Source organism: Armigeres subalbatus, chromosome 2 (genome assembly GCF_024139115.2).
Source record: "Armigeres subalbatus isolate Guangzhou_Male chromosome 2, GZ_Asu_2, whole genome shotgun sequence".
Taxonomy (NCBI): domain Eukaryota; kingdom Metazoa; phylum Arthropoda; class Insecta; order Diptera; family Culicidae; genus Armigeres; species Armigeres subalbatus.
The window spans coordinates 194,210,529-194,498,886 of NC_085140.1; the positions used below are offsets into that span (position 1 = coordinate 194,210,529).

The window sequence follows — 288,358 nt, forward strand, 5'->3', positions numbered from 1 at the left end:
CTGCATACGCGCAGCATCTCGAGGCAGCGTTGCCGGAAGAGGGTGAGCTCGATGGGGCCCCTCTTGAGGACTGCTGGAGTACAGTTAAAGCAGCCATTAACGACGCAGCGGAGAACAACGTCGGGTATATGGGTCGAAGTCGACGGAACGATTGGTTCGACGAAGAGTGCAGACAGATTCTGGAGGAGAAGGACGCAGCGCGGGCGGTTGCGCTGCAGCAAGGTACCCGGCAGAACGTGGAACGTTATAGACGGAAGCGGAGACAGCAGACCCGCCTTTTTCAGGAGAAGAAACGCCGCCTGGAAGAAGCGGAGTGCGAGGAGATGGAACAGCTGTGCCGTTCTCAAGATACACGCAAGTTCTATCAGAAGCTCAACGCATCCCGCAAAGGCTTCGTGCCGCGAGCCGAAATGTGCCGGGATAAGGATGGGAGCATCTTGACGGACGAACGTGTGGTGATCGAAAGGTGGAAGCAGCACTACGAGGAACATCTGAATGGCGCTGAGAGTACAGGCAGTGAAAGTCAAGGCAGCGGAGGAGATGACCACGTCAGTTCCGCGGACGATGGAAGCCAACCAGCCCCACCTTGAGGGAAGTTAAGGATGCCATTCAACAGCTAAAGACCAATAAAGCAGCTGGTAAGGATGGTATCGGAGCTGAGCTCATCAAGATGGGCCCGGAAAAGCTGGCCACTTGCCTGCACAAACTGATAGTCAGAATCTGGGAAACCGAACAGCTACCGGAGGAGTGGAAGGAAGGGGTTATATGCCCCATCTACAAGAAAGGCGACAAACTGGAGTGTGAGAACTTTCGAGCGATCACCATCCTTAATGCCGCCTACAAAGTGATATCCCAGATCATCTTCCGTCGTCTGTCACCATTAGTGAACGAGTTCGTGGGAAGTTATCAAGCCGGCTTCGTTGACGGCCGCTCGACAACGGACCAGATCTTTACTGTACGGCAAATCCTTCAAAATGCCGTGAATACCAGGTCCCAACGCACCATCTGTTCGTTGATTTCAAGGCGGCATACGACCGTATAGACCGCGTAGAGCTATGGAAAATTATGGACGAGAACAGCTTCTTACCAGACTGATCAAAGCAACGGTGGATGGTGTGCAAAACTGTGTGAAGATTTCGGGCGAACACTCCAGTTCGTTCGAATCGCGCCGGGGACTAAGACAAGGTGATGGACTTTCGTGCCTGTTGTTCAACATTGCGCTAGAAGGTGTCATGCGAAGAGCCGGGTGTAACAGCCGGGGTACGATTTTCAACAGATCCAGTCAATTTATTTGCTTCGCGGATGACATGGACATTGTCGGCCGAACATTTGCAAAGGTGGCAGAACTGTACACCCGCCTGAAACGTGAAGCAACAAAAGTTGGACTGGTGGTGAATGCGTCAAAGACAAAGTACATGCTTGTGGGCGGAACCGAGCGCGACAGGGCCCGCCTGGGAAGCAGTGTTACGATAGACGGGGATACCTTCGAGGTGGTCGAGGAATTCGTCTACCTCGGATCCTTGCTAACGGCTGACAACAACGTTAGTCGTGAAATACGAAGGCGCATCATCTGTGGAAGTCGGGCCTACTACGGGCTCCAGAAGAAACTGCGGTCGAAAAAGATTCGCCACCGCACCAAATGTGTCATGTACAAGACGTTAATAAGACCGGTAGTCCTCTACGGACATGAAACATGGACAATGCTCGAGGAGGACTTGCAAGCACTCGGAGTATTCGAGAGACGGGTGCTTAGGACCATCTTTGGCGGTGTGCAAGAAGACGGTGTGTGGCGGCGAAGAATGAACCATGAGCTCGCCCAACTCTACGGCGAACCCAGTATCCAGAAGGTAGCTAAAGCCGGAAGGGTACGATGGGCAGGACATGTTGCAAGAATGCCGGACAGCAACCCTGCAAAGATGGTGTTCGCTTCCGATCCGGCAGGTACGAGACGGCGTGGAGCGCAGCGAGCGAGATGGGCAGACCAGGTGCAGAACGACTTGGCGAGCGTGGGGCGTATCCGAGGATGGAGAGATGCGGCCTCGAACCGTGCATTGTGGCGTCAAATTGTTGATTCAGTGTTATCTGTTTAGATGTTAACTAAATAAATGAATGAATGAACGTACCGTCCGCCATCTGCACCCCACCATAGATGGTACGCAACACTTTCCTTTCAAAAACTCCCAGTGCGCGTTGGTCCTCCACGAGCATCGTCCAGGTCTCGTGTCCGTAGAGAACTACCGGTCTTATAAGCGTTTTGTAGATAGTCAGTTTGGTACGGCGGCGAACTCTATTCGATCGGAGCGTCTTGAGGAGTCCAAAGTACGTGCGATTTCCAGCCACTATGCGCCTCCGAATTTTTCTGCTGGTATCGTTATCGGCGGTCACCAGTGAGCCCAAGTACACAAATTCTTCAACCACCTCGATTTCGTCACTACCGATAGAAACTCGTGGTGGGTGGCTTACATTGACCTCTCTTGAGCCTCTTCCTATCATGTACTTCGTCTTCGACGTGTTGATGACTAGTCCAATCCGTTTAGCTTCGCTTTTCAGTCGAATGTAGGCTTCCTCCATCTTCTCAAAGTTACGTGCCATGATATCAATGTCGTCGGCGAAACCAAATAACTGGACGGACTTCGTGAAAATCGTACCACTCGTATCAATCCCTGCCCTTCGTATTACTCCCTCCAAAGCGATGTTGAATAGCAGACACGAAAGACCATCACCTTGCCGTAACCCTCTACGCGTTTCGAAGGGACTCGAGAATGCCCCTGAAACTCGAACTACACACATCACCCGATCCATCGTCGCCTTGATCAACCGTATCAGTTTATCCGGAAATCCGTGCATTAGCTGCCATAGCTGGTCCCGATCGATTGTATCATATGCGGCTTTGAAGTCGATAAATAGATGATGTGTGGGCACGTTGTATTCGCGGCATTTCTGCAATACCTGACGTATGGCGAGCACCTGGTCTGTGGTAGAGCGTTCACCCATAAATCCCGCCTGGTACTGCCCCACGAACTCTCTTGCAATTGGTGTTAGTCGACGGCATACAATTTGGGAGAGTACCTTGTAGGCGGCGTTCAGCAATGTGATTGCGCGGTAGTTGCTACAATCCAGCTTATCGCCCTTTTTGTAGATGGGACACACGACACCTTCCATCCACTCCTGCGGTAGAACCTCATCCTCCCAAACCTTGGTAATCACCCAGTGCAGAGCTCTAGCCAGTGCCTCTCCACCGTGTTTAAACAGCTCTCATGGTAGTTGGTCAACTCCAGGGGCTTTTTTGTTTTTCAGCCGGCCGATCTCCTCCTGGATTTCCTGGAGATTCGGAGCCGGAAGTCGCATGTCCTGCGCGCGTGCTCCTAGGTTCATTACCATACCGCCACCGTTGTCTGACATATCGCCATTCAGGTGCTCTTCGTAGTGCTGCCGCCACCTTTGGATCACCTCACGCTCGTTTGTAAGAAGGTTCCCGTTTATGTCGCTACACATATCGGGCTGTGGCACGTGGCCCTTACGTGAACGGTTCAACTTCTCATAGAGCTTTCGTGCGTTATTAGCGCGGTACAGTTCCTCCGTCTCTTCACGGTTTCGATCTTCCTGCTGGCGCGTTTTCCTCCGGAAAATCGAGTTTTGTCTTTTCCGCGTCAGTTTGTATCGTGCCTCGTTCGCCGTCGTGCGGTGTTGCAGCAATCTCGCCCATGCTGCATTCTTCTCCTCAACTAACTGCTCACATTCGCCGTCATACCAGTCGTTTCTCTGATCCGGAGCCACCGTGCCTAGTGCAGCGGTTGCGGTGCTTCCAATGGCGGATCGAATATCTCTCCAGCCATCTTCAAGAGATGCTGCGCCTAGCTGCTCTTCCGTTGGGAGTTCCACTTCCAGCTGCTGCGCGTAGCCTTGGGCTAGTCTACTGTCTTGTAGCCGCCCAATGTTTAGCCGCGGCGGACGACTCCGACGCGTGTTGATCACCGTCGAGAGTTTTGAGCGCAGACATACTGCGACGAGGTAGTGGTCGGATTCAATATTCGCACAGCGGTAAGTGCGTACGTTCGTGATGTCGGAGAAGAATTTACCGTCGATTAGAACGTGGTCGATTTGGTTTTCCGTTACTTGATTAGGTGATTTCCATGTGGCCTTGTGGATATTCTTGCGGGGGAAGAAAGTGCTTCGGACTACCATTCCGCGGGAGGCTGCAACGTTTATGCATCGTTGGCCGTTGTCGTTCGATACGGTATGCAGACTATCCGGTCCGATGACCGGTCTATACATTTTCTCCCTTCCTACCTGAGCGTTCATGTCACCGATGACGATTTTGACGTCCTGCAGTGGGCATCCATCGTATGTCTGCTCCAGCTGCGCATAGAACGCTTCTTTCTCGTCGTCGGATCGTTCTCCCCGACATGTGATGGTTCTAAAATGTAAACAACAGTTTTAATTCTCTACCACCTTTTTGTTAAGGCGAGGGAATTTGGAACACTTTTGTTTTCGATATTTTATCAAAATTAAACACTCAATCATGTAGCAATATGACGATGTGATATGCATGAGATACCTGCTTGGTTAAAGGGACTCGAAAAAGAATTTATTTGCAGTAACTAACCGAATATAAAAATTATTATTAGCGATTGCGCCCTAACAGTGGTTCTAAGCTTCGATGCAGAGTACACGAGCTTTGTTCGCCAGTGACAGGCGTATGAGGCCCTTGATGTTGACCGCTTGATCACTATTTGTTTGAGTATTGTAGAAGCTAGTGGAATCTCCAAATTTTGTATAGATTTTCCTTTTCCCTTTCTATTTACCGTCAGCCTGTCAATAAATAATCAAACAAATATAAAATTGTGTTTAGAGTTTCTTGGAGCCGACATTCAATATCTGATAGCAGTATATGTTGACAACGGGTGAACGATGTTGAAATGAGAAGTGTTACGTCTGTTTGTCTGTGGCATTACTATTCCAAGCTCCAAGACACGATGTCTGTTCCGTTGGTTCACAAGCACATCCGTAAAATTAGTGCGTCGTAAATGCCAAATTGTGACGCGGCATTGAACAAAAATAGTCAACATGTGATACCACCACGACATGATATGTCTTTGGTTGCCATATCAGTGCTAATGGCGTAAGCCCACCCATCGCGGCAATATCACATATCCGAGGGGAGGAATCTTTCATTATATGTTAATACATAATAGTGTAATAAAAAATTGCAATAATTTGATGCCATTTATAGCGCTCGGAAATGTTGTCTGTGATTCTATTCGAGTGTACAGCCTAGGGATCCTATAATGAGAGATATGCGAAAGCGGCCATTGTAAGCCAATCGAGCATTGAGAACTGTCAAAACGTGAGCCAAATGAACATTGTTATTGTTGCAGATTGAGACAAGGTTGAGAGGTATTGAGATAGATTTTAAGAAAAGTTTCATCAAATGAACAATTTGTTTTACTTTCGCGAGTAGAAGTAATCTAGTTTATGTATCGTGTTTCGCCTATTTGTATTGCACTTTTATTTTAGTGATAATGCTTATTCAAACACTGTTAGTGGACAGACAAACACATTCCAAATTGTTATCTAATACAAAGTCATATACAAGCTTCAACATTTTGCGCTGCGGCAAGTGCTGCAAGCGTTTGCTAACAAAAGTAACCGCGTTGCTAAATCGTCCGGAAAAGTATTTGCATATCTCTCATTATAGGATCCCTAGTACAGCTCCAAACGCAATTCAGCGGAACGGCGACGAAAATGGAAAATTTGACAGAAAATATATGGGCTAACTGTCAAATCTGCACGGCGTGTGTATGGGGGACCTTTATGACAAAAAAATGAGCATCACCAAAACTTTCACTACGTGAAAATATAGCTCTTAAGGCTACCTTACACCTCGGGAAAATTTTCCGCCGGATTTTGGTCCCCGTGCATTTTAAATGGGGCCGGGATTTTGATTTTCCGTGCCCAAATCCCGAAAACATCGCATATGCAAAAATACATGGGGAAAAAATCCGCGGATCAAATTCCCGAGGTGCTTTAAGCTTTCATTTCGTGACTATTTGAAAAAAATCTACCGAGGGGTCTCGAACAACTTTTTTTTTCTCCCTGAAACGGATCTTTGTAGTTGGAAGATCAACGATTATTATTTATCGCGTTCCATTTAAAATAAGATTCCTGGATTTTTTTATTCCAATAATCGTATATAAACTCAGGGGTACCGAAATTACCAAGTTATAGTCTAAATTAATAGTTTGTTGGAGCTCAAGCGTCAAAGTGCATGACGAAGCCGAACTCGATATATTTATGTTATCCCCTGCAAACAGCTAAGAAAGGCTTGGATGGAGATTATGCTCTGCATCGTCATCTTATGCACATATACACCCAATTCTTTCCCAAATATATACCAAAATTGAAACTTTGGTGGTAAATTTGATGGTAAAAAAATGGTAACTTGGCTTAGAAACCTCGCAGATAATAACTGTGGAAGTGCTGATTGAACACTCAACTGTGAGGCGGCAATGTCTTAGTGGGGAATGTAATGCCAAAACGAAGAAGGAGAAGTAATGTAGATACCAGAGTGTAAAATAATCGAATTTTTTTGGTGAACACCATCTTTCTTCACTTGTCAGCTCACTTCCAGACACATTCATAGTCGGCTCTGGACTGTCAATAATCAGTTGAATATTAGTCATTGAATATTTATGCACATTTTACAAATTGATAAATTATCTGAAATCTGAACACGTTTCAAACGAGTAAAGTGATGTATCACATAGAACTGAATCCGATTTTCATCCGCGAGGCACTTTCAACGGTAAACATCAACATAAACAATGCTAATTATGTATTTTTCTGCACATAGTAAGCACACTCAGTGACAGTCGAATGAATGAGTTTGTAGAGTAGTCATCTGACTATGTCATTCTATGTTTTGAATATTCATGCGATGTTTGTCAAAATTCGGACCGAAGTTGCTTCATGAAGATGAATATTTCATGCTCTGGTAGATACACATAATTCACTTTTTACACTTTTTTTTTCTGTCGTATTTTTGATTGTGTAACTTCAATTTATCACTAAAAACTATCCAACATGCTCATAGAAATCCTTAATACCTCATTCAAATAGAAATCAAATTTCAATTGATATACGGTAAACAGATGAGCGCAAAAATGATTCATGCTAAGTGCACAATAAAGGCAAAAATGGAAGTAAATATCTAGCTTTTAGTTTAAAATAAAATCTCTTCTGATTTCAACAAAAAGTGACATGGGTATTAAAAAAACTTATATATATTGTTCTACTGAACACGCCGTGATCTGCCGTTTCCGTCGCCGTTCCGCTGTATAGCGTGGTGGCTTGAATACTGGTTCATAAATCCAGATGTTTCATATTTGTGGGGAAACTGTTCACACCGCACCACGTCAGTGGAATTTGGGCTTGGAAGATCTACAAACGTCAAACGTGGAACACGAAAGCTTTTCAATATTTGCAGACGATCGAAGGTAACAAACGATTATTTTAGGACTAATCAAATATTATTGAAATAAAAATATATATTGCAGATTTACGATACTGAACAGGTCACCCAACATGTCTCACCGCAATCGTCATCATAACAAAAACAATGCACAATTGGCAAATCCGTGGCATAAGAATAGCGCCGGTAGCGATGAATCCAGCAACAAACAATCTCGAGTGGGCCCAGCTGTCGCTAGTAAGAAAGCGTCTCAAGTGGATTCAACCTTCGTGAAGCAGTCTGCGGAAAAGTTCCAGCAGGCTCATCAGAAGCATGTTGAGTCAGCCAAAAAGTACACACAGCAGTATGAATCAAGTGATGAGGAAGATGAGGCTGGCCCATCGCAGGATATTCTTGGAAATGTGTTGAAGAACTATGCTGGTGCAGGGATGGACATTGGAAGAACGCAGGAATATCTTCAGAATTTACTTGAATCTCGTTCAGCTGTATGCCTGATTTGTATTGGGACAGTAAAGCGAGCGGATTCGATATGGTCCTGCCAGAGCTGCTTCACCTTTTTCCATTTATTGTGCATTCAGCGATGGGCGAACGACAGTATTTCGTTGAAACGTATAAGTCATGAACAGCAGGAAGGATATTACAACAATATGGGGGAATATGTTCCGAAGCCTGCACTTTCGATACACTGGGATTGTCCCAAGTGTCGTAAAGAGTATGAACCAGTCGATATACCGAGACACTATGATTGCTTCTGTGGGAAAGAACAGAATCCGCAAAACCATCTGTGGTTGATTCCCCATTCCTGTGGTGAAACATGTAAAAAGCGGCTTGTTCCCAATTGTGGCCACAGCTGCGTATTATTGTGCCATCCTGGTCCGTGTCCGCCGTGCCCACAAACCATATCCGTAGCGTGCAAATGTGGTCAGTCGGCTATGAAAACAATTCGCTGCTCGCAAAGATCCTGGACCTGCCTCAAAACGGTAATTCCCATTTGAAATACTTATTACTAAATACTAATTAATGTTATTTTCTTCATTAAAACAGTGCAAACAAAAACGTAATTGTGGCATTCACGAGTGTGGTGAAATTTGTCACTCGTCAAATGAATGCCCACCTTGTAAAAGTCGTAGCAAGCAAAAGTGTCTCTGTGGAGCTAAAACCAAGGAAGTCAACTGCTTCGAATCTCGTTGGCAATGCGGCAAGGTGTGCGACAAAATGTATCCTTGTGGTTTGCATCAATGTGAGCAGGGATGCCACGAAGGTGAATGTGGCGAATGTCCAATGGGATTGCCGAGGACTTGCCCATGCGGCAAAACTAACTCCGTTGCGGCTTGTTCGGAGGACATTGGCACTTGTGGAGACACATGTCAAAAGTTTCTGGACTGTGGGAATCATAGATGTAGCGAGCGGTGTCACCTCGGGAACTGTGGGCAATGCATGGAACTGGTCAGAAAGCCCTGTCGATGTGGAAACATGACAAAAGAGGTGGCTTGTTACAAACAGCTAGGTTGTGAAACAAAATGTAAGAACATTAGAAGCTGTAATAAACATCCTTGCAATAAGAAATGTTGTGACGGACAATGTCCTCCTTGCGACAAATTGTGCGGAAAAACACTGCCATGTGGAAAGCATAAGTGCACTTCATTGTGTCACCAAGGCCCTTGTTATCCGTGTAATCAGAAAGCTACGATTAAATGCAGGTAATGCGTTGAGAAATAGAAAACCACCAGTTATTTATCGAAACAATATCATTTTTTAGATGTACCGGAACTACGTTAGAAGTTCCATGCGGACGCGAGAAGAAAGCCGGATCAATCAAATGTCGTTTACCATGTCGAATTGCATCAAAATGTCATCATGTTAATCCTCATAACTGCCATCAAGGAGATTGTCCATCTTGCCAGAAAGTATGTGGACTGAAAAACGAAACAACCAATTGTGAGCATCCTTGTGAAGCCAAGTGTCACGATGCCGTCAAAGTTGTAACCAAGGATAAAAACTTCAAACCAGTCGGGCCGTGGGATACTCCAATGGAGATTGTAAGTTGATTTAATTTTCTTATTTGAATACGTTTTCTTCTAATTATTTGTGCAATTCAGGTTGAAATAAAAAAATTGCCACACCCACAATGTGAAGTCAAAGTCCTTGTAACGTGTATTGGAGGTCACGAAACGTCACTTTGGCCATGCTACAATTCTAAACCAACATCTTGTGGTAGAGAATGTGGAAGAGCACTTAAATGTGGAGTTCACACATGTCCTAAACAATGCCACGTAGTCAAAGATCTCACCTCTACCGAGGAGGAACCGAAGTGTCAGTCATGTAGAGCGGGATGTGTCATCGCAAGACCAAACGGATGCATCCATCCGTGTAAAAGACCCTGTCATCCACCGCCCTGCAATCCTTGTCAGGCGCCTACGAAAGCCACATGTCATTGCGGTTTGATGCAAATTTTCTACAAATGCCACGAATTCTATTGTGACGACAAGACCGAAGATGAATTGAAACAGTGCAGAGAACAAATGCTCAGCTGTGACCAGAAGTGTATTAAGAACGTAAGTACTATGAATTATTACCTATTAGTTAAACATAAATAAATTATCATTTCCATGTTACATATTACGTTAAAATTAAACCAATACAGTATTATCTATTTTTTGGAATCAATTGAAAATTTAAAAAATCATTTTTTTGTTAAATATCTTGGCTGTGCATATGCACAGCATATGTTTCGAAATGGACAAATTGATATGAAATTTGCGAAAAAGGATCCACGTGTCTTGGAGGGACTCGAACCCTCAACCTCCTACTCTCTAGATAGGCGTGATAACCCCTACACAACAAGACCACTTAAAGGTCACGTTTGCGGAAAAGCCATCAGAATCCGAGTACCAACCTCCACCGCGGTTAGCTCTCTTTTTTGCAAATTGAATATCTTTCGGATGCTTGATTTGTCCAATCTCCACATTTGCTTTACTATTGTATATCCACAGCCAAGCGAGTGCACATTGTTTATTAAACGAGACGATCGCACTCCATGCCCCCAGTAACTGTCTGGGCGGGACGGTATAGAATGCGAATTCAATCGCACTCTGCTGTGCCAAAGGCTTGCTTGGCTAAAGCATTTGATGAGTTTGATTGCCTTTTACGTAAGCGGTCGCGTGTACTCAGACGACTAATGACGGTGAAAGACCGACACTTGATTACAATTAATTGCATATTATTCGACAACTCGACCGTACGGTACTCGGATTCTGATGGATTTTCCGCAAACGTGACCTTTAAGTGGTCTTGTTGTGTAGGGGTTATCACGCCTATCTAGAGATTAGGAGGTTGAGGGTTCGAGTCCCTCCAAGACACGTGGATTCTTTTTCGCAAATTTCATATCAATTTGTCCATTTCGAAACATATGCTGTGCATATGCACAGCCAAGATATTTAACAAAAAATGGTTTTCGTACGGTAGAGTTGCCGAATAATATGCAATTAATTAAAAAATCAGTCAAATTAAAAAAAAGGTTACTCATTCAAATCGAGAAACTTTTCAATTTACCAACCTGGATACCTGACAACAGCGTCGATACAACTATGGTAGGTCTCGGCAGTGTTGGTAAAATCACTCACAAATATCAATCATCGACACAAACTCGTTTGCGAATTTGAAGGACTTACTGCATCTCTGCTATTTTTCCCCCCAATAGTATTAAGTATCATCCTTAGGGTGCTCATCTTGCCCCGTCTTATCTTATTTATTTATTTATTTGTCGATTATTATCCAACATTTTCATTTCAAGAGGTACATTTGCGTACAGCCTTTGGCCTGTGCGCACAGTTCAACTAAATTCAATGTTTTAAGCTCAATTCCTTAACATGTCCGTTTTACCCACACATTATGTCCATTTTACACTCACACTTTTAAATCGGGATTTCTCCAGCCTGATTTCAATGTTTATAAAAATTACAGAACATGGGCGTAGCCAGGATTTTGATTAGGAGGGGGGGGGCAATTTTTTTAAGTCTTCTGAATCGTAGTTTTATAGTAGTTTAAAAAAAACACATGAATATTAGTGCTTGGTACTTTTTCCTTCTAAGCTCCAAACACTTTGAAACCAAATCCACAACCAACAGTAAAGGCTGAATCACAAGAGCGCGTTGCGCGTCAGCGTTTTGTACTAAAACGTAATGCCAATAAACGTGACGCATTCACGCCCAGATTCTTCAGGAATGCCTCCAGCAATTTTCTTCGGCAATGTCTTCAGGAATTCCACCATCAGTTTCGCCAGGAATTGACCAAAAATTCCACCATTATTTACTCCAAGAAATCCTCCACGAATTCCTTTATAAGTTCTGCAGGGAATCCTTCAGATAATTCTTTCGTGCTGTTTCTCATAAAAAGAATGTGAAAAATTGTACCTTGAAATTCCTAAGAATATTCCGTGGAAATTCCGCAGAATTGCCAATAAACATTCCTGAGAATTTCGCGAAAAATCTTCGAACTTCCTGTGTACATTCCATATTTTTTTCCGTGAAAGTTTCGAATAATTTCTTGGGAAAATTTCAAAGAATTTCACCAGGAATTCCACTGAAAATTTATACAGAAATATACCGAAAATAAAATCAACAATTGGATTTTTGGAGGAATTGCTAGATTAATTCCTAAAGAAATCCTGAAAGAATTCCGGTGGAAACTTCAAGATTTCCACTGGACATCCTCCAGAAGTTTCTTCGAAAATTCCTCCGGGAGTTCCTCCGGGAATTCTTCCAGGAGTTCAACCGGCAGATCCTCCAAGAATTCCTCCAGGATTACCTCCGAGAATTATTCCGGTAGTTCTATCGGCAGTTCCTACGGGGGCTCTCTGAAAATTCTGCCGGGAATTTCTCCAGAATTTCCTCCGGGAATTATACAGAAATTCCTCCAGAAGCTCCTCAAGGAATTCTCCGGGAGGTCCTCTGATGATGATGATGGTCCTGCTACATACCCCTACAAAGGCTTCAGCTAGACGAGAGTTGTCTATAAGATGAATTCTCCAAGATTTTTTCCGAGAAGTCTTCTGGTAGAACTTCTAGGTGAATTTATTGAAGAACTACAGAAAAATTTTCCGGAGGAAATCCTGGAGGAATTCTCGTAAGAACTTGTGGATGAACTTCTGTAAGAATGCTAAGAGAAACTTCTGGAAGAATTCTTAACCCTTAAAGGCGCAAGGCAATTTTTTTTAGAAATCGTCGAAAGTATTTTTAGCGTGAACTACCATTAAAATTATGGACATTAAACGTATTTTCGGTTTGTTGTTTTAAAACAACATTGCGCATTAAAGGGTTAAATGACCTCCCGGAGAAGCTCCCAGAGAAATTTTTCAAGGAACTTCTGAAGGAATTTGTAGATAAATTCCCAAAGAAAGCCTAAATGAATTCCTGAAAGAAAGTCTGAATGAATTTCCGGAGGAACTACTAGTGGAACTCCCGGAGAAATTTGAGGAACAGCCGATGGAATACCCGGAGTTGAATTTCTAGAGGAACTTACGAAATCCCATTTTCCTTGAAATTCATGCCAAATATCCTCAAAGAATATCTTGTGAAGTTCCTGGAGGGATTACTAGAGGAACTTTTGGAAAAACTCCTCTGGAAGCTCCCGAAGGAACTCCCACAAGCACTTCCAGATGAATTCTCACAAGGTAGTACTGAAATAATTATTGGAGAAGTTCATGAAAGAATTTCTGGAGAAATATTTGAAGGAATTTCCGGAAAAATACCAGAAGGAATTAATGCAGAAGTTCCCAGACGAAATCATGAAAGTATTCCCAGATGAATTGCTGTTCTTTGTTTGTTCTGAATAAATTCCTGGAAAAATTCTTGGAATTTCCGAATGAAATTCTGGAGTAAATTCCGAGTAAAGTCCGCAAAGAATTCTAGGACAATTTCGCGGAAAAAATCCGGGGAAATAGTTGGACGAATTCCTGGAGAAATTCCTAAAGATATTTCTAGAGGAATTCTTGAAGGATATTCTGAAATAATTGCGGAAAGAATTCCAGAATGTAATTCTAGAGGATTTCGCTATTGAATTTATAGAGGTATTCCCGGAAAAATTCCTGGAAGTTATCCCGGAGGAATTTAAGGAAGAGTTCCTGGAGGAATGCCCGAATCAGTTTCTAGAAGAATTTCCGAAGACATTTTTTTATAGATTATCAGATGAAATTATGGAGCGAAATCGCAGGATTACCATCATAATTTACTGAAGAAACTTCTAGTGGAATTTTGGGAGGAAATTCCGTATGTATTCTTGGAGGAACTCTAGAATGCATTCCTGAAGAAAATGCCGGAGATTTTCCTGGAAGAATAGCCGAAGAAATGTCTAGAAATAAAACTTGAAGGGAAGAAAAGAAATCTTCAAGAAACTTCCTCATGAATTTCCTAAAAAAAATTAGTTGGGGGTTTCTAGATAAGGAGAAATTACAATTACAGGAGAAGGATTTTCAAACGATTTTCAGAGGAATTTGTGGATAACTTTCCGGAGGAATTAAGAAGTTCCCAGGGGAGCTTCTAGAAGGATTTCTAGGAGAATTCTTGTTTTAAACTTTCATATCCAGCTTTTTATTATGGCAATAGATCAACTATGGTATCATTTTTGACGTTTGCTGTGTACAGATTTTATGGCGCTGATCTAGTAGCCTTCAGGTAGCCATAGATGCGTTAAAAACAATTTGCTCTTGTCAAAAATTTGCAGGTGCCAAACAAGGTTTGTTGCATATCCTATCAATTCGCTAAATTTTCTTCTATTTCAGGATAACAAAGTTTTTCTTCTTAATGACGAGCTCTTTTAAGTGTATGATGGATTGGGAAAACCTCAATAAAACATAATGGATGAAAACTAATTAAGTAAACTTAATCAAACGAACAATGCAGAATTCACCTATCTAGAAGCACTTAATAATAATGCCCTAGTATTCTTGCTTTCGTCCTAGATTTCTGGTTTCCTGAATGTTAGTATATAAACCCAAATCTCAGAACCAAAAGAATTTTCTAGGATCGGTTCGCATATAGTAGTTTGTGCAACTAGTTGCAAAAAGATGATTTTTTCAGCACGAGTTGTACGTTTATCCAACGAGGCTCGCCGAGTTGGATAAATACTACGAGTGCTGAAAAAATCGAGTTTTGCAACGAGTTGCACACGCTATTTTTTGCAATGACGAAAAATGAGCTTTGTTATGATAAATCTGTACCAAAATAGTAAAGACCGATTTACTTCACATGATAATTCTTGCCAATAAATAATGTTGCTGCAGATAACAATCAGATTCTATGTTATCATGCCGCATCGCATAGCTCTACAAGCCTTGAAGCGATAGATGAACTCGTCTTTGGAAAATTCTGATGTTATGTCCATCAAACTATTTCATTTATTACGCGACGCAGAGAATACACTATTTGAACACTAACCCAAGCTAATTCAGCAAAATGTAGTCATGTAACTACTGTTCCGATGTTGGATTTTCATTATAGCACCCAAATGAGTGCTATAATGGATATTATGCAACCCATTTGAGTTGCATAATGTTCATTAAAGCACCCATTTTGTTGGTATGGAAAAGTAGGCCGTTTTATCACTCAAAGACGAACTGTAAACCAGGTATTATGATCAGGAATTGCAAAAAATATATTTCCTACGTTCGGTTATGGCGGCTAGGAACCAATCGTTGCCTATACCAAGGTCAAACTACATTATCAGGCTATCTAGCGTTCCACGTTTCTCAACTAGGTCCAATCTTTATGCACAAGATTGACCTTGTTAGTCAAATATTGACACTACACCCGGAAAATGACAAGATAAAATAATCGAAGAATCGTATATCTCATTAGTTTAACGGCTCCCAGGCCCTATTTTGAATCGTTTTTAAATTCCAAACGAAGTTCTAATTTCAATCAGCCACACAGTACCATCTCTGTTCATATCAATAACACAAGAGGAAAATGTTTTCTACTGATTAGAAAAAAGGCAAACAACGGGTGAAAAAACTAGTTTAGAGAAACATCATATAAATAAAAGCTTCGGACGTCCTACGAAACAACAATTACAATCAAAAGCACAACCCGTTTTTCGATTTATTTAAACATGAAAAAACAACAAATTAGTATTCAATGATTATGAATATTAGGATGCAACGTTTTTGTTGGCTCACTTAATAAGAGTATGGACATGTACAATATCTGTATTATATGTATTCAGTCATCAAAGAATAGCTGTTCGGAGATAAGCTTGATCCCCACTGGATACTTTAAACATTTGATCTTGTTGTGTGCTATTATCGCCAATCATCGTAGCCGTCAACGGATATCGATGGTCATCACTGAAGACATGTGAGGGAGATCTAATTCCCTCGATTCGATGTTCTGCTAGACGATCGCTGGGTTCTCTATCGCACGACCAGATTGCATGCTTCGACTGACCACGACTCAGTTTCAATCTGCCGCCAATGACAGTAACTGTTGTAACTCTTGTTAACTAAGATACGAATGACTTTATGAAAGTGCTCCTATTTCTCGAGGTTTATAGACGTCAGCAAAAGGAAATTCCGTCGCTCAGCAGATAACATCACAACCGTGAAATTTTGGTCCTCCAGTTATGTGCAGTCTAAGGATGTTGAAGACCCCACACCGTCAATGGCGATGCGATGGTAGTACTTGACTGATGGGCTAAGAAATTAAAGGTCTAACAGAGGATTCTTTTAATTTTGGTAATTTGAAACCAAAGACTAGCACAGAAAAAATTGATACGGAATAGGATTGCTTGAAAATTCAAAACATGTATAAAGTGAAGAAATGACATATGCAATGTTTTTAACAGATCCATGGCTACCTCAATCACTCCATAAAATCTGTACACAGCATATGTCAAAAATTAGAGAACACAGTTGATTTATAGCTAACGTAAAAAGCTGGATAGTATGGATCCTGGATACCCTTGAAAGTTTTTTGGGAATCTTTTGAATTTCAAAAACCTATTTCTGAATATGATTGGATTGTAAAGTGCACATGTCTAAGCGAATTCTTTTTCTTACCCGTTTAATCATTCCACCATTTAGGGGGGGCGACGGCACCCCCTGCCCTCCCTCTGGCTACTCCCTTGTCACAGAACATGATTATTTTCCACTGAATTGTCTTCAAGCTATCGTCCATGATTGCATAATTGTCCCATGTTTGCTGGGATTCCCTATACACCCAATATTTTTTTACACGGTTGGTATTCTTTAATTTCCCGGTTAACCTGACCTTTCGCAGCTTTTAAAATACCACCTGAATTTTCTTTATTTTTTTTGTATTTTTTTTCATAGGTTAACTCATAGTTTCATTAACGCTAAAGGTCCTAATCGACTAAAACTACACTGGGTGTATACATGGGACAATTATACGTTCACCGGTAGTAAACTCTTACCATTGGAGTGATTTAAATTTTGACTTTTTTGACCCCCGATGCTTAAACGATTGCATTTGCCATTTTAATAATCATCCTAAATTTTGATGAAAATTACTATGAAAACAGTAACTTTTATGCAAAACTGTTCCCCAATGCTTTCCATCAAACCATCAAAGCATATAAGTACATCGGCAACATAGAAAATTTTACCAGGAACCAGGTCGCCTTTATTGCGAAACGATATGATGCTTGCAAGAGAAGTTATTAAGGGAACATTGAATCGTGAGAAATTTAATTTAACACGTAGGGGAATGTGGGGCAAGATGTCCATATGGACATTAATTTAGACATTAATTTGCATTATATCAGCAAATTTAGTACCTCACGGAACAGTATTTCGCCTAACGGTCGATTTTCACAGTAATTTTCATACAAACTTCTAATGACGTGTGCACAATCAAATTACATCCAAATTTGTTAAAAACTTAGGAGGATTATTAAAATGGCAAATGCAATCGTTTAAGCATCGGGGGAGCAAAAAAGTCAAAATTTGAATCACTCTAGTATCCATATTACCCCCAGCCCCCCTAACATTTTTACCTTATGGATTTACCCATGGTTCACCTTATGAATTTTAAGCCTTACGTGATTCAGCCTTATGCCGGAGTCCCCACTACGGATACCTCTATCGCTACCCGCAAGGCCGCAACCATGTACTTTGTCTTGGTAAAACTAATGGTTAAGCATATTGTCGCCGACTCACTCTTCATTGGGACAAAACCCTCCACTACTGTGATCGATTCCAACGAGGACGATGTCGTCCGCAAACCCCAGTAGCATATGCAACCGTGTGATGATAGTGCCGTACTTCTGCACGCCAGATATTCTAGTCGACCCCTCAAGTGCAATACTGAACAACAAAATCGAAAGTGCATTACCCTGCTTTAATTCATCCAATGCCACAAACGAGCTTGACACTTCGTCTGCCATATTAACTGTTTTTCAGCTCATTTAGAGCCGTCTTAATTTCATCCAACGTGGGTGGTTCCACAGCTTGACCGTTATCGATTATGTCCATCTTGCTCCGTAATATACTCTCGTTAAGTCTATAGTGGCAGCCACGTGGAAGGAGCACTTCGAGAATGTAGTCAATTTTAATAACTTACATGTTATCTATTCTCTCCTTCTTATTGGCATTACATCCCCCACTGGGACATAGCTGCCTCGCAGCTGCCCAGACATGTCGAGAAAATTTCGAACTCGACATGTTTGCTTATGTTGTTGGTGTCAATTTTGATTTTCTATGTGTTCTAAAAAAGGAAAACATGAAAATAAGTGGACGTCTTTTACCATTATGTGATCAATTAATAATCTTTCTCGTTTGCAGTTTCCCTGTGGTCATCGCTGCAATTCTACGTGTCACTCCGGCGAATGTCCCAATCCAGAATCGTGCAACAAAAAGGTGAAAATTACTTGCGAATGTCGTACCCGAAAAATGGAAGTAAACTGCAATGCTGCGCGAATGAAAACTAAATCGTTGGAGTGTGACGAGCACTGCGAAATGGTCAAACAGACTAGATTGCGCGAGCGCACCGACAAAGAGAAACTTCAGCGCGAACAGGAAGAAGCGGAAAATCAGCGTGCGCTGGAGGAGTACGAGAAGAAGTTCGGACCAAAAAAGTACAGGGAACGGAGACGAACCCAGGTGGAGGAATCCAAAGATACGAATTACTTAGTGTATGGTGTTGTAGCCGGTGCAATTGTTGTGCTGGGTGTAATTGTTTATTTTATTTTCGCCTAAGAGGAAATTATTGTCATTTAATTCAAAAACTGGTCTAAGCTACATGTAAGTTAAGCGTGATCATTTGGTTTTTTTGTTTTCCTTTGCCGAATGTCCTTTTTTGTCTTTACGAACCAGATCATACACATCGAAACGAATATCATAGTCGAAGTGTATGGTACGGAAAACCATTGCCGCGACGAAACTGATCAGCGATATCACCAAAAAATATTCCGCTCGATTTCTGTGAAATTGAAAGAAATTATAATTTGGTCAAATTCAGATTGCTTAGCAATCAAAACTTACTCGAATGGTGTCCCACAGATCGTATACCAATAAGCACCTTGTTTGGGCTGCCGTTCTAAGCAATGGAAGTCAAAGTATTTTTCATCGTAATCATTCGCGCAAAGATATGTTCGTTTCTCCAACATCTTCAGAACGGTGTGAACGGGAGTTTTAGCATCGCAATCACCAATTGGTTCATGCAGGCCAGCTGCAACCACGTTCTCTGGATTCAAGAAGACAATCATTGCGAAAAACACAGAGTAGTGAATTACCAAATGAAGCATCAAGGCACGGCCCATTGCGTCCAAGCTGAAAGAATGTCAGATAATCTTTTAGTGATCAAGTTAGACGAATATGGATTATAATAAAAATGTTTTCTTATTATGCATTAGGTATTAAAATTAAATTTCAATCACAACAACCAGGGATTGAATTCAAAAGAGAATGAAAAAATCTCTCACACAACACCTCTGTATAGATTTACGATATGTAGCATACCGTAGGCTATGAGACCCATAGTATTATATACCAATCGACTCAGCTCGACGAAATCTGAGCTTATTCTACGAGTGGAGAAAGAAAATTCTACAGAAACTGCTGCGATGCACTCAATTGACCGCAAATAGACATCAATTGAAGGAAAAAGTAAAATCTAAAATCAGTGTAAGTGCAAATTTGACCTCTCTTATATGTTATCTCATTTATATAATGCGCGAGAAAAGCCCCACCAAGATGAATACAGCACTAGGTGTTCCAATCTGCCACATTCACGATTCAGCCATCTTGGATTTTAGTATGGGAGAGCCAGCGGGTGCGTTGTCGTTTTGCACAGAAAATGAATTTTTCATCCCCACTTTCTTCTCTTCCATAAACTTGGCAGACTGGAGCACCTAGTAGTGTATTCATCTTGGGCACCACCAACGCTAGGTGGATTAATTTGGTTTTTTTTTGGTGAAAGTTGCGATAAAAAATGTTAAAAGACAAAAAAAAATACAGCCAAAAAGACTTTTTTTTTCATTTTCAAAAGAGGGGTTGGTAACGGAAGGGTTATTAATTATTTCTTGGTCAATGGCAAATAGATGGTAAAAGGATTTGCTCATATACCGCCGCGTGCGGGAAATGTCTACTTATTCTAAGCTGTAATGACTGCGATCTATCTTTCGTAAAAATCTTCTGAATTTCCATGTTTTTTTAACGTTAATCAAAGAAGTATTCGGTTTCATTTTTTTTCATTTTCATTTTGCAGCGTTTGGTGAGGCAATGAGAGCGCAAGTCAATCCAAAGCCGATAATAGAGAGGGTAATGGCAGAAGAGTCCGTGCAGACCACTTAAACGCCATGGGGTAGGATAAGGATGGGGTGAAGTGAGGTTCGGATTTGGAATCGACTCGACACTAATGCAAAATGTAATTGAATGCAAACTAGTCAATGTTCAAAGGCTAAAATGATAATTTCAAGATTTCCAGTACAACGTTTTTATAGTTATTAAAAGCAATGTTTAAAATGCAATGTCTTCTTTTTTGCCTTAGAAGCATCTGATGTGGTTTGAAGGCCACTTAGTCATATAGTACAATTATAAGTTATTTAATGTGTTAGTTTTTTGTGGCCACATTGAAAATATAAAAAAAATATTGCGAATTAGTGTTCTATTTTTAACTTTTATTTATGCAGAATGAAAATTAATTGACTTTGTTTGCTCTGAGTGTAGGTTATGCGTTCGTCAAATCACTTTGTTTACCTAAGTCATTGTTTCGTCAATGTTTTTAAGCTGTGTCGACACTACAAACTCAATGTAAGTTGTATAATGTAAAAGTGGAAACTGGTAAAGAACTTAGTTTGTTTCATTATATTTTTTTTGTCAAGGTTGCCTATAGCTTTAAACTGTTCTAACAAGTAGCTTTATCGTTGATTAATTACGGTGATTATCTATCAAGTTCTAATTAAGGTCAGGTATAGGATTCACTTTTCGGTGGCAAGCTAAAGCTTCATCACGCCTATTGCCTATCTGTTTGTAAAAATTGTCGAGAATGAAGCCGTTATAAGATTGATTATATACCATCATTATAATGTGTGGTATTTTTTATTATTGCTCTTCGAAGTGAATCCAGCAGTCGATTCCCTACGAATATCTTGAATACTTTGTTTTTCAATAAATACCTAGCTAGCTAAATGTAAGCGTGGCTACGACTCAGCGTCACAGGGAACGCATCAGAAAAGTATTGCCGAAAAGAAGAGAACTCACATCATTATCACTGATGAAAAGGCCTCTGCCTGACTGCACTACCATTCAAGGCTCCAAGACACGATGTCCGTTGGATCACATGCAAATGCCGTAAATTAGTGCGTCAATGCCAGATACGTAACGCGGTACCAAACAAAAATAGTCAACATGTGATACCACCACGACAGGATATGTCTTTGGTTGCCATCTCAGTGCTAATGGCGTAAGCCGACCCACCGCGGCAAGGTAACATATCCGAGGGGAAGGTAATCAAAGAAGTATTCGGTTTGCACATTAATTGAGCAATCTCACGTCACCTGCGCAGAATGTTTATGAATAACTTCAATTTCAGCCATGCTCCCGTGACCCTATAACAGAATGTGGATTGAAGGAGGAACTGGGACTGAAAATCCCATCGCAAATCTGTGGTTAGGTTTGTAAAAACCGAATGCGTCTGCAACAATTAATGCTTACCTCTCCGGTAGTCTTCGATTACTTTTCCGATCAAACTTCCAAAGTATTGTCAGAAATACGAAGAGCAGTGTAACGGCTGTCACCTCTCCTGGTACGTTGTAAAAATCGTGGAACGGATGATACAGCGGAATGAACAATAATGCCCCGCCAGGAAATGATAGCAGCGCAGCCACTGCTACAGCGGCCAACTCGGCTTTCACCGATCCGGCCTGCCAGCGGTCCAACTTTCTACGGTCGATCCATTTGCGCACATTGTGAAAGAAGTAGGAGAACGCAAAAGCGAAGGTGGCATGGAAATAGTACGAGTTCCATGGGACCCAATAGTGCCGATCGGCGATGTTCGGATCAGTGTCGTGCCACGTCCAGTGTACAAATTTTACGCTAACGATGTCGTACGGTAAATCGATAAGCACTACCAGTAGGCCTGCTGCTATATGCTCCGACCAACGACATTTCAAGTGCAGTTTCGATACGGCCCAGTGCGCCTGGTAGTAAAATACGGGATCTGTTTGAAGGGTGACAATCATTAGCATTCACTCAGATAAGATAAACTTCTTGTGATCGCATAACAGTGCCACCTTTGTTGAATTTCTTACTTTATATGAAACCCAATAGGACTGATATGCGATCTGAAGTAAAACCCCAATCCATAATCTGCACAGCTGACTGTACTTACATAGAAAGATAATATACAGCGGTAATCTATGACCGAAGAAATCAATCGGCGTTTTAGAGTGCCAAAAATTATCAATACTAGGCACATTGTATGTAATTAACTCGACAAACATTCCATGGCAAAGCGCACCGAGAAACAGATACGGCCATCGTCCTCCTCGTTTGAATGCGTGAACTATGCAAAGTAAAGCGCCCAACAAGAATGAAGCCTGACACCAGATGTAGCTCGGTTGAGCTCGGTATAGCTCGAATGGGTCCTGTACGTTTATGAACCACGATGGGAAGTCCTGGAAGATGCACACCCTACAATCATTGTCATTACTGGTATTGTAATTTAGAAAACAATATTTCCTTACAGTATCCACCTGTTCGCGGGTTCTCTCGATGCCGTACGTACTCAGGTTATGCCGATTCATTTCACTCAAGAACCTTCACTTGTTGACTTGAAAACATCAACTGAATTGTGTGATTTTTGGCTAGGCTTCGAGAAGCACAAAATGAATTTAGGAGAGCGTTTAGTGAACGGATGTACCTACATAAATACACATAAATTAAATGAACAGGTGATGCGTGTGGTGTGTGTTTGCAATTTTAATACTTGATAATATGAATATAGGCAGTGTTGTTTGATTAAATGGTATTAATATAGAGACTTATACAAAGGTATTTGTTTTGAAAAAAAATCAGGATATCAACCTGATAGCTAGGAGATTGCAATTTTTAGATTTCTAATACCTACTTATTGTTTATTTCCATTACATGAGACCATCGAGTCATATCAATATCGAGATGAGAAATATAAAATCTTTGGGAAGTAATCTGAATGGATCATCACTGTAACTCAGAAAATATGTTTACATGGAAAAATATTAACATATATTAACATGGCAATATTTGTTTCGTAGAGTGTTAACCAGAGGTGTCGTTTAAACATTGTGTTTCACATATGGTCGGGTTTCTGCAAAATTACACCAAACGCCTTTTGACTGATTTTTACCCCTTAACCTTCTGTCTGTGCTCAAAAAAACTTACGTTGTCTGTGCTCTGGGGTCAAATTGACCCCAAATTGAAATTGTTACTTTTTTAATGTTAGGCCAATTTTGGATTTCTTGGTCTGTTTCGAAAGATAATTTAATCATCTTTCAGGTCGTTACCGAAGATTGACTATAGGTGGGCGGGTACATCGCGGGGAGGGGTTTTAGTGAACAAGGGTACAAAAACAGTGATTTTTCATGATTATTTTACTTATATCCGAAAATCCTACCCATTTTGAACTGCAACTTTTTTAAAAAAGCTATGCAGGAAGGCATGTGCTTTGGCATGAGGCGTTGATAAGTTTAGAACTCGGCCGCCAGGTGGTGGTATAATTGATTTCATTATTTTATACTACTCAAGATATTCCGATATATAGAATTCTCCTCGGTGTAAATATTTTTCATGCATATTTTCAAGATTTTTCAACCGAATTTGCACCTAGGAGACAGATCTCGGCGAGTTTTACCAAACTACCAAAAAATAGGAGAATCGGTTGAAAACTAAAAAAATGGCAGCCACTCAAAGTGGCCTGGGGTCATATTGACCCCAGAGCACAGACAAAAGGTTAATCGAACCCCCACTGGCTCGCAAATATGCTTAGACGGCTAAGGGCCGATGCCCTCGTCGCGTGTTTTCAACGCCACGTGCACGCAGCGTTAAATAACGCAGGTTTGCATCGGCGCGGCGACGCAGCGTTAACGTTTTTTTCCCGATGCACACCTGCGTGTTCACTCCGCGTCGAAAAGACTTTACGTGGGCATCGAGCCTAACACCGTCAACCGCATGGTACGAAGCACATTTTGTTTTGATACTTTACGAAAAAACTCAGATTAATCCACCTAGCGTTGGTGGTGCCTTTCTCGCATTTAGCTAAGACACCAACCTTATATGGGGCTTATATGGTCCGATGTACCATTTTCTTCAATGACCGATCGTTATGAAATTCAATAGTGATCAACAAGGCTTTGTCCCCTGTCGAATGAAACTTGTTGCCAGAAAATCGGTTAAGGATTACTATACGAAAAGTTGTCTAATGTTTTTAAAACCTTTTGTGCACACACATACACACATACATACACACGGACAGACAGACATGTGCTCAGTTCGTCGAGCTGAGTCGATTGGTACAGCAACAGTTCGCTAACTGGGTGCTTTTTAACTGGACTGCTTTTTAACTGGGCGTTCGCTAACTGGGCCAAAGCCCAGTTAAAAAGCGGTTATCCGTCAAAAAACAAAAACAAAGACTAGGCTGCGAGGGGGGTCGAAATGGTAAATTATTCTGTTTCCAAGTAAAACACCGATCATAAAAATGCATCGTAAATCCCCTCGACAGCCCAGTTAAAAAGCGGCGCTCGTTAACTGGACCGATGTTCTAGCCCAGTTAGCGAATGGTTACTGTATATAATACTATGGGTCTCAGAAGCTTCTATAAAAAGTTCATTTTCGGAGTGAAATGATAGCCTTTCGGTACAACTTAGTTGTACGAGAAAGGCAAAACAAAAAAACGGAAATTATGAATATCAATTCATGCGTATGGTGTTGGTGCAGAGGTAGTGCTTGATGGGGATGTGTTTGAAGTTGTTGAAAAATTTGTTTATCTTGGAACGTTTGTGACATGTGACAATGACGTTTCCCGTGAAGTGAAAAGACGTAATGCTGCTTCGAATAGGACCTTTTACGGATTACGTAACCAGCTTAGGTCCTGCAACATGCAGACGGAAACGAAATTTGCTCTATACAAAACTCTGATTCTACCAGTGGCCCTTTATAGACATGAAGCATGGACATTAAAAGAGGCGCACCGGAGAGCTTTCGGGGTTTTCGAGCGAAAGTGCTGCGTACAATATTCGGAGGGAAACTCGAAAATGGTGTGTGGCGCAGACGCATGAATCATGAGCTGATATACAAAGTATACAAAGAAGAAAATATTGTGAATCGAATAAAATATGGCAGACTTCAGTGGGCTGGTAACTTAGTGCGAATGTCGGAAGAATGAATAGCAACAACAATATTCAACAGAGAACCAGATAGGGGCCGGCGACTTCGTGGAAGGCCACGAACACGCTGGCTGCACGCGGTGGAATCGGACCTGAGGACCCTTAACGTTTGGGGAAACTGGAGGAACATCGCCCAAGACCGACAATTATGGAGCTCTACAATACGCCAGGCAGGGTTTGCAGAAATCGCTTTCAATAGATAGCGAACAACGATAAAAGAGAGGCAAAACCGTTCCGAATCATAACAAGCCATGATAACAAATTCATCAAACTTGTATACAAGTGCGAAAAAACAGAATCGGATAGGCAGCACCTACAGAAAAATGGTGATTCTCGCTTTGTTTTTGCTCGTTTCGTGTTGGTTACTGCACAGCTGTGTAGAACAAGCTGAAATGCATCATCAGAGCCAGTGCTCCTCACATTTGGAGCTTTCTAAAAGAAATTTATCATGGGGATCAGTTCTCTATCATGACAGCTTGCGAAAAAAGCCTCTCGCGGTATGCTACATTATCGTATATGTATACAGAGATGATAAGTGAGACTTGTTCATCCTCTTTAGGATTCAATCCCTGACGCCAGGCATAGGTGTATCGACGCTGTAGCCAACCAAGTATCCAGGTAGGTATTCATGCGTTGTATTTGTATTTGTTGTAGGATATCTTCAGTTATGGGGTTGAGGAACATTCGATTTATGATCAATTGACTTTACACGTAAACTAGAGCAAACATATATTATTCACGCTTGATGTGATGTAGCAGGCAGAACCTTAACCATGTCTTCTCCATCTACATTTAATATATTCCCTGTAAGAACGCCACATGGTAAAAGCCAGTCAACGTTGGTTATGACTTAAGTGATCACATAATTATTACGAGGAATGGTTAAAAATAAATGTAAAAGAGTTATACAACTGAAAATGCACTTTGACAAACACACTCTTGTTCTTGAAACATTGATTTTAAGATGGTTTAGTTTATCTGTGATGCAATATAACGCAGAGTTTAAACCCTCTCTTGCGTTATGCAATATGCACTAAAACAAAGCTCCTAAGAAATTGATGCGTGAAAAAAAAAAAAGTTTTCAGATTGCATGAGCATAAATTTATATTTTAAGTTGATCCGTTTAGTGTCAACCGGTGGATACCTGTTCTGAACACTTATTTGTTTCAAGTTCTATTTCACGCAAGTCCCCTACATTATATAATAATGAGTGCTGACAATTCAAGATACTTAAGATCATGAGCAGAACGGAGGTAGGCATAACTTCTAGGAATCAACCACCATTGATCCTTCTGAAGGGATGTGCGACGATACGTAAGCCTCTAAGTGCTCGTAGTTAAAACCTAGTTTACTATCGGTAAAGCAATTCCGTTGAAGCTAAAAAGTGCGCCAATTCTACAACATAAGTCGTTTGGTACCGTGACTTATAAAAAACCGCTGTGTAGTGTGGTGTTTCGACGGTTTTTTTTATGAAAAATAACTTGCTTCGACAATACAAGCTCTCGAAGAAATACCCCTTCAGACTTCTTTCTGTCGTGTGCCATTGTTCGACACTCAACCTAAATGTCGCTCAATAGTGGAATCGTAACTCGATCTGGATCAACATCTTCTCTTACCGGATCTTTAGCCAAGCGTTCTCGTGACGATCTAACAAAACACGATGATGGTGAGATTGCGAGCCTTGATGATCTCTGGATTAAAATGCAAGCGATGCTAACTAGTACCACTGTTCGTATTGAGACCAAAATTGAGAGCGGTAATGCGGCTTTGGAGAAACGTATCTCAAATATTGAGGACAAACTAAATGCTGTTCGGGATGAATGTGCCGAGAAGGTAAACAAGCTGGAGGAAAGTGTTGCTACCATCCGTGCCGATATGGAACTGGCTGTTGATGCTGCTAATCGGTTCAACAAAAATAAAGATCTAATCTTGTCTGGAATTCCATTCCACCTTCGTGAGGACCTGGCTGATATTTTCCGTAAAATTTCGCTCACAATTGGCTACAACGATAACAACCTTCCACTGGTGCATTTGTGTCGAATGGCTAGAAATCCTATTGCATCGGGTACCTCACCACTCATACTCTGTGAGTTCGCCCTTCAAAACGTGAGAAACGAGTTCTATCGTCAGTACCTTTCTAAACGTTCGCTGTGTCTTCGAGATATCGGCTTTGAGAGTGGCAATCGCATCTATGTAAACGAAAACCTCTCAAGCAATGCTAGACAAATTCGCTCCGAGGCTATTAAATTGAAGAAACAAGGGCTTCTCGAGAATGTGACTACTCGAAATGGTGTTGTTTACGTTAAACGCATAGGATCAGAGGATGCTTCGGCGGTCTATTCACTTCAACAGATGGCCTCAGGAAAACCCTATCCTTCTAAATAACTCGTTTCCTACCATCATCCCTTGTATCCTGTCCTTCTTCTTCCTTTGATACCCATCGTTCCTGAAAGTTACAAAAAAAAGAAAGAAAACCTTATCCTTGCAATAACCATTTTCCTATTCTAGTATGTCCATGAATCCTTTCCTGAACGTTCCATGATTCCAGTCCTTCCTAAAAGTTTGTTGCTGCTGCTGACGGAAACGATTCATCGATACACTGCTGCTAATGTGAATTCTTGCTGTTATTGTTGTTATGCTGATTTGCTGGACGAATGACGAACGATACTGATGCGGACTATGTTGATGGCTTCGGGATATTGATGTGATGGGTTCCTGCTGTTTCGAATGCTACTGCTGCTGCTGTTGTTGTTGATGGGGACATGCGAAGACGGGAATGATGCTCTGCTGCTTTGCTCGCGGTGCTCAAAGGCGATTTGATGTTGACACGAAGAGTTGCTGCTATTTCGATTGCTACTATTGCTGTTGCTGATGTTGATGGTGTCATGTGAAGATGTGCTGCATGCTGGATGAAGGCTGAATATTTCTAGCAGTAGATTTGATAATGTACAATCGATTATTGTGAAGTTTAATATGCTGAATGTTCAATTGTTTCCTTTGCTAGTAGTATACTGCTAAAAAGTGTGCTTGGAATTGTTTATACCTATTTTCTCTCTTTCAACTTGGTTTGGCTGCGACCAACTACATCAAATCAAAATCATAAGTCGTAATAGTATGTGCGTTATCATTAGAATTAGTAAAAAGTTCTCTTTAGATGTAAGTTATCTTTCTGTTGTTTGTTCCGTGGGTTGTGTCTCCTTGAAGTGTTTTGTTATGCTAATTGAAAATGGATAGTGCTACGCTTTCCAGTAGCAATGCTTTTGATGAAAATGTAATTTCGAGGGCCGTTGTAAACGCTGTACTAATGCAAGACAAACTTAACATTGCACACATGAATGTGCAAAGTTTATGTGCGCGCAGATTCACTAAATTTGAAGAGCTGAAAAAGCTGGTAATCGCAAGTAAGATTGATGTAGCCTGTTTTACCGAAACTTGGACGAGTAGCTCCATCAGTGATTCTATGCTAAACATTCAAGGTTTCAATTTAATCAGAAATGACCGTAACAGACATGGTGGAGGTATTTGCATTTACATAAGGAAAGGCTTGGCTTATCGCTTGGTTAGAAAATCAATCATTAGTGTAACTGATAGAACAGAATACTTGATTTTGGAAATTCTTATTGGTGCTGCTCGTATTCTCCTTGCTGTTTACTATAATCCACCTGATGTTGATTGCTCTGAATTGCTCAAATTCCATTTCGAAGAATTTTCAGTAAGATATACGTCAACGTTCTTCATTGGTGATTTCAACACTAATCCACTCAAGCAAACTAGGAAGTCATTAATTTTCAATGACGTTGTTGCTGCTTTTGCATATAAAGTTGTCAACTCGGAACCTACATTTTTCTATCAGTCAGGTTGTTCACTCCTAGACCTGTTATTGACGGATACTCCTGATTATGTGCTAAAATTCAGTCAAATATCAATGCCTGGTATTTCAAAGCATGATCTCATATTTGCTTCTCTAGCATTTTCTCTTCAAAAAGTTGAATCAGGTTATTGGTCTCGAGATTACTTCAACTATAATGATTCTTTGCTCTACGAAAGTTTCTTTAGGATCAATTGGAGTGACTATTTTTCTGTTGATGATCCGGATATTTTAACGAGTATTTTGAATAACAGTTTTAATAATCTTCATGATAATTTTTTCCCTTTGCGATTCCGCAAGTTTCGTAAAAATCCTTGGTTTAATCATCACATAGAAGGCAATTATTGAAAGGGATCTGGCGTATCGCAACTGGAAGAACAGTAAAACACTCGAAAACGATAGACTATTCAAAAGATTGAGGAATAAGGTTAATTCAATGGTTTCTAAAGCTAAAGTTGCTTATGATAAGCTAAAGTTGAATGTGGATCTCCCTTGTAAGCAGTTATGGAGGAATGTAAAAAACCTGGGGTATCAACCAATGATAGTTCCCCAGAAGAGAACACTGCGAATGATATCAATGACTACTTCTGTTCAAATTTCACGGTGAGTGATAACGAGAGAGTATTGTTTTAAAAGATATTAGTGGTTTCCGTTTTCGTTCAGTAATGGATTTCGAAATCATAAATGCCGTATTCGGAATCAAGTCAAATGCTGTTGGATTTGGTAGCATTTCAATCAAATTTTAAGGGTTATTATTCCATATACTCTGCCTCTATTAGAGCACCTTTTTATTCAATAATAAAAACAAATAAGTTCCCTACAGAATGGAAACGTGCTAAGGTCATCGCAATCAATAAAAAGCAAATGTGAATACAATTTCGAACCTAAGGCCAATAAGTTTATTGTCTACCTTATCTAAAATTTTAGAGAAAATACTGAAAAATCAAATTACTGATTATATTAGTCGAATGAATTACCTTAATCCTCTACAGTCAGGCTTTAGAAATCAACATAGTACTGAGACGGCATTGTTGAAAGTACATGACGACATAGCAAAATCTATTGATAAAAATGGAGTCACCATTCTTTTGCTGATCGATTTTGCTAAGGCTTTTGATCGTGTGGTACATAGCAAGCTGATCAATAAACTAATTTCTTTATACAACTTTTCCACCCCAGCTGCTAGATTAATTGAAAGTTATTTAAGTAACCGATATCAGGCTGTTATTTCTAATTGTGTTCTGTCTGATTTCAAGCCAGTTATCTCGGGCGTTCCACAGGGTTCAGTTCTAGGACCTCTTCTCTTCTCGCTCTTTATTAACGATCTGCCAAGTGTTCTGGACTTCTGTTGTTTTCATTTCTTTGCTGATGATGTTCAAATTTATATTTGCGCAGATTCTGCTACAAGATTATCTGCCATTGGTAATTTAGTAAACCATGATCTAAGGAAGCTCATAAAATGGTCTAGAGAGAACCTACTACCAATAAATCCAGTAAAAACCAAAGCAATGTTGATATCCAAACTAAGACATCCCCTGCAACCCCCACAAATTATGATAGATGGTGTAGAGGTTCAATTTGTAGATCGTGCTAATAATCTAGGAGTTGTATTTAAAAACAATTTAGAATGGGACGCACATGTTAATAACCAGTGCTCTAAAATATATGCATGTTTAAAAAGACTTAACATAACAACAAGACACCTAGATTCTATGACGAAACTAAAACTCTTCAAAACATTAATTTTTCCTCACTTCATCTACGGAGACTTCATTTACACTAATGCGTTGGTTGGTTCAATGGATAAGCTTAGACTTGCCTTACATGCTTGCGTACGCTATGTTTATAGTTTATCTCGTTATTCACATGTCTCACACTTACAAAATAATCTGATTGGATGTTCTTTCATAAATTTCTACAAATATAGATCATGCGTGCATCTATTCAGAATAATAAAAAATTCATCTCCAGTATATCTTTTTGACAAGCTCATACCCTTGAGAGGAACCCGTACAAAAAGTTTTAGAGTACCACAGCATAACTCTGCGTACTATAGTCAACCTTTTTTCGTCAGAGGCGTTGTTTACTGGAACAGTTTACCCAACTTTATTAAATTGAATAATTCTAATGGAAACTTCAAGAGAGAACTCCTACGTAGCTTGCAGTAGACGGGTATTTTCACCTAAAGAGAACAGGTAGTTTTAGGAATACGGCAATGAATTCAGCGTTTAATACCACATTGTAACGTTAAAAAAGATAAATGTCTTAAGTTACATGATTTCAATAAACAATAATAATAATAATAATAAAAAGACAAATTTTGACTGAACCCTTTTTTCTTTGACAAAACCATTCCTTTCACAACTAGGGTAATTTGCCAAATGTTGAACGGATAATTTCTTCGCCTATTGTTGAACGCACGTGCATTTCTTATTAGGGTTCTACAATAGACGACAAAATTAGCCGTTCAACATTTGGCGGTTTCCCCTATGTCTTTGAATTCGATTTGAATGGGGACAACTACATTTGTTGTTTTGCTCACGTACAGTCTTGTGGCCGACACTATTAAATCTTGTTGCAATTGAATTCCGACATGAGCAATAGTTTTCCTGACAATACTCAAAACGCTCTCGTTGTCTACACGGTAAAAAATATGCACGTCCATGAGAATTGTTTTACATTTGAATTTGCACTACTTTAGAATCCAATCAATATTGATAGCTGACCTTTTCAAATTCAAAGACCAGCACTTCCATTTGACGTGTACACTATTTTGATTGTAAAACTAGGAAAATAAAAAAATAATCACCGAAGCCTAGATTTGATTAGCGTACCATCGCTTGAAAGTCTTACATCTTACTCATACTAATTATAGTTCATTTCTAACAAAACTCAATTTTCAATTGGTATTACAAATCTATCGAGGAATTTAATTGTGCTCATACTGCGTCTCGCATGAGGTGTTTCGAATGAAGTGACAATGAATTATTGGCAGTGGCTGATTTTCTACCCGCCGCTGTCACATCCAGGCGCTATAGTATATGCGCAAAATAGCCAGCATGAGTTAACCGCCAGAAATTGATATGGTGAAAGACATCTAACGCGGGTTTTCTCGAAAATAGAAACTTTTCATGAAAAATTATTTGGTACCGGTTATGTAGGAAGGTGTCTGCTACTACGCCTACCAAATATATGTTCGATGAAGGTGCTTATTTTTGAGAAATCGAACTTTAGATGCCTTTCGCCATACTGATTTCAAAAAGATAACTGCAAGTGTGCCGCTGTAAGCACGCTCAAAGTGCATGATTCATTATTGATACCTCCCATTTGAATTACACGATAGTCTCACACTGACAAAATTCCAATCATAGGATAAATCCGGGTGAGATGCCACACCTTTTTAAAAATCGCTTATTGTGTTTGATAGTTTACTACTACATTGTGTGGAAATCATTTGCAAAACAAATAAAGTCGGACTGTACTAGGGTAATTCGCCAAATGTTGAACGGCTAATTTCTTCGCCTATTGTTGAACGCACGTGCATTTCTTATGGGAGTTCAACAATAAGCGACAAAATTAGCCGTTCCACATTTGGCGGTTTCCCCTATTTAAATTTGAATAAAAAAGTGAAATCCGGGTAAGACGCCACACCTCAGAAATGCGATTATAGGGTTAGGCGAGGCAAGATGGGTCACGGGGTAAGATGGGTCAGGGCCGTTTTTGAGCATCGTGTACATTTTAATGTGGAGATTATGACTTTGTAGGAGCAATAATTTGGTTCTACTTTATTGTAACTCGATTTGATTATAAAATTTTATTTTGGTAGAGTATGGCAAGGTAAAATATTTTTCACCATTGTTTCTTATGCGAAACACACTTTCTATAAAACGTGTAATCTCGTCGAGCAATGTAAAAATTAAACATTTTTAGTAACATAGTGAACGTATTATAAGTAATGTAGGTGATGTTATACTAACTGCATTGAAATAAATAAATTTGATCGAAAATTAGACATTCTAACACGAACTTACAAATGGGGCAAGATGGGTCAGCACATACTGAAGGGCATAGTTCGTATTCAAAACATATTTTCCATTGCGGGTTTAATCATTTTAGGGTTATTTTTGACATAATGATGTTAATTTAAGAAAGCAATACTCAGACGGCTTGTTTTTATAAGAATTTGCAGACATTTTTGAATGTAGAGCCATTTCTTCATCCAAGGCTCAAAAATTATTTTTTATTCAATACTAGCAGACCCGACGAACTTCGTTTCGCCTAAAATTGTTTTTTTCTTTGATTAAGTCTCGAGTTATGAAGAAATTGATGTTTCATTTGTATGGGAGCCCCCCTTTCCAAATGAGGGAGGGGTCTCGAACCATCTTAAGAACCTTCCCCGGCCCCGAAAACCTCTGCATACAAATTTCCACGTCGATTGGTTCAGTAGTTTCGGAGTCTATAAGGTTCAGACAGACAGAAATTCATTTTTATGTATATAGATAATCATTGGCAATAAAGCTATCTATCTGTGTGTAATTCAATATTGGGAATAAAAACATTATTAATTGCAGTATTTAAAGGTGACCCGTCTTGCCCCGCTGATTGATCCATCTTACCCCGTCATTTTTTGATTGACAGAAAAAAAGACTTCTACTTTAATGACTCGAAATGGAATAAAAAGTGGAGTTTTTGTTATTTCATACCTCTGGCTTACATATTATGAGCTATTTTTATAGATCCATGTTGGAAAGTTGAATTAAAATGTTTCTGTTTTGAGATATGCAGGGTTCGCCTTAAGCGACCCATCTTGCCCCATCATACCCTAATTTGTTTTTGGCGTTGAACGTACTTTTTCAGAAAAGCATTATCATTTATAATTGTATTTCAACCCAAAAACAAACAAATTTCTTCGCGTAAACAATTTTTATATGTCCACTGAATTTTCAATACACAGTCGAGGATATTAGTCATTAATAGGCTTTTGCTTTGTTGTTCTTCTTCCACCATCCATTACATAAATCGTCGAAAAAATGCACATATTGCGTTCTTCTATATTCACGATGCCTTTTTTAAATTGTCTGACATTCTAAGATGGCCTAATATTAATATTCTTCATTGCGATGCTCCTATATGCCTGCTTTTCCTTCGTGGGATATCTGCTCTTGCAATGAATCGCCTGCTTTGAGCGTACTTACAGCGGCACAGAAGGAGTTAACTTTCTGAAATCAGTATGGCGAAAGGCATCTACGGTTCGATTACTCGAAATTAAGCACCTTAATCGAAAAAATATTTGGTAGGCGTAGTAGCGGACACCATCCTTCATAACCGGTACCAAATAGTTTTTCATGAATAGTTCCTAGTCTTGAGAAAACCCGCGTTAGATGTATTTCGCCGTACAAATTTCTGGCGGTTAACTCATGCTGGCTAATTTGCGCATATACTATAGCGCCAGGATGTGATAGCGGCGAGTAGAAAATCAGCCCCTGCCAATAATTCATTCATAACATGAATCCATATTAATAACAACCGAAAAAGAAGAAATGGGGCGGAAATTAATTCATTTCTCATTATTGTGATGTTTTTAGTCGTGAGCACGCATGATAACAAAAAAAAACGACACTGAGTGAGTTGAAATCGTTCCTTGTGCAAATATCATTAATTTCGGAGTATTTATTGTTTTGAGAACTTCATGAAATTTTCTTGTTGCTTTCTGCTTCCCCAAATTAATATCGTTGAAAAAATGTGAAAAGGTGACACATTTATCGCCATAATCCATGATTTTATCACCCCATGGTAAATTTTGGGGTAAAACGGGGTATGTGAAAAAATCGAAAAAAAATTATTATCAATTTTTTAATTCATTCCCAGGGAATCAATATTCGAGCAACGCCTAACAATATACCATTTGTCGTCAACAGAGTTTGTTACTGACAAACGCACCTTTTAACAAGTACTCATTCATAAAAAACTACAGGCGGTGAAAGTTATTTCATGAAAATCGGTAGACAAAATCGGGTCAATACTGTATCGCTCTTTTTTTGTCTGCTGCTTCTTGATGGCTTAGACCTTAGGTGGATCTATCTCACCTTTGCGATGTTCTCGGCTTGTCGGTCTTTTACAACTGTATTCTTTTTTTTGTCGGCTGCAAAAGGCTACAAATGTTGATTTTTATTGAGTCAATTGAATTCAATTGAGATGATAAATTCATGCGCCTAATCGTAACCAGACATAGTTCCTCCCTTTCCGTCTATAATCAATCAATGAATTTTTTTTTGATGTTCCTTTTAACATATTACATATGCCATATTAAAAAAAAATCATTGACATGATTGACACACACTACCCAAGTTGCCAAATGCACTATCCATGGTAAAGTCAGCTGATATAGATAAAATACCTAAAATCGACATTGTTGTTTCATAAGGGCGAAAGTCGCAAACGTAAACATTGACTTCTTTTGCTGATTTCAGGAAGATTAGAGACTTCTGGCGGTATTTTCCACTTCCGTTCGAAAGAAGGCGCGGAGCGCTACCAGTTCCAAGTGGTTGAAACCTGGGAGCGATTCTAGTTGTTGAGGAATTTGCAGGAAAAGGCATTGTTTACGTTTGCGACATTCGCCCTTATGAAACAACAGTGTCGAAATATGTGCTACGATGTAAGGGCATCTTTAGTAGAGTTATAAATCGTATGGGAGTTAGGAAATGAAATTGGAACTGTAAAAATGCCGTCTTCAACAGACGTTATAGTTTTAAAAATTCGAACAGTTTCGTCTGGAAATTTATAACTGGAATACTGCTCAGTTGTATTTTTGCACGAATTTGCAACAGAATTTACTCGAGTTTTATTTCGTTCAAAACAATAGAAGATGACGTCATCAGCTACAAAAAATACTGTTTCATCGAAAGCATAACAATTTGACATTTGAATTGGCCTCGGAACATTATTTTTTCTTTTTCCAGTATAAAACATGTGCAGTTTATAACTGCTACTGAAGATGCATTACTTGTTTTATATCTTTGACAGTTATAAAATGTAAAACTCGGGAAATAAATATAACTATAACTGTAACATTACTAAAGATGCAAGAAAGCAAGCGAAATATGAATGAATATGTGTTATTATGAACGATCCCGCACGATTATACATTTGTGTTCATTCCTTCACTCTTTGCCTGTATTTCAGAGCAATACCTCAACAGTATTGGTTTAATAACATTCTGAGTTTGTTATCAATGAGTAAGCGGTGTCAACTACCGCAACAAATGCCCAAATGTTGTTTGGCATCTGCGTTGCACCGTTTGCGTTAGCAGAGTGACGCCCTTGAAAAAGAACAGAAAAAAGTTGAAAGTTGCACCAATTTGGTACGAAATTTGATATAGATGCAAGTATGATAATACTAGAAATCGTTTGAATCGACACGACACTGTACTTGAAGTCATTTATTATTGTTCAATAGAATTTTAAAAACCGATTATCCATCTTTACAAACATAGAGATTGTTTAGTTGAATTTATCCCAGAACTATGATTCTGTTTGTTACGTTTCGGATAAGCATTCATTCGCACCTATTGTCGGTTTTAAAATAATGATAAAAAAGAAACTGTTCAACCTGTAATACAAATTGCATTTTGTTCTATTTCTGTTCCGCAGCCAAGCATCTATGAGGATGAGCCCATGATATTCAGTTGCTAGTGGATTTCGACAAACGAAGAAGGAGAAAAGTGCTTCAAAAATAGTGCTGTGTTAATTATTCTAGTCACGTTATATAACAAAAATTTACGAAAATGAGTTTTCTGGACGACCGGGGCATCCTCTATATAATAGCGGATCTCTTGTCACTAATAACTATAGCATCCTGCTTGATATCGAAAGTACCACAGATTCAAACTGTGCGACAATTAAAATCCGCAACAGGATTGTCCCTGAATGGACTGCTCATGGAACTATGCAGCTACAGTGTGACGATGCTGTACAATTTCACCAATCGGTATGCCTTCCTTTCATATATGGAATATCCTATCCTACTCGTTCAGGAGTACGTGCTGGTGTACGTAGTGTTGAAGTATAGTAACATGTTGAACAAACCGGCATACATCTGGAGTGGCATTTACGTGGCGGTATTCTCTGGGTTCGCTACTGGGATCATTCCAAGCAGTGTACTAATGATGCTTGTTGTAAGTAGTTGATCTGAATAGATAAATAAACAAATAAAAAACTGGAATTAAATTCATGCATCTTTTCAGCCGTTAACGACACCGGTAGGTGCCACTAGCAAAGTGATGCAACTGGTCGCTATACTCAAATCCAAAGATGCACAGTCGGTTAGTCTGATAACATGGGCCATTTCTGCATTTACAAATTCAAGTGAGTGTAAACAATTCATTGTCCATAAACTAACAACAACTCGATTCACAACAGCAGGGATGAGGGAAAAGATATGTGAATCTTCCCGGTAATACTCGCATTTGCTCTAAATAAGGCAAATAAGTAGATGATTTCTCCTTTTGAAGTATGCGCATTTGATTTAATCTAGAGGGATGACGTCGAGCCTCACCAACTAGGACGTGTCTTGAGTCACCCTCAGTCATCATACATCGGAATAGAATGTTATAATGAGGATTGAGGATTTATACTTGTGATAGCGAGCAAAATTTGTTTTAAAGAAATAGTAGTTTGTGCAACTAGTTGAAGAAAGATGATTTTTTCAGCACGAGTTGAACGTTTATTCAACGATGCTTGCCAAGTTGGATAAATAATACGAGTACTGAAAAAACCGAATTATGCATCGAGTTGCACTCGCTTTTTGATCAAAATCTGTACTAAAATTGTACAGTCTAATTTACTCCACATGATCATTCTTGCCAACAATCTGTGTTGCGGCAGAGAACAACCAGATTCCATTTTATCATGCCATATTGCATAGCTCGACAAGGCATGAAGCGATAAATGAACTTGCCTTTAGAAAATTTTTATGTTATGTCCATCAAACTATTTAATTTATTACGGGGCGCAGAGAATACACTATTTGAGCACTTACCCAAGCTAATTCAGCAAAATGTAGTCATGTAACTACTGTTCTGATGTTGGTTTTTCATTATAGCACCCAAATGAGTGCTATAATGGATTTTGTTGGTATGGAAAAATAGGCCGTTTTATCACTTAAAGACGAACTGTAAACCAGGTATTATGATCAGGAATTGCAAAAAAGTATTTTGGGACATTGTCCCATTTCATTTTAGTATACATAAGCATTTCGTCAGCTATTCATTTGTTTACTTTTTTCAGCTCGCATCTACACCATCCTGCTGGATTCGGGAGACAAAATGCTGCTAACCAATTTTGGAATCTCGACCGTTCTGAGCACTTCCGTATTTCTAGCAGCGTGGTATTACAAGAAACCAAAGAAGGAATAATAACATTAACGATGGTGTTTCGCAATACTATTCGCTACGTGGCTTACAATATCGACGGCACAACTTGCTTCCGTTGTTCCACCGCAAGCAGCTTATACGACGAAAGCGTCAGAGCGATCTACTACGCTGACTTTTAACGGCCAATAGTAGCTGTTAAACTTTTAATGCTTTTTTCCCAAAAAAAAAACTGGTTTCAAACAGTATCACATTTAATCTAGTCCAGTCTTGATTAGTAAGTAGCTAAGAGTAAACAAATTAGGACATATTTCGCACAAGCTGTATTATTTCTACTTAACTTTCTATCACGCTTGATTGTTATTATTATAAACGATGAAAGACAATTAATAAAGACGATTTTTAATTACATCGCAAGAAATATTAATGTTTTTTTTCTCGTACCGAAAGGCTTTGCGATCATTTCCAAATCAAACTATAGATAGAAGGCTTGGAGACTAATAGTGTTATATGCCGATTAACCTTCTGTCTGTGCTCAAAAAAACTTACGTTGTCTGTGCTCTGGGGTCAAATTGACCCCAAATTGAAATTGCTATAACTTTTTTAATGTTTGGCTAATTTTGGATTTTTTGGGCTGTTTCGAAAGATAATTTAATCGTCTTTCAGGTCGTTGCCAAAGATTGACTATAGGTGGGCGGGTACATCGCGGGGAGGGGTTTTAGTGAACCAGGGTACAAAAAAAGTGATTTTTCATGATTATTTTACTTATATCCGAAAATCCTACCTATTTTGAACTGCAACTTTTTAAAAAAGGCTATGCAGGAAGGCATGTGCTTTGGCATGAGGCGTTGATAAGATTAGAACTCGGCCGCCAGGTTTTGGTATATTTGGATTCATTATTTTAGACTACTCAAGATATTCCGATATATAGAATTCTCCTCAGTGTAAATATTCTTATCGCACAAATTAAAAAATGGGAAGAAGTGCTCATTATATTGAGCACCGCTTTGTAGTGCTAGACATCCTGAATAATGTTGCCGAATACAACTTGGGTGTAGGTATGAGGGATCTCAAGCTAAAGCAATATTTCATATATGCAAAAAATACACTAGCGCCGCCTATTTGTAAATTTCCTTATTATTTATTCCATCACATGACAGTCTATTCCCACCAGACGAACTTTGTTACAGACGTCATCTTTACAAATTTCAAAATTGTGCGATAAGAATATTTACAATCAAGAAAATTCCATATATCGGAGTTACTTGAGTAGTCTAAAATAATGAATTCAAATATACCGCCACCTAGCGACCAAGCGCTAAACTAATCAATGCCTCATGTCAAAGCAGACGCCTTCCTGCATAACCTTTTTGAAAAGGTGCAGTTCAAAATGGGTAGGATTTTCAAATATAAGTGAAATAAGCATGAAAATTCACTGTTTTGTACCCTTTTTTTTACGAAAACGCCTCCCCGCGATGTACCCGCCCACCTATAGTCAATCTTTGGTAACGACCTGAAAGACGATTAAATTATCTTTCGAAACAGTCCCAAAAATCCAAAATTGGCCAAACATTAAAATAGTTATAGCAATTTCAATTTGGGTTCAATTTGACCCCAGAGCACAGACAACGTAAGTTTTTTGAAAAAAGGACACTGTAGCGCATATTTTTAAGATTTTTCAAGCAAATTTGCACCTAGGAGACAGATCTCGGCGAGTTTTACCAAACTACCAAAAATTAGGAGAATCGGTTGAAAACTAAAAAAATGCCAGCCACTCAAAGTGGCCTGGGGTCATATTGACCCCACAGCACAGACAAAAGGTTAACGGAGCGAATTCTATGAACTGAGGTGATATCTGTATGTATACAAATTGTGTAGACACTTTTCCCGGGTAGAGGTGAATAACTAACAAATGACATAATAATGACAAATTTTGCTGTGATATCAGGTTTTGTTATTCCTTTGTTATTCATGAATAACATAAAAAAACATCCCAATAACAAATTTTGAATTGAATTGAATTTTAATGAGGTTTTCACGTTGAGGCATATGTGGCATTTAACTTTTATGATAAAACTTGTTAATAAGCTCAAATTGAAGGTGGCTCATATTGCCCCTACTGCCCTTAAAAGTAAAATTTGTTATTTCAATTTGCATTTTCAACATATCTATAATAACTGATTTTGATATTTCCTTTCCTTTGCTGGTTTGCTGTTATAAAGTCAAAATGAGTTATTTTTTAGCTATTCGCTCGAACAATGTCTGCTGTTATTTTAGCAATATATCAAACAAACTAACATCAGATTGTGCTATTCTGTTACTCATATACATATTAATGGTAAAATTTGTTATTCTTCTGAACATTCAAGCATTTTGTGTTAGTCGGAGCATACAATTTGGGAGAGTACCTTGTAAGTGGCGCTCAGCAATGTGCTTGCTCGGTAATTGCTACACTCCAGCTTATCGCCCTTTTTGTAGATGGGACACACGACACCTTCCATTCACTCCTAGCCAGCGCCACTGTGTTCTAAGAACAATTCTCCTGGTAGTTAGTCAACACCAGGGGCTTTGTTGTTTTTCAGCCGTAGATAGAATTTCAGTAAAAATTTCAAGCATAATTAGCATTTCAAAAAAGATTGCAGTCCACTGTAAAATTTTAACTTCAACCACACAAGATTAACACTGATTAATCCGCGTAACGGTGTTAGTGCCTTGACATCGTCTCAGTACGTCGAGCTGAGTTAAAAATTGCGTAAAATGATTTGCATGGCACGAGGAAATTCCGTAATTACTCCCATATGCCTAATTTCGCGCACAAAGCGAAGTCTAAATAAATACAAAATACACAAAATTTCACACTTTTCAATAATGATAACGAATAGACATAAGCCAAGACTATTGTATGACAGTAGCATTACTTTCATTCGTTACCACAGATATTGATTTGGGGCCCGGGGGCCCCTTCCGGCTAAATCCGGTCCTGTGGCATGATTAAACCCGAGCTTGTGCGTCGCAAAACAAGAGCGAGTCTAGGGTAAAACGTCCTATCGTTGTGGTATGTCCTGATGTTGCGGTAGTGTTAAAGTAGTCCATTCTGGATATAAAAGCATTAAAAACAATTGTAGGTACGCTAAAACTCTTCGAATTAAAGACTAGAACAGCTTTTGTTTGACAAAATTCTGTTCAAAATGATGAAAAGTCAACATTTTTCGTTAAAAATTTGAATCCTTTGAGCCTATTATTGCGGTAGTGCTAAGGTCCTATTGTTGCGGTATCGCTTTCCATAAGAATTACATGCAATACCGCAACAATAGGACTGACCTTCAAAAAATAACGCAACGATAGGCAACTGTGTCCTATTATTGCGGTAGTTTGTTTTTATTGTGATAAAAACAAAACAACATAAGTTCAGCACAATTGACGTAATATTTACGAAACTATAGTTAACGAGCATCCTATTCACCAATGTGGAAATCGACCAACAGGTAACATTTGGAGAATTTTTGAAATCTTTTTTTTTTTTTGACACTGTGCTCCCTCCCTCCATAATAGGTCGTTTTACCCTATCTGTTCATCTTTTTCTGGTGGTGCGTCACTCACTTACACTCACACTCAAAACAGCCTCCAAGATTTTTTTCACATACAAAGCGTCGCTCCGGAGGCTCAAGAGTGCTCTTTCGCCCTCACTCACATGTGTTTTTATTTTGCTTTTCCTCAATCTGTTTTTTTATACCTCTGTGGAAGCGTACACTCAATTGTGAGTATGCGAAGGCAGCATTTTGTTGATGATGATTTTATTTGACTCTAGCGAGTGAGAGGAGTTTTGTCAAGCCTGCGTGAAACACAGAAAGAACTAAGATAGAAATACAAAGTAGGAAAGGGACGAGCCTGGAATTGAACCCACGATCTCTTGCTTTTAAGGCAGAAGGGGTAGCCACTAGACTACCGAGCTCTAGATTTTCAAATTTTGACCTGTACCTAAAAATTGAAAAAAAAAAAAAAAAATATGATGCGCGAAGTTAGGGCGGACGCGAAATTAGGGCACATCACGGTATTTAAATTTGATTAGGCCGAAACAATTATTAATTTGTTTTTTTGTCTTTAGTCTTATGATAATACTATGATACTTTTTTGGTCCAATCAAGTAAGTTGATTTTCGTTTTTTTTGCGCTTGGCATTCACCTTTATCGTTAATGCACTTTTGACTAGATCCTTGATACTACTCAGGCCTCTACCTTTTCTTGATCATAGATCATGTTCTTACGAGCGGAAGTCTTGACCTCCATTCTTCCAAAACTCATAAAATGAAATAAAGAACGAGTAGAATAAAATATGAATATTATGAAAGACGTTTTTAGCAAGTAAGTTAACAGTCAAACGATTGTATGACAAACGGCGGAATATCATTCCGCGGAATTCCATTTCACGGAATCCCAATCCAAAGAATGCGACATTTTAATTGACAATTCAATTGAGGCTTTGGCATAATTGGGGCCCTCCTTAGCCGTGCGGTAAGATGCGCGGCTACAAAGCAAGACCATGCTGAGGGTGGCTGGGTTCGATTCCCGGTGCCCGGTCTAGGCAATTTTCGGATTGGAAATTGTCTCGACTACCCTGGGCATACAAGTATCATCGTGTTAGCCTCATGATATACGAATGCAGAAATGGTATCCTGGCTTAGAAACCTCGCAGTTAATAACTGCGGAAGTGCTTAATGAACACTAAGCTACGAGGCGGCAATGTCCCAGTGTGGGGATGTAATGCCAATTAAGAAGAAGAAGTAAGCAGAAGAATTGAGGCTTTAACTGCCGTAATCTGGGGAAGTGACGTAACCGCCATTTTACAACATGCATGTTTTCCATTTTTCTGTTGAAGAGGTCGATGAGTAGTACTCGTTAACACCATTTTTGAAAAATGGCGTATACGCCAGGTAAAAACTGGGATCTGTTCAGTAATAACGAGTCGCCTCCAAGGATGTTATTGATCATTTAGTAATCTGGCTTAGATCATTTAGTAGTTTGTCAATAACTCATTCCAGAACCTGAATTTTTAAATTTGTTGTAAGGAGGACTTCTAGTGCGAAGGTTTTTCTACGACTCTGCATAATAATTCGTTCTTCTGGAATGAGTTTTTGACAAACTATTAAATGATCGAAGCCAGATTACTAAATGAACGATAGGGGCCGTACACATATTACGTAAGCACTTATGGGAGAAGGGGTCAATATCTTACGCTCCATATAAATAAAAATTCATTTGTATGAAAAAAAAATCTCACATGGGGGGAGAAGGGGTAAAAAAACCCTGAAAAATTGCTTACGTAATAAGTGTACGACCCCATAACATCCTTGATCGCCTCATACACAAGACTTTTAAGGGCTATATGTTGGCTAATACATTTTTGAACATTGTACAAGAAAGATGATTTCAGTAGATAGTATTCCCTCAATGATTTTTTTTTCATATGGCCGGAACAAATTTTTCTTTTGTCACCTTTAGTCATGACCAGTCAAGGGGCGGTAGAGAATAAAAAATAATTCCTGTTACTTAATCAAAAAATATTTTAAAAGTAGTAACAAAACAGTATCTTCATTCAAGATACTTATTATTTCTTAACAGATCGTCCATTTGGCGTTTTGACAACTACATCGGACCTCAGTGAGTGGAATTTGGCACACAGATTGACTTTGATATGTTTAACACTCGGGTTACTGGAAAGACATTTTGCAAGTTTTTGTAACCTTTCAAGGAAGAACATTGAAATTAATGAAGTTGAATTTTGTCAAAGCTGTTAATTTTGGGGTTTTGAAGAACGTCAGTATATTCTTCAAGCCGACTACCACAAACGTAGTACAGGCTGGACTCGATTATCCGGGGCTCGATTATCCGGAGTAATAAATTTACCCATCTTACAAAAACAGAAATATGTATTATCAGTGTGTATTCGTAACGTATCCAATATGAGCAAGACACCTAGTAATGATAGTGCCTTTCTCGCTTTCCTAAGGGACTGTTCACAAATTACGTAACGCTTTAGGGGGAGGGAGGAATTCAGACCAAGCGTTACGGTCCGTACAAAAAAATTAAACCTTAAAAAAGGGTTGCGAGAGGGAGAATGGGATATCAAAACTATCAAATTCAGCGTTACGAATTTTGTGAAAGAACCCTAAGGGAACGGAAATCAAGAACATTCATAAAAATGGCCAATTTATAAATTTCAATTCAATGCAACGATATTTTTTTAAGCATTAGTATGTACATTCTGAGTACAGCATTGACATTGTGACTCATGCAACCAAATGGTCCTCCGGAATATCCGGAATGGGTTCGTCCACAAATTATGTAACGCTAAATTTGAAGATTTTGAACCTCCATAGTAACAACCAAAAATCTTTGTGTTTAGGGAACATCCATTAATTACATAACGCTTAGAGGGGGAAGGGGTTCCCTGAAATGTGACAATCCATACATATTTTTTAGATACCTCTTAAAAAAGTGTGACATAGGGGAGAGTTGGATTGAAAATGGCTGTTTTCTGCGTTACGTAATTAATGGATCTTCCCTTAATTATGAAATGAATATTTTCATTTTCTAAAGAATCACACGGTGACCAAGGTGATCTATACACAATGTTATGCTCAGAATGCCGGACAATAACCCGGTGAAAATGGTTCCTGATAGGGATCCGCAGGGGACAAGAAGGCGAGGTGCGCAGAGAGCATGGTGGTTAGATTTGAGGTCCCTCCGTGGACTACAAAGTTGGCGACGTGCAAATACTGACCGAGCTGAATGTAGACGAATTTTATTTACTGCAGAGGCCTTAGTTTGAATAAATCAAATGAAATAAATTCCATTATTAGAATGTCAAATGGTGCTATGCAATAAAATTCATTATTTTTTGTTTAATTTCACGGATGTTCCGGAATTTTCGGAAGGCAACAGCATGTATAAGCCACAACATTAAGTGCATACTCATAATACAAAAACAAATGCATCAGAATAATCTTGGTGCTTAACGAAAAAATTTAGAAGTTTTCATTTTTTGGGATCCTCCAGATTTCCGGGAGGACCACACGGTGATTAGAGGTGCGCGCCGTCACCGCCGACAGTTTATGGAAATCCCGTTGAAACTCCAGAGGATCTCTCGTGAAAAGTCTATTTTTCTTAAAAATTCTTTACATTTTTTCATTCAAAAATCGAAAAAGCTTTTCGTAAAAACTAAGAACTTTTAATGAAAATTTTGAAGAATATCCTTCGAAATCTCGAAAACATTACCGTTGAAATTATGAGTAAATTTCCTCAAAAATTAGGAAGATTTTTTTGTAGAATTTAAAAGAAAGAAAGAAAGACAGAATACCATCTTTGACCAAAGCTCGCACATACTGAATACTTAACACTTAGCATTAGATAACGGACACACAGCACTTAGTGAACAAGTGGAGCGCTTTCCACTTCACGAAATGTTTTCTCCTTACTAGGACGGGAATCAAACTCACACTTCATGGTTTGCAAATACGCTTAGACGACTGACGCCACTAACCACACGGCCACGAAGCCCACCAGGTGCTAATTCCAGAAATTTCTCGGGTAAATTATAAAGAATTTCCTTTGGGAATCTCAAAGAATTACCTGTGAAAATTTCCAAGGATTTCCTGTTGAAATCCACAAAATTTCACTTTGAAAACAATTGCTTTGACGGGGAAGGGCCGTTTGTTGTTTGGCCGAATATGTCATTATCCCAAATTTGACTGGCATAACATCATTTGGCCGAAATAGACAAATGGCCGATAATGTCGTCCGGCCGAACAGGTCATTTGATTGAAAAGTCGTCTAATCGAATAGGTCATTTAGCCAAAAAGGCCTAGATGGTCGTTTGGTAGAAAAGGGTTATTTGACCTAAATGAACATATGGTGTTGATTGCCCGAGCTACCGAAAAAAAAAATCGTTTGACCGAAAATTTGACATAAGGTCGAAAACTGTTGTTATACGCTAGCGAAACATGGTGTGTATCAGTGGAGAACACTCAACGGCTGCAGGTGTTCATTAACAGATGCCTGCGGTATATAATTCGGGCCTGGTGGCCTCACAACTGGATCTCAAACAACGAGCTCCATCGTCGTTGTCACCAGAGGCCGATAGCAACAGAAATTCGGGATCGGAAGTGGGGCTGGGTCGGCCACACTCTACGTAGGGGCGGAAACGAAATCTGTAAGCAAGCATTAGACTGGAACCCAGCGGGACATCGCAGCAGAGGCAGACCCAGAGGCTCATGGCGGCGAAGCCTCAATAAAGAAATAAAAGAAGTCGACCGAAATCTAACCTGGCAACAGGTTAAAGCGATAGCCGGGCATCGCTCAGGATGGAGATCTTTCAAGTCGGCCCTTTGCACCACCGGAGGTGTACAGGATCCATAAGTAAGTAAGTCGAAAACTGTTTGCGACGTACGAGTGGAGATCATAGGGCCGAACTGATAATTTGGATTTAGAATTCGGCTAGATAGCTTTCGGCTTAACGTATTTTTCGGCTATGTGGTATTCGGTCAAATAATTTTCAACCAAACGACACTTCGTCTTTACAAAATTTTCTTGTAGAATTTCCGAAGGAATTTCACACAGAAATCCAAAAAAATTCCGTAACAAATCCAGTTCAAATTGCATTGGAAACAGTGAATTTAAAAAAAAATCACTAGGAAGTTCTGTTAAATTCGAAGCATACATGCCCATGCACGCCTAGCCATCGCCGACCAAAATTATGACAAACGTTGCCGCCGACGATTTCGGATCGGCGCTGACCTCTAACGGTATTCAGAATCCATGAACGGACCAACGGGATATTTTATTAGATGTTATACAACCAAAATAAAGATTATTTGAGAAAAAGTTAAATTTTCAGCAACAACAAAAAAATGGCTCGATTATCCGGAGTGAAATTTTTTTCAACACTGCGGATAATCGAGTCCGGCCTGTATATAATTTTCTTCAAAGAAACCTTTGATATCCCTCAATTCCTGTTCCTTCAGGCTGAATCGTGAGTACAAAAGACGTGAAAACTTGCACTCAAGTAACAATCAGCCGCGCTCGAGTTAAAGCCAATGGAAATGGAGGATGAGACAAACCACCTATTTTCATATTATTGCCACAAAGAAACAAACGTTAGACTTAGAACAAAATGCAATCAAAATCATCGTCACAGAAACGTTGTCGCTCAGTGCTAAAGTCTGTGTGATCAAGTGGCAACCATAAATCAACCGTTAAAAAGGTGAACGATGGAACATGTGTTGAGTGAGATGTTTGTTTCTCTGTGTTCTTGCTTTTACTCGGCTAATGTTCATCATTTGGTTCTGAACCGTAAACTTCTTCGAACGACTTGTATACTTATCGCCTTGTAGCTTTGGCGTTGGCAGCCAATCAATTTTTATGCTTCGATTTGCATTCATCTTTGCATTTCTTTACCTGCAAATACAAATTTAAGCAAGATATGCAGAAAACAGTCCTTGAAGTGCATCGTTGAGCTTGAGCTTTCGACGTTTTACCCAAATTTATTACAGACCAAATGTCAGTAATGTCTGGTTTTGAAGAAATAGAATTGTATAACTCGCCGAAACATGTAAAACGCGAAAAAACAACACTGACATTTTTTTTTAAATTTTTTTCACCTTTCCATTGTTGAGTCATTTGTTCCGGTCTAAGTTATTCTTTCAATGATTATTGAATGAGAATAAGAATAAGTATTACATAACTTTGTACAAATAAACCATACATGTATGCATGTATGCTAATCTACTATTTCAAATGAAACAATGATCTTTGACAAGATTTTCTCGAGATTTTCTTTTGCAATATATCAAAACGTTAAACATTCAAGGAAGGATGTATTTCCTGCATGATGATGATTCTATGCTTATCAGTATGCTAAAAATAACCTTTTTTGATTATATATTCAAAATAATATTAAAATAATAGTGTATTTAATTTTTCTGCGAAATGGGTTATTCCTGGAAATGTCATTCCGCGAAATACACCATTCGATTCCGCGGAATGTTACTGCTGATCACTGGCGGAGCCAGAGGTGGTGCACCACTTGTCGCAAGCACGCTATTGTTATCTGAGGCGTTATTCTTGCACAACATACATACAACCTGCCCACACATATGCGCTTATTCTACGAGTGGAGTGACGTGAGATTGCTCGAATGACGTGAGAAGAGTCGCCCCATTTGAATAGCATGGTCACCTCACGTGAGAGTTGCTAAACTCTACTCACCTCACGTCACACGACTCGTAGAATAAGCCCAATAATCTACTTATTGACTTCAAAGCCGCATATGATACAATCGACCGATATCAGCTATGGCACCTAATACACGAACACGGATTTCCGGATAAACTAATACAGTTGGTCAAGGCAAATACATCGATATGCGTAGTTTGAGTTACAGAGTATTCTAAAGTCCCTATAAACGCGCAGAGGGACACGGACTAGTCATAAAAATGTCAACGACGAAGACAGGAAGAGGCACTTGAGAGGACAATGTAAGTCACCCATCTAATTTTGTATCAGAGACGAAATCAAGTTGGTTGAAGAATTCGTGTACTTGGGTTCACTGGTGACCACCGAAAACGATATCAGTGAAAAAAATCGGAAACGGATCGTGGCAGGAAATCGTATATATTTTTGACTCTGCAAGACGCTCTGAATTGGTGGATCGACCAGGTGGAATATGGCTCTCGAACAATTGACATTTTTAGTAAACATTTGCTCCCAACAAGATCCATATTGGGGTTTTCTGTTGGCAGTATAATACGTCGTACTAGACGACTACACGATAAACGAATTTATAAAAGCTATAAAGAATAAGAAATCATGTTTCCAACTTACCTTTGGTTAAGTTCCTTCTGTTTATTTTCAACTGTTTTACCGGAAGAAAATTATTACGACGACAATTACGACGATGACCATTACATGGTTTCGCAGGATCATGTTTCAAGGTGGTTTCTCAAATTTTCTACAATAGAAGAATAGCATAGAAAGAACAAATCGTTATTTTTTCCGATAGTTGGTAATGCATTACTAAATGTATTCACTTTTTATTGGATTTTTCGACAATTTTTTTTGTTGAGTAGCATTGCAGTAACTCACTACTACACAATTCGTATAATTTTCTTTACAGTTTAGAGGTTAATTTGTTCTTTGTTTATCTTCTTTTGTATTGGCGTGTGGTTTTGTGTTTCAGCGTTATAACTGAAGGATGATTTATTTTTTAATCCTACCTCAGATTTTGCAACAGGGAAAAAATTTATAAGAAAGATCGAAATCGTCCAAAACAAATCTCGTTTTCCAGATGAGATAATGAAAATAAATTCTAGGAGTAATAATTTTGCTAAAGAGGAATAATTTTTTTTAACTGATGCAAAAACTTAAATAATAAAAACAAAAGATCTCTCAAATGGAATCTATACATTTGTGACATCGAATTTTTCAACAGGCAACTAACTAAATTGTACACTGTTTTCGTTTTTTTTTCTAATTGCGATTTTGTTGTTTTTGTTAAGGTTATTATTTTGCGATTTTGTGTTTTTCTGTTTTTCAGCTAACTTTTATTCAGCAGATGCTGTGTGATTTTTTAGCATATTTGTGTGTTTGTTGGTTATTAAGGGTTGGTTTAATTCTGTCTGTTTGATTTTATTCATTTAAACACTGCTAATAGTAACTCTAGTCAATTGTTTATGTTAAGTTGGTGCCTGTTCCTTCGATACACTCGACGAAGACATCATAGAAAAATTGAGGATTGAATACTAAAAACTAAAGCGAAAGCTGTGTATCATTATTCGGTTAAAGCATGTTTGTCCTGGCCATTGATGGAATCAAAAACTACCAAGGTCGGAGAAAATCAAATCGATTCAGTTGTCCTGTTCAATGGCGCCCGCAATGAGATTGTGAATGAATCGCTTTGTTTTACAACAAATGGGTAGATAGATTTCTAAAAGAACAATATTTAAATTGAAATAAAGTTCGCTCTTCCGATCTGTTTTAAAAGAAAACATAAAGATACGGAAAGGCGTAATACGTACGAGCAACGCACGGCGTTGTCAGAAAATTATATACGCTAGAAAGAACAGTACCGATCTTCGTTTAACTCAACAAGGAAACAAAGTTCAACAAATTCAAAGCGAACACAAAATGCTCATTGCGAGAACGCTAACAGTACGGCAGGACGTGATCACGAATCGATAAGTCTCTCCGGTTTCGATTGATCAATTGGCTTATTATTTTAATAATCAAGCACTTTCATTTTGTTTTTCACTATTGGTATAAGATCTTTTTTTTGTTGTAATCCTCTTGATAGGGATCATTTTAGATTTTTTTTATGCTTCCTTCCATTACTATAACTACACCTTTCTGTGATACAATTATTCAGGTTGTTGTTGCCAATTCAATGAATCACTTTCTAAATTTTTCAAGGTGAATCTTTATGAGCTGAGTTCAATGTTTTTCCTCGACTCGTTTTGTGGAAAACTTGCCTGTGGTCAACTTGATAAAAAGTAAGTATAGTGAATGGCCAATTGCCTACTTCTTGTTGATTTACTGTGGAGGACAAGCTGATTAGTAGCAAAAGATTCCTCTTCATTTGAAAATACGAAATAATTATACAGTGGTTTGAGTGTTTGCCGACACTTTTTTCATTTCTCTCTTATTTTAACCTTTGTCGGCTTAATTTTTTATTCTCAACTCGAGAGGTAATAAATTAACCGGTCGCATCACAAAATTTCGAGTAGCTAAGGTTTTGATAAGAAAGAATAATGCTTTCATTGAAAATGACGTAGCCCTACGGGAAGTATCTGGCGTTACACTCTACCTTTGTTTAAAATGACACATTCCCCCTCTAGGAGTGAGTATCTGACAAAATCGAAAAAAGTGTAATAATACACTGCATTGTTTACGTTACTGATTGTTTGTTTCACGTAGGACTCCAGAGTTTGCACTCATGAGCTCAATCGAAGGGTAGACATAACAGCTCACATTTCTGTCGCATAGAATATTTTGACATCAAATTACTGAATTTCAACATATTGCCTTCAGGTGATCCATTGTGCTTGGTATCGACTAATGAAAATGGTAAGAAATCAACATGGATCAGTCGACTCGCATTACTTCACATAACTCACATATCAAGAGGTTTGTTGCAACTCAATGCTCATCCCGTGATACATAACAGACACCTTTTTTGTGAAGGATTCGAGGAGATGAACAGCAGTATACACAGAAAGGGTTTTCTATCGATTAGGGTGCTATCACAGGCAAACAGACATAATCCACCGAACATTTACCAATCAAATTCATCTACGCAAACTAACGACACGACTTGCGGAAGCCATGAAGCAGGTGGCGGTAGTGAGAAAATGTTAAACTCGAACAAAATTAATTTGCACGCTACGGAAGGTCACTTTAATTGACCGGAAAATCGTGAACCGATGAAATATTCTCGAATGTTATGCCTGTATGCCTGTGGTGTTATTGAAGAGTATACTTATCCAGAACTTATGAGCATTTCAAACAGGCACCTTCTACGTCGAAGTCGAGTACCAACAGTTTGGTCTCCTCGGTTCCGTTGCGTGACCCGACAGCGCATATCAATTTCGTATCGTTAGCCCTGTAGGAAATAATAATTATAGGATTTTCGAGCAAGATCTAGATCATAGCTGTTTACCTAATGCGCCATACAACACCTCCGGAGCCGCCGGATTCCAGGGCCACTAAGTTGCGTATGAATTCTCCAGTCTTGACGTCCCAAAGCTTGACGGTACCGTCATCGGAACTAGTTATCACGAAGCGAGAGTTGAACTGTAAGCACGTGACAGCAGACTGGTGTTTATTGGGTCCTACGGAAAATAATAACGGTATGTTGATTATCACAAAGAATTTTTAAAATTGCGAGAGTTCAAATAACTACCAGATAAAGTCTGCAAGCACTGCCCAGTGAGGATGTCCCATACTTTGACTGTGGAGTCAGCATTGCCTGACACTAGAATATTCGATCTGAGTTCCATACCGGAAGTTAAACTTTGATGGCCCATTAGAGCATGCTTGCAACTGCCCGTTTCCGCATCCCAAACTCGAATCGACGTATCCAACGAACCAGACACAACGTGGATGCCATCAAACTGCAACGAATAAATAAGAGATTATTGTACAGACATTTACACATCAAAGATATGAACTGAACAAACCTGTAACGAGTAAACACGATTCGTATGGCCTTGCAGTGTATGGAGACATTCCTGTCTCTCTGGATTCCACACTTTCACCATGTAATCGTATGCCCCGGAAACTACCAGTCTCCCATCATATTGAACACAACGAACGGCCGCCAAATGGCCAACCAAAACATGCAAACATGAACCCTCGTCGACATCCCATACGCGTAACGTTGCGTCCCGGGATCCACTGACAACTCTGCAAATCCATTGTTAACATAGATTAAACCCATTTTTTGGTCAAATGCAAAAAACTTACTTGTTTCCATGCAAATGCATACAACGGACGGTCGAAGTGTGTCCGTTCAACGTATGCAGCAACTGTCCGGTTTCAGCGTTCCACACTTTCAAAGTGCGATCGGTGCTGCCGGAGATGATGATGTTGCCGGACATCTGAGATGACCAGACGCCACCCGTGTGACCGACCAGTGTTCGAAGGCACTGCAAAATGGAAAGTTAACTTTATTCTATAAAACACCAAGATTTAGATCTGAATCCTACCTTTCCGGTGATGGCGGACCACACTTTGAGCGTATTGTCGTCAGAACCGGACACGATGCGATTGCCGCAAAACTGAAGGCACGTGATGACGTGGTCGTCATGGCCTCTAAGCACCTTGGCAGTGCGAATCGGTCGCGAGCGCCAGTTCATCTCGATGATGTGTTGCCGCATATAGGCCGCCTTCCAAGGCGACGAAATCGGTGGCATATTGCCGGCGCGACCACGCTTCGGTCGATCTCCACCGGTCACATCCATAACGATGCTGGCTTCCTTGCACTTATCCTTCCACAGGAGGTTATCGTCCGCTAGGAAACGCCAGCTGCGGCAGGTTTGGGCCGCCCGGAGGAGATCTTTCGGATCCAGGTACGACAGGACCTGCAGTGCCAGCTCCTTTGGCAGTAGTGAGATGAAATCCCGCTGGAACTGTGGCTCGATAACCTTCATCATGTGCCGAACCTGGGCTGGTTCGCAGTGCTCGATTAGCATGTCCAACGCAACCAATCGCTCGATCGATGTCCATCGCTGTAAAATGTAAAATGTGAAGTTAGTAAAGGAGTGTTTGCCTTTCTCATACTACAGACATGTGCTGAAAAGCTATCTTGTTCTTCTTCAATAATGCTGTCTAATGAGAGCTTGAAGTAGCTCGAAGTTTCTCCCTGTCCTGCTCATGCCCATTTGTTGACAAGAAAGAACGAGCAGGACGGGAACAACTTCGAGCTACTTCGAGCTGCTCATTGGACAGCACTAATGGCTCTACATTCAAATTGAAACTTGACCTTCTTTACAGCTTAGTATTCTATTAGCATTTCCACAATTTTATTGATTGAAAGATTCGCTATGCCCTCCATTACATGACCACCTACCTTGTGTGACGAGCACAATGGATACACCGTTCAGTGAGTCGAGAATGTTTCCCACCCGAAAACATATCGATAATCGAACTCAACCTCCGGATTGGAAATCATACGACTTTTCTCACAATGTTAACTAGAGCCGACCAAAAGGCTATCATTTCACTCCATTGACAAACGTTTTTATAAGAGGCCGGAGAAAACCGGAGGCGCGACAGTGCGCCTCCTAGCGGTACCTGCTGGAAACGATGGTCGGTCAACAGGAGTTGACGTGGCCAGGCGGCTAAATAAGCTACAACAATTAGGGTTTCTGGCAGGTGCGGGCCTGTGCCTACCATCGAAACGGCGGGTAGTCTAATGGCCAGTTTGCCTTCCGTCTTCCGTCTGTATCCTACGCTCAGGTAATAATACAGCATCAGTTACCTAACTGGGATATTGCCAACTGGACCAGAGCCAAATTAAAAAGTAGTTATCCCAAATAGAACCAATTTGAAATTTTACATTCTCGTTGAGCGGTAAGGGAACTTTGAGCGCAGCGGGAGATCCATTTGCTAGAAGAAGTCTACCGAGGTCTTCTCGCACTATGGGGAATGGTGGTGTCGAGGTTGTCATTAGTTACCACGGCGCTAGCACTTTCTCAGCAGGAAGGGTCGATAGTCCGCTCACTAAGAGGGCGATTGAAAGTGAAGAGGCAGACTGCAGACCGAAGCCTTCTCCTTCCTTGGAGGTACAGCGATAGCGTAATAGGCGATTTATTTCGGCTTAAGCGTCAACAAGTGCCAACAAGTGAACTCGTCCAGCAGCAGTTCCACAGAGCAGGCGAACTGGTACTGGAGCGTGGAGCACAAGCGAGCGGTACAGCTTATAAAAGGCTGACCCAGGAGGTTCAGGTTGAGGGTGTGTAAGTAAGGTCTCTGGGCACCGCAGAAATTCTAGGATGTAAGCAGCTGAATAATGTTACGGAGACAGAGCATCTCATCTCCGCGGTACGGGCGCAGTGTGGAACACAAGATGAACGGGCCTTTGTACGGCTTGGAAGTGGGTCTTTTGGCACGCAGGTTATCAGTTGCTAACATCAAACGGATCCTAGGGGTCGGACAACTGAAGGTGGACTGATCAATATGCCAAATACCACATATATTTAAATAGTAGTTTGTGCAACTAGTTATTACTTTATACTCCGCGAAAAGCTCCGATCGAGTAGAGTTCGACGCCGTACCAAACTGGCTATTTGAAAAACGCTCATTAGACCGGCAGTCCTCTACGGACACGAGACAATGCTCGTGGAGGATTAACGCGCACTTGGAGTTTTAGGGCGAAGACATACTGACGCGTCGAGCGATGCGGATCGCGTCCAAGCACTCGTAAAACAGAATATCAGCAAGATAAATTCTTTTGTCTTAGACGTGTGAGTATGTCATCGGCCTTAGGGAGGAAAGTGTTGCGTACTATCTATGACTGGGTGCAGATGGACTACAGTTCATTAGGGAGGGTTCATGCGGAGGTCGGGCACGTAGACAGAATGTCGGACAATAACCGGATGAAAATGGTTCGCTACGACGATCCGACGGTAATAGTTGAATGGAGAAGACTTTTATTTACTGCACAGGCCTGAGAAATAATAATAATTGTGGACTAGTTGCAAAAAAATATTTTTTTCATCACGAGTTGTACGAGACTTGCTTAGTTGAATAAATACTACTTTTGCTGACAAAATCGAGTTTTGTTACTAGTTGCACACACTATTTTTGCAATGACGAAAAATGGGCTTAAACAAGATAAATATGTACCAGAAAGGTTCAGTCTGATTTTAAGGGATCAGTACAAAAGGCCGAATCACAAAAGGCCGAACCACAGAAGGCCGAATCACAAAAGGCCGAAAATGTTCTAGCATACCACCAAAGGCCGAAAACCCAGAAGGCCGAACCACGAAAGGCCGAATGATACAAAAGGCCGAATCTCAAAAGGCCGAATAACACAAAAGGCCGAATCATTACAAAAAGTTTCAATCTTTCAATTAAGAGAACTTGGAATATTGACAAATTTACGTTTACTTATCCCTTAAATGCGCAATGTTGTTTTAAAACAACAAACCGAAAATACGTTCAATGTTAATTATTTCAATGGTTATTTACGTTAAAAATATTTCCGACGATTTCTAAAAAAATCGCCTTGCGCCTTTAAGGGTTATATTATGCTGCCCTATTTAGAAAAACTTGTCCACGTGTTTTGCAACTACTAGCAGCGATCTTAATCAATCTTATTCAGTTGAGGTATTTAACGTCAGTTCAACGTCGAAGCTCAATCTTTCAATAGAAAGAAGTTGTATGACGGTGTTTACAGAGTCAATTTGATTCCTTATATATTGCATAATAGATCAATCTTCATTGCAGTAATGAAAGCATGAACATACGGATAAATATTATCACTTTAAAGTAACGGAGTAATCCAAGAGCTCTCTTTTTTCTTCCTTTGCTGACGTAGTAATCATTATCAGTAGTATTGGGAAAAGTTAAATTCCCAAATCTAATGCAAGAGCCCGAGTTAAATTCCACCGGATTCATGGCTCACAGAATCGAATTGCCGATTTGCATCAATGTAGGAGTTGTGCGCTTAATGATGCATGGTTGAGCATTGTGCTAATGATGCGCACTACTCATGATCTAATTGCGACATCAGAAGCTAAACAAAATAGACTTTTTTCAATTATTATGCTTTTGACCAAAAGCTGTATAACTTGCAGTAACGTGGTGTTCCTCAATGCATATCATTTTCTCCCAATTTAAAAGAAACTGACTTCACAAGACTTCACTGAGAAATCACAAAATAATCCGAATATTCTAAATTATATTAGGTATTTGAATAAAAGAAAGTCTGAATGAAATCGGCAGACCAACAAAGTGGACCGGAGCGAGCGCGCGTTCAATTCGGGCTTATGTGATTTCGGCCTTTTGCGATTTCGGCCTTTTGTGGTTTCGGCCTTTTGTGCATTCGGCCTTTTTTGCTTTCGGCCTTTTGTAATTCGGCCATTCGTGATTCGGCCTTTCGTAGTAGACCCGATTTTAATCACATGATCATTCTTGCCAAAGCATTCTATTGTTCCAGAAAACAATCAGATTTCATGTTATCGTGCCACATTGCATAACATGACAAACAATGAAGCGATAGATGAAACTGCATTTAGAGAAGTTTGATGACATGTCCATCAAACTATTTTATTCATTACACAAGGCAGAGAATACACTATTTCAACACTCACTAAGCTAATTTAGCAATATATAGTCTTGTAACTCGGGCCCTCCTTAGCCGTGCGGTAAGACGCGCGGCTACAAAGCAAGACCATGCTGAGGATGGCTGGGTTCGATTCTCGGTGCCGGTCTAGGCAATTTTCGGATTGGAAATTGTCTCGACTTCCCTGGGCATAAAAATATTATCGTGCTAGCCTCATGATATACGGATGCAAAAATGGTAACCTGGCTTAGAAACCTCGCAGTTTATAACTGTGGAAGTGCTTAATGAACACTAAGCTGCGAGGCGGCTCTGTCCCAGTGTGGGGATGTAATGCCAATAAGAAGAAGAAGAAGTCTTGTAACTATTGTTCTAATGGTTTCCTTATAACACCCAAATGAGAGTTATAATGGATTTTAAGTAACTCATTTGAGACAGCTGAGTCAAGCATTGTGTAACTGCCGCATCAGCTGGCTATCTCCGAATCAGAGGCAGACTTAACGCTGTACCAATCAGAGAGGTCAAGGCTATGCTAGAGGCCTTAGGAAAGCTTGAGGTGGTGCTATGTAGTCAATGACGTCTCGATAAGCACATTCCGTCGGAATTGGGTAAAGTAGTTCGTTGACGTAACATTCTGCTACACCCTTAGCGATCATTTAGCAATCCACTACGTGGTCAGTCGTGGTGTGCAGGAACCGAGGCCGAGGGATGTTCCCCGGAAGGCCTCTAGCTTCGACAGCGAACCGAAGTATAAGCGGAGATGTAATGATAGCTGTTCTGTCACGCGCATACGATTTCATTATGCAAAGAAGGGCCCTAGAAATGGTAGACCTTGAGCGTACTGGTGGAGCGCAGCAATTGCAGACTTTCGGTCAAATTGCTTTAGAGCTAGGCGAAAGATGCTAATAAAATACATAAAATTCCACCACTTAATTGTACCTTGACAGATACGTATTTCGACCTCAATAGTAAGGTCGTCTTCAGTGTCGACTACGACGACGACCTTACTGTTGAGGTCGAAATATGTATCTGTCAAGGTACAATTAAGTGATGGAATTAAATGGGATTGTACAAACTCGTCTTATGACAAGTGAAGACATTCCACTAAAAAGTTCAAAATAATTTTCTTTACATAAAATTCATAACGGCTTCTTTCTTACCTGGAATTGAAGCAGCCAATCGTTCAGTTCCGGAGGAGGGTTATCTTTGGTAGGGATTACGCTTCGGGGAGTCTTCCGTTCTCCCAGCGCTGAAGATGACGTAGGTGTCGATGTAAGCTGCAATAACGCAAAACACGTGTTACCTATCGAGGAATAACAACTCAAGTATTTTGTACTCACATTCGACGGACTGCGTAGCGTTCGCGGCGAACTAGTACTATCTAAAGCTAATCGTTTGCGGCTGTTGTAATTCAGGGACTCGGTGCTGGGACTATCACAATGACTACCCAACCCCCCGGTGGTCTCCGACACTCCTACTGTGGAATTTCGGCTGCCAGCGCTTCCAAACAGGATGCGATTCTCGGTCAGCTTACGTTTTCGATGCAGTCTTGGGGTTTGTGCGTTGCTCCCGCTGCTGTTGGCAGCGCCACCTGTACCACCGTTACTTGGATCATGAGCAAGAATGTCCTCGGCAGCATCCATATGAGTAAAACTGGACAGATCAACATCCCGGGAGGGAAGTTCGTCTTCACTGCTAGCATGACCGCCGGCACCGCTTGTTCCGTTTCCTTCATCATCCGTATAATCTCGACAAGTACAAACCTCCTCGTCGGAGCCTTCTTCACAGTCGGCCCAGTTGTCTTCGTCACATTCGTGATCGACGACCACGCCAGCAGCGTACGTCAGCTCCGGAGGCATGGATAGTTGAGAAGGTTCCAGTAAGGGATCCTCCATGTGATTATGTTCGTGATGAAGTTGTGGCTGCCGGCCTCGACCTCGGTGAGAACTGGAAGGCTGTACATCATCAGCAATGTTGTCGGCAAAATTCGATCCGTTAGAAGAAAATCTTCTGAGGGAAACACTACCGCTGCTACAACCTTCACCTGTTTCACGATCTGCGCTGTCGAAGGGACAACTGAAGGAAAATAGCGAGGAATTGCTAACGCTAGTTGATGGAAGCGAATTATGGTTGATGTTTTTACTGCACTCTCCGGTTTGTTTGATTACCGAGGTCGCACAAGATGCTAAACTGCAGTCAGATGGCGGTTTGGTTGCTCCAGACGATGAGGGTCCAGCGGAACAGCTTGCCGACGAAGGTGATGGCGATGAAGAAGAAGATGATGTACCAGGTTCATTCAAACCGCTACTGCTGGGAGCCGTGGGACAGTCCTTGGCAGATGCTTTAAGAGCTTGCAGGTTAGGGATGAAAATTGAACGATCGGACGAAAGACTATCGTTGGAGTTACTGTTGAAGATCGCGTCAAGCTGCTGCTGTTGGGGATGCTGTGCCTTACTGCTATGGGTGACCGAAGAAGAGGACGAAGCCATCGAGGAAGAACAGGAAGGCCCATCGGCTGCATTCGACTCACTAATTGATTCACTAGCTGCGCAGTAGTTATCAAGACTAGCTGACAGATTTATTTTTACGGCTGACTTTGTTGTACTATTACTGTTTTGTTCCCTATTACTAGAACTATTAGAACTAGATGGATTATTACAACAATTCTTGTACACATGCCTACTGCTAGTTGGCGTTGTTGCATGGTGAATCTTGCCGCTCTCTGGCTGAGATTTCTTTGCCAATGCATCATTGCGCTTCCTATTAAACCTACTTATTAACTCTAAATTCAGTCTATGGTTATCGGGTATCAAAGCGCTATTTTTAATTATTATTCCGCCAGTCAGTTTTTGTTCCTGCTCAAAATCCCGACGTTCGATTGCATCGATTGATTGCACATCATGAGGATCATGCTCCCCCACCTCATCATCTTCATCATCCTCGAGGTCATCTTCCAGTGCAGCAACACCTTCATCCTCTGGAATTTCCTCCTGTTCCATTCCCAAAGGCACCGGCTGATGTTGCCGGCTTAGCTGTTCAGTCTCTTGTGCCCTTATGGATGCTTCTTCAGCTACGATTGGCTGGTGACCGCTACTGCATGACGAAGTTTCCTCACTGATATAAATCGGGTCGGATATCGAATTTTCGTCCTGCTCGTCTCCGAGCTCCGGAGCACCATTCGTGATGCTGAGGTTTTTGATTTCATTTAAACTGGCATGCGCTTCACAATCTCCTTCTCCTCCCGCACTTTTACTGATTCCGGTTAAACTGATGTTGCCACTACTACTGCTACTACTACCGATACCAACATCCACCCCACCACCAATCATCTCGTCATCTTCATCCTCGTCATAGTCATCATCGGCCGAGTAAAACTCGTCACTCAGTCGCTTTGGTTTGGCTAGATTCATACCACCGTTGCTTTTTTCCTCAACTGCTGGCGTTTCCAGATGAATCTGGTTTCCGGTAGAGTGTCCAACAACGACACCATCGTTCGTCGGATAGAACCAAGCGTAGCAATCCTTTCCGCGCGGGTGACCACCCCTCCCCTCCTGGTCGTCATCATCGCAGCCTAACGTACTGCTTTGCGTGGGTGTCGAAGAGGCGGATACCGTCGTCGTCGATGACAAACTTATCGCTGCTGGGATACCGCTGGCAATGATCGTCGTCGTAGGTGTACCGGTTACTGAATCATTCTTGATCTCCGCCAGCGGGCTGGGACATTGCTGTTGGTGCTGCTGCTCTTCCTTAATCGTGACGATACATTTTTCTGCCATTATCTGATGCGAAGTTTCAACACAGACTGATGATTTTGGTTGCGGCGCTCATCAATTTTACCTTTGAATTATTCCTATTTGAAATGGCGGTTACGAACGTCTGAAAGAAGATCAGAAAAAAAGATAATCATTATTTCGCTTTTAAGGCGTGTCACTAATTAGCGATATTGTTTTCAGAAAATAGATATTGTTCATGTAATAAGTGTTTATGGGTGGCTCATCTGTTCAGTTCAGTTTACCTGAAATTGTAAATCGCACTCCAAAACTGCATGTCGCACAGGTAAAGAATGCGATCAGCTGACACTGATGGTAAATGACCTCAACATGCTAAACTGAACTATATAACAAGGGTTCAACAGACAACAGCATCCATGCACTTCCAACTGACTGAACCCGAATCATCTACAACGCACAAAGGGAAAATAACACAACCGTTTGCTCTGAGCCCAGCTGACATTAGCTCCGAATCTGATGTATGTCTGTGCGCTTTTTTTTCTGCGCTCGATCCCAAAATCAGTATATTCTCTATCGTTTCTCACCTTACAAAAAAAGAAAGAAAAGGAGAACGGACGAGAATGTCGGAACACAACGGATGTTGCTGATCTCAAAACGAAATAAGATCGTCGTCAATTACTGCTGAGTTTTCACCACACATAACCAGTGCCAGTGGTGAGTAAAGAGAATATATTCAGTATGTTACTAGATATGTTAGCCAGATATGTGACATATAATGACGGAACCAGAGCCTGAATATCCTTCACAGGAGCTAGTTCGAAATAGGAGATAAAAATAATTTAGTTGCTAATCTAGTCGCTAGTTAATTTCTTTGAATCAATTGATTTACAGACTATTTACAGACTATGTAACTCCTAATTCTTATTAATAAAAAAATGATCTAGAGAGAGCATCTCTTTTGCTAATACAGGGTGTCTACTCATCTGTGAAAACAAAATTCCCTGATTTTTCCAAGTGTTTTACATTAATTTCCTGGGAAAACCAAGCGTGCCATATATAGATTTTAGCAGCAAAATAATCAATTCAAAAAAGTAGTGGCTTCACATAAACAATGTTATAAATTACTTAAGAAATTCCTTCGAAGTTCACCCAGAAATTGCTTCAGCCATTCAATCAAAATTCCTTCAGAAATCACATAAGAAATTTCTCCAGGTATTCCTTTGAAAATTTCTCCATAGATTCCATCGAAAAATCCTCCGGATTTTAAGAATTGCTTCAGAACTTCCTCCAAGATTTAATTTGAAAATTTGCTAAAACTTTAGAAAACATCTCAAGGAATTGTTTCGGAAATTTCTTTAGAGATGCATTTGGCGATTTCTTTTATTAATATTTTTATTTTTTTTAATTTTAATTCCTTTAGGTGTCTGTTCGAAAATGTCTTTTAAAAATCTTCGGAAATACCTTTATAAAATACTTTGCAGATTTCTTCAGATATTCTTCTGATTTTTTTTAGGAATTTCTTTAAAAACTTGGTTAAGAATTCTATCTAAAATCTCTTCGAATTTTATTTCATTTTTTTAAAGGAAATTTAAGAAAACTAGAAAACTACAGAAATATGTTTGGGAATTTCTTCAGGAAATCCTTAAGAACTTCTTACGAAAACTCCTTCAAGAAATGTGTTGATGCAAAAATATGAGATCGCTGGGTCCATGACGTTAGGCATAATACCTTCTTTATGTCGTAGGCTGTTTTTTGGGGCATTTTATGCTTAACATCCTTTATGCCTAACGTACTCATGCCTAACAGTAGATGCGTAAGTATTATATTGCTAATGTCGTTCCTGTTCGCGTGACTAACATCTGATCTGGCAGCTAAAGTACCGGTACTACAAGTGTCAAACCAGTGTTGGTAATGAAACAAAACATGCACTACAACATTATACATAACAAACCGACAAGTTAAACTTGTGAAAGCATATTTTGGCAAAATACTTTTATTGACTACAGCGCCACTAGCGTTCTAGTACTTATGCTTCTACTTGCCTAAGTCGTTATACCTGTTCGCGTGACCAACATCTAGTTTGCTTGGACCTAGCCAAGGTACCGGTACGATAAGTGTCAAACGGCCAAGTTATAGCCTATTCATATTACGCCATTTATGATCATAAATATCATGATAAACAACTACCTGATGCCATCACCACACATTCAATTTTCTTTCTCCGCTTTAAAGCTATCAGTACACTGTTTGTCATAATGACAAATATTTGTCAAGTCAGTCTGATATACATGTCGATTTCTAATCGGTTTGATAGATGTCCGGATCAACTTGACAAATATTTGTCATTATGACAAACAGTGGACTGCGGGCTTAACACGATATTTATTACGATAAATAATCTAATCGTAATCTGAATAGGCTATTAAGCTTATTGAAGCATATTTTGGCAGAATAATTTCAATGGTTACAGCGCCACTAGCGTTCTATTACTGCTTTACTGTAAAAACCTTCTGAAAATGCTTCGGATAATTTTTTGAAATTCCTTGGAATTTTTCAAGAACTCATTCAGAAGTATCTTAAGGAAAACTTTAGAAAACACCTGGAGGAGTTTTTCCGGATATTTTGCTTTTAAGAATTCTTTGGAAATACTTCGAGAATACCTTTAGAAACTCCTTTGAAAAATCCATTCGGGAATCCTTCGGCTATTCTTTCAAGAATTAGCAAAAATCCTTCACAAATCACTCAACACTTTTTTTTAATCCCTTCAGGTTCCCTTTCGGGAATTTATTAAAGAAACCATACGAAAAATCGTCCGGAAATTCGTTTTGAAATTCCTCCAGAAATAATTTAGAAAATCACTAATCATTCTTATGAACACTTTTTTGGTGATTTCTTTGAATAACTCCTTGGAAAACTGATCCCGAAATTCTTTCGGAAGGTTCTAGGAATTGCTTTGAAAAATTCTAACTAATTCCTTAGAAGATGGCAAAACGTTTTTTGCGGAACAACGATCCCATAACGTTCACTACATTTTCAATAGATTTGATTGCTATATTTATTCAAATATTTTTTAAATCTTTTATCTCTCACTCATGATCACCGGGTATTCAAATTTCCCTGATTATGTCATGAGTTCCCTGATAATTCCAGGTATTTTCCAGGTGGGGAGTAAATTACCTGATAATTCCAGGTTTTCCAGGTAGTAGACACCCTGTAATAACTTGAGTATGGGGAGGACGGGGCAAGATCGCCTCCCGGGGCAAGATAAGACACCCCTTTATTTATTGCTATTATGCTTTTTTTTCCGAACTACTATTTACTGCTATTATGCTAACTCCGAACACTGTTAAACTATAGTCCAACAAAAGACTTGACACTGAAAAAATATTATAAAAATAAAGTGAATTTGAAATACAGATAAATAAACAAAAGTTGGTGAAATTTTGGTTCTTCTTATAAAAAATAAGCATTAGAAGCCCCCGTAACGCTGGGTAGACACAGTAGATGCATAAGTATTAGATCGCTAATGTCGCTCCTGTTCGCGTGACTAACATCTAGGTCACTTCGACCTGGCCGCCAAAGTACTGGTACTACAAGTGTCAAACCGATGTTGGTGATGAAACAAAACATGCACTACAACATGATGTATAAATTATGGCCAATTGAAGGTTGTTGAATCATAATCTAGCAAAATAATTTAATTGACTACAGCGCCACTAGCGTTCTAGTACTTATGCTTCTACTGTAGACACCTTTGCGAGGTGCGTTACGGTGTAAAATCACCCATGGCCACATTGTCAGCTAAAGGCAAATTCTAACCAACGCATTCCTTCCCCAAAATCCAACAATAGATACAATACAAAGATACAAAGATACAATCATTCGCCCACTGCAGGCCGAATATACCTCTGCACTTGGCACGAGCTCATGCGGAATTTGTTGGAATGTTTGGGTTCGAGTTTCGAAGGGCAGAGGTTCGTCTTGTTTAACGAGCTGCCAATGTGATAGATAGGCGAAAGCAACTGATGGAATTTCTAATGGGATATAGGAAATGAGCTTTTTTTAAGTTCATTTCCAATTCTAGCAGCTACTGCTAGAATCGTCAAGTCGAAGGAATAGGATAGAAATGGAAACCGTATGGAAGTCCATTTCCAGTTCTAGCAATTGCTAGACCATGAGAAATATAGAGAAAGCTACAAAAAGAAGAATGTAACGGGCCTGGGATTGTACCCTCCGCTTCCTGTGTATGAGGCAGAAGCAGTAGCCATACCACTACCAAGCCCGTTATCAGATGGAATCCCTCCAAGTATATTGAAAAAGTGTGTTCTTGAGATCATCACCCCATTAATAAACATTTTCAATCTATCCCTGAAGCAAGGGATTTTCCACGAAGAATGGAAATTTTCATATATGTTCCCTATTCATACAAAAGGCGACAAGCAAAATGAAGAAAACTACCATGGGATCACTTCTCTTTGCGCGTGTTAGTATTTGAGATGCTTGTCAACAATGCGCTATTAGCAGGTTTTGGTTTTTGGTTTTTGCATCTTCTAGAACTCGGTCAAAAGTGGCTGTTTCTAGTAGGCTTTTCCCTATCACACTTTACTACATGAAGACGACAAAAGTCAGATGAAAAAGATATAACAGATGGTTAAGTTTATGTCTGAACATTGATAACTATAAGTATCAATGGGAACATCCATACATTATCAAAAACATCAAAAACCGACTACATCTCTAAATGAGAGGCAGGCGATCATTGTCCTATGTCCTGTTGCAGTTTAGGACAAATGCTTATTGCGAGTTAAGTTTGTCCCAACATTTACAAGAGAGGACAATGTTGTTGTCATTGGCAATGTTGTTGTATGTATTACATTCCCTGAACTTATCTATCTCATGCTCATCTTGCCCCGTCCTATCCTATTGCATATTTTACTACATTTTTCCCTGAGCACGCTAAACGCCAAGAAATCCGGAGTAAACGTTTGGCTTGGTAATTATCGAAAGAGAAAATAATCATTAATTATCTTCTAATCTAGGCTCTAAGTTGTTTAAACTGTAACTAATTCTTACTCCCCTTCGAGTCCTTCGATCCATACTTATACCTATACCTTGGTGACGGTACTTTGCATTATTAGATTTGGTTGAATTCGACAGGAATACAGTTTCTAAATCATTTGAAATATATTAACATTTTGATAGAATCTACCTTCTTCTGCGAGGTTATTCTAAGCCATGGTACCATTTTTGCATTCGTATATCATGAGGCTACGGGCCCTTCTTAGCCGTGCAGTAAAACGCGCGGCTACAAAGCAAGACTATGCTGAGGGTGGCTGGGTTCGATTCCCGTTGCCTGTCTAGGTAATTTTCGGGTTGGAAATTATCTCGACTTCCCTGGGCATAGAAGTATCATCGTGTTAGCTTTTTACAAGCGAACTGTCTGAATTATGATGAAAAAATTAGACTAAAAACAATCGCATGAAATGATCTTCAAAGTTCTTCGAATAGAATAAGCAATCCTGATCCATTATATCGTCGGATTATTATATGAACAAATCTCGCTTAACTTTTCGAAAGGACCTAAGTAACATTTTTTCTTGTATTAATTTGAGTACTGCAATCAAAAGCTTTCATGTTGCTCTATTGATTGCGCTATTCAAATTCATGAAAAAAATGTTACTTAGGTCCTTTTGAAAAGTTAAGCGAGAAATGTCTGTTTATTGGATTTGTGCTGATTGCTGAATGCTGGGCATAAAGGAATAAATGATGTTTGTTTAATTCATACACTGATTATGAAAGGGATTTTTACGGAATTTGTAAACTGCCTCTGCCCACGGCCGTCGTTATGTCTTTTACGAGTACATGATCTCAGATGCTACGCTCGGCAGGGTAAGTGAATTGATTAACTCAGTTCAGTTCAACTGACATGCTAAAAGTGTTCAACATTCTGTTCATTCAAGTGAGTTGAATAATAGTGTTCAAGTCGAATTACTTGCTCATTTTCAAAATATAAACTTTAAAATTAGTAAACGCAGCATTACGTAGCTATACGTGAAGAATTTATATATGGGCTGCCAAGATTTATGTAGACCATAACATATCTTCATGATAATTCAGTTTTCAATAAATTTAAAAACATGTTTTTAAATTTTGGTATTCTACATTCTATTATGTGCTGCGAACTCGATCAAATTTTAATTTTAAAAGGCACCTCGGCACACCCCTCTTAAGTCGTAAATTTACCGTAAAATAAGATTAGACTATCATCAATTTTCAAGTGAGCACAACTGATTACGGTGAAGTTTTGACAAAATAATATCGCTATCACTGGGTTTTGCTCATTATTTGCATCCTACATATTTATATTTTGTTGACTTTCGTTGTTTCAAAGCATTCCACTACAAATAATTATTTCCATCGTTCAGATAGGTTTGGGTTTCATTATGAATGAAAAAACTTGATTTTTCTAGAAGTTTGTTTATAGTTAATCCAGGTTTCTCGTAGGTTTAATATAATCGAGTTATTTTTGTCGGGTTATCGTTAGGAATGTTTTGATTTTCGATTTTCTCCTGCTGCTATGAATCAAAATCGCAAGCCGCTGTTCGGCAACGGGTGCCCTCAATATAATCCAGTTTTGGTTAAGCGTGTCACTATACTAATGGAAATTGTGAAATAAATATGTTAGCTAGTGTGTTAGTTAGTGCGAAAATAGGTAAGTTTATTCAGAAAATTCCTTTTTTGCAATTCCTGATCATAATACCTGGTTTACAGTTCGTCTTTGAGTGATGAAACGGCCTACTTTTCCATACCAACGAAATGAGTGCTTTAATGAACATTATGCAATTCAAATGGGTTGCATTATATTCATTATAACACTTATTTGGGTGCTATAATGAAAAACCAACATCAGAACAGTAGTCATGACTACATTTTACTGCATTAGCTTGGGTAAGTGTTCAAATAGTGTGTTCTCTGCGTCGTCGTCATTGCAAAAAATAGCGTGTGCAACTCTTTGCAAAACTCGGTTTTTTAGCACTCGTAGTATTTATCCAACTCGGCAAGCCTCGTACAACTCGTGCTGAAAAAATCATCATCATCAATCATCTACTATTTTCGGCAGAAGAAAAAAAATCTTGAGCAGCCTGCCTGCTTAAGTCGATCAAACATGGCTGCTGAAAAACCATGTCAAAGTTTTCTTACGAAACGAGGTGTTATCGCTAAATGATTGATTTATTTGCGTGATGAGCCAATATTTTGTCCTATGCCAATATTACCTCCCGTAACCCTATTTATATAACACCAAAATTGCTCTTAAAAAACTGATTTTTCGTCAATTTTTATAATCTGGATTGATATACGATTAAGAAGAATAATTTTCAACTCTTTTTTCATGCGCTATATAATCGTCTACCTTCAAAACACACAGACATAAAATTTCAACCTTGTTTACTGTCCTGTCTGCCATAATCTTTAACGCCGTGCCGACCTGTACCCAGGTTACCCATTTTAGGAATTAAACAATTAACGCTAATGACACGGTGCTCTCTTCTGGCCGATCGTCGGTGACGACCGACGGTCGCAATAGTCAGACGGCGAAAATTTTATTATCCATTTTCTCGTCCGAAGCGTGCGTACGTACTTTGCATTCGATTTCGTTGTAGTCCCATCATACGCTTATATCCTTGTGCTAATCACCACACATCCCTTTCGCAAAATATGAAACAGGCAGGTGCAATTTGTCCAGTTTCGCCTCCAGCGTATGACGTACCACGCTGCATACCACGGCATGGCTGGGGCCAGGGGGCCTAGAGCAGAGCCACCCCACCCGACTCATATTATCATCGAGCCAAAAGCACCTGATAATAATAACAGATTCACAGTTTATCTTCGTGTGCGTGCCGGGACGGGATGATGAGCAGACGAAAAAAGTGCGTACGATGCAAAATCCAAACCTCCACGCTCTGCGGCAACGGCCTAACCTCCTAAAAGGTGAATTTCTGCGCCACGCAAAAGAGAGCAGCAAAAAGAATGAGAACAGGTGTGTCTGCAAGCTGCTACCGCGCTGATGGCTACTGCTGCTGAGGTGCCGTAGGCACTTCTGTGCTGCTGCTGCTGTTGGCCATAAGTCCGTTTTTACATAAGCCAATGACCTGCTTCTTACTGGTGGTCGTCGGTGGCGGTGGCTGTATGTATATTGGCCAGACTGGTTAACCGAACCTCTAGGGTACGATATATTGAATTTTGCACACTTTTTTTCCCTAATGTTGCAAATCTGTGAAATATGCGAAGCATATAAAAATTTATGAAATGCATACGTGGCTTCATTTCAGTATTCTATGGTGGACGAAATGATTGATTCTTCTCTCCAAACGGATACTCCTGTCGCGTACATGGGATACGTGTATAAATGCACGTTCTCAACGGCATTCGAAGGTCCTCGTGCATGAAGTGCAACAGCTTACGTTCAATAGTAAAAGGGATAAACACGCTGTTGAGCGTATTTGCGAACAGGCGAATCTGGCTCAGTTCTTTTCGTTTCTTTTTGTTAGCGTGTGCGGTCATGGCCAGTAGTGATTCAAAATTGAAATGTTTATGTTCAAAGATAACATTTTCTATTTTTAAAAGTTGTCAACAATTTTTAGCAATTTTAATTGCAATTTAAAATCTCGATTGAAATAACTTGGGAATCACATGCATTATTTATGCATTTCACTTCTTGTTCTTCTTGTTTTTAAATAAACAGAAAAAATAAATAAATAAATTTCACAACTCTGAATAGTGCGATTCCTACATTCCCACTTCTCCATAAATTGATACATTTCTGGTGCGCGTTTTTAATTCTACATTTCCATAAATTTTGATAACGAGGTCAGTTCTCACAAGTCAGGTGATAAGCCAGGTATCACAAGCAGATGTTATTGTAATTGCACGGCAAGACTAAAACACTAGATAATTATTAGTGAAAAAAAACTTAAGCTAACCAATTTGAAATGACATTTTTTTGGTTAATAAAAGCTGGAGATTTTTATAAAACAATGGACAATAGCTAGGGCTTGGGGTAACCGCTGTACATTTCTGATCCCTGACTAAGGCTATGAGGCCAAAACAAGAATTTTACTGCAATGGAAGTCTACTTCCTAGGATAATTCTCATAGCGTGCTGTTCTCTAACCGAATTGAGAAAAAATAAAAAATAAACCCTCCTAACCCTCCTACTTGTAGATTCAGAACGGATAGATTTCCGATTTCTGGCGTACATTGTATGCACTCTGTCCTTTGTATTTTTAAATAAACAGAAGAAATTCAGCCTGTAGAAACGCGTGCGGTGAAAGGTGTGGATTGGAGTGCAATGTGCAATTTGAGGAAGGATGGGGTGAATGCATAATCCCCCAGCTCCCCTTATCGTACAATGTCATCGGCCTTACTGAGTCGAAGATATCCTTCCACTGTTTTCACTTCGCAACTTGGATAACTGATCGATACTCTAAATGTTTCTCTTCGTAGGTTTCTAACGCACTTACCCGAACAGGAAAAAAACGTACTTAGCTTACCAGTGTGATCTTGGGGCGTCATTCTGCCTTTGAACGTCCGTATCATTTCGTCCGACCACCAATGAGAGGCTTATCGCCCCGAGGGATTGCTGGTTTGAAGAATGGTTGTCCTAGCAGCATCTTGGACGGTTTTGGTTACGTCGGAAAGTTAAGAAGGGGTTCTATGTTTTAAGATGCGATAGACGCCTAGATGGCGATAGTACTTTGAAGACCCACAATCAGCGGCACCGTAATCCCATCATGGCCGCCTAGTAGTCATTGCTTACATAGAGATCGGAAACAACCTCCTACTTCAGGATAGCAAGAAGGGACCGTTTTCTACCTTTACTAAGGAAACGGCCCATAGAGTCTGCGGAGTCCGCCAGTCTGTACCCCCGGCCCGCAATTAAGCAATACATCAAGGGGGGGACTATTGAGAACTCTCACGCCTATGCTAACGCACACAGCATCGACTTTAAGGCTGGTAACCTCACCATGTTTACCAGCCATGTTCGGACAACACCTGTGTTAGGTGGAAGTAGACCTGACCATGCTTTCTACCGAACCAGTTGAACACATCCGGAATCAGTCTGTGGGTCCAACAACCTTTGACTGCGATGTCCCATGTTCTTAATACTACATGAGTAAAAAACAACAGTTTAATGTATTCTTATTTCGCTTTTCCAAAATTCAAACTTTTTTTTTTATCCAAACCACTTCGACAAAACAGTCTCCCCGATAAAACCGACGTCTACAACAGTGTAAGAAGGGTTCAATCGATGTTCATTGCCTATTTTCCGGGTATTGAACACCCGGATTGGAAATTAATTACTATGTTTGAAAACTAGCTTATTAAAATGGCACAACATGTCAAAGATTTAGTTCGAAAAATGTATTGGAAGTGACCACTTCCTTCGGTGGGGTTTGATCCCGCAACCTCAGTATGCTAGACAGGTGCTTTCCCTACTAAGCTACGATGGACCTTCGCCGTCCTCCACAGCTTAGCGGCTACTAATGACGAGTCCAAATTATCAACAACAGACACAATGGACATTATAAAAAAAATGATGGATTTGCTACATATGTTTTTATGGATGTAGTCAGCGAGCCAGTTTATGTAGTTCTTAGTTGATTTAATTGGCATCATCATTGTTTAAATCGATTACAAAGATTTATCGATATCGGCGATATTTGAGTTCAATGATATCGGGTATCGTATCGATAAATTTCATCCGATAATATCGATATTATCGATTTTATCGATATTTGCACAGCCCTATATGATATGGTGCGATATGCGCTCGCGACTCGTAGGCACATCAGCCGGTGTACTCTGTTAAGTTTCTTCACATTGTACTCGGTATTTGGTGCTATGGCCCATGCTGGTACGCCATAGCGGATGATAGACAATGCTACACCCCCTATCAAAATACGCACCTGACTATTCACCGCCGATCTGTTGGACATCATTCGTGATAAAGATTTTATCGCCAATGAAGCCCGCTGACATGCATAATCGATGTGAAATTGAGCTTATCGTTGATCATCACGCCCAGATGCTTAAGAGATGCAACCCATGGCGGTTATGCACCACCACGACTTCCGTCTTGTGATGTGCAAGGGACAGCCGCCTCGAGTTGAGCCATTCCTCCACTCTGCCAATCGCGTATGAAGCCTTCAGTTCGACTTCGCCGAGAGTGTCTCCTGTTACCTCTAGCATTACGTCATCCGCGAAGCCTTCGATTTTCACACCGGCCGGGAGACTTAAGCGTAATACTCCGTCGTACATAATATTCCACAGAACCGGTCCGAGGATCGATCCCTGTGGAACACCCGCTGACACTTCGATCGACTTTTGACCAGCATCTCTGTCGTATTCTGAAAATAACTTTTCAGTATCCTGGACAGGTAATCCTCAGGAACAGGACAGGAACTCTCAATCGGTGCAGGGAGCCATCAATAGCTGCCCAGCTAGCGTTGTTAAACGCATTTTTTACATCAAGTCGTATTCGTTACCGGTCGAATTGCTTCGATGGTAGAACGGCCCTTATGGAAACCATACTGGTTGCTGGATAGGCCACCAGCACACTCTGTATAAGCCGACAATCTACTCAGGATGACCCTCTCTAGCAGCTTTCCAGCTGTGTCGAGTAGGCAAATTGGTCTATATGCCGAAGGGTCTTCCGGCAGCTTGCCGGTCTTCGGTAATAGCACCAATTTCTGCCGTTTTCAAGGATCTGGGAAGTTTCCTTTGTCCATGCATCTTTGGAGGCAGCATATACATATCTGGATCAGCAAGAATAGCGTGTCTAAGGACCAGGTTTGGAATATTATCCGGGCCTGGTGCCTTATTGAGCTTAAGTTTCCTTGCAGCTACGATAAGCTCCTCATTAGTCACTAGCGGTACCACGTCGACTGACTCGTACGGGGTAGCGTGCCAGTTCGATGATTCATGCCTCGGAAACAACCCTTCGACTATTTTAGCCAACATCTCCGGAGATTTCTCAGGTGGCGTGCTGATAGTCCTAGCCATCACTATCCTGTATGCATCTCCCCATGGATTGTCGTTCGCCATCCTGCACAGCTGCTCAAAGCAGACCCTCTTACTACATTCAGGGTGGCCACTCAAATTCCGTTTTCAAATTCCCGGTTTTCCCGGTTCAAATTTTGAAATTTTCCCGGCTGAGGTGTAGCGATATAGGAAATGATCCACGAATGGCGCATGTTAGGATTTATTCAAAAAGATTTATCTCAATATTTACATGATGGCGTTTATAAAACATGCTAATAATGCCCTGTAAATGAGATAACTCTTCGTTTTAGATTCAATTCCAGAGTTCCAAAAACTTGGAAGGATCAGGGCAAGACGAGAAATGTTCAACACAAAACTATTTCCAAAGCTCGTTTCATGTAATCCACGTAAAAACAAACCCCAGCGTGTATATATCCACATTCACTTGAGCTGATATTCTTGAATTTTGCAGCCTGTCGCCGCAGCTGCTAGTTTTAAGTAAAAAAAATTTTGGTAAAAATACTGCAAAAGCTGTGTTCTATAAAAATATGGTTTGGGACTTAACAGCTATTAGTGTAGTGCAAGTCTTGTCCAATAGCATATTTTCCAAAGTCCCTGATGTCCACTTTTTCAATTTGATTGAATTGGTTACGAAGGAGTCTATTCTTGAAAAATGACAAATCAAGAAACAGAAAAAGAAAGACTGGTTTACCCTTTAAAAGAGCAAATATAAAGGCCTAAATGTCGAAAAAACCATAACTACCGTCGTGCGTTCTTCTGACTACGGGGGCTACTTTGGATTTTTGATTTTCTAAAAAAAATCTAATTTGAAATAGAAAGTTGCTTCAACTATCAACAAGACAGCCGAATGGTGATCATGGCATTTACGTCATAGTTCATGTTCCAAAATGTCCAAAGCAGCCCTCGATTTGTGAAAAGAAACCTCGCATGACGGTAATCGTTTTGACAAATATTGAAAAAGAAAAGCCAAAAATTCTACAGCTCCAGTTGATTTTTTTTGAATATTTGTATATATTAGTGGAATGTTGATTGATGTTTCATGGCTTTTATCGGTGAGACAAACTAGCTGAGCTCAAAGTGGAAGAGAGCATTGTTTTTTACAAAGAACAATGATGTTCAGAATCAAAAGTTATCGCAAGCGAGCGACAAATATGAAACTGCAATATATTATTCAATCTATTATTAATTAACGACTGGAAATATTGTTGCTGCAAGGATATGGCTTTTTCAGCCTCTGGGTTGATCAAAACGGCTATATTTTGAATTACTCGACGTTTCGGCAGAATTTATTCTGCTTTTTCAGAGGAAAATTAACAGTCAACCGTTTTTCGTGTTGTAGACATATTGTACAAAACCGAAAACGGTAGACTTATAATTCTCTCTTGAAAAAGGCAGAATACATCAATTTAAAATATAGCCGTTTTGATCAACCCAGAGACAGAAAGCCATATCCTTGACGCAATATTATTCTAAACAAAATACAAAATTTTGTTTGGTTAAAAATAAACACTTCGTATAAGTTGCTACAAAGGGTTTTCGTTAAAGTAAAGCAATTTAGTTACTTCGGAGAAAAGTTAGCTAAGGTCTCTAACTTTCCATTGGTATTCATATCACTGCATAATACTGTCTAGAATATATAATCTGTAATTTGCAATCTCTGCTGCATATGCCAGAATTAAAATTCTTTTAAATTTTCACCGTACGTTACATTTTGGAAAACACTTTCATAAGTCCTTGCCAATATTTTTCATGAAGCCAAAAATTACAGATTTACAGCGGATTTCAATCATATCGTCAACAAATCACTTTCCATTTTTCGTGGAACCTCCAAACATTCGTAAGCCCGTCAAGAGATTTGTTGGGATTTAAAGGATTTTTTTATAACTTTATTTCATAATAATCGAACATACATAGATTTCTCATATTCTTACAGACGTACAAAATCAACAAAGAGTTTTCAGCGATCGATGCACTACCATATTTTTCCCAACATTTTCAAAAGAATTTTTACAAACAATCGAGAATCTTTAAAAACTGTCAGAAAATTCCAGGGATTTTCCTACCCTTTAAACATTCCTAATTTTGCTATTTTATGGAAACATTTAAATTAGCACGCTGAATATTTTGAATTTAATTAATAATTTTAATAACTGAATTCCCGGTTATTTCCCGGTTTTTCCCGGTTCTAACAAATTCCAGGTTAATTCCCGGTTCTCCCGGTTTTCCCGGTTTAGTGGCCACCCTGTACATTTAATCTCGTAGTTCAGGCGTCTCTCGACCTTTTCAGCGTCTGTTCTGGCACGTCGCAACCTTCTCTTAGCTCGAAGACAGGTTCTACGAAAGTCTACAGTTGTGTCTGTCCACCAGGTTGTCAATTTCCGGGAGGTTTGGTCCTCCTAGACTTCGTCACATCGCATGCACGAATTAGTACATCGATACTCATCGCCATTTAATCCCGTTGTTCGTCTCGCCCATCGTAGTGATTCCTCCAAGAGTTCTGGGTTTAACTGCGAGGTGCGCCATCCTCCGATGCATGAATCACCGCTCGGTCCCTTGAACGTTGGCACTTGGCCTGCGTTCAGCAGGACTACGTTCAGCGACACTAGAAGGGTATGACCTCTAGCGTTTGTGGACCGGGATCCCCAGTCCACTGCCCACGCATTGAAGTTGCCTGTTACAACTAATGGTTTTAAGTCAGTTAGTTTCGCTGCAAGAATGTGGACTACCCTAGTAAACTGCACTATACTCCACATGGGAGGACAGTAGCGGCTACAAAAGTAAACACCGTTTACTTTTGTTATGACAAAACCCTCATCATCAGGTGGTGATAATATCTCCTGGATGGGGTATCGCCCGCAAGTCCAGAGGGCCACCATCTGAGACTTATCCGCAATCCAACTGCCGTTTCCAGCAGGAATGCGGTTGGCTTGTACTTAGCGGGCATACTGACCAACCCACTTTCAGTTTAGCCCTATCCATTACCTTTTTGGCCTCAACCTGAGGCACTTGGAATGAGGCAACCTGCATTCCTGGGTAGCTTTAGCGTAACCGAACCGCAGATTCCTGGATCCCGTCATTGCACTGATCTCTCAGTGCGTCGACCAGGTCTCTGGCCTCGGTTACTTCATCCAGGCCCTTGCACTGGATGTTCGAAACTGGTCATAATAACTGGTTTAACGGAAACTGGGTTAATAACTGCGGAAGTGCTGAATGAACACTAAGCAGCGAGGCGGCAATGTCCCAATGGAATGGGGGATGTAATGGCAATAAGAAGAAGGTTCCAATAACCATTATCTCCAGGGGGAGGATGTAGGTTGAAAAGGTTACCTTCGTCCATTCCAGTCGAAGGTAGGGGCAATGTAAATGATGTATCAGTTAGACTGTTGTGGGACGAGAGATAGAAACCAGATTGGGAGTCGAGGCTATACGCCCCGGAGGTCTCCACGGGGTTCTGGTACTAGCAAAAGCATCTTGAGGCTCCTGGAAGCAGGTTGAGGTGTGGAACAGAAGTGTAGAGTATGAATCTTGAAAAGAGAGTTCCAGGAAAGTCGGTGGATTGGTAAAAAAAAGTGAGTTTCATTACCCGGGTTGGAGTGTAAGGGTTGCCCTGGACGCTGTGTCTGTTGAGACCTATAACCTGGGTAGGTATCCCCGGGGTGCTCCAATGGGGCTTGAAAGGGTGGGTTTGGGATAGCTGAGATAGTTTCAACACGATTACGCCCGTTTGAATCTGATCGCAACTTAGTATTTGCAATTCGGTTTTCGCCTCGCGATCCAATCGAGCTACTTCTCTGGGAAGAGATGCTTTTCCAGCAAAAGAACAATTATTACACCATAGGAAAAAGCTTTCAATTAATAACTGAGGAAATGCTAATAGAATAATAGTTGAAAGCAGGCCAAGTTCCAGGTGGAGTATGGAGCCATTGAAGAAGAAGAAGAGGAGACCATCTGCTAGCTGTGTTTGACAATCTATCTATATATCTATATCTTCTATATAATAAAAGTGAAATGGTCTGTGTTCGTATCCGCATAACTCGAAAACGGCTGGATGGATTTTCTTCATTCCTTTAGCAGGTATGTTGGTTATCATTTTCGACGGGTTTATATGATATTTTCTCATGCGAAATCACAAATCAGGTTAAGCAAATCGTGAAAAACTAAAACCAATATTTGAATAGAAATTTAGCATGGGCAGTTTACAACGCGTATTTTCGGCTATTATGCAGGACAAGGTCTGTCGGGTCGATTAGTATTTCAATATTTTTGTTTTTAATCTGTTGGCACAGTCATAAATACTGTTTTAACCGTAACCGTATTATTGCATAAAATCTTGTTTGGAACTACACTTCAGGGAGAGAGCGATAGAATCCAGTGGCGAAAGATATTTATTTGGCGATGGCCCATCAAGGAGGAGCTGGAGCAAATTCGTATGGGTTGGTAAGTCTTTGTTTTATCAGGTGGAGGAACTGGATCTTCTTTAGATTAATTATCTATTAAGTCATATTGATATCTGGACAGCGGGTCCGTTGAGAGAGACTTAACTAAGAATGTACACTCCTTGGGTCCTCGATGAAAAATAAGATATCTGCCAAAACTAATCTGGATCTGAAAACAGGATTTACGTTATATTACTTATAACCTGATAAATGACACAACAATTGAATTTGTTCGCCAAACATTATTCCATGCATTTTCGTTTAACACAATTATATATTAAGACGAGCAGATTGTGTGATTTAAAGGAAGCTTCAAGTTTAAGTTTAATAATCAGGACAAAGTCGTATGAACTCGTGTTGAATGCGGCTTCTGCAATTGTTGACCATTATCGACCGTTATTAATGACACTACAATGAATTTATTTGACCATAACTATTATTAATTCTCGCTTAACAATTGATTAGGGCCTACAATGAAAAGTAAACAAATTCAATTTTAACACCCTTCGATAGCATCCTCTAATAGCTACTAATAGTATAAAAATGTTCCGCATCTTCAATTAAATTACTTAGAAAAAACTAATTTTTGATTGGGCCTACAACGTGTTATTTTCAAAATATGTGTAGGTCCACCCTAAAAAACGGCCAAGCCACTCGTTTTTTTTCTGTCTGGGATAAGCCTTCTCCAACTTCGGGCCGATAACGAGAATTTTTTCCGAACCGTCATCGGCCCGACCTCGGAGAGAGAAAATTTCCCCTCCCGAAAAGCCTTATTCCGTGTTTACTTTCGAAACATGCCGTAAACAAATGGTCTATGAATGAATGACAAGCAAATGCAGAATGACTTATCAAGAAGGCCTATTCCGGAGGAAAAAAAATGAAAATAGACTTAAAATTTTAGTTTAACGATTTCGACACATTTTTGCAGAGGCGCCGTCACGTTCCGAGACGTGGGTAGGACAAAAACTGGATTATCAAATCTATTGAATACTATTCCGGAGATCCCCTCGAATTCCTAGAGATTTTTTCGGACATCCCCAGATAAGTTATAAATTCCCTGTTAAGACAGTCTTTAAATTTTATAAAATATTTGATGCAATATTAATAAGCAATTATCACTAACTTCTAGGAACTCGAACCCTTAGAAACATTCAGAAACAGCTACGATCAGTGATCGTCCAAAAATCTTTAAGGGAGTTCAGTACTATTTACAGTTTTCTTTCTAACTTCTAAGATTTTATGCAAACGTAGGTATATTTGTGATTCTTACAGATTCCAATAAACTCTTAGAAACTTTCAAAAATTTTCTTCTCATAGGCTTACTACCAGACATCCGCATGTGCTACAATCATCATAAACTGCTCATATTCGCATATTTCTGCGATTGTTCTCTCATATCTTTGTTTCTTTTCTCAACTTTTGGAGACGAGCTCGGCATTCTATTGACTACTGCTTCTGCCTTATAGACAGGAGGTTTGGCGAAGACTAAACAACTACATCACATAATGTGAAATAGGCTACATTATTTTTAAAGTGAATCCTCGATCTATACTTTTGGTCATCTACTTTACCAAGATAACTAAATTTCCTTTCCGTGCTAATGCTGGGATTCGGAGGTTTTCTTGGTCTCTAGTAGCAACAATAACTACACACTAACATTCCTCTCCTTTCCCAACTGACTGAAGTCGTATTTAGTGAATACCAACCTTTATTCACTTGGATCGTAGCGCAATTTACACCAGTTATGACCAGTCACGGCGAAGCAACCATTGACAAGTACAGTCAGTCTTAACTAAGTTAAGCTAAGCTATATTCTTGTTTAGATATTCATCTTTTGATTACTTCACCTGTCAGTCTGTCATTCTTATAAAACTTCAGAAATTCTCTGAGCCTCCCTGAGCTAGCAGAAATAATTACGTACTTCCAACAATTATATGCAACAGCAGAAACTATTAGAAACTTGAAGACTTCTTGGAAAATCTAAATACATCATTAAGAACTTTTTAAAATGGAAACAATTCTTCATAGACTCTAAGAGGTTTTTCGGAATAGATTTCTCCTTTACAATCCCGGAAACTTCCACGATTCTCAGTTTTACCTCTGATTAACTGTGAAATGTTTCAATGATATTTTTTAAATCTAGAAATTGAAACAGTATTAAAAGTATTAGATCTTTTAGTCATCCATATGGTATTTTCTTACCATAAACATGGGTAGGACAATGCTTCGACTGTCCTACCCAGGTATTTTCATGCGTAGGACATGTCCTACTTGTCCTACCCACTCCCGGCGCCACTGCATTTTTGCATGCTTTCGATGCAATTAAGGTTATGGGTGGATAGATAGTGTTGATTATGTGCTTTTAGGAGTTTTTGCTGCCTAAAATATCATAAACTTGGGAAATAGGAATAGAAATTGTGATGCATTTTTTTCGAACGGCATTTTCTCAATGTTTACGTTTTGGCTGTAGGCCCCTTTTCAAACGTTACGCGAGAATTAATCATTTAATATGCAGGTTAGGTTTTTTAATAATTTCCAATCGTGTTTAATCCCCGGGAATTTCAACTGTTTTCGACTGGATAAACTACCCTGGATGTAGCGTAAATCCCAATCTTGGGATTATAAACAATTTGAAACACAGACATCTTAACAATCGCAGGCACTATACTGCTGGCATTTCATCAGTCAAAGTTATTAATTATTGGAAATAGTATCGATGTGATATCCTACTTTCACCAGTCACAAAAATTGGTAGTTGATTATTCGCATTGGAATGATGTAGCAACACAAATAAAAACGACGATCCCTCCTAAATAACGATACACACCGCTCGTAGTTTCATACATGCGTTTTCTTCACCTTTTTCAGCCCTTCACGATCGAAAACATTTTACCCGTTTCAGTTTTGGGACACAAATAGGATTCGAAGGATCGAATCAACGTAAAAAACAGGGAAATGGGTGCGGTGGCTCGCTGCAGCTACATTTCTGATCTGTTGTGACATATGTGCTACTGTTAGCAGTTTCATCGTTTACTTGTAACACGACAGATGGACGAATCGTTGAATAACATTTGTAATTGCATAACATGTACCGGAGATGACTGAAGCCAATGAGTTTGTTTCTTTTTTGTGTGACATTTGGGAATAAAAAAAACCTAATTTTTATATTTTTAATACGTTTACAAAACGTTGCTGTTGATAATCGACGAATTGTATGTATTTTTATGCGTATTTTGGATTTGCCGCAGTGACAATTCCGATGTTTGCCAAAACAGATACATTCTGTTTGACGGGTTGAATATAGGTGCAACGCGATGGAGAATCCAACCAAATTCAATTAGAAACCGAAAGTCACGATTACAACGGCGATGGTCAGACAAAAACGTGCGAAAGAATATATTCTTAATTGCGAACAACTTATCCTCCTACGTTGGGAACCAAATCCCAAACAATAATCATGCGGACACGATGATGGGGACGTTTTAAATAAGAAACCGAAATTTCGGTTCTCACCGCTCATCATGCTGGAAATCGTGGACAAGTTCGGCTGCGTTTGTCTGGTTTGTTGAGCCTGGCCCTGCCCGTGCTGGCCGATCTGCGGAAAAATTCTCCAGATCTACAATACGTTGTGAGCCGCCGCCGCTGCCGACAACGACGTTTGTGTGGGCGAGATCCCACTCGGCAAAGTAACAAAAAGAGGCATAATTGATTCCTGATTTCTTCTCTGTGACTCACGATTCCATCGTGTGATGAGTTTCAACCTCTCCGGGTCTGTCTTGCAAACGAACCTGCCGACCGCATACGACCGCGTGTAATTTCGGACGTCTGCGAAACCTTCAAGGTTCAACGTCGGGGTCGTGCACTTGATGGAGGTTTATCTGACATGACGATGGGAAACTTTGTGTCTGGCTGCTGGTCGGGAATTTTGTTTTGTTGTTATGAGAGGCAGAACGTTTAGTGCGATTGATCCCACATGTTGGATTGCAACCAGAGACAAACAGATATGAAACAAGAACCACATAAACTACAAAACAGGAGTAGGCCTGTCCTGAACTCAAAGCAAAAAAGATGATTTTTTCTTTATGTTGTATGGCTTTTAAGCGCATTTTATCTCCCAAGCTGCAAAAAGCTTGTTGGTCCAATCTGATTCAACACCGCCCAAATATGGCTCACAACGGACGGTATCTGTGAGAACTTTACGTTGTCTGTCCCATATGATCTTCGTTTTATTGCCTCGACTCGGCTCTTCTGAGACGACACGAGACGGTTAAATACTTCTAAATTCTGAATACTGGATAGAATAGAAGAAGACACGAGTGAAGAGACACATCGCGCCTCTAGTCAATGTTCACACAAACGTCCAGCGCTATACCACATCGTCGTCTACGTCCTAAAACGACGCAGCAGCTTGCTGGATGTGATAAAGGAAAAGAAGTATGAAGATTCCCAGCCCATTATCTTGCAGCAACGATCTCGATCAACAACGATGATAGTTGTGGTTGGTGACTGTTGGCGGATGGCTTTTGACGCGTCTTCGTCGTGGGTAGGGTTTGTGCTTTTTTTCTCCTCTGCCGTATAGTTCCCATGGCTGTTTACAGGCGAATGATTGACGAGAGCGAAATGATCGTGTGGAGAATAAACGCACAGTTTTCGCCATATTAGGAAAGCAATTTACGAAGTTTGGAAGATGGGATCAAGGGTGTATGTACTATAACGCATTCTAGATTTTTTTTTCGGTTGCCCTCTGGATTGCTAATCTATTTAGGGACATATTTTTGGCGTATTGTTTGGCTCGGTGGATGAAATTGAATGTTGGCTAAATAAAAGTTTTCGCGGTACTTTTTCAACCGTAGCTATATTGTCCTTCTAAGCATAATTGTCCCATGTTTATTTTTGGAGATATTAACTTTTTATCACAGCTTTGCTACAGGTGCTACCACTCAAATCATTCGATTTAGTTCGCGCGGAAGCGCTCAATGATTGAGTTTTATGAATGATTTTACCAAGACTGAGCAGTGGATATCAACGTTTCTTCTACTATGCTGCAATGACATAATGGAAGAATGCAATGTCATTTTAAAACTAAAGAAGCAGCGCCATCACGCCAAACATTTATATTGAATAGTTTTTTAACAGAGTGGTCTTACCAATTCGTTTTGCACTGTATTACCTGAAAAGAACAAAAAAAATAGTAAATAAATAAAATTCAGTTGAATGCTGAAAATAAAATGTTTTAACGTGGAACTACGTCTGTGTTTTCTTTTCCGGGGTACACTTTGCGATTGTAAAAATTTAACAAACGTTACGAAAATATGATAGACTTTGAACGTTGATATCTCAGCCGTTTATCGATGGATTTTCAACTATCCGTTCGATCAAGGAAGAGTCAACACTTCATATCCAATGTATTGACATATAGATTTATAATTATTTATTGTTGCTCACAGTTTCGTTCGGTAAATTAATTCATCCCATAAGTACATCGCAAGCATAGACGTCAAATTAATGCAACTTTGACAGGATTAGTTCTAATCCTCAGCTTGATCAATATTTCGAAATGAGCAGAAACGGCAGCGCAGCACTTAATTATGTGGTTCAATCATAATGGTTTCTTGATAGTGGCCCTACCGGTTAACTCCTTATATCCATAGTGGTCATTGGCATTGGTTTCTGTGGCGATAAAAGTGATTTTTGCCGGCAATGGATCCTGCAGAGATAGTTGGTGGCAATTATCGAGCAACTGACTGCAAAAAGTAAAATTGTAACTCTCGCATCAATAGCAGTTCCAGCGAAAATCAATTTCTGTGGTTGACTTTACCAGCAGTTAGAAAAGTTGTTCGCTGCAGAAAATGTACTTGTATCGGATGCGTCTGCAGTGATAATTTAGTGAAAAGTGATCGATTTTCTCGCAGAGTTACTAAGGTTATTATTAAGTCGGAGGTAATGGGTTTGATTTGCCTGTCGAATGTCGGGTATCGTTTTTGTGCAAATTGTGTGGCAAATACGCACATTTTACGCTCGAGGCCTCGCGCATTTGTAAAAAGTAAACCCCAAAAAAACACAACATGAGTAAGACTTCATGCGAGTACTGGAAGTGTTATATTTATGCATTGGTAACAACCAAATACCCTTTCGCCCTCCCACGGTGTTTGTGGAGCATCACCACATTTTGCATCTTCTTACCTTCATCGAATTGTTTCAACAACAAAAAGCAACATTTGGCACATCTTTATGGTTCCATTAGACTGCAAATATAATCAATTTTGAGTACAAATAGTTAAACTATTGAAAACAATCAATTGAATTTACTATTGCAGGGTGTCGACTCAAATTTGAGAATAAAATTCCCTGACTTTCCCTGACTTTCCAGACAATTTCTCGAAAAATTCCAGGTATCAAAAACGTTTTTTTAATTCCTAGAAGCATTTGAAAATTTCTGTATGTATGAATCCTTGAAGTCCATATGAGTTTCTGAGTTATTGGAAGCCTAATCACTTCTTAAAGCAGAACGTTAACGATTTGAAGAATATCGTAGGTAATTCTGGTCGTTCACAAAGAATCAAGTAAAAGCGTAGTCATGCGCAAATATGATAACCTGAAAGTTTATCATAATTCACATCTTTCCAAAATTGGCTCCAATTAATGTTCCGATTAAACTTTCTTCATCCACTTCATCCACCATTCGAAATTCTCACGATCTTGCTGGAGTCGCAATAGACCTTCATTATCTACCTGGAAGTTTGTGTGAAATCTTGTATCTTTCGACACGACTTTTGAACTATTTCCAAAAAAATCGTGGGAGCTTCTGGAAGTCCTTCTAATTCCATGAAAAAAATCACGGATTAGGTATTTTCATGAATATCGAATAACCTCCATTGGATCTCAAGTATACTCACGGAGTAATGATTCTTATTCAATCTCTGTGGAGTTTATGGACATCTAAAAATAGTTACGGCAATCTTCCAGATAATCAAGAATTCAATCCATACCAGCTCACAAAAATCCACACTCACTTGCAGTAAGCCCAGGAAATAATTCTAAGCACTGCAATACTTATAATATTTTTTCCGTCTGTCGTTTAATTTTTGTCGAATGTGGCCTTCGGGTTAAATGAAACAATGGCCTCATGGAAAATATCCGAACAAAAAATTAGGTTCTGTTTGAGAAGAAGTGGCATAACTAGCCTCAAACGCTCTATTTATTTTATGAATTTTCAGTTGTTTGTCAAAAGTGAATCAATGTTCTTGGAATTCCAGCATTGATTTATGTACAGGGGTTAGACAAAAAGGTTGAGGTAGGCAAAATTTTGTCAAAGTTCAAGTCAACATAACTTTGCGTAGAATGATCCGATTTTGATGAAATTGAGTCCATCGGACGTAGTATACTAGAAGAGTTTCCGCGTCCGATGGTCGGATTATTCTACGCAAAGTTATGCTTATTTGAACTTCGAAAAAAAATTTGCCTGTCTCAACCTTTTTGTCTAACCCCTGTATAGAAAGTTTAACTACAAAAAGGAACATCTAATGGAGTTCTTTTTAGGAACTCCTGCAAACATGTTTGAAGATTTTTCAATTCTAATTTATTTCTATTATTCTCTCTACATAACTAATAAGCCACCTAAGACCACCTAAGGACGTGAGGATCGACCAATGACATTATAAGCTCATCATCAAATGGAAGTTCACGAAATGTTTTTTGCCACCATAGGTCAACAAAGATAGTGATCGGTGTTTTTTTAAACAAGCTTCCAAATATCTAGTTGTTGGTTGAAGGTTGAACATTTTTGATGATTGTTCTTGAACGGTTCTGAACTATGTCCCATTTCAACCATTTGATTCAGTTTCGACTGTTTCGAATAGAAAATTTTCAAAAAATTGGGCGTTAAATGTTCATCAAAAGGTAATGTGATATTTTAGGTTTTTCATTAGAGTTCTAGTAACCAACTTCAGCAATTTAAATTTATCAAGATAGATCGCATTTTCTATATCATAAGCAAGAAACTGCAAAAAATTCAAAACGACTCCGACACTAAACCATTCACACTAAATAATCTAAAATATTAAAAGGGACTTTTTTTATATAAATAACTATATGGATCAGGCCTCAACTGTGATCATTCAAGCAACGTGGCTTTGGAAACTCTGTTATTGATTAGAGATTAATAGAAACAAACTCGATTACCATGGTGAACATGGAATGGGCCCGAAGTAAACTTTTAGTCTAGAGACTGCCAACGGTCACACAAAAAAAAGCTATGGTGGTTTTCGACTGTAATTGACTCGGAATATTGTTTATCGGCTATGTAGTCTGATGACCAACTAAAACGCTATATTAATTCTGATCCGACGTTTCGTAACCTTTATTGGTCCTTTTCAAATGAACTAGAAAGATTCAGCGTTTCATTGTCATAAGTGTCCTTTATAACTTGAATTTAAAAAAAATCACTATAAATTTTCAACATTGGATTTTGTGATTTTTTCCCTGACCTTAATCAAAATTCACTGACTTTCCCTAACATTCCAGGCCTAAATTGAAATTCCCTGACTTTCCAGGTTTTTCCAGGTAGTCGACACCCTGTATTGGACACATTCCAGCGTAACGCGACACCATGAGGAGACGGCTTTCAGCGAGAAATTAGGTCTGCATTCGAAAATTAGCCTCGGGGACATATGATTAAACAGGTGTAAACTTATCCTCCCTAAAATTCCTTTCTGATAGAATATCCATTTTGAGATTTTTTGCTTTGAATATGATAAATATAGCGCGCTGCATTTCGTAACGCGACACCATCGCTAAATTGCACTTTTTCGCATTTTGAAATGCAATTGCGGTTTTCAGCTCTGTTATACGGTTTGGAGTCTCGATTTATTCTAAGCATTTGTCGTATACATCAACAGAAATGAGGCTGGGAATTAAAACCGCAGGAAAAAACGGAAATTATAATGAAAATAACTGAATTGATATGAACACCGCCGCGTTACGCTGATCGACAAACAGTCTCCTGCAAATGGTGTCGCGTTATGCAAACGTGTTTATCGTTGATAGAATACGTAATTTCAGCCGATTTCGATGCGACATTTTATATTCGACACAGAATATTATCACATTATCTGTCGTTGAATGTAGTTCGAGTTGGTGGTTACGATCTGGAGTTTCAGATGTTAAAGTTTGAGGGACTAACCGGCACAAATATAGAACTGAACCAATTCCATTCGTATCACATATTCAGTTTTAGAAACAAATTAAATGGTAATGGGTTTTCCTATTTTTATTAGTCACACCCAAGTATGACCCGGATCGGTTTTTAAGTACGTGGTCAGACGATCGATCCCCCTAGAAGTGAGTTTTTTTACACTGAAAAGTTATATATTGCCTTTTTTCTACGTTAACCATTTTGAAAGGTGATGATGGCCCAAGAAGCTCAGCAATGTTGAAGAGGAATATTTCTGTCGTTTTTTATTCTACGTTTCTACTGGCACGTTGTCTGTTTTCAACTTTTTATTTATTTCCGAAAAGATTGGAATAGTCTCATGTCTCAACCAATCACAAGAACGTATGCGTCGTGCCCTGAGTGCACTACTTTTAACCACATTTTCAATCTTTACGCTATCATCAACACTACTCAGAAAATAAATACTCAATTTTGAAAATAGTTTTTATATCCTGGTGTAAAATAATTGTCTTATTATTGTATATTCATTTAGGTCAAAGCGAAGTTCATTAGGATGCCTGATATAATATGTCTTTATTAACGAACCAGCCCAATGCTGGTTAATCTCGATTTACATAAAATGGAAATATTTTTTTTTTCAATTTATCACTCAGCAACTCTCTGTTAACCTTTTTCGATAGGCCCTTATTCTTGCATTGGTTTGGTGAAGTTTTTCGACTACCGGTGACCAACACTCTTAAATTATTTCACCGATATTGACTGTGAAAATCTCTGCTAAAGTTCTTAAGATGAAATATCGACTAAATTGACGTATGTTCACGGCATCTTCTTTAAGCGCTGACGTACTCGGCTGTGACGATCTTGGTCAAAGAATAAAAAATGCCGAGCTAGTGAGAGCGAACGAAAGGAAAATTAACTAAAATATTAAAAATCATCAAATTAAAGTCTTTCGGTTCCTCAAAGCTAAAAATATGTTTAAAAATCAATATAAAACTTGTATTAAAAAACGTAACTGCGGCTCCGTAACGCTTCACGTCAGATGAGCCTTTCAAATAAACGAACCATTGAAAAAATATAAGCATACTTGGCATCCACAAACAAGTTTGACGGTTCGTTACATGGTAGAAGGAAACCGTGTTCGTCAGCAAACTGTTAGTTACGTTTACTCATATGAGTGGCATGGTGATATTGCGTGGAAAAGAGAGAGGATTAAAAAAGCCTCACAATTTATTCGAAAAAAACTCAGTTTCACGTGACTTATTAACGGACGACCCCAAAGGGGTCACCAAACACCAAACATTTGTAATTTCCCACCACTGCGTAACATTTTTGTATGGTAACCTATTTTTTGTAGTATGGAGAGTTACCAAATGACACACCCCGTTACACACCCAATTTTGTTACGCTATTTATGTACAAGGCCCAAATTACTTGAAAGAAACCATTGTGATACTGTATCAATAAACCAAAAGCATTTTATCCCTAATCACGGAAGCACATTCAATTCGCGTAACGCGACACCATATTTTTGTACCTAGTGTAACTTCATGGAAAATGGTCCGATTTTGGATCTTAATACACGAAAAGAAAGCTCTTGACGAGTACTAAGAGAATCCGAAGTATTACTTTTCATATGTTTGTATCTTTTGTCTAGTATCAATTGTACGACTATTTTCGTAACGCGACACCATTTCAATGTTACTGTTTTTAAAGTACAAATATTTCATGTAAACTAAAATTTTCGAAGCAATACAATATGCACACAAAAAGATCATTAAAAACTGTATTTAATTAAGTATTAATCAATACATTTTCACTCAAATAGGTGCGATAGAGCACATTTGTAAAAAAAAATGATTAGGGAGAGTTTTTTTATACTAAAAGTCTGCTACTTTGATTGGCTATTAAGCAATGTTCCGAAAACATTTTTCAATGGAAGAAATGTTTTTCTTGTAATTCAATATGTATGTTTTCCTGTCCTACATATATTGGATCCTAATTTTTAGTTTGAAATTTTGGTCCCTTGGTGTAGAAGTGCGTGGATTGTGTCATTGACTTATATGCAAACATTTTTTTTTCGTTTTCCACTAATTTTAGCTATGCTTAATAACTTTTGTTCTAGCATTTTTTCTCAAAGATGATTCCTTCCTATAGAAATCTTTGAAAAAAGTCGTGGGCGGTAAACGGTTCATAGATGTGAAAGTGTATTTAAAAGACTAAGTTGAGAGTCGATTATAACCCTAGCACAGTGGTTCTCAACGTTTTTCTTGAGAGGTACCCCTTCGATCTTTCGCATTCATTGAGATACCACATAATTTTTCCTCCTGTAAGTGAAGATAAGCGTAAGTCATAAGGACGAACCTAAAATCTTACTGGATATAAGGCTCCTATAAAACTTTGAGGACTTGTGGAGGCTTCCAAGCCTCTTGAAAGGATACTTCTGATCTTCTTGAAAAGAGGCATCCGAGCTTCTCGAAAGGAGGCTTCCGAGCCTCTTGAAAGGAGCCTTCCGAGCCTCTTGGAAGGGAGGCTTCCGAGGCTCTTGAAAGGACGCTTTCAAGCTTCTTGAGAGAGAGCTTATAAGCTTCTTGAAAGGAAGCTTCCAAACATCCTGAAAAGAGGCTTCCTAGCATTTTGAAAGAAGGCATTCGAGCCTTTTTAGTAGAAACGCTTGAAAGGAGGCTTCGGACACAGCCGATAATATTTTGAAAATAAACGTTTATTTTGATGCTCATATTTAGATCATGGAAATAACCAAATGTGCTGTAATTTTGAATCGAAATCAATTTAAAATTTGGCGATCATGTAAAAATACAGCAGTCTTAATTTAGAATTTTTTAAATATAATTGTGAATTAACATATTGATTGCAATTACAACAAATAAAGTGTATTTTTATATTGAATATTATGTTACATGTCTGTTAAACGACATTTGAACTGCTTGGAAGGAGGCTTTTGAGACACTTAGAAGTAGGCTTCCATGCCTCTTGAAACGAAGCTACTGAGCTTTTGGGAAAAAAGCTCTCATGTCTCTCAAATGGAGGTTTCCGAACTTTTAGATTCTAAATTTTAGTTAGGAAGCATATTCTTAACATCTTATTCTACATTTTGCCTTGATCAGGTAGATTTCATTGAACATTTTATTAAATTTGTTGATTAATTTTTTGAAAGTCGTTTCTCCTTTTGACCTTTTTTCCCACACTCCTTCATACACAGTGTTAGTTGAGGTGGTCAGGATTCAAAAGTCCTTGTTTACTGATAGTCATGCACATTAATACAAATATAGGATACAAAGCTTTAGAATAGAAAATTATACAATTATCAGAACATTATCAAAAAAAAAAAAATAATGTGAATTGTAACATATCCGCCATTACGTATTCGATATACCCCCTGGGATTAGAGAAGGTACCGCCAGGGGTACATGTACCTCAGGTTGAGAACCGCTGAAGTCAATAAAAAAAAGATTGGAAATAGGTTAATAAGAAGTAAAACTCGTTATGATAGTAAAATAAGAGAAATTTGTCACTCTAGGAGGTAAGCAGATTTAGGGCCAAGACACTAATCAAATCAAATAAATTGTTCTAATGATGTACCTGTTGAAATTAGAACTCAGATGCTATAAAAAAGTGCTAAAATCAGTTGAGATCTACACTGGAGTCGGTTTTTTCTATGTATTTTGATTGTTGCCAAAGCGGATTTATTAAGGATGAAGTATTGAATCAATTTCGAATCATTCCGAAAAATATTGAACATGTTTATATTCATTTGTCGTAAACCACTAATCATGTCTATGTTCACAAAGCATCAAACAAATGACGCTAATCAACAACGGAGCGTAGAACTGGAACGTTTCCAGCTAAGGAATGTGCGTATGAGAAAAATCTAACAAATTCTCTCACACGGAACCTCTTTTTTTGATCTTCGCAGCAACGTGCCCGTCTCGTGAGCGTGGAATTCATCGATGCCTACGAAGTAAGCATACCACGCCACAAAAGTGTCCACCACAAAGTCACAAATCAACCGGTTCTGATGCTGCTGAGAAGCTGTGGGTGCCCACCTCGACCACACCGCCTATACTTCTGGTTCGTTCGAGTTCCTTGAAGTCTGTCGTCGTCGAAAAACGAATTGTTTACGTCGCCCGCCCGAGGGTCGTCGGCACGGCGGGATGCAAGGTAAATCATTGGCCACTCCGCTGGAATGGGAGAAAACCTCGTGACGCTGTCTGGATGTTTCTGAAGTTAAATGGAAAATAAAACAGAAAACAAACGGTGGGACCCTTGACTGAGCTTTATGGAAATCTCTTTGAAATAAAAGTCTAACCAGTGAAAAAAGGATTTACACGATATTCATCCGAGTGACAGTTGAAAAGCATGGTATTTTGTTTTATTGTTGAACTACGAATGTAGAATTTACAAAATCGCAGACATTGCATCTATTTTACAATAGTGAAAAAGTCAATAGTTTTAAACAATTTCAAGATCAACAGTCAACACATTCCATAAAAGTATGTACTGGAAATCTCAGCCTACAGCAGAACGTACAATCCCGCTCCTAACCAAAGACAACGCAAAAGGAAGACGTTACAAACGATCGGCCCCAACAGAATAGAAGACAGCAAAGGCATAGAAGGGAAAAAATTATCTCACGTTACCCATATTTTTCTCACGATCAAGACTTGCTGGAGCAAACAGGATGGGCGACCCCGACTGATAGCCGATACCAGCCGCTGAAGCGAGAAGGTCTTCTCGAGACGATGACGGTGAGTGTTTGTGTGAGAAGGTCTTACTTCTTGCCATCCTTGCCATACCAGCGCCTAACGCTGTGCATGGGAAGAAATGTGGCACGAAACAAACAGCGGAATAGGAGAAAAAAAAAGACTGTAATGAAAAAGAAAATAAGCCAGGAAAAGGCTAGCGGCAATGAAGGAGCAGAGCAGAAGAGGTGCACCGTAGCAGGGTCGAAAACGGGGACCAGGAGCGCCTCGCCATTTGAAACTTGTATTCACAACCAGAGGAGAATGTAAAGAACCCCGAAATTTAGTGGGTTCTGGCGGTTGATGATACGAACAGCAGCAACAAACCGGTAAAAAGCAACAAACTTATAAAATAATAAATTATCCTCTCGACATTCTATCCCAGACAGCGTGCACACATCGGATGTCCCGGATCGGGACAATCGTCGAATGTTGATGACTGCGTTTCTCGGCAAATAGCGCTGTCGGTTGCTCGATTAGTGCCGGAATGATGGATAAATTTTGTTCGTACATCAACAGCCGGATGAAATTGGCAATAGGGAGAATGGCCATTTTCTATATGTATAAATTTCATGACATTCACCGAAGGAGTTTTTGGGAATCGTAAATATTAGCAAGCAGCATTTTTTTAGTTCCAACAATGAGAATGTCTTTCCAATATGTTGCAGTTTACCTATAGCTTCTTCTTAAAGAAGAAGAACGGACATTCAAAATGTTGAAATTTAAAAAATAGGAAAAATAAGGTTACGTTAGTAAGGGTTATGGATGGTATTCCCACCACAGCCTCAACAACCAAGTGTAGTTACATTATTTCAACAAAACTGCTTCGTAACCGAAAGCTCACTTGAGAATGTACGATACAGCTAGTTGAAATTAAAAAGATGCAATTGTGGCTCTAGAGGGGTGTGCCCAAACGCATTAGCCTGCCGGGAAAACGTGACAATACCCTAATATGCAATGAAACTTTGATCGTCTCGAAGGTTTTTTTAGGAATGAAATCATATGCAATGTATTTTTGATAACAGTCGTCACCATTAAAACGTTTTGCATGACAGTGTGTAGGTCAGTCATAAAACCCTTAAATTAAGAAGATCGGGCGCACGGATGGAAAGTGACAGGCAAGCGAAACGTGACCCTGAAACACGTGATTGGTGAGTAAATATATAAAACTGTTTGTGAGACTTCACGTATAAATAAACGTAATTTTATAAGATGGAGTTGAAAAATGCAACGTCATCGAAACGTCGGACTCGGACGGTCACTCTAAACTTAATAAGTTTTATATTTGTTGGGTACAATCATTGCATAAATATGAAGGTAGAACTTTTTTTCATCTTTATTATAGAGATCTACAGCCTTGGAATGGGTTCATCTTTTAAGGTAGAATTTCTTTTTAAACGCTATCACTCACGCAATGAGTACTGTCTAAAAACTATATAAAAATATCTAGACAAAAAAACTTCACGAAGCAGTCATCAAAAACCCTATCACACAAGAGCAGGTAGAAGCGGTTTTTCTTAATTCTGGAGAAATCGTTCCTTTATTCAGACAACCGACCAAAGCGGCATTCAAAAAAAATGAGAAACATTTATCTGTCGCAGCATGACATAGTTTTAAACCCGAAGGTAAGGGATTTTTTCTCCGGATTTGCCTTCTGAATAGGTAAGAAAGAACTATTCACTCTGAAAGCAAACAATAATTTCGTTTGGCGGACGAGATTCATACAGTGCTTGCACATTCGCCATCACTCCCAGCCAGCGCAGATGAAAAGCCTTTACTCAGCTTCCTTTTGGTACGAGTACCGCAGTGCCCAACTGGATACGGGTTTTGTCGACACTTTTATGTGCCCAAGGTTTGCGAGGAGAAAAGGGCTTGATAAATGCAGATGATGCATTTCTGCCATCAATGCTTTCCCATTCTTGGATTTTTTCCACTTTTGTTTTATTAATTTCTTTTTGGTAGAAACTCTCGAGCAGAACAGCTCCACATCCGGGCCCTGAAGGGACGTAGAGTTTTATTCCAATTGAAGGTGAACCATTTGCACATTGCGTCACCTAGCACAGCTGATTCCATTCCAGTCGAGTATGAACCTGACGAACCGGAAATGAAGGTGGATCCCAAATAAAGAAAGGAAATGAAGAAAAAATCTTCAAAATTTACAGCTACTGACTGTTTACTTTTCCGCTTTCCCATGAAGTGGAAACGCCACCACCGCGTGTGCATTCGTAGTTCAGCGTGAGCCTTGGGAAGAGGGCACCCCACCGTCCGTTGTCTATCCGGTGGTGGATCAGGGGGCTGCTACGACGACAACGAATTGCTTGAGGCGCACATCCTGTGTCTCACTTTTTTTTCGACTCCATCGTCTTCACTTCCAACGAACCCGTAAAAAATGGGATAAACGCCGAACGATGCTGTGTTTATCCTTCAAACGTTTTCTCTATCTTCCCTCGTTCGATCTGTTCTGGGGAATTCTCTTCCCTTGGTTGGATTCAGTCAATGATCTTTCTTTCTCCCTTTGAGATTCTTCAGCCGAAGTCAAAATTCCAAATTACAGGTTTAATGTGACTTCCGGTTTAAGTTAAATTAGCGTTCGTGATAATATGCATCAGAGTTCGGAAATGCTGCATGACCGATACTCCGGGAAAACGAATAATAGAGGTTTTTTTTCAAAGGAATTACCATATAAGCTTATTCTTCATGGTACTGCATTTCGAACCTTTTTAGGCGGATGAAGATAGAAGAAATCGCTTAAACAATCTAACATGTAATATGGTTTTGTTCAGATCTCAACTTTTTTTAAATGAATTAACAAAAACCAAGAACAGGATTGACATTTGGAAGTGATATGTTCTTTGTCACCCTAATAACTTAGATTCAGCAGAATACGGAGTTTCATGTTCTTGGCTAAACTCAGGTGGAAATGATGCTAACCCACAAGGTTACTCATGTAACATTTCGCAGTGCAATCATTTTGCAGAAATCAATCTCTTCATAAGAACTATACAAGACACGTTATGTTTGCACCACCAGTTCACCGTAGAGATTTGCAGTTGGTTTCACGCTGGGGATACATCCCCCGTTAACCTTCCTAACGTGTTCGGGTCAATATGACCTGAATCGCACTTTCAAATTGTAATAACTTTTAACGCAACAATGTGAAGGTCTGAAACTTCTTGACTTTTCCTATTTCGCTTAAAACTATGTTCCTGAACGTTGACCTACTTTGCACGACAAGGGTTTAAGAAAAGACTCGCACTTACGGGTTTCGGGTCATATTGACCCGGATTTGACTTAGCAATATCTCAGCCATTTCTTAGACAAATTCACATGTTCATTTACCGAAAATAATCGTCAGCTTATAAATTTTCCGAAACTGAAACAGCTACACCTATCCTGTAAACGTCGGAGAAAGGATCGTCAGTTCCGGAGACGAGCCAGCCTCGGGCTGAAAGTCTCTCTAATAAAGACATATAAAGAAAGGATCGTCGGTTGGCCACTTTTATATGGACAAAAATTGCACACGAATATCGCGCATGAACGATTATATTGCTGTTTTTTTTAAGAAATGTACCCAATACTATTCCAGAAATGATGAATCATGAATCATAAAGGCCCTTAGAGGCCATGAGCATAATTTACAATGTAGATATGTACAAACAGAATGTTCTTAGTTCCCCAAATAATTTCGGAATTCGGAGTTCAGATGAATTGGTCTACCAAGACAACCGGGCTCGAAATCCAGACAATAGCAGCCCTTAGAGGCTATGTGCATCATATACGATCTAGATATGTCCAAACCGTATGTTCTAATTTCTCCAAATCAATATGGAGTTCAGACTAATTGGTCTACAAAGACAACTGGGCTAAATTCAAAGTCATTAGCAACCCATGGTGTCTAAACAAGCGATCTATAAGTGTCCAAACCGGATGTTAGAAGTTCTAAAAATCATTATGGAGTTCAGATGAATTGGTCTACCAAGTCAACTGAGGTCGGTACAAAATCGAAAGTAAGCCATATTCTCCACTCAGGCCAGGATTTACGATTTAGATATGCCCAAGCCGGATGTTCCAAGTCCTCGAAATCATTCTGGAGTTCAGACGAATTGGTCTACCAAGTCAACTGGGCTCAATACAAAGTCCATAGCAACCCATGGGGTCCATACAGGCGCATGATTAACGATTTAGATATGTCCAAACCGGATATCTTAAGTTCTCCAAATCATTTTGCAGCTCAGGCAAATTGATCTACAAAGTCAACTGAGTTCCAGACATCATGCACGCGTACAAAAAAGCATGATATTGAGCAACGACTGCTACGCGCACATAAAATTTAGCGCACGCGAGTCTCACGAAGCTTGTGTATATCACATTACCGTTGGTGAGTCGCATTGAGACATCTCAATGCGATCAGCTCATGCACTGTTTGCCATGGTAAACCTTTGCAAATAACAGCGGAGGTGCGTAAAACAGCTTGGGCGGGAAATTTTCATTCATAATATCGTCGCCTAAGTAACGCCAGCTATGCATTCATAGCGTATGAGATGAGTCTCATGAGACGTACATTGAGACACGCTCACTCAGTTATTTTATGCGCACGCTAGCTTCTCTCGTAGCACTGAATCGATGCTACGTGAGCTTTTGTAGCTCATGGCACACTGTCTCATCCATGTATACACGTGAATTAAGAGACTCTGCTGAGTTCTGTACCAAAATCAATAGTAAGCCACATTATCCACTCAGTAGCTCTAAGTTCTCCAAATCATTCTGGAGTTCAGACGAACCCATGATGTCCATACAAGCCCTCAGAGTCCATGTGCATGATTTACGATTTAGTTATGTCCAAACCGTTCTCCAAGTCGTTCTGGAGAGTTAAGGCAAATGGGGCTACCAATACAACTGGGCTCTATACAAAACCAATACCAACACATGGTGCCCATACAGTGCCTTGGATGTCATGCGCATGATTAACGATTTAGAGATTTCCAAACCGGGAATCTTAAGTTCTCCAAATCATTTTGCAGTTCAGGCAAATTGATCTACCAAGTCAACTGAGGGCGGTACCAAATCAATGGTAAACCATATCCTCCACTCAGGCCAGCATTTACAATTTAGATATGCCCAAGTCGGGTGATCTAAGTTCTCCAAATCACCCAGGAGGTCAGACCAAATGATCTACCAAGGTAACTGATCTCGATACAAAGTCAATAGCATCCCATGGTGTCCATACCGACCCTTAGAGACCATGTGCATGATTTACGATTTTATTATGTCTAAACCGGATGTTCTAAGTTCTCCAAATCATTCTGGAGTTTAGACGAATTGGAATATCAAGACCCTTAGAGGCCATGTACACGATTTACGATTTAGATGTGTCCAAACCGGATGTTCTAAGCTCTCCAAGTCGTTCTGGAGTTCAGGCAAAATGGTCTACCATGGCAACAGGCCTCGATCGAAGTCAATAGCAACCCATGGTGTCCATGCCCTTGGAGGTCATGCACATGATTAACGATTCAGATATGGCCAAGCCGGATGATCTAAGTTCTCCAAATCAACCAGGAGTTCAGACATATTGATCTACGAAGTCAACTGGGCTCGGTACAAAATAAGTAGCAACCCATGGTGTTCATATAGGGACATGGAAGCCATGCGCATGATTTGCAATTTTTCTATGTCCAAATTGAATGTTCGAAGTTCTCCGAATCATTGTGGAGTTTAAACCAATAGATCTTTCAAGTCAACTGGGCTCAGTTTAAAACCAGTAACAAACCATGATGTCCCCATAGACCCTTAGAGGCCATGCGCATAATTTACATTTTGGATATGTTCAAATCGGATATTCTAAGTTTTTCAAATCCGTTTGGAGCTTAGACCAGTTGGTCTACTAAGTCAATTGGGTTCAGTACAAAATCAAAAACAACCTATGGTGTACATATAGGCCTTTAGCAGCCATGCGATTTACGTTTCCCTTACTCGATGAAATTCAAAGTCCCTTGAATCTAGCATACTGAGTTCCCTCCGTAAGTCGATATCTCTCTTACTCGATATTGTCTAAGTCGAAGTAATTTCTCAATGCATTTTCCCCTCACTAGCTCGACGTTTTCAGAATCAGTTCACATACACGATATGGTTAGAAGTTAATATTTAAGAAGTGAAAAGTGATAAGCGAGAAACGAGAAATGAGAAGTGATAAATGAGGAATATAAGGTTAGAAGTGCGAAATGAGAAGTGAGAAGATAGAAATTCGTAGTAAGAAGTGAAAAGTGTGAAGTGAGAAATGAGTATTGAGGAGTGCGAAATAAGAAGTGAGTAGTGGAAAGTAAGAAATTTGAAACTCGAAGCACCAAGTTCTTTAGTCTTTATTAGAGCTCGTCTCTAACGAGAAGTCAGTTATGATAAAATTGAAAAAATGAAAGGTATGAAGTGATGATGTGCGAAGTGAGAAATGAAAAGAAAAATGTACCGTCAAGTAACCATTCACCGTGCAGTTTATAGAATTCTCGCTTAACTTTTCAAAAGGGCCTAATTAACATTTTTTTTATGAATTAATTTGAGTACTGCAATCAAAAGCTTTCATGTTGTTCTGTTGATTGCGCTATTCAAATTAATTCATGAAAAAAATGTTACTTAGGTCCTTTTGAAAAGTTAAGCGAGAATTCAGCATGACGAAGGGCTCTCCAGATGAGTCAAATTGAAAATTACACTTTGGAACACCGTCATGTATATTGTATATTGAACAATTGTTTTAATTCGAATAAACATGAGGAACTATTTGTTTTTGGCAAGATAGATTTAGATTAAATTTCGTGATATGTTATGGTTTCCTTTCACCGTGATAGTGCACCATTTGCCGTGCGGGTTGGTACCCATTTACCGTGCATAAGAACTTTTCATTCAAATTGATTAATACATGAACTCAAAATACACAATGCACGGAGACAAAGAGGTAAAGGTCACTAAAAACATTTTTTTCACTAGTTTTTAATGAGCGCAGTTTACTCTTCGTGCTTAAAAACAGAGTTGGACGAAAATAGCCGAAGGGTGTAAAAAAATCTAACGACAAAACAGCTGTTGAAACAGTTATATTCCACAGTAATTACTCGGTGAGGATCCTTTGGGCTTTTTTGTTGGAGCTGATGTTAAAATATAGTGTTTTCCATTTTGACGTAAACTACGTCTAAGGGTAAGACTCAGATACAGGGTGTAAAACCGAAATTTTCAAATTCGAGACCGTCACGAAATTAGGATAGATTTCAAACGCTAATAGCGTCTTTATCTTTCGATGGATTTTCGAGATTTGCTTATCAATAGATTCGGAAACTCTCCAGAAATTTGCCAATTCTATTGACACTATTGATTATCAACGTTAAACTATTGAATATGTTTTTTCTTTCCAAACCGGGTGAAAAATTCAATTTCGTTCATAAATCCCCAACACGAACATCAGATTGCAGTAAGGTACGGGCCTTTTGATCCACTGCTTCGTTTTCCCTGTGTATAAAAAGCCCCGTGTTTCACGTGCGCGATTCCAATACTCCCACCGCTACAGCCGCACAAGCGATTGGCAGCGGCAGCTGCATCGGTCCAAGCTCCAACATCGTCGGCACTATCCACCAGCGAATGGCCCCCGCTCCCTCCTCCTGGGTTCCGTCGGCAGTCGGAGAACGAAGCCGTCCCACCGGAGGAATCTGCCCCGCTGTACACTCCGGAGCAACTGATGCCGATCTTCGCGCAGCTCGCCACTCGACTGCGCGGCTGCAAAACCCGATTCGACCAGGTCTTCACACTTGGCATGTTCATCATTGAAAATGGCTGCTAGGGTGGGCCTGGTCAACTGGAACGCTTGCTCGCTAAAGAGCAAAACAATCGAGCTGAAGGATTTCCTTGAGGAGAAGGAAATTGACGTGGCGTTCATCACCGAAACGCACCTAAAACCGGAGGTGAACATCAACATCCCGGACTTCCGCATCGTGCGACTCGACCGGCCGACCAGGGGAGGTGGTGTGGCCATCGCTCTTCGCTACAACATCAACTGTCGTCTGCTTCCAAGCTTCCAGCTCAGTGTCATCGAGGCCATCGGTGTCGAAATCACCACTTCGGTCGGCACAATCGCGCTCATCGCGGCGTACTGTCCAACGCAAGCCAAAGCCGGCGATGGATCATCGGCTGCCCTTCGGAGGGACATCGTCAAGCTGACGCGGAGGCAAGGCCAGTATATCATTGCCGGCGACTTGAATGCCAAACATCAAGCCTGGGCAACAGTCGCGGCAATCGAAACGGCACCATCTGGAGCAACGACATGGAGGAAGGCCACTACACGATCCTGAGCCCGGATTCCCCTACTCGGCTGAGTCGGTCCGGTGCCCACGCAACGCTCGACCTCTACGTAACAAACCTGAGTGACCACGTCTCGCAGCCGGTTGTATACCAGGAGCTCAGTTCGGATCACTATCCGGTGGTGGCGGAACTGGGCTCCTCGGTCAATCGGCACCAGCAGTTACGGCGGAACTACCACCGAGTGAACTGGCAGCGTTTCCAGCAGTGCGTCGATAACACCGTCGACTTCGAGGTGCGTCCGTAGACGCCGGAAAGTATCGACCGCCAGCTGTGCGCTATCGAGGATGCGATCACGGCGGCCTGAGAACAACACGTACCGACGGCTCGGCAGGTAAGCAACTCCTTAAACATCGATACACTCACCAAAGATTTGATTCGATTGCGGAATGTCACTCGCAGGCAGTTTCAGCGTACTGGACTGCCTGAGCTTAAGGCACGCTGCAATCGAATCACAAAAATTATCAAGGCCAGAATGGTGGACCTCAAAAATAACGACTTCTCTAAGCCGTTCTGGAAAATGACCAAAATTCTAAAATCCAAGCCTCGGCCCATTCCACCTTTGATCCCACTAGACAATAATGGCTCTAAGGATCGCTTGATAACTCCTGCAGAGAAGGTCGCTGAAATAGGTCGTCACTTCGTCAGCTCACACAATCTTGGGCAGAACATCGTCAGTCCACACGAAGCAGCCGTCAACGATCATGCTAACAACATCCATTTGATTCCCAACGACTTCTCGGAGGAGTTGGAGATCTCAGCTGGCGAATTGACGGCCTATATCAAATCATCGAAGAATATGAAGGCCCCAGGCTTCGACAGCATCCTGAATCTCGAGCTCAAACACATGAGTGCGCCGTTCTTTGAGCACCTCTCGCTGATCTTCAATCAGTGTCTCCGGCTCAGCTACTTCCCATCGGCCTGGAAGTCAGCGAAAGTCATCCCCATCCGGAAGCCTGGGAAGGATCCTTCCTCACCCAAAAGCTATCGTCCCATCAGCCTTCTCTCAGGATTATCCAAGCTATTCGAAAAGCTATTCATCATCGGTTACTTGAGTCTGCCGAAAATCTCAACATCTTGCTCGAGGAACAGTTTGGTTTCCGACGCGGTCGGTCAACTGTACACCAACTTACCCGAGTTACCAACGTCCTCAGACGGAACAAGTTTGTCTCGAAAACATCCGCCATGGCCTTACTCGATGTCGAGAAGGCATTTGACAATGTATGGCATGATGGCCTGGTGTACAAACTACAACGCTACAATCTTCCCAGCTACCTGGTGAAAATCGTCAACAATTATCTGTCGGCAAGGACATTCCGGGTCTCAATCAGCGGAGCGAGTTCCAATGCGCACAACATCGTCGCAGGCGTCCCCAGGGCAGTATCCTCGGGCCCCTGCTTTTCAATCTGTTCACCTCCGACATGCCAGAACCTCCAGAAGGCGGCATTCTGTCTCTGTTCGCAGACGACACCTTTATCGTCTACAACGGTAGTGATCAGAGCGCTAGTGGCAAACTCCAACGAGGCCTGGATGCCCTGACAGAATACCTCACCAGCTGCAAGGTCTGTATCAACGTGGCGAAGACCCAGGTCATCATTTTCCCCACTCCAAATACCCTAAACTTGTTCCGCCTGGGGACTGTAAAATCATCCTCAACGACACGACTCTGGAATAGGCCAATGAGGCAGACTACCTTGGCTTGACCCTCGACAGCAAGCTTATTTTCAGGCAACAGGTTGACAAAACGGTGACAAAGTGTAACGTCTTGTTAAAACTACTGTACCCTTTGATCAACTGGCGATAGCCATTGTCCCTGAAAATAAGCTTGCTGTCTACAAGCAAATCATCCTCCGGCATGCCGGTCTGGGAGGGCTGCGCTAAAACCCACCATCTCAAATTGCAACGAGTCCAAAACAAATTCCTATGGATGATCATGAACACCCCTCCCAGGACAAGAACATCTGAGGTCCTCCGTCTGGCCGGGATAAAAACCTTACATGAACGCTTTGGTGAGTGTAAAGAAAAGTTAAGATCCGTTGCTTGCATTCAGATCAGGCTCAAATTAGGGCGCTAGTTCCAATCTAGTTTATCAAATTTCTTATTGTAAATATTAGTGTACATAGTAGTTAGGTTATCAAATTATAAAAACACACTAGCGCCTCCTAAAGGCCGTCATGATATATCATATCTTAAAACTTGAATAACAATATAAACAAAACAAAAAAAAATCAAATTGAAGTTGGAGGGCCAAGCCGGCCGAGCACTGTACATGTAAAAAAAAAATAATTGTAGAACAGAAAATGAAACAATAAAGAAGAATTTTACTACTACTACTACGTGCGCGCGTCATTTTCATTCTGGATGTCACGGAGAACGGACCAGCGCGGTTCCAGCGATAACGCCTGTGGTTTGGTCTGTTGTGGTAAAAACTCATGGACGATTCAAATTAAGCCCAACTCAGCAGCTAAACTTATGGAAGAGTTGAATCATCGTATGTTTTCTGTATGTATGTAGAATCACGAGCGCGCGTCAAACGGAGAAGCTGCAAAAATGTATTCGCCAGATAGTCATCCAGACTATCTACTAAAATTATAAAACTTTCTCTGAATTGTGCTCTCGTGATTCTACTACCGACAGAAAACAATCTTCCATCACCAAGCAATTAAGTTTTACTTTGATCAAAATTCATCTCGCCTCCAGTGTTGGTAAAATCACTCATAAATCTCAATCAACGAGCGTCCAGTGCGATCGAAATCATCTGCGATATTTAAGGAATGCATCACGCTGGAATTTTTCATGCTTAAACGCATCATTTCACTATTTTGCCAAAAAATCATTTTGGTTTAAAAACGCATTTGAAATCAATTTGGGGGCAATTTATTGCTTATACATAAAAGAGTGTCTAATATTTTATGCGACAAACGTCAATTCACAGTTTTTAACGAAGGAGAACAAAAGAAAACCTACGATGATGCAAATGGATGAATTAACTCATCCATGAGTTTTTAGGTGCTGAGTTGGGTGCGTTTCAACTCACGCTTGATTTGAACCATCCATGAGTTTTGAGATTTTGAGTTTTTACCAACACGGCCCGCCTCAAGTTGTGACTTAAGAGCTACTTTCATTGATGATAGCCAATCGTTATTCGTTAGTAGGGGAAATTACGGCTTTGGCAGGTTTTGTTCTAAACGATAATCTTTATCTTTTGATGGATTTTTGAGATTTATATATCAAACGCATCGGAAACTCTCCATTAATTTGCAAATGTTATTGGAACTTTTGATTATCAACGTTAAACTAGTGGTCATTTCAATTCTTTCCAAAGCCAGTAAAAATTCAGACCCAATCAATAATCCTGCAACCCCAACACGGACATCAGGTTGTTATAAGTTATGGCCCTTTTCGCCCATCGCTCCATTTCTCTATGCATAAAAGACTCGTGTCTCAAACGCGCGCGTCATTTTCGTCCGAGCATTCTCAGAGAGTGGACACGATGCTTCATTTGTAGGCTTGAGCCAGCATTGGAGGCGATTGTCGGACGGATACAAAGGTCAACGATGGTGGAGCGACGGTCGGGACGGCAGTCTCACTGGAGTGAAAATTTTGCCCGCTTGCGGTCCAAGCGACAACGGCTGCCGCGTTGATATTGGTCGCGTCGTCAATGGTGGAGCTGCGGTAATTGCTGATAGTGAATGGAGTCATTTAAAGTAAATCAATTCTTTGGATTACCATCATTACCTTGGAAAATGGTGTTAAACTGAGAGGATTTTCCAAAGTGCAACAACTAGTGACCAGCACACTCTTGGCGTTCAGTAAAATCTTCTAGCAAGATTCTGAATTTGGTTATGTGTTGTCAGTGATTTCCAATGCGTACCATTGAGAAAAATAACAATATAAAATTGGTCAATTGGAGACAAACTTCGGTTAGTTACGCAGAACTTCGGTTAGTTAGAAAATTCAAATGCAAGGATCAGTAGCAGTGAACTAAAATTTTCATTTTTGCTGTTAGGGATTGGAATTGCACATTATCGAAGGTTAATCGGTTCTTTTTAGAACCAAAATTTTATACAAGAGAATATTTATCCGAAACTAATTTTATTCAAAGTGCAAATTATTATTTGCAATAGAAATACCCAAATAAAGTTAAGCTTATTTAGAAGATTTTTCGAAAAATAAGAAAAAACAACAATGAAACTGATTTTTTTAAGTGAAAATCTCAACAAATTAAACAAACAAAACTAAACTTATCATATTATGTAAAACTCGAGAATTAAAAAATTTTGACTTAATTACATAAATATATCAGTTACACTGGATTTTGTTTTTACACGATTTACATTTTCTCAATTTTCCACTCATCTTAAATGTTTAACGTATAATAATTATCATGTGATTTTTCTTTGATTTATCCTGGATTTTTTGAAACATATTGCAAAGAGTTTGGTGGCAAATTGAAGTCACACGATCAAAAATACGAGCGAAAAAAAAATCGTGTAAAAACAAAATCCTGTGTACTTTCAAAATGTAAATTTTTAATTGTCGTATCCAACAAATTTTATGTTTTGAATATTGCTCGAAACCAGTATTCAAAAGAACAATTTTCTAATATTCATGAATGATGGGACTTGCTAGGTTCTTCATTTCACCAAACGGTTTTACGTAGTTTACGTCGGGCGGTCGTGTCTTGCACACAACCCATGTGATTTTTTCTTGAAATTAATGAGAATCGATAAGAAACTCCACGGTGAATGGTGACATTAAGGCAAGGAGGGAGAAACTCGAAGTGAGATGTGCGAAGTAGGAAGTGAGTAAATGAGAAGTTTAAATTGCGAAATTTGAAATGTGAAGTTAGAAGTGATAAGTGCGCAATAAGAACTCATAGGCGAGATATAAGAAGTTATATTAGAAGTGAGAAATTAATAGTGAGAAGCGAGATGTGCGAAGAGAGAAGTAAGAAGTTATGAGAAATGAGGAATGAGAAGTGAGTTTTGAGAAGGGAGTAGTCAGATAAGTGAAGACCGAGGAGCGATAGGTAAGAAACGAGATTCGTCCACTTTCCTCTTTCTTTTTTTTCTTCCCGCTTATTCTGTCTTCCTTCTTTTTTCTGTCTTATATCTCCCCACTCACTTCTCACTACTCATTATCTTGCTTTCCACTCCCCATTTATCATCTCTCACTCCTCACCTCTTGGTTCTGTTTACCTCACTACTCACATCGCAACTATAACATCTCAAATCTCACTACGCATTTCTCACTACTTACTTCTCATGTATAATTTCCCACTACTCACTACAACATGTACACATCTCATTACTCAATACTCAATACTTACGTTTCCTCATTTACTCATTTCAAACATCTGATTTCTCACTACAGGGCGGACTCGATTAACCGGAGCAAATGGCTCGATTATGCGGAGTCATATATTTAGCCATCATACAAACATAAAAATATTAGTCGTGTTTTGCACAAGATAACACAAAATCAAGGCAAACGCAGCCATAACGTACCCAATATGTGCCAGAATTATATCAAGAAGTCAGATTAATCCACCTAGTGGTGATATTGCCTTTCTCGCTTTTCTAAGGGATCCAAAATCAAACATTCAAAAAGATGGCAAATTCATAAACTTTATTTCAAAGCACCGATCTTTTTAAAAACATTTATAAAGTTCATTCTGAGTACGGCGTTGGTATTGGGACTCATGCCACCAAATGCTCCACCGGAATATTTATATGAAAAAATGGCTAACCACCACAGGTGGGCCATGTATGAATTACAACACCAGCTCCATACTCATAGTAAGAAAAATTGTGCTTGTCCTCACGATGAAATGGATGATCCGGATTTTCCAAAACATTACTTGACTTAATTTGAATGAATGATATGAAATAATTTCCATTCTAATAATGTCATCGCAAATGGTGTTTTGCAATGATATTTAATAATTTGGCATTTTCCGGATGTTCAGGATCTTCCGGCAGGTCATAGTAAACATGTTTAGGTCACAACATCAAATCCATACTCATATTATGAAAACAAATGCATTTATAAAATCCTGTTTCGATGAAATTCGCAGACTTGCCTTTTTGTGGGATCTTCCAGATCTTCCGGAGGAGCACACGATGGTTAGAGGTGTGCGCCACCGCCAACAGCCACCGTCGACATTTTCGCGATGGGTCGAATAATTTTCCATTTTCTTAAATGGATTAGATTTTTCCGGCGAAAAAATCTCCTGTTAATGTTTTAAAAATATTCTGAAAATCTTTAAATAACAAACGCAATAGAAAAAATCGCCACGGCGCTTCACACAGCCGATGGCTGAATGGTATTCGGCTTGATGCCGAAAATGCCGCAGACCAAAATTATGACAAACGCTGCCGCCGACGAATTGCGGATCGGCGCACATCTCTAACGGTGGTCAAAGCCGTCAGAACCCATACACGAAACAACGGGATATTTTCTAAGATTTTATTTTACTGGAATAAAGATTATTTGAACAAAAGTTATATTTTCAGCAACAAAAAATAGCTTAATTATCCGGAGGGCTTGGTTATCCGGAGTGAATTTTGTTTCAACACTCCGGATAATCGAGTCCGCCCTGTACTCGGTTCTCACTGTTCACTATTCATTTCGAACATCTCAATTCTCACTTCGCTTAATAAGATAAAAAAATTTGAACTATTTGATCAAACGGCATTCGTCCAAATATAAATGTGCTCCCTATCTCGATACCTCCCTAACTCAATGGTCCCTTAAATATCGAGTAAGGGAGAGCTCACTGAATGTGCAAAAACGATGATCTTAGTTCACAAAATCATTCAGACCAATTTGTTTAGCAGGTCAACTACGCTCGGTACAAAATCGATAGCGACTCCTTTTTATCAATCAGGTCCCTGATTATTATCTGCATGGTTCATGGTTTAGAAATTACCGAAAACGACGTTCTAAGTTCTCAAAATTCAAGAACAATTAGTCCACCGTGAAAATAACGCTGGGTACAGAACCGATAGTCAGTCGGTTCAGTCAAACCTTCATTAGTCGATGGAAAGTACCTTCGACTCATGGAAACATCGAGATGAGGAATAGCAAATCTTTGGAAAACTGTTTCAAGGGACCATGACAGTAACCCAGAAAATGTTTTTTATATGGCATAATTTGCTTCCATGAGTCGATATTGAGTCATAGAACATCGACTCAAAGAGGTTTGACTGTATGGCCATTTAGGTCCCTGAGAGCTCAAAACATCATATTTGGACGAACATAGATTGTAAATTGTAAGCATGGTCGATAACTTTGTAGACCAATTCATCTGAGCTCTTGAGTGATTTGAAATATTTAGAACGTTCGGTTTTGACATATCTACACCATGAGTTGCTATTGGTTTTGTACCGAGTACAATTGATATGATAGACCAATTGGTCTGACTTCCAGAATGATTTGGGGAACTTAGAATATCCGATTTGGACATATTATTTTGGATATATTAACATATCAAATCCAGGTCAATATGACCCAAACACCGTAAGTGTGAGTTTTTTGAGCACTGTAGAAAGGTTAAGAGAACTTTACGACCTCTAAGAAACACGAAAAGTTTTGGAATTGTTGGTGTCAAAAGAAACGAAAAGAACTAAGATTGAGGTACAACATAGCCAAGAGCAGTGTTGGTAGAGTCATTCTCAAATATCAATCCTCGTGGCTTCATGCACGAGCCAACTCGCTTGCGATTCTGTAGGGAGAGCATCGCGCTTGAGTTTTTCGGACAGAATCGCATCGCTTCGCTCACTCGCCGAAAAATGATTTCGCTCTAAAAAGCGTCGAAACGCAATCGAGGCGTATATTTTGTTTACATGTGGATTAATTAGCCATATTGAGCCCACGATCATCGAGCACGCCCATTATAGCAATTTTTGTTGATGAATTACATTCACAGTTTTACAAGTTTCTCCAGGCCTTTTGGAAGTATGTTAATGAACCGTTCTTTCACACGTTTCAATATTGATAATTCACGTTTTATGTACACAACTGGTACCTCTGCCACACAATTTTGATATCGCTTGTATGAAGTAACGAGTTGCATCCGATTGAATCATTTTAAAAATCTGCAACTTCGAAAAAATGATTAGCCTTTTTTTCGAAAGTCTCATAAATTGTACAACCTGCCGGCCGGAGAAAGTTATATTTTCCGCAAGTTTCACACCACATCAACTGGTTGTGATAAAACCAGATCCTCGAAAACGGGTCGATACCATTGTTACATTGTCTGTCCCACCCAGACTTTTATCATGATGAGCATTCATCGCCGATCCTTGCTTGAGTCCAGTTCAGGAAAAAAATATATTCGTAGCGATCCCATCCCATGCTCGGTGCATCAGGGTGGGAGCAAAGAACTGACAGACTGAACAAACTGAACCAGTCGCGTCCGTCGGTCCCTCAGCAACGTATAGTATGTGCTGCATATAATACATGTCATTATAGTTTTTATCTGGTTCGTTCATCGCGCACAGTCTCTTGGATGCCCGTCCCTGCTCTTCTACACACATACGGGTACGTACATTACTGCGAGGTCGGTCCGCACCATCCATCCATCTAGTATCTGACCATCATCCATCCGCATATGTGCTGATCGTTTCGCTCCTTGGACCAACCCATAATTACGTGCGGTAAGCTCCACAGCAAGACGAATCCAAGTCCCACCACTACTTCGGGCTCCTCCAGCCCAAGAGAGCCACTGATTCGCGAACGGAAAAAGGATTCCCAGAGCGGCTCATTTTATTGGTTGTTCTTTTCCTTGAAAGCATGTATAAACGCCAGATGGAAACTGCATTCCACGCAGGCACCAGCAAACTGGGCTGCTGCTGCTGCGAACTTTTGCGAACCACTCTTCCTTCTTATCGGTCTCCCATCGTTGTCCTCGGAGACGTAATGATGTGAATCGAGTTCGACATTATTGAATAAAACAGAGGGAAGAAAAACTTTGCGTAATGCTCAAAACTATAAAAGGTAGGGATGGTCCTAAATGTTCATATTGTTATCCAATTATTATGAATAAAGTTAATGCATATCTATTTAGCAATTACTCTTAATATTTAAATTAGTATTGAAGGATATAAGAAAAAGGCAATAGATTTCATAAACATATCAAAACTAAGGGCCTTTCAGTTAGCCTTGCGAATGAAAATGTTGGATTGCAAGTCGAATCAATACTCGGTCGGATAGTTTTGCGTGAGGAAAACAACCGCTACTCGGAGTATAGCGCAATATTGTGCTTGGCACTAAAGATACGAGTTCATGTTATCAATTGATTATTCCGGATATGCAAATAAATAGGAGTTGAAATGGCTAGCTAACAGTATGTTACAATGAAAATGTGGAGCCTCAAAAGAAGATTAAAGTCAAGCTTAGCGTTGACTGCCTGAATGCAGATCTTTGGAAAACAGCAACCATTGACGAGCTTGGTTCGTCTTACGAAGAAAAGTTAGTTATTTGTAATAACTAGAAATCTGGCGTTGCGAAAAATCGGCATTGTTGCTTTATAGAGGGGCCATTAAGTAAAGCATCTGTTTCGCCAACTATCAGAACATCCCCAATCGTAGATGACTGATACGACTCACGCACCAAGAAGTAGCCCCCGTCAATGGATCTCGACATGAGTTCCCATTGACGAAACGAATGTACGCACCCGTACTCTCGTAGACTCTCGTGGGATAATTTCATGATTACAGAGTCGCGCAACAGCACTGCACTGCAATGATAAAGCGAACAATGATAGCGCACACTGCATATGACAAGAATAAGAAGTGAGATCTGTGGGAAACTAGTGGCATACATAATTTTAAGGACTCGTTTATGGCTCGTTTTGGTGTGAACCGTGAATGACCCTTTAGGGGTGGATCGAACATAATTACCACTTTAGCAATCAAGCGTAATGCATGAATGTAGGAGGAAACGAGGAGAATGACAATTTTGAATAAAGGTAAGTAGGTCAGAGTCTTTGTAATTACATATCTTGTGATACTGAGTAGGAGATGTTGCTTCGGGAAATTCCCATGCAAAACATCGGTATGACTTTATTTTGACCATGCGACACGTCCATGCGAGATATGTACGAGAATGATACCAACAAATCGTCGCAAAACAGTAATCCTCCACAAAACGTTTTCAAACGGTAGGCAACTGCTACATGTGCCACAATTTACGTGCGAAAAACAATGACAACGTGGAGAAACACACGGCCCATCTTTTCCGGCCTGGACAATGACTTCCTGGGCCATTAGCGCAAAAACAATGATGATTGTTCTTCTTTTTTGTCGCCATCGGTCGGGCAAGATGGTTTGATTCATTTTGTTTTCTTCTTCATTTTCGACGACTCCAAGTCAAGAATGAAGCCGCGCCACATCGTTCCACAGTGAGAACAACTTTTTCGTGCGATAGAGATTGAACCAGTTCTGACGCAAGACAGGACGCCTAGTAGCAGCGCATTCATAACCTCGAGTGCAACCTTCACGAGCACCGACGACAACAACAAAAACAACACCAACCTCTGTTTTCGTCGTCTCTGCCGTCGTTGGGTACCTTCGTATTCTCTAAGCTCTCCGGGGCGCGATACGAACGGCATGCAGTATGCACGCTAACTTTCACCTACTCAGTGACTGAGTAAAATTGTATTGCCATCTCTTTTCTTCCCATGGTAATTTTACTCAATTTCTGTCAAAAGCAGGACAACTCAAAACTATGAGTAATCCTGGTTTTGACGGAAATTGAGTAAAATTACCATGGGAAGAAAAGAAATGGCAGTACAATTTTACTCAGTCACTGAGTAGGTGAAAGTTAGAGTGTGTGCTGCGGTCAACGAGACTGGCATCAGCATCAGCTCGATCGGGCATTATACTTACATGTACGATGCGTCAGTGCTTCTCAAACTATGCAGTGCAGCATTTTACAGTCACTTGCATCGATCCCCAGTAGAATGAAGATGGTGAACTACAGAGAAAGATTGTCACTGTGGTTTCTTCTGTCATTATTTCTAAACATATTGGGAACATAACTATTGAAACGAACGGATTTTGCTTTGACAATTGCAGGGCTGTTACAAATTGAGCAAATTACATTTCGCGAAAGCCGCGACTGCAAAACAAAACCTCGACAATCAAAAATAATGGCCTCAGTACTTAGAAACAAATTTCAATAAAAAAAACTACGCCCGAAGTAAAAAAAAAGTAACTAGAAATTCCGTTATCTACGTCTACTGTTGCAGTAATGTATTGAATTTACTATTCAGAACTAATTTCATGGTTTATAAATAAATGGGTCCTTGGAATTCTAATAGCCCAGTCAACTACAGGCTTCTTCACAGTTGATTGAATGGTTTGTACAGGGGCGTCTCGTGGACTTTTGGTAAACCTGTTCTTAACAACTTAACCACATAATGAGCATGAGCATGATTGACCGTCCACGGTTGGTACTCCGTTATTGCCAAGCCAGCTGTGATTACACAGAGAACCAACAGATGATATTTGGGACTAACATCATCCTCAATGTGTAAAAACTAATGACTAAAAATTAAGCAATACCGGCGCCGGCCGTGTCCGAATGCAGGTCAATTGAGGCATAGGGTAATGTTGACGTGATACTCGCTTTAATGGAAACCGACGAGTCATCTGCACTTTTACGAGATTACTGGGTTATTGGATGTAGGGGGTAGGGAGTGTAGCTAGGTTCGTTTTGGTAAACGGAATGCCGTGTGTAACGTGTCCTGTGCTTCCAAAAAACGTTCGATCGCGCAATGGTTATTTATTTTTCCGACCACACAAGGCACGACAAAATAACGCGGATCTCGAGATCGTTCTGTGGTCCCAAACGTGTCCGATCGCGCACTACTTAAATTTTCAAGAGTATTGAGACTATTGCACATCTTGTATCTTCTATTACTAAAAATGAGACTAAATCCAAAATTTCGTAAATCTCAAAGCACGAGAACTTTTCAAATTGAAATGAGTTTAAGCATCTCATAGGTAAATTCTTATTATGAACACCCCTTACTAATGTCGAATTCGTTTTTAAACCTGGGTCAGTGCCAACCCGAACCCTGAATAAAAAAACATTTTCAGTTCCATCTGTCATTGGATATGTTGGTGTGCGTAGCATCGTGTTTGTTTTGATTCGAAACATATGATCCAGCTGATCGCGGACATCCAGTGCACTGGCAGTGAGTTGGCCTTGACTAATCAGATCATGATAAATAAATAAATATGTTCAAGTGCGTGAACTGATTTTTGCGGATAGTGGAATTTACTTTTGGGCGGATATAAATAGGGGAACTGCTCCTGGAATTCATCTCATGGCTCCGATATTCATCCCATCAAAAGCAAAGCAATGGAAAGGAATTTGGATTGTTTATTATTTTTGTGATTTTTTTCAGCAGTGAGCACGCATGGTGACAAAAAGAGGCGACGAAATTGGTGCTTTATTTCTCTGTTTCCCGATGAGATGAATATATTTATGTACAGTGAGATGGAGATCGGAAAAGTTCACCTATTTAATTATATTCAATAATTCTGTGCACATTTTTATACCAAAAATTCCGTATAGAATTCATGTAAAAGAGATTTTCTATTTTACAAAAATTCGTCTATTTCTACAAAAGTTTTTTTTTTTTTTTAGAACACTCAGAAGCATGAAATAAAAATTCTCCAGGGTTCGCCAATTTTTTTTGCTCGCTACCTCTCCGGATAAAGGTAGCCTCACACCTCGGGAAAATTTTCCGCCGGATTTCGGGCCCCGTGCATTTTAAATTTCCAGAATCTCCAGGAGGAATTGCTCAAGGTACTTCCGGGGGAATTTATGTACGAAACTTGCGGAGCAATTCCTGAAGGAAACTTCGAGTAAGGGGTCGAACACTAATTACGTAAGTACTTGTTGGTGGAGGGGGGGTCTGCCATTTTCTTACGCTCCATATAAATAAATAAAATTGTATGAGAAAAATCTTACAAGGGGGGGGGGGGGTTGAAAAACCTAGAAAAATTGCTTACGTAATTAGTGTACGGCCCCTAAGTTCCTGTATTCCAGAAGGATTCCCTGAAGGAATTATTGTAGAAATTTCCAAATTAATTCTTGAAGCAATTTCCAGAGAAAATCCTGGAACAGTATAAAGATGTTCCTAGAAGAATTTCTAAAGGAATTCATCTCGAAAGGATCCCTTGGAAAACATATAGACTGAAAATTCAAGAAAGAATTACTGAAAGAATGTCTGAAGTAATTTCTGGCAGAATTCCCGAATAAAATTCTGAAACGCACGAAAGAGTTTTTGGAAGAGCATGAGCATGAGCATGAGCATGATTGACCGCCCACGGTTGCTACTCCGTTATTGCCAGGTCAGCTGTAATTACACAGAGAACCAACACATGAAGTTTGGGACTAACATCATCTTCAATGTGTAAGAACTGGTGACCCAAAAATAAGCAATACCAGCGCCGGCCGTGTCCGAATGCAGGTCAATTAAGGAATGGGTAGGAAAATGTTGACATGATTCTCGCTTTGATAGAAGCCGACGAGTCATCTGCACTTCCACGAGAAATCACTGGGATGTTGGATATATGGGGTAGGGAGTGTGGCAGGGTTCGTTTTGGTAAACGGTATGCCGTGTATAACGTGTAGTTTGGTCGATGGAAATAAAACTCATCAATTTATTTAAAGGCCGCACAAAGCAGAACAAAATTCCGGTAACCGGCCGATCGTTCTGCTTACCGCACTAAGCAGAACAAAATTTCGAGGACCGGCCGATTGTTCTGCTTACCGAAGAAAACATGTCTGGACGTGATCTAAAATTTTACTTAAACTTGGAAATAAAACTCATCAATTTATTCAAAGGCCGCACAAAGCAGAACAAAATTCCGGTAACCGGCCGATCGTTCTGCTTACCGCACAAAGCAAAACTAAATTTTGATGACCGGCCGATCGTTCTGCTTTCTGAAGAAAATATGTCTGAACGCGATCTCCGATCTTTCTACGTCCAATTCAATACACGAACAAACTAGCACTGATTGTTTCACTTTCTTATTAATTTAATCGCCCGCACAGCAGAACCGGACATTCCGATAACCGCGCGATCGTTCTGCGTCCAACACAAAACACGAAAAAACTTGCACTCACAAAATAATCCCTCTAGGGTCGTCGACTACACAAACCTTAACATGTATTATAAAGATAATGAATATTTTTCACATTTCACTTTTTTTTTATTTTTCATGTATTTTTTAATTTTAGCTCTACCTAATATTTATTTTTTATATTTATATTTTAATATTTTTATATCAACCCTCGTATTTTATATTTATTCTTCATACTTTCAATTTATATTCAAAGTGTAATTTTGATTTGACAAAAAATGGTTCGAAATTAAAGGATTTTGACAAAATAAAAGTGAACAACTCGACTTGCTGGTTTATATAATTTTCTTTGGTTAACCAATATCTACAAACTTTTTCCCTTAAGATTTATAAGACAGAATGGTAACTATTTCGGAAATTTTGGGCAAACAAGAAAAATTCGTGAAAACTCCCGAAAGTTCAATTAAATCAAATGGGAAATATCAAGCATGATTTCTTTATATTGTACTTTGCAGAAGCCAGATGAAGCGTAAACTAAGTAACGTTCTCTCTTTTAACGCTTAGATTTAGTTTGCGTTTTCCCGTTTTGGGCGCAAATGGAGATTTTACAATAATACAATTTTTTCTGCCCACCTGGCCACATCCTTGGGAATGCTTTTGAATTGTAATAGAACTATCATCTAATGAGTGCTCGGAACAGAGGAGTTGAAAAATAGCGGGTGTGTAAAATGTAAAACGAACATGAATCAAACAAATCGGAAAGAGCTCACCGAAGTTCCGTTAGACTCCTCGCTGCACAGCTTCCGTTTCGCTTCGCTTTCGTTAGAATGACTCTTGAGCACCGTGAATGCATCGTTTGGAAGAAGAACATTTCAATCATTGGGCAGGTTTGACTGTTTGAGTCATCTTCGCAAAACACTTGAGCATCGTCGGTAGTTTTCAGATTTTGCTTCACTGGAACAGCATCAGCAGAGGTCGGGTGGACGTTGGGTTTGGGTTGAAGAATATGTACACTGATCATCATCACAGGCATCGTAAATAAAACTGCTTTCTCTTCAATATTAAAATAGAAAACAGACTAGAAAAGTATTGAAAACTAGAAGTAGCAAATATGACGGATCAAAAAACAAAACACGTCCGTTTTTAGCAAATGCACACTTGATCTTCCGCACGAAAGAGTTTTTGGAAGAATTTCAAAAGAAATTCTGCATAAGAAATAATTCTATTCGGTATTCCTCAATTATATTTTTCTGACAATTCCTAGCGGATTTTGTGAACGGGTTTCAAGGGGAATTCCCAAACTACATAATTCCATCCACCGACCTACTTTAGGACACAAAATGTGAGGAAAACCTGAATGAACTTATGAATACATAACTTCCCTAACAATTATTTTTAAAACTGAATCTAGACAACAGTACTGGATTAATTTCATTTTAAACTACAATTACAAATATCACAAAATTCCCAAAAAAAGAGATTGCGCATTTTATTTTAATAAACAGACAGTTTCGTTTCTCCCTTCTGCTTGTTTATTCCGCCCAGTCCCACCCACCCACGTGGTTTTGACAGTTGAAGTACATTTGTATTGGTGAACCCGGTGCGAAACCGTGAAACAACACAGTGCGAACCCGACAGCTTTGGGGTTGGAACTAGTGCGAACCTAGTTCCAACCTGAGCGAATAAAAAAAAACACTTTGACAGCACTTAGGTTGGAACTGGTTCCAACCTAGGTTGGAACTTTTTAAAAACAAATTCGACATAAGTTTTACAATGGGACAAGCTTTCAAACAATGTGCTAACACTTTGAAAATTGTTTTTTATATCAAAATTAGGGCTTATGAGTTGGATTGCAGTTGAAACATCGCATATGATATGAGTACCAATATTTCGATAATGAAATTACTATCACGTGATAAACTGAGCTGAATACATTTTTTTATGAAACGCTCGTTAGCTGTAGAGTGAGTGTCAACTGTAATGAATTAAATGAATTGAGAATACTGCTTCTCAATTTTATAATATTTTTATAAATTTAACAAACATAATAACAATCATGAATCCAGTGTAGTGTAATAAAACATTATGCATTCAATTATATTTAGTGCAGAATGTCAAAAGTTGAGCGTAAATTGAGTGCAGATGAATCAAGTCTAGTGATTTACGTGACTTTATAGAACCGTCTAACCGATGCTTATTAATATTCATTGTAGTAATGAGAAGAACAGAAAAAAGAGACGAAAAAACGAACAGTGGGTAATGTCTGTGACATAGCCGCTAAGTGGACGTAAGACTTGACTTGACCATGCCTTTAAGATACATAATATGTCCAAATTTCTCACATCAACTATTTTGGATAAATAATCGGCGTTGCATACCATTCCTTGGCAAAATCTTCTCATCAAACCGACACAGAAATCAAATCTACCTAGAACAAGAATCATCAAAAAAAAATCAGGAAATATCTGTCCGGTCACGAAATATTAGCCTCGACAGTGGCAACCTTCCCACTGAAGGACTGCCTGAAATAAACCACAAGTTGGCTCAGCAGGGGATGTAGACTGTATCTCAGCCCTTCCACTGAAGAGCCTTCTAATCCGTGCGATACACGGTTAGATGACTTTACCCATTAATGGGTACTGTGCTATTGTTGATATTATTCCCACCGTGAAAAATTCACCCATTTTCTTCAAAAAGCGCCACTACTCATTAAAATGGGTAGTGGCACTTTTACAAGAAAATGGGTGAATTTTTCACGGTGGGAATAATATCAACAATAACACAGTACCCATTAATGGGTAAAGTCATCTAACAGTGTAGCGACTGAAGGAGAACATTATTTTTAACTCTTAGAGCCTTGAATGCTCTGCGAGCGAATGCACTTTTCTTTTATACTACTTAATTTTGAATCTTCTCTGCTTCCCAATTGGTGGGCCAATCAGCTAGTGTCTTGTATCCCGCTTCTTTGTCAGCCAAAGCGTCATCATCATCAACGCGTTCGAGAAGGGCTTCTTCTTTTTTACGCTTGTTGCTCGCTGCTGGTGTCTATTTCCTAACGGAACGCGCTTAGAATTGCAGTTCAGGTGGGAAGTACGTGTTCTTTTCTGAGACAACATTGTTAGTAATAGAAAGAAGGAAACACCCGGACATGGGATTTTGGGTGATAAGATTTAGAAATGGTAACATGGGACGATCATTCAGTCACGTTCGCTTTGTGTGCGGTCAGTATCAAACAATGTTAATCTACATATTTTTTTATCAATGCCAAAAATCCGACATTTGATGAAAAAATGATTGATAGTTTATTAATGTTTGAGCTGTTATCGGTGATTTTTTTATCCAAATAAGATTATGTGAGAGATTTGGACATCTTTTGAATCTTTAAAGGCATGGTCAAGCGAAGTCCTTCGTCCACTTCGCGATTAAATCAGAAAAAATTATCCACTGTTAGTTTTGACGCTATTTATGAAAATCACGCATAAAATTTTATCTCTAGAATATTGGATTTGGCACCCAAGTACAATTTCTATCCCGAAGGGTATTGAAAGCATTGGTATTGATCTCTATTATTGGCTCTCTGAAGAACCGTTTGTTTTTTGGACATACATGCTGCATCATGTCCTCTTCTGCCTTATAAGCAGGAGGTCGTGGGTTCAATTCCAGGCTCGTCCCTTTCCTACTTTGTATTTCTATCTTAGTTCTTTCTGTGTTTTACGTTCTACCAAAAAAACGATTCCTACTGTTATAACCTTCCACAGAATCCCAAAACCTCCCGTGGCACCTATGAGAGGTCGTAGAGTTCTCTGCATCTTTCTTAACTAGGTGTCCAACTAACCATCCTACCCCTTCCTCAGCATTCGCCAGGACAGACTTCGACTATTGGAGAGTGTGCATTGCTTCCATCTAAGAGATAGTGATTAGTCCCAAATCAATATCTGTGGTAACGGATGAAAGTGATGCTACTCTCATACAATAGTCTTGGCTTGTACCACCTACGAATTTGTGCGAATTGCTCAATGCTAATGCTAATACATGCTGCATCATGTGACTTTTCTTCAGCCTGTCTCGGCTCAGCACCGATGCCGGCCGGTCTCGGCTCGACTCTGCTGCTGCTGCCGGTATCTGCTCAGCATTGCTGCTTTGTCGGGTCTGTAGGGTGAACTGCTGATGTACTGGCTAGGTTTTGGCTGATGATGGTGGCTTCGATGGTGTCGAGCCGAAAAAGCGGTCGGTGCAGACTTCATTCCCTGCTAAAAGGTGTAAGTGCTGTTCAATCGATGATGCGGTTGCTTCGCTTGTCCCGGTCAGAATGAAAGGAAAAAATCGCGTTGCGCTATTTTATGGCTTCTCGGCAGACCCAACGGCTGCTCATTCGCTGGTGTCTGCACCAATCAGAACGTGGTAATGGAATGATGCAAGAATTATGCGGTACCCATATTTATAGGTTCCCTTGATCTCAATGTTTTTCATTGAAAACAGTTTCATGCCTATTGAAACAAGTTTTTCGGGTCTTATCAAGCATGGACATGGAAGACATACTTGAAGTCTGTCGATTGAGGGGCTTACCGCAGAAATTCGTCCACTGAGACGAACGCTATTAACGTTTAAAATCTTTCAACACAGCGTAACGCGGTCGATTTGAATATTTTGAAATGACACCCGGTATAGTAAAGAGAGACGTAAGTCCTACGTCAAAAAAAATATGCAGATAAGTCAAGGAAGGATTAAATGTGTTGATGTGAAAGGAATAACGATAGGGAACATTTGATACAACATGAAACATACACACTAAGTTTTAATTTCTGCAGCTCGACAAAAATCTGCACAGCCGTGCGTCAACAAAATGAAAAACTGATATTCCAGCAAAAATGTTGTTTGTTAGCTGATTTATAGCAAATTTGACAGAAATATCGGCAAAAAAACATGTTTGCTGGGGCACAGTAAAACAAATTAAGTGTGTAGCTTTAATCTCACAGAACTTTTACTTTTTTTTGTCTCGTACATGATGTTCACGACTGCGGCGACACTTGTTGTCATCTTGATCTGATCATTTGATTCCCGGTTCTGTTCTGTTCGTGGGGTCTGCCTAGGATGTGGTGGGGTTCGACAGTTGACGGCTCTGTTGAACTTCTATAAAAAGCTGCATGTGTCCCTAAGCAGGCCCTATCAAAGCGACCGTGTGCCGCTCAAAGCGCGCACTAACCTAGTCCTGGTGTTGGATGGGACTTTAAACAAATTTGACCCGACTGATCGAGCGTCTGTTTACCGAGGAGGTGCGGCTCCAACAGCGTCTGTTTTGGCATCCAGCGGCTGAGTATGAAATGCTATTCCCCGAAAGCTATACCTAAGATGGCAGCACCATCCCGGTGGATAGGGAACCTTGGGCCTACAACCTACTGTTCCCGAAACATCAATTTGTTCGGGAATCCGATAATGAAAGAATACGGACTGATTTTACGGCGACGACTCTTAGCGCGAAGCAACGGACACGAATAAGAACATGGACCGTTTTAACCCTAGCCCAGCAGGGTAAATTGGCACAACTTGCCAATGAGGCACGCCGCATGAAGCTTGAGATCCTGGGACTGAGTGAAGTCCGTTGGCCAAACTCTGGAGAACACAGAACGCCGTCGGGACAAGTTCTGCTATACTCTGGTTTACGAGGTGAACACGCTCCCCGGCATCGCGGAGTTGACTTCCTACTAAGCGCTCAGGCACACTCTGCGCTTATGAAGTGGGAACCTATAAGTGAAAGAATAATCGTTGCCAGATTTAGAACACGGGTCCGAAACCTTACTATAATCCAATGTTATGCGCCAACCGATGCTGCCGATCTGCAAGACAAAGTGAATTTCTACAGCCAACTCAATGCCGTCGTAGATAGAATTCCGAAGGGTGATATCAAGATCTGTTTGGGCGACTTCAATGCGCAGATCGGATCCGACAACTCGAACCATGAGCGCATTATAGAACGCCATGGTTTCGGAGAAATGAGCGAAAACGGAAAGCTGTTCGCAGAATTTTGTGGTAATAACGACATGGTGATCGGGGGATCGCTCTTCCCTCATCGACCGGGTCACAAGGTCACGTGGGTCTCCCATGACGGCTTTACAGAAAATCAAATCGACCATATCTGCATCAGCCGAAAATGGAAACGGAGCCTTCTTGATGTACGGAATAAACGTAGTGCCGATATCGCGTCTGATCATAACTTCCTCATCGGCGAAATACGCTTGCGCATTGCGCGGATTCGTCGGGAGGAGGATAGAGTTGGACGACTATTCAACACACGCCGACTGGAAGATGCCACGGTGAAACAGTCCTTCGTTGAAGAACTGGAGACGCGTGGTAAATATATTGCGGAAGGTGGCAGCGTGGAAGACCAATGGACCGCCATCAAGAATGCCTTCATCGCCACCAGTGAGAATAATCTGGACGAACTGCGCGCCCAGAAAAAAAAACAATGGATCACCAATGAGATCTGGGGGAAGATTGAGGAGCGAAAAGAGCCGCGATAGAGCGATCATAAATCAGAGGAGCCAAAGTCTTAGCCCGCCAACGATACTCGGCTCTGGAGAAGGAAGTGAAACGCCTGTGACGACGGGACAAGCGAGCGTGGGCGGGCTCTCTGGCCGATGAAGGAGAGAGAGCCGCAGCAACCGGAGATATGTTCCACCTCTACGATATCTAACGACGCTTAAGCGGGGCGAAGATTAATCCAACAATGCCTGTGAAAGACGCGAATGGTCAGTTATTGACCGACTCAACTGACCAGCTGAAACGCTGGTTCGAGCACTTCGACTTTTTCGAGTGCCAGCCAGGCCACCACCACCACGGCGTGATCTGCCTAGGATCCGACGTATAACACGCGTCAATACCGAAGCTCCATCACTGCTAGAGATTCAAACAGCCATCCAAAGCATGAAATCGAATAAAGCCCCAGGGGTCGATCGCATATCAGCCGAGATGCTCAAAGCTGACCCCATGACATCCGCTCAACTACTGCATCGTTTATTTCGTAATATCTGGGACACCGCAACTTTCCCGGTCAACTGTATGCAAGGTATCTTAGTGGAGGTGCCCAAAAAGGGTGACCTGACTGTACGCGATAACTAGCGAGGCATTATGTTGCTGTGTGCCGTTCTCAAAATTCAATGAAAAATTATCCTAGCCCGGATTCAGGAGAAGATCGATGCGACTCTCCGGCGGCAGCAGGCCGGATTCCATACCGGAAGATCATGTGTGGACCATATTGTCACGCTCCGCATCATTTTGGAGCAGGACAACGAATTCCAAGAGTCCCTTTATTTGGTATTCATTGACTACGAAAAAGCATTCGACCGTCTCAATTACGAGAATATGTGGGGCGCGCCATGAGACGCAAGGAGGTTCCTGAGAAAATCATCGGGCTCATCGAAGCACAGTACGAGGCCTTCTCGTGTAGAGTGCTGCACAACGGGGTCTTGTCCGACTCTATAGTCGTAGCTGGTGTGAGGCAAGGATGTATTCTATCACCGTTACTGTTCCTCATCGTAATCGACGAGATTCTGGTATATGCGATTGATCGTGGATCAAACCGCGGGCTGCTATGGCAGCCTATAACGACTTCGAATTGGCTGATGACGTTGCACTCCTCGCTCAACGGCGCTCGGATATGCAGAGTAAGTTCCTCTTCGGCAGGTTTAGTCATCAACGTCAACAAAACCAAATCATTGGATGTAAACACGGTAACCCCTTCCAGCTTCACAGCAGCCGGGCAATCAGTGGAGAATTTTGAAAGCTTTCAATATCTTGGTAGTCAAATGGCGTCAGACGGCGGTACCAAGATCGACATAGGTGCACGGATCAAGAAAGCTAGGGCTGCCTTTGGGTTTGGAGGGTTCACGAAGGATATACTGCCATCAGTGACCATCAGGAAATATGTTTTATGATCAGCTTTACCCCCAACATAATCACAAGCCGGGTCAGTAAAGCTGATCTAGGATGGCGTACCTCGCAGTTCCACCCAGTACTGCTGGAAGAATCATTACGGTGGGAAAACCGGACTCTAGGCCTTAGTGGTGGTGAGTTATCCGATGTCCTAATACGAGCATGTGTCGTAACAATGCCCAGGAGGACTATGTCAACCGGCAACCGCAAACCGGTGCACTGGTGGACAAGCACGATAGCTGATCTTCGCAGAACCTGTCTTAGAGCTAAAAGAAGGTTGCGACGTGCTAGAACCGAAGCGGACAAGCTAGAAAGACGCCGGGTGTTCCAATCAGCGAGCAGAGCTCTAAACTACGAAATCAAATGTAGTAAGAGAGTCTGCTTTGAAGAACTGTGTAGGATGGCCAGTAATACTCCATGGGGGGATGCATACAGGATATTGATGGCTAGGCCTAGGACCAAAGGACACCTTCTGAGAAATCCCCGGAGATGTTAGCCAGGATCGTTGAAGGTTTGTTCCCAAAGTATGAATCATCGGACTGGTCCGCCGAACCGTACGAGTCAGTGAACGTGGTACCACTAGTGACTAACGATGAGCTTATCGCCGTTGCAAGAAAACTTAAGCTAAACTAACAACAAAAAACTGTTTTCAGTGCAAAACGTAAACAAACGAGCATAAATTCCATACAAAAATCCAAGATGGCTGAGTTGGGGATATTGACAAGTCGGATAACCTGTATACATAAAAAAATCTTGGATGATACTACAGTCGCCTCTCCACATCTCGATATTGAAGGGACCATCGAGATAGGGAGATATCGAGGAATGGAAGTAAAATTGAAATGGGTACTAGATCCAAAAAAGCTTGTTGCTATGAAAAACGACAACAAAACAAATGTCGTTCATTGTTGTTGGTATGTTTGTTATTGTCCACAGATGGTCTAGTAACCTAAAAATTTGAACATATCGACATATAGAGAGTGAATCCACAACAAAACATGATCAGAACACATCGAGATAGGGAGGTTATCGAGATGTAGAATGTCCAAATGTATGCAGATTAAAGGGACCTAGGAAACCATCGACATAGGGAGAGATATTGAGATACAGAACATCGAGATGTGGAGAGTCGACTGTATCATCTATTGTAGCAATGCCCGTGCCGATAGCACTGGCCATATCTGACAAACGATTTGATCATGATTATGTTATTGTTTGTTTTTCATCAAACTCCTGTATGAAGGACCAAAATGGGTGGGGTGGTTCCATAAGCTTTAGGTTTTGTTTTAACCTGCGCCTACTGAAGAAGCGTCATTATCAGTAAAATAAAAAAAATCCCGCATGCAAAATAATGCGCCTTGAAACGCCTTGTGCTAAATAAGTTTTAACCCAAATGAGCTCAAATTTTCAGAGGGCACTCAGAACATGATGAACTCGCATCTTTCACTCAGCGAAAAACGCATCTTAAATAATGGTTCCAATGACATTTCAGGAGAAATTTCATTTCTGGATTATAGGAAGGGAAAAGGTCTTTTTGTCGATGAGTTTTCCTCCAGCTAATCATTACCTGCTAATATCGAAAAGTAAAGTACGTTACCCGATAAGTGTTTATACAACTGCCATTATCAAGCGTGGAAAGCTGGACATTTAATTTAACCGTTCGCATTGAGATTATTTTGATTAATTCACAGCATTGTTTTGCTTCTGAATATGCATTTTTAGGAGAAGTCAAGCATTTGGAACAAATCTCCAGGATTATACAAGAAGTGGACACTTCACCAGGAATATCTAACCATTTTTTATTGCACTGCTCATTGCAAAAAAAAAAAAATCCGGTGAAAATCTTCTTATTCACATTTTTATGTTCTTGTTTCAGGGCTGGTAGCGATAAATACCGTTCAAAATAGTGACTTAGTGACCAACGATGACAAAAAAGTGACCAAATAGTGACTTTCAGAAGCAGAAAAAGTGACCAAATAGCGACTTTCAGAAGCAGAAAAAGTGACCAAATAAATACTTTTGTATGAAGTATTAACCAGGTAGTGAGCTGAGTTCCATTGTCACTGTGTAACTCGTAGTAGATCGGAAACTAGGGATATCATGTTTTTTCAAATCCTTATTAGAATGCTATCAGAAATCAAGAGAAGACAAAAATTACAAAATCTTGAGGATTACTACTGCTGGCCGTGTGCATCTTCATCGTAACTATGGAGAACTATGGAAGATGTGCAGAGAGCACAACCGACTTGACGACACCATCATAAATACCACAGAGTGGGATATTGAGGAAGGTATTCGTTGGGACATCCAGAGGCTAGCAATATGACCATGGTAAACCTTATTCCGTAACACACCACGTAATGGTATTCACAGCAGTTAATGAATTACAAGTTGTTACACTAAACCATGCTTATAATTTCACAACGATTTTGAAGCAAGTTCTACAGCATTGTAGTAATAAAGTTTAACATGAGCTCGAAGTTTTTCGTGAAACTGCAGTTTGTGTATGAGAAAGGCAGAATGAAATATAACAAATTTTGCGCTATCTTTTACCGTTCAAAAAATAATGTCTCGTCAAAACATATTCCCAAAAGTTTTAACATATATAGATGACTCAGCAATAAAATGATCTAATCAGTTACTAGACAGAGAATTATTTGGAATCACAAAGCTTATGAATCTTTAATATGACAATTTTTTTACAAAAACCTTAAAGAATTCAAAATAATGATGACATTTTTAAAATAATTAAAAAAAACATTTTTAATCGAAATAAATTTAAATACATACAGAGTCCATTTGCCATTTGTTGTTTCGAGACCCTGATCTCGGTTTTATTAAAAACATTAATCAGAGCTCATATATAACATGAATTTTACCATACCTACCTTACTACTTTACCTAAGTAGTTTCGTAAAATGTGATCCAAAATCTTGAATTTCATGCAGAAATTGCTTTGGAAAACCCTGAAAAAAATTTCAGAAATTTTAGCGGAAGTTGACTTTCTGTGGAAAACCTTGTAAAAATTTGTAGATTTTTTTTTCAAAAATTGTGCGGAAAATACATCAATTCTAGTGAAATCTGTCTTCAGGAGTTCAAACGGAAATTCCAACAGAAATCCGATGGCGAATGTCAGCACAAAAACTTCCGGAAATTCTTTCATACCATAAATTCAAGGCAGAATATTTTGCAGACATTCCTGCTGTCTTTCATGAATTTCCGCGGGAACTGCACGTCTTCTTCTTCTTCTTAGTGGCATTACATCCCTACACTGGGACAGAGCCGCCTCGCAGCTTAGTGTACATTAAGCACTTCCACAGTTATTAACTGCGAGGTTTCTTAGCCAGGTTACCATTTTTGCATTCGTATATCATGAGGCTAACACGATGATCCGAATCCGAAAATTGTCTAGACCGTCACCGGGAATCGAACCCAGCCACCCTCAGCATGATGTTGCTTTGTAGCCGCGCGTCTTACCGCACGGCTAAGGAGGGAACTGCACGTCAATTATTGTAAAAACTTCTCTGCGATATATTGGATATTGGCAGATATTGTTTGGCGAATTCCTAAGAAAAACCTTCCGAAAATTATTTCCCAATCTCAAGGCGGACTTATTACGGAATTTAACACAAAGATTTATGCGGTCAACGCTACAGAAATTACAGTGAAAGTTCCTCCAAGAGAAACAAAGTTAGGAAGCTTGAACTGAACAACTCATCAATTAGTTTGACAGATAAAACTTCGGAAGAAAGTATAGTAGAAAGTAATATCATGCTGTGTTGTTCGCCGTAGAGGGGTTAATTAATCAGAAACTAAGAAGTATCTCGGAATTATGTCAAAATTGACGTGACAAAAAATGGATATTCAGAATCGATGAAAAATGACAAAAAGTGAAGTTCTTACCCTTATAATGTTAAACGAGTGCTCAAGAGTGTAATGCATTCAATAATGGCTTGGAAATATCCCAAAAATTGGGTAAGCATAGACATCAAATGTGGAGTCCCTTCTCAACGACATTTTGCTATCGAAAACAAAACCCTACGCTCCTTATTTATTAAATTTCCACCCAAAACTAAATCCGCGTGAAGCCTCAAAACCGCATCAAATCCGCGAGAACAGCAAAAACCGCGAAAATTGCGAAATCCGTGTAGTCGTAACAATCCTGCGCTTTGCTGTGTGGTCTGCATACAGGCCTCTCGATCCCGAAGTCCATGGTTCGAACCCACTCTGCCTTTCATAAAACGGTCTTGGAGCAATTTCTCAAACTTTAAATATTTTGATCTGTTAGCAAATTACAAAATTATTACATTTAATTTGGTTGATGATAATGGTAGCAAAATTACATTTAATTTGGTTGATGATAACGGTAGGTACAAATGATTTTTATTTTGAACTTTTTTTACAAACGGCGGTGCGAAAATAGTGACTTTAGTGACCATTTTCCGAAAAATAGTCAAGTCACTAAAAAGTGACTTGCTACCAGCCCTGTTGTTTACACTTCCATCATGTAACAAACCCACCATAGAATGTCGTATTTTTCTTAGCATTTCAAAACAGCTCATTTTGCACCGTTGTACATGATACAAAACAAAATAAATATAGATGTACACTCTGTAGTCGATACTGCATGAGTGATTCAAAAACATGCTGACCATATTTCCTATGCATTCCCCTTTATATATTATCCCACAAGTTTGTTTCAAATAATCTCATTGTTTAAATATTACGAAAATTTGTCCCGTGATTGATATTTTTTTTTTTTTTTTTTCGAGAGTTGACCAGTTGTAGTCTTAATAGACTGGTATCTCGGCTGGGCTCTCCATGTGATACACAATACTAGCAGACGACTCAAGCTATGTTGCTCACTAGGTCACTGCGGTCTGGGTTCGTATTGTGATCATACCGATACATTTCCCTTCCCGCAGTCTGTCAGTTTAAAAAACAAATAATAATAATAATGAAAGCTTATCACGCGCATGAATGTTTTCCGAATAATTAACATGTAAAGTTGATTTAATGTTTTCTTGGAGCCGACATTCAATACCGAATAGTAGTCTATGTTGACAACGGGTGGTACTGATGCCATCTCCAAGTAAAGGCCGTTCTACAGCGATTAACGCAACGGCGCATCTTGACAGTAATTCTGTATTCTCTGTCAAAACGCGTCACCGCGCCCACCACCGCAGCCGATCCATAACACTTTGATGTAATGTGATGGGATCATACTAGTGGACTTTGTTTCAACATGGAATAATTTGAATGGTATCGTAAATATACAATAAATTAATTTAAGTACTATTGCAATAAATCGACATATTAATCTGAGAGCTTCCATTATTTTGGCGGTTGATCAAGATTATGGCGTCATATCCTTTACAGTACTGTCTGATATCATAAATTTCAGTAGTCAAATGGTCATGTTCTATTCCGCTCTTCAAAATTCAAGTCTGGTCCAAGATTCAGTTATCAATGGTATGGTAATGCTTCATTGCGTCTATTTCCTAGCTAAATGAATGAATTTTACGATTATGAAGCATTGATTTATATGAATAACATCATTAAAAATATGTACTACTCGTTGGATAGTCATTTCTATTATTGTGAGTTGTATAATTAATGTAAAACACTACTTGTCTTCTATATTTTAGATCTGTTATTGTCATTGTGTTCTTGTCGGTTGTCTGTCTGTTATGTTTCAACATAAAGATCTTTTATAACTTTGTCTTATTAGTGTTTTAGTCATTGTTAGATACAGTATGTATAAAACTACAAAAGAATGGTTGAGTATTGCCTTACAAATCCTATGTCCTTCTTCTATCTATCAATATCTGATTTCTCCTTTTATCAATCTCTTTTTCTCTTTTATAATCTCAACCTCCACTTTTTTCTTCTGCACGCTTAAAGTAAATTACACATCGTATGAATAATTTTCACACATGACGACGATGACACGAGAGAATAGCAATCTGTGTGAAAATTATGTGTAAGACATGCACAGTCGCTGTGTAATGTCTTTTATTCTTTTAATATGTGTAAGAAACTTTGCTTCGAACTGTCAAGTTCATTTTGATCGCCATGATGGCGGTTGCGTCCGGCATGCATCGCAAGGAAAATTACTTTTTCTGTGGATTTTCGATATGTTTCGATACGATACAACTAAAATGTGCGACTATAAACATCGCACTTTAGTTTGGTCATATCGAAACAAATGGGGACTCCTCTGAAATAGTATAAAAATGTTGCGATAATTTTCAATTTACATGAAAAAATATAATTGAGGTTAGGTTCGTTTTCCGACCGCTCTCTCACTGTGTGAAATGAACTCATCGGAAATCGTGACCCGTCAATTACGCTAAAATGAGTAACATGGCAGTTACTCATAATATGTGTTGTTCCAGGTTAGGCCCGTTTTGTGTGAACGAAACACAAAATTGTGTGAATGACTTTAAGCGTGTGTCTCTCTTCTATCTCAGATTTTCAATTTAATATTTTTCTATCCAATAGTACAGTAAACTTCTACCTTGGCTGCTCTAAACCATTTCTGAAACAAAAATAAATAAAAAATAAAATTCTGTTTAATTACTGAATCTAAAATGTTCAATATTATTATTTCATTTTGTGATCAATCTATTTTTTAATCCTACGTTTTTCTTGGCTGATTTCTGGTTTGCTATGACATTACTATTTTGAATTTTTCAACCTGATGTAAATCCTGATAAGTCTAAATAGTTCTCCACTCCATTGAAAACATTCTGAAAATTGAATGTCTCTAAAATACAAAGTAGACTTCTCAATTTCAATCTATATTACAACCTATCCTATCCTACCTATGGCCACGCGTTGGCTTCGCTACTTCCAGTTGACGAGAAATTGATTAATTTCCCGACCCCTTGGAGAGTGCTAATGAGCCCTAGCGGATCCTCCATGTAAAGAGCTATACCTGATAAGTATGCCGGGACATACGATCAGGGGCTCAGTCTGCAAAGCAGCCGATCCACTGTGAATCGTTAGAGGCGCACTGAAGTGCTCCAAATGTGATATGATACACAGATGAATATTATCTTCAGTACCGTCAACCCCCGTGACCTTGGCTAGGAAAATTTGTCCCGTGATTGATATTTTTTTTTTTTTTTTTTTTTTTTTCGAGAGTTGACCAGTTGTAGTCTTAATAGACTGGTATCTCGGCTGGGCTCTCCATGTGATACACAATACTAGCAGACGACTCAAGCTATGTTGCTCACTAGGTCACTGCGGCCTGGGTTTGTATTGTGATCATACCGATACATTATTCTTTCTATCTACAGTCTGTCAATTATAAACCGAACAAATATTGGAAGCTCAACATGTACATAGATGTTTTCTGAATAAGTAGTTAACATGTAAATTTAATTATTAGTTACTTGGAGCCAACATTCAATACCTAATAGTAGTCTATGTTGACAACGGGTGGTACTGTTGCCATTTCCAAGTAACAATTTCGAATAAAGATGTAATGATATCATTCTGGTAGGGTAGTTTCAAAATAGATTAATTTAAGTACTACAGTGATGACCCGATTTTGTCACTCCCCGATTTTGTCTACCCCCGATTTTGTCTACCCCCGATTTTATCACGTTTTCGACCCGATTTTATCACGTCCCGATTTTGTCACGTTTTCGACCCGATTTTGTCACCCCAAAAAATTTTGTCATTCTTTTTATTTTCGTAAATAATACCAAAAATAACATTGATTTTCATGAAATAACTTTCACCGCCTGTAGTTTATCACGAACGACTTCTGAGTACCTGAGAAATATTCTGTAAGCAATTTCGACAAGATATAACGGGTACCGTTCACGCATTTGGCCTTTCCAAGGCATAAAATGATTCATATTTGTGGAATGAATTAAAAAAAATGAAAATATTTTTTTTCCAATTTTGTCACATACCCTGTTTTATCACCCCAAAATTCACCAGGGGGGTGATAAAATCGGGATATTACTGTATTGTAATAAATGGACACATTGAAGAGCTTCCCTTATTTTAACACGGTTGAGTATCGGATGTTTGTCAATACGTCGTCGAGTTAATTGTATCCTATCAGTCACAGTAATGTCATATGTTAAAGTTTCAGTAGTCTAATAGTGATCATTATACAAAATTTCTGTCCAGTTGTTCCGTAATTGCTTTTTTTTTTGGTCTAGTTCTATTCCCTTTTCTAATATTCAAACCTTTATTATTGATTAAAATAATGAGGTCTAAAATACAGTTATTCAGATTCAGGGTATACAATATTTAATATAATAGTGGATGAACGAATCATATGGTCTATCCACATTTCCGTAAGTGGTCAAGTTATTAGTCTTGTAGCAATAATAGTGGTACTAGTTATTCTCTATCTTGTGAGTGCAATGGTCTCAATTAACTATTCTAAACAGAACTCTGTCTCTTGTCTTTCTGTCCACCGATGGTCATGTATTTATTTTCGTTTTTTATTATTTATTTGATATCTTTTAATTTCAGTCATTTATTTTACTATCGGTCATTTATTTTATTATAAGGTAAAGGTCAGCGAATTTGTCTTAATACGAGAAACACTAAGTCATGTCCCCTATATATCCGCTAATTTTTCTAACTAACCTAATAGAAGGAAGAGAGAAACAGTTTTTTTGCGTTGATACATGCAGCTAGAGAGACTAAAATAAAGAGATTATCGAGAAGATATAATAGATACATTCACTATCTCCAATGCCAAATTAGTAAATCTACAAATTCTACTTTTCACTACTAAAATTCTACTTCAGCTATACGGGTACAAAATGAATTATTGTTAGCTACTACTACAAGTATAAATAGATGTATGCTATTTGGATAAGCGTTTGTTTCAGGGTCTTGTTAGTATTAGAGTTATGTTAGTTAGACCCCTACTGAGCCCTGCCGGCACCTCCAAATTTACCAATAACCATTAGTTAACTTGGAGGCATGGTACCTCAAGTGTTTGGTATAACTGTTGACTTTATTTAAGTAAGATGTGATAAAAATTTCTCTACGGAGCTTATTTTCAAACCATTACCATTAAAATAACGATATTCTTGTGAAAGAGATATAAAAAATGGAAAAATATCTTAATTTTTAATTTAGTGTTGAACTTAACCTTTGTTCGAAAAAGCACTCTATTAAACAACAAAATAAAAATAAAATAAAATCTTTTAAGACACTTGAAATATCAACGTCAAGCCCCTTATCCATGGACAGGGAAATTTGTCCCGTGATTGATATTATACTTTGATCGTTTCCAGTCTCCTGATGTCACAATCGCGAGTAGTGATTAGAATGGTGTTTTATCAGCCTTTCGAGTTCAGCATGTTTGATGACTTGGTATAAATTATACTCACACATCTATAGTGGATCGAAGGAAGCACCTGCTTCAGTAGAAATGTGCTGGATAGTTGAGGATTTTAAGGAATTATTAGGGCATGCCCCCCACGTAATGGTTTTGGTATGCTTTGGTAGTATAGTGTCAGTAATGGGATTGCCTGGGAGGGAGGGAGTGACAGTGCATATACTTGGTATCCAAAAACGTGACAGAGGGGGAGATGGGTGTAGAAATCTAAAAAAATTGTAGATGTCATATTTGAATCGCCCCTTACAAAACAATATGGGTTTAAGACTTAGTGTTCTGTTTGTGATGGCAAACTGTCAGTAGTGGAGTGCCTCCTTTAAAGTTTCCACGAGATATTTGGTCGCTGGTGACAGTCTAGTTGCTTGTAACTGGGCACAAGTAGTGCATAGAGACTTGCAGAGTGTCGATCTGCAGCAAGCACCGGATGATTCGTGGATTGGCCGTCCTCCATTTGGCCACAATGTCACTCGCAGTGCGAGGCGCAAGAGAGGTGCACGTTGTTTTCATGGATTAATATTGTCACCCCCTGAAATATTGCTTGGAAATACGTCGTCGACGTTTTCAGCATCATCCACCGGAAAGACCTAACAAGGATTTTGGAAGCGATAAACAACGTGCATAAGGACATCAAATTGATTAGCGAGGAGCAAAAGGAAGGTAAATTACCTTTCTTGGATCTATTCTGCCGTGAATCGCATATTTGTCCCATATGAATAGGAAACCCAGCAAAGATGGGACAGATATGCGATTCACGGCAGTATTGGTTATCAAAGGAACAAATGCAACATTAGACCTTGAGATCTACAGGAAGCCCACCAACACCATGAGCGTGATCCCATGTACATCGAATCATTCGTATATCAACATAAAATGGCAGCATTTCATCATATGATCCACAGGATGCAGACGATGCCCCTAAGCGAAGACGGAAAAACGAAGGAGCTACAACACATTTTGGAAACAGCGAAGATCGACGGATATAAGGAGAGGACAATACAAGCAATCATCAACAATAAAAAAAACAACCTATGGAGAAACGAACTGACAACACTAACAGCTTCAATACATTTTTCAAATCAAAATCTTCCACATAATGTTCATATTTACATCTGAGTTTTCAGAACATTGTAAATTTATGTTCAAGTCGGGTGCTTTAATACCCGGGACATAGGCAATTAACTTTGATTAAGGTCAAGCGGTTGTCAAACGACGTCAGATAATAAATAAAAGTGCATCTGATTGCGCAGTGCAATGCGCAGCTGTAACCGAATTTGATACAGTCAAACCTCCATGAGTCGATGTTCTATGACTCGATATCGACTCATGGAAGCAAATTATTGCGTATTAAAAAATATTTTCTGGGCTACTGTGATGGTCCCATCAAACAGCTTTCCAAGCAATGTTTATTCCACATCTCGATATTTCCACGAGTCGATGGTCCCTTCAACATCGACTCATGGAGGTTTGACTGTAGTTTTAGAATATTGCAGTTGAAAAGCATTGTAGTTTAACGACTTGCAGTTATCGAACGTCTACTGTATCGCATTTATGTCTCCACTTGATTGTAACTTTACAGATACTATTTTGACCTCAACAATAAAGACGCCCGCACATAGGATACGTTTGCGTTGCGTTTGACACATTTTCCATGCGGGGCTCTTAAGGCTGTCAGTGTCTCAGCAATTTTGGAAATATTAACCAAGATTACAGCCTAGCTTTCAGTAGGCACATTTTGCCGAGATTTCTGCCAAAGTAACGTTCAGTTGCTAAAACTCAGCAAATAATTTACTGAAAATCAGCTAACAAGTGTCGTTTTTTCGCTGGAATATTAGTTCTATATTTTACTTTACACAAGACAAGACTTGCAAGACTGACAAGTACATAATTCTCATTGAACATTAGAGCATTCAACACGCCGAGTCACAGCATTGAGGAACACTGCCGATCATCGTATATTCATGAGTAGGTATTCTGTGAGCAATCTTTTTGCTTCTTTTCTCAGTGTGTCACGCGCACATGTGGCCACTTTTTTGCATTAAAATGCACCATTGATGTATCTAATTATTGCTTATGCTGAACATATTTTTAGAAGTAGCATTAAACTGCGGAGATTGTAAGTTTTCGACATCGACAAATGCAACATACCTGTACTTTCGAGGGACAAAATCGATTCTGCTTCAGGGTCTGCTGGGTTCCGCTGTCAGAATAATCCACAACAAAGTCGCAATTTGGCCTTCGATGAGATGGTCGAAGGTTTTCTTCCTCACTGTATATTCCGTATTCTTACTTTAATGAGGCGGACCTTTCGCGTGACAACGACGATCTTTCAGCTACTGCAAGCTTCGATCGGCCTCATCGTGATAGTTTTCTTCTAGAGGTATTTCATCAAATCACACAAACGCACCTTGAACTGCCCTAAAACCCCATAAAAATGTTCAATTTCGATACATTTCGTTCGAGCAACGCATCCACAAGCAGCAGCACTTTTTAGTGAAATGAAGAAATAATATTTACAAACGTGAATCCATCTTTTCTCCGCTGAATCAAATTACGAGGCAGAGCCTACTCCACTTTGGGGCCCCAGAAGCAGATATTCGATTAAAAAAAAACAACACTCAGACAGCCACAGAACTACGTTCCCAAGACAACGCACTACACGGACAGCAGCGCCCAACACACAAACAATAGGGCCCTCGTTTTCTTTTTCGCTTGCTGTTTTCCTTCTGGGGCTACGCGTTTTTTCCTTCGCCGACTTTTCTCACTGCTCTGAACAAAAATATTTTCGATTCCAGTGAAAATTTGCACCACTTTTCACTACCGCCTGCTGCTGCTGGGTGCGTGCTGCGCAATCAGAAACGAGAAAAAAACGGTACTCTTATTTTTTGCCCTCAAGAAAACTTCTATTTTCCTTTGCCGCCGTCTTCGAATCGAACCGAGAAAACCCGACGCCACGCAGCAAACACAAAAACTTCTGATCGCGGATTCCGCAGTCCCAAATCCAAGTCACCGTTGTTCGATTTTTATTCGGTTCAACACAATTTTCACTCGTTATCACCTTTTGAGAGCAGAAAACACTTGAAAATAACTGTCCACTTGGTTTTCTGCTGGCACTATGCGCTATGGCTGCGAAACGAAACCGAATCGAAAATGTTTGTCGTCGTCGATGTCGAAACCAACCATCCAGCAGAAAAGGGTAGCAAAAGCAGAATGATGGCTGATGCGTGTGGAAAAAATGACGATGGTCTTCCTCCGGACGAATCAACGCGAGCGAGAAACTTTTCTCGGGTACTTATTCAAAAGGACGTATGTGATTTTGTAAACAAAGATTGAAACGTCGATTTGTCCAATCTGATAGCCCTCCCACGCAAACCATCACCACATACAGGCAGGGAAAGCCTTCGGCTACCTGTTGGTGGTGTTAGTTTGCGTGGGAGTGCCATCAGATTGGATAAATCGACGTTAAAATCTTTGTTTACAAAATCACATACGTCCTTTTGAATAAGTACCCGAGTTTTCTTGGCAAGGCAAGAGTCGTGCGGGTTTAGCTGCGGAAAGTGCGAACGAACGAATGACATCGCAAAAGAAAATGGATAAAAATGTGTAAATGCGAGCGAACATAAAAATCGCCCTTGCAGCAGAAACGTCAAATGCTTGTTGAAGTTTCTTTGCCGGAAAGTTGGTAGCGCTTACACGAATATGAAAATTTACCCAAATTTTAATTGGGCCCAAAAGTGGGTTGTTTGCACTCAAAACCGTGGTTTGGGCCAATAACCCAAATTTGAGTAAAATGACTTTTCTGGCACTAGGTAGTTTGCCTTTAATCCCATGTAAACAATTTACCCAAAGCTGAGTTTAATTTATCCAAAGCGGACCTTGATCAACCCAAAATAGAGAATATTGAATTTACTCAAATTTGGGTTATTGGGCTGAGCAACCTCGGTGAGGTGTTTGCATCTTGCTCTAGTTTTGATAGCAATCATGGGAAAGAAAGGGAAAACTACCCAAATTTGGGTAAATTTTTTCAGCGATATTCTCAATACAGTCGGGATTCGCTGGTTGGGATCTTAATACTTGGGTCGCTTTTTAGTTGGGCCTCCGCTGGTTGAGCCATGGCCCAACTAAAAAGCAACCGTACGTCAAAATTCAATGTAAACACGGAAAACGGGATTGGGCGTCACTGGACATCATTTGTGATGTTGAAGTCGAAATACACGTGTTCAAATGGCTGTCAGTTGGCCCAACTAAAAAACCGAATTCGTTAGTTATGGGCCGAGGTCGTGGCCCAACCAGCGAATCGCGACTGTAGTGCGTATATTGAACTCAAAGTTTAGGTTGATTTATCTGTTCGTGTAGGGGTATCGATGTTTTTACATATTCTGAGTCTACAGGAAAAACTTAGCCTAACCCCAATTGGGTTGTTTAGGGGTATATCTAGAGTGCTTTGAGAATAGGTCGTATGTGCAAAAGAGAGCCTCTCTTCGGTTACATTCTCTTTCGATTATTACAAAGCTATACACAAATTTATGTTGGATTTTTTGGCAGATATCTAAAGACAATAACTTTGTCTAGCGTGCTAAAGTGAAAATGTAGCAGAAAATGCTAAACTTGCCGATCTATTAGCGAAAGAGAGCGTAAACAAAGAGAATCTCTCTTTTGCACATACGACCTATTCTCAAAGCAATCTAGAATATATGTTTTTACATATTCTGAATCTGCATAAAAAACTGAGCCTAACCCCAATTTTTCAGAATTTTTGGAGCCCCGGAACTATTTTAAATTTGCATTTTAAATTTATATGGGACTAAAAATTTGTTCTTATGCTGCATGGGCCAATTGTCATTCTATGAATGTTAGTGTCATTCTATCGATTGAAATGGATTATTGTTTGCTGTATAAAAATGTAAATAAAAGGTTTTCAAACAAAATAAAAATATGTTGGAGATCAGCAAAGCATGCTCTTTACGTTAAACTATAAAAAACCTCATATTTTTCTTTGCTAAACAACCCAATTCGGAATTTTCCGGATTAAAAAGTATCAACACCCATTTAAACACATTATGCTGTCAGTTTTCAAATTTGTGCTGTGATTTTGTTTTGGTTCATTTGTATGGATCTGACAGTCGGATTAACGAGAGAAACCCCGATAGTCCGGCCATACATTTGTCGGATCAGCGGGGGTATACTGTACCCCTAAACAACCCAATTGGGTAAATAGTTGTCAAAAGTAACGACAGTTCACCTTGCTGAAATTTTCAGTAACTTGTTTTTGCTGAAATGTTTGCTGATCATTCAGCTCGGCAAAATTCAGCAAAATTTTGCTGATTTTCGGCGAAAAAAATGTTGTGTGCAGGTAATGGCCTAAACACTGCCAAAAATATCTATATAAGATATATGTGTCGCCGTTATAAATTTTTGCAATAGCTCCACCCTAATATAATCGATATAGAACCACACATAAATTAAATAATTGCTAATTCGAGACCACACATAAAGCTTATTTCGATATATTTTTTATTAATAGTTCGTATGGAGAATAGTTATGTGTGCGCTGATATACATCATAAGTTAAATCTATGGATTTTTGCCAATAAATATGTGTAGATTTTTAGTAGTGAACGTGTATTCTTAGGAGTCTAATCTAAAACCTTAATCAACAGATGCAGGAATCCGTGATAGACAGCGGGAAGCACACCTTGGAACGGAGAACAGAAGGCCCTCAACGGAGGTAACACATACCCGAGATAGAAGATGTTTGCAATCATGCTCACCAGGGCCTTTTATCTATTACAGTGAGCCCACCGTGTGCAACCCAGCCGACCACCTACACATCAACGACGACTGCACACTTCGCATCAACGCACCACACGCATTCAGAGTCACTTCGTTTCCAGCCAGAATTTCCAATTGGAACAGGCGAGGGCAAGCCGCCCGGCGGCTATGTGAATGCAAAGTGCATGATTACCCATGTGTGCGTGACGAAAGTGAGCAAAGTAGGAGACACATCGACACATTGGCACGGCAAATGCTGGGTAAAGCGTACCATTGGTACTTCGCGTACCTGAAGGAATAAAATAGACCCCATTTCGCGGTCCTTAGCCTCTTACCCAGCAACTCCTATCCCTACCTCCCCGCGGTGCTGGCCGGGATACGAGCAACCTTAGGGAAGATCGGGTAACCAACCCCGGTGGGAACTATGGTCGTATGCTGACAGGAAGGGGGTTTGCTCTTCCGGAGGTGCAAATCTTATTGAGCGTCTGTTCTCCATGTCAGGATCGGCTCACAACAGCGTCTGTTCTCCATGTTAGGGCGGCTGATCATCGTCCGAGTGCCAGCGAGGGACTCTAAGTGAAACTGTGCACCATGGTCCACCGGAAATAAGGAGGAATGGTCCTCCGGAAATTTAGGGGGTTTGGTGGCAGGCCCTGCAAGCCAGCCAAAAAAAATCTTAAGCAACGAACAATCAACAAGAGAGTACGGACCGGAACCATCGGCGAAGACCACTGCGACGAAAAGGGACTAGCGATTGGAAACTCGGTTCGTGGAACTGCAAATCTCTCAACTTCATCGGGAGCACACGCATACTCGCCGATGTGCTCAAGGACCGTGGATTCGGCATCGTAGCGCTGCAGGAGGTTTGTTGGAAGGGATCAATGGTGCGAACGTTTAGAGGTAATCATACCATCTACCAGAGCTGCGGCAACACACACGAGCTGGGAACAGCTTTCATAGTGATGGGCGACATGCAAAGGCGCGTGATCGGGTGATGGCCGATCAATGAAAGAATGTGCAAGTTGAGGATCAAAGGCCGGTTCTTCAACTTCAGCATAATCAACGTCCATAGCCCACACTCCGGAAGCACTGATGATGATAAGGACGCATTCTACGCGCAGCTGGAACGTGAGTACGACAGCTGCCCAAGCCACGACGTCAAAATCATCATAGGAGATTTGAACGCTCAGGTTGGCCAAGAGGAGGAGTTTAGACCGACTATTGGGAAGTTCAGCGCTCACCGGCTGACGAACGAAAACGGCTTACGACTAATTGATTTCGCCGCCTCCAAGAATATGGCCATTCGCAGCACCTACTTCCAACACAGCCTCCCGTATCGGTACACCTGGAGATCACCACTGCAGACAGAATCACAAATCGACCACGTTCTGATTGATGGACGGCACTTCTCCGACATTATCGACGTCAGGACATATCGTGGCGCTAACATCGACTCTGACCACTATCTGGTGATGGTTAAACTGCGCCCAAAACTATCCGTCATCAACAATGTTCGGTACCGACGACCGCCGCGGTACGACCTAGAGCGACTGAAGCAACCTGATGTCGCCACTGCATACGCGCAGCATCTCGAGGCAGCGTTGCCGGAAGAGGGTGAGATCGATGGGGCCCCTCTTGAGGACTGCTGGAGTACAGTCAAAGCAGCCATTAACGACGCAGCGGAGAACAACGTCGGGTATATGGGTCGAAGTCGACGGAACGATTGGTTCGACGAAGAGTGCAGACAGATTCTGGAGGAGAAGGACGCAGCGCGGGCGGTCGCGCTGCAGCAAGGTACCCGGCAGAACGTGGAACGTTATAGACGGAAGCGGAGACAGCAGACCCGCCTTTTTCAGGAGAAGAAACGCCGCCTGGAAGAAGCGGAGTGCGAGGAGATGGAACAGCTGTGCCGTTCTCAAGATACACGCAAGTTCTATCAGAAGCTCAACGCATCCCGCAAAGGCTTCGTGCCGCGAGCCGAAATGTGCCGGGATAAGGATGGGAGCATATTGACGGACGAACGTGTGGTGATCGAAAGGTGGAAGCAGCACTACGAGGAACATCTGAATGGCGCTGAGAGTACAGGCAGTGAAAGTCAAGGCAGCGGAGGAGATGACTACGTCAGTTCAGCGGACGATGGAAGCCAACCAGCCCCCACCTTGAGGGAAGTTAAGGATGCCATTCAACAGCTAAAGACCAATAAAGCAGCTGGTAAGGATGGTATCGGAGCTGAGCTCATCAAGATGGGCCCGGAAAAGCTGGCCACTTGCCTGCACAAACTGATAGTCAGAATCTGGGAAACCGAACAGCTACCGGAGGAGTGGAAGGAAGGGGTTATATGCCCCATCTACAAGAAAGGCGACAAACTGGAGTGTGAGAACTTTCGAGCGATCACCATCCTTAATGCCGCCTACAAACTGATATGTGTAAGGACATAAACGGGAACCTTCTTACGAACGAGCGTGAGGTGATCCAAAGGTGGCGGCAGCACTACGAAGAACACCTGAATGGCGATGTGGCAGACGAAGATGGCGGTATGGTGATGGACCTGGGAGAACGCGCGCAGGACATAATTCTACCGGCTCCGGATCTCCAGGAAATCCAGGAGGAGATTGGCCGGCTGAAGAACAACAAAGCCCCTGGGGTTGACCAGCTACCAGGAGAGCTATTTAAACACGGTGGTGAGGCACTGGCTAGAGCGCTGCACTGGGTCATTACCAAGATTTGGGAGGAGGAAGTTTTGCCGCAGGAGTGGATGGAAGGTGTCGTGTGTCCCATCTACAAAAAGGGCGATAAGCTGGATTGTGGCAACTACCGCGCAATCACATTGCTGAACGCCGCCTACAAGGTACTCTCCCAAATTTTATGCCGTCGACTAGCACCAACTGCAAGGGAGTTCGTGGGGCAGTACCAGGCGGGTTTTATGGGCGAACGCTCCACCACGGACCAGGTGTTCGCCATTCGCCAAGTACTGCAGAAATGCCGCGAATACAACGTGCCCACTCATCATCTATTCATCGACTTCAAAGCCGCATATGATACAATCGATCGGGACCAGCTATGGCAGCTAATGCACGAACACGGATTTCCGGATAAACTGACACGGTTGATCAAAGCGACGATGGATCGGGTGATGTGCGTAGTCCGAGTTTCAGGGACATTCTCGAGTCCCTTCGAAACGCGCAGAGGGTTACGGCAAGGTGATGGTCTTTCGTGTCTGCTATTCAACATCGCTTTGGAAGGGTAATACGAAGAGCAGGGATTAACACGAGTGGTACAATTTTCAATAAGTCCGTCCAGCTATTTGGTTTCGCCGACGACATAGATATTATGGCACGTAACTTTGAGAAGATGGAGGAAGCCTACATCAGACTGAAGAGGGAAGCTAAGCGGATCGGACTAGTCATCAACCCGTCGAAGACGAAGTACATGATAGGAAGAGGTTCAAGAGAAGACAATGTGAGCCACCCACCGCGAGTTTGCATCGGTGGTGACGAAATCGAGGTGGTAGAAGAATTTGTGTACTTGGGCTCACTGGTGACTGCCGAAATGACACCAGCAGAGAAATTCGGAGACGCATAGTGGCTGGAAATCGTACGTACTTTGACTCCGCAAGACGCTCCGATCGAATAGAGTTCGCCGCCGTACCAAACTGACAATCTACAAAACGCTAATTAGACCGGTAGTCCTCTACGGACACGAGACCTGGACGATGCTCGTGGAGGACCAACGCGCACTTGGAGTTTTCGAAAGGAAAGTGCTGCGTACCATCTATGGTGGGGTGCAGATGGCGGACGGTATGTGGAGGAGGCGAATGAACCACGAATTGCATCAGCTGTTGGGAGAACCATCCATCGTTCACACCGCGAAAATCGGAAGACTGCGGTGGGCCGGGCACGTAGCCAGAATGTCGGACAGTAATCCGGTGAAAATGGTTCTCGACAACGATCCGACGGGAACAAGAAGGCGAGGTGCACAGCGGGCAAGGTGGATCGATCAGGTGGAAGATGACTTGCGGACCCTCCGTAGACTGCGTGGTTGGCGACGTGTAGCCATGGACCGAGCCGAATGGAGAAGACTCTTATATACCGCACAGGCCACTTCGGCCTTAGTCTGAATAAATAATAATAATAAAGTGATATCCCAGATCATCTTCCGTCATCTGTCGCCATTAGTGAATAAGTTCGTGGGAAGTTATCAAGCCGGTTTCGTTGACGGCCGCTCGACAACGGACCAGATCTTTACTGTACGGCAAATCCTTCAAAAATGCCGTGAATACCAGGTCCCAACGCACCATCTGTTCGTTGATTTCAAGGCGGCATACGACAGTATAGACCGTGTAGAGCTATGGAAAATTATGGACGAGAACAGCTTTCCTGGGAAATACTGATCAAAGCAACGGTGGATGGTGTGCAAAACTGTGTGAAGATCTCGGGCGAACACTCCTGTTCGTTCGAATCGCGCCGGGGACTAAGACAAGGTGATGGACTTTCGTGCCTGTTGTTCAACATTGCGCTAGAAGGTGTCATGCGGAGAGCCGGGTGTAACAGCCGGGGTACGATTTTCAACAGATCCAGTCAATTTATTTGCTTTGCGGATGACATGGACATTGTCGGCCGAACATTTGCAAAGGTGGCAGAACTGTACACCCGCCTAAAACGTGAAGCAACAAAAGTTGGACTGGTGGTGAATGCGTCAAAGACAAAGTACATGCTTGTGGGCGGAACCGAGCGCGACAGGGCCCGCCTGGGAAGCAGTGTTACGATAGACGGGGATACCTTCGAGGTGGTCGAGGAATTCGTCTACCTCGGATCCTTGCTAACGGCTGACAACAACGTCAGTCGTGAAATAAGAAGGCGCATCATCTGTGGAAGTCGGGCCTACTACGGGCTCCAGAAGAAACTGCGGTCGAAAAAGATTCGCCACCGCACCAAATGTGTCATGTACAAGACGCTTATAAGACCGGTTGTCCTCTACGGACATGAAACATGGACAATGCTCGAGGAGGACTTGCAAGCACTCGGAGTATTCGAGAGACGGGTGCTTAGGACCATCTTTGGCGGTGTGCAAGAAGACGGTGTGTGGCGGCGAAGAATGAACCATGAGCTCGCCCAAATCTACGGCGAACCCAGTATCCAGAAGGTAGCTAAAGCCGGAAGGGTACGATGGGCAGGACATGTTGCAAGAATGCCGGACAGCAACCCTGCAAAGATGGTGTTCGCTTCCGATCCGGCAGGTACGAGACGGCGTAGAGCGCAGCGAGCGAGATGGGCAGACCAGGTGCAGAACGACTTGGCGAGCGTGGGGCGTATCCGAGGATGGAGAGATGCGGCCTCGAACCGTGTATTGTGGCGTCAAATTGTTGATTCAGTGTTATCTGTTTAGATGTTAACTAAATAAATGAATAAACATCGAGTGTGCAGATTTAGTGACGAAACAAGAGGTTTGGGCAGGCCTAATAAGCCGCATGGAAAATCAATAATTACGAACAGTGGCGTAGTGGACATAACCCCCCCCCCCTCAGAGAAAACATTTTCAGAAGGTATTTTTTTTTCTAAAAAAATAATGTTCAGAAAACCCGCCCCCAGACCAATTTTCTGGCTACGCCACTGATTACGAGCAATATAAGAGATAATGCGACTCGATATAATCGGCAAAGACCTAGGCGACGAATAAAGGATCACGATTGGGAGCTTGGAACGCTCTAACACTGCAAGTCGCTAGGTTTCGCAGGTTGCGACAGGATGATCTGCGATGAATTACATCCCCGCAACTTCGACGTCGTGGCGCTGCAGGAGTTTTGCTGGACAGGACAGAAAGTGTGAAAAGCGGGTATCGAGCAGCTACCTTCTACCAAAGCTGTGGAACCACCAACGAGCTGGGAACCGGCCTCATAGTGCTGGGTAAGGGGTTAGGGACAAAAGGTCGAAAGGACAAAAGGTCGAAAGACAAAACGCCGAAAGACAAAAGGTCGAAGGGACAAAACGTCGAAAAGGACAAAAGGTCGAAAGGGACAAAAGGTCGAAAGGACAAAACGTCGAACGGGACAAAGGTCGAAAAGGACAGAGCGTCGAACGGGACAAAAGGTCGAAAGAAACTAAAGATTAATAAGATTGAAAGATCGAAAGAGACAAAAGGTCGGAATGGGTAAGGAACTGAAACGGAGAGAGTCAATCTAGCTCTAGAGTTGCCCTACACAGTTAGCAAAAACTCTGCTCTTTTATTTTTAACAATTAAATAAAATTCATTCAGTGAGTACAGCTAATAGATGGATGTTGAGGGATTGAAGAGAAAGAATAAGTCTCTCACTTATCATCTCTCTATACATATACGATATGGAGCATACCGCGAGAGACTTTTTTCGCAAGCTATCATGATAGAGAACTGATTCAGAGGCTATACCCCATGATAAATTTCTTTTAGAAAGCTCCAAATTCAGGTAGCACTGGCTCTGATGATGCATTTCAACTTGATCTACACAGCTGTGCAGTAAGCAACACGAAAGGAGCGAAAACAAAGCGAGAATCACAATTTTTCTGTGGGGCTTCCTATCCGATTCTGTTTTTCGCACTTGTATACTAGTTTGATAAATTTGTTATCATGGCTTGTTTTAATTCGGAACAGTGTTTGCCTTTCTTTTATCGTTGTTCAGTTATCTAGCCAGTTTTCCGCGAGCGGTAATGGCCGCCAGCTTGCCTGCGGGTTAGTCTCTGATTTGACATTTCTGGAGGTCAACTGCACCCACCGCTCCGAGCATTCTGAGCAATGTGGCATATAAGAAGGTGCTGATTAAGTGAATTCAAGCCTTCTTATATATCACATTGATCAAAATGCTCGAACGGTGGGTGCAGTTGACCTCCAGAAATGTCAAATCAGAGACCAACCCGCAGGCAAGATAGCGGCCATTACCGCTCGCGGAAAACTGGATTGAGAGCGATTTCTACAAACCCTGATGTTGAGTTTTCTAAATGTTACTCCGTTCTATCAAAATGGTGTACGTCGCAGAACAAAGACACCGGCGTATATTACACGCCGGTGTATTATCTATGCGTGCGCCTTCGCGCGGCTGGAGTGCACTATTTTGACAAATCAAAATGACATTCAGAAAACCTAGATATGCATCTATTATTTGCACTCGTTGAATGAATTTTATTCAATTACTCAAAATAATTTTAACTTAAAACGGCTACACAGTCTTTAAGAATTGAAACAAGATTTATATTTGTCCAACGTTTTGACACGGGGTTGGTGTCTTCATCAGGGGAAAAATATTATGTTTGTTCCTTGTCTAATGTTTAGTCTTACAATAACTGTCAGGTTTGGAAATTTGTGGTACATTATTTTGGAAACACTTATTTTTAACATAGATGACACTGGCAAATAACACAGATTAAAAAAAAAGGAAAAATCTGTGTTATTTGTTTTAATCTTGTTTTAATACTTAAAGACTGCGTAGCCGTTTTAAATTAATATAACAATAAACAGTGGCTCATTCGAAAGTACTCAAAATAATTTAAAATAAAAGAGCAACTTTTTTGCCATAGGACAACTCTTTCTCGCAAGTTTACAAGTTTTATTCATTTCCTAAATCATCAATCTTTTTATCTCTAACAGAACTATCTAGATATTCATAATATTGTTTCATAGTAATTACTCCTTCTTTGAAAATTGCTCATTCTTCAACTTAGATTGATGAGATGAGTGTGTTATTTCAGCTTGAAGTTAAATGCATTCATAAATTCTTTTGGGATACACTCGACTTGTTCTTACTTGTTCTTGATCGGTCCTTTGGTCCTTTTCGCCCTTTAGTCCTTTTCGACCTTTTGTCCTTTTCGACCTTTTGTCCCGTTCGACCTTTTATCCCGTTCGACCTTCTGTGCTTTTCGACCTTTTGTCCGTTCGACCTTCTGTCCTTTTCGACGTTTTGTCCTTTCGACCTTTTGTCTTTCGACCTTTTGTCCTTTCGACCTTTTGTCTTTCGACCTTTTGTCATAGATTCCTGGGTAAGATGCGCCATCGTGTGATTGGGTGGCAGCCAATCAACGCAAGGTTGTGCAAGCTGAGGATTAAAGGCCGTTTTTTCAACTATAGCATCATCAACGTGCACTGCCCACACGAAGGGAGACCCGACGACGAGACAGAAGCGTTCTACGCACAGCTAGAGCAGACATACGATGGATGTCCACTGCGAAACGTCAAAATTGTCATCGGTGACATGAACGCACAGGTCGGAAGGGGGGAAATGTATAGATCGGTCATCTGACCGGATAGTCTGCACACCGTATCGAATGACAACGGCCAACGATGCATAAACTTCGCAGCCTCCCGCGGAATGGTAGTCCGAAGCACCTTCTTTCTCCGCAAGAATATCCATAAGGCCACATGGAGATCACCTAACCAAGAAACGTAAAACCAAATCGACCACGTTCTAATCGACGGTAAATTCTTCTCCGACATCACGAACGTCCGCACTTACCACAGTACGAATGTTGAATCCGACCACTACCTCGTTGCAGTATGCCTGCGCTCAAAACTCTCGACGGTGTACAACAGGCGTCAAAGTCGGACGCCGCGGTTTAACATTGGGCGGCTACAAGACGGTTTACTAGCCCAAGGATACGCGCAGCAGCTGGAAGTGGCACTTCCAATGGAAGAGCAGCTAGGCGCAGCGTCTCTTGAAGATGGCTGGCGATCCACCATTGGTAGCGCCGCAACCACTGAGCTTGGTACGGTGCCCCGGATCAGAGAAACGACTGGTATAACGGCGAATGTGAGCAGTTAGTGGAAGAGAAGAATGCAGCATGGGCGAGATTGCTGCAACACCGCACGAGGGCGAACGAGGAACGATATAAACGGGCGCGGAACAAACAAAAGTCGATTTTCCGGAGGAAAAACGCAAGCAGGAAGATCGAGACCGTGAAGAGACGGTGCAACTGTACCGCGCTAATAAAGCACGAAAGTTCTATGAGAAGTTGAACCGTTCACGTAAAGACCACGTGCCAAAGCCTGATATGTGTAAGGACATAAACGGGAACCTTCTTACGAACGAGCGTGAGGTGATCCAAAGGTGGCGGCAGCACTACGAAGAACACCTGAATAGCGATGTGGCAGACGAAGATGGCGGTGTGGTGATAGACCTGGGAGAACGGGAGGAAATCCAGGAGGAAATTGACCGGCTGAAAAACAACAAAGCCCCTGAGGTTGACCAACTGCCAGGAGAGCTATTTAAACACGGTGGTGAGGCACTGGCTAGAGCGCTGCACTGGGTCATTACCAAGATTTGGGAGGATGAGGCTCTGCCGCAGGAATGGATGGAAGGTGTCGTGTGTCCCATCTACAAAAAGGGCAATAAGCTGGATTGTAGCAACTACCGCGCAATCACCTTGCTGAACGCCGCCTACAAGGTACTCTCCTAAATTTTATGCCGTCGACTAGCACCAATTGCAAGGGAGTTCGTGGGGCAGTACCAGGCGGGCTTTATGGGCGAACGCTCCACCACGGACCAGGTGTTCGTCATTCGCCAAGTACTGCAGAAATGCCGCGAATACAACGTTCCCACGCATAATCGACTTCAAAGCCGCATATGCTACAATCGATCGGGACCAGCTATGGCAGCTAATGCACGAACACGGATTTCCGGATAAACTGACATGGTTGATCAAAGGGACGATGGATCTTGTGATGTGCGTAGTTCGAGTTTCAGGGGCATTCTCGATTCCCTTTGAAACGCGCAAAGGGTTACGGCAAAGTGATGGTCTTTCGTGTCTGCTATTCAACATCGCTTTGGAAGGAGTAATACGAAGAGCAGGAATTAACACGAGTGGTACAATTTTCAATAAGTCCGTCCAGCTTTTTGGCTTCGCCGACGACATAGATATTATGGCACGTAACTTTGAAAGATGGAGGAAGCCTACATTAGACTGAAGAGGGAAGCTAAGCGGATCGGACTAGTCATCAACACGTCGAAGACGAAGTACATGATAGGAAGGGGTTCAAGAGCAGGCAATGTGCACCTCGAGTTTGCATCGGTGGTGACGAAATCGAGGTGGTAGAAGAATTTGTGTAGAAGGGCCCACTGGTGACTGCCGAAAATGATACCAGCAACTTACTTTGGACTCCGCAAGACGCTTCGATCGAATAGAGTTCGCCGCCGTACCAAACTATGTTCAAAACGCTCATTAATCTAGTAGTTCTCTATGGACACGAGACCTGGACGATGCTCGTGGAGAATCAACGCGCACTTGGAGTTTTCGAAAGGAAAGTGCTGCGTACCATCTATGGTGGGGTGCAGATGGCGGACGGTACGTGGAGGAGGCGAATGAACCACGAGTTGCATGAGCTGCTGGGAGAACCATCCATCGTTCACACCGCGAAAATCGGACGACTGCGGTGGGCCGGGCACGTAGCCAGAATGTCGGACAGTAACCCGGTGAAAATGGTTCTCGATAACGATCCGACGGGCACAAGAAGGCGAGGTGCGCAGCGGGCAAGGTGGATCGATCAGGTGGAAGATGACTTGCGGACCCTCCGTAGACTGCGTGGTTGGCGACGTGTAGCCATGGACCGAGCCGAATGGAAAAGACTCTTATATACCGCACAGGACACTTCGGCCTTAGTCTGAATAAATAAAATAAAAATGTTTACGTGCGCAATAAGGTGGAGGATTGGAGGAGTTAAATTGAACTGTTAGGAAAGGATAGTGCAGAGGCAGTGGCTATGGAATGGTGAAAGGAGAGCTGGTTTGGAAAGGTTTGGATAGCAGAGGCAGCAGCAGTGTGTGACAGTATTGAAATTGGATGCAGAAAGAAGAGTGGATCGGGGGTCAAGTGAGATTGTGTATGTGCGAGCCGATCAACAGTGAGGATAACCGCGTCGGAGCACCACGCGCTTGAAGAACATCATAGACGGTGACGTAGGCAAAACGAGTCTCTTATGCTACGTTTAGACAAGGCAAGTGAATTGAGCAAGTCGCTTGAATCGAACGCGAACTGAACGTGTAAACACCTTAATTCAATTCACCTGAACGAAAAGAAAGTTGAACATGTTCAACTTTTGGCAAGTCAATTGAATTCAACTGAGTTGTTCAATTCACTTGCCCTGTCAAAACGTAGCATTAGGATAAGACAGCGAAGACGTTCGCTTAAGAGAAGGACAGAGCAAGGTAGGATTAGTATGTAAGAGGTAAAGGATGGAAAAATACAAAATGTAAATCAAACCAATTCCCATGGTGTTACTTTATGGTTCTTGGTGGTATTTTCAATCAAATATTTCGTACCATTATTCTATTTTTGGAATACTTCCGCCTCAACTTGAAGAATTGTATCCGATGTAAGGCTGGATCATTTCGAAAATAGTCATTTGATTATGAGCGAGTAACAAGGCAGGATGTAATATCAGGCACTGGGTCACTGACAACGCTTTCTCTTTGTTGGGCTTGGTATTAGGGAGTGATTGCTAGTAATGGACCCTCTGAATAAAATCTAAAATTTAACGCTGGAATCGGCTATTTTCTGCAAACTTTCTTCGGGTGAAGTTGGTTCATGTAACAGGACAGCAGTTCCATACATTTGGTATGGGCAGGGAAGCAGAAATTTAGTTATATTAACTAATTTGCAAATGTAAATATACTAAAGGGTCCATTACTAGCACACAGGGGGGCTCGATTATAGGCACAAGAAACATGTGGGAATGGAACATGTAAATCAAATGGGGGATCATAATACGTATATAAACAAACTCGACGTTGCGTATTATGGACCCGGGATTAGTCATAATAGGCATGCCAGCTACATAGTTTTAGAATGCTTTCTTTATCGATGAAATGAATGTTTTGGCTTTTGTACGAAACACGATGCTGGTACAATTTGTCAAACCGCTCGCTCTAGCGGAGCGACTGAAGTAAATTTTAGTCGTTAAGGAGTCCAGATAAGGTCTACAGATAGATTGCTCGCATAAAACTCTGATTCTACCAGTGGTCCTTCATGTACATAAAGCGTGGACGTTAAAAGAGGCGGACCGGAGAGCTTTCTGGGTTTTCGAGCGAGGGAAACTAGAAAATGGCGTTCTATAACTCAGATGTGAATATGTACCTATATTATGTGGAATTTTTTTATTTCAAAATGTATTGGAGGTAATCAGTTTCCTTCGATGAGACTCGAACCCATGAACCCACGCCTGCACATGTGCCTGGGAATGTCATCAGAACTTATCATACTTTTTTTTTACAAAGAATTATTTCAGACAGTTTTTATTACATTGTTTATTTTTTCTTAGTTTGCAGCCCTTGACATACAACATTCGCGTACGCCTAAATTGTAGATATCTGAATCTCACTTAGCAATGCCCACTCAGGAAAATAGTACACTCGTACGTCTAAACAGTTTATTGTTCACCGTGTGTTGTTTTGTCCAAATTCATTTCCAATTAGCGTATTTTTGAGACCGATACCTGAAGTGTTTCGCTTTGGACCTTGGTCAACAATGTTAGAATATTTACGGTATATACGATTCTAATAAATGTATGACAAGTTGTACCCTGTCGGACGACTCACAACAACTATACCAGAGTTCACCATCAGTGTGTGCAGAGCTACGACCATTCCACCATTGAGTATATATTTAGATTAATATTTTCTTTAACCGATCTTTCATGTGTTTGCTTTTGATGGTGGCTTTATTCTTTTCCTTCGTTAAAACATCACAGTTATTGAAAAGGCAATTTAAAATGAGAAAAATATAATAATCTCTGAACGAACGACGGAAAACATTCACATTTCCATAGTTTCGTTCATATTCAATCTTTCCAGTATTTTACGAACGCTTTCGAAGGGTATTTTGTTTTTCATGAAGAACTCATGATTTGATCTTGATTCATATATTCGGTTCGAGATTAATTCACTTTTAAAAGTCTTTTTTATAGGAAAAATAACTACAGTTATCTGTCAATTTTGACGTTTTTAAAATACTGGAATATGCAGCTACATCGATATTTTACGTGTTGTTTCCGATACACTTAGTCGTTTTTTCTTAATCTCAAAATAGTCAAACAGTCAGTTCAATTTGTTCATTTCATCTATATTTAAAGACATAATTCCGGCATCCGCTTCCAACTTCGATATATGTACAAGTAAAGTAATTTTACATTTCCTTCTGCGGGGATTCATGTTCCAGGAAGCGGTACACAATCGTTTGGATATTTTCTGGTTGTGGCGGTTGGCTCGTTTCTAATAAACGTTGCACCTTGATTAATGCATTTTCTAATCTATATTGACACCGGTCACGTGCGATATGAACATGTCGCATGGTTTATGTTCTAACTCACTAGCTAAACGATGTGTGCTATGCGATTTACAGTTTTTTTGTAACTATGAGTACTTATTAAATACATCCGTCTGCTTTATGAAGCTTCTTTGTTTTATTGTTATACTCTGTTTGCTTAATTTAGACTATTTCTCTCCCTTTATAGTGGATTTGCTTTTTGGAACTTGGAGGAATGTTATGTATTATATGGATGATCGCTGAGTTATTAAAGGTTATCTGATGAAGAAAAAAACACGAGTTATAACTATTACGTTTGGAATAGCATACTCTTATTTACGAGAACGTCCTTATGCATCAGAATTGTAGAGTTTTATTGTTAAAGAGAGAAGGTATATTGGAAAAATGATAATTCCCCACAGGCTAAAACGCTAGACAATTCTCGTGTGAGCACAAAGAAATATGTTACGCAGTTGAATTCTAATGACTTGTCAAAATATGAACACATCCATTCATCAAAAATCTCTTTCTGACGCAGGTTCATCAAAAAATCTTTAATTGTGAATAACTTTTGAATCTTTGTTTTTAGCAAATTAATTCCATGAGATGACATTTTCCAACATTGCGAATACATATACATAATTTGTTAAATTTCCATATGAAACTGTGCTTTGGTGTTATGAAAATTTTCTAAAAATATAGTTCTTAGGCTTAAGTCCGATTCGGGAATTAAAATCGAACTAAACTTAAAAGCGACAGTTCAAAAATTTTCAAATAACCCTGCTCGCAGAGCAAGATTACTTTTGACAGATCCCTGAAGGGAAGCGAGTGAGAGTAGGCCATCAATGTCTTCTTGGAGTAATTGGACTGCCTAGGCAGTATATTGCTTGGTGAAAACTTCAAGTAGTCTTGGCAGACAGTCGTGGTTGGGGTTGCAGACATTCTGCATGGCCCGTCTCTTCCGCCACTCTGTCAGTTACGACAAAACGAAGAATCCAGCTTTCCACGCTCGGTAATGGCGGTTTTTCGGTGTGTAAAAATCAATCGGTCGCTGTACTGTTTGACACTAGCTGGAGGAAAACTCACTGTCGAAAAGGCCTTTTTTCCCTTCCCCTCACCCAGGGACGCCAGTGGGCTTTCCTCAAGCTAGTGTCAAACAGTACAGTTACCAATTAATTTTTACACACCGATAAGCCGCCATTACCGAGCGTGGAAAGCTGGATATGAAAGGGTCTGTCTCGTAGCTGAGGTAGGAGTGGCATAGGCGTCACCACCCTGTAGAGTATATGGTGAGTGAATGATTTGAGTACTTATTAACAAGAGTTAATTCGGTAATTCGAATTAGTGAAATTAATAATACATCGTCAGGACTTACGTTGGATAGAAAAAGATGAATGATACAAAACGTAGGTGTGCGCCTACATGCGGATGTTCAAGTGGGAAGTTGCATGCTTACTTATGATGCATATGGAGTTGATACAAAGACTGATGTATTTGTGTCACATTGTTGAATTTGACTTAGCAAGAGCGAGATCTTGCATATGTGAGTGTGGAACATTCTGTTTGAATCACGCGAGATGAGAATTCATCCTCAAGATGATCTTCAGTCTGTTGACGAACTTTAAAGCGATCGGATGTGTTCAGTTTGTGTGGCTCAAGCCACAAAAAGTGTTATTCGGCCGAAGAGATACGACACACCCTAGAGTGGTGCCACCCTGTTGCAGGACGGAGTAAACACCATGCTGAACGAGAACGCCTGTGCTGCAGGATGACAGCTTGGGGACATGGTGTACTCCCTGCAGGGTATTCAACTTTATGGAACGTACACACGGTCAAGCAGTTTGACCAACATTGACTACACATTCATTTCATTCATTCATTCAAACATTCATCAAGTTTTACCAACAGCGGCACGAACAATCAATTTATTCGACCAACAATATCACACACGAACGACCGAAGCGCCAACTTGAGCACCAACCATCAAAAAATATATGGGGGTTTGTGCAACTTCACTACAAATGCTCAAACATGTTCGGCGAACCTTGACTCCACCCCCGACAACTCAAACCAAAATCAAACCGATTCAATTTTTTCCAACCGAGCCGCCAACTGTCAGATGGTTGTTCGAACAACTTCATACACGTTCAAACAAAGCATCAACCGAAGCGTTTTCTTGAGGGTGGAGTCAATGTTCGTCAAACTGCTTGACTGGTGTGTACGTTGCATTACCCTTGCTGTTTTTTTTCGTGTAGCACAGGTGGTGCATTGGGAGCGGTGAGGCGTATACGAGGGAGCGCAATGCTCAATAGTCACACCCCTGATGTCTTGTTCAATTGCGGGCTGAGGGATGTGAATGGAAAAGGAGTTGGTTTTAGTGGGTCGGGAGTGGTGGTCCCATCCCCACATTACATGGTTCGCCTCCAGAGGTGTCTGAGAGCAGATTTCCTTTACCTTCTATATAAAAAAACACGAGTGAATTAAAATGAATGACTATTCTTGTAGGTGTGCTTCTTTTCCTGAAGTGGAAAAAAATTGATCTGGCAATAGGACGAGACCAGTGGCATTCTAGCTAAAATTCCGCTTGAGGCCCTTTCAAATCATTTCAACAACACTTGTACACCTGCTGGTATAAATTGCGATATTGACACTACCAAGCGAGAGGTGGTGATGCTTCGTTTTTATATCAATGTAATTTTGCATATACAGCAGTGACAACAAGCCATTTTATAGAAAGCTCAATGACAGGAGACCAAATACTAATATTTATATTTGGTGATGGTTTGCATGCAAATTTACCAAAACAAAGACCGAGCCGTCCACTCAAAATTTCGATCAGCTGTTCGAACCTGTCTCGTAAAATGGCTTACTGTCGTTGAATAGCGTAAGTTTTGAATGTTACTTTTGTAGAATCTAGGTGGAGAGCAGTCATAAAGAAATTTGTAGTAAACCGCTTGAGTTTAGTATGGAGCAGTAATCAGATCTCATTTATTATTTAAAGTTGCAAAATGCAATAGGGGTATAAAAAATCAGAAAAAAAATTGAAGCTTTTCTACCTAGGTCACATATCGCTGTGATGCGTAGTTAGTGAGAACGGGTGATTTGTCCATACAAGAAAATTCATTTTACTACAAATGTTGTGGCGCCATCTCTTTCAACCAGCACCTTTGGCCCTGTCCTATTGTCAATGCTTTGTTCCTGGATAAAGGGCTCTGGAAAACAAACTTTACGCTGGAAGTAAAGCGGCAGAAATGTGAGCCTAGTGATTGAATCGCGAAGCCGATGCAAAATCTGTTCTTCCTCCTATGACTAAACCCATTGTTATTTGTCAGGGTTTGAGTGAAACATGACCACCACCCCCTTCCTTCTTTCCACACCCATAAAGAACTGTCATTGGTTGTGTGAAAAAATTTGCTTCGACTCCGCGAATTGGTTTCAACACATCCATATAAGCCGCCATCACCGACCATGGAAAGCTTGTTTGATCATGAAATCTCGCTTAACTTTTCAAAAGGTCCTAAGTAACATTTTTTCATGAATTAATTTGAATACAGCAATCAATAGCTTTCATGTTGTTCTGTTGATTGCGCTATTCAAATTAATTCATGAAAAAATGTTACTTAGGTCCTTTTGAAAAGTTAAGCGAGAAATGAAGGATTCGAGTATTTAATGATAGATGGGAATAGGAAGGTACCTACAATGTATCCAAACGTACGAGAGCTCGTGCCTTTGAGAGTTCCTATGATGGTTCGTTAACTAATTTACACACAGATTTTCAAAGCTTGCACACCCAATCGTCCTTTCGACTCAAAATGGTGGATATTACGTTATAAATAGGTCCCTACCTTTCAGTGGTCAGAAACTTGGTTATCAAATTTCAGTTCGTTTTGTTCGTGTTTATCCTAACTTAGCAGCTAAATGCGCGGCTGGCTTTCAAACAGTTCCTTAGACATTCGCCCGGTAAATTAATCGAAACTGTTTCTAGTTCTCGATCAATTTAGCTACATTTCCGATCATAACTCGTGGCACTCGCGCTTCCCCCAGTGTCCGTGGCTGTTGCCGGCTCTCTGCGGGCTGGTGTACATATTGTAGCCCGGGATGATGTGCACACGGACGTCCGCGGTCGGTCGGCTTCCGTCAGTTCGCTGTCTTCGCGATACGGCTACCGTTGTCTTGCAGCAGCAGTAGTTGAACAGGCTCACGTACGCACTACGGAAGTGACGGTTCGTTAAGCAGTAGATTACATTGTGGAAGCAGGACTTGGACAGGCCGATCCAGGCCGTGTTGTAGAACACCCGGTTCGATACACTTTTGGTGGTCCCGTATGCCAGGATGACACAGAATGGCAACCAAAACAGGACGAAGATAAGGAAGCTGTAGAAGTTGGTCCGAACTAACGAGAGGTCCCACGTGTAGGCTAGATTTGGCTTGAAGTTCGGCAGGCTCATGTTGCGCTTCACATCGACTATGATCCGTATGTGAGTCAGGAATGCCAGTAGAAGCGGAAGCAGTACCATCAGCCCAATCCAGCCGGCTTCCGGTGGAACTATGTGCTTGGACTTCCGGTCGCAGTAGTCAAAGTCGATATCATACATGAACTGCATGCCGGAGAATAAGCTGGCAACGATCCAAATCGCCAACAGAATTACGGTTACGCTGGTTCTGCTGAACCAACTGTGCTCATTCTGGTTCATACACAGCCTCAGATAGTTTTCTATGGCCATTATCTGGAAGAAGTGGGAAAAGAATGATATGACTGGTTGGAAGCATAGGTCTCGGTACAAACATCGAATGTACATTTAGTCACTTTCAAATGCAAATGTGTTTTTTTAAGTCTGGCATTTGATCGAAAGAGGCACTCCGTCGAATGTATGGTTGGAATCTGCCTTAACTTTGCTTTCTTTCATTAAATAAAGCGCGTTTTTTTTGCTGAAAAATGTGTATTGTAAAGAAAATTAGGATACAAACTAAAGGTTCTGTAGATTCTTTATCACCACGTCCTATAAATCGATGTATTTAATAAAATGAGGCAAGGCTATATCGACGATTTTGTACAATACTGGCACAATCCATTTTTTTTGTTTTTGTCATTTTGAGCATTTTGAGAGGCAAGCACGGAAAATGACATAAAGTTTCGTCGGACAAAGACCCAGGTAGAAATTCATATAAAAAATTATGCGTAGTTATTCCAAAATTTGACAATTTTCCGAAAAGTTCCTATAAATCAGCAGTTTTCAACTTGGAGTACATGTAATCTTTGGGGTACCTTCGCTGGCCCCAGGAGATACCTCTAACAAAAAAAGCGTACTGGGAGATGTATTACAAATCAAATATAAACTCTTGATAATTGAATATTTTTTGCCTTTTTTGTACACCAAGGTTCAACCAAAAGGTTATATATTCACTTCCAAGACGGAAGGCCCGGAGACCCATAGTGTTATATACCAATAGACTCAGCTCGACAAATTTAAATGATGTCTGTTATTTAGTTCACTTAGGATGAAGGAAAATCTGCATACAGACACCTGAAGTTATCACTCAGGGAGTGGGGTTGGCGCGGAAGGCAGAAGGCCAGACCGCCGGACCCACTAAACCCACTCAAGTATCAGAGAGTTACTTGAGTTACCCTCTCTTCTAATGCCCTGCCGCACCGCCCCCTGCCCGGGACTACCTTTGCAGTATTACTTCTGTGAGGGAAAGCAGTACTGAAAGTACTCCTCCCAAAACGACACCTTTGACAGTGCCTCTTCGATGTTTTGTTCTACGTGTGAGCCCTCTGATACCCTTGTTGGTGACAGCAAGCACACAAAAGCGTTTAGCCCTTGTGCCCTTTATTTTTTGCTTGTGCCATTCAGCACCACATCTATTTTCTTTTTATGTTTTTAGAGCCATTTAGCTCTCAACGCTACTCAGATAGTCCCCGACGGCGGATCAATCCTACTCCGACGGGGAGTCCCCCGATACCGACGACCCGCATCCGTGGAAGGCTGTCACATTACCAACACTACACTTTCACCTGGTTAGCATGTTCATAGATCAGCTCAAGTTCTACGAACATTCCCACTTCAACGGATGACCGGACGAGTGTCGAGGTCAGACCAAAGATTTCGAGTGGATATATCTTCTGGTTCAGTGGTGCTCCGACGACCCGAAGCCGGTGCATTCGCGCACCATGATCTACTCAACTGGTCCCAGGCGGTGGACCTAGCCTACTCCGATTAAACAATTTTCCATGCACTGCGTCTTTTAGCTTCTTGCTTATCCGATTAGCCATATAGCTCAAGCTTTGGTTGCGAACTACTCGGATAGTCCCCGGTGGTGGATCAATCCTACTCCGACGGGGAGTTCCTCGACGTCTGCAGAATGTTACATCTATTATCGATTCCACTCCGTTTCGTTGGAAGGTACTGCGGGAGCCGTCGTTTCCTAGTACGACGTCCAGCCTAGCTAAGGCCCCTAGTAGCGTATGCCCTCTCCGGTTAGTAAAGCGGCTTCCCCTACCCGTCGCCCACGCATCGAAGTTCCCTAAGACTACAATGACTAACTGGGTTGCGACTCACCAGGTCGGATGTCAGCCGATCGACTACCTGGGTGAATTGCTCTATCGGTCCCCTTGGCGCATAGCAGCTGCAGTAGTACACTCCATTTATCATAGCTATAACTGCACCCTCCGATCTTGTGTTTACTACTTCATGGATCGGAAATCTTCTCGTCGTAAAAATCGCCGCTGATCTGGATCCGTATGCTACCCAGTTCCCGTTACCCGCGGGGATGCGGTACGGGTCCGACAGGATAGCTACGTCTGTTCTCGCTTCTGCTACCGACTGCCACAGCAACTGCTAGGCGGCCGCACAATGGTTGAGGATGAGCTGCGTTGGTTGCATGGCTTCCTCGCACTAACACTCAACGGGAAAGCAGGCCCACCCATTACATGTATATGGTTCCTGCTCGCACATAGCGTGCTCGATGGCACTTTCTCGCACGTGTGCGCCTTATGACCGTCTTCGCCGCATCGCCTACCTAGGTTACTCCTATCCGGCCCTTTGCACGCCCACGATTTGTGTCCCGCCTCGAGGCAGTGGAAGCAATTATCGACTACCGGGTGTTGGTAGAGGCTGATTGGACATACTGACCAGCCAACTTTCAGCTTATCAACTTTGATTACCTTGTTAGCGTCGGTGGCCGGTAACTTCACCGTGGCAATCTGGGTCCCCTGCGATCCTCTTCGCAGGCGGATGGACGCCTTTGCTACCACCATTCCACCTTGGTCCTTGATGGCCGAGGCGATTTATTCCGATGTCGTGATTTCGTCCAGTTGCTTACATTGAGAGTCACTTCGTCGTGTAGAGCCATCACTTCTACACTCTCGTCAATGAGGAATTCCTGGGCTAGCGCGCCATATGAGGTACCGTTTGCCTGTGAGCCCTTTCTTAAGACAAGGATCATCTCGCCCGGTCTCATCCGCCTTATTCTGCGAACCTCTTTACCCAGGTCCGCCAGTTTCTCGGCGCTGCGCATCGCCTTGAGCACGTCGGCGTATCACACTTTCTCTGTTTTAATTAGCAGTGCTTCACCCTTCTCCCTGGCTCTCGCCGGGCGTGTGTTTGCCGCTTTCACCTTCGGTTTCCTCACTACCGTTTGCCAGGGACCGTCCGACCGCTGGTTGTCTTGGTCGGGTTGGCTTCCCTCCTCCGGTGGCCGACTGGCTCGTTTCGTCCTTGCTTTCTTCTTACGCAGTTCGCCCATGTTTGCAGCTTCCGTGGGCCCGCTCTCCTGATTTGCGCTCTCCCGACGCCTTTTTGCGTTCTGTTTATGGCGTTTAATGCCAGGCGAGTCTCTGGCTCGCTTGTCTGTCCTCCTTTCTGCCGGTCTGTTGCTGAGTACAAAGCCTAACACCTCCTCTGCTATGGTTGTGGTACTCTGGAAGGTGAAGGCAGCAGTCTGCGTGCTCTTCTCCACTTTAGCACATCCTTCCAGCCTAGACACAAGCACTCCATGTTCCTGCTTTGCAGCAAGAACCAAATTGCGAAGCTTGAGCAAGTTCAGCTTCAGATCCCTCGCTATATTGCCCCGTTCATTGGTGAAGTCGATAATGTCATCGAGTTGCACCATGACTACGGTCAAGCTTGGCAGGACGCCACTCGACCCTATCTCCACTGTATTGTGCTTCTGCTTGTCAACTATTGGCATATCGTTATCGCTCTCTACGACAACTACTTCGCTACTCGTGTCCTTATGCTCCATCTCTCTCGCACCCGATGCATTGGATGGAGATCTTTGTTGGTTAGTTATGCTTTATTCATGTTGGTTGGGTCCCGCTTAGGGCTGCCCTCGAACCCAACTAGAATAGTCGCCTTCTTGATCCCATGGTTATTTTTGCTGATGCAGTGAGGGCATGCCTCGGTGTTCAGAGCCGGATCGGCGTAAGCCAGGAAGGAATCAACTGGTCCTACTCTCATCTGGTTGGTTAAGCCAGACGGATGGATTGGGGTGGCGTGCCCCAAGGCCTGCCACGGTTTTACGGGTCGGAAGGCAGTTGTGACATTAGCGCACCCGCTATTTCAAGACGGTGTCACCCGGCTTTACTCAAGGAGTGGAATGACTCAACTATCAGCCCTAGATTCATTGTATATCTCGATTTCCACTCGTGTCCGTTGACGTTGCCGTTGACGATGCTCCTGCGCTGGGCTAGTGTGCTTTGAGCGGCGCACGGTCGCTCTGATAGAACCTGCTTACGGATGCATGCAGCTTTTTATAGAGGTTTAACAGAGCCCACTGTCAAACCCCACCACATTCTAGGCAGGCTCCCTAACTTGCATTGGCCATGGGGAGGGGTCGTCAAGCCCTTGGACATAGTCCCTGGGCAAAATAAAACTCACTCATCTTTTAGGCATTTATCTTGATCAGATTCGTTTGCAATAAATTGCATTCGACGAAGAATCCTGTCCCATTGTTTCCTATAGAAAATTGGCCAGGTCGGACTATGGGATCAAAAGTTATGGTCAAAATACGATTTCCATACAAAAAACACGCTAAGGAAATATCACTCAAGTCTTTTAAGTATATATAATGCACAACTAGCATAGTGTATGAAGGGCTGTCGGACAAAAGATCAAAAGAACAAAACATCGAGTGACTAAAATCTAGAATCTGAAGGTCCGGAAGCCTCCATATTAGAGGTATGAAGTATTTTCTCCGGAAAAGTTCAGTAGCTTCGAGGCTTGGAAGCATCCATATAAGAGTCTCGGAAGCCTCCTTCCCAGCAGCTCGTAATATTTTTTTTTCTAGAGGATCCGAAGCCCCTTTTCAATAGGCTCAGACGTGTTCTTTCAAGAGGCTTGGAAGTCTCCTTTAAATCGGCTCGGAAGCTATCTTTCAAAGGCCTTGAAGCCCCCGTTTAAGAGGCTCGGACGGAAGTCTCCTTTCAAGAAGCTCGGACGGAAGCCTCCTTTCAAGAGGCTCGGACGGAAGCCTCCTTTCAAGAGGCTCGGATGGAAGCCTCCTTTCAAGAGGCTCGTATGGAAGCCTCCTTTCAAGAGGCTCGTATGGAAGCCTCCTTTCAAGAGGCTCGTATGGAAGCCTCCTTTCAAGAGGCTCGGACGGAAGCCTCCTTTCAAGAGGCTCGGAAGCCTCCTTTCAGGAGGCTCGGAGGCCTCCTTTCAAGAGGCTCGGAAGCCTCCTTTCAAGAGGCTCGGAAGCCTCCTTTCAAGAGGCTCGAAGCCTCCTTCAAGAGGCCTCAAGCCTCCTTCCAAGAGGCTCAGGAAGCCTCCTTTCAAGAGGCCCTTTCGGAAGTCTCCTTTCAAGAGGCCGGGAAGCCTCCTTTCAAGACACCCGGAAGCCTCCTTTCAAGAGGCTCGGAAGCCTCCTTTCAAGATGCTCGGAAGCCTCCTTTCAAGAGGCTCGGAAGCCTCCTTTCAAGAGGCTCGGAAGCCTCCTTGCAAAAGGCTCGGAAGCCTCCTTGCAAGAGGCTCGGAAGCCTCCTTGCAATATGATAGTTTGCATGGTTTGCTCGTTGCGAGTCGAGCTGCGGACACGTTGTATTCGCAACATCTCTGCAGTATCTGATGTTGTACGGTGCACATCTGATTCATGCTAGATTGTTCACCCATAAATTTGGCCTGGTTCTGCCGCACGAAGTCTCTTGCGATTGGTGTTAGGCAACGTCATTTCGGAAAAAAACGCCTGACCTTACTTCTTTACCGAGAAAACTCTTCAAGTCGCTGATATTTTTAATGAATTAGGGAACTGTTCCGATCTCCATCTCACTGTACTTATATCCATCTCATCGCTAAACAAAGTAATACGGCAGCAAATTCGTCGCTTCTTTTTGTCAACACGCGTGCTCACTGCTGAAAAATATCACAAAAATAATAAACAAACCAAATTCCTTTCCATTGCTTTGTTTTTTATGGGATGGAAATAGAAGCTATAAGATGAATTGGCAAACCGTTCCCCTACTTACAAACAATTGGAACGAAATTTTTATTATAACTTACTATAAACTCTTCGTTGACGTAGAACTGTAGAAATTCAAATAAAAAGAGTAAAAAGATGCTAACCATTTTGTGACCCGTCTCTCGACAAAACCCCTTTCGATCAAATGCCTTTCGATTGATGTTACAATTGCCGGTCTTAAGGGTTTTACCATACTTAATCTAACATTGTGAGTATGTACAAAGCTTATCTTACCTTTTCGTGGAAATTCCATAAATTTGAGAGCTTCTTCAAGTTGCTGATCAACTATGATTCTACCAATTACTAGTCAAATAGCTACTGCACTACCAATTACATACTACAACATTACATCAATTCTACAAGCCAAACAATGGATAGTCAAGCAACTAACTGCACAGTACACACGTATTTCCTGTTTTAATAGTACACATAATGCTGTTGAAAATCCTGTGATACTTACTGCTAGGGTTAAAATGCTAACCAAAAACGAGCAAGCAGCTAGAAACCACTGAAATTTGCATACTTCCGTGTCCGAATTGTCGATGCCAGCCAGGAGCACAATGGTGGACGCTGGCATCACTACGCTAGTGATTAGTAAATCTGCGAGCGCTATGTTCACTATGAATGCGTTACCTGCAGAACAATACGGGATAAGTAGATGTGTATGTGTAAATGGTGAAAAAAGAGAGCAATAGTGGGGAAAGGTAGTGGAGCGCGCGATAACTGGAATCATGAAATGATTTTTTCTAAATAATTATGAAACGTTGTAGAAGGTAGGAGTTGACGAACTTGATGGTCTAGCGGTTATGGCTTCTTTCTTATAAATAGAGAGCTCTGGATTTAGTCCCAGGCTTGTAACTTTATTTTCATTGTTTTGCTTTTTTGCTAAATGTTTCCTGCTGTTAAATTTCATACAGTGTTTATCAGGGACTGCAGAAATCGCTCTCAATAGATAACGAATAACGATATAAGAGAGGCTAAAACCTCTTCGAATCATAAAAAGCCATGAAACAAAACTATCGCACTTATATACAAGTTGGAAAAAAACTGATTCAGATAGGCGGCCGCCATCGAAAGGGGTTGATAAAACGCTTTGTTCTCGCTTATTTTATGTTGGGGACCATATTTTTTTCGCACAGCTGTAATAAAATATAATGAACAGCTGAAATAAAAATGGCACAACTGTCAACTGTTGCTTCCGAATCGAGTGGTGTGCCCCCGAAAACGCGAACACTTTGAAATTTGGATTCCGTGAGGAGTGACTTCAAAAGAAATTTATCAAGGTTTGTAGCCCCCCGAATCAGTTCATTATCGTAACATCTATCGAAAAACTTCTCTCACGGAATGCTACCTATCGAGAGTGCATACAGACATGATAAGTGAGAGATTTTCTCATTCTACTTTGGATTCAAACCCTGGTGTTTATATAACTACCTCTCCTTTTCCTCAACATTCGTAAGAGCTTTGTCAGGATGGACCTCGACTTTAGTAAAATACCTTGCTTTCATCTAGGAGGCCGTGTTTAGTTCTTATCTTCTTCTTTTTGGCATTACATCAAAGACTAATTAAGACGTCACTGTCGAGCTTCTCGGAGGGACCACTTCTAGTACTGCAATCGGTCCCTCGGTACCCAAGTTTGACGTATTGATGAATACCTTTGCTTCCATCGACTTTGTAATGCAGTAGCCTATGGTAACAAGCCAATGTTTAGAACGAAACTGTTTGTTTGTTTTGGTGAATATATTCCGAGCAAATCCGAATAAAAAACTACGCGAAATATATTAGCTTTAGTAAATGAAATGATAAAAGGGGTAAATCACAAAGCATAACTATAAACTATTGTAAGGATGAGAAACATGTCATCTACGAAGCCCTCAGAGTCACTGAAACAAACTCCTGAGGGAGGCAGCGTGAATTATTTGTACTCCAGTTTTACAACGATTACGTCCAGTAATGTGATCAATGAGGCGCATTTTCGCGTTTCCAACGTGTTATAGCGACGAAATATAAGACAGATTTTCACTTTACTCAGCCCTAAAGAGGTTTTAGGTCGAAGCCAGTCCAGATTCCAAGTCACAACTATTGTAATGTGGAAATCTCATATCTGCGGCTTAATGGTTCAAATCGAATGATTTCCTCCTCCACAGTTACGACAAGTGATGCTTCGTAATATGTCTCCCTGTCATGATGAACTGGTGACTATCTACTTTTCCATTACTGGAATACCAGAAAATTGTGGGGTTGTCTAGAAAGAGCAGTTTTCGAATCCGTCTTTTCTTATCGGAGTCAGTGATTATAAATACTATGGCTACTCTACGGACGACCTGAATTGGTAATAGTTGGCTCATCGAATTAAAAACGACGATACAGATCTATGGAATCATTTTCTGACTATGGATTTGGTGGAACAACGACCGTTTTATGAAAATATTGAGTGGGTAAACTATATGGAACGGTATACAGAGACTTTCGGGAATTTATGAACGAAACTATATACAACAATAACATAACGATTCCGTATAACTGATATTACGAGAACTAAAACTATTTTAAGAGAAGACACAGACGAGCAGACCCAGACATGCCTTATATGCTCGGATAGGTGTCTGAGATCAGAGTGAGTTGGGAGACTTCCGCAAATTCTACGGTTCTCAACTTCTTGAAAATTTATTACTTTATTTCTTCAAAATTTAGATTTACTTTTCGGGTCAACAGATTGCAGCCAAGGTCAGCCTCAAATGATTAAAGATACAGATTAAATGATTAAAAGGAATTTATCCGATCCAATCTTCAGTGAGCACGATCTGGAACTCTAGCACGCGAAACATCATAGGGAGTGTCTGCTATCGTATTCTCTTGCACACCTAGCGAACATATGGAACATTCGGCATCAGATATTAGCAATGATGGATTATGGAGTGCTGACAAATATTACAAGTTCCATGCAAATACTGAAAATGAACACTAATTATTTGCACTTGACATATTCGCATTTGAGACCCTAAAAAATGAAATGGTTTAGATGTTCGCCAAAAATAATCTTCAGAAGCTTCAGGACTCAAAGACAAACTCAGCTGACTGTCAATCCCCAGGAACCAGGCCAAAGCCAGGACCAGCATCAGTATAACCGATCGAAAGGGAGAGATTGTTTTCCAGACGAAATAATTTGCGTTGTGTTTAAAAACTGATTCCATGAACTGATTGTTTTCCGTTGTTGTGATTTACATAACATTTGGCAAGTCGCCGTAGCAACATATGAAGTAGTACCAGTTACTAAGCGCCGTACTTGAATCAAGGTGATAACATAATGCGGTTGTTCAATTTTCTACTCTAGTACTTCATGAGCACTGAAAAAGTGGGCTCTTGTATGAGACATGAACGTCTTAATTAGTCTTTGATTACATCCTCACACTGGCACAGAGCCGCCTCGCAGCTTAGTGTTCATTAAGCACTTCCACAGTTATTAACTGCGAGGTTTCTAAGCCAAGTTACTATTTTTGCATTCGTATATCATGAGGCTAACACGAAGTCGAGACAATTTCCAATCCGAAAATTGCTTAGACCGGTACCGGGAATCGAACCCAGTCACTCTCAGCATGGTCTTGCTTTGTAGCCATGCGTCTTACCGCACGGCTAAGGAGGGCCTAAGTTCTTATACTGCTCTTAGGAGGGTTTAGTTCTTAACTGCTCTTAAATATACAATAGACCAGATTTGTACCATGTTTGTGCGAATCGACTAATGCAATTATTAGGCTAATCTAGGATCGCCAATACACAGGGCTGGTAGCGAGTTTTAAATTCGTCCGATCAAACGTGTTTTGTATCGGACGCAGAACTATCGCAAGATTGTGGGCTTCGTGGCCGTGCGATTAGCGACGTCAATCGTCTACACGCATGTGCTGTGGAGTGTGGGTTCGATTCTCGCCCCGGTAAGGGGAAACTTTTCGTAAAGCGAAAAGTTCTCCACTGGTCCACTGGGTGTTATTTGAATGTCCTGTCCATTGTCTCATGCTAGATGTTAAGTGTTCAGTCTGTGCGACCTCTGGTCGAAGACGGTGATTCTGATTCTGTCTTTTTAAAAGATCACGGATGATAAGATTTGATTTGAGAAGTCGGAAAGTAAACAAATCAGGGCGGTCGGAAAGTAAATCAGCCGGACAGCAATTCTGCAAAGCTGGTGCTCGCTTCCGACTCGCCAGGTACAAACAGGCGTGGAACGCAGCGAGCGAGGTGGACGAATCAGGTACAGAACGACTTGGCGAGCGTAGGGCACAAACGAGGATGGAGAAATGTGGCCTCGAACCGTTGTGGTGTCAAATGGTTGATTCAGTGTGATCTGTTTAGATGTAAGCTACATAAATGAAATAAGCTTCCGATGGAGATCGCGAAGGTATTGTCGGAGGAGTTTCTAAAATAATTTTCAAAGGCATTTTCAACAGAATTTCCAAATGAAATTTCCGAAAGAATTCTGAAAGGAATTTCCGGAGGATTTCTACAGGAATTTTGAATGAATTTCTGAAGAGATTCCTGAAAGAATTCTTGAAGGAATTTCTAAAGATTTTTGCCTTTCTCGTACAACTAAGTTGTACCGAAAGGCTATCATTTCACTCCGAAAACGAACTTTTTATAGAAGCCTCTGAGACCCATAGAATTATATACCAATCGACTCAGCTCGACGAGCTGAGCACATGTCTGTCTGTCCGTCCGATTAATTTTGAATCGATTATTACCCAACGATTAATCGATTCAATAATCGAGAGGAATCGTGAGTAATCGATTAGTTACTAATCGATTAATCAGAATTTTACGACATCATAAGGATGTCGGAAATTAATTGATTATTTCGATTAATCGATTCATCGTTGTGATAATCGATTAATTTTGAATCAATTACTATACAATGATTAATCGATTCAATAATCGACAAGAATCAAGAGTAATCGATTAGTAACTAATCGATTAATCGGGATTTTACGACATCTCTATGGAGCAAACAACTTTATTTTCAGGGGGTACACGTCTCGAAAAAATGATTTTGATTTTTTTCATATAAGCGTGGTCCACCCTAATGGTACATTTGTGCAATGATTCATTTTGTGACTAAACTTTTCATGCAAATTTCATCACATCCGTTTTATCGAATAAAAAAGTGTGCAAGCAATTGTGTGGAACTTGTATTAGGTAAAACCTGAACCACAGATAACAGATGTTGAGGCTGGCATCCCATACGTGTGTAAACATCCGCAACCGTTAATTTAAATGTATTTTAAATTGGGACCGCGTTTGGCAATCGATTGGAGATGGCGCAAGAATCATTGTTATTGAAAACGCAGCCCGATTGCGGCTGTCAAATGCATTGGCTGCGTTCGACGGTTGTAATTCAGCTGCATCCTTAGGTACTGCCGCAATCAGTTGAGTAGATGGCAGTAGTGGGCCAACGTATATCAATTCAAAAGTTTACACAGGATTTTCAATAAAATTTGTTCTAGCTTCAATGTCTGTTATCTGTGCCTGAACCTAGTTGCATGTTGGAAAGTTCATGTTCTTGGTTAAAGGCTGGGTTACAGTTCGGAAAACGTGTCACAGGATTTGGTCCCCCATGCATTTTTAAAGGGGCGGGATTTAGAAGATTTTTTTTCCAATTTCGTTTATTTGGTAGGCTCAGGCGTGTATAACACTTTACGGAGCCATGGTTCTTTGAGATATGTACAATCAATATCATTTTATTATGAAGTTAATAAGAGAGGGGAAGAAGCCAACGTACTCGATCATTAGAATCAAAGAATGTCAGCGGCTCATCCGGGTATTTGGCGTCAGTGACGATGTGGTGTGTCGCCGTGCTCGAGGAATGGTTCGACTGGGAGCATTTTCCGGATGGCCAGAGCTACGGAGCTCTACGGAACAGACAGGCAGAGACTTAAAAAAAAACTTTTAAGAAAGAAAGAAAAAAAACAAAGTGTTAGCTTTTGATGTCAGCAGAACAAAGAAAACCATAAATGGCCTGCATATAGACTACATCACGATCTCCCAAAACACCCTGGAGGACCCTACTTCCCTGAAGGGTTGTTCACCTCGGGCCACAAGGGTATCCAATAGTCGCTCTCTGGAGGCGTCAATTTCCGAGCAGAACCAAACTACGTGATCGATGTCATCATAATCGGCTCCGCACCTACATAAGTTGCTAACGACAAGGTTTATTCTGTACAGATGTGCGTTTAGTGAATAGTGATTGGACATAAGTCTCGACATCGTGCGAATGATTTAGGGGATTTGGGCACAGAAAACGAAATTCCCGCCCCTTTGAAAATGCATGGGGGTCAAATTCCGTGACACGTTTTTCGAACTGTGAACCAGCCTTACACCTCGGGAAAATTTTGATCCCCGTGTGTATTTTAAATGGGGCCGGGATTTTGATTTTCCGTGCCCAAATCCCGAAAACATCGCATATGCAAAAAAGCATGGCGAAAAAATCCGCGGACCAAATTCCCGAGGTGTGAGGCTACCTTAACATGATGAATATTGCGATCAAGAAATCATGATTTCAAACAGCAGGTTCCCGAGCGTCTTCAAGCGATTTTCACAATTCTTTCACGGTTATCTTATCCACCTCATCTAGTTTCCTGTAGTTTGCTAGTTTGTTATGTTTCTAGGGATCCTAGTGTTTTTGCTGGATCAGCTGGAGTACAGATGCTGTCGTTTAAAATGTATTTAAATGTTCAATATAAGTAAAATTTACCGATTCCAAACAACTTCATAAAAGAAATCAACCCAGCATGTTTCTGCAAGCCCCACGGGTCCTTGCCTATTATGTGCAGATGTTCTAAGTTATCCAAATTGTTCTGGAGTTCAGATCATTTGGTTTAGTAGGTCAACTCGCGTATTATGTGCAGTCTAACTTAGTTTGATGCAGATATTCTAGGTTCCCCAAATTGTTCTGGAGTTAGGATCATTTGGTCTAGCAGGTCAACTTCGCCTGTTATACAATCGGAATCAACCCAGCATGTCCGTCCATACAAGTCCTTAGAGCCCTTTTGTTTAATGTGCAGTCCAAATTCGTTTGACGCAGATGTTCTAGGTTCTGCAAATTGTTCTGAAATTTAGATCAATTAGTCTACAAGGCCATCTATGCCTGGTATCCAATCGAAATCCACCCAGCGTGCCCATGCAAGTCCCAAGAGGCCTTTCGTATTATGTGCAGTCCAAATTGGTTTGCAGATCCTTTAGGTTCTCCAAATTGTTCTGGAGTTCAGATCATCTGGTCTAGCTGGTGTCTGGTATCCAATGGGAATCAACCCAGCATGTCTTACTTACTTGATACTTGATGGGCTACAGCTCTTCGATGAACCTACGCCGAATGGAGTATCCTTCTCCACTGGACTCGATCCTGGGCCAATCGCTTCCAGTCGCCCTGAACATTGAGCGCCCTCAGGTCCTCTTCAACTGCAAAAAGCCATCGTGTACGTGGCCTTCCACGAAGCCTGCGGCCTCTTCCGGGTTCTCTACTAAATATTATCTTCGCTTGTCGTTCTTCCGGCATACGAACAACGTGACCAGCCCACCGTAGTCTGCCGTGTTGTATAAGCTTAATAATATCCAGTCCTTTATACACCTGGTACAATTCGTGATTCATGCGACGCCGCCAGATACCGTTCTCCTGTTTACCGCCGAGTATTGTCCGCAGCACCTTACGCTCAAACACTCTGAAAGCTCTTCGATCAGCCTCCTTTAACGTCCATGTCTCATGGCCGTATAAAGCCACCGGAAGAATCAGAGTAGTATACAGCGCGAGTTTTGTTTTCGTTTGCAGACTACGGGACTTAAGCTGGTTACGAAGTCCGTAATAAGCCCTATTTGCAGCTGCAATACGCCTTTTCACCTCGCGGGTAACATCATTATCGCACGTCACTAATGTTCCAAGATACACAAATTCTTCTACCACTTCAAATTTTCCACCACCCAGCACTATTTCGCTACCACCACCACTAATGAACCCACGTTGATTGCCAGCGACCATGTACTTCGTTTTGCTGGTATTGATCGTGAGTCCAATTCTCGCTGTCTCCCTCTTAAAAGGCGCAAAAGCCTCTTCCACGGCGCGGCGATCAATTCCGATAATATCGATATCGTCCGCAAATCCCAGGAGCATATGCGATTTTGTGATAATGGTACCGCTTCTTTGCACACCAGCTTTCCTAATCGCTCCCTCGAGCGCTATATTGAACAGTAGGTTCGAGAGTGCATCACCCTGCTTTAATCCATCTAAGGTAACAAATGACGTCGATATTTCATCCGCAACCCTTACACTTGATTTCGATCCGTCCAACGTTATACGAATCAGCCGTATCAGTTTCGCCGGAAAACCATGTTCAAGCATAATTTGCCATAATTCATTCTGTTTCACTGAATCGTACGCCGCCTTGAAATCAATAAACAGATGATGTGTCTGCAAGTTGTACTCCCGGAATTTATCAAGGATTTGTCTCAGGGTAAACATTTGATCCGTCGTTGATCGGCCCTCACGAAAACCTGCTTGGTATTCGTCGACGAAGGACTCTTCAAGCGGTCTCAATCTGTTGAACAGAATACGGGACATAATTTTGTACGCCGAATTAAGGAGGGTTATTCCTCGGTAATTGGCGCACTCCAGTCTGTGCCCTTTCTTAAAGAGAGGGCAAATGAGGCCGTCCAACCAGCTAGCAGGCATTTCCTCGTATTCCCATATTTTCGACATAATATGGTGCAGAACTTCATAAAGCTGCTCACTGCCATGTTTGAGAAGTTCAGCCGGGAGCTGGTCCTTCCCCGCAGCCTTATTGTTTTTCAGCTCTTTGACAGCTTTTTTAACCTCATCTAGTGTAGGTGACTCTACAGCTTGTCCATCGTCGCTAATATTTATTCTGTTCACCGATGCACCGTCACTTCCTCCATTCAACAAAGTCTCGAAGTGTTGCTTCCACCTGGCAGCCACTTCAGTTTTATCTGTCAGCAAATTCCCTTGTTGGTCGTTGCACATGACGGGAGCTGGCGCTGCCTTTCTCCGCACGCCATTGATAGACTCATAAAACCTCCGCATATCGTTCTGCTCCATTTTTCCTGCGCCTCTCGCTAATCACTTGTTCTTCGTACTCTTTTTCTTCCTGCGGTGGGTTCGTTTTCGGCTGCTCTTGCTTCTTTGTACCGATCTCTATTCGATCGGGTACCTGACACCAACATCCGGCTTCTGGCAACGTTCTTCTCGTCTGTCACTCTCTGGCACTCCACATCGAACCATCCCGTCCTGGGTCGCCTCTGTGCAGTGCCTACCACTTCTCGTGCTGTTGTGCTCACCGCTCCACGGATCGACTCCATAGATCGTTGATGTTGTCGCTAACGTTGATTGCACTTATCCGTTCGTCGAGCTTCTGGCGGTACTCAGCCGATACTCCTTCCGCCGACAATCGCTGGATATTGTAACGCATCGTTCGCTGTGATCTTTCGTTCGATACAGTTGACAACCGTGATCGAATTCTACTGACATCGAGGTAGTGATCAGAGTCAATGTTCGGACCTCTGAATGTCCGCACATCGATAACATCCGAGAAATGGCGCCCATTCACCAGAACATGGTCTATCTGGTTGCAAGTTTCACCATTTGGGTGTCTCCAGGTGTGCTTTCGGTTGTTCTTTCGTGCGAAGTAGGTGCTACTGATGGCCGTTGTCATTGGTAGCGGAGTGAAGGCTCTCCCTACCGATTATGGGACGGAAAAAATCCTCTCTACCGACCTGAGCGTTAGCGTCTCCGATAACAATTTTCACGTCATGCTTTGGGCACTTCCCATAGGCTTTATCAAGACATTCTTAAAACGTGTCCTTCACGTCGTCGGATTTATCGTTTGTCGGTGCGTACACGTTGATTAGGCTGTAACTGAAGAATTTGCCCTGTATCCACAACACACAGATTCGTTCGCTAATGGGTTTCCACCTCATCACTCGCTTCATCTGCTTGCCTATTACTACGAAACCAACTCATATGCTCTGCTTTTTCGCCGCCGCTGTGATAGATGTTATACTTGAATGCAGTATTGGTCGGCTCGGAATTCACGTTCTCCGGATCTAGTCCATCGGACTTCTTGAATAGCAGCCACGTTCACTCCAACCTTCTGCAGTTCACGAGCCAGAAGGCTCACTCGTCCAGGTTCATTTAGGGTCCTGACATTCCAGGTACCGAGTTTCCAATCATAGTCCTTATTTCGTTGCCGGGTCGGTTGCCAAAAATAACGTTCTTTTTTTCTTCTATCTCCATTTTTCGTGGTATTTGAGAGGCTTCAGTAAGCTACCTTACCGGGGTCGCGTTACCTACATCGCGATGATGGGGCTGCCACCTTAGGTATAGCTGACGCGATACAGCATTTCGTTAATCAGCCGCTGGGTACCAGGCAGACGCTGTTTGAGCCGCACCTCCTGGTGAACAGACGCTCGATGCGTACCTTCTCACTCTAGCTGATGTCAGAAGGACAACAGTGCCCAGGCTGCACTACCAGCTAAGTACACAACCTTTAGCTGGCGGTCTTTTGTCATCGGACGACCCGTGGAAGCGTGAGATAGGGACTTGTGGGGACCAGAGCTCTGTTGGGCGCTCCTTCCTTGGTGTCAACCCACCATTTTGCAGCCCAACATGTCTACACAACCCAATTTGTTGACGCAACACACGAGCTGGAAAAAGAAGGTTCATGCAAATGCTGTGGGGAAGTAATTTGAATTTTCTTCTGAAGCTGCTATTGTCTGCCAAGACAGAGAATAGAGCCGTTTATTACGTTATTAGCAAAACTAACCGGTTTGTAACCGATATTTGTGGCGTGAGCAATGAACTGGAGTTCCCGGTTCACCAACTCCAGAGGTCATAACCTTCATGGATCACTAGCGAGGCTAAACTTTGTTCTGCTGAATAATGGACAAGTGGAGTTCCAGTTGGAATGTAGAGCCCTGAAGAGGAAGAAGAAGAACGGAAGTCGGCCACACCTTACGTTGGGGACGAAAGAAAATCTGCAAAGAAGCGTTTGATTGGCACCCAGCAGGACATTGCAGCAGAAGTAGACCCAGAGGCAAAGAAATGAAAGAAGTCGAAGAGTGTTTTTCTTCACATATAGTCATTTTTATAGTTCGTCCCACTTAAGAAAACATTTATGACAAAAACCATGATGAAAATCGTTGACATAACATCATGATAGAATCGAGTTTGGGATTTCGTAGTGTAGTACAACAGTTATCTTGGAAAAAAAATATCCACATTCACTTCGAGAAAAGGTGCAGAGTCCCAACTCCTATTTGTTTGGAACAAAGGGGCAACTATTATCATTAGTGCCATAAAAAAATATAAAAAATAAAATAAAAAACGAAATCAAACGAAATTTATACTCTTTATTATTTTTATAGTATTTGGCAGTACTTTGGATACAACTACAGTTAAATTTTCCATTACCCAGTCTCCTCCATAACACACACTAAGTTCTCATAGATTATTATATAGTTTTTTATGATTAGGAAATGGACTGAAGAGGGACAAATGAAAAATATCACATGAAGAAATTTGCTCTATACTCCTTTCGTTACGATCCTAGCAACGATTTAAGATCTATAATGATTTAAAAACATGATTTGGTTTTAAAAATGCTATAAATCTATATCCGTCAACGACTACCAGCGGCTGCTCTCCACGCTGATGTATGTCTAAAATGTAGATATATTGTGTGAAAAAATGTTAAAATAAGGATTGGTTGCGAGGTTCTAAATTGAAGTCGTCGAACAAGAAAGATGGAAGAAGAAATTCTAGTTGCTACTTGAAGAGAAGAAAAATGTCTTATTTTTTAAAGTGGAAAAAGATAAAAGCTGTACTAATCACTCTCCTAGGGTTGAAAACTTTCCTCATAAAAATTGAAAACTCACGCATCAAACGTATATTTCACTAGAACCGGATATTGAATAAAAGAAAACTTCATCATCTAGCGCCGAGCACGTGGATGCTTACCTGCCTTCTTGAGGTGGTCCTCGATCATGACCGAGGAAATCATAAACACGTTACCGATGCTGCCAATTACGGACAAACTGGCCAGCAGCAGAAGCCGGGCCAGCCGAGGCCACTCGGTCGACAGGGTGACCGGAGACACATCCTCCTGGTGCTTGGCACCGCCGGAAGTGCCACCGTGTTTGGACATCAGCGCTAATGGAGTTATCGCCGTCAGCAAATTAGTGCCATTTTCACTGAAATCGGCATCGTAATTGGTGGCACTTGTTGCTGCAGCCAGTATCGGAAGACTTCCTTCGCCGCAGCCCGTGTCCGTTTCGGCGAAGCCTCCCCCTACTCCGGCTTCCCCGGCTGTTACCAGGCTAAAAATGGAGACGGCTGCCGCCACAAGTATGCCGGCCATCGATGTCGTGCCCATGGCTGGAGTGTTTTCGTTTCTGTTGTTTCCCGGCGCCCCTTGTTTTGTGTTTCTGACGTTTCCGTTTGGTCGTTTTTCTTCCCTTTGTGGTAAGTGGTCAAATTGTGACCGGGCCGCAAATGAGAGCTTTCGTGTGGATGTTGTCCAGCCCGATGACGACGCCGATAATGGTTTGATGGGACGGGCGACGTCGAGTGGGCTGGCTACAATTCCCTTTTACGGCGATTGTGGCGTGAAGTTGGCTTTCCTTACGATAGAGGCTTGCAGGGAAATGAGCCGTCGCTAATTTTTCGTCCCTTGTTATTTACGTTGGGATTTTCCGTTGACAACGGAGTATGGCGTGGGAGCTGTAGATAGAGAAGGATAAGAAAATTTTAATTTAATTTAATTGTCCCGTCTTGATGGATCTGATTAGGATTTATCCTCTTGAGACAGGGTTAAAGCAAATAATAATTTAATGGTTTACAGAAATGAATATTGGCGCGAATCGTAGATCAAGAATAATTCTTAAGACATTTAACATGATTTTCGATGCTCCGTAAGCGTGTTGTTCAGAAAAGCATACAATACTTCTACTAAGACACGATGGAGCATGTTGATTTGTATTTAACTTCCCATTCAGAATTGCAATCCTCTTATTTCAACAAATAGATTTTTTCAAAAGTACGAGAGTACCTTCCGCAATATCGAAGCTATCAATGTAAATTCTAAAAGTTAAAAGCACTCCAGAAAGTAACTCGCACCGCGCAGTCAATCTCACCTCGGTTACTCAAAAGTAAGAAAAGCTGGAGAAAAGCTCAGTTCAAATAGGTATTAACTTGTAAGTCCTGTGCACCTCGAGTGGTACAGAGGGGCGACTTAAAAGATCTCCACACTGAGCGATTTTCTATTAGTCCATTAACCTTTACCTAGAAAAAATGGCTTTCCTAGAATTTTAATTGTTCCTGGAGAAACTTTCAAAGGATTTTGTTTTATTCCTTTCTTTATTTGGTAGACACTCTGTGTTTCTTAACCGCTACTGTGCCGAGATCTACAGCAGAATGCTGTACAAAATCCACACAGAATCTATTTTTAGATTTCAATTATTCATTATTGTTGTCGTTGCCAGTCCATCTCATCGTGAGTCCATTGTGTCCGTTTGTCTACGTCGTCCATCCGATGATCGTTGCATTGTTCGGTTCCCATTTATCCGGATAACGTTGGAGGAATGCCTCCGAGAACAAGTCTCACGTGATTTTTGAAAACGTCGTAAGTCCAAATGAGAGACTCTTTTTCATTACGCTCTCTTTCGATAATATCTAGGCTAGTTTAAAATTTGTTGCAATATTTTCACCTCAGCACACTAGACAAAGCTATTTTCTTCAGATCGGTGCAGGAAAATCCAATGTAAATGTTAGTATGGCTTTGTAATAATCGAAAGAGAAAGTAAACAAAGAGAGCCTCTCTTTTGGACTTACGACGTTTTCAAAAATCACGCGAGAAGTTGTCAGTCGTCATCAGGCAACCGTGACGGTAAGGCGCGTACCCTAAACGCCACCGTATGGGCTGCGAATCCGGCGACTGACGAGGGTTTGGTGGAGGGGCTGGGAATCGAACCCATGAGTTGTTTCAAAGGAATTCTTGGAGTTATATTCGGAAGAATTTTTGAGTAATATAGGAACTTCTTTGGAAATTCCAGTATGTCGAGCTTGGTAGTCATATGGCTAACGCTTCTGTCTCATACGCAGGTGGTCATGGGTTCAATCCCAGGCTTGTCCCATTCCTCCTACTTTGTATCTTTATCTATATTTCTCACGTTCCGTTCCAGCAATCGCTGGACCATACTGCTAGAATGAATTATTGGCAGTGGCTGATTTTCTACCCACCGCTGTCACATCCAGGCGCTATAGTATATGCGCAAAATAGCCAGCAAGAGTTAACCGCCAGAAATTTGTATGGCGAAAGTCATCTAACGCGGGTTTTCTCAAAATAAGAAACTTTTCATGAAAAACTATTTGGTACCGATTATGTAGGATGGTGTCCGCTACCATGCCTACCAAATATTTTTTTGATGAAAGTGCTTAATTTTGAGAAATCGAACCTTAGATGCCTTTCGCCATACTGATTTCAGAAAGTTAACTCCTAGTGTGCCGCTGTAAGCACGCTCAAAGCAGGCGATTCATTGGAAATGAACGGAAAAGCTCGTTTCCTAGAATTCCAACAATTGCTATCTTCTTTCACATTAGCTGGGCAACTCGTTAACCAAGACGAACCTTTGCCCGTCGTCAACCTCACCCAAAAATTCCGCTTGAGCTCGTGACAAGTTCAGAGGTATATTCGGCTTGCAGTGGGCGAGTAATTGCATCATCATTTCCGTCCTCTTCCCTACATTGACTTGCATTCTGACGTGGCAGGCGCCAGTGTGACCTAACAAATGAGATCACCTGTAGGGTAAATCACTACTTGGGCCTATGGATCCGATTCCCGGCTCACTTCACAGAAAACTAAGAATTTATACTTTTTGGAAGCCGTAGGCTTTTGATTGATAATTTTGAAAAGGTCTCCCATTTATTTCGTACAATACTCGATATTTTCCAACCATTTATTTCACTCCTAATTGGTCTAATCATAGAAAATAAAAATGTAGATTCCGAACATTCGCTCTCCGTTGCTACACTACTGAGCCAGAGTGAATCTTTCCACTTTTACAAAACGGTATTATCATATAAACACCTAGGGACACGGCAGGTATTTCCGTCCATCGTCGTAGGGGCTAAAACCAACGAAAACAACGTCCATTTGCTAAAACTCCACTATAGCAGAACGATTCTCCTGAGTTTACGATTTAGTAAGGTTGAGTTTGGCAAAAAAGTGTCTCATTTATCGGTTTTCGAGGCTATGATTTATTTATTTATTTATCATCAGACTAAGGCCGGAGTGGCCTGTGCTGCTCATAAAAGACTTCTCCATTCAGCTCGGTCCATGGCTGCACTTCGCCAACCACGCAGTCTGCGGAGGGTCCGCAAGTCGTCCTCCACCTGATCGATCCACCTTGCCCGCTGTGCACTTCGCCTTCTTGTTCCCGTCGGATCGTTGTCGAGAACCATTTTCACCGGATTACTGTCCGACATTCTGGCTACGTGTCCGGCCCACCGCAGTCTTCCGATTTTCGCGAACGATGGATGGTTCTCCCAACAGCTGATGCAACTCGTGGTTCATTCGCCTCCTCCACGTACCGTCCGCCATCTGCACCCCACCATAGATGGTACGCAACACTTTCCTTTCGAAAACTCCCAGTGCGCGTTGGTCCTCCACGAGCATCGTCCAGGTCTCGTGTCCGTAGAGAACTACCGGTCTTATAAGCGTTTTGTAGATAGTCAGTTTGGTACGGCAGCGAACTCTATTCGATCGAGCGTCTTGCGGAGTCCAAAGTATCGTTATCGGCGGTCACCAGTGAGCCCAAGTACACGAATTCTTCAACCACCTCGATTTCGTCACCACCGATAGAAACTCGTGGTGGGTCGCTCACATTGACCTCTCTTGAGCCTCTTCCTATCATGTACTTCGTCTTCGACGTGTTGATGACTAGTCCAATCCGTTTAGCTTCGCTTTTCAGTCTGATGTAGGCTTCCTCCATCCTCTCAAAGTTACGTGCCATGATATCAATGTCGTCGGCGAAACCAAATAACTGGACGGACTTCGTGAAATCGTACCACTCGTGTCAATCCCTGCCCTTCGTATTACTCCCTCCAAAGCGATGTTGAATAGCAGACACGAAAGACCATCACCTTGCCGTAACCCTCTACGCGTTTCGAAGGGACTCGAGAATGCCCCTGAAACCCGAACTACGCACATCACCCGATCCATCGTCGCCTTGATCAACCGTATCAGTTTATCCGGAAATCCGTTTTCGTGCATTAGCTGCCATAGCTGGTCCAGATCGATTGTATCATATGCGGCTTTGAAGTCGATAAATAGATGATGTGTGGGCACGTTGTATTCGCGGCATTTCTGCAATACCTGACGTATGGCGAACACCTGATCTGTGGTAGAGCGTTCACCCATAAGTCCCGCCTGGTACTGCCCCACGAACTCTCTTGCAATTGGTGTTAGTCGGCGGCATAAAATTTGGGAGAGTACCTTGTAGGCGGCGTTCAGCAATGTGATTGCGCGGTAGTTGCTACATTCCAGCTTATCGCCCTTTTTGTAGATGGGACACACCACACCTTCCATCCACTCCTGCGGCAGAACCTCATCCTCCCAAACCTTGGTAATCACCCAGTGCAGCGCTTTAGCCAGTGCTTCACCACCGTGTTTAAACAGCTCTCCTGGTAGTTGGTCAACTCCAGGGGCTTTGTTGTTTTCAGCCGGCCGATCTCCACCTGGATTTCCTGGAGATTCGGAGCCGGAAGTCGCATGTCCTGCGCGCGTGCTCCTAGGTTCATTACCATACCGCCACCGTTGTCTGCCATATCGCCATTCAGGTGCTCTTCGTAGTGCTGCTGCCACCTTTGGATCACCTCACGCTCGTTCATAATAAGGTTCCCGTTTATGTCCTTACACATATCGGGCTGCGGCACGTGGCCCTTACGTGAACGGTTCAACTTCTCATAGAACTTTCGTGCGTTATTAACGCGGTACAGTTCCTCCGTCTCTTCACGGTCTCGATCTTCTTGCTGCCGCTTTTTCCTCCGGAAAATCGAGTTTTGCCTGTTCCGCGCCCGTTTGTATCGTGCCTCGTTCGCCCTCGTGCGGTGTTGCAGCAATCTCGCCCATGCTGCATTCTTTTCTTCCACTAACTGCTCACTAGACTGGCCCAGGAAACAAAAAGTTGTGTAATTCCACGGGGCACCCCCCAGGATTGCGTCTTTGGGTGAGAAAATCAATCTCTGAAAATTTCAGCTCAATCGCTTGTTGCATAAGCTGGCGCATTTGATTTGAAGTTTGTATGGGGATTTCAGCCAAAATGTATAGGAAAATACACCTCCGTCACTCATTCGATCTGGAAATTGGTTCTGATTGCTCGATTGACCTCAGAATTGCAAAAACGGCAGTTGGTATGCTACAGAACAATTTCACAGAACATTGCATGATGATTAAATGAACTTTTATATAGGTTTTGGCTGATGCGATTCGTTCAAAAAATCCAAAAATTCACAAATCAGCTCCTAATAAATCAGCCGAAAACTATATAAAAGTTCATTTAATCATCATGCAATGTTCTGTGAAATTGTTCTGTAGCATACCAACTGCCGTTTTTGCAATTCTGAGGTCAATCGAGCAATCAGAACCAATTTCCAGATCGAATGAGTGACGAAGGTGTATTTTCCTATACATTTTGGCTGAAATCCCCATACAAACTTCAAATCAAATGCGCCAGCTTATGCAACAAGCGATTGAGCTGAAATTTTCAGAGATTGATTTTCTCACCCAAAGACACAATTCTGGGGGGTGCCCCGTGGAATTCGACAACATTTTTTCTCCCCATACCAAGTTGGGCCAGTCTACTGCTCACATTCGCCGTCATACCAGTCGAGCTTCCAATCGTGATCCTTTATTCGTCGCCTAGGTCGTTGCCGATTGTATCGAGTCGTATTATCTTCTATGTCGTTCGTAATAGTTGTTTTTAAAGGCGGCTTATTGGGCCTGCGCAAACCTCCTGTCTCGTCGGAGGGCCGTCGTGTCAGGGCTGTTTAGCGTCCCACCTAACACCAGGACTTGGAATTAATTGCATATTATTCGGCAACTCGGCCGTACGAAAACCATTTTTTTGTTAAATATCTTGGCTGTGTATATGCACAGCATATGTTTCGAAATGGACAAATTGATATGAAATTTGCGAAAAAGAATCCACGTGTCTTGGAGGGACTCGAACCCTCAACCTCCTACTCTCTAGATAGGCGTGATAACCCCTACACCCCTATACCGTCCCGCCCAGACAGTTACTGGGGGGCATGGAGTGCGATCCTCTCGTTTAATAAACAATGTGCACTCGCTTGGCTGTGGGTATACAATAGTAAAGCACATGTGGAGATTGGACAAATCAAGCATCCGAAAGATATTCAATTTGCAAAAAAGAGAGCTAGCCGCGGTGGAGGTTGATACTCGGATTCTGATGGCTTTTCCGCAAACGTGACCTTTAAGTGGTCTTGTTGTGTAGGGGTTATCACGCCTATCTAGAGAGTAGGAGGTTGAGGGTTCGAGTCCCTCCAAGACACGTGGATTCTTTTTCGCAAATTTCATATCAATTTGTCCATTTCGAAACATATGCTGTGCATATGCACAGCCAAGATATTTAACAAAAAAAACCAGGACTTGGGCTTGTGCGCTTTGAGCGGCACACGGTCGCTTTGGCGGAGCCTACTTGCGGATACATGCAGCTTTTTATAGAGGTTTAACAGGGCCCACTGTCAAACCCCACCACATCCTAGGCAGGCGCCACAACTCGCAGATGGCCTGGGGAGGGATCGTCAAGCCCTTCGACATAGTCCCTGCTGCCCCTCGAGGCTATGACCAGAGCTTAAAATATTCATCTTCATGAAGCAACTTCGGTCCAAATTTTGACAAACATCGCAAGAATATTCAAAACATAGAATGACATAGTCAGACGACTACTCCATGAACTCATTCATTCGACTGTCACTGAATGTGTTTACTATGTGCAGAAAAAACATAATTAGCATTGTTTATGTTGATGTTTACCGCTGAAAGTGCCTCGCGGATGAAAATCGGATTCAGTCCTGTGTAGGAGTATAAATCACTTTACTCATTTGAAACGTGTTCAGATTTCAGATAATTTATCAATTTGTAAAATGTGCATAAATATTCAATGACTAATACTCAACTGAATATTGACTGTCCAGAGCCGACTATGAATGTGTCGGAAGTGAACTGACAAATGAAGAAAAATGGACTTCACTAAAATTTTTTGATTATTTTTCACTCTGGCTATGACGAACAGACGAAAATGCCTGTCTTAACCCTACCTGAAAATCGTCACAGTTCTCGATACAATCAATGCTTGAACCTTTTAAATACCACACAATAATTCTAAACTCACGCACTTTATTCTTTTCTATTTGTTTGTTTCACTAGAACTAATATAAACATATTAGAAATATTAGAATACATTTAAAAATGAATCCTCAAACCGAACAAAATTTCACCTCGGCATAAGAACTTCTAGCCGCACCGTGCTGCCAAAAGGCCAGGAGTCTTTTTTAGTATGAAAAAAATCCTTCATCGTTTTTAGGGAAACTATTTAAAACGTTGACGCTATCATGTTATTTATAATTCTCTCGATTTCAAAAAAGGAAAAAAATATAGTTTTTAAGCGTTTGGAAGTAATTTGGATGAGTGAATATATCTTTTCAACCAAATATGTCGGCGTTGATCTTGCATATTTTTGTTTACGTCGCATTTTCTACCGTCCCGAAAGAGAATGAGAGTAAGATGTTGAGAGATTGAGCGAAATTTTGCTTAGACCGGGAACTGGTTTGGAAGGGGGCCGGATATGCAATCGCTATGACTGAAATGAGTGCTGCACGTCGTTAATTTAAATCAAATGAAAGCTTTTTCAAACGATGTTCACCAAGAAAAGCTATTTTTAAGCAGAAGTGAACCCCTTTGCAGTATTGCACGGCCCACGAAATTCAGGAAAAGTTGCTTCCTGTCATAAATATCAATTAAATAATGCAGTCGTACGCATGTTAGGCCGGGAATGGGGTAAGAAAGAAACCCTACTTGTACATTGAAGATAAGTGCTAGTCCCAAGCAAACATCTGTTGGTTCTCTGTGCAGGAACAGCTCGTCAAAATGGATTAACAACTACGGCCAGTCAATTAAGCTCAAGCTCATATAGGCAATTATTTGGAAATTCCAGTATGTATTGCTTCGGATATTCAATTGGAAATTCCTTTGTGAATTCATATAAGAATTCCGTCGAAAGTTTCTTTATTAATTCTTTCACATTTACTTCGAGAATTTCAAAAAAATCTCCATTAGGTATTTGTTTGTTTGGAAATTTCCTCTGAAAATCCTTCAGAAATTCTTTCCGCACCAGGAATAATTTAGAAAATTTCTCCAATTACTCCAGGAATGCCTTCGGAAAATCCACTGGAAAGGCCTTTGTAAATTCATCAGGAAATTCCTTCGGAACTTCCTTTTCCTTTCAGTAAAACCATAAATAATTCCTCCGGAAGTTTTTATTAGCAACTCTTCCAGAAATTTCTATAGACCTTCGAGATATCCTTTAGAAATTCCTTTTGAGATTCCTTCAGGAAATTAGAAAGGAATTTTATATTGTTTCAGTAAAGGGATTTCTGCAGGTTTTCCGAATGAATCACAGGAAGAATATTCATAGGAACTACTGAGGGAATTTGATAAAATATTATTCCTGGAGGAGTTCCCGAGAGAATTTCTGGAGAATATTCTGAAGAAATTTTAGATGTAATTCCTGAAGGAATTTCCAAATATATTTCGGGAGAAATTTCAGAATAAATTCTTGATGGAATTTTCGAAGAACGACCTGAAAAGATTGTCGAAACAAAATCTAAATAATTTTCTTAAAAAAATATTCAAGGAATTTTCTTAAGAATTATGAAAGGAATCCGCGAATGAATTTCTAATGGACATTCCAAATTATTATTACTTATTCAGACTAAGGCCGAAGTGGCCTGTGCGGTATATAAGAGTCTTCTCCATTCGGCTCGGTCCATGGCTACACGTCACCAACCACGCAGTCTACGGAGGGTTCGCAAGTCATCTTCCACCTGATCGATCCACCTTGCCCGCTGCGCACCTCGCCTTCTTGTGCCCGTCGGATCTTTGTCGAGAACCATTTTCACCGGGTTACTGTCCGACATTTTGGCTACGTGCCCGGCCCACCGCAGTCGTCATTCCAAACAAATACCTATTATTATTTTTATATAATTTTCTCTCTTCGGAAATTACTTCAGAAACTCCTGCAAGAATCTCTTCAGGAACATTTGAAGGAGTTCCTTCGGGAATTTCTCCCGGAATATTTTCGAAAATCCGAACATAAGTGGAAAAACCCTGAATAATCCACATATGCCTATGTTGATGCCTTTCTAGTGCACAAAACACTAAAAAATATAAATGAGATTTTTTTTTGCGTTTTTTGGGCATAAAAATAACATTTTGGCCATAAGTTATGATCCCATAGTCCGATCTTTCAATAGCGAATAATTCGGATAATGCTAAGTTTCAAAATGTGTCTACAAAATTTGTACACATACACATATACAGACATCACCTCAGTTCGTCGAGCTAAGTCGATTGATGTATTACATTATGCGTCTCTGGACCTCCTATCAGAAAATTCGACTAATAACAGAGCCAACCAACCGGATTCTGTACACGATGGCCGGCGGGGTCCATTGGCATACAGCGAGGAGCTGGCCCTCCCCTATAGCCAACGTAAACCGTAAACCACTCCATCGCGATGCGCTCCAAAAAAAAAAAAAGAAAACTAGGAGCTATCCCGACGGATCTGTCTCAAGACAAGCAAAAGTAAGACTACTGATCACCGCATCCACTTCCTGCGACATCCATGAATCCAGGCCATTTTTGCGTGCCAACGTCCATCACATTCGCTTCGATCCCAGGGCACAGAAAACGTCACTGCGGACATGTTTGCTGGGGTCGGTTATCGAGGCCCACGGTACACTATATCAGTCCCCCGGCCGATTTCAAAGCATGGGTAAGAAAGATCGTCAACCAGGACTGAGAGCAGCAATAGGCTGCTACCAACACCACCCAACTTCTAAGAATTAAAGGATTCACGGCTCTTTTGACCAATCTACCTAGACTCAAGAACCAGTAAATTATTTCCCACCTCCGTAGCGGCCACACCAGACTCTCGCACAGTTTTAGAGGGAGGCCCTTCCGGATAGTGTGCGAAGTCGGTGGAGTCCAATAATCCGTAATTTGGTGTTGCCCGCAATTCGAGTGCCCCTCACGGTATCTCTATGGGGAAACATTATTTTTCAAAAATCAGTATCTCTGAAACACCAAACCCCGTGAAGGTATATGCTACCTCTTTCATATCCTATCCTCTTTCTTTTCCCCGCAAAAATATCCACAAGTCACATGGAGATCACCTAACCAAGAAACGGAAACCAAATCGATCACGTTCTAATCGACGGTAAATTCTTCTCCGACATCACGAATGTCCGCACTTACCGCAGTGCGAATATTGAATCCGACCACTACCTCGTTGCAGTATGCCTGCGCTCAAAACTCTCGACGGTGTACAACACGCGTCGAAGTCGGACGCCGCGGCTTAACATTGGGCGGCTACAAGACGGTAGACTAGCCCAAGAATACGCGCAGCAGCTGGAAGTGGCACTTCCAACGGAAGAGCAGCTAGGCGCAGCGTCTCTTGAAGATGGCTGGAGAGATATTCGATCCGCCATTGGTAGCACCGCAACCGCTGCAATAAGCACGGTGCCCTCGGATCAGAGAAACGACTGGTATGACGGCGAATGTGAGCAGTTAGTGGAAGAGAAGAATGCAGCATGGGCGAGATTGCTGCAACACCGCACGAGGGCGAACGAGGCACGATATAAACAGGCGCGGAACAGACAAAACTCGATTTTCCGGAGGAAAAAGCGCCAGCAGGAAGATCGAGACCGTGAAGAAACGGAGCAACTGTACCGCGCTAATAACACACGAAAGTTCTATGAGAAGTTAAACCGTTCACGTAAGGGCCACGTGCCACAGCCTGATATGTGTAAGGACATAAACGGGAACCTTCGTACGAACGAGCGTGAGGTGATCCAAAGGTGGCGGCAGCACTACGAAGAACACCTGAATGGCGATGTGGCAGACGAAGATGGCGGTATGGTGATGGACCTGGGAGAACGCGCGCAGGACATAATTTTACCGGCTCCGGATCTCCAGGAAATCCAGGAGGAGATTGGCCGGCTAAAGAACAACAAAGCTGGGGTTGACCAATTACCGGGAGAGCTATTTAAACATGGTGGTGAGACACTGGCTAGAGCACTGCACTGGGTCATTACCAAGATTTGGGAGGAAGAAGTTTTGCCGCAGGAATGGATGGAAGGTATCGTGTGTCTCATCTACAAAAAGGGCGATAAGCTGGATTGTAGCAACTACCGCGCAATTACTTTGCTGAACGCCGCCTACAAGGTACTCTCCCAAATTTTATGCCGTCGACTAGCACCAACTGCAAGGGAGTTCGTGGGGCAGTACCAGGCGGGTTTTATGGGCGAACGCTCCACCACGGACCAGGTGTTCGCCATTCGCCAAATACTGCAGAAATGCCGCGAATACAACGTGCCCACACATCATCTATTCATCGACTTCAAAGCCGCATATGATACAATCGATCGGGACCAGCTATGGCAGCTAATGCACGAACACGGTTTTCCGGATAAACTGACACGGTTGATCAAAGCGACGATGGATCGGGTGATGTGCGTAGTTCGAGTTTCAGGGCATTCTCGAGTCCCTTCGAAACCCGCAGAGGGCTACGGCAAGGTGATGGTCTTTCGTGTCTGCTATTCAACATCGCTTTGGAAGGGTAATACGAAGAGCAGGGATTAACACGAGTGGTACAATTTTCAATAAGTCCGTCCAGCTATTTGGTTTCGCCGACGACATAGATATTATGGCACGTAACTTTGAGAAGATGGAGGAAGCCTACATCAGACTGAAGAGGGAAGCTAAGCGGATCGGACTAGTCATCAACACGTCGAAGACGAAGTACATGATAGGCAGAGGTTCAAGAGAAGGCAATGTGAGCCACCCACCGCGAGTTTGCATCGGTGGTGACGAAATCGAGGTGGTAGAAGAATTTGTGTGCTTGGGCTCACTGGTGACTGCCGAAAATGACACCAGCAGAGAAATTCGGAGACGCATATTGGCTGGAAATCGTACGTACTTTGGACTCCGCAAGACGCTCCGATCGAATAGAGTTCGCCGCCGTACCAAACTGACAATCTACAAAACGCTAATTAGACCGGTAGTCCTCTACGGACACGAGACCTGGACGATGCTCGTGGAGGACCAACGCGCACTTGGAGTTTTCGAAAGGAAAGTGCTGCGTACCATCTATGGTGGGGTGCAGATGGCGGACGGTACGTGGATGAGGCGAATGAACCACGAATTTCATCTGCTGTTGGGAGAACCATCCATCGTTCACACCGCGAAAATCGGACGACTGCGATGGGCCGGGCACGTAGCCAGAATGTCGGACAGTAACCCGGTGAAATGGTTCTCGACAACGATCCGACGGGCACAAGAAGGCGAGGTGCGCAGCGGGCAAGGTGGATCGATCAGGTGGAAGATGACTTGCGGACCCTCCGTAGACTGCGTGGTTGGCGACGTGTAGCCATGGACCGAGCCGAATGGAGAAGACTCTTATATACCGCACAGGCCACTTCGGCCTTAGTCTGAATAAATAAATAATAATAATTCATATAGTGGGTAAACTAAAATGTTCTATCGGGGGATCTAGAACCATTTTTATTTTTTTCCACTATTTTTGGTGCAAGCCCCTACAAAGGGTAAGCCAAGACGAGCTCGGTGGTCTAGTGGCTACCGCTGCTGCATTATAAGCAGGAGGTCGTGGGTTCTATTCCAGACTCGTCCCTTTCCTACTTTGTATTTCTATCTTAGTTCTTTCTGTGTCACGTTCTACCAAAAACGATTCCTAATGTTATAACCTTCCACACAATCCCAAAACATTCCGTGACACCTATGAGAGGTCGTAGAGTTCTCTGCATCTTTCTTAAGTAGGTGTCCAACTAACCATCCTTTCCCTTCCTTAGCATTCGCAAGGACGTGGCCAGGACAGATCTCTACTATTGGAGAGTGCATTGCTTCCATCTAAGAGATTGTGATTAGTCCCAAATCAATATGTGTAATAACGGATGAAAGTGTTGCTACTCTCATACAATAGTCTTGGCTTGTACCACCTACGAATTTGTGCGAATTGCTCAATGCTAATGCTAATGCTAAGCCCCTACAAAGGGTAAGCCAAATACAAGATTTGGGCGTAAAGCTTGACAGTAGGCTCACATTCCGAGCTCATTATTGTGATGTTATTTCTAAGGCCAATAAGCAACTTGGGTTCATCTTTAAAATATCTGCAGAGTTTCGAGATCCACACTGCCTGCGGTCCCTGTACTGCTCGCTAGTGCGATCCATTCTGGAGTCAAGTGTTGTATCCTGGTGTCCTTTTCACGTTCATTGGATTACCAGAATTGAAGCAATACAGAAAAAACCGTTCGGTTTGCCCGTCGCTTTCTTCCGTGGAACAACCCTGCCAATTTGCCACCTTACGGGGAACGCTGTCAACTTCTCGGATTAGAAACTCTCGAACGACGACGTTCAAACGCGCAAGCTGTATTCTTTGCAAAATTGATGCCCCGACTATTCTCTCCGACATCAACATCTACGCTCCGGAGAGGACACTACGACGTCGGGCTTTCCTTCATCTTGGAGCACGAAGTGTAGAATATGGACAACATGATCCTATTAGATATATAGTTACGTTGGCACCAATTACCAATGTGCTGACCCAGAAGTTAAGCTTGACAACAACCTACACCACGCAACCAGTGGACGGATGCCGCGTCAGCAAGTGGATCGAATGACCATCGACCATCGAACTTCGGACCCTTTGGAGTCAGCAGATTTAGAATAGGCTGTGAGGTTTCGAGGTCTATACAATTATTAATCAAGTTCAGTTCAGTTCGTGTACGCGTAGTGTTAAGATCTATAGAAGTGTTTAAATAAATATATTTTTTTGAATTAAATCGAGCCACGACTCGTTAATATATGTGCAATACTTTTAATGTAGTCTTTTACCTGTTTGATTTTAATAGTTTGACCCAGTCCTTTAGACAACGACTCTGTTCAAGACGATGATGTTTGTTCTTTTTATGTAGTACGTTTTCTTTGTTATTCCTTGTCAACATTTTAAATTTTCATTAAGACCACAAATGAGTCAGATGAAAAATAAATCAAATAAACAAACTCCATAGAAATCTCAAATGATAGCCGATTTATGGAAAAATGGCCCCCGATAGAACATTAAAAAAATGCACCTACGTGAAAGAGGAAAACCTATACTTTCGTGTAGTGAGTATTTTAGAGATACTGAGCCTCTTCGGACAAACACACCGTGCTCATGTCGAACTACGGTATACCCTCCAGTATTCGTGACGCCCTAGTTGATGATACTGCTAGTGTCTGATCCATAAAACATACAGGGCTGAAGCACAATATTTATATGCCAGCTTGGGCCTCCCTGAGTTTTCAGGGTTATCATTCCACCCTCCCCAGTGACCAAGTTACCCAGGCACCTCAAACCGGGTAAACAAAAACCTTCTTTCAATCATACCTACAACAAGATCAGTTGGGAAGGTTTCATTCTCAACTTCGTTTCATATTGCTCCATTCTGTTCCCCAGGAACACGAAAATTATCGGTTTCAGAGTCCTCACGTTCTGCGACGCTATGTATTTTCTTTTAATTAGCGATCTGAAAAATCTGTGTCACTGATACTTTGATCGGTCCTGCAGAAACTCACTGCTCTGAAAAAAATCATGAAAACCCTTCGAACTGTCTTCCCTTCCTTAGTGGGCTATGGAATGATGTTATTCATCGAATTGAGGTCCAACTGGCTGTGGTAGCCTCATCTCCGGAGAACAGCGCACTTCATCATTGGACAATTGGATTTCGACTGGTCACTGCTGTTTAAATAGTTCCCTTGATAGTTGGTCAACAACAGGGACCTTCACCAATCCTGGATATCCGGAACAGAAAAAAATATGTCCTGCGCGAGTGCTTCCAGGTTCGTCACCATATCGCCATCGATATACGACAAATCGCTAGTGCTATATATATATAAGAATATATTATATAAGAAGGTTCCCGTTTATGTCTTTACACATGTCGGGCTGTCGCACGTGATCCTTAAGAAAACGGTTTAACTATTCATAGAGTTTTGGTGCGTTATTAGTGCAATACAGTTGCTGCGTCTCTTTACGATCTTCTGCTGGTTTCTCCTGAAAATCGAGTTTTGATTGTTCTGTGCCCGTTTGACTTACCTACATCAAATCAAAAAAATAAATTAAACATAGATGCATACTATAATTTGATTGCAAAGCATCAAGTTGACAACATGGACTATATCTACGTAGCTATTTTCAAGCTTCAAGTAGTTAATTGAGTGTCACATCATGTTCTGCTTGGTAAAATTCCCACATCACAGCCCGGAATAATCGGCGAATCCCAGACACAAACATTCCAGCTCTATAAAATGACGTCAATAACGCACTAATAAGCACCGGCACTCAGCAACAGTACGAACAAAATCCCCACCAACGACTACGACGCAGCTGAATCTGAAGTTGGCTTCTTCTAGGATTTTCGCATCCCTCCAATTTTCCGGTTGGTTTACCAAACGAATACAGAGAGCGGGCGAATATACGATGCGCGTTGTGTTGATCCTTGTCCCAAAGCTCTTCTAGCAGCAGAAATAGCTGCTTACATCATCCTCGACCTCAACAACATTGGCATTGGCGGGGACCTGCTTCTGGTTTGGTTAGCGTGCAGTCGACAGATGAGAGTAGCACCGAAAAATTATGAGCACGATTGTTGAATTCGTTAGCGGGAGTTCCAGTGGATATGGCAATGGGTGTATAAGATTCGGATGGAAGGAAATGCTGAGCTCCAATCTGTTGCAATAATTATCTGCTTTATACACAACGTAGCCACCGGATGTCATCCAACCAATCGTTCCTCGGGTGTGCCAAAGCAAAATAATTTATTTATAAATTTAATTATTTAATCACTGTTGCTCCAATTTTAAGGGTTTGAAATTAATTATGCAGTCGTAAATCAGCACTTTATTAAATGTGACATCGTTTTGAGTGTTCATTAGGCTTTTGGGAGGGAAAATTATGTGTTTCAAATTATATTTAGATCCTTTGTGGTTAACCCCAGCATATTATAAAATAACAGTCAATGGATGTTGAATGAGGCGCGCAAAAGTACATTAAAGGGCATTTAAGAATGGTGCTTAAATACAAAATTGAAACTATTTGATCAGTCATGTAACGATTTTAATTCTTAAAAAAAACTCTTAAAAAAATAGTGCACGCCGCAGCCACGCCAGCCAGCCAAGCCAGAGGGCAGGGGTATCAAACCACCACAGAAACATTTTTTCTTTCAGAAATCCCGAATCCCGGGACATGAAAAAGTGCCGGGAAATGGACTCTCTAAATGGTAAGTTTTCTTAGAAACCTCGCGGTTAATAACTGTTAAAGTGCTTAATGAACACTAAGTAGCAAGGCGGCAATATCCCAGGGGATATGTAATGCCAATAAGAAGAAGAAGACGAACCTATATAATAAATCATGCAAATTTCATCAACGTCGAAGAAATTCTCAAGCGACGAACCCCTTATTGGTTTATGGGCTAATTATCTCAAAATTTACCAAATCAATCTATTCGCAACATTCTCCAATCGATTTCGGAGATCGTTCGGAAAATGCGAAACATGAGAATCCCGAATACTTTCTTACTGTCGACCAGCATTACTCGCCCATAAATTCCCATGATGGGCGTCACTTACTGTGCCTATGCGATAAGAAGGAAACAAACTCATCGGTACCGGGAAGCGTTGTCACCTCGCATACTGGAATACAACAACAATACCTGCCACGACGGTAGTTTTTGTTTTCCAAAGATTAACAAACGGCTTTTAGCTTTTACCAAAATTCACATGAACAGTTAAGCCTAGGGTTAAGCAGACTCTTTTTTAAATTTCAGTGATTTTATGGGTATTTGCAATGTAATTGTAAACAAATTTCAAAAATATTGATAATTGTCGCATTCAAAATTGATTATTTTCTATTTCCGGAAAACTTGTGGCCCATGTACGAATAGTTCGTGCATGCATGTGGACTCTGGAGGCGCCTGGTACCTACCTATATCGAAATTTGTGTGTCCCAGAGCTGTCGAGCTTCATGCGCCGCGCCTCTTTGTCGGGTTGTGATAGCTTCCCTTGTATGATTAAATCGTTTCATGTTCAAACTCACGTGACACGAGTGTCGCTATCGTCGCGACATCATCGCTCAGATATAACATGCACGTTTCCATTACCGTTTCCATATAAACGCGACAGACAATCACAGTCTCGTCACGAGCATTTGGGGGGACTTAAACTGCCGTCATAAGCATATTCGTCCCATGTTTATTGGGATTTCCTATGTACATGGGACAGTTATGCGTATAACGTCTGTAAAGGGTGTTACTGTTGAAACTTTCCGTTGCCGTCCTGTCACATTAAGCTTAGATAGGGATGAATGATCTTTAAGGTTAATTTATAAAAATAAACACTACCACCTCATTAAGTTGGCTTTCGGAAAAGAGCAGTTCATATTCACCAGTTGAATGTCGGTACAGAAAGCCGTACCTCCTCTGTGAACTGACGCTTTATAAGATTTGCACCGTAAGAAAAATAAACCCCACTCCCTGCCAGAACATGACCAAAAAGTACAAGAAAGCTAAAATTAATCAAAATAAATCCATGATATGCCCTTTGAATTCCAAGGTGAGTAAAAGCTCGCCACCATTATAGACACTTTCAACCTCCCCCATGAAACTTGTTCATAAACTTCAAGCCTCTCAACTGACTGACTGGTAGGATCACAATTCATAGGTTTCGAAACATTATGCCAACGACTCTACCCGCAAGCCTTCTTACCTAATCAAAATTTAATCGCAATAACAGCTGTTCCGACCACGACACGCGGTTCGATTAGTTCCCATATTATCGGCTGCCATTACGTAAACGGAAAGTGGGGGGAGTCTTCAAAAGGCAATTTTAAAACTTTCTCCGGGCTTGAAATTTACAAACGATAAATTATGCGCCGACCTCGATTGTGACGTTTAGCAAGTTTACACATAGAGAAGCCCCCCGAGAAGGGTTATTGCTTGTATGCAATGATCGTTGCAGTGCATTGGCGTAGTTTGTTTTACACAAGGGGGTCTGACATCCATTTCTCGTATTTATAGTAGTCTTCAATTATTAGTAGTATTCGACTTTTACATTTTTCGCTTTGTAGTTATTTATTGTATGAATAAAGTTTTAAAATTTATTTGAAGCATGGGTTATGTCCATAACCATGTGATGGATGATTGTTTATTTTGTATAGGTACATATTTGAAAAATATATATTTTCATGTATCCCCTTAACCCGTGCCCATCAGCGCCAGTGGACCTCCATTGATGACCTACATCGATAGCGATAACGTGAAGTAGACGGTCTAAACCGGAAGGACTATTACCGCCTGCTACTGCAAGCCTTCTCGGAATTCCGGTCAGAGTTCTCGGTAAACCGATGTGTCTTGGTATTGATATTACTGCTGGAGAAGTTTCGCATTATTGGGCTTCTTCGCCGCAGAGGGGAGGAGAGGGGAGAAAATTTTCCTATCGATTGATTTGCTTCGACATTGTAGTAACGGTTTTGCTATTACTTACGTTGAAATGTAGGAGAAATGGAATGCAAAGGCTATAAATATGCATATAAAATGTTTCACATCGTGATTCGTGATTACAAAAGCGTACGTTGTGCAAAAACTTTGGAGCAGTTGGTTCGAAATAACTCACAATATCACCGAGGGTACTGTTGTACATAACTGATTCGAAAGAAACCCGAAAATAAGTACAGTTCTGGAATGTTTTTTTTTTGTTAGACAATACATAGTACAAAGATTTAGGCTATGTGGATTTCAGCTGCTCATTCGAGCGTTTGATTTCAACAAAGGTGTAGCATATCTTAATCTAGTGTTTGACAGTGTTTGGCATGAAAGTTTGATTGTAAAATTGATGAATTTTAATTTTCCTCTGTACATTATTAAACTGATCCAGAAAGAAGACACTTCAGAGGATTCAAAATAAAATTTTGAAAATGATTCTTAAGTTACCTCCGTGGTATAGTACCAATGAACTTCATAGAATTTCTAATATTGAGACATTGCAACAAATGTCCAACAAAATAATTTCTAATTTTAGACAAAAATAGTTGCAATCTCCTATTGTAACGATTAAGCAGCTACTCTTAGTATAAATTAGGTAAAAATTTCTACATGGTCCAATTCAACCAGAGGAAAAATTCTTACTGCCAGATGCAATTGAAATATATTAATAATAACTAAAAATGTAATAAGCAAGAAAGGATGATAGTGTTAAGAAAACACGGAACACCTAGTCTAAGAGATGAATGCATGTATAAAATAATTAGCAAATAAAATTAGTTAAAAAAAAAATTTTGATGTCAGAAGATCAAAGAAAGACATAGATGGTTTGCATATTGTATAAATTAGGTTATTGCATATTGACCGCAACACGATCATAAGTTCGAAGGTCAAAACGTCAAAGGAAAAAGGTCAGAAGGACAACAGGTTGAAGGTAAAAAGATTGTTACGAAGATGATTTCTTTTAGCGTCCCACGAAACCCGAGGTTGGATGGGAACAGCTTTAGCTGCAAATTTATTATAATTTCAATTCGTTTGTTATTTTAGTTTTACAATTCGCATAGTGTACTTACAATTTTATCAGTGTTCTCCTTTCTAATTTCCCTTAGTTTTATCAACTTTAGATTAAGCTCGAGATTAAGTAGGTAGATAACTAGATGTAAATACATAAATTAGCAACATATTTTTAGTTCATAATATTCTACTTACTATAAGCTTTTTTTTTATTCCACAAATTCTCTTACTTATTCAATATAGTTTTAGATTTAGGATTAATTGTAGATAATTAGGTTTTACTCATTCCGTGCCGATAGTTCGAACGAGCCAGACGTGTGTGCTGTGTCTCATCGCGGGTGTTGTTCGGTAGTGCGAGTCTATTGTGTGGTGCCTACCTACGGATCCAAGGCGATCACTGTCGGCGAGCGAAGTAGCTGCTTCTGGCGACGCCAGTAAAGCAGGCTATTGTTTCTGCTGCTACCTACAGCAGCAGCACAGTTAAGTGGCAGATTTTGTTTTATTGTTCTCCCTTTTGGAGCGGGACTGATTGAAATCAATTGAATTAGTTTTTTTTCTTATTATTTTTTTTCTGATTCGCTAATAGTTTTAAGTTAGTATAAGACAGAATTGTCCTTCCACCTCTCGGGGTGAGAATGGAAGCAGAGACTATGGGAGGTGGTGAGCCACCAAAAGAGCTTTCACATTTGGTTTTACCAGGCATCTTCGCCTGGCCCTTGGGTTGTTTACTTTCGGCAGAAAGCGAAAAGCCTAGATTTTCTCGGCATCAAACGAGACTTGACGCGTCGTTTTACGAAGTTTGAATTCAATCAAATCAACAGAAACAAGCTACGCATCACCGCACCTACATACCAGGTGGCGAATGAAATTGCTGGCGACAGGGCGTACAACATTGAATATTTTGTCCCCTCGCGGGAGGTCGAAATAGAAGGTGTGATCAACGCAGCGAGCTTAACTTGCAAGGATGTGCTTGCAGGGAAAGGTCGCTTAAAGAATGCCCTGCAATCTACCGTGTATATCCTGGACTGCAAGGAATTGCATTCAGCAACCACAGTAGATGGTAAAAAGGTATATGCTAAGTCAGGCTCGCTTCGGGTGACGTTCGCCGGTTCGATGCTCCCAAAATATGTAGATATCGAGAATATGTTGTTTCCGGTGCGTTTGTTTGTACCAAGGGTATTTAATTGTACCAACTGCAAACAATTAGGTCACACTGCCGAGTTTTGTGACAACAAACCACTTTGTGGTAAATGTTTCAAAGACATCAGGAGGATACCTGCCAGCAACAAGCCACAAAATGTGCTTATTGTGGTTTGGATCCTGCCCATGGTTTGCAAGATTGCCCGGTGTACAAAAAGCGCACCCAAAAAGTGAAGCGCTCGTTGGTACAGCGCTCCAAGCAGTCTTATGCGGAAATGGTTAAAGCGCAAGACACATCCGCCACTGCCACCGCCAAGACTGCTTTTTCAGCTGCCGTTCAAGTAAGTGACTATTATGATTCCATCTCCATTGATGAATCGGACTCTGACGCAGCCGACATGGATGATTCTTCGAGGTACACGCGCCCGAAAAGAGGAAGCAAACCGTCTTCCCCGGGATCGCGCCGAAAGAAAACAAAAGTCATCCATAAAGGCTTGGCAAAATCTGAAGGTAATGGGGATTACTTAAAATCCTGAAGCAACCAGTCTTCACTGCAGATCCCTGCTGCTCTAAGACATTCCCGCCATTGCCTAAAACCGATGTTCCTAAGAAACATCCGGCTAGGATTATCAATGAAAAGGAAAATGCTACTCGCACTTCCGAAAACAGAATCTCGTCCAAGCGAGGATTGATATCCTTTAAGGACGTCGTGGACCGCTTTTTGAATCTTTTCAATATTCCGGATTCATTGAGGCCAATCATTGACCTCTTTATTTCAACAGTTTTATCTGAAGCAATTGACTGTTTCATGGCCCCTTCTTGCAGAAATTGTATCTTTCGATGGATAATACGGCCATACAAGATACAATCACTGTGCTGCAATTGGACGTGTTCAAGTTTTTGATTCGCAATTCCGATTGTGATGTATTTGCTCTCTGTGAAACATGGCTTTCTTCTGAAGATGAAATCAACTTCCACGATTTTAACATTATTCGCCAAGATCGGGATGATCATTATGGTGGCGTTCTTTTGGGGATCAAAAAATGCTACTCCTTCTACAGAATTCCCATTCCGACTGTTCCCGGCTTAGAAATCGTCGCATGCCAAGTAAATGTGAAGAATAAAGATCTTTGCATAGCTTCAGTGTACATTCCTCCAAATGCCTCTATTAATCGTCAACATTTTTGGAGCGCAGTCTCCCTCCTATCATCTCCAGTATTGATATTGGGTGATATGAACGCACATGGTATTGGATGGGGCGAAACGTATGACGATTATAGAGCGCCTATTTTCTATGATTTGTGTGACGATTTCAATTTGAATATTTTGAACACTGGTGAAGTAACTCGAATAGGACCAAATGGTCAACAAAGCCGTATTGATCTGTCTTTATGTTCTAATTCACTATCGTTAGATTGCACGTGGAAGGTTATCCAAGATCCCCACGGTAGTGACCATATGCCGATAGCCACCACCATTAAAAGTGGCTATCAAGAATCTGAGCCAGTTAATGTTCCTTTCGATCTCACGAAGAACATTGACTGGCAAAAATTTGCATCGGCGGTAAAAATTGGTATTGAATCAACTGATATTCTTCCGCCACTGGATGAGTATCGATTTCTTACCGAATTGATTCATAAAAGCGCACTGGAAGCTCAGAAACGACGCGTTCCAAGTACATCTGTCATAAGAAGACCAGCCACTCCTGGATGGGATGATGAATGTACTAAGTTGTATTCTGAGAAATCTGATGCCTTCAAGGCCTTTCGTAAACACGGAAGGTCCGAGCTTTTTGAAGAGTATTTGAGGCTTGAAAGAAAGCTCAAAATCTTCTCAAGGCTAAAAACGTAGCTACTGGCGACGTATTGTCGAGGGACTATCGCGAGAAACCTCAATGACAACACTTTTGGAAAACGGCCCGCAACATGCGGAACCGCATTTCCACCAACGAGAGTGAAGAATACTCCAACCGATGGATATTCAATTTCGCAAAAAGGTCTGTCCAGATTCCGTACCAGCAGAACCGCTATTTCGAGAATCAGTCACTGATCCCGGTTCTTTGGATGGGCCATTCTCAATGCTGGAACTTTCTATGTCTCTTCTTTCATCGAATAACTCTGCTCCGGGATGCGATAACATCAAATTCAATCTTCTTAAAAATCTCCCAGATATCGCAAAAGACGGTTACTTGACCTGTACAACTGTTTCATGGAGTACAACATCGTACCACCAGAATGGCGACAGGTCAAAGTAATAGCTATTCAAAAGCCTGAAACCAGCGTCTGATTACAATTCCTACCGACCGATTGCCATGCTTTCATGCATGAGAAAATTATTGGAAAAATGATCCTTTCAAGAATCGACCATTGGGTCGAATAAAATGCATTACTCTCAAATACTCAGTTTGGATTTAGAAAAGGGAAAGGAACAAATGATTGTCTAGCGTTGCTCTCTTCAGATATACAGCTGGCCTTTGCGCACAAGGAGCAATTGGCTTCAGTGTTCTTGGATATTAAGGGCGCTTTTGATTCAGTTTCCATAAAAGTGCTGTCAGACAATCTGCACAGTAATGGATTGCCCGTTATTTTGAATAATTTCTTGTACAATTTGTTGTCAGAAAAACAAATGAATTTTACACTCGGCACTCTGACAACTTCCAGAAATAGCTACATGGGTCTTCCCCAAGGTTCATGTTTAAGTCCCTTGCTTTATAATTTCTACGTTAAAGATATTGGCAATTGTTTGGAAGGACAATGCACGCTCAGACAACTTGCAGATGATGCCGTGGTCTCTCTAAGAGGTCCAAGTGCAGCTGTCTTGCAAGGACCATTGCAAAGTACCCTAGATAATCTGACTGTTTGGGCCAGACATTTGGGGATCGAGTTTTCACCGCAAAAAACTCAGTTGGTTGTGTTTACTAGGAAGCGGTACCCTGCTCAACTGAAACTAAAGCTGTTGAATTATGACATCAATCAATCTTTATCCTCTAAATACCTTGGGGTCGTGTTTGATTCTAAATGTACCTGGAAACTTCATATTGAGTATTTGATAGAGAAATGCCGAAAAAGGATCCATTTTCTACGTTCTATCTCCGGAACATGGTGGGTGCTCACCCGGAAGACCTCATCAAACTCTATAGAACGACTATTCTCTCTGTTTTAGAGTACGGCTCCTTCTGCTTCCTCTCAGCAGCTGATTGCCACCTTATCAAATTGGAACGAATTCAATATCGTTGTTTGCGTATTGCCCTTGGCTGTATGCATTCAACGCATAACATGAAACCTGGAGGTGCTTGCTGGAGTCACTCCTTTAAAGCACCGTTACTGGGAGCTCTCATTAAGAATACTAATCAAATGTGGAACAATTAACACACTTGTCTTACACAACTTCGATAATATGCTTGAACTGGTTCATCGGTCAAGATTCTTAAGAGTTTATCTTAACTACATATCGTCAGATCTTTGTCTTCCATGTTATACTCCCCCTCGAGTTAACTACACCAATGACAGTTTCTCGATTGAATACGATCTGTCCATGAAACATGCTATTCAAGGAATACCAGATCATCTTCGAAATCTTTCAATTCCCTCCATTTTTTCTGAAAAATATGAACATGTCAATTGCAACAACAGATATTTCACTGATGGTTCTCGCATCAACGGATCCACTGGCTTCGGTGTTTTCAATGTAACTTCAACCACCTTCCGAAAACTTCAGGAACCGTGTTCGGTTTATGTTGCTGAGCTGGCAGCAATTAACTTCGCTTTGGGGATAATTTCCAATCAGCCCGTAGACCATTATTTCATCTTCTCGGATAGTCTTAGTTCTATCGAGGCACTCCGGTCGATGAAACCTGTTAAGCACGCATCTTACTTTCTTACAAACATAAGAGAGCAGATGCGTGTTTTGGTCGAAAGATCATTCAAGATTACCTTTGTTTGGGTCCCTTCTCACTGCTCAATCTACGGCAATGAGAAGGCAGACTCGCTGGCAAAGGTGGGCGCACAGGAAGGTGAGGTTTATGATAGACAATTCTCGAGCAACGAGTTTTTCCCATTAGTCCGTCAGAGTACTCTTCAAAGTTGGCAAAGAAATTGGACACACAACGAACTTGGACGGTGGCTATTTTCTATAGTTCCAAAAGTTTCTGGGCGAGCGTGGTTCAGAGGTGAGGACTTAAGTCGAGGCTTCATTCGCGTGATGTCGAGACTTATGTCTAATCACTATTCACTAAACGCACATCTGTACAGAATAAACCTTGTCGATAGCAACTTATGTAGGTGCGGAGCCGGTTATGATGACATCGATCACGTAGTTTGGTTCTGCTCGGAAAACGACGTCTCCAGAGAGCAATTATTGGATACCCTAGTGGCCCGAGGTAAACAACCCTTCCAGGAGATAAGAGGTGTTTTGGGGGATCGTGATGTGGTCTATATGCAAGCCATTTATAGTTTTCTTTGTTCCTCTGACATAAAAGTCTAATACTTTTGTTTTTTTCTTTTCTTCAAAGTTTTTTTTGTTTTGTCTCTGTCTGTCTGTCCCGTAGAGCGCCGTAGCTCTGGCCGTCCAGAAGATGCCCCATTCGAACCATTCTTCGAGCACGACGACACACCACATCGTCCCCGACGCCAAATGACCGGATGAGCAGCTGAAATTCCTTGATTATGATGATTCCCTGATTCCCGAATCCTAATCCCCGTTCATCCTTAAACATTGTAAACCTAACCTCGAGTCACCACGAGTACGTTGGCTTATTTCCATCTCTTATTAATTTAATAATAAGATTATGTCGATTGCACATATCTCAAAGAAACGTGGCTCCGTAAAGTGTTATACACGCCTGAGCCTACCAAATAAACGAAATTGGAAAAAAAAAATAGGTTTTACTGATTGAGCTACCGTATTACTTGCACTTTCGATGATATCGATACATGACATTACAGTGACATGGACTTCCCATGACATTTCTCGGCCTGCCGGTAGCTATTCGTATATGCCCTATGATTCTTTTCTTATACCGAGATGGGTATGGTGATAATCGCCGTCACATCCCCCCACCCGTAAACCATCGTGGCCAACTTCTGGTTTCTCTCCTTTTACGACGTCGAGTAACGCCAACTTCACCGCTGGTCTCCTCAGAATTCCGCTCGCCGCGGCGCCGTCCGTACCCAGGCTTGTCGTACTTTTCCATCCTTTCCTTGTACCACCTTCTCTACCTTTCCTCTTATCCACTGGTTACGTATCGAACCGTCAACGATCAACACTAAATCCCCTTCAGCCACTTCCTTCACTTCCTCGAACCATTTTGACCTTCTGGATATCACCGGCAAATACTCCTTGATCCATCTTCTCCATACACTATCCGATAAATGCTGTGCAAGCTTCCATCCGTTTCTCAACGACGATCGATAATCTGTCGGTAATACTGGCATCTGCTTCACTCCATTTGAGCTGCCTAGTATGAAATGGTTTGGCGTTAGAGACTCCTGATCCGCCGATTCTAACGGTATGTAAGTCAGCGGACGCGAGTTGATCATTGCCCTCCGCCTCTATCACAACTGTCTCCAAAACCTCCGAACGAAGCCTCGGGATCTCGTAGAACTGCCGCATCTCATTAACAATAATTGTTACAATTATTGTTTCACGATTTTGGTGACAAAACCGACGGTGGAAGAAAAGTGACCTGATGTTGTCGAGGTAGAATGACCGGATACTTAGTATGAAATGGCAGCCAGTCAGCGGTCGTAAGTCGACTTCTTTTTCGCATGACGCCAGCCTCGTCCATAAACGGCCACAAATTGTACAGTGAGCTTGACTTTGGTAGAATGCCATGGACGTCTTCTGACATTCCCTTCGACTTCTCCAGTATTTCAATTTCAGGTGAAAAACAGTTAACCTGCGCTTGCATCCAAATCATTCTTTCGGAGTCCAGCAACTCCTCTTGTGTTAAATGTCCCGAAACTAGAATTTCCTTTCGCCTAGACCAGCGGTTCTCAACCTTTTTCTTGAGAGGTACCCCTTCGAACTTTTGCATGATTTGAGGTACCCCCTCTCGAAGGTAGGCTTCCAATCCTCTTGAAAACATAATTACGAGCCCTTTTGAAGGGAAGTTCCTTTAAGCTTTTGAGTCCCTTTAGAGTAGGCTTCCGCGCCTTTTTATTAGAGGCTTCTGAGCCTCTTGTAGAGAGGCTTCCGAGCCTCTTGAAGGCGGTTTTCGAGCCACTTAAACGGAAGCTTTTGGCTTAAACGGAAGCCGTGGCATTTTGAATGAACGCTTCTGAGCCTCTTGATAGTATGCTTCCAAGCCTATTGAAAGAAGAATTCTGAGATTCTTGAATCGAGGCTTCCGAGCCTCTTGAAAGGAGGCTGCCGAGCCTCTTGAAAGAAGGCTTCCGAGCATCTTGCAAGGAGGTTTTTGAGCCTCTAGAAAAGAAGGCTTTTGAACTTCTCGAAAGAAGGCTTCCGAGCCTCTTGGAAGGAGGCTTCCGAGCCTCTTGAAAGGATCCTTCCAAGCCTCTTGGAAAGAGGCTTCGGGACCTCTTGAAAGAAGGCTTTTGAGCCGCTTGAAAAGAGGCTTTCGAGCCTCTAGAAAGGCTCTTGAAAGGAGGCCTCCGAGCCTCTTGAGAGGAGGCTTCCGAGCCTCTTGAGAGGAGGCTTTCGAGCCTCTTGAGAGGAGGCTTCCGAGCCTCTTGAGAGGAGGCTTCCGAGCCTCTTGAGAGGAGGCTTCCGAGCCTCTTGAGAGGAGGCTTCCGAGCCTCTTGAGAGGAGGCTTCCGAGCCTCTTGAGAGGAGGCTTCCGAGCCTCTTGAGAGGAAGCTTCCGAGCCTCTTGAGAGGAGGTCCGAGCCTCTTGAGAGGAGGCTTCCGAGGCCTCTTGAGAGGAGGCTTCTGGGCCTCTTGAGGAGGGCTTCCAGGCCTCTTGAGAGGAGGCTTCCAGGCCTCTTGAGAGGGAGGCTTCCAGGCCTCTTGAGGAGGAGGCTTGAGGCCTCTTGAGAGGAGGCTTCCAGGCCTCTTGAGGAGGCTTCCAGGCCTCTTGAGGAGGAGGCTTCAGGCCTCTTGGAGGAGGCTTCCGGAGCCTCTTGAGAGGAGGCTTCCAGGCCTCTTGAGGAGGCCTGAGGCCTCTTGAGGAGGGCTTCCGAGGCCTCTTGAGGAGGCTTCGAGCCTCTTGAGGAGGAGGCTTGGCCTCTTGAGGAGGAGGCTTCCAGGCCTCTTGAGGAGGCTGAGCCTCTTGAGAGGAGGGCTTCGAGGCCTCTTGAGAGGAGGCTTCCAGGCCTCTTGGAGGAGGCTTCCAGGCCTCTTGAGAGGAGGCTTCCGGGCCTCTTGAGAGGAGGGCTTCCAGCCTCTTGAGAGAAGGCTTGGGCCTCTTGAGAGGAGGCCTGAGCCTCTTGAGAGGAGGCCTTGAGGCCTCTTGAGAGGAGGAGGCTGAGCCTCTTGAGGAGGCTTCCAGGCCTCTTGAGAGGAGGCTTCCAGGCCTCTTGAGGAGGCTGAGCCTCTTGGAGGAGGCTTCCAGGCCTCTTGAGAGGAGGCTTCCAGGCCTCTTGAGAGGAGGCTTCCGGGAGCCTCTTGGGAGGAGGCCTGAGGCCTCTTGAGAGGAGGCTTCCAGGCCTCTTGAGAGGAGGCTTCCAGGCCTCTTGAGAGGAGGCTTCCGAGGCCTCTTGGAGAGGAGGCCTGAGCCTCTTGAGGAGGAGGCTTCCGGGCCTCTTGAGAGGAGGCCTTCCAGGCCTCTTGAGGAGGAGGCTTCCAGGCCTCTTGAGAGGAGGCTTCCGAGGCATCTTGAGGAGGAGGCTTCCAGGCCTCTTGAGAGGAGGCTTCCAGGCCTCTTGGAGGAGGCTTCAGGCCTCTTGAGAGGAGGCTTCCTGAGCCTCTTGGAGGAGGCTTCTGAGGCCTCTTGAGAGGAGGCTTCCGGGCCTCTTGAGAGGGAGGCTGGAGCCTCTTGAGAGGAGGCTTCCGAGCCTCTTGAGGAGGCTTCCAGGCCTCTTAAGAGGAGGCTTCCAGGCCTCTTGAGAGGAGGCTTCCAGGCCTCTTGAGGAGGCTTGAGGCCTCTTGAGAGGGAGGCTTTCAGGCCTCTTGAGAGGAGGCTTCCAGGCCTCTTGAGGAGGCTTGAGGCCTCTTGAGGAGGCTTCCAGGCCTCTTGAGGAGGCTTCCAGGCCTCTTGAGGCTTCCAGGCCTCTTGAGAGGAGGCTTGAGGCCTCTTGGAGGAGGCTTCCAGGCCTGAGCCTCTTGAGAGGAGGCTTCCAGGCCTCTTGAGGAGGCTTCCGGGCCTCTTGAGAGGAGGCTTCGAGGCCTCTTGAGGAGGCTTCCAGGCCTCTTGAGAGGAGGCTTCCGAGCCTCTTGAGAGGAGGCTTCCAGGCCTCTTGAGGAGGCTGGCCTGAGCCTCTTGAGAGGAGGCTTCCAGGCCTCTTGGGAGGAGGCTTCCAGGCCTCTTGAGAGGAGGCTTCAGCCTCTTGAGGAGGAGGCTTCCAGGCCTCTTGAGGAGGCTTCCGAGGCCTCTTGAGAGGAGGCTTCAGGCCTCTTGAGAGGAGGCTTCCGGAGCCTCTTGAGGAGGAGGCTTCCAGGCCTCTTGGAGGAGGCTTCCAGGCCTCTTGAGAGGAGGCTTCGAGCCTCTTGAGGAGGAGGCTTCCAGGCCTCTTGAGGAGGCTTCCAGGCCTCTTGAGAGGAGGGCTTCCGAGCCTCTTGAGAGGAGGCTTCCGAGGCCTCTTGAGAGGAGGCTGAGCCTCTTGAGGAGGAGGCTTCGAGGCCTCTTGAGAGGAGGCTTCCGAGTCTCTTGAGAGGAGGCCTCTGAGCCTCTTGAGAGGAGGCTTCCGGGCCTCTTGAGAGGAGGCTGCCGGGCCTCTTGAGAGGAGGCTGCCGAGCCTATTGAAAGAGGGCAGCCTAACCACTTTAAAGGAGGCTTCCGAGCCTCTTGAAAGAGGGCAGCCTAACCACTTCAAAGGAGGCTTCCGAGCCTCTTGAAAGAGAGCAGCCTAACCACTTTAAAGGAGGCTTCCGAGCCTCTTGAGGAGGAAGCTTCCAGGCCTCTTGAGAGGAGGGCTTCTGAGCCTCTTGAGAGGAAGCTTCCAGAGCCTCTTGAGAGGAGGCTTCAGGCCTCTTGAGAGGAGGCTTCCGGGCCTCTTGAGGAGGCTTCAAGGCCTCTTGAGAGGAGGCTTCAGAGCCTCTTGAGAGGAGGCTTCCAGGCCTCTTGAGGAGGCTTCCGACCCTTTTAGGAGGGCTTCCAGGCCTTTTGAGAGGAGGCTTCGAGCCTTTTGAGAAGGCTTCCAGGCCTCTTGAGAGGAGGCTTCCAGGCCTCTTGAGAGGAGGCTCAGGCCTCTTGAGAGGAGGCTTCCAGGCCTTTGAGAGAGAAGGCTTCCTGAGCCTCTTAAGAGGAGGCTTCCAGGCCTCATGAGAGGAGGCTTCTGAGCCTCTTGGGAGGAGGCTTGAGCCTCTTGAGAGGAGGCTTCCAGGCCTCTTGAGAGGAGGCTTCCAGGCCTCTTGAGGAGGAGGCTTCTGAGGCCTCTGAGAGGAGGCTTCCAGGCCTCTTGAGAGAAGGCTTCGAGGCCTCTTGAGAGGAGGCTTCCAGGCCTCTTGAGAGGAGGCTTCCAGGCCTCTTGAGAGGAGGCTTCAGGCCTCTTGAGAGGAGGCTTCCAGGCCTCTTGGAGGAGGCTTCGGGCCTCTTGAGAGGAGGCTTCCGAGCCTCTTGAGAGGAGGCCTTGAGCCTCTTGAGAGAGGCTTCCAGGCCTCTTGAGGAGGCTTCCAGGCCTCTTGAGAGGAGGCTACCAGGCCTCTTGAGGAGGAGGCTTCCGGGCCTCTTGAGAGGAGGCTTCTGGGCCTCTTGAAGAGGGCAGCCCTAACCACTTTAAAGGAGGCTTCCAGGCCTCTTGAAAGAGGGCAGCCTAACCACTTTAAAGGGGCTTCCAGGCCTCTTGAGAGGTGGCTTCCGGGCGCCTTGAAAGGAGGCTTCCGGGCCTCTAGAAAGGAGGCTTCGGGGCCTCTTGGGAGGAAGCTTCCGGGCCTCTTGGGAGGAGGCTTCAGAGCCTCCTGAGAGGAGGCTTCCAGGCCTCTTGAGAGGAGGCTTCCAGGCCTCTTGAGAGGAGGCTTCCAGGCCTCTTGAGGAGGCTTCCAGGCCTCTTGAGGAGGAGGCTTTCGAGGTCTCTCTTGAGAGGAGGCTTCCAGAGCCTCTTGAGAGGAGGCTTCAGGCCTCTTGAGGAGGGCTTCCGAGCCTCTTGAGAGGAGGCTTCCGAGCCTCTTGAGAGGAGGCTTCCGAGCCTCTTGAGAGGAGGCTTCCGAGCCTCTTGAGAGGAGGCTTCGAGCTGCTTGGAAGAAGAATTCCGAGAGGCGTAAAAGGATGCTTCTAATCCTCTTGCAACGCAGCAACCGAAAAGTGAAAAAAAAATCATTTTGTTCGTTTGATCTTTTGTTCCGCAGTCCTTCATACATTGTGCTGGTTGTGGAAGGCATGATTCAATTGGGATTTATTGATCGCATTATATATTATGTACAATATAAATTTTTTGAAATAGAAATACACAATTCTCAAAACTTTATCAATGAATTTTGATTGAAATTGTAATATGTCCGCCATTACGCATTTTTGTCCGAGGTACCCCTAGGACCAGCGAAGGTACCCCCAGGGGTACATGTACCCCAGGTTGAGAACCGCTGGCCTAGACCGTTAAGTATTCTGGATGAATCGATACACGTACGCTATACTACGATGCATTTTCTCCCATTTACCGAATCTGCCAGAACTCTTCTGCTTCTCTGAGGAAATCCAATCCACGAAACCACCGACTGTCGAAACTGATATGTGGACCCTTTTCCCACTTGGTCGCATCATCGGCTACATTCTGCTCTCCAGGAACCTTCCTCCATTCTGTGACATCCGTCATCGAATGAATTTCACCGATCCGGAACCCGACGTATTGATGATACCGTCGCTGGTCGGAACGAATCCAGGCGAGAACAGTATTTGAATCGGACCATAATACACGCTTGGTTACTGTGATTGCATGCATGGAAATTACAGTATTGAGTAGACGGGATCCCAAAACTGCTGCTTGTAATTCAAGCCGTGGTATCGTCAGCGGCGCAACTTTTGATTTCGCTGCTACAAGGCACCGCTGGACCTCTAGATGTTTCCACTCTGAAGTACACCGCGCATGCGTAGGCATACTGACTTGCATAGACAAACACGTGGACTTGCAACTGGGAATAGGGTAGAGAACCATTTGGGCAGCACCCCCTATTCCCGTCAGCAACGTTCATTACTCGAGCGCATTTCAACCGAATCACTTGTTTTTTAGTACTGCAAAACCTCTTTTTGCGCCCAAAACGGGGGAGCGTAAATGGAATCAGAGCGTAAAAAGAGGGAGCGTTATTTCGAATTTAGGGCGTAAAAAGAGGGAGCGTTATTTGGAATTTTGAGCGTAAAAAGAGGGAGCGCTATTTGGAATTTGGAGCGTAAAAAAAGTTTGCAATCTTTTAGGTAAGCAAAATTTGATATTTAACTCACTTTTAGTCTTAAGATGTGTCTTTTACAAATTTTGGTATTAGGGTCGTCCAAATTGTTTCCATTATCATGGTCGTTCAATTGTTTGAATGCTGAGGCCTTAAGATGTTCTTGGTACGCCAAAAAATCAACAAGTCATGAGTGGTGCAGATCCTTGATAACGCACAGTAAGATGTTCATCACCGTTTTCACGTTTTACAAGAACCTCCTGGAGCTTGGACCTGCGTTTTGTGATACATTGGATAGAACGCAACCATTGCATAGGTTCACGGTCATCCAAGAAAACCCTGGAATAGGCCTTAAGATCTACACGCGTAACCAGAAATCTCTCGCCTTGTTTCAAAAATGGTACAACCCCTTTGTGATACATAGAATTGAATGCATCCAATGCATAGGTTCACGGCCATCCAAGAAAACCCTGGAATAGGCCTTAAGATCTACACGCGTAAACAGAAATCTTTCGCCTTGTTTTAAAAATGGTACAACCCCTTTGTGGTACATAGAATTGAATGCGTCCATTGCATAAGTTCACGGTCATCCAAGAAAACCCTGGAATAGTCCTTAAGATCTACACGCGTAACCAGAAATCTTTCGCCTTGTTTCAAAAATGGTACAACCCCTTTGTGGTACATAGAATAGAATGCGTCTATTGCATTCACGGTCATCCAAGAAAACTCGGGAATAGGTTTTAAGATTTACACGCGTAACCAGAAATCTTCCGCCTTGTTTGAAAAGTGGTACAACTCCTTTGTGGTACATAGAATTGAATGCGTCTATAACATAAGTTCACGGTCATCCAAGAAAACCCTGGAATAGGCCTTAAGATCTACACGCGTAACTAGAAATCTTTCGCCTTGTTTCAAAAATGGTACAACCCCTTTGTGGTACATAGAATTGAATGCGTCCACAGCCTAGGTTCACGGTCATCTAAGAAAACCCTGGAATAGGCCTTAAGATCTACACGCGTAAACAGAAATCTTTCGCCTTGTTCCAAAAATGGTACAACCCCTTTGTGGTACATAGAATTGAATGCGTCTATTACATAAGTTCACGGTCATCCAAGAAAACCCTGGAATAGGCCTTAAGATCTACACGCGTAACTAGAAATCTTTCGCCTTGTTTCAAAAATGGTACAACCCCTTTGTCGTACATAGAATTTAATGCGTCCATAGCCTAGGTTCACGGTCATCCTAGAAAACCCTGGAATAGGTCTTAAGATCTACACGCGTAAACAGAAATCTTTCGCCTTGTTTCAAAAATGGTATAACCCTTTATGGTACTTAGAATTGAATGCGTCCATTGCATAGGTTCACGGTCATCCAAGAAAACCCTGGAATAGGCCTTAAAATCTACACGCGTAACAAGAAATCATTAGCATTGTTTAAAGAATGGTACAACCCCTTTGTGGTACATAGAATTGAATGCGTCCATTGCATAGGTTCACGGTCATCCAAGAAAACCCTGGAATAGGCCATAAGATCTACACGCGAAACCAGAAATCTTTCGCCTTGTTTCAAAAATGGTACAACCCCTTTATGGTACATAGAATTGAATGCGTCCATTGCATAGGTTCACGGTCATCTAAGAAAACCCTGGAATGAGCCTTAAGATCTACACGCGTAACTAGACATCCTTCGCCTTGTTTCAAAAATGGTACAACCCCTTTGTGGTACATAGAATTGAATGCGTCCACAGCCTAGGTTCACGGTCATCTAAGAAAACCCTGGAATAGGTCTTAAGATCTACACGCGTAACCAGAAATCTTTCGCCTTGTTTCAAAAATGGTACAACCCCTTTGTGGTACATAGAATTGAATGCGTCCATAGCCTAGGTTCACGGTCATCCAAGAAAACCCTGGAATAGGCCTTAAGATCTACACGCGTAAACAGAAATCTTTCGCCTTGTTTCAAAAATGGTACAACCCCTTTGTGGTACATAGAATTGAATGCGTCCATAGCCTAGGTTCACGGTCCTCCAATACAACCCTGGAATAGGCCTCAAGATCTACACGCGTAAACAGAAATCTTTCGCCTTGTTTCAAAAATGGTACAACCACTTTGTGTTACATAGAATTGAATGCGTCCATTGCATAGGTTAACGGTCATCCAAGAAAACCCTGGAATAGGCATCAAGATCTACACGCGTAACCAGAAATCTTTTGCCTTGTTTCAAAAATGGTACAACCCCTTTGTGGTACATAGAATTGAATGCGTCCATAGCCTAGGTTCACGGTCATCCAATAAAACCCTGGAATAGGCCTCAAGATCTACACGCGTAAACAGAAATCTTTCGCCTTGTTTCAAAAATGGTACAACCACTTTGTGTTACATAGAATTGAATGCGTCCATTGCATGTGTTGATGGTCACCCAAGAAATCCCTGGAGTAATTCCTTAATATCTACACGCGTAACCAGATATCTTTTGGCCTGTTTCAAAAATGGTACAACCACTTAGTGGTACATAGAATTGAATGCGTCCATTGCATATGTTCACGGTCATCCAAGAAAACCCTGGAATAGGCCTTTAGATCTACACGCGTAACCAGAAATCTTTCGCCTAGTTTCAAAAATGGTACAACCCCTTTGTGATACATAGAATTGAATGCATCCATTGCATAGGTTCACGGTCATTTAAGAAATCCCTGGAATAGGCCTTAAGATCTACACGCGTAAACCGAAATCTTTCGCCTTGTTTCAAAAATGGTACAACCCCTTTGTGGTACATGGAATTGAATGCGTCCATTGCATAAGTTCACGGTCATTCAAGAAAACCCTGGAATAGGCCTTAAGATCTACACGCGTAAACAGAAATCTTTCGCCTTGTTTCAAAAATGGTACAACTCCTTCGTGGTACATATAATTGAATGCATGCATTGCATAGGTTCACGGTCATCCAAGAAAACCCTGGAATAGGCCTTGAAATCTACACGCGTAAACAGAAATCTTTTACCTTGTTTCAAAAATGGTACAACCCCTTCGTAGCACATAGAATAGAATGCGTCCATTGCATAAGTTCATGATCATCCAAAAAACTCTGGAATAGGCCTTAAAATCTACACGCGTAACCAGTGCTCTTTCGGCTTGTTTCAAAAGTGGTGACCCCCTTGTGGTACATAGAATTGAATATGCTCATTGCATAAGTTCATAGTCATCCAAAAAAAACCTGGAATAGGCCTTAAAATCTACACGCGTACCCAAAAATCTTTCGCCTTGTTTCAAAAATGGTACAACCCTTTTGTGGTACATAGAATTGAATGCGTCCAATGTATATGTTCACGGTCATCCTAGAAAACCTTGGAATAGACCTTAAGATCTACACGCGTACCCAGAAATCTTTCGCCTTGTTTCAAAAATGGTACAACCCCTTAGTGGTACATAGAATAGAATGCGTCCATTGCATAGGTTCACGGTCATCCAAGAAAGCCCTGGAATAGGCCTTAAAATCTACACGCGTACCCAGAAATTTTTCGCCTTGTTTCAAAAATGGTACAACCCCTTAGTGGTACATAGAATAGAATGCGTCCATTGCATAGGTTCACGGTCATCCAAGAAAACCCTGGAATAGGCCTTAAAATCTACACGCGTAACTAGAAATCTTTCGCCTTGTTTTAAATGTGGTACAACCCCTTTGTGGTACATAGAATAGAATGCGTCCATTGCATAGGTTCACGGTCATCCAAGAAAACCCTGGAATAGGCCTTAAGATCTACACGCGTAACCAGAAATCTTTCGCCTTGTTTCAAAAATGGTACAACCCCTTTGTGGCACATAGAATAGAATGCGTCCATTGCATAGGTTCTCGGTCATCCAAGAAAATCCTGGAATAGGCCTTAAGATCTACACTCGTAACCAGACATCTTTTGCTATGTTCCAAAATCCCTTTATGGTACATAGAATAGAATGCGTCCATTGCATAGGTTCACGGTCATCCAAGAAAACCCTGGAATAGGCCTTAGGATATACACGCGTAACCAGAAATCTTTCGCCTTGTTTCAAAAATGGTACAACCCCTTTGTGGTACATAGAATAGAATGCGTCCATTACATAGGTTCATGGTCACCCAAAAAACCTCTGGAATAGGCCTTAAAATTTACACGCGTAATCAGTGCTCTTTCGGCTTGTTTCAAAAGTGGTACGACCCCCTTGTGGTACATAGAATTGAATGCGCCCATTGCATAGGTTCATGGTCATCCAAAAAAACCCTGGGAGCCCACGACAACAACAAGAACTACAAGGAATACAAACATATACCAAGAAGGGGTCGCACAACTTGTTTATTCTTCAATAACTGCCTCCATTACGGAGGTTGATCCATAGACCTTTACTCTGTGGAGTTCGTAGACTACCTGGAGCCTACGACTAGACCTGTGCGCCGATCTACTTTGAGCCGGCGGCGGCGTGAACGCAATTTGCTAACGGCGGCGGCGGCTTAGCCGGCGCCACGCCGCGGTTGCTCTCGGCGGCGGCGGCGGCTCGGATCGGCGCGGTTCAAAATTATCCTTCAAACATTTCGTCGGTGGGTGACGAAAATACCTTCTTTAAATATTTGGTCTTCGTGCCCTAATCGCAATAAGTATAGTTTATATTGTACATACATTGTAAAGTACTCCTTCGGGAATAGCATGAGATGAATCCTTAGGTTCCTTAGAAAATTCTCTCAAAAACTTTCTTCACCAATTTTTTACGGTTTCCTACAGTGATTTATCCAGAAATTTTTCTTGAATTTTATTCATTTTTAATTCTTCAATAGTTCGTTCAGGAGATTGTGTAATTCACATTTCACAAATGGCACAAATCTCCCGAATTGAGGTGAACGTGCCCCTGGAGCCAACGTTCTGATACCTGATACCTATGAGGATAATCGTGTTAGTTTACTTAGTCTACTTAGAGACCTCACAATTAATAACTGTGGAAATTCTTAATAAACACTAAGCTTCGACATGGCAATGTTCAAATGGGGAATGTAATGCCAACCAAAAAGTTCAGATGAGAACTGTCAGCAGGACATACGTGAGAATCCTAAAGACATTTTCTGAGAACTTTTCCATGTGTTTCTTATCAGAAAATCTAATATACGTTTAATTCATTCCACAGAACTTCTGGATAAGGGAATCCCTAAAAATCCTAGGTAAGGAATTCTTGTAGTGAATAAAAAAATCTGGGAGAATAAGGTCCCCTAGAATTCTTGAGTTTCAAAGTAACTTTTGTGTAAGAAACTTTTGAGAAGACAAGTTGAAGGAATTTCCTATTATTCATAGGAGAATGTTCCTTCATAATTCGTGAGGGAGGAATTCCTTAGAGTTATCACAGAGAAGAATTATCTGGCTCATGGTGCGAAATTCACCAGGAACATAAGAGGATATATATTTTTTTCCAAATTCCGGAAGGAGAAATTCCTCTTAATTTCTGGGGAAGAGATTTTTTAAAATTCTAGCTAGAGGGATTGGCATGATCTTTTGGAAGAACCATTCCCAAAATCTTTTCAATGAGTATTCCGGAAAATCTTCGTAGCAGAAATTCTTGTAAGATGATATTCTCTGAGTTCTGAAGATTAAATTCTCTAATTTTTTTTTGTCTTTATTAGCGAGATTTTTAGCCCTGGGCTGGCTCGTCTCGATCTCTAAAATTCTAAAGCAGAAATATATCAATAAAAAATAATTTTCCATAATTCCGGATGGGGTAAGTCCTTATAACTCATGAGGAGGAATTTTTGAATATGTAAAAAACAAGAAGATTTGATAATCAGTTTCCCAGAATTCAAGGAACACGAATTTTCTAAAATTCCTGAGGAAGAATTTGTACGAAATTCAAGGAAAAAATTACAGTCTGATGGAGTCCAAAGTTCCCAAAAATCCTTGGAGGAAGAATTCTCCATGATATCCGAAGGTGTACTGGGTACTGGGGGAGAATTTGCACATTCCCTTAAAATTGGTATCAGGAAGATTTTCTGGTTTGGTACTAGTTATATAAAAAGGTGTTTACTGATTTCTAGCTCTTCTATGTGAAATGGTTCCATATTCCATAAAAAAGATACCATATCTGGTGAATTAGTGTAATAGCGAGAAAATTTTCTTGTGGGAGAGGGGGGAACTCTTGTATTGAGTTCGATCAAGCAATTAAGAGTTATGATTCAGCTCGACATTGTGACCTCCGTCGTTCAAATAAAATGGCTTTTCGTTTCCTTAGCTTCTTTCGAGCAAATAAAATAATAAACACAAAGTACCGTTCCCCAATTTTCACGAATAATTTGAAAGGATTCGCCCCTACCGACATAGAATAAAAATGGATATTCTTCCAACATTTATTGCATCCCAGTTCATATAAGAATTCCCTGAACAGGTCTTGACCTCCTTCAGAGCTGCTAGCTTTTCTAAATCGTTTATGTTGATTGTGTTATTTTTTAATTGAATTGGATGAACGTTCAACAATAATTCACTGGAGACCGGGGCTAGTTGGCCGAATTTTCCATTCGGAATGTCTGTACTAATTCTGGTTCGACTTTTCAATAAACGGTTTTTACTGTCATAAATATACAAGTCTTGGGCACATCTGTGACATATTCTCATCGATGAACACAAATTGAGGAAAAAGTTATAACAAAACAGCGGAAAAATTCGGCCAACCATCCCAGGGCTGGGGTAGATTGGCCGAGTTTGTTAAAATATGTGAAACACATCAAATCAATTAGTTTTGTAATTTTTAGGCACGTGAAAAAATCTTAACTATTTACTTTTTAGTCTTTTTTAAATATTTTTAGTGAACTTTTTTCAACTCTCGCTACTTTCATTTCCTCTGCCAGAGTATACTTGCATTTGATATAATTTTCTAGAGCATTTTCTCTTCCTTCAATGCTGCTTTTATTGGGGAATCGGTAAAAAATGGTGTCGATTGGTAGATAAAGTTTTCAATTCGACCAAACAGACCACACACAAGTCGGCCAATCTACCCCACGAGATGTTTTCGAAAACAAACACAAAAGTGGGGTTACCCTAGAAACATTTATACCGTTTTGTAGGATTTTGAATACCGTCTCCAGCGTACCACGTTTTAAGAAATCTATAGAACCACATTGGATATGCTCTCGAAAAGTATATTTTTCCAGATCCTCTGAGATATTCCTTGGAGTATAATACGCTCTATTGGCAGTTTTTTTCCTCTTTTTTTCTAAAGATGGTTCATGCTCTTTATGATCCATATCACTAAATTGCATAAGCCTTAAATATGAAGTCAAATGCTATTTGATTCAAATGATCACAAACAGCGAGGTCTTTCTTAGCCATGCGGTAAGATGCGTAGCTACAAAGCTAGACCAAGCTGAAGGTGGTTGGGTTAGATTTCCTGTCTGGTCTAGGAAACTTTTTTGTTTTATCAACTTCCCTTAGCATGAAAGTATTATCGTCTCAGCCTCATATACGAATGCAAAAATGGTAACTTGGCTTAGAAACCTCGAAGTTAACAACTGTGGATGTGCTTGATGAGTACTAAGCTGCGAGTCGGTAATGCCCCAGTGAGATATGTAATGCTAATTAGAAGATCACTAACCGCATGTTCATTTCTGAAAGATGCAAATAGATCTTTCGTTATGCGTATTGGCCTTTAGACCTGGACTCCAATTCTAGAAAATTTTGGCTTGGAATGGAACAGGAATTCAATTGACCTTTCCTTGAGTGTCGTTTTTATTGTTTCAGTCGATTCTTTGACTTATTTAAGGTCAACTTTTCCCAAGAACTCATTTTTTAACCCTATTTTAACTATTTTAAAAATCGAAACCAAAAGATGAAAAAGTGCTGCACGTATGAACCGGTCTGAAGAATTAAACTGATGTTGAACAGATCGGGCAAATGCTAGCCCAAACTTGAAAAACAGCACTTTTTCGATTTTTGTTTTAAATTTTAAAAATAGTTAGAAAATATATTCTTTGGAAAAGTTGATCTTAAATAAATGATAGAATCGATAAAGCAAATAAAAAGTCCTGACCGGAAAGCTCAATTCATATAGAATTTGATTTAAATGAAGAACATGTTCCATATCTAAAAGGAGCTGATAGATTTTTCGTTACGTGTACTGTACTGTACTGTACTGTACTTCAATTCTTGGACTTCTTGGATTTCTTGGAATGAAACAAAAGCCAATTTGATTCAAATGATCACTAAGAGCATGTTTCATTAATGTTGTTACTAAAAGGAGCTAATTGATCTTTCGTTATGCGATAAGGCCTATACTTGAGGGAATTCTTGGGTTATCTTGAATGAAATATATTAGCGATAACATATTCACCACAAAAGTTCAACTAGTTGACGTAGTATCATATTTAATAGAATCAAAAGATCCACACATTAAGTGAAAAACAAGTAATATGAACTTCATCATTATTAGTTTTACATCTTCCCAATAAGTGACGTAAAAAGAGGTTTGATGTACAAGTTATTTCAGCGGCGCAGCCGAAATTTTTCAAACGTATAAGGGTTTGAACGGAATTTTTCTTCTAACAAATCGAGGGATATGAATCCCCAAGGCCGAATTATTTCACCGGCTCGCCTAAAATTCACCGGCGGCTCGGTCAAAAAATTGCAGCGGCGCGCCGGTCAAAAATGGTGGCGGCGGCGGCGCTTAAAAATCGTCGGCGGCCGCGGCGCACAGCTCTACCTACGACAACCACAAGAACTATTTGGAATACAAGCATATACCAAGAAGGGGTTACACAACTTGTTTATTCTCCAATAACTGTTTCCGTTACGGAGGTTGATCCACAGACCTTGACTCTATGGAGTTGGTGAACTTACGACAACAACAAGAACTACTAGGAATACAAACATATACCCAGAAGGGGTCATACAACTTGTTTATTCTTCAATAACTGCCTCCATTACGGAGGTTGATCCACAGACCTTGACTCTATGGAGGTCGTCGACTACCTGGCATCAATGACAACATCAAGATCTACTTGAAATACAAATATATACCTAGAAGGGGTCGCACAACTTGTTTATTCTTCAATGACTGCCTCCATTACGGAGGTTGATCCACATACCTTGACTCTGTGGAGTTCGTAGACTTCCTTGAGCCCATGACAACAACAAGAACTACTTGGAATACAAACATATACCATAAAGGGGTTACACAACTTGTTTACTCTCCAATAACTGTCTCCGTTACGGAGGTTGATCCACAGACCTTGACTCTATGAAGTTGGTAAACTTCCTGGAACCCATGACAACAACAAGAACTACTTGGAATGCAAACATCTACCAAGTTGTGGTCACACAATTTGTTTATTCTTCAATAACTTCCTCCATTGTGGTTGATCCGCAGATTTTGACTCTGTGGAGTTCGTAGACTACCTGGAACCTACAACAAGAACCCTTTGGAGTGCAAACATATACCAAGAAGTCGTTACACAACTTGTTTATTCCTCAATAACTGCATCCATTACGGAGGTTGATTCGCAGACCTTGACCCTATGGAGTTCGTAGACTACCTGGCATCAATGACAACATCAAGATCTACTTGAAATACAAATATATACCTATAAGGGGTCGCACAACTTGTTTATTCTTCAATAACTGCCTCCATTACGGAGGTTGATCCACATACCTTGACTCTGTGGAGTCCGTAGACTTCCTGGAGCCCATGACAACAACAAGAACTACTTGGAATACAAACATATACCAAGCAGGGGTTACACAACGTGTTTATTCTTCAATAACTGTCTCCGTTACGGAGGTTGATCCACAGACCTTGACTCTATGGAGTTGGTAAACTTCCTGGAGCCCACGACAACAATAAGAACTACTAGGAATACAAACATATACCCAGAAGGGGTCACACAACTTGTTTATTCTTCAATAACTGCCTCCATTACGGAGGTTGATCCACAGACCTTGACTCTGTGGAGTTCGTAGACTACCTGGAGCCTACAACAACAACAAGAACTACTTGGAATACAAACATATACCAAGAAGGGGTTACACAACTTGTTTATTCTCCAATAACTGTCTCCATTACGAAGGTTGATCAACAGATCTTGACTGTGTGGAGTTCGTAGATCATGACAACAGCTAATACCACTTCGCATGCAAGCCTATATTCTGTTTCTAGAACATCCGTAGTACTTAGATCATCTAAAAACAACCTCCGAAACTAATCCAAATTTGCCTCATATAAATGCTTGAAACTTTTTTTACGCTCCTATAGGGCGTAAAAAGAGGGAGCGTTATTTCGAATTTGGAGCGTAAAAAGAGGGAGCGTTATTTGGAATTTTGAGCGTAAAAAGAGGGAGCGTAAAAGGAGGGAGCGTAAACGGAGGGAGCGTAAAAAGAAGTTTTACAGTACATGGTTAGTTTCTGTCAATATCTAGTGATGTACAAACAATCAAGCCATTTGGTTGGAACGCGGTCGAGTTATTATTCGGGTCGAAAAAGGTCATTACAAAGCGCAGGACTCTCGTTTTGTGGGAATGTATGCCTTGTCGAGAACGCGTAACATGTTGTCTCTTAAAGAAAGGTTGAATGTGAAGATATCGCTAACAGGTAACCATTTCAATCTCAATACAGATTCAATCCGTTCATTCTTCTCCACACAAATAGTCTTCATTCATTTGTCATAAGACGAGTTTGTACAATCCCATTTAATTCTACCACTTAATTGTACCTTGACAGATACGTATTTCGACCTCAACAGTAAGGTCGTCTTCAGTGTCTCGTACTTGACTCGACTCAAGACATTATATTTAGTCCAGCCAGTCGTCGTCTGGAAATTTCTTTAATAAAGATTAAAAATGCAATAAAGGCTTTTAATGCAATAAAGGTTAAATTATTAAGTCCTTATTTCAATACCGGATGAAACTTTTTTTATTTATTTTCTCCGAAACAAGCAGTCAAACAAGAAGTTACACACATAATATCGTGCTTGGGTATCAATCTCAGTTCATCCACGGTGGAATACGTGTGTGTGATGCGTGATCAAGGGAATGGAATTGCTGCGAACGTATTATAGGTAAACGCCTCCGTCTGATGCCGATCGATTTTCTTGTTAGCAGTTTGAATCAACACTTTGCGTTGATGCAAGCAGTTGGTATTAAATAAATTATAGTGCTCGGTCATTCGGATCCGCTTCTGGTTCCACGTTTCTTGGCTTGTGGCTGGGTTCAAAGGACGATGAGAAATGGTTTATTGATTTTCCTTCCCTAGATTGTTACGCTGGTTGATTATTGTGTCCATGATTGTGTAATACAAATGGTGAGTTGAATATTTCATATGGTTGTGAATGAACATTCATTACCATTGCATGGACCACATTAACACCCACAGCAACACCATCTAACACACCCACTTATGGATGAATTGAAGTAAGTCGGTGTCAGATTTTCTTACATTTATGCTAGCAAAACCTAAATGAAATCTTGCCATAATCATAATTGCTATATTCTTATACAAACATTAATTAACAATGTTTGAAAACTCGATTTGGATATACGGACATGTGAAAGATTTAGTTCGAAAAATGTATTGGAGGTAACCAACAGCATGCTTTTTTTAAACTTTATTATAGATCCTTTCTCGTATTTTTAATTCTAGATTAAGTTCAACACTAAATAGCATGCTTTCTTCATCTAGATCATACGTATTTCCGACTTCTCCCCTAACTAAAATGATTTAGTACCGTGGCGCATTACGCAAATATCACCACATCGGTTATCTTTCGATGACATAAAGCTCTATCGAACGCATTAGAACGAACCCTTCTGGCGTCAGGTGAACACAACTTTCCCATTAGTTGCAAAATTGCTTCTTCACTGTTGAAGCACGTTCTCTTTTTTCGATGGGAGTTGAATTTCATTAAACTCCAATCACCGCACGCTGCTGTATTTGCACTCAAACTTTCTGCATTCCACAATTTCCGCACTAAGACGAGAGCCAAACTGTCATGAGTGGTGGAATATTTAATTAACTTCACGCTATTTTTGCATAGTCTTCTTGATTGTTCTCATCCAACAGTAGTACTCCAGCAGAGGGGAAGGTGCGATTTCTTCCTGCGGCGTAAGAGATCAACATAAAGTGCCATTCTGGTAGGAAACTTTTCACGTAGAAAACAGATAGGATGGAAAATAAAAGTTTGCCTCGAGGCGAACGACGTTGGTCTGTCCAAAAGTCGAAAAGTTCGGCAAGCTTTTGAGTCAGTTTAGTATTCGGAGCAGTACGTTTGTGAGATTTAATTATAATCAGAAGAGACTCATCTTCAGCTTGGCGGATCATTTCACGTATAATATGTAGCAAGGAGTACAGAAAATCTAAGAAATCTGGCTGTACGTTTTGCACTCTAATCAAACATGAAATAGAAGTTTACTCGAAAGCAGTCACGTATCATAACTCATAAATCTCGTTATACGAGTTAGGTAAATCATATTATATGGAATGGCTTTCGCAGCACCTATATGTTCTACACAAGGGAAGATCCATTAATTACGTAACGCAAAAATCGACCATCCCCCCTATGTGCCACTTTATGTACAAAACATCTGAACTATTTGTATGGATCGTCACACTTTTCTCAACCCCCTCCCCCTCTAAGCGTTACGTAATTTATTGACGTTCCCTAAGGTATTTTGTCACACAACTTGAGGAATATTGACCGACTTCTTTGTGGGCATCAGTGTATTAACACGTAGGCGCTAGAGATCTTAATTCTAATAAAAAACCACCTGACCAGCTGGACATCACAACAGAGTCCGACCGAAAGGCGACATAACCTTAACCCTTTCCCGCCCCCAATTTTTTTCAAAGATTTTAATAGGAAGGAATTCAACTTTGAGAAAAATGCTAGAATAAAAGTTATTTGGCATAGCTAAAATTAGTGGAAAACGAAAAAAAAAAAAAAGTTTTCTAATTGTAAAGAATAGTTACTTGTTTGTTTTCAATAGTTTCACTATTGGTACCCAAAATTGATTATATTTGTAGTCTAATGGAACCATAAAGATGTATCAAATATTATTGGTTTTTGTTGTTGAAACAATTCGATGAAGGTTGGAAGGTGAAAAATTTGATGGTGCTCTACAGACACCATGGGCGGGAGAGGGTTAATATTTTTTTTGTGCGTAGTTAGAGTTTCAGGGGTATTCTCGAGTCCCTTCGAAACGCTCAGAGGGTTACGGCGAGGCGATGGTCTTTCGTGCCTGTTATTCAACATCGCTTTGGAGGGAGTAATATGAAGGGCTATTTGGTTCCGCCGGCGACATTGCCCGAGTAGCACTTTAAATGATTTTTGGTTGCAGCAACTAGATTGTGACCAAATTCAGTAACATATAATTTGCGGTAACCGACTTGGAACATCTGTGCTACTCGGGTGATATCTCGGCATGCAACTTTGAGAAGATGGACGAAACCTACATTGGACTGAAGAGGGAAGTAAAACGGATCGGACTAGTCATCAATACGTCGACTGCTGCTACCCGCTAGTCGAGCACATCTGTATGGCATATACAGATGTACTCGACTTGCGGTTAGCGGCAGTCGAAGACGAAGTGCATGATAGGAAAAGGCTCAAGAGAGGACAATGTAAGCCATCCATCACGAGTTTGTATCGGTGGTGATGAAATCAAGGTGGTTGAAGAATTCGTGTACTTGGGCTCACTGGTGACCTTCAATAACGATACCAGCAGAGAAATTCAGCATCGTGGCAGGAAATCGTACATCACGGCGTGTTCAGTAGAACAATATTATCACAAAAAAACATCGTTTAAATTTCAACTACGTGAAAATATAGCTTCTTATCTTTCATTTCCTGGGTATTTAAAAAAAATCTACCGAGGGGTCCCAAACAACATTTTTTTTCCAAACGGAACCAACATTCTTATCTGATACCAGCCGCCATTCACTTACGAGTTGAGTATTTCTTTTATTTTTTTAACTATTCTTAATAGATTCATTACATGAATATATTTCATGTTCTTTTTTTAAACCTAATTTCAAAGGCTCAAATGCGTAGAAGCTTGACGGATCAGAAATAATTAAACTCAACATCTGGCTAGCAAACATTACCGCTTTGCAAGGGTTGAACCCATTGGCATTTTTTAACGGCAACCTCTCCTTGAAAAATTGGTTTCATTTTTTGTTACACTTTTTGGATTGAAATGTAAGTACGTAGAAATTATTCTTCTTCTTCTTATTGGCATTACATCCCCACACTGGTACAGAGCCGCTTTGCAGCCTAGGGAAATCGAGACAATTTCCAATCAGAAAATTGCCTAGACCGGCACCGGAATCGAACCCAGCCACCCTCAGCATGGTCTCGCTTTGTAGCCGCGCGTTTTACCGCATGGCTAAGGAGTCTAGATGTATTTGAATTTACAAATTGATTGTTAGAGTTTGAAAAACGATGGGATTCTGACACTCAGGACATAACGATTTCTGAAAACCTAATGATTTGTTTGTCTAAAAATGCATTTGATGCGTAGAGCAGGATTATGATTTTTATTGATTGGTTATCTATTGTGAGATGTTAGACAATTTTCTTTTCATTAGATCATCCCTTTAGCACGATACAAAAAATCCAAACTCTTGAAAATGCTTCACGAAACTATCCTGGTTCTGATCATTCATATTTCGTGTTTGCGTTTTATGTTGAGCGTATTTGGCTTGAACAAATAATTAAACGTTATTGAAAGTGATTGCCAATAGCAATAATGCGGCAATAAAATGAAAAGTGGACAAAATTTTTAATTAGTAATTAATTTCGGGTGAAAATAATTGTTTCTAACAGGGTCTGCAGAAATCTCTCTCAATAGATAACGAACAACTATAGAGAGGCAAAAACCTCAAAAACGTTGCGGACGGGAATAGGGGTGCTAGACCTGTGCGCCGGTCATATAATCGGCGGCGGCGGCGTGGTGGTCACTTTTGCCCCGGCGGCGGCGGCGTCACGGCGGCGCGCCGTTGACTTTTATCGGCGGCGGCGGCGTGAACCGGCGTAGATGAAAAAATCAATGGCTGAAAAAATCAATTTTACCGTGGATTTTTGGATTAACGCGGCTTGATTCACACGGTAGGAATCGCCCGTATAAAAACCGACTTCAGTGGATTAAAATTGCAATATTCTGCGTTCGCCGATCATCAAACAACACATTCAAAATAGTCAATTGCCGGCGATACTAATTAATACCATTCAAAATGTTATTTGAATTACCACTATATTGATTAATCAAATTTTAACAATAAATCCTGCTTCACTTTTTCGTGACCCCTAAGTGTTAAGAATTAGATTTCGGTGTCATAGAACTCTTGGTGGAGTTTCTGAAAGAATTTCTGGAGGAAACTAGGGTATCTGTTCCTATATCAATAACAATATGGCAATGCGCCTATAAAATGCATTGATTTCACACCCAATAATAAAGAAACATTAGCATAATTATGCTCAGCTCATGTAATTTTTTATTGAAAACAATTTGGAAACTTCAAAAATGAAATTATTATCACATTATTGTATTTAGCTAAAAAACATCATCACCGCCATGTACCTATTTCAATAACATTCAAAAACAGGTAATCCTATGCTTGTACCTATATCAATAATACTGTTTCCAACATCAAATACGCACACTATTACTTATACACACACGTTACGATATGATTGCAGTGATGCCGAATTCTTCAATGTTTTGTATTTGAGTTGAAATACAATTACAAAATTGCAGTTTTTGTTGAAGTTTTTCAATTTATCAGTTTAATATTATGTTTGTCATAGATTATCTTTTCGATATACCTTATTTTACAAACATAAGAGTTGAATTTCACAGTGATAGTTCATTCAAGCATTTTTGAAATAAAAATCTAGGTTGGCAACCCTTGAGAGTACTGCAAGCCATGTAAACAGTTTGGAATACGGACAAGGATAATTTAGACGTTGTTCGAAATAAACCTATATCAAACTATAGGAAATCGCGTTGGTTTTTCAAATATAATTATACTTATAGTGAAAATGTGATGTGCTTTATATGTTGTGAAGTGAATTTTAAAAGGATACATTTGTGTTAGCTTGAAATTGAGTAGAAAACAACGGCGTGAAAACAGATGAATCTGCTAGTAGCAATCGAGCAGTGCATCAAACCATCAGTTCAGAGGTAGGAAAATGAAAATAAAAGTGCTTTATAATTTTATCTTTTAATAATTTAATTCTTGTGAATTAAAACATTACTCAACGAAAATCTTGAATAATATTCCAAACATTCAAGAAGGTGTTCCATCCATTATTGTGTACATACGATGTGACAAATTGTAATTAAATTGATTTTTTATTTGGCTTATCGACGATTGGGATTATTATACGGGCTGTTATTAATATGGGAACAGATACCCTATGATTTTTTTTAATTCATACATGCATTTCTCAGTAAATTTCATTAGGAATTCCTTCGTAAAATCGTATGACAATGTCTGCAGAATTTTTCTATTTTAGAAAGAATAATCCATTAAGTTTCTCTTTGGGAAATTCCTTTAGTAAAACATAAAATATACCTGCAGGAATTCATTCGGAAATTTATTAAAGCATGAACTATTTTCTGGTGAAATTTCTTCAGAATTTTCTAAAGGACTTTCCGATAAAACTGAAGTAGTGTTGGAAGTGTAGTAGGAACCTTTTAAGAAAATTTTGAGCAAATCCCACAGACATTTCGAAGGAATTCCTAAAAGTATTTCAAAATGCATCAGCGGCTGCTTCCATCAGAGCCAACGTCCTGTTCCAGGTTCTTTGCAAGTTCTTTTGCTGGTCTCTCTTCCTGCATACGCACTACATGTCCAACCCACTGTAATCTGCCTTATTTTATCAACCTGCCTATGTCTGCATTTTTGTATACTTGATTTAACTCGTGGTTCATTCATTCGTCTGTTTCATTTACCATTTTCCACCAAGCTGCCAAGTATTGAGCACAGTATTTTCAACTCAAACACTTTGAGAGTTTGATAATCTGCATCTTTTAACGTCCATGATTCATGGCCGTACAGGACGACTGGACGAATCAACGATGTGTACAGAGCTAGTTTTGTCAGTGTCTGTAGGTAGCTTCATGAAGTTACAAACGAATTTTCTGGAGGAATTTTCAAAGGATTACCCTGAGAAATTCTCTATTAAATTGCTTAAAGTAGTTTTGGAAGAATTCCTATTGGAACAATTATTGTCAAGGATTGTTGTTAATTGTTCAGGAACAATTATTGTCAAGGAACTTGCTAAGGAACTCCTAGAGGAATTACTAAAAAAAATTCCGAAGGAATATCAAATTGATTTTCAAAGAAATTCCAAAGCAAAATTCCGAAGCTGACAGAAATTTCCGAAGTAATCCATTCATAAATTTAGAGACTTTTTTTGGAATTTTGAAACAATTTCCTAAGAAGCTCCTAAGACATTCTCAGTAGATATTTCAAAAAGAAGGATTTTCAGAAGGTATATCCGAATTTCTGAACGAAGTTTTGACGGAATGTCCAAAGGAATTTCCGGAGATATTCAAGACTGTCAGAAGTTTCTTCAGGAGTTACTTTGAAAAAAAACCTGCAGGGACTTCTACGGATATTTCTTCAGGAACTTGTTCAGGAATTCTCAAGGAAATTTCGTCCTAGAACTTTTCAAGGAATTTCAAAAGAGTTCTTAGAAGAATTTTTTGAAGAATTTTCGGGAAAACGCCTTAACGATTTTCCCAAGGTTTTCTTAAACAAACTTCTGAAGGATTTTTTTCCGAACTAATTTCTGAGAGAAATTTCAGAATATAGCTGAGAGAATTTTCGAAAGACTTTCTGGAATTCTTTTCCGGAGGAGTTTTGAAGAACTTCTTGAGGTAATATTCGAGGGAATTCCTGGACGAATCTCCATAAGATTTTTTGGAGAATTGCAAAAAAAATCCTGGAGAAATCTAGGAATTACTTCAGAAATACCAGTAGACATTTCCTCTGAAATTCTATTAGAAATTTCTTCATAAATTCCTTTGAGAATTCCTCCGGAAATTCCTTCAAATATTCCTTCAGAAATTCCTTTAGGGGTTGTCCATAAACCACGTAGACTCTTGAGGGGGAGGGGGTTCGAAAAACTCTACGTCAGTCTACGAAGGGGGGCATGGGTAGGGGAAGGGGGGGGGGTCAAAATGCCCTAGCTAAGCAAACACTACTTTATTATCTTATTTGTAACGCTATTCATGGGTATTTTTACATTATGCATCAGTTAAACAAGATAGCTAGTTGATGACATTAAAAAATTGTCAAAAATCTCAACCATATTGATAATATTCACATTTCAAAAAAGTGGTGATATTCTGTTGCCGGAAAACTCATGAGGCAAAACGCCTTTTAGCTGGCAGCTCCTAGGGAACAAAGCACCACGCGTCGGAGAATCAGCATTCTGGTATGGATAGCGCGTGGAGACGCAAGTACATTGTAGGTTAGTGCCACTAGGGCGTTTTGCCTCGCCAAAATGTTAGATGTTTTTTCAAAATGTGGAAATTTTCGGTTTTTCCGACCTTCCCATACACTATTTTGAAACTTGTTTCGCCTACCCTACATAATTTTAGATCTAGTTTTGTTACGGACATCTTACTGACAGTAAATATGAGTGAAACCACAAAAGACGGGGGGCGTTTTGGGGCCTCCTCCCCTATACGAAAAGTCTTCGTCGAAAAAAATTCAAAATTTCCACTTGGATTAAATTGATTACATTGTAGATTCTACTAAAATATTTTTAGATTTTCGGCAGGAACTTCTTTAGAAACTACAAGTGATTCTTTAGAATTTCCACGGGGAATTATGTCGCACTTCGACGAAAAATTATTTAGAATTTACAAAGGAAACATTTTGGAATATCCAACAAGAAGTCTTTGGAATCTTTAAAAGATATTCTTTGGAACTTGTAAGGGAAATTCTCAAAAATTTGAAGATTTTCTGGGAAGTCCCCGGGAGATTTTTCTTAATTTCTGAAATTCTTGGAATTTTCGCGAGGAATTCTTTGGACATACATATAAGCGAATTTCTTCGAAATTTAATGGCAATTTCTTCGGCAGTTCTAATGAAAATTCTTTGGAATTATCGATGGAAAAAGAAATTGTTGAAAACTTTCACGAGAAATTATTTGACTTTCCTTCCAAAAACTCTGAATTTTCACAAAAAAAAATTTCAATTCTTGCAAGAAAGCGTTTGTAATTTTCATGAAAATTTATTCTATTTTTTTACGATAAATTCACCACAAATTCAACTGAAATCCTCTATAATTTTCACCGAGAAAACTCTTTGGAATATACGTAGGATTTTTTTTTAATTTCTTCAGGAAATCGCTCCTACTTTACAAGAGAAATGTCAAAATATCGTAGAAAACCTTTAGCATGGTTTCAACGGGAAATAATTCAAAATTTTCACGGAAAATTACTCGACATTTTAACGGGAAAACTTTTGGAATTTAGAAAAAATTCTTGAGATTTCAACGGAATGGAAAAAATTCAAGAAAAATATCGGAATTATCACGCAGAGTTCTTTGGCGTATTACCTGGAAACTTTGAAGGGTTTCAATCGGGAAATTCTACGGAATTTCTACGACAAACTTTTTGGAATGTAGACTTGACTTGAAAATGTGAAAATACGGCCTACGTGGTTTGTGGGAAGTTGTTTAGAAATACTTTCAAAATCTCTTAAAGTAGTTCAAACGGGATTTATTTTCGAAAATCCATTCAGGCTCTCTTTTGAAAATGCCTTCGGAAATACATTTGGAAATTTGTGCACAAACCCCTCCAGGAATTTCTCCAAAACTTCTCCAAAATTCATTGAAGAGCTCCTCAAAAAATTTCCTTGAATAATCTAAAAAACTCCACCAAGAATTCATTTGGATATATCACCAGGGATTTCTTTAAAAGATTCTTCGAAAAGCCTCATGGATTCCTTCTTAGATGTATTCCAGGAAATCCATTGAAAATTAATTAGATAATTAAATAGTTTTCGGTGGAGTTGCTAATTGAATTTTTGGAAAAACAAAACAAATAAATTAGACAACTAACTCTGAAAAAATCCAAAGGTATTACTGAAAGAATTTCGTAAAGAACCCATGAAGGCATTTTCGATGGAATTCCTGCAGGAAGTTCTGGAATAATTTTCGGAGAATGTTTTAAAGGAATTTCTGGAAGAAGTTCTGAAGGAATTCTTTAGGAAAATTTGGAAGAAATCCCTTATGCAATCTCTGGAAAAATTTATTTGAAGAATTCATAGAATAATTGCCGAAGAAATTCATGAGGAGGTATTCCTTTAAAAAATTAAAGAGTTGCTAAACAGTTTTTGAAGAAATGGAATTTCTTGAGATATTTATTAAGAAATATCCGGAGGATCGCTAAAGAAACTTCCGAAGGAATTCCTTAACGATTCTCCTAAGGAATTCTTAACAACATTTTCGTAGAAATTACCGAAACAATTTTTTTGTATGCATTCCATAAGGAATTTCCTGAAGAAATTCGTGAAGGATTTTCTGAAGAAATCCGTAATGGAATTTCTGAAAGAATTTTCGGAGAAATTTTGTAACACTTTTCCAGAAGAATACATAAAGTAATTTTCAAAGGTTTTTTACTTTTCGGAGGAATATCTGGAGGAATCTACTAGGAAATATATCAAGTGGTTTTGGCGCTTTGGGGATGTATTCAAGCCTTCACAAAAGCTTATGTGCCACAACAAACATAATTTGCGAGTCACCTACAGGCAGTGTTGTCTTACACTCTGTGCAAGAAATTCTGCTCTTTGATTTTACTCCATCTAAACGATGGGCATTTAGAAAATTCAAATAGCCTTCTATTAGTTGCACTTACTTAGTTAAGATTGTAAAATCGTTTGGATGGAGTAAAATCAAAGAGCAGATTTTTTTGCACAGAGTGTAGGACAACACTGCCTACAGATTTAGGTGCCCGACTGAATTAGGCTTTGGCTTAGACGAATTCCAAAGACCATTTCAACATTTTTTGTATTATTCTACTTAGTAGATTAAATCTACTAGATACAGCCAAATTCACAACTATTCAACCAACCAATTAATTATCCAATGTTTGTCACCACACTGTCTTAGAGGCACCATCACTTGAGGTAAATTTGAAATTGAATTCTGACGAGTTTCACCTCAACAACATTCTAACAACTAACTAACAACAACAATCATAACACGAGTTTAGTACTATTCCAATCAATTCCACCACGTTGTATCGTCTTACAAATACGTATTTCGTCTCTGTAAGGCCATCTCCAGTGTCTTTTATTTTACTCGACTCGACTCAAGTTAATTGTTTTTTTTTATTGCGATTAGTCATCGGCGTGGCAAAATTATGATCGGCGGCGCGCCGACCCAAAATCGCCGGCGGCGTGAGTAAAACCACCAGCGGCGGCGGCGCGGCGGCGCACAGGTCTAGGGGGTGCTGCCCAAATGGTCCCGCTCCCTACATGCTTTCTACAGCGTCGCGGAAATAACAACGGGGAATACGCAGAGTACTTAGCTCCGGCATCAAATCGATCCATTTTTTCCATTGCCCCCAGATTGTTTCGCTGATAGGGTCATCCCAACCAATTCCAATCGACCAGATGTTCTGCATTATTTATTTATTTATTTATTTATTTATTTATCGTAGAATGCGTCCGTGGATCAGGAAAAAAGCAATCAATCCCATCGGGTCGAAAAAGGTCATTACAAAGCGCAGGACTCTCGTTTTGTGGGAATGTATGCCTTGTCGAGAACGCGTAACATGTTGTCTCTTAAAGAAAGGTTGAATGTGAAGATATCGCTAACAGGTAACCATTTCATTCCCAATACAGATTCAATCCGTTCATTCTTCTCCACACAAATAGTCTTCATTCACTTGTCATAAGACGAGTTTGTACAATCCCATTTAATTCTACCACTTAATTGTACCTTGACAGATACGTATTTCGACCTCAACAGTAAGGTCGTCTTCAGTGTCTCGTACTTGACTCGACTCAAGTCATTATATTTAGTCCAGCCAGTCGTCGTCTGGAAATTTCTTTAATAAAGATTTAAAATGCAATAAAGGCTTTTAATGCAATAAAGGTTAAATTATTAAGTCCTTATTTCAATACCGGACGAAACTTTTTTATTTATTTTCTCCGAAACAAGCAGTCAAACAAGAAGTTACACACATAATATCGTGCTTGGGTATCAATCTCAGTTCATCCACGGTGGAATACGTGTGTGTGATGCGTGATCAAGGGAATGGAATTGCTGCGAACGTATTATAGGTAAACGCCTCCGTCTAATGCCGATCGATTTTCTTGTTAGCAGTTTGAATCAACACTTTGCGTTGATGCAAGCAGTTGGTATTAAATAAATTATAGTAGAATCATAACAAGCCATGAAAACAAAACTATCGCACATATAAGGTACACTGGGGGAAGTGGAAAAAGGGGTAAGTGTAAAAATCGATTCGAAAAATATGAGTTGTACATACTTTACAGTTTTTACCACATCATAACATTATGCAAGAATATACTTTGATGCTCACACTAATACTATGTTGAAATTTGTATAATACATACACTAACACGGTTAACGCTTGAACTGTAATTTTAGGTTTCGCGAAAAGTTGATTTTTGTATTCATAAAATCAATTCTTATTTGCACCAATTGTCCTTTTTTCCAGTGAATTTATATCACAAGTGACCATTATAATACAATTAAACTAATCCCATTCAATTGGTAGTGGTTTGTACCAAGAAAGCAAATAATTCAAAGATTTTACACTTACCCCGGGTGTCAAACACTGCGGGGGAAGTGGATAATGTTCTAATTACGCAGTTGTTTTCTTCCCTCCAGGGTTTATTTCGATAGCTATGAATCTTAATATGTTCCTTCTTTGTTATCATTGTGATTCTAGTGGTGATTGGACTCATATAAATGAGAAAATGACTGATAAATCCACCTATCGGTATTGATGCCTTTCACATGTTTTACATATGAAAAAAATGTATAAGAAAGGTAAAACTACACTACTACAAATCCACACATATTTATTGGCAAAAACCCATAGATTTACTTATGATGTATATCAGCGCACACATAACCATTCTCCACGCGAACTACTTATAAAATATATATCTAAATAAACTTTATGTGTGATCTCGAATTAGCAATTATTCAATTTATGTGTGGTTCTATATCGATTATATTAGGGTGGACACGGTGTGTCTGTGACCATTATTAACGAAAAAAAATGTCCATCCATTCTGAACTCGCCTTTCGAAAGATATAATATCCAGGCGTCTGCTATGAAAATTTCAAAATCTTAGCAAAATCTTAGAAAGTTATAGCAGTTACAAATTTAATGATTTTTGCGTTCGATATCTCACTAATATGCAACCATATATACCGTGAATTTCCTCCTGATTACATCCAAATAAATTATCGTCAAATATGCAATTTGTAACCTCAATCAACTAGAACCTAAAACCGATCTATGAATAAGAGAAAAAAATAGCAAAGGGTGTTAGAGATAACATTGTACAAATATCGATGGCAAAATAGACAATACAACCAAAATACAGTGTTCAAATTACAGAATTATTGCACTTCAACCTCCTAATCATACCAAAGTGTGAATATTGTCTATGAGCATGAGCATGAGCATGATTGACCGCCCACGGTTGCTACTCCGTTATTGCCAGGTCAGCTGTAATTACACAGAGAACCAACAGATGAAGTTTGGGACTAACATCATCTTCAATGTGTAAGAACTGGTGACCCAAAAATAAGCAATACCAGCGCCGGCCGTGTCCGAATGCAGGTCAATTAGGGAATAGGTAGGAAATTGTTGACGTGATACTCGCTTTGATAGAAGTCGACGAGTCATCTGCACTTCCACGAGAAATCACTGGGATGTTGGATATATGGGGTAGGGAGTGTGGCAGGGTTCGTTTTGGTAAACGGTATGCCGTGTATAGCGTGTAGTTTGATCGATGAAAACAAATAAAAAACAATTAAAAAAAATATGAAAGGCCGCACAAAGCAGAACAAAATTTCGGTGATCGGCTGATCGTTCTGCTTACCGCACAAAGCAGAACAAAACTTTGATGACCGGCCGATCGTTCTGCTTACTGAAGAAAACATGTCTGGACGCGATTTAAACTTTCACTTTCTAATTAATTTACTCACACGCACGAAGCAGAACAAAATTTCGGTTACCGGCCGATCGTTCTGCTTACTAAAAAAACACGTCTGGACGCGATCTTCGATCGTTCTACGTCCAATACAAAACACGAACAAATCTGCACTGATCGGATTGTTTCACTATCCAATTTACTCGCCCACTTAGCAGAATCAGATATGTTGATAACCGCACTGCGTCTAACACAAAACACGAACAAACTTGCACGCCTTATTGCTAAAATGAATATTAATACATACAATATACAATGTAGGCCATATAGTACACCTAAAATGAAATAGATATATGCTTGAAAAATACAAATAATAAACACATCGAGTAACAGAGGATGTCGAGATAGAAATGTTCACTTTTTAAATTTGCAGTATGCGTATCAGCATTGTGTATCAAAGTAAAATCAGTGATGATTCAGTTCCATTGTAATTTTTTGAACACTATTCTAGATTGATTGTTTTCCCCAACAGCGCTCTATTAATTTTTGAGAAATTTCCAATAAAATAAAATAATTACGTTGCTTCGAAAAAAGGCGCCTGTTCCAGAATTATCTTCAAAGTTAAGGCGTTTTTTCTATTATAATGACCAAATGTGCATTGTTCTGGAGATGATCAAATAAATAAGTTACGCAAGAACAACAAAATAACTCTCGCCTTTTTTAGCCGCTTTTGGTGTTGAAACTTTTGGTGTTAAGAAATTTGTGTACTTTATGTCTTCGAAAAAAAAAAACAATTTAAGTAGATTGTTTATCTTCAGTATAGACTGATTACATATGAAATCAAAAATAAAATTAATGTTGAAACCATATCAAGAGAATTAGAGACACTTTCCAAATGATCAGTTGCGCATAATGCTTATATGTATATGTTTGCAGTATATCGTTTCTATTTTTTTTCTCAGAATTATTAGTTTAAAAGAAAAAACTTCCATATAAATCATTGAAAAGTACAACGAATGTAAATACCACTTTGAGGGGCTCACTTAAAAAAATGCTAACATGAGCTAACAAAATTGAATAAAAAAAATTAAATAATGTAAAAAAAGGGATACTTAAGTGATACGCATTGCCCGACTTGGACTCCTGCATTATTTGCGGAATAAGATTCAGTTGATGCAGCATTTTGTTTCTAGCCAGTAAACTCGGGGAAGGGGATTGAGCTTTTGCTTGATTCGATCCTGTTGCGAAGGGAGCTGGAGTCGCCATCATGTACCGCTGGGATTTTTTGAGCACCACATATTGAAATTTTGAAAAGCTTCAAATACGGCTTGCAGGTGAACTTCATGAATTTAAAACTTCTTTATTTTACACGGTAAAAGTGTGAATATTGTCTATGACAGACAAGTAACTACACTCTGTATGATGATTCTGCTTTTATTAAATATGATAATAGTTGGTAACATAGAATACCGCGTTGGAACAATGTTGTCTTTCATGGGTACTGGGTAGTTAGTAAGACTAGTAACCAACATTTAAACAACAATGTGCATCATTTGTTGTCAGGGATACAACCATCACCCAGTTCGATGCAAGAAGTGGTACGAAAACGAGTTCCATTTGGAAAAACATGGGAAAGGCTAGATCACACGAGGAAAACCGCCTTTTCTGAGAACGGTAGACGGAAAAAGCATATATGCACCACTTCGGAACGTCTCAACAATTTAACTGACTTGCTGAACTACGATACATTTACTTCATAAATTAATACATTTACTACATAAATTAACTGACACAGGGAATACTAGTATCCGACTAGAAGATGGAAACCATCGCATTTCCATGAAGTCAGGTAAGAAAATGAGAAATTTCAAAGGACTGAAACTATTTAAGAAACATTTCACTGTCATGAGACGATTTTAGTACAATTCCATTTAATTCCACCAAATACCAAATACATACCATATTTCGACCTCAACTGTATGGCCGTCTTCAGTGTCTCGTACTTGACTCGACTCAAGTCGAGACACTGAAGACGACCTTACAAGTCAACAGACTAAATACTCACGCTCCTCTAATGTGGACTTCTATACACATATGGAAGTGTTGGCTTGACAAATGGATTGCGAGTGATTTGACTATGCGTCCAATTTAGGAATCTCGAGCTCATTCAGTAGCCTCTAGGTTGCGAAGGCCGATGGAGGTCCTTCGTAGCTTAGTTGGTTAAAGCACTAGTCTAGCGTACTGTAGGGTCGTGGGTTCGAATCCTATCGAAGGGAAAGTGGTTACCTCCAATACATTTTCAATTCATTATCTTCCACAAAACGTACATATTCACATATAAGTTTTCATAACATTGTAAATTAATTTATGTAGTAAATGCATTATTTTATGAAGTAAATGTATCGTTTTTCAGCAAATCAGTTAAATTGTTAAGACGTTCCAAAGTGGTGCATATATGCTTTTTCCGTCTACCGTTCTCGGAAAAGGCGGTTTTCCGCGGGTGATCTAGCCTTTCCCATTTTAGTTTTTTCCAAATTGAACTCGTTTTCGTACCACTGCTTGAATCGAACTGGATGATGGTTGTATAACTGACAACAAATGATGCACATTGTTGTTTAAATGTTGGTTACTAGTCTTACTAACTACCCAGTACCCATGAAAGACAACATTGTTTCAGCGCGGTATTCTATGTTACCAACTATTATCATATTTAATAAAAGCAGAATCATCATACAGAGTGTAGTTACTTGTCTGTCATAAACAATATTCACACTTTGGTATGATTAGGAGGTTGAAGTGCAATAATTCTGTAATTTGAATACTGTATTTTGGTTGTATTGTCTTTTTTGCCATCGATATTTGTACAATGTTATCTCTAACATCCTTTGCTATTTTTTTTTCTATTATTCAAAGATAGGTTTTAGGTTATAGTTGATTGAGGTTGCAAATTTCATATTTGATGATAATTTATTTGGATGTAATCAGGAGGAAATTCACGGTATATATGGTTGCATATTAGTGAGATATCGAACGCAAAAATCATTAAATTTGTAACTGCTATAACTTTCTAAGATTTTGCTAAGATTTTGAAATTTTCATAGCAGACGCCTGGATATTATATCTTTCGAAAGGCGAGTTCAGAATGGATGGACATTTTTTTCGTTAATAATGGTCACAGACACACCGTGGTGGAGCTATTGCAAAAATCTATAACGGCGACACATATATCTTATATAGATATTTTTGGCAGTGTAGCACTTATAGGTAAATATATTGTATTATTCACATTAATTTTTATTCATAACAAATTTCGCTGTTGAATGCATTTTTTTTTGGGAACAAATTGGTCAAGCTTAAGAATAGCTGATAATTTTGTACGTGCTTTCGCACACACATACATACAAATACGCACATACAGACATCATCTCAATTCGTTAAACTAAGTTGATTAGTTTATAACCCTGTAAGTCCCATTTTTCCTTTAAAAAGTTCATCTTTGGGGCGAACATATAGATTTTACGTACACTAAGTGTTCGAGAAGGCAAAACCAGCCCTCCCCTAGCTATAACGAGAATTCCTTGAGGATCTATTCCGTTAAGGTAATGAAATTATTCCACAAAAGATACTCAGAGCAATTATCGTATTGATTTTAGTTGTATGTAACTACTCATCATCAAGGTCAAGGTAACATGGGTTTTCCACTTACCCCATCCCACTAGGGTAAGTGGAAAAACAACTCCTAATTTTAAAATCTATTTCCATAAATTTCAAGCGACCAAAATGGTACGAATTACCGTACAGTTAATGCAAAATTGACTGTTTTTGATAACCCATTTTGATTGAACGCATCTAAATTATTTAAACTGGTTTTACACTAATTCAAACATGCACTATCGATTTTTCCTTTTCCACTTCCCCCAGTGTACCTTACAAGTATACAAGTTGGTAAAAACAAAAGATATTTTAGTTACTAGATAAAGATTGTCGCTTCGGTTTCCTTTGTTCTGCTGTCCGGAACATGTTGGTTACCAAGCTGTCAAATCGTATGGATTTTCCTTCTTTGACATTTAACTCCCCTATCCTCGCCAGCAAAAGATGTTCCGGACAGCGACGACAGCAACAATCTTTATCTAGTAACTAAAATATCTTGAGCTTGATTGACTGCTCGTAGTTGCTACTCCATTATGACCAGATTAGCTGTTCTTGCACAGGGAACCAACAGATGTTTGCTTGGGACAAGCTCTTGGGACTACCTTCAATGTACAAGTACTGGTGATCTCATTTGTTAGGTCATACTGGCGCCTGCCACGTCAGAATGCAAGTCAATGTAGGGAAAGGGGAGGAAATGATGATGCAATCGCTCGCCCACTGCAAGCCGAATATACCTCTGCAGTTGCCACGAGTTCATGCGGGATTTGTTGGAATGTTTTGGGTTAGGTTCCAGAGGCGGAGGTCCGTCTTGGTTAACGATCTGCCAATGTGATAGGAGAAAGGAGGAGAAAGCAACTGATGGAATTTCTAATTGTATGTTTGGAAACGCGCTTTTATAGTTCATTTCCAATTCTAGCAGATTACTGTTAGAATATTCAAGTTGAAAGTATAGGAATTGAGATGGAAACAGTATGGAAGTCCATTTCCAGTTCTAGCGATTGCTAGAACATGAGAAATATAGAGAAAGATACAAAGTAGGAGAATGGAACGGACCTGGGATTGAACCCACGACCTCCTGCGTATGAGGCAGAAGTAGTAGCCATATGACTACCAAGCCCGCATTATCTAGTAACTAAAATATCTTTTGTAAAAACTGATTCGGAAAGGCGGCCCCACCAAGGGGGTTTGATAAAACGTTTTGTCCTCGCTCATTTCATGTTGGGGATCATATTTTTTTCGCACAGCTGTGTAGAACAAGTTGAAATGCATCATCAGAACCGGCGCCCCCCGCAATTGGGGCTTGTTAAAAAAAATTTATCATGGGTTTTTGCCCCCTGAATCAGTTCATTATCGTAACAGCTACCGAAAAACGTCTCTTACGGTATGCTACCTAGTATTTCTCCCAAACTCAATGCAATATATGTAATAAAAAAGTGGCGTGTTGGTATTTGATATAACAAATGGGGTGAATATTAAGCTACTGTTTGAAAGAGCCACCGCATTTGTAGTAATATGATTTTGCTTATTTGGATTAAACATGCATTCTCATCAACTACACATCGCAGCGATATGATTAGATTAGATTGTTTATATGCATGTCACTTTTTACGGTTGAAATCAGAAGAGATTTTGTTGTATACCAAAAGCTAGCTATTTATTTTCGTTTTTGTCTTTATTGTTCACTTGGTATGTCCCAATCTTAAGGCTAACACGATGATACTTCTATGTCAAACTCGAAAACTGTCGTGACCAAACTGAGAATCGAACCCAACCACCTTCAGCATGGCGTTACTTCGTAGTCGCACATCTTACCAAGGAAGCATGTCACATTACTATGGTAGTTTTTGAAAATAATTTGAATTAAAGAAAGTGGAAGCTAAAAACAATTTTTTTTCGGGACCACCCTATCTAAATTTAGTAATTTTGTCATAAATATTACCTATATGAGATAAAATAAATGTTTATTTAGCAAAAATGCTTAGACTTAAATTCTCTACAACTTTGTAAAATAATATGATCTTCTAACTCAAAAGATTAAAAAAAAAATACATTTCAAAAAGTTTTTCACAAAAGAGCCACCCTAAGAGCAACACCAAAAATAGATCACTTTTTGTATTATTTTGAAGATGTCAAAACCTTAGCGCTGATGATTTTCAAGTTATCGATTTATGTCGTGAAATTTGAAGAATTTGACCATTGTGCCATGTTCCAAAAATCAAGTAATTTTGATAGAATGCTGCTAAGTATTAAACGCTATAAATGAGAATATTGGTGATATAGAATATATACCATACATGGGTACGACTGCATTGTTTAATTGATATGTATGACGGGAAGCAACTTTTTCTGAACTTTGTGGGCCGTATAGTACTGCAATGGGGTTCACTTCTGCTTGAAAAATAGATATTCTTGCTAAACATCGTTTGAAAAATCCCTTATTTGATTTAAATTAACGAGGTGTAGCACATATTTCAGTCACAGCGATTGCTTTTCCGGCATACTTAAGTTCAATTCTCGGCAAAAGCGATTTTCACTCAATCTCTCAACATCTCAATCTCTTATTTTCTCTCGGGACGGTAGAAAATGCGACGTAAACAAAAATATGCACGTTCGACGACAAGGTGATGTCAGATGGTATTATTTATAATAATTTTTATTTGGTTGAGAAGATATATTCACTCAGCCAAATTTCTTCCAAACACCTAAAAACAATATTTTAAAACAAACGGGGAAACTCCCATACTAAATTACACTCTATAGCATGTGTTGCGTCTCCAACATATATGTCGCATCAGTTCAGTTGTCACACCGGATGGTTTTTAAATACTTATTTGAAATATTGATCTCATTTCCTGTATTCAATATTTGTTGTTTTTTTAGTTGTCAAACAAAAAAGATGTCACTTGTCATAAGACGAGTTTGTACAATCCCCTTGAATTCCACCACTTAATTGTATCTTGACAGATACGTATTTCGACCTCAACAGTAAGGCCGTCTTCAGTGCTATACAATTAAGTGGTGGAATTCAAGGGGATTGTACAAACTCGTCTTATGACAAGTGAAGACATTCCACTAAAAAGCTCAAAATAATTTTCTTAAAAAAAAAAGTCTCCATTTTGCTCAGTGTATAACTTCACAAAGCCAACCACGCAGTCTACAGAAGGTCTTGGATGTCTTTCTCCCCCTAAAAAATAACTGGAAAAAGCACGCGTTAGCTGGCACGAAAAACCATCACCTTTGCAACCATTTACCAACATGATACAAACTTATTATACATACGTTACCCACACACTAAGTGAGCCTACAAGCAACGCATAAAAGCGATCCAAACGACAATTGAATCACCGCCGTAACGAGTACGCTGCGGCAGCACATAAATCGAATTACATCAATTTGTATAGTATTTGATGATTCATGTACAAGCATGTATCTATAACATTTATCGAATCTTGCCGTGAATAAGATAAGCTATGCATATCATGAAAGCATCGTCTTCGCCGTGAAGAATATCCATTACCGTACGTACTATTATGCAAAATTAGATCATTCCATTACGTCTCGTCTAATGACATGATATCTTGGAATTTCTATATTCGACATTATCGTACTAATATAACTGATTCGGGTGTGAATCGTAATGATACATATTTTGCCACGATAGGATTGGGTGCTTTATAGATGCTGTTTCCGTTTTGCCTGATTTCTCCAGGCCAATTGGCTAACGAGTTACAACCACCGGCGCCAGAAAGACGACACTCGTATACTTGCATCCACTACACGTTGGATTCATTAGCACATGTGCCAAAATTTCCGGATTTTTTTTATTTTAGAGGGAAGGGCGTAATCAGATATTTTTCATCTTAGAAAAACCTAAGGGGGCGTTGATTGGAATTAAAACGCGGGCCCGCTGGGTTACCCCACGTAGTTGCATGCCGGAATGTGAATAGGAATAAATCATACGCAGCTATGAGCTGCACTGAAATTTATTGACGTTCAAACATTTAATTTCCATTCAATGTTCCTGAAGTTTCCGATCAAATGTGCATAACAGTATTATAACAGAAAATGATATAAATAGGGATACCCTATTTTTGCAATTAATGGATTAACGAGAAATCGATTATTTTTTCGTGCAAATTTTTATCTATGATTATGTGATTTCCCGTAACACGGAAGATCACTTTGACGTAGTGTGTTACGGAGTAAGATCTACCAAAAAGATCCCTAGCTTAATCCATTTTTCTAGCTAGGGCAATAATTTGTGGTAATTAAAGATTCATTGTATTTAGGTTTAGTGGGGCTGGGTCGGTCACACTCTACGTAGGGGCGGAAACGAAATCTGTAAACAAGCATTAGACTGGAACCCAGCGGGAAATCGCAGCAGAGGCAGACCCAGAGGCTCATGGCGAAGCCTTAATAAAGAAATAAAGAAGTAAAAGAAGTCGTCCGAAATTTAACCTGGCAACAAGCTAAAGCGATAGCGGGACAACGCTCAGGGTGGAGATCTTTCAAGTCGGCCCTTTGCACCACCGGAGGTGTACAGGATCCATATGTAAGTAAGTAAGTATTTAGACCCCGCTACCAACAGCAGTCTCAGGAATAAAACATAATTAATGTTACCTTGCAGACAGTTGAAAGACTCGAATTCCTCTTGTTTGAGGCTGAACTGTTTGAAGCGGAAACAACTTTTCAAGCAAATAGTAAAAAAACTGAACTGGGCTGAACTGGGCTGCTGGAAAAATCGAGTTAGGGGTTTAAATACGTACTAACTCTTCATGACCTGGTGTTCTGTTTTACTGTTTTATTTTTTCAAGAAAGGGTTGATTTTCTATTGATAAGGGGCGCGCCTTCAATGGGATTGCTCTTTGTGAAGAGTCTAAATAGCGGGACCCTGTCATGGTGCTCTTGAGAACACAAAACAACAACTGTATCGAAACCGATACTCCATTGCTTATCAATAGGGGAAGAGGTTCGGTTGTGGGCACTGTTCGGTTATGGGCACCCCTACGTATGTTTTGTCTTGTCTTGTCTTGTCTTGTCTTAGCACACGCACAGCCAGTATTGAAAAGCATCCTGGAAATGTCGGTTGTATCCCCGAGCATTTTCTTGTCTGCATTAATATTTGCAGCATATCATAAATATGACACAAGTATTAAAACGGCCAGGCCCACCGTGCAGGCTTGAATTTGGGAGAAAATCCAGAACTCCCCGGCAATAAGATTATTTAGTAACTAGCTTTATGTACCCGGCCTTGCTCGGAGTTGCCAGTTTAATTCGCAGTTTTTTTCACCATCGGAATTGGAATAGGTCAAAAGGATAATTGTGTTTTCTTATTGATATTTCATCATTTGATTAAAAGAAGGTAGATTACATTTGAAAACATTGACTGATTTTGAAAATGGGATCAAACCCAAAATCGCTTTATTCCGGGCAAACGTCTATTTCTAAAGAAGGAAAAACATACACCGATGCCTTATTCCGGAAAAACGTCTATTTTTAAAGAAATGATCACATTTACCGTCCAGAAGGAAACACTTTAATCATTGCTTTTCTCTGGGCAAACCATGATTTCGATGAAGTGTTGAGTTGATCGATCCCTGTCATCTTCGCCTTCTTAAGAAAAAGAATGTTTGTTCCAAATTTGGTTGAAATCGGGCAAGGGTACAGAAGTTATGCTGGAACATTGGATCATTGCATACCTTGCTTTTATTTATTAATCTTGAATCATTATCATATAATTATCATACCTTTTAAAATTTGGAATAAAGGTTACTCGATTATGGATCACTATGCAATTTGATCATTCATAATCATCAATCATTAATCATATCGATCGTTAATCATTAACCATACACATAGTGTGTCAACATTTAATCACGATCGGTAATCGTTAATCATAATCCAACGGTTTTTTCATCTATTATTCATAATCGTTAATTATTGTCAAAATGAATTTAATCATTAATCATTATCAGTCATCATTTTCAAAAATTATAATTCATTAATCATAATCTTTAATCATAGAGTTGAATGATTTAATCATTTAATCTGCTTAGAATTGGTCCTGGGGGTCAGGAGTTACACTGAATTGCCCGTTTTCTAAAGACAACCGCTTTCCCTTTACCCTTCCTCTTTTCTCAACGGCCATTTCACCCCCTTTGTTATCTTCTCCTAGGGATAGAAAATGTGTGTACCAAATTTGGTTGAAATCGGTACAGGGGTTCAGAAGTTACACTAAATTGCCCGTTTTCTGAACAATACCCTCCCTTCAGACCCCTACCCCCTTATCCAAATTTCCTCCCGTACGATCGGCTCCTCATAGTGAATATGTGTACAAAATTTGATTGAAATCGGTCCTGGGGTTGGGAGTTACACTGAGTTGCTCGTTTTCCAAAGACAACACCTCCCCTATACCTCCCCTTTTTCCAATGACCATCCCATCCCCTTTGTTATCTTTTCCTTATGATGTAGAATGTGTGTACCAAATTTGGTTGAAATCGGTACAGGGGTTCATGATTTACTTTGAATTGCCCGTTTTCTAAACAAAACCCCTCCCACCACCCCTCCCCCTTTCCCTAATCCCCTCCCATATGATTACCTCCTCGTAGTGAATATGTGTACAAAATTTGGTTGAAATCGGTCCTGGGAGTTGAAAGTTACACAGAATTGTTCGTTTTCTGAACAAAACCCTCCCACCACCCTCCCCTTTTCTACATGACCATCCCACCCTTTGTTAACTTCCTCTGAGGATAGAGAATGTCTGTACCAAATTTGGTTGAAATCGGTCCTGGGAGTTGAAAGTTACACAGAATTGTTCGTTTTCTGAACAAAACCCCTCCCACCACCCTCCCCTTTTCTACATGACCATCCCACCCCTTTGTTAACTTCCTCTGAGGATAGAGAATGTCTGTACCAAATTTGGTTGAAATCGGCCAAGTGGTTCAGAAGTAGTTAGCGAACATACATACATAGATTGGTTTTTATATATATAGATAATAACATGATCAACGAAGAGTTCTGAATCTACGAAAGGAAGAAACGGGGACAGCCGTACCAACCGTTTCACATTCAGAGGGAAAGATGATTGACGTATCGTTGGGAGTGACTTTGCTAAGAAGATTAATGTACACTCCTTGGGTCCTCGACGTCTTGGGATGGGACACAGTTTTTAGTCTGGTGCCCTGGCTTATACACTGATGGGCAAAAGTATTCGCATAAATTCAGACAGATGACTATGAAAACATGACAAATACTTAATGTACATCAGTGTACATATAGGCCTAGGTTTAAGCGCCATTACTCGCTCTCTGGAACGAGAAAAAGAAAAAGAAACAAAAACGATGAGAAACAAGCGTCAACTCATAATCGATTAAATTATATCATATTTTTACTTACAACATCTCTAAATTTTCCGGGCTTGGAATCGTTTTTAATTACTCCCGTCAAAACACAATTTATTGAAATTGCTTACCACAAATTTTCGCGAAAAGTGAATGGGGAGTGAAAATGAAGAAACGAAAGAAAAAATCACCAAGAAAGCCGATTTTCGTTTATCTCCGGTCTCCGTTTAAAAACTCCTCGTAGATTGGAAAAAAATCAAGGGGAGATTTTAATAAGCCACAAAACTCAATAACAAATACAGATAATGTATATATAATGTGTTGTGATATGAATTTCGTGATAAGATGAACTTATTCTATATTGGAGTAATTTGAAAGAATTTCTCCTATATTAAGTTATTATAATATTCCTTAAAACATAATAGAGTGGCTCAAATTTTTTTACATATTTATCAAATAAATATATGCATAATAATATGAAATGTTTATAGGTACATAACTTCTATAATTGCATTAATCATATAAACTAGAATTGTTTGCAATAAGCAAAAAAAGAAAGACAGATATATTAGCAACAAACTTTGGCAATGGTTATGCGTTCTCCTAATGCTGTAATTAAATTGTTGTTATTATTTGTAACCGTCAGATATACAATTAATATTGTTATACAACGATGTGCTAACACATTTTTATTCAGTTTTTAGTTTATATTTTTATGGGAAATTCTATTTAATATGATATGTGATCATGCGTGTGTGGTACAATACAACGGACTCTTTATTTTGATTTTTTATCAAAAGAACTCTTTGAATAATGTAAAATTATAGGGCGTAAGTTAATAAGCAATAAATAAAATAATATTGAACTTATGGTATTCCTTAACTTTCGCATATTAGTCCCATATAAGAAAAAAACATCAAATGGAGAAAATGAGGAATAAACTCATAGGGACTAGGATAAATTTCTACAGTTCGTCGTTAACTTTGTTAACGAACTAATCGATATATGTTTGTGTAATATATATATGCAACAGAAATTATGCATAAATATGTAACAGTATCGACTGTGCTATCGAAACCTTTCATGGGCAACATAGTGCTGTGGAAAAATAACATTCATGCAACAATTCATTAATAATAGTGCAATCATTCAAAGGAATATAAAGGATCGATCTCACCAAAACTGAAACCCGGGAATCTTCTTCATGCAGCCAGCAGCCCATCCGAGTACAAATCCGTATCTAGGCATCGCTTTATGGCAGTTTCCGGGAAATCTTCCTGTGTATGTCTTTTGAGGGTGGCGCCATGTTCTTCGCTTCAAACCGCCCTCGCAGCACTTCGGATTCAGCCCAATAATCGGATCCAGAGCATCAAAAAGTTGATTTCTCAGACGTAGATTTCATATTCGATTACTGCTCAGCATCAGCGAAAAATCTATTAATTCTTCCAAACGAAGATCGCATCGGCCTCTAGAGAATAATGCATGGAGTGTCCCACATTCAGTCCATTCGATGTTGGGCAAACGGTGACGTTTCGTTTTTCTTCGAAAGATTTATAGCTTGTGCTTCAGTAGGTTAAAAAGAATGATCTCGTAACATTGGGGAAGAAGGAATAATTTGAGCAGAAGATTCCGACAGCCGAAAAATAATGACAAAAATTTTAACCATGGGCACCCCTACGTATGTTTTGACAGATAACAGATGCTGTCATTCTGACTACCGTCATTTGTTTGCTATAGTTACATCTACTTTGAGGATTAATAACGATTGCCATCAAAATTCGAGAGCGAAATTTTTTTCTTTGCTTTCCAAAAAAGTTGCGAAATTCGGTTGTAGGCACCTTTATTGGTTCGGTTGTGGGCACCCTCATTTTATTGACAAATTAATCAATATTGCTTTAGTTGTCCCCTAACTTATTTTTAATGACATTTTTAACTAGTTTTTATAATTATTTGGGCATAATTGATAGAAATATGTAATGAGTTTAATTTATATTTTTATTTATTGGGTATGTCTAGTTATTGTACTCATACTCATTCTGCGAGGAATCCTTTCCTATTGCTTTCTGTTGAAATTTGGTCAAATTGGACTATGGGATCAAAATTTATGGCCAAAATCTTATTTTTTTATAATAAACGATAAAGGCACCATTACGATTAAGGTGATTAATCTGGTTTTTTAATGCAATAAACGTAAATCAATGGAAAATATGAAATCCATTTACCTAAAGTGCAATTTTAATCTTTTCTTATGTGATTGTTTTCAATATCCTCCCTAATGCACGAGAGAGGCATGATCACTGCTAGGTGGATTGATTTAAGTTTTTTAGTGCCTCCTAGCTATTAGAATAAACAAATTATTCATTTTCTTTGAATTCAGGTGGTTTTGATTTTTTCTTCTTAATTCTCTGCCAAGTTTTCAAGGATGCCCACAACCGAACTACAAAATTGAAATGTCCAAAAATGTCAAATTTGCGAAATTGTCTATAAAATTTCTAAAATCGTTTTTTTTTTTGACTGATTTTATTTCTGTCCATTTAATTCCACCAGTTAATTTTCGTTATTTTTTCAGATACGTATTTCGACCACAACTGTGTGGTCGTCTTCAGTGTCATTGTACTTGACTCGACTTGAAGAAAACAATCGCAACTTACACTATTTATACTACGCTAGGTACCTAATCTAATCTTATTTGGTACTTAATTACTTTATTGCTTAGGTAGAAACTTGAAGAGCCAAGAGCTGCCGTTTCCCTGATCCTTATTCAACAGCGGATTATTGAAGAAAGCAAACTGATTGGGCGATAACTAGAAGCCTCAGCTGGATTTTTGTCCGGCTCCAAATAGGAACAACTTTGGCGTTTTTCCATTTATCTGGGAAGTATGCCAATTGAAAACATTTGTTAAATAAATTAACCAAAAAGGATAAAGAGCTCTCAGGAAGTTTTTTGATAAGTATGTAGAAAATACCATCATCACCCGGGGCTTTCATATTTTTAAATTTTCTAGTAGTAGATCTCACTTCATCCAAATTAGTTCCCAACGAAGGGTCAAAAACATTCTCTTGATTGAGAATGTCTTCGAAGCTCCGTGTAACCTGATCCTCAATTGGACTAGTGAGACCTAGACTAAAATTATGGGCACTCTCGAACTGCTGAGCAAGTTTTTGAGCCTTTTCGCCATTTGTTAATAAAATTTTATTTCCCTCTTTAAGCGCTGGAATTGGCTTTTGAGGTTTTTTTTAAGAATTTTTGTTAATTTCCAAAAGGGTTTCGAACTGGGATCCAACTTCGAGACATTATTCTCAAAGTTAGTATTTCTCAGAATAGCGAATTTCATTTAGCAAATCTCGCCAAATAACTTTCAACGCGGGATCGCGAGTTCTTTGGTATTGCCTTCTTCTCACATTTTTAAGACGGATCAATAGCTGAAGATCGTCGTCAATAATAATGGAGTTGAATTTAACTTCACATTTCGGAATTGGGTTGTTTAGGGGTATATATGTTTTTACATATTATGAATCTGCATAAAAAACTGAGCCCAACCCCATTTTCACAGAATTTTTGGAGCCCCGGAACTATTTTTAATTTACATTTTAAATTTATATGGGACTAAAAATTTGTTCTTATGCTGCATGGGCCAACTGTCATTCTATCAATGTTAGTGTCATTCTATCGATTGAAATGGATTATTGTTTGCTGTATAAAAATAAAAATAAAAAGTTTACAAAAAAAAATAAAAATATGTTGGAGATCAGAAAAGCATGCTCTTTATATTAAACTATACAAAACCTCATATTTTTCTTTGCTAAACAACCCAATTGCAATGCCTCTGGCTTCGACAATTAAATTTGTCAAAGATACGAGAGCATTATTAATATCACTTTTGGTATCGAGAGGAATATCAACATCAAAATTCCTATCGATATACGTTTTATATAAATCCCAATCAGCTCTATGATAATTAAAAGTAGATCTGATTGGATTATAAATGGCTTCTTGTGAGATTTCAAACGTCACAGGAAGGTGATCAGAGTCAAAGTCAGCATGAGTTACCAATTGGCCACACAGCTGACTTGAATCCGTTAAAACTAAATCAATTGTAGAAGGATTACGACTGGAGGAAAAACAAGTTGGTCCATTGGGATATTGAATAGTATAGTATCCCGCAGAACAATCTTCAAATAAAATTTTACCATTGGAATTGCTTTGAGCATTATTCCATGAACGGTGTTTGGCATTGAAGTCACCAATTACGAAGAATTTTGATTTGTTGCGAGTCAGAATTTGAAGATCAGCTTTCAACTAATTCTTTTGCTGCCCATTGCATTGAAAAGGCAAGTAGGCTGCAATGAAGGAAAATTGTCCAAAATTTGTTTCAACAGAAACTCCCAAGGTTTCAAAAACTTTGGTTTCGAACGAAGAAAATAATTTATGTTTGATACGTCTATTAATGACAATGGCGACCCCACCACAGGCGCTGTCAAGACGATCATTTCTGTAGATAAAATAATTTGGATCTCGTTTAATGGAGAGTCCTGGTTTTAAATAGGTTTCAGTTATAATGGCAATATGCACATTATGAACTGATAGGAAGTTGAATAATTCATCTTCCTTACCCTTTAAAGAGCGGGCATTCCAATTTAGTACTTTCACACAATTATTTGGATCCATTGAAACGGAGTCCGATAACAATGTTTTGTGTGTACTTTATACCAACCTGAACAGCTTCAGGAATGGTATTTGCTTTGAACATTGCATCAATCATGTGATGCAATTGTTCAGTTAAAAAATCAAAATCGGAAGCAGTCATGCTACCTGAATCGGCAACATGACCGTTATTTTCCGTTGGGACATGGGTATAAACCTCATTTTGAGAAGAGAAATTTGGTCTACCAGTAGCGATGTTTGCATACGTAGGTACATTGAAAAAATTGGAATTTACTGAAGAGCTTGCTACCCGTTGACGAGCGGCAAAATTTGTTTGTGAATTGTGGTGGGTATGAATTGCTCGACCGGTAACCGGTTTCGAAATTTGAGCGTTTGAAAAATTTCTACCCGTCGAATCTGGGATCCGATTGGAATTTCCTGTCATCAATTTTGCACGGGAATTCAAAACTTTTTTGCGTGAAGGGCATTCCCAGAAATTGGATTTATGATTGCCCCCACAATTTGCGCACTTAAATTTATTGGAATCTTCTCTCACAGGACATGCGTCCTTGGCGTGAGAGGTTCCACCACAAATCATGCATTTAGCATCCATGTGACAATGTTTGGTTCCATGACCCCACTTTTGGCACTTACGGCACTGGGTGGGGTTTTGGAAATTTCCCCCAGGCCTGCGGAAATGTTCCCATGTAACACGGACATGGGACATAATACAGGCCTTTTCCAAACTTTTCATATTATTTAGTTCACTTTTGTTAAAATGAACTAAATAAAATTCTTGAGAAATGCCTCTCTGGGAAGAACCAGGGTGGGATTTCTTTTTCATCTTAATTACTTGGACTGGTGAAAATCCAAGTAATTGAGAAATTTTAATCTCATCCAGTGATTTATCATCACTGGGGAGACCTTTCAAGACGACTTTTAACAATCGCTCAGTTTTGTCGTCGTATGTGAAGAATTTATGGCGCTTCTCAGTTTGCGATCGTCAAAAGATCCCGGCAAAACGCGGCAGTCACCCTTCCTAGCAATCTGAAATGAAACCTTGATCCCCTGAAGGTTACTCAAGATTTCATTCCGAAAGCCAGAAAACTCGGCAACAGATACCACAATTGGCGGAATCCTTTGTTTCTTCGCATGAATCGAATCACCTGGGCTAAAGGTAGATTCGATTTGCTCAATTTCATCATTAATCAAATCGAACTGATTGCTCAGTTCGATAGGAGAAGAAACAATGTCAACATTAGATTTAGAAGGAATATCTGAAGTCTCCAGCTTCCTTCTATTTTTTCCGCGCTTGGGCAGGACGGTCTTGAAACCTAAACCTTGTTTCTTTGAACGAAGTGGAGAATTCAGAGACTCCCCTTCCTCTTGTTTTTGTTAATACTCATTGCTGAGCGTGGAGACGTGACCTTCTAATAGGTTTTTCCCAGAACGGTGTCCCTGCAGGATTACCACCGCTTGTCGGAATTTTACTTCCGCAAACGGGTCCAACGTAAAACGAAGGCACGAGTCCTTGCAAAGATCGTAACGGGATCAGTGGGTACAAATAGCGCTAAGAAGCACCGTTGAAATTAAAATAGCTTCGGGTAGTATTAAAAACTTCCTTCCGCAAAGAGAGAAAGAACCGCACAGCACGAAAGCACGATGCGGTCTGATTTCTAAAATCGTCGAAATCAATATAATTTCTTCACTAATAGTAGGGTTATTTGTCTAGCTTTCCATTGGTATACAAATGTCGGCATAAGATCAACCAGGGCCAAAGTTATAGACCAAAGACAAAAGGGTGCTCACAACCGAACCTCCTCCCCTAGTAATGGAGTAATTCGACATGCACTTAAACACTAAGGATACGTGTAGCGCTACAATAGATCTAATAACTGGTCGCAGTGGCACACTCGAACAGGAAAAAAATGATTAATTGATTAATCGATGAAATAGATTATTTTGAAAATATTTTATTATTTAAAATTTATGCACCGTTTTACGATATAGTAGGGAGATCTTTAAAACTTCAATTTTATTTTCGAAGAATTGTATTTGGCCCTGAGTTCAGCAGATATGTTAACTGCAATTTTGATAGAAGTTGTTAAAAACCATTATTCACAATTCTCCTTGCAATTTTAATATTTTTGTTACGTCTAGATTTTTCGAAATCTAAGTTTTTTTGCCTTTCTCGTACAACAAAGTTGTACCGAAAGGCTATCATTTCACTCCGAAAACGAACTTTTTATAGAAGCCTCTGAGACCCATAGTATTATATACCAATCGACACATGTCTGTCTGTCCGTGTGTATGTATGTGTGTATGTATGTGTGTATGTGTGTGCACAAAAGCTATAAAAAACATTAGACAACTTTTCGTATAGTAAACCTTAACCGATTTTCTCGCAACAAGTTTCAATCGGCAGGGGACAAAGCCTTGTTGATCACTATTGAATTTTATAACGATCGGTCATTGCATTTAAAAGTTATGAAGAAAATGGTACATCGGACCATTTAAACCCCGCATAAGGTTGGTGTCTTAATTAAATGCGAGAAAGGCACCACCAACGCTAGGTGGATTAATCTGGGTTTTTATTCTTGCTCGGATGTGGAACTGCAACCAGCTAGGCGTGTTAGGCACGCATAGGCAAGAAAAAGTGCCGAACAGCTGTTTTGCATTCAAAATTACCAAGTTTCAAGAACTAGATCTCATGCTTTTCGGGTTACGATTTTGATGAAATATTGACACTAGTTCGATATATCTTGCACTAGTTGAATCTAATCTACGGATTCCCTGTTGAGTTTTTCGGATGAGATGATAAATATTGAGCTGAGCGCTGAAACACATCAAGTCAGTACCTATGCAATTGTATTTTCAATGGCTTACTCATTCTCTCCGTAAAAAATAGAACTTTTACCATATAAGGACAATGTGAAGTTTAAGCCGAATTGAAACTACTTTTTTTAAATCCCCCGTAACGCTGGGTAGTTACTCTTGCGTGGTGTGTTACGGTGTAAGATCTACCACGGTCACATTGTCAGCTACAGGCAATTCCTGACCCAACGAATACCTTCCCCAATATCCTACTCCGTGGTACTTATGAGGGTGTCGCTGAGTCGGGGGCCTCTCGTTAAGTAAGTACTACATCAACACTTCCTTCCCCTCCCAAGTTATGGTGAAGATGGGCGTGGCCAGGAGTAGTAATCCTCATGCTTTTGTGATTTTTATCCTAGATTGAAATCAAGGAGCACACCCACCTTGATTTCTGATAGCAATCTGAATAAGGATTTCAAAAGAAAAACATGAGTATCACTAGTGTCCAATCTACGAAGTACACCGTAACTATGCTATGCTATGCTAATTGAACTATGACCATTTTTTTTAAATCGATCATTTGTGTACTATACGCTGAATCAGATTACATACAATTTTGATCTCTAAATGTACGTAGAAATTTGCAGATTTTTAAGGTTGCACGGCTACAAAGCAAGACCATGCTAAGGGTGGCTTGGTTCGATTCCCGGTGCCGGTCTACGCAATTTTCGGTTTGGACATTGTCTCGACTTCCCTGGGCATAAAATTATAATCGTGTTAGCCTCATGATATACGAATGCAGAAATGGTAACTTGACTTAGAAACCTCGCAGTTAATAACTGTGTAAGTGCTTAATGAACACTAAGCTGCGAGGCGGCAATGTCCCAGTGGGGGGTGTAATGGCAAAGAAGAGAAGAGAAGAGTAGAGGGAATGTCCTGGAGTTCAAATCATAAGATCTATGCAATCAACCAAGTCTTCTGTATTATAATGTTGCAATGATATACATTATCAAGCTACCTCAGACGTTCAAAATATTTGCATAAGCTCTATGTGATCAACGGAGAAGTAAATGAATGCCAACACATACACATAGAAACCGGCTTTTAAATTTAGGTATTGGTATGAATCTGATATTATGTAGTTCAATTGTTCAAATTTTCAGTTTATAGCTCACCGCAATATATAAAAGGCGGTTCATATTGGATTGGCCTTTCCTAGACTTACAGGCATAATATTATTATACATGCAGCTCGTCTGTATACTACTAACCTTCCGGGACTCCCATCGTCCTGAACCACATACCGTTTCGTCTGCGTTGTACCCAATATGCATCGTTTTCCAGCAGCTGTTGTACTTTTTACGGTGCGGTGCGAATTCTCGACTGCTAACATGGACCGGATACCGGCGACGACCTTCTAGGAGTTGAGTTTTTCCCTTTCTTTCGACGTTTTCCTTGTAGCTAAAGCCGATCCGACACCGGCGACAATGTCACAGACAACGACCGCAAAGTATACGCTAAAAATGAACTACTCAAAATTGAGTCGAATCCGACTCATTTTCATTAAAAACGGGACAACTCAAAATTTGAGTAAAGATACTACTTCAATAAAATGATGATTGCACTTAAACTAGGATTCTGTTTGTCGTAAAATGCACTTAGATAGATAGATAAACTTGATTCGCATCTGTCGTATTAAAAATTGATGGAAGGCCAAAGCTTAACTTTCGCGAAATCATCATTTTATTGAAGTAGTATCTTTTACTCAAATTTTGAGTTGTCCTGTTTTAATGAAAATGAGTCGGATTCGACTCAATTTTGAGTAGTTCATTTTTAGCGTGTACTGCTTTCGTGCTGCGTTTGGAAAAACTCGTACATAAAATATTGTATCTTCCCAGCTTGGCACCAAAATTGGCAGCCAGTAATGGCTTACTTTGCCGAGATTGCCATGGAAGCTATCAGCCCGGCGGGATTTAATGTTTTATCGAGCCCTGTTTGACATTGACCATCGAGTCGAAAACCACAGCGGGGAAGATTTCCTTGGAGATGAAACATCTATCCGACCGAAGTCACGCAATCACGTCATCTGAAATAATTGATCCAAGCAAAGCTTCGGGAACTGATAGGAACATGCGACTATAATCTGCGTGATATAAATTAGGCACTTGGAAATTGGAATTATGAATTCTTTTACTATAGGGCACTGCACGGGCTGCTTTGTCTCTTTCTCACTGCAAAGAAATTAGTAAACTACAATGCCAGTAAATGTCAAAATTTATGAAGAGCGAAAGAGAAAGAGGTAAGCATGTATTGCTTTTCAGTTCGTTTTGTTCGTTTAACCTTAACTTAGCAGCTAAATGCGCGGCTGGCTTTCAAACAGTTCCTGACATTTTCGCCCGGTAAATTAATCGAAACCACTTAGTTCCTTGATCAATTCGAAATACATTTCCGATCATAACTCGTGGCACTCGGTGTTTCCCCCAGTGTCCGTGGTTGCTACCGGCTCTCTGCGGGCTGGTGTACATATTGTAGCCTGGGATGATGTGCGGCACGGACGTCCGCGGTCGGTTTGTTTCCGTCAGTCCACTAAGGTTGTCTCGCGATACGGTTACCGTTGTCTTGCAGCAGTGAAGGAACAGGCTCACGTACGCACTACGGAAGTGATGGTCGTTAAGCAGTAGATTACTGTGGAAGTGTGACTTGACAGGCTGATCCAGGTCAAAGGTAGAACACCTGTCTGATATGACTCTTTGGTGGTCCTGCCAGGGATGAGAAACGGGCAACCAAAACAGGACGAAGATATGAAGCTGTAGAAGTTGGTCCAACTCAACGAGAGGTCCCACGTAGGCTTAGATTTGGCCAGTTCACAGGCTCATGTTGCGCTTCACATCGACTATGCGATCCGTATGTGAGTCAGGAATGCCAGTAGAAGGTGAAGGCACCATCAGCCCAATCCAGCCGGCTTCCGGTGGAACTATGCTTGACTCGGTCGCAGTAGTCAAAGTCGATATCATACATGAACTGCATGCCGAGAATAAGTTGGCAACGATCCAAATCGCCAACAGAATTACGGTTACGCTGGTTCCTGCTTTGAATCCAACTGTGCTCATTCTGGTTCATACACAGCCTCAGATGTTAGTTTCGATGGCCATTATCTGGAAGAAGTGGGGAAAGAACGAGGACTGTTGGAAGCATAGGTCTCTCGGTACAAACATCGAATGTACATTTAGTCATACTTTCAAATGCAAATGTGTTTTAAGTCTGTATCGGATCGAAAGAGGTACCCGTCGAATGTATGGTTGAATCTGCTCAACTTTGCTTTCTTTTCATTAAATAAAGCGCGTTTTTTTATGAAAATGTTTTGTAAAGGAAAATTAGGATACAAAACTAAATTCTGTAGATTCTTTATCACGTTCATAGTTCGAATTTGGGTAGTAAATAAGAAGAAGATACACGACAGTGTTAACTTTGACAGATCCTACTGCACACTGCTTTCCGTATCATACATCAATCAGATTTTAATTACACTTTGTCTAGAATTTAGCGCTACCTTAAAATGATCTTCTATGCTGGGCTGTAGGATCTGGGTAAAATTCAATAATTGTTGTGTATTTCTTCATTTTAACTTGATCTGTCTATAAATCGATGTATTTAATAAAATGAGGCAAGGCTATATTGACGATTTTGTATAACATCAAGTACAATCCATTTTTTTGTTTCATTATTTGAGCATTTTGAGAGGCAAGCACGGAAAATGACATAAAGTTTCGGTTCAGCGGTTCTCAAGTTGGGGTACATGTACACCTGGGGGTACCTTTACGGCCCTAGGGAGACACTCTAACAAAAAATGCATGGAGAAATGGCCATAAATCAAATACAAACTTTTGATAATTGTGTTATTTTTTTGCTTTTCTCGTACACCAAGGTGCAACGAAAAGGCTATATATTCACTTCCAAATAGGCTCGGACGGAAGCCTCCTTTCAAGAGGCCCAAGCCCCATTTCAAGAGGCCTGGAAGCCCCTTCAAGAGGCCTAGCCTCCTTCAAGAGGCCTCGGCTCCTCAAGAGGCTCCTGGGCCTCCCTCTTCAAGAGGCCCGGAAGCCTCCTCTCAAGAGGCCCGGGCTCTTCAAGAGGGCCTGGAAGCCTCCTTCAAGAGGCCTGGAAGCCCTCCCCTTCAAGAGGCTCTGGAAGCCCTTCAAGAGGCCTGGAAGCCTTTCAAGAGGCCTCAGCTCCTTCAAGAGGCTCGAAGCCTTTCAAGAGCCTGAAGCCCCTTCAAGAGGCCTGGAAGCCCTTCAAGAGGCCTGGAAGCCTTCAAGAGGGGCCCAGCCTCAAGAGGCCCGGAAGCCTCCTTCAAGAGGCTCAGCCTCTTCAAGAGGCTCCGGCCTCCTTCAAGAGGCCTGGAAGCTCCATTCAAGAGGCCTCAGCCTCCTTCAAGAGGCCTGGAAGCCTCCTTCAAGAGGCCCGGAAGCCTCCTTTCAAGAGGCCCAGCCTCCTTCAAGAGGGCCCGGAAGCCTCCTTCAAGAGGCCTGGAAGCCTCCTTCTGAGGCCTGAAGCCCTCACTCAAGAGGCCTGGAAGCCTTCAAGAGGCTTGGAAGCCCCTTCAAGAGGCCTGGAAGCCTCCTTTCAAGAGGCCAGCCTCCTTTCAAGAGGCCCGTGCCTCCTTCAAGAGGCTCAAAGCTCCCCTTCAAGAGGCCTGGAAGCCTTCAAGTGTGGTCAAAACTTACATTAAAATATCTTGGAGGCAAGCACTGCATGGAATCCTGCAGGGTAGAGGCAGTGTATGCTTACAGTGCAGAGGCAGATCCAGGGCCAAAGAAGTCACAACAAAGATATATTCAACAGGTCAAGTCTAAAGTGTGCAACCGTCTAGAATGGGGACCTTTTAGGTTAGGTTAGTTAACTTAGGAATTATGAGTGAATGAGTGGTCGTATCCTCTGCGTACTTCAAGAAGACTTGAGAGCGTCCCTAAAACTCGACTTATGAATCACTCGATTCATCGCCACCTTGACTAACTGTATCTGTGTAGTCGGAAGTCCTTATTCGTGCAATATCTGCCATAGCTGGGGCCTCATGCGCATCTCCTTTCGATAACTTCTTTGTATGATAGTTTGCATGGTTTGCTCGTTGGTGAAATGAGCTGTGGACACGTTGTATTCGCAATATCTCTGCAGTATCTGATGTTGTACGGTGTACATCTGATTCACAGATTGTTCACCACAATTTGGCCTGGTTCTGCTGCACGAAGTCTCTTGCGATTGGTTAGGGCAACGTCATTTCGGAAAAACGCCTGACCTTACTTCTTTACCGAGAAACTTTCAAGTCGCTGATATGTTTAATGAATTACTTATAAACACTGGAACAAAATTTTATTATAACTACTATAAGTTTTCGTTGACGTAGAACTGTAGAAACGAAATAAAAAAGAGTAAAAAAGATAACCATTTTGTGACCCGTCTCTTGACAAATTTCTTTCTGATCAAATGCTCGATTGATGTTATAATTGCTATCTGAAGGGCTTTACCAGTACTTAATCTAACATTGTGAGTATGTACAAAGCTTATCTTACCTTTTCGGAAATTCCATAACGAGCTTCTTCAAGTTTGTTGATCAACTATGATTCTACCAATTACTAAATTAAATAGCTACTGCACCACCAATTACATACGCAATATTTACATCAATTCTATAAGCCAAACAATGATAATAAGCAACTAACTTCTAACAGTACACACGTATTTCCTGTGTTTAATAGTGCTTATAATGCTGTTGAAAATCCCAGGATACTTATCAAGAAGAAATGTTAACCAAAAACGAGCAAGCAGTTGGGGAAACCACTGAAATTTGCATACTCTGTGTCCGAATTGTCGATGCCAGCCAGAGCACAATAGTAGGATTGGCATCACTACGCTAGTGATTAGGCAAATCATGAGCGCTATGTTCACTATGAATGCGTTACCTGTAGAACAATACGGGATAAGTAGATGTGTATGTGTAATGGTAAGAAAAGAGATAAATAGTGGGGAAAGTAGTGGAGTTAGCAAGGATAACTGGAACTATGAAATGATTTTTTCGGAATAATTATAAACGTTAAAGGTAGGAGTTGACGAACTGATGGTCTAGCGGTTGCGCTACTGGCTTATAAATAGAGAGTCGGATTCAGTCCGCTTGTAACTTTATTTTCATTGTTTCGCTTTTTGCTAAATGGTTCCTGCTGTTAAATTATATACAGTGTTTATCAGGGACTGCAGAAATCGCTCTCCTAATAGATAACGTATAATTGATAAAAGAGAGGCTAAACCTCTTCTGAATCATGTGCCATGAAAGTTAAAAACTATCGTAAAAAAACGTGCACTTGCATATGCTGGAAAACACCCATAGTACGCTACCGAGGGGTTTGATAAAACGCTGTTCCCGCTCATTTTATGTTGGGGGACCAGCATTTTTTCGCACAGCTGTAAAACATGTTGAAATGCATCATCAGATCCGGTGCAACCGCAATTGGGGGTTTATTATGATTGATTACTTCATGAACGTTTTATGCCTGCGTTTCGGGGCATATCAATTCGATACGGAGTGCATAACTGTAATTTTGTTGATTTAGCGTAAATAAATAAAATGGTACAACTGTCAAACCGTTGCTTCCTGAATCGAGTGGTGCGCCTGAACGCGAGAACTTTGAAACTTGGGTTCCGTGAGGAGTGATCTTTAAAGAAATTTATCAAGGGTTGTGCCCTCGAACCAGCCCATTATCGTAGCATCAGATTATCAATATCCTTGCCCAAAACTTTCGCGGAATGCTACCTTCATCGAGAGTGCATGATGAGGAAGTGAGAGATTTTCATTCTACTTTTGATTCAAACCCTGGTGTTTATATAATCACTTCTCCTTTTCTCAACATTCGTAAGAGCTTTGCTGTGATGGACCTCGACTTAGTAAAATACCTTTGGCCATCTAGGGAGGCCGTGTTTAGTCTTTATATCTTTCTTTTGAGAATACATCCCCACACTGCACATTAAATGGAGCGGAGCTAGCCTGACAAAATACCTTGGAGCTTAGGGGAGGCGTAATTTTGAGTTGGTGTGGTGTTTCGAGGTGGTGTCGGAAGAGTGTCGTGTTTGAAAAATATGCTTCCAGCGTCGAGCATTAGTTCAAATTTTCGCCGCACAGGTGGCGCTGCAATACAAACTTTTTTGTTTTACGGTTTATTTTGGTGTCTTCGGCAAAGTTGTAGAACGTGGAAAATAATTGTGGTTGCCGAAGACACCGTTGTATACCTTCTATTTTGCAGAGATATGGTAAAAATTGGTAAAGTTTCATCTTTTTTTTCTGATTTTCTTGGACTATTTACGAAAAATGTAAAATAACATATTACAACCTTAGTAAATTGCTCACAGTCGATAGTGCTCATGGTTTATGCAAGAGTTTTTGATATTTACTGCTGAAAGAGAAATATTAACCTGAATATTGAAACTTATCATGTTATTTTGGTATCAAATATAGAATAGTTTTAAAGTTTGGTATAAAAAGTAACATTAGTGGGTCAAATCAAGCAGTTCATGGCTGAGGAAACGAGGTTGCAAACACAATAATTTCCAGTTGGGTTTCAATTTACTTTCCTGAGACTTCAACTTTCATTGACATGATATGACTAATCTACAAGCAAACAATTATGAAAATGCTTTATTTGCTCACTTCAATAGTTGTTGCAATTGATTCTGGGAAGAAATTGGAAACTGAGGAAACTGTTTTCTCGACACCGTTCGTATGGTGATACTGGATACTGATATACTAATTAATGTATGATATGTATAAACTGATTGTATTAACTTGAGAGTCACTGAAATAGCTGATACAGCATGATTAGATGTAACATATTCGAAAATTTAAAGGAATGACGGTTGGTTTCAATGCATTTCGTTCATCCCTTCTTCATTGTATGCGTACATAAAATTGTTGATTTTTTTTCTAAAGTTCATTTATTTGAAAATAATCCGTACCATTGATGCATTCAAATTGAAAGGCACAGTTAATTTTTCATAAAATTTCTTATTACAAACACGATTTATGGGAGTTTAATAGTTACGATTATATTTATAATAAATATCTACTTAAACATTCAATATATTGAAATTAAACTACGTTTTAATTTAAATGGCGAACAAGTAAGATGTAACAATGCCATTTAACACCAATGCTGCTGGGCAAAATAGATGCTTAAGATATGGGATTTCACCTCGGCATCGTGTCTTATATAGCGATAGATAATCGAATGAGCGAGACATAGATAAATTTGGGATAATTTAGTCGTTAAAGGATGAACACAGATGTAAAAAATATGTGAGAAAACGACAAATGTTGGGGATGGCATATTTCAAATTAAGTATAACTTTATTTAAAGTTTGATGTATAGGTAGCTTATGTTTCAGGGACACCATTAATAATAATATCAATAAAAGAGCAGTACACGGATACATTTATAAGATGTCATTTTATATTTGAAGACTCAGTCACTGTAGGAACAAATTTGGTTGAATCATTTAAATTCAAAAAGATATCATTAACAAGCTGCCGAACTTCAAAAAAGTTTATTTTACTCGCCACATGGAAATCATCCAATTGTATCCCCTTATGGTAAACAGATCGTGGAGTTTAATCCAAATTTAATTTTGAAATTACGATTTGCTTATCTTTCAATATTCAATCAGAAGTGTTCTCCCACGGGGTTGAAAAAGTTGTTTTATGTTCAAACCTTTAATATGCACTCTGTACTTTTAGAATTTGACTGTGAATGATTGATTCAATATTACTCTTAATGATGGACCTGAGACACAACGAACTTTAAAACAAATTTGCTAAAGTGACATACCAAATTTGAATTATATCATTCCAACATTTGTCGTTTTCATGTTTGTTAATCTGTTTTCATCATTTACCGACCGAATTTTGAAATTAATCGTATGTCTCACTCGATTTCGATTATCTATCATATATATGACAATACGTTGTAGCATAAGGATAAATTAAAGCATCTTATTTTGCCCAATTGAATTGTTAACAATGTTCTTACTCTCACTTGTTCGTCATTTTGACCTCAAAAAATGGTTATTTAAATTGAAATGTTTAATTGAATACGCAGCAAGTGATGATGATTACCATAAATATAATCATGAAAAAACATTATTAAAAATACTTTAATCGTGTTTATAATAAGAAATTTTATAGAAAAATCGCTGTACGCTCAATTTTGTCACATCTAATAGCGTATTTTTGAAATGATTTTCAAATATAAACTTTAGAGAAAAAATTTCAACCATTTTAGTAATGCATACATTGAAGGAAGGATAAATATTGAAATGCATTAAAACAATCGAGCCAACCATTTAATTTCCTTTGAAATTTTTGAATGTAGTCAACTAATCCATACTGTACGCTCAATTTTGAGAGTGACTGTACCTTGAGCCATATCGATTATCGGATAAAAGCAAAAAAAACACATTCGCAATAATGTTTAACAAGAAAACCACAACTAATGAAGATGAAACGTTTTGATTTCGAAATCTCACCTTCCGCATAACCTCGGTAAATATGTATACTAAGATCAACAGCATACGCTTTGCCTACTATGATTTTTAATCGATATGTTGTGGCAAGATTTCCAGAACACGTTACCGTGATCGATTATTACCATGTTCATAATTGGGGTTGTTTAGGGGTATATATGTTTTTACATATTCTGAATCTGCATAAAAAATGAGCTTCCAACCCCAATTTTCAAAAAATTGGGCCCCGAACAAATTTTTATTTACATTTTAATTATATGGAATAAAAAAAAACTTATGCTGCATTAGTCAACTGTCATTCTATGAATGTTAGTGCTGGTCTTCTATCGATTGAAATGACTTATTGTTTGCTGTATAAAAATGTAAATAAAGGCTTACAAACAAAATAAAAAATTTGTTGAAGATTAGCTACATGCTTTTTATGTTAGACTATAAAAAATCTCATATATTTGTCTTTTGCTGAATAACCCAATTGAACATCCTAGTAGTGGTGGACTGAATTTATCGTAAACAAATACATATGACTAAAAATGTCAAATCATGTTATGCGTTTATATTGCATTAACTCATTGAAATCGATCTTTTTATGTACTGTGTGTTTTGTTACTCGATAAAAATATGACTACTCTGATCGGTTCCTTTATCTTAATATGATAGTTTAATGTTTCGAATTCAATAACTTCCCTAACTCTATGATACTTTTTTATACCTGTTATATAAAAACAACTCAAGCATGGACTATAACCATAATCAGTTGTGTAAATCTGCTAGTTCGTCGCGTGATTAGTTTTTTATACCTTTGGTAAAAGGTGAGAAATATAAAATCAATGAAATTTTACAATTTTACTATATCTCAGCAATTTGAAGAGAGTTAGTGTCTTCGGCGACTATAGCGTTTTTTACGTTCTAACTTGCCGAAGATAACAAAGCTCAAAACGTAAAATGAAAAAACTTCTGCACGTTGCCAATTTCATGCGGCGAAAATTTGAACTAATGCTCGACACTGAGCTTCATATTTTTCAAAACACGACACTCTTCCGAAGACACCAACTCAAATTACGCATCCCCTAAGTCTAAGGTATTTTGTCGGGCTAGTTCGTTTCGTGGCCCAGTGACTAGACAGAGCCGCCTCAGCTTAGTGTTCATTGAGCACTTCCACAGCTATTAACTGCGAGGTTTTCAAGCCGTTACTTTTTGCATCTGCATATAATGAGGCTAACACGAAGTCGAGACAATTTCCAATCCGAAATTGCTTAGACCGGTACCGGGAATCGAACCTGAATACCTCAGCATATTCCCAACAAACATTGAGGCTAATAGAGCGCTTGTTGAAGGTAAAAAATAGTCTTCTTCTAATAGAGGTACAACTATAGAGGACGCTTGTCGCTGTCGTCACTGGCGAAACATCTTTTGCTGGCGAGTATAGGCACTAAATGTCAACAAAGGAAAAATCAGAATGTTTTGACAGATAGGTACCAACATGTTTGGGGACGATAACAAAAGGAACCGCAGCGACAATCGTCCTCTATAGTTTATTACCTCTATTTCTTCTTCAGCTAGAAAACTAGCTTATTCAGCTAAAATTGTTTGTTGGGCTTGCTTTGTAGTCACGCGTCTTACCGCACGGCTAAGGAGGGCCTAAGTTCTTATATCGTTTCAGGAGGGTTTAGTTCCTTAGCTGCCTAAATATACAGACCAGTTTTTACCATGTTTCAGTGAATCGATTCAATGCAATTATTAGGCTAATCTAGGATCGCCAGCACACAGGGCTGGTAGCGAGTTTTAAATTCGTCCGATCAAACGTGTTTTGTATCGACGCAGAACTATCGCAAGATTGTGGCTTCGTGGTCAGTGGTTAGCGACGTCAATCGTCTAGAGACGCATTGAGCGGAGTGTGGGTTCGATTGCCCGGTGGCGTGTTCCGTAAAGCGAAAAGTTCTCCACTGGTCCATCGGGTGTTATTTGAATGTCCTGGTCCATTGTCCTCATGCTAGATGTTAAGTGTTCAGTCTGTAGGTGACCTCTTGTCGAAGATTGTGATTCTGATTCTGTCTATAAAAAGATCACGATGATAAGATTTGATTTGAGTAGCTTCCGAAAGTAAACAAATCAGGGCGGTCGGAAAGTAAATCAGCCGGACAGTACCCCAGAAGCTGGTGCTCGCTTCCGACCTGCTACAGAGAAACAGGCGGAACGCAGCGCGAGCGAGGTGTGGACGAATCAGGTACAGAACGACTTGGCGAGCGTAGGGCCAAACGAGGATGGCGAAATGGGCCTCGGAACCGTTGTGGTGTCAAATGATTGATTCAGTGTGATCTGTTTAGATGTAAGCTACATAAATGAAATAAGCCTGATGGAGATCGTGAAGGTATTGTCGGAAGAGTTTCTAAATAATTTTCAAAGGCATTTTCAATAATTTCAAATGAAATTCCGCCAAGGAAGAATTCGAAAGGAATTTCTGGAGGACTTCTACAGGAATTTTGAATGAATTTCTGAAGAGATTCCTGAAAGAATTCTTGAAGGAATTTCTAAAGATTTTTTTTAATTCTAAAGGGATTTATAAAATCTGCTAAAGCTGCTAAAGAATTTACCTAAAGGAAGTTCTGGAGTATGTTTCAAAGGAATTCCTAGAGACAGTAAATGTCATTAATGAGCGGGATTGACTGACCACAGTGCCACCTAGAGGTAATAAAGTGGAAATTATGCAATTTCCCATATATTTAGTCGATTTTTCTCATATAAACATCACGCTCTTTGAGCATCCAGTTAGACTTGACGAATCTGGCTGGAATTTTTATAGTAGCTTCTGGGAGCAAAACTTTATTTCAGGGGGGTACACGCCCGAAAAATGATTTTGATTTTTTTTCACATAAGCGTGGCTGGTCCACCCTAATGGTAAGGCGATTTGCGCAATGTTTCATTTTGTGACTAAACTTTTCATGCAAATTTTCATCACATCCGTTTTATCGAATAAAAAGTGTGCAAGCAAATGTGTGAACTTGCATTAGGTAAAAACCTGAACCTAGTTGCATGTTGAAAGTTCATGTTCTGGTTAAAGGCTGGGTTACAGTTCGGAAAACGTGTCACAGGATTTGGTCCCCATGCATTTTTAAAGGGGCGGATTTAGGGGATTTGGGGCACAGAAACGAAATTCTCGCCCTTTTAAAAATGCATGGGGGTCAAATTCCCGTGACACGTTTTTTCGAACTTTGAACTAACCTTACACCTCGGGAAAATTTTGATCCCGTGTGTATTTTGAATGGGGCCGGGATTTTGATTTTCCGTACCCAAACTCATGGGAAAAAGGCCCATATGCAAAAGCATGTTGAAAAATCTATGGACCAAATTCTGGAGGTGTGAGGCTACCTGTAACATGATGAATATTGCGATCAAGAAACTGCGATTTCCAAACAGCAGGTTCCCTGATTTCACAATTCTTTCACTATTGTCTTATCCACCTTATCTAGTTCTTGTAGTTTGCTAGTTTGTTATGTTTCAGATCCTAGTTTTTGCTGGATCAGCTGAGTACAGATGCTGTCGTTTAAATGTATTTAAATGTTCAATATAAGTGTAACTTAACGATTCCAAACAACTTCTACAACAGAAATCAACTACATGTTTCAAAAGCCCCTGGCCCTTGCCTGTTATGTATTCAAATTAGTATGATGCAGATGTTCTAAGTTATCCAAATAGTTCAGGAGTACAGTTCATTTGGTCTAGTAGGTCAACTACGCCTGGTATCCAATCGGAATCAATCCAGCATGTCTTTGTCCATACAAGTCCTTAGAGCCCTCGCGTATTATGTGCAGTCTAACTTAGTTTGATGCAGATATTCTAGGTTCCCCAAATTGTTCTGAAGTTCGGATCATTTGGTCTAGCAGGTCAACTTCACCTGTTATACAATCGAATCAACCCAGCATGTCCGTCCACATGTCCTTGGAGCCTTTTGTTTAATGTGCAGTCCAAATTGTTTGATTTGCAGATGTTCTAGGTTCTGCAAATTGTTATGAAATTTAGATCAATTAGTCTACACCATCTATGCCTGGTATCCAATTGAACCACCCAGCATGCCCATGCAAGTCCCAAGAGGCCTCGTATTATGTGTAGTCCAAATTGGTTTGCAGATCCTTTTAGTCTCCAAATTGTTCTGGAGTTCAGATCATTTGGTCTAGCTGGTGTCTGGTATCCAATGGGAATCAACCCAGCATGTCTATACAACCCAATTTGTTGACGCTACACACGAGCTGGAAAAAGAAGGTTCATGCAAATGCTGTGGGGAAGCAATTTAAATTTTCTTCTGAAGCTGCCATAATGTTCACAAGACAGAGAATAGAGCCGTTTATTACGTTATTAGCAAAACCAACCGGTTTGTAACCGATATTTGTGGCGTGAGCAATGAACTGGAGTTCCTGTCTACCAACCCAGAGGTCATAACCTTCATGGATCACTAGCGAGGCTAAACTTTGTTCTGCTGAATAATGGACAAGTGGAGTTCCAGTTGGAATGTAGAGCCCTGAAGAGGAAAAAGAAGAACGGAAGTCGGCCACACCTTACGTTGGGGACGAAAGAAAATCTGCAAAGAAGCGTTCGATTGGCACCCAGCAGGACATTGCAGCAGAAGTAGACCCAGAGGCATTGTCTACACAAAGAAATGAAAGAAGTCGAAGAGTGTTTTTCTTCACATATAGTCATTTTTATAGTTCGTCCACTTTACGAAAATATTTGATGACAAAAACCATGATGAAAATCGTTGACATAACATCATGATAGAATCGAGTTTAGAATTATAAAAATAATAAAGAGTATACTCTTTATTATTTTTATAGCATTTGGCAGTACTTTGGATACAATTACAGTTAAATTTTGCATTACCCAGTCTCCTCCATAACACACACTAAGTTCTCATAGATTATCATATAGTTTTTCATGATTAGAAATGGACTGAAGAGGGACAAATTGAAAATATCACATGAAGAAATTTGCTCTATACTCCTTTCGTTACGATCCAGTAACGATTTTAGATCTATAACGATTTAAAAACATGATTTGGTTTTAAAATGCTTAAATTCATATATCCTCAACGACTACCAGCAGCTGCTCTCTCCACACTGATGTATGTTCAAAATGTGTAGATATATTGTGTGAAAAATGTTAAATAAGGATTGGTTATGAGGTTCTAAATTGAAGTCGTCGTGAACAAGAAAGATGGAAGAAGAAATTCAGTTGCTACTTGAAGAGAAGAAAACGTCTTATTTTAAAGTGGAAAAGACAAAGCTGTACTAATCACTCTCCTAGGGGTTGGAAAACTTTCCTCATAAAAACTTCGAAACTCACGCATCAAAAGTATATTTCACTAGAACCGATATTGAATAAAAGAAAAACTTCATCATCTAGCGCCGAGCACGGATGCTTACCTGTCTTGAGGTGGTCTCGATCATGACCGAGGAAATCAGCAAACATTTACCGATGCCATCACGGACAAACTGGCCAGCAGCAGAAGCCGGGCCAGCTGGAGGCCACTCGGTCGACAGGGTGACCGGAGACACATCCTCCCGGTGCTTGCACCGCCGAAGTGCCACTGTGTTTGGACATCATGGCTTAATGGAGTTATCGCCGTCAGCAAATTAAAGCTATTTTCACTTGAACGGCATCGCAATTGGTGGCACTTGTTGCTGCAGCCAGTATCGGAAGACTTCTTCGCCGCAGCTCAGTCCGCCTTCGGCGAAGCTCCCCCCACTCCGGCTTCCCGGCTGTTACCAGGCTGTACGGAGACGGCTGCCGCCACAAGTATGCTGGCCATCGATGTCGTGCCCATGGCTGGAGGTTTTCGTTTCTTGTTGTTTCCTGGCGCCCCTTGTTTTGTGTTTGATCGTTTCCGTTGGTCGCCGGTTTCCCTTTTGCAAGTGGTCAAATTCGTGACCGGGCCGCAATGAGAGCCAGATGTTGTCCAGCCCGATGACGACGGCGATAATGGTTTGATGGGACGGGCGACGTCGAGTGGGCTGGCTAAGCAATTCTTTTACATGGTCAGGCAGCTGGCTTTCCTGATGATATATTGCAGGGAAATGAGCCGTCGCTAATTTTCGTCCCTTGTTATTTACGTTGGGATTTCTTCGGACAACGGAGTATGGCGTGGAGCTGTAGATAGAGAAGGGATACAGAATTATTAATTTAATTCTCATCTTGATGGATCTATTAGAGTTTATCCTCTTGAGAAAGGTTGAACACAAATAATAATTCTAATGGTTTACAGAAATGAATATTCCAATCGATTCTTCTTCTTCTTCTTCTTATTGGCTTACATCCCACACTGGGACAGAGCTGCCTCGCAGCTTATGTTCATTAAGCACTTCCCAGTTATTAACTGCAAGAGTATTTCTGCTACCATTTTGCATTCGTATATCATGAGGTGTAACACGATGATACTTTTTATGCCCAGGGAAGTCGAGAAATTTCAATCCGAAAATTGCCTAGACGGCACCGGGAATCGAACCCAGCCACCTCAGCATGGTTCGTTTTGTAGCCGCGCGTCTTACCGCACGGCTAAGGAGGACCAAATCTAGATCAAGAATAATTCTTGGGCATTACATAGATTTCCGATGCTCCCCTTAAGCGATGTTGTTCAGAAAAGCATACAATGCTTCTACGACACGATTGGAGCATGTTGATTTGTATTTAACTTCCCATTCAGAATTGCAACACTCTTGTATTTAACAAATAGTTTCAAGTACGAAGTACCTTCCTGCAATGTCGAAAACTATCAATGTAAATTCCCAAAGTTAAAAGACCCGAAATACCGCACCGCGCAGTCAATTTCACCTCGAGTTACTCAAAAGTAAGAAAAACTGGAGAAAGCAGTTCAACAGGTATTAACTTGTAAGTTCCGAGCACTCGAGTGGTACAGAGGGCGACTTAAAGATCCACCTTGAGCGTTTTCTGTTAGTCCTTAACCTTTTTCCTAGAAAATTGTTTTCCTGAATTTTAATTGTTCCTGGAGAAAATTTCAAAGGATTTTGTTTTGTACCCTTTCTTTATTTGGTAGATACTCAGCTTTCTTAACCGCTACTGTCTTGAGATCACTCGTGGTATTCTTGCTTAGCAAAATCCACAGAATCTATTTTAGATTTCCATTACTTTACGTATGTTGTCGTTAGTCCATGCTCTATGTGGAGTCCATTGTGTGTCCGTTTGTTACGTCGTCCATCCGATGATCGTTGCATTGATTTCCGGTTCCCATTTATCCGGATACGTTGGAGAATGACTCTCCGAGGACAATCTCGCGATTTTTGAAAACGTCGCGTCTGTAAGTCCTAATAGAGACTCTCTTTATTACCTCTTTGCAGTAATATAGCTAGTTAAAATGTTATTTAATATTTTCACCTCAGCACACTAGAACAAACGCTATTTCTTCAGATCGGATTGAGAAAATCAATGTAACAATGTTAGTATGGCTTTAACTAATCGAAAGAGGAAGTAATAAAAGAGAGCCTCTTTTGACTTGACGTTTTTAAAAATCACGCAGAGGTTGCTCAGTCGTCATCAGGCAATCCAGTTTTGACGTAGAGCGCGTACTTAAACGCCACCGTATGGCATAGCGAATCCGGACTGACAAGGGTTCAGTGGAGGTGGGCACAAGTCGAACCCATGAGTTGTTTCAAAGGAATTCTTGGAGTTATATTCAAGCAAGAATTTTTGATAATATGGAACTTCTTTGAAATTCCAGTATGTCGAGCTTGGTAGTCTATGGCTAACGCTTCATTCTCATACGCAGGTAGGTCATAGGTTCAATCCAGGCTTGTCCTCGTCATCCACTTTTGTATCTATTTTCATCCTGTTCCGTTCAGCAATCGCTGGACCATACTGCTAGAATTGAAAGAACGGAAAAGTTCGCTCTTATGTCCAATTAGAATTCCAACAATTGCTAGTCTTCTATCATAGCTGGGCAACTCGTTAACCAAGACGAACTTTGCTGCGTCAACTTCAGCCCAGAAATTCGCTTGAGAAACTCTGCAGCAAGATTCAGAGGAATATTCGCTTGCTGATGGGCGACACATGTCATCCATAATTTCGTCCTCTTCCCTACATTGATGCATTCTGATCGTAGCAGGCGCCATGTGACCTAACAAATGAGAGGATCACCTGTAAGGGTAACGTCCTTCTTGGGCCTATGGATCCATTCCCAGCTCACTTCACAGAAACTTAAAATATTTATACTTTTGGGCAGGCTTTGATTGATAATTTCCGAAAAGGTCTCCCATTTATTTCGTACACATACTCGATATTTTCCAACCATTTATTCATTCCCTATTGGTCAATTATAGAAAATAAAAATGTAGATTCCGAATATTCGCTCTCGTTGCTACACCACTGGAGCCAGAGTGATTTCCACTTTTTAAAACGGTATTTTCGCCAAACAACGGCACTCCTGAAAATCGTCACAGTTCTGGGCAGTCAATCATTGCTTGAAGCCACTATACTACAATAAATTCCTAAAGCTCGCGCTTTAATCTTTTCTATCTGTTTGTTTCACTAGAACTAATATAAACATATTAGAAATATTTCAAAATGAACCTCAAACTGAACAAAATTCACCTCGCATAAGAACAGAAGTTCTGTTCTTGGCTCGTAAGCGCTACAAAGGCCAGGGAGTCTTTTTAGTAGGAAAAATCCTTCATCGTTTTAGGGAAACTATCTAACACGTTGACGCTTATCATGTTTTATAATTCTCTCGATTTAAAAATTGAAAAATATAGTTTTTAAGCGTTTGAAGTAATTTAGATGAGTGAATATATCTTTTTAACCAAGATATGCGGCGTTGACTGCAATTTTTGTTTACGTCGCATTTTCTGATTGAAGATGTTGAGTGTTTGATGGAAATTTTTTTAGACCGAGGAACTGGTTTGAAGTGGACTGATATGAATCGCTGCACATCGTTAATTTAAATCAAATAAGCTTTTCAAACGATGATTAACCAAGAAAGCTATTTAAGCAGAAGTGAACCCCTTGCAGTATGCATATTCACGAAATTCAGAAAAGTTGCTTCCTGTCATAAATATCAATTAAATAAATGTCAGTCGTACGCATGTTAATGGCAGAATGGGGTAGAAGAACCTAATGTCAACCCGCATTGAAGATAAGTGCTGTCCAATCCGCACCAGGGAATTAGTCCAGAAATAATTTAGAAAATCATCTATCGATCTCTGAATGCTTCTAGAAAATCCACTGGAAGGCCTTTGTAAATGCATCAGAAAATTCTTCGGAACTTCCTTTTCCTTTCAGTAAAACCATAACAATTCCTCAAGTTTTTATTAGCAACTCTTCCGAAAGTTCCTATAGACCCGAGTGATCCCTTTTAGAAATTCCTTTGAGATTCCTTCAGGAAATTAGAAAGGAATTTATATTTTTCAGTAAGGATTTCTGCAGGTTTTCGAATGAATCTCAGGAAGAATATTCATAGGACACTTCTGAGGAATTGATAAAAATATTATTCCTAGAGGAGTTCCCGAGAGAATTTCTGGAGTAATATTCTGAAGAAATTTTAGATGTAATTCAGAATAAATTTTCTGATGGAATTTCCGAAGAACGACTTGAAAAGATTTGTCAACACAATCTAAATAATTTTCTTAAAAAAATATTCAAGGAATTTTCTAAAGAATTATGAAAGGAATCGCATATGAATTTCGGTAATGGACATTCCAAATTATTATTATTTATTCAGACTAAGGCCGAAGTGGCACAAGTAGCTATAAGAGTCTCTCCATTCGTTCAGTCCATGACTGCCGTCGCCAACCACGCAGTCTACGGAGGATCCCGGCAAGTCATCTTCACCTGATGCTTCACCTCCGACTCTTTCCTCGCTTCTTGTGCCCGTCGGATCGTTGTCGAGAACACTTTCACCGGAAGCTGGCATCGACATTCGCATGCTGCCCGCGCAAGATTACCTCTTCCAAACAAACACCTTATGTATCTTCTATATATATAAAACAAAGTTGGCACTTTGTTACGAGCCATATCACTCGAACAGATGACCCAATTTTTGCTAATTTATATCATTCTTCTTCTCTTTACGATGAAGTTGAAAATTGACAATCAAAATCGAATCTCCGATAAATGGTTTGTCGTGCATTTAGAATTGTAATTTCAAAACATGTCACGGCGTGAAATTATGACATATCAAGATAACGGAAAGATCGATTTGTGTTACTTTGCTGGCACTAAATTAATTCTAAGATGTATCAATAGTAAAAATGTACAAAGGAATGAAATTTATTTAATTGCACCGGTTTGTTTTTTGACAATTGGGAAAGGCTTTCAGGTGTTCTAATTAGTTTGTCGATTGTGAAATTTGGCCATATATTATTTGATACCAAAAGAATATTTAGGCCAAATTGATGCATAATCGGATCATAAAAAACCTGCAATAATCAGAACAAACCTCCAGCGTTCCTATAGCAAATGATCGTTTTGAAGTGAGATGACAAGTTCGCCGGGTCAGCTAGTTTTTATATAATTTTCTTTCTTCGTAAAATACTTCAGAAATCGTTGCAAATCTCTTCAGAACATTTCTCGAATAGTTGAAAATCGAACATAATGGAAAACCTAATAATCCATTATGCCATGCCTTTCTAGTGCAATAAAATATAAATGAGTATTTTTTTTATCGTGTTTTAAGCATAAAATAAGTTATGATCCATAGTCCATATTTCAATAGCGGAGTAATTCGGATAATGATAAGTTTCAAATGTGTCTAGTACAAAATTTTCACATACACACATACAGACATCACCCCAGTTCGTCGAGCTAGCCGATTGGATGTATTACACTATGTGTGTCTGGACCTCCTACAGTAAAAAATTCGACCATATTAAAACCAACCAACGGATTCTTACACGATGGATTACGGTCCCATTGGCATACAGCGAGGAGCTAGCCCTTCTCTTTAGCCAACGTAAACCGTAAATCACTCCATCGCGATGCGCTCCAAAAGAAAAGAAAACTAGGAGCTGGTCAGCTGAAGGAACCGTGAGCAACGCTATCCCGACGGATCTGTCTCAAGACAAGCAAAAGTAAGATTACTGATCACCGCATCCACTTCCTGCGACATCCATGAATCAGCTCATTTTGCGTGCCAGATGCTTGCTTCGATCCCAGGGACATGAAACGTCACGTGCGACATGTTTGTAGTCGAGTTATCGAGGACCCACGAGTACACTATATCAGTCCCCGAGCCGATGTCAAAGTATGGAGTAAGAAAGATCGTCAACCAGAACGCCAGAGCAATAGGTGCTACCAAACACCGCAACTTCTAAGGATTAAAGTTCACGGCTCTTTACTAAGATCTTCTTAGGACTCAAGAACCAGATAATTATTTCCCACCTCCGTAGGGCCACACCAGACTCTCGCCAGTTATTTTACGTCCTGCGGTATATAAGAGTCTTCCATTCCCGGTCCATGGCTACACGTCGCCAACCACGCAGTCTACGGAGGTCCGCAAGTCATCTTCCACCCGATCGATCCACCTGCCTGCCGCACCTCGCCTTTTTGTCCCGTCGATCGTTCGAGAACCATTTTCACCGGTTATTGTCCGACATTCTGGTATGTGCCCGGCCCACCGCAGTCTCGTCCGATTTTCCGGTGTGAACGATGGATGGTCTTCTCCCAACAGCTGATGAACTCGTGGTTCATTCGCCTCCTCCACGTACCGTCCGCCATCTGCACCCCACCTAGATGGTACGCAGCACTTTCCTTTCGAAAACTAAGTGCGCGTTGGTCCTCCACGGCATCGTCCAGGTCTCGTGTCCGTAGAGGACTACCGGTCTAATGAGCGTTTTGTAGATGTCAGTTTGGTACGGCGGCGAACCTCTATTCGATCGGGCGTCTTGCGGAGTCAAAGTAGTCGATTTCCAGCCACTATCGTCTCGAATTTCTGCTGGTATCATTTTCGGCAGTCACCAGTGAGCCCAAGAGAAATTCTTCTACCACCTCGATTTCGTCACACCGATGCAACTCGCGGTGGGTGGTTCCATTGTCTTCTCTTGAACCTTTCCTATCATGTACTTCGTCTTCGACGCGTTGATGACTAGTCCGATCCGCTTGCTTCCTTTCAGTCTGATGTGGCTTCCTCCATCTTCTCAAAGTTACGTGCCATAATATCTGTCGTCGGCGAAGCCAAATAGCTGGACGGACTTATTGAAATTCACCTGTTAATCCCGCCTTCGTATTACCTCCAAAGCGATGTTGAATAGCAGACACGAAAGACCATCACTTGCCGTAACCCTCTCGTTTCGAAGGACCGAGAATCGAAACTGAACTACGCACATCACCGATCCATCGTCGCCTTGATCAACCGTTCAGTTTATCCGGAAACCGTTTTCGTGCATTAGCCGCCATACTGGTCCGATCGATTGTATCATATGCGGCTTTGATAATGATAATAGATGATGTGTACGTTGTATTCGCGGCATGTGCACATCGCGAATGGCGAACACCTGGTCTGTGGTGGAGCGTTCGCCCATACCCACGAACTCCCTTGCAATTGGTGTAGTCGCGGCATAAAATTTGGGAGAGTACCTTGTAGGCGGCATTCAGCAAGTGATTGCGCGGTAGTTGCTACAATCCAGCTTATCGCCCTTTTGAGATGGGACACGACACCTTCCATCCACTCCTGCGGAGAACCTCATCCTCCCAAACCTTGGTAATCACCCAGGCAGCGCTCTGCAGTGCCTCACCACCGTGTTTAAAAGCTCATGTGATTGGTCAACTCCAGGTTGTTGTTTTCAGCCGGCCATCTCTCCTGGATTTCTGGGATCGGACGAATTCGTCCTGCGCGCGCTCCCAGGTCATACCATACCGCCACTTCGCTGCACATTGCCATTCAGGTGCTCTTCGTAGTGCTGCGCCACCTTTGGATCACCTGCTCGTTGTAGAAGGTTCTTTATGTCCACACACATCGGCTGGGCACGGCCCTTACGTGAACGTTCAACTTCTCATAGAACTTTCGTGTTATTAGCGCGGTACAATGTTCGTCTTTTTCATGGTCTCGATCTTCCTGTGACCTTTCCCTCCGGAGAATTGAGTTTCATGTCGTTCCGCGCCTCCGTTTATATCATTGCCTCGTTCGTCCTTGTGCGGTGTTGCTGAATCTCCTCCTGTACATTCTTTCTCCTACTAACTGCACACATTCGCCGTCATACCAGTCGTTTCTCTATCCGGGGCACCGTGCCAAGTGCTGCAGCGGTTTGCGGAGTGTACAATGTGCGCAGACTCGGATATCTCTCAGCCATCTTCAAGAGACGCTGCGCCTAGGCTGCTCTTCCGTTGGGAGTGCCACTTCCAGCTGCGTTGCGCGTATTCCCAGGCTAGTTCATCTATCTTTAGCCGCCTCAATGTTTAGCGCCGACCGGAACGACTCTAAACGCGTGTTGTACAACGTCGAGTTTTGGGCGAACATACTGCAAGGTGTGTTGATTCAATATCGCACTGCGAGAAGATGCGAGTTCGTGTATAGAGAAAAATTTGCCGTCGATTAGAACGTGGTCGATTTGGTTTCCGTTACCTTGGTTAGGCGATTTCCTGTAGCTGGGATATTCTTGCGGGAAGAAAGTGCTTCGGACACCTGCCGCGGGGCCGCAAGATTTATGCATCGTTGGCCGTTACGTTCGATCCGGTCCTGATGACCGTCTCATTCTCCCCTTCTACCTGAGCGTTCATGTCACCGATGACGTGACGTGCTCCCGATGGGCATCCATCTAATGTCTGCCAGCTGGCACTGGGGACCTTCTGCTCTGTTGTCGGATCTCCCTTCGTGTGGGCAGACGTTGATGATGCTATAGTTGAAGAAACGGCCTTTAATCTCAGTTGCATCCGCACGTTGATTGCTGCCAGCCAATCACCGCGTTGGCGCATCTACCAGCACCAGTGCCGGTTCCAGTGCCTGTGGTGATGCACGCTTTGGTAGAAGGTAGCCACTTCGATGCCCCTTTTCCTCCACTTTCTGTCCGACCAGCAAATCTCCTGCAGCGCGACGTCGAAGTTGGCGGGGATGAATTCCATCAGTAGATCATCTTGTAATTCGGATAACCTAGCGAACAAAGCTGCAGTTCAAGCTACCAATCGTGTTCCTTTATTCGTCGCCTAGGATCGCGCACTTATACGAGTCAGCATGTATCTCTTTTTTGATTCGAATTATTGGTTTCCAGGCGGCTTTGGACCCCATGCTAAACACCTCCCCAATCTCATCAGGCATGCGTGTTTAGGGGCTGTTTAGCGTCCCACCTGAACACAGGATTTGGCTTGTGCGCTTTGAGGCGCCACGGTCGCTGGCGGGAACCTACTTGGAATACATGCAGCTTTTTTACAGGTTTAACAGGGGTCCACTGTCCAAGCCCTACCACATCCTAGACAGGCGCCACAACTTCTGATGTGGCCTGGGGAGGATCGTAAGCACTGACATAGTCCTGACTGTCCTTATTAGATATACATATGTGCAATACTTTTTAATGATAGATCTTTTACCTGTTTGATTTTTACAATAGATTCGACCACTGTCCCTTTAGAACAACGACTCTTATTTCAGACGATGATGTTTGTTCTTTTATGTATGATTAATTTAATATGTTTTTTTTATGTATTTTTAAATGTTCATTAAGACCACAAATGAGTCAGATGAAAAATAAATCAAATAAACAAAGCCTGTAGATCTTCAAATGATAGCCGATTTGTGGGAAAAATGGGCTCCGATAGAACATTTTTTGGTCGCTGGTGTTTAAATAGTTCCCATGATGTGGTCAACAACAGGGACCTTCACCAGATGAGACAGAAAAAATATGTGCCTACGCGGTGCTTCCAGGTTCGTACCTATCGCCATCGATTATACGACAAATCGCTAGTGCTGTATCCCTCTGGTCATCACCTCACGCTCGTTGGACAGCATTACTATTAAAAGGTTCCGTTATGTCCTTAACATTCGGAGTGTGGATCCTACAGAAAACGGTTTTAGCTAGCTATAGAATTTTGGTGCGTTATTAGCGCAATAGGTTACTGCGTCGCTTTGATCTTCTGCGGTTTCTCCTGGAAATCGAGCTTTGATTGTTCTGTGCCCGTTTCACCTTACATGAAATTAAAAGCAAAGAATTAAACATAGATGCATACATGTGGATCACAAAACATCAGGTTGGACAAACGGACTAATCTACAGGCTATTTTCGGTCAAGTGGTTAATTGAGTCGTCATGTTCTGCTTGAAAATTCTCCACATCACAGCCCGGAATAATCAGGAATCCAGACACAAACATTCCAGCTCTATAAAATGACGTCAATAACGCAATAATAACCACCGGCACTCAGAACAGTACGAACAAATCCCACCAACGACTACGACGCAGCGAATCTGAAGTTGGCTTCTTCTAGATTTTCGCATCCTCCATTTTCCGGTTGGTTTACCAAACGAATACAGAGAGCGGCGAAGATACGATGCACGTTGTGTTGATCCTGTCCCAAAGCTCTCTAGCAGCAGAAATAGCTGCTTACATCATCCTCGACCTCAACAACATTGGCATTGGTGGGGACCGCTTGGTTTGGTTAGCGTATGACAGATGAGAGTAATGAAAATTATGAACACGATTGTTGAATTCCGTTAGCGCGGGAGTTCCAGTGGATATGGCAATGCGAATGTAAGTAGATTCAGATGGAAGGATCTGCTGAGCTCAATCTGTGTAACTAATTATCTGCTTTATACACAACGTACCGGATGTCATCAACCAATCGTTCCTCGGTGTGCCAAAGCAAAATAATTTATTTATAAATTTAATTATTTAACTGTTGCTCCAATTTTAAGGGTTTGAAATTAATTATGCAGTCGTAAATCAGCACTTTATTAAATGTGACATCGTTTTGAGTGTTCATTAGGCTTTTGGGAGGGAAAATTATGTGTTTCAAATTATATTTAGATCCTTGTGGTTAACTTAGATATTATAAAATAACAGTCAATGGATGTGATGATGTGGTGTGAATGAGGCGCGTAAAAGTACATTAAAGGGCATGCAAGAATGGTGCTTAAATATAAAATTGAAACTATTTGATCAGTTATGTAACGATTTAAATTATGAGTAATTACGGTTTATGGCTCAGCGATAAAATATGTTGCTATAAAGTTGACCAATCATTGACCATGCTGGTGGTGGTTGGATTTGATTCTCGTTCCCGTTTAGAAAAGATTTCTTTATAACTGCCCATGTGTACAGTAGGGTTTGGATCAAATGATACAAAGAGCACCTGAATGGCGATAAGGCAAGAAACGATGGCGGCATGGTGATGCGGCGAATAAACCAAGAGTTGAAACAGCTCTTGGGAAAACCATCCGTCGTTCACACCGTGAAAATCGGAAGACTGCGGTGGGCTGGGCACGTTGCCAGACGTTGCCATGTCGGACAATAACCCAGTGAAAATGGTTCTGGACAGCGCTCCGGCGGATACAAGAAAGCGAGGCAGGCAGCAAGGTGGATCGATCAGGAGGAAGACGATTTGTTGACCCTCCGCAGTTTGCGGAGCGGCGACGCGACGAAATCTATGACAAAAGGTCGAAAAGAGATAACGAAAAAACAAAAAGGTCGAAAAGGCAAAACGTCGAAAGACACAAAAGGTCGTAAAGGACAAAAGGTTGAAAGAAACGAAAGGTCGAAAAGCACAAAAGGTTGAAAAGGACAAAAGCTCGATCAAGAACAAGTTGATAATAAGTTAGGTATGTTCTAATTCTAAAGGAATTTGTGAAATGCATTTAACTTCAAGCAAAAATAACAAACTTATCTCATCAATCACAGTTGAAGAATGAGCAATTTTCAAAGAAAGAGTAATCTCTATGAAACAATATTATGAATATGTAGATAATACTGTTAGAGATTAAAATTATTGTTTATTTAGGAAATGAATAAATTTTGTATTATGCGAGACAGAATTATCCTACACAGTTGGCAAAAAATGCTCAAGTTTTTCACTATTTTTAACAAAATAAAATTCAGGTCTCGTTTTTGGCATTTTGCAAAATTCGGCGGATGGTGATTCGCACGCAACCCAGCGATTAGTGTTCTATTGATGGTGTTTTTTTCTATTTGTTAAGAGGTATCGTGATATAATTACGATCGAACGGGAAACGCGTGTAGTTTTTATATACAAATGGTGCATTAGCAAATTTAAGTGCTGTTCCTGCAGGCTTCGAACTGCAAAGCGAAAGATTAATTTGGTGAGCGTGTTTCAGTTGTTTTTTCCTTTGTAGGCTCTATTTTTAAAGAGGGTGTGGATGAAAGGGTCCAAAGGACGAGCTTTTGTGCTGTTCCGGTTCAGCTACTTTATTGTGCCTTTATGGATGCGTGTTTTCGGCCTCGGCGGTGGTCCGTCTCAGTTCAGCTTGACCTGACTTCAAGTAGATACGAAGTCGAGTCGAGTGCGGACGCTGGAGGTGGCCTTTGCATGTTGGGGTTAGGTATATCTGTCGAGGTGCACTGGGGCGGTGGAGTTGGCTGAGTTGATGGAGAGTGCACTCCTCGGACAAGTAAATACATTCCACTAAAATCTTTAAATCAGTTTTCGTATCGAAAGAGGTGTTCTTTCTGTTTCATTTTTAATTCTACCAACCAAAGTCTTTTCTGCTGTATTTATCTCTAACACGCCAATAGATCCCATAGCCTTCAATTCTTCGATTCGTAGATACAGTTGAGGTAAATGCCGGAATAGTAGACCCTCAGCCATTTTGCATTATGTTAAAATGTAAACATTTTGCTATGCAATTTCATCGGGGGAACCTACATTACAGTCCTATGAATTGATTACATGGATTAGAAAGGCTATGAAAAGTAAAGGGAAGAAGAACGTCCCGAAACGGAACATCAAAATCAAATGAAGTTCGAATATAGGAAGCAATCTTATTATGGACCCAGGTTTAATAGCGAATTATCAGACTTTAAAATGTTAATTTCAATGAATAGCGTTGAGTATTTAAGTGTTTTATGTATGTATCGTGAAGAGGAGATGCAGAGCTTGATATTAGATATCACACAAAATTTATATTTTGAAAATTTCCACTTCTTATGCCAGGAAGAGCAAAATTTTGGATCAAAAGAAGATCAAAAGAAATCTTCTCTGTGGCTTTGAACAATGAAATGCTTATGGAACAATTATCAAGATCTGTGACACACACGTCATTGGGAGTTGAGATAGTTGTAGGTATTGATACATTTTGATATTATTCGATGTTTCAAGGTATCAATTTTTGCATTATGTCAATATACTTCAAAAATACACACAATAGAAATACTTAAATCGCTTATATGTCGTGAATGAATTTTGTCATTTTTTATCAACAATGTCAAACATTACATTTATCTTAACTCTAATAATTATAGACCAAATAGAATACTGAACATATTCATAACTTTTTCTATCGATCTCTCTCCGGATAAATTCTTTCATGTCCATAGGTTTACTGCCCATGAATTAATCTAATTACCAATCAATCACCATCAAAACAATTAATTGGAGCTCAAACTGTTTTCAACAAAATCTTGGCCTGTTTTTGGCCATTTTTCAACTTATTAGTGTATCCATTGTGGTTGCCACATAAGGTACATTTATGCCCATGGTGTCGAAAATGGTCGAAAATGGAGACCGGGATCGACAATCAAACTTACAATCTACGGAAAGGTTATTCCACGCATTTGCTCGCAAGGCTGAATGGAATCATTATTCTTTTTCTTTCAATAAAAAAACGACACATATTGGATCGAAATCGCTCATTTTACAAATATGTATGATTGATAAGTGGTACATGTTATTGGTATACTACTCTACATCTTCATATTATTTCATTTGATGTTTCTTCCTCTGCGCTTTATATTCTCACGTAGTGTGTTTTAATCAAAGTATGATATTCATCATATTTCTAGCAAATGCAGAACCGAAATGAGCCATACTCGTTTCTATACTAAGTATTTATTTATTTATTATCAGACTAAGGCCGGAGTGGCCTGTGGTCATAAAAGACTTCCATTCAGCTCGGTTCATGGCTGCACTTCGCCAACCACGCAGTCTGCGGAGGGTCGCAAGCAGTCCTCCACCTGATCGATCTACCTGCCTGCTGTGCACCTCGCTTTCTTGTTCCGTCGGATCGTTGTCGAGAACCATTTTCACCGGATTATTGTCCGACATTCTACATGTGCCCGGCCCACCTGCAGTCTTCCGATTTTCGCGTGAACAGGATGGTTCTCCCACCAGATGGGCAACTCGTGGTTCATTCGCCTCCACGTACCGTCCGCCATCTGCAACCCACCATAGATGGTACGCAACATGGTTGTTTAAAGGCGGCTTATTGGTTTGCTGCAAACTCCTGTCTCTGTCGGAGGGCTGTCGGCAGGGCTGTTTAGTCCCACCTAACACCAGGACTTGGGCTGTGCGCTGGAGCGCACACGGTCGCTTTGGCGGAGCTACGTGGATACATGCAGCTTTTATAGAGGTTTAACAGGCCACTCGTCAAACCCCACCACATCCTAGGCAGGCGCCCAACTCGCAGATGGCCTGGGGAGGGATATAAGCCCTGGACATAGTCCTGCTGCCTATACTAAGTAAACTGTATCTTAATAATTCTGTCCAAGCGTAGTAGTGTCTGTAGTTTATTGTTCAGTTTCATAGATCATATCACATACCAATGTGAATCCAGACCTATGTTACTTTAATCCTTACTCATCCTTACCAACAACGTCCAACTCCTGTGACATTCGTGGAGATGCAGAGGTGTTCTGGGGAATGCCGATTAACCGAATGGTTAAAATTAGTTTTTTTGTTAAGCGTGAGAAGTGAGTAATGAGAAGTGAAAGTAAGAGGTAAGATGTTCGAAGCGAGTGGCTAGAAGGAATCTGTATCAAAAGGTTGAAGGTCAACAAGTCGAAGGTCAAAAGTTGGAAGGTCAACAGATCGAAGGACAAAAGGTCGAAAGGACAAAAGGTCGAAAGGACAAAAGGTCGGAAGGACAAACAGTACAAATGAAGGAAAAGAAGGTTTGAAAAATAACTAGGTCAAAAGGTCTAAAGGAGGAAAGATCGAAGAGAGATAAAAGTTTGCCAGAAAAAAAGTTGATTAGACAGAGATTGGAAGTTTAACTCTTTTAATCATAGACTGCTCTTACGAGTTTGGTCTTTTATTTTAGATTAACACTATTCTTTAGAGTTTACTCAACCTTCTAATAAATCACTATTTTGCTTTCTACATTTTAGGTAAAAAAATAATTTCTCGGTTTCATCAATTTCCCCTTTTTAGAGTTTAGTTTTTCTAGTTTAAAATTGTTTTTAAACTATATTTGAGCAAGCATTAAAGTTTATATTATTGATCGACATAAAGAAATTTTTGAAATCTGAACAATTAAAACTTACAAAATCCTACTGGCAGTCTTGAGTGTAAGTGGGTTACTAGTAGACTTCGTTTAAATGAAACAATAATAAACATACATTGATAAATTACGACACGCAAATTGGGCAATGCCATACCCCTCTATACTTTACGTATAATGGTTTCCAATAATAAAGAATAAATATTATTTATTTACTTAAGCCTAAAAGTTATCTTAAACTTTTTAGCTTTTAAACTTTTTGAACCAAAAAAAACTGGTGCGCTCGATACTACATCCTAAAATTTTCAACATATATTCTTTTACTCTTTGTACTTCCTCTGCGTTATATTACACATTTTATCCACAATATTGATTAAATAACCACTATTTTGGTTGAAACAAAAGAAAACTCATTTAAAATACACCAGCCTTAATTAAGTATTACATTACTTTACTTTCGAAAAAGAAAGAAGATATAAACGTAACATTGAAAAGCGTAAAGTTTTCAAACACTGAAAAGCAACCCTTCTCACCCTGCATATCTTTATTTGCGAGACTTTCAGCCCTAGGCTGGCTCGTCTCGGTCAAATTTATTTTATTCGTTTATATTTACTTCAAAACTAATTTTACTCTCGTACAATATGTCGTAGATCCTTCGTCCTTATGACACTTCGATCTTTTGTCCTTTCAACATTTTGACCTTCGACCTTTTGTACTACAACCGGCCAGAACTTAGAAGTGATATGTTGGAATTGAGAAGTGGAAAGTGAATGGAGAGCAGTGATATGTGGTAGATGAGAATTGAGAGGTGAGAAGCTATTGGAGAAGTAAGAAGCGTGGGGTGAGAAATGATACCGCATGTGGAAGGGACAATGACGAATAGAAAAAGGAAAAGAAGGAAAAAGGAAGGAGTAAAAAGGAATGAAAAATGTAGAAGGAAGAGGCAAGGAGGAATAGGGAGAAACAAGAAATAAAAACTAAGTAGAAAGAATGAAATAGAAAAAGGTAAATGAAAGAATGAAGAACGAAATGTGGATAAGGATAAAGGAAGTAGGGAGATGGAAGAAGAATAAAGAAGATGATCGAAGGAAAAAGGAACAGTGAAAAAGAAAGAAGAAAGAAGGGTGAGAAGGAAGGAAGAAGAAAGTGGAAAAAAGAAAGGAAAATAAGGAAGAGTAACAGAAAGAATACGGAAGATGAAAGAACTAGGAAGAAGGAACAAGGAAGAAGGTAGAAAAAAGTAGGAATTAGGAAGAGAAAGGAGAAAGAAGAACGCAGAAGGAATATAGAAAATGAACGTAGGAAAAAGAAGAAGAAAAAAGAAGAAAAATGAGAAGGAAGAAAGATATAAAAAAGGTAGAAGTAGAAAGGCAAAAATAAAAAGGAAGAACGCATGTCACACAAATATTCCTTCCCTTCCTGATGACCATACAGTGGTGGCGCCGTTATTGACTTTGAATAACAGACCTCTGCATTGTGCATTGATGATGTGTGAAACCATTCCCAGTCTCCATCTATTGTCCTGCAATTCTGATCGTTCTGGTTAATCACGGAGTAGCAACTACGAATTGTATGGTCATCCTGCTCATGCTCATGCTCATTTTTAACAAAATAAAATTCATTCAATGAGTTCAAATATGGATATCTAGGTTTTCTAAATGTCACTTCGATCTGTCAAAATAGTGTACGCCGCAGCCACGCCAGCCAGCCAAGCCAGAGGGGCAGAGGTATCAAACCACCACAGAAACATTTTTGCTTTCAGAAATCCCGAATCCCGGGAGCATGAGCATGATTGACCGCCCACGCTGCGTCGTGAAAAAATAAAAAATGACAGTTGTGCGTTGCTTCCGTATCGAGTGGTGTGCTCCGAAACGCAAGCACTTTGAAACTTGATTCCGTCAGGCGACCTGGGAATGAGCAGGAAAATGTTGACGCATACGCTTTAAAGGAAGCCGATAGTCACGCATCTACCACGAGAAATCACTGGATTTTGGATATATGGGGTAGGAATGTAGGCGGGTTCGTTTTGATAAAAGACATGCTGTATAACGTGTAGGTTGATTATCGCGCACTTATTAATTTAATTACTAACCGCACAGAGTAGAATTTTTATTCCATAATTACAAGACCATTCTGCGTTTTTAACAAACACGTCCTATCGTGCATTTAATCATTTGAACTACTCGCCGTACAAAACAGAACAAAATTATATTTCTAGACCATTCTGGTTTATATAAACGCTTCCTATCGCGCACTAATAAATTTTAAAACTGTTCTATCTTTCTGGTACCGCGACGAAGTAAAAAAATAACACAATGCAGGCCCTGGCTTCTGCGTACTGAGGATCGCGCTTCTTGGACCAAACCGGGGCGCGCTAATGAAGCACAATCTATCAATTTTCTCACAGAATGCAAGCCCGGTGTTATGTAAAACGAAAATCGCAGAACCTCGACCAAACCTACACGCACTTTAAGGCAAATTTATACCTCGCGATTAATGTTCACCAGTTCTGTCTCCGTATAGGTAATTCCAAAGGTGTGGGAGTAGCTAGTAAAATCAAAACTACTATAGGCTAAACTAGGCAACCTGTCTATCAAGCACTTTGTACGAGAAAGATGAAAACTATGTTTCATTGCACGGCCCTCCCAGCCCAATTTAGTCAAATTAATAAATCGGGAAAATCTCACCAAATCTCCGTTCCGTGTCGACATGAACGCGCTAATTCAAATACTTTTCCTATTTCTTATTGGCAATCGTCGCTAGTACGGCCGCTTTCATCAGATGATGAACTTAATGGCTCTGGGAGTTGACTTCCTTCCTGAACTTGCATGTGCTTTCGTCACATAATTTCTTTTTTCTTATAATCCAAACTTGATGATGAACTAAGGCATCGAATCTGAAGTGTCTGATCGTACCTGCTTCTTTCCGTTATTCCGTTTTTCACTTCTCACGTTTGTATCGATCTTCTAGCATGCTGGAATTAGAATTCTAATTCTTTTTTCAGGACCTCAAATTTTTCAAAGAAAAAAATGACGGGAGCGAAAATTGTTGCGTGTATTCGCAGAGACAGCATCATCCAGAAATCCGAACCGGACATGAAAAACTCTGAAATGGACCTCTAAATGGTGTTTCTTAGAAACCTCGATGTTATAACCGTTAAAGTGCTAAATGAACATCTAAGTAGCAAGGCGGCAATATCCCAGGGAATAAGTAATGCCAATAAGAAGATGAAGACGAACTTATATAATAAATCAGGCAAATTACTTCAACGTCGAAGAAATTCTCAAGCGACAAACCCTTCTTTTTCTTCTTCTTATTGGCATTACATCCCCACACTGGGACAAAGCCGTCTCGCTGTTTAGGTTCATTAACACTTCGGTTTCTAACCAGTGTTACCATTTTTGCATTCATATCATGAGGCAAAAACGATGATACTTTTTATGCCAAGGTAATCGAGACAATTTCCAATCCAAAATTGCCCAGACTGGTACCGGAATCGAACCAGCCACCCCTGTCACAGTGTTGTGCCGCGCATCTTACCGCACGGCTAGCTGACGAACCCTTTTGGTTTATGGCCAAATATTCTAAAATTTCTAATCAATCTACTTGGACCATCTCCAATCGATTTCGGAGATCGTTCGGACAAATGCAACATGAGAATCGAATACTTTCTTACTGTCGACCAGCGTTACTAGCTCATTAATTCCCATGATGAGCGTCACTTACTGTGCCATGCGATAAGAAGGAAACAAATCTCATCGGTACTGGGAGCGTTGTCACTCGCACTGGAATCACAACAATACCTGCACGACGGTAGTTTTGTTTCCTAAGATTAATAAACGGCTTTTAGCTTTTACCAAAATTCACATGAACAGTTTCAGGGTTACAGACTCTTTTAAAATTTCAGATTTTGGGTATTTGCAATGTAATTAAACAAATTTCAAATATTGATAATTGTCGCATTCGAAATTGATTATTTTCTACTTCCGGAAAACTGTCTAGTGAACGAATAGTCTGTGCATGCATGTGGACTGTGGAGGCGCCTGGTACCTACCATATTGAAATTTGTGTGTCCCAGAGCTGTCGAGCTCATGCGCCGCGCCTCTTTCGAGTTGTGATAGCCTTCTTGCTGAGGGTATGATTAAATCGTTTCAGTTCAAACTCACGTGACAGAGTGTTGCTATCGTTGACATCATCGCTCAGATATAACATGTGTTTCCATTACGCTTCTATATAAAACGCGACAGATCACAGTCTCGTCACGAGCATTTGGGGATCTAAACTGCCGTCATAAGTATATTCGTCCATGTTTATTGGGATTTCTATGTACAAGCGGGATAAGCGTATAACGTCTGTATAGGGTGTTACTGTTGAAACTTTCTGTTCCGTTGCGTCCTGTCACATTAGCTTTGATAGGGATGAATGATCTTTAAGGTTAATTTATAAAAATAAACACTACCACCTCATTAGGTTGGCTTTCGGGAAAGAGCAGTTCATATTCACCAGTTGAATATCGGTACAGAAAGTCGTACTTCCTCTGTGAACTGACGCTTTATAAGATTTGCACCGTAAGAAAAATAAACCCCACTCCCCGCCAGAACAGACCAAAAGTACAAGAAAGCTAAAATTAATCAAATAAATCCATGATATGCCCTTTGAATTAAGGTGAGTAAAAGCTCCCCCATTATAGACACTTTCAACCTCCCATGAAACTTGTTCATAAATCAAGCCTCTCAACTGACTGAGCTGGTAGGATACAATGATAGGTTTCGAAACATTATGCCAACGACTCTACCGCAAGCCTTCTTACCTAATCAAAATTTAATCGCACAATAGCTGTTCCGCACGACGCGCGGTTCGATTAGTTCCATATTATCGGCTGCCATTACGTAAACGGAAAGTAGGGAGTCTTCAAGGCAATTTCAAAACTTTCTCGGCTTGAAATTTACAAACGATAAATTATGCCGACCTCGATTGTGACGTTTAGCAAGTTTACACATAGAGAAGCCCCCCGAGAAGGGTTATTGCTTGTATGCAATGGTCGTTGCAGTTCATTGGCGTAGTTTATTTTACACAAGGGGGCTGACATCAATTTCTTGAATTACTATAGTAGTTTTCAATTATTAGTAGTCTTCGACTTTTCCATTTTTCGGTTTGTAGTTAATTATTAAATGAAAAGTTCTAAAATTTATTTGAAGCGTGTGATTGATGGTTGTTTATTTTTTTATAGGTACATATTTGAAAAATATATATTTTCCATCATCACCTTAACCCGCGCCCATCAGTGCCAGTGGTACATTGATGACCTACATCGATGGCGATAACGTGAAGTAGACGGTCTAAACCGGAAGGACTATACCGCCTGCTACTGCAAGCCTCTCGAATTCCGGTCAGAGTTCTCGTAAACCGATGTGCTGGTATGATATTACTGCTGGAGAAGTTTCGCATATTGGGCCTTCGCCGCAGAGGGAGGAGAGGGGAGAACATTTTTCCTATCGATTGATTTGCTTCGACATTGTAGTAACGGTTTGCTACTTACGTTGAAATGTGGAGAAATGGAATGCAAAGGCTATAAATATGCATATAAAATGTTTCACATCGTGATTCGTGATTACAAGAGCGTACGTTGTCAAAACTTTGGAGCAGTTGGTCTGAAACACACAATATCACGAGGGTACTGTTGTACATAACTGATTCGAAAGAAACCCGAAAATAAGTACAGTTCTGGAATGTTTTTTCTTGTTAGACAATACATTGTAGGTCAAAGATTTAGGCTATGTGGATTTCAGCTGCTCATCCGAGCGTTTGATTTCAACGAAGGTGAGCATATCTAATCAGTGTTTGACAGTGTTTGCGATGAAAGTTTGATTGTAAAATTGATGAATTTTAATTTTCCTCTGTACATTATTAAACTGATCCAGAAAGAAGACACTTCAGAGGATTCAAAATAAAATTTTGAAAATGATTCTTAAGTTACCTCCTGGTATAGTACCAATGAACTTCAGAATTTCTAAAATTGACATACGTAATAAATGTCCAAAAAAAAATTTCTAATTTTAGACAAAAATAGTTGCAATCCTATTGTAACGATTAAGCAGTACTCTTAGTATAAATTAGATATAAATTCCTACATGGTCAAATTCAACCAGAGGAAAAATTCTTACTGCCAGATGCAATTGAAATATATTAATAATAACTAAATGTAATAAGCAAGAAAGGATGATAGTGTTAAGAAAACACGGAACATAGTCTAGAGATGAATGCATGTATAAAATAATAAAAATAAAATTAGTTAAAAAATTTGATGTCAGAAGATCAAAAGAAAGACATAGATGACTTGCATAATGTATAATAGGTTATTGTATATTGACCGCAACACATCATAAGTTTGAAGGTCAAAACGTCAACAGGAAAAAGCTCGGAAGGACAACATGTTGAGTTAAAAAGATTGTTACGAAGATGATTTCTTTACGTCCCACGAAACCCGAGGTTGATGGGAACAGCTTTATTGCAATTTATTATAATTTCAATTCGTTTGTTATTTTAGTTTTACAATTCGCATAGTGTACTTGAATTATCAGTGTTCTCCTTCTAATTTCTTAGTTTTATCAACTTTAGATTAAGCTCCAGATTAAGTAGGTAGATAACTAGATGTAAATACAAAATTAGCAACATATTTTGATATATATATCTTCTACTTACTATGTTTTTTTAATTCCACAAATTCTCTTACTTATTCAATAAAGTTTTAGATTGAGGATTAATTGTAGATAATTAGGTTTTACTGATTGAGCTACCGTATTACTTGCACTTTCGATGATATCGATACATGACATTACAGTGACATGGACTTGACATTTCTCGCCCGGTAGCTATCTGTATATGCCTTATGATTCTTTTCTTATACCGAGATGGGTAAGTGATAATCGCCGTCACATCCCCCACCCGTAAACCATCGTGGCCAACTTCTGGTTTCTCTCCTTTTACGACGTCGAGTAACGCCAACTTCACCGCTGGTCTCCTCAGAATTCCGCTCGCCGTCCGTACCCAGGCGTCGTACTCTTTCCATCCTTTCCTTGTACCACCTTCTCTACCTTTCCTCTTATTCACTGGTTACGTATCGAATCCGTCAACGATCAACACTAAATCCTTCTGCCACTTCCTTCACTTCGAACCATTTTGACCTTCTGGATATTACGCAATACTGTGATCCATCTTCTCCAACACTATCCGATAAATGCTGAAGCTTCCATCCGTTTCTCAACGACGATCGATAATCTGGTAATACTGGCATCTGCTTCACTCCATTTGAGCTGCCTAGTATGAAATGGTTTGGCGTTGAGGTCCTGATCCGCCGATTCTAACGGTAGTAAGTCAACGGACGCGAGTTGATCATTGCCTCCGCCTCTATCCAACTGTCTCCAAAACCTCCGAAGAAGCCTCGGGATCTCGTGGAACTCCGATCTCATTAACAATAATTGTTACAATTATTGTTTCACGATTGGTGACAAACCGACGGTGGAAGAAAAGTGACCTGATGTTGTCGAGGTAGAATGACCGATACTAGTATGAAATGGCAGCCAGTCAGCGGTCGTAAGTCGACTTTTTTCGATGACGCCAGCCTCGTCCATAAACGGCCCAAATTGTCAGTGAGCTTGACTTGGTAGAATGCCATGGACGTCTTCTGACATTCCTCTGACTTCTCCAGTATTTCAATTTCAGGAAAAACAGTTAACCTGCGCTTGCATCAAATCATTCTTTCGGAGTCCAGCAACTCCTCTTGTGTTTGTCCCAAAACTAGAATTTCCTTTCCAGACCGTTAAGTATTCTGGATGAATCGATACATGTACGCTATACTACGATGCATTTCTCCATTACCGAATCTGCCAGAACTCTTCTGCTTCTATGAGGAACTCAATCCACGAAACCACCGACTGTCGAAACTGATATGGACCCTTTTCCACTTGGTCGCATCATCGCACCTGCTCTCCAGGAACCTTCCTCCATCTGTGACATCCGTCATCGAATGAATTTCACCGATCCGGAACCCGACGTATTGATGATACCGTCGCTGGTCGGAACGAATCCAGGCGAGAACAGTATTTGAATCGGACCATAACATACGCTTGGTTACTGTGATTGCATGCATGGAAATTACAGTTTTGAGTAGAGATCCCAAAACTGCTGCTTGTAATTCAAGCCGTGGTATCGTCAGCGGCGCAACTTTTGATTTCGCTGCTCAAGGCATCGCTGACCTCTAGATGTTTCCACTCTGAAGTACACCGCGCATGCGTAGGCATACTGACTTGCATCGACAAAACGTGGACTGCTACTGGAATAGGGTAGAGAACCATTTGGGCAGCACCCTATTCCGTCAGCAACGTTCACATCGAGCGCATTTCAACGAACGCCTGTTTTTTAGCATGCGTTATTTTCTGTCAAAACTAGTGATGTACAAACAATCAAGCCATTTGGTTGGAACGCGGTCGAGTTATTATCAGGTCGAAAAGGTCATTATAAAGCGCAGGACCTCGTTTTGTGGGAATGTATGCCTTGTCGAGAACGCGTAAATGTTGTCTCTTAAAGAAAGGTTGAATGTGAAGATATCGCTAAAGGTAACCATTTCATTCCAATACAGATTCAATCCGTTCATTCTTCACACAAATAGTCTTCATTACTTGTTTCATAGACGAGTTTGTACAATCCCATTCTACCACTTAATTGTACCTTGACAGATACGTATTTCGACCTCAACAGTAAGGTCGTCTTCAGTGTACTTGACTCGACTCAAGACATTATATTTAGTCCAGCCAGTCGTCGTCTGGAAATTTCTTTAATAAAGATTTAAATGCAATAAAGGCTTTAATGCAATAAAGGAATATTAAGTCCTTATTTCAATACCGGACGAAACTTTTTATTTATTTTCCGAAACAAGCAGTCAAACAGAAGTTAAACATAATATCGTGCTTGGTTCAATCTCAGTTCATCCACGTGGAATACGTGTGTGGTGTGATCAAGGGAATGGAATTGCTGCGAACGTATAGGAAACGCCTCGTCTGATGCCGATCGATTTTCTTGTTAGAGTTTGAACACTTTGCGTTGATGCAAGCAGTTGGTATTAAATAAATTATAGTCGCATCGGATCCGCTTCTGGTTCCACGTTTCGGCTTGTGCTGGGTTCAAGGACGATGAGAAATGGTTTATTGATTTTCCTTCCCTAGAGATCAATACCATATGTAATACAAATGGTGAGTTGAATATTTCTATGGTTGTGAATGAACATTTCATACTGCATGGACCACATTAACACCCAACACCATCTAACAACCACTTATGGATGAATTGAAGTAAGTCGTGTCAGATTTTCTACATTTATGCTATAGCAAACCTAAATGAAACCTTGCCATAATCATAATTGTTATATTCTTATACAAACATTAATTAACAATGTTTGAAAACTCGATTTGGATATACGGACATGTGAAAGATTTAGTTGAAAAATGTATTGAGGTAACCAACAGCATGTTTTTTTAAACTTTATTATAGATCCTTTCTCGTATTTTTAATTATAGATTAAGTTCAGTTAAGTTAAGTTTCCGACTTCTCCCCTAACTAAAATGATTTAGTACCGTGGCGCATTACGCAAATATCACCACATCGGTTATCTTTCGATGACATAAAGCTCTATCGAACGCATTAGAACGAACCCTTCTGGCGTCAGTGCACAACTTTCCCATTAGTTGCAAATTGCTTCTTCACTGTTGAAGCACGTTCTCTTTTTCGATGGAGTTGAATTTCATTAAACTCCAATGCACGCTGCTGTATTTGCACTCAAACTTTCTGCATTCCACAATTTCCGCACTAAGACGAGAGCAAACTGTCCGAGTGGTGGAATATTTAATTAACTTCACGCTATTTTTGATAGTCTTCTTGATTGTTCTCATCAACAGTAGTACTCCAGCAGAGGGAAGGTGCGATTTCCTGCGGCGTAAGAGATCAACATAAAGTGCCATTCTGGTAGGAAACTTTTCACGTAGAAAACAGATAGGATGGAAAATAAAGTTTGCCCGAGGCGAACGACGTTGGTCTGTCCAAAAGTCGAAAAGTTCGGCAAGCTTTTGAGTCGTTTAGTATTCGAGCAGTACGTTTGTGAGATTTAATTATAATCAGAAGAGACTCATCTTCAGCTTGGCGGATCATTTCACGTATAATATGTAGCAAAGGTACAGAAAATCTAAGAAATCTGTTGTATTCTTTGCACTCTAATCAAACATGAAATAGAAGTTTACTCGAAAGCAGTCACGTATCATAACTCATAAATCTTGTTATACGAGTTAGGTAAATTATATTATATGGAATGGCTTTCGCAGCACCTATATGTTCTACACAAGGGAAGATCCATTAATTACGTAACGCAAAAATCGACCATCCCCTATGTGCCACTTTATGTACAAAACATCTGAACTATTTGTATGGATCGTCACACTTTTCTCAACCCCTCCCTCTAAGCG

At 40.7% G+C, this 288,358-nt stretch overlaps 5 protein-coding genes and 1 pseudogene across 14 annotated transcripts in view; 2 read left to right on the plus strand and 4 right to left on the minus strand.

Moving 5' to 3' along the window:
• Positions 1–5,185: 5,185 nt before the first annotated feature.
• On the plus strand, positions 5,186–18,740 carry LOC134211448 (NF-X1-type zinc finger protein NFXL1). Its single transcript, XM_062688313.1, has 7 exons — positions 5,186–5,196; positions 7,375–7,496; positions 7,557–8,451; positions 8,516–9,171; positions 9,231–9,510; positions 9,571–10,026; positions 18,267–18,740. Exons 2-7 carry the CDS (start codon positions 7,375–7,377, stop codon positions 18,678–18,680), a joined length of 2,823 nt encoding a protein of 940 aa, XP_062544297.1. The 5' UTR covers positions 5,186–5,196; the 3' UTR covers positions 18,681–18,740.
• LOC134211450 (uncharacterized) lies at positions 18,640–22,831 on the minus strand. 2 transcript variants are annotated; one of them, XM_062688315.1, is made up of 5 exons: positions 22,670–22,831; positions 22,315–22,600; positions 21,639–22,143; positions 18,966–19,253; positions 18,640–18,903 (listed from the first exon to the last, which is right to left on the minus strand). In XM_062688315.1, the coding sequence occupies exons 1-5, from the start codon at positions 22,727–22,729 to the stop codon at positions 18,741–18,743; spliced, it is 1,302 nt and encodes a 433-aa protein (XP_062544299.1). In that variant the 5' UTR covers positions 22,730–22,831; the 3' UTR covers positions 18,640–18,740. The 2 variants fall into 2 exon arrangements, with proteins under 2 accessions (XP_062544299.1, XP_062544300.1); XM_062688316.1 differs by having other exon boundaries at positions 22,315–22,616; positions 22,670–22,793.
• A 13,592-nt stretch (positions 22,832–36,423) lies between these two features.
• On the plus strand, positions 36,424–39,001 carry LOC134211451 (solute carrier family 66 member 3). Of its 2 annotated transcripts, none has more exons than XM_062688317.1 (4): positions 36,424–36,573; positions 36,863–37,386; positions 37,456–37,576; positions 38,498–39,001. In XM_062688317.1, exons 2-4 carry the CDS (start codon positions 36,997–36,999, stop codon positions 38,623–38,625), a joined length of 639 nt encoding a protein of 212 aa, XP_062544301.1. In that variant the 5' UTR covers positions 36,424–36,573; positions 36,863–36,996; the 3' UTR covers positions 38,626–39,001. The 2 variants fall into 2 exon arrangements, with proteins under 2 accessions (XP_062544301.1, XP_062544303.1); XM_062688319.1 differs by having other exon boundaries at positions 36,461–36,597.
• Positions 37,261–134,601, minus strand: LOC134211447 (F-box/WD repeat-containing protein 7). 7 transcript variants are annotated; one of them, XM_062688310.1, is made up of 13 exons: positions 134,378–134,601; positions 133,837–134,163; positions 133,468–133,737; positions 58,755–61,290; positions 58,575–58,691; positions 53,336–53,857; positions 53,094–53,275; positions 52,808–53,033; positions 52,531–52,741; positions 52,288–52,459; positions 52,142–52,230; positions 49,458–49,584; positions 37,261–37,399 (listed from the first exon to the last, which is right to left on the minus strand). In XM_062688310.1, exons 4-12 carry the CDS (start codon positions 61,188–61,190, stop codon positions 49,556–49,558), a joined length of 3,984 nt encoding a protein of 1,327 aa, XP_062544294.1. In that variant the 5' UTR covers positions 61,191–61,290; positions 133,468–133,737; positions 133,837–134,163; positions 134,378–134,601; the 3' UTR covers positions 37,261–37,399; positions 49,458–49,555. The 7 variants fall into 7 exon arrangements, with proteins under 7 accessions (XP_062544294.1, XP_062544290.1, XP_062544292.1 ...); XM_062688306.1 differs by lacking the exon at positions 133,837–134,163; XM_062688308.1 differs by lacking the exon at positions 133,837–134,163 and having other exon boundaries at positions 134,196–134,601.
• A 19,395-nt stretch (positions 134,602–153,996) lies between these two features.
• Positions 153,997–288,358, minus strand: part of LOC134211452 (melatonin receptor type 1B-A-like) — a 272,782-nt gene continuing 138,420 nt past the window's right edge. For both annotated transcript variants that reach the window (XM_062688320.1, XM_062688321.1), the window contains exons 3-5: positions 172,807–173,568; positions 161,263–161,435; positions 153,997–155,074 (exon numbers count right to left, since the gene is read on the minus strand). In XM_062688320.1, the coding sequence (XP_062544304.1) occupies positions 154,361–155,074; positions 161,263–161,435; positions 172,807–173,221 (1,302 nt within the window). In that variant the 5' untranslated portion in view covers positions 173,222–173,568 and the 3' untranslated portion in view covers positions 153,997–154,360. The remainder of the gene's footprint in view (positions 155,075–161,262; positions 161,436–172,806; positions 173,569–288,358) is intronic.
• LOC134209463 (uncharacterized) overlaps positions 250,369–288,358 on the minus strand; it is an 89,743-nt pseudogene continuing 51,753 nt past the window's right edge.

Excerpts from the sequence above, each read along its gene's own strand:
- LOC134211448 (XM_062688313.1), top strand. The coding sequence starts at position 7,375 with ATGTTTCATATTTGTGGGGAAACTGTTCACACCGCACCACGTCAGTGG. Across the intron at positions 9,172-9,230 it reads AAAGCTACGATTAAATGCAG|ATGTACCGGAACTACGTTAG; the intron begins GTAATGCGTTGA and ends ATCATTTTTTAG. Across the intron at positions 9,511-9,570 it reads GGGATACTCCAATGGAGATT|GTTGAAATAAAAAAATTGCC; the intron begins GTAAGTTGATTT and ends TGTGCAATTCAG.
- LOC134211451 (XM_062688317.1), top strand. The coding sequence starts at position 36,997 with ATGAGTTTTCTGGACGACCGGGGCATCCTCTATATAATAGCGGATCTC. Across the intron at positions 37,387-37,455 it reads GTGTACTAATGATGCTTGTT|CCGTTAACGACACCGGTAGG; the intron begins GTAAGTAGTTGA and ends GCATCTTTTCAG. Across the intron at positions 37,577-38,497 it reads TTCTGCATTTACAAATTCAA|CTCGCATCTACACCATCCTG; the intron begins GTGAGTGTAAAC and ends TACTTTTTTCAG.
- LOC134211450 (XM_062688315.1), bottom strand. The coding sequence starts at position 22,729 with ATGAATCGGCATAACCTGAGTACGTACGGCATCGAGAGAACCCGCGAA. Across the intron at positions 22,601-22,669 it reads CCCGCGAACAGGTGGATACT|GACTTCCCATCGTGGTTCAT; the intron begins GTAAGGAAATAT and ends TGCATCTTCCAG. Across the intron at positions 18,904-18,965 it reads ATCTGTGGGACACCATTCGA|AAATCGAGCGGAATATTTTT; the intron begins GTAAGTTTTGAT and ends TCAATTTCACAG.
- LOC134211447 (XM_062688306.1), bottom strand. The coding sequence starts at position 61,190 with ATGGCAGAAAAATGTATCGTCACGATTAAGGAAGAGCAGCAGCACCAA. Across the intron at positions 53,276-53,335 it reads GGTCCGCCATCACCGGAAAG|TGCCTTCGAACACTGGTCGG; the intron begins GTAGGATTCAGA and ends TCCATTTTGCAG. Across the intron at positions 52,460-52,530 it reads GTGCTTGCAGACTTTATCTG|GACCCAATAAACACCAGTCT; the intron begins GTAGTTATTTGA and ends TATTTTCCGTAG.